The sequence below is a fragment of the Strix aluco genome, chromosome 3 (assembly GCF_031877795.1).
Source record: "Strix aluco isolate bStrAlu1 chromosome 3, bStrAlu1.hap1, whole genome shotgun sequence".
Classification (NCBI taxonomy): Eukaryota; Metazoa; Chordata; class Aves; order Strigiformes; family Strigidae; genus Strix; species Strix aluco.
The window spans coordinates 115,544,068-115,832,425 of NC_133933.1; the positions used below are offsets into that span (position 1 = coordinate 115,544,068).

The window sequence follows — 288,358 nt, forward strand, 5'->3', positions numbered from 1 at the left end:
TCATTCTTGCGTTATCTCCAGTATTTAGGTATGAAAGTTATGGGGTTTGTTTGAAAAAAAAAATGTTTTCCTCATATTCTTTTCACAAGGAGGATTCTGGCTTTTTTATGATTGTTAAAATATTGTTCCAGTTTTGTAAGAGATTTGTCATTCTTCTTTCTTTCCTTAGACTAGATTTGTGTTGCCAATATCACAATGATTCTGCAGGAAAATCCCCTCAGCTACTTCTGACTGTTTTTCATCTCTTAATGTCCATATGTGGTTTACCACTGAGAATAGTAGTTTTAGACAGATATTTTTCACAGAATTTCACAGAATCATCTAGGTTGGAAAGGACCTTGAAGATCATCTAGTCCAACCGTTAAACTATCAGGTGCAGGTTGCCCAAGTGGCAACCCTCAGTCACTGCCTGTATTCATTTGCTACTTCTAATATAGATAAAATAAATATTACAGCTAAATAAAACTGAATTATTTATACTGCAGAACTAAACTACTTGCCTTGGTTTCTACTGGTAAGATTTGCTTTCAAGGATCCCCAGCTGTGGAGATCAGTGGAAAAGCCAGGAGCTCTGAAGACTTAAACCCAATAGAGGAGGATTGACTTAGGAAACATTTAAACAAATAGAGCATACACAAGTCCATAGGATTTGGTGGGATTCATCCATGCCTGCAGGGCTGCTCTCAATTCTGTCTGGAAGGTCATGGAAATTGGATGAGGTTCCTGCGGACTGTAAGAAAGCAAATATCCTGCCTGTCTTCCAGAGGGGCAAGAAAAAGAATTCAGGGAACTACAAGCCTGTCAGCCTCACCTCAATCTCTGGGAGGGTAATATCACCAATCTTCATGGAAGCTATTTTTAAATACATCATGGACAAGATGATTAGAAGTTGTCAGCATGGAGGTAAGTGGGGTAAATCATACCTGACCAATCTGGTGGCTTTCTGTGATGAAGCAACTGAGGGAAAATGGATGAGGGGAGAGTGGTGCATGTTGTTTATTTTGACTTCAGCAAGGCTTTGACATTGTCTCCCATAACATCCACATAGACAAACTGATGAAGTACAGACTGAATAATGAAAGTGAGATGGACTGAAAACTGGCTGAACTGTTGGGCTCAAAGAGTGGGGCTGGGCACAAAGTCCAGCTGGAGGCTGGTCACCACAGGGGTTGATACTGGGGCCAGTACTGTTTAACCTCTTCATTAAGAACCTGGATGATGAGGAGAGAGTGAACCATCAGTGAGTTTACAGACAATACAAAGTTGGGAGGAGAGGTGGACAGACTGGATGGATGTGCTGCCGTTCAGAGGGACCCCAACAGGCTGGAGAAATGGGCCAACTCCTGTTCATGAACATCATAAAGTTCAACGAAGGGAAATGCCAAGTCCTGCAGTGGGTGAGGATTAACCCTGTACACTAGTACACGTTGAAGCCTGGAAAGCAGATTTGCAGAAAAGGACCCAGGGCTTCTGGCAGACAAAAAGTTGACCATGAGCCAGCAATGTGTGCTTTCAGAAAAGAAAGCCAGTAACATCCTGGGCATTGCCAACAGGTCAAGGGAAGTGATTCTTGCTCTCTAGTGAGGCACTGGTGAGACCACACCTCGAGTGCTGTGTACAGTTCTGGGCTCCCCAGTGCAAGAGATACGTGCGTGTAGTGGAGAAAGTTCAGTGAAGGGTCACAAAGATAATTAAGAGAATGGAGCATGTGTCATACAAGGAGAGGCTGAGAGAGCTGGAATTGTTTAGCCTGGAGGAAAGAAGGCTTGGGATATCTTATCAACGTGTGTAAATACTGAAAGGGAGGTAGTAAAAGATGACAGAACCATCGTCTTTTCAGTGCTGCCCAGAAAGGAGAAGTGGCAGTGGGCACAAATTGAAAGGAAATTCCACTTAAATACACGAAATAACTTCTTTCCAGTGAGGGTGGTCAAAAACAGAAACAGGTTTCCCAGAGGGGTTGTGGAGTCTTCAGCCTTGGAAATCCTTGAAACTCAACTGGATAAGGTCCTGATCAACCTGCTGGATTTGACCTATCTTTGAGCAGGGTGGGGCCTGAACTAGACGATCTGATGAGGTCCCTTCATGCCTCAACTATTACTATTCTGTGATTCTATCGAATTAGGGTAGCCAGAAAGCTTTGAGATAAATTCCATCATTTACAAATGGAGCATAAGACCATAAGGAGCCAGGCAAAGTTTTGAGGTACATTGTTGTCCAAGAGTTGAAAGCTCCAGGGAGACCTTATAGCAGCCTTCCAGTACCTAAAGGGGGCCTACAAGAAAACTGGAGAGGGACATTTTACAAGGGCATGTAGTGATAGGAAAAGGGGTAATGGGTTTAAAATGAAAGAGGGTAGATTTAGATTAGATGTAAGGAAGAAATTCTTCACTATGGAACAGGTTGCCCAGAGAAGTTATGAATGCCCCCCCCCTTGGAAGTGTTCAAGGCCAGATTGGACAGGGCTTTGAGCAACCTGATCTAGTGGAAGGTGTCCCTGCCTATGGGGCACCCATAAGGTGCCTTCCAACCCAAACCATTCTGTGATTCTAAGAATATAGGATTTGTGCATATCAGGAGTGAAATACATATAAATGGACAAATGCTTGTGGAAAAGATTTCAACAGTTCCTTTTGTCACTCTATGCTAAGTTGCTAATAGGCATCCTCCAGACTGGAATTTCCAATTGTAGAGAGACCTTTGAATGAAAAAGTAATTTTAAGTCCTTTTCAATTTCTGTTGAAATCTGTTAATTCAAGGAATTTGCTGGAAAACGCTATGATTCAACCATGCACAGACTTGTATTTTTAATGTGTGTTTGAAGAACTCTAACTGCCAAGTCCAAGAAATTGCAAGTTGTGGCTTTTATGTATATGTGCAGTAATGCACTAAATAAAGGGGAAATAGCGTAAACCTGCTTCTCTCCACCCTTTTACTGAATCTTTGTTTAGTAGCTCACGCACACTTTCTGGCTTTTGAAATTGTCTGGGCTGATGTCATGTTTTGGATAGTGCTAGGCATGGTACTTGGTATATATCACTTCTTCTCCCGCAGTTTATTACTAGATGTGGTTATACCTACTCTGGATTAAGTTCTCTCCCCATTTTTGCGGGGTTTTTTTTGGTGTCTTATTTCCCCTCCCATCTTCTTGTAGCATGGCATGGCACGTACCTGGAGACACACCACGCTTAAGCTTCAGGTTCTCCCTTGGATGAGAGATTCTACAGCTGTTCTTCAGCAATTCAGACATTTCTCTTGGATCTGCATTGTCAGGTGTGCGGGCCTTAGCAGAGATTCAACAACTTCCCTTTTCCTTCAGGTTAGGCTCCAATAGTTTTTGGCCAATGTGCAATTAGTCTGTCCAGAACAACTGCAAAGGCTTTCCCTTTTCTCTTCAGTAACAGACAGATGCTTGAGTGTTTGGGAAAGAAGATAAAGGCTGGACCGGTATTTCTTGGCCATCTGCTTCCCTGACGACCTCTTTCTTTAAACTGTGTTATGGAAGAGGACTATCAGGGTCTCCAGCATGATGGTTCTACATAAACATGAAGGCATGGTTTCATCTCAAAAATTTTACAGTAAAAAGAGAGAAATGCCATGAAAATCAGGTAAATCATTGAGGCTTGACACAGGTATGTAAGTTTCACAGGGATAAAGCTGCATTATGTAAGAGAGAAAATATTCATCAATTCAATCTTTGCAATACATAATTATTTCTCTCATGTATACGATTCCCCCCACAGATCCTAAAAAAACTGCCAAAATTTCAGATATTAAATTTTGCAGCACTATAGAATAGAAGCATATGTATGTGTTTTATGCCTGACATGAAAAAGCCTGTTGACAGATGTGCTTGTGTTGGAAGGGGTTGCAAGGTCTGTGCTGCATAATTGCTTCATTCTCCCACTTGCTCATGTGTATACTTAGGTTTGCCCTGCAAGTTGGGAAGTGCAAAAGTGCAAAGCTTTTTTTTTTTTTTAATCCCACACTGCTTTCTGAAATTTATGCAAGGTCATAATACCCATGTGCATGCTGTGCTGCTTGGAACTTTTGGCTGTATTACCCTGGGAGGAGCATTGCTTGTTTCCTACAAGACCCAATAAAACAGTCTTATTCCTTTGGGAAAGTGATTTGTGTTTCTTTATTAGCCCCAAGCTAGAGGCTATTTTAATCCTCCAAAGTCTTCACTTTACTGATCTAGACTCATACTTTCATGCTTACTGCTGTGGAGGGAAAAAAAAAAAAAAAAAAAAAAAGCATGGATCTTCTTTATGCCTGCAAGTCATGTTTTCTTTTGGGGGAAAAACACACAGACATATTGTACAAAAGCAGGAGGAGGAGGTAAAGCAGGAAGGAAGGAAGCAGTACAGATGTGCAAGATCTAATACATGACTACATAGTGGGCTTTTCAGAGCAGGATAACTATCGTTGCCTACATTGTTCATGCCTCTCCCAGACAGAACAATATTAATGATCCCAGAACCTGTGCCTGAGGAACCTGCCTCAAATCTCTAGTGTCTCAGTCAAGAAATGGTAGAGAATGGCTACCCTGGACTGGTGTTGGCAAGTCAACTATTAGATAGTCGATAGATAAACCATGTTATCAGGAACATGCCTGAAATATTAGCTAGTTTTTAGAATGTTCTAGTTAGAGGATACAAACGTCCATTTGATTGTGCCATTTGAAAGAGCCAAGTTACCCTCAAAATGTAGTATTCTTTTGTCCTGCAGGATTAGGAGTCTGTTGGGGAACAAGCATAAACACCCATTTGGATGAAGGCTCCACATCGACAAGTTCTGAAACAAGTGAGCACTCACATCCTTGGACAGCTGAAACCTACTGCCACAGGTAGAGCTCTCTGTCACAGTTTAGGGGGAAGTGAGCCTGTCATCTTCTGACATGGCCTGAAAGCAACCTCACACAATATGGGACATGCAAAACATTTTGTTCTTAGTTGCTCAAAGGTAGCAGAGTTCCACAGTCATAAAGCATTCACGTAAGCTATGTTGACCTAGTCCAAGAGAGGCTAGTGGAATTAATGTTGAACATATTTACTTCCCTGCTCTTTACAGGTACTTTAATAAGTAATTGCCTGCAACCATGCACAGCGTTAAGTTGCAAAATACCTTGCAACACGCTGTCCTCATTTCTTGCAGGCCATGTGGTCTGTATTTGCTTAAGTTTCTAGTGTCTGTGGCGGTTCTTCTGCCTGAGGTGTTTTGTCACAGATTAATTTTTGGATTTCATTAGGCAAGCATTTAATTACTGTGGGGAACAATATGACATATTTAAACAGAGAACCATACTAAATTACTAAATCCACAAAGCATACAAGAAAATATTTAAGGAGCCCCGTCAGATTGCTAAAGAAAAGAAAATGTACTTTTTAACTGTGGGAATTTATGGAAACAAGTCAAAATTCAGCTTCTCAAATGCTAGGACTGGGGCATGAGTTGTGATTTCTTCCGCATTTGAGGGTTTTCTTTTTTATTTGGCATGTACTAAAGAGACCACCTGACCACTATGTGAGGTCACACAAGCATCTCATAAAATGCTTATCTTTGCCTTTTTCATTCTCTGAGAAGCAACAGAACAAAGTTTCAGAGGAGTTTGGGATGCCTGTCTCTGAACCTGGAGGAGAACTTGTGAGACAAGGATCATGTCTCCTTGAGTCTTGTAGGAGCTGTTTCTCAGAGCCCTGGAAAAAGTGCCAGTGCTGGGACTTGCACATACTCTTGTTCCTGCAGGAGTGTTTATGGACCTTCATCATGGAACAAATGTTCAAAGTGTTTCTAGTCTACCTCCACCAAAGGATTTCTCTTTCAAGAATCCTGCCAGGGTTTGCAATTCCCACATGCCTACAATAACCTTTGAGATTTTTTGCCTCTTAATTTGAGTATAGAGGTTCATTTTCTCCTGACCTCACATTGTGGTGACCATGTGCTCATAATCCTCTGTTTTTACAGTGTCTACAGTGGGAAAAAACAGTCCCTTCAGTATTCTTTTTCAGATAGCAAGACATGGATTATCCATGTGAGAATTAATAACTTCTACATTACAGGATCATAATTTGCAGATTTAATTTTATTTTGTGTCATTTCACCTTCGAGCTCAGCTGTCCTCAGAGGTTTCTAGTAAAATGTATCAAGGTGATAACAGACCATATTGTGAGAAGGTGGGGGTTTTTTGTTGCTTTGTTTGAATCACTTGTACAAGCCTACTGACTTCCAATGGAAAGTGATATTTGCCTCTCAATTAATGTGGCTAAACAGATAATTAAAGCCTCAGTCGTGGGCCTGTTTGACTTTCTCAGAGCCTGGGCAACCCACTGGTGATATAAATATGTTAGAGATCCCTGAATGGGGAAGAGAGGAAGTCTCCAAGGCCAGCATGGCCTCAGCATTCTCTTTAGGCCATGCAAAGTTTTATAATAGCCTTGTGAACACATAATATGTAAGTAAAATGAGAAATACTCTGAACTACAGGAGCTTGAACACAAATTGCACTATTAATTGACCAAATCCATTGCCTAAAATGCTTTCTCCCGTAAGTATTGTCAATTATTACTTTATATCTGGATCTGGAAGAGTGCTGATCTGAAGTAACTACTTTTCAAATGACACCTGCCAACCAGCCTTCCCACAAGGACAACTATCTGCCACAGCAGAGGGAGAAGTCAGTGGTATGCAGTTTGGCACCAGGATCCCCCATGATACAGCTCTACAACTGTGAATCCTCAAAGGAACCTTGCCAAAAAGCGTTGGCTGCTGCACCGCCTGGGATGGCTTCCACCTAAAACAGTCCAGCAGTACAGACCTCTGGTGACTTTTAACATTAACAAATGTCACCCACTAAAGCAGCCTCACAATTGAAAAGCTAAATCACAATTTAACTTTGCTAAAACTTTTCCTTAGACTAATTCACAAACACTATGCTTATGCAGATGATGATGATGATTATCGTTAGCAAAGTAGGTTGCAGCATTTCCCACACACCACAAACTGTCTTCACTTAAGGGACAACCCTCTATGAAAACAGGTATCGTTAGTATAAATTAACCCAGGATAAAGAAGTTTAAGGAGATAGTTGACTTAACAGTTCTGCAATATTGGTGCTGTTACATGACTTTGGGTTGGGTCACTGAGACAGTGTTGGAGAAGCTGCCTGTCATTCTCAAACGGCAGATCCATCAAAGGTGTCTCACTGTGAAGAAATTGTTCAACAAGTATCCAAGGCAGTTTCTTTTAGGGGAAAAATACTGGGTTAGATTGTTTCCTTTTCAGATCACTATACCACACCTGACTGGAGGTAGCAGTCAAACCAAGTAATGCAGCACGAGCTGTCAGCTGCTTCTGAAAGCTGTTTTCCATGTGAGTTGACTGTACTTGTCTGCAAGCACTGCAATCATGACAAAAACAGCCTTTTTTGCTATTTGAATATTTATGCACATAATTGCTTATTTAAAAATATTTTAACCTTTGTGTGGCAATTGCTGAGATCTGTTTTATTACAGAATTAAAAAAACCCAACAAACTATGGCAATTCAAAGCGATACAATTGCTCAGTTTATATATATAAAAACACCTCGTGTTGGCAGTCATCCATGCAAGCAGCAGGCATAAATCCATTACTTGGTTTCTTCTGTAGATCAAACCCAGTCAGTCTGTGAGGAGAAGAGTATCCTTTCTAACATCAAGGCTCCCTGTAGCCATCTATCCAGAAATCGCCCCTTTGTTGTACAGAATTTTTCTTCAAACAGTAACAAAATCAGTGCTTGCTGTTTTGGAGGTCTCATTCAAAGCACAGAAGGATTTCTCCTGGTGCACCAGGTCCCCCAATAATTCTTCTAGCATCTGGGGGAATTGTTTGTTAAGGAGGTTGCTCCAGATCATGTGTTGGGACACCTGGCCATGTTTGTGCTGTGGTAACACTTCATGGCATGCCCTTCTACTCTCCTCCCTTTTTTTTCCTCCAAAAAAGTGACTTGTGAAAAAAAATAGGATTGCAGAAATTTCTGTGCTGCAGGCAATATAATCACTTTACTGGGCTCTACATAGCACAGACTTGAAGCCAGGGCATGTTCAGGCACTGTTCAGACCCGTTGCCTTTCAGGAAGTTAGGGTCATATGTCTGATGCTCTCCTCGGATTGCTATGTGCAACCTCCCTCAAAATGGCATTGCTGCAATGTGCTTAATATATCAGCTGAAGTCATGAGGCCTGTCGTGTCCCTGCTGGGCTCAGACCAGGATTTGACTGCACTCTTCCTACCGATCAGCTCTATGTCAGGAACGTGTATGACTTGGGCTGGCAGCCTGGGGCAGCCCACAGTAATGAGAGACTGAAGGCCAAACACAGAGTTGTACAGTACTGCCTCAGTAAAGCAGTAGAATGGGAAAGTTTGTCCAAAAGGCAGAGGAGCAGGAGATTTGGGGATGGCAAGTGAAGGATGGACTGGTTTAAATCCCAGCAGCTTGTGGGTCTGCTGCAGCCATGGTGCTAATGAGCAGGATAAAGTTGGGAGAGCAGCTGAAGCAGGTGTAGGAGTGAAATCTGAGCTCCCCAAGTCAGGCTGCCCTTATGCCACAGAGCAAATATAGGAGCATGGAGGGCTGCTTCTCAGGCGGGCTGGACAGAGGCGTGAGCAGGAGCTCACACCCAAGCCCAGCCAGACACACAGTTACCACTGTGTGCTGGAGGAGGCCCAGCCACGGCAGCGCTTGTGGAGCTGCTGGAGCGCTGCCAGGCAGATCTGTGACTATGCAACCTCACAATACAGCATCGCCATGGCCAGTAACAGGCCATCAGCTTTATCCCGACTCTGCAAGGCCTACCTGAACTTTTCTTGACCTGCCTGAAGCTTTGTTATACTTGGGTTAGCCGTGGGAGCAATTTCTATCACTGACCAGGTGTCAGTATCTAATGTGTTTTACTTTAGTTTATCTTTGTGTGATAAACCAATAGTTTTATATAAACAGTAACAAGCAGTTGTTCTGGGTAGAAAGAAGTGTTTACAACTCTGACACCATGATGTCTGTAGAGCAGTAAGAGGGCTGGTACGGTGGTGGGGGCGTTCAGAAGTGGGTGCACGGGATGCAGCGTAGAGGAGTGCAGGGTGGGATGGGCGGTAAGAGATGGGGCACAGTCTGGCACTGGAGACCCAACAGCCATAAATAGCTCTGTAAAGGCCAGTTAAAAGAACCTGCAGACCTGGAGCTGGGCAAAGCTGGTTTTAGGAGTAGCAAAGAAAACTAAGACATAGTATCTAATATACGTAAATACGTAAACTAAGAAACAGTATCTAATGTATGTAAATATATAGTAATTTGGATGTTAAGTGGACCTACAGACCAATTAAGAAAGACAAAGATGTAAATGTGTGTTAGCAAACATACATATATGACCCTAAGTAGAAGGAAGATTGCTATTACTTTAACTTTTTCCATACATAAATACCCTGCCTGCATTATTATTCTTTGTTTTTCTGTAATAATTAGATCTAGACTAATGATGATCCCTGAAATAAACTGTGAAGATTTGCGTTATACTAACAATAAGTTCTTGCCTCTACTTATACATATAAGGAATGCTTCTTTTTTGCCCATAAGCAAGATTTTAACCATAACAAAACTGAACACACATCTTCTTTATTTGTATAGCTCTTGCAGTGTCCCAGGAAGAGAGGGAGAGACACTATCCCGAGTGGGCTGTTTGTGGAGCAGCCTGGGTACCTTCCCAAGGTATGGCTGAGAGGGCAACTAGCAAATGCATGGCAGAGGGCAACCAAGTACCTACGTCATCTTGATTCATCCATGTTTTCACTCTGTGATTACACCCTTGTTTCCCTCAGATTTTAAGCTTGATATTTCTTAATTTAACATACGATTTAATTATGTAGTTTTGACACTGTCCTGCACGATATCCTTGTCTCTAAATTGGAGAGATGTGGATTTGAAGGATGGACCACTCAGTGGGTAAGCAATTGACCGGATGGTCACACTCAAAGAGTTACAGTCAACGGCTCAATGTCCAAGTGGAGAGCAGTGACGAGTGCCGTTCCTCAGGCATTGGTATTTGGACTGGCGCTGTTTAACATCTTTGTTGGTGACATGGACAGTGGGATTGAGTGCACCCTCAGCAAGTTTGTCAAGGACACCAAGCTGTGTGGTGCGGTCGACACACTGGAGGGAAGGGATGTGCCATCCAGAGGGACCTGGACAGGCTGGAGAGGTGAGTCTGTGCAAACTTCATGAAGTTCAACAAGGCCAAGTGCAAGGTCCTGCACATGGGTCAGGGCAATCCCAAGCACAAATACAGGCTGGGTGATGAGTGGATTGAGAGCAGCCCTGCAGAGAAGGACTTGGGGGTACTGGTTGACAAGAAGCTCAACATTGTGACCAGCAGGGTGAGGGAGGATATTCTCCCCTCTATTCCACTCTGGTGAGACCTCACCTGGAGTTATGTGTTCAGATCTGGGGTCTGCAGTACAAGACAGACATAGACCTGCTTGAGCGAGTCCAGAGAAGGCCACGGAGATGATCAGGGGGCTGGAGCACTTCCCTTATGTGAAGACAGGCTGAGAGAGTTGGAGTTGTTCAGTCTGGAGAAGAGAAGGCTCCAGGGACACCTTATGGTGGCCTTCCAGTACTTAAAGGGGGCTACAGGAAAGATAGGGAGGGACTCTTTATCAGGGAGTGTAGGGATAGGACAAGGGGAAACAGTTTTAAACTGAAAGAGGGGAGATTTAGATTAGATATAAGGAAGAAGTTCTTCATTGTGAGGGTGGTGAGGCACTGGAACAGGTTGCCCAGAGAAGCTGTGAATGCCCCATCCCTGGAAGCGTTCAAGGCCAGGTTGGACGGGGCTTTGAGCAACCTGATCTAGTGGAAGGTGTCCCTGCCCATGGCAGGGGGTTGGACTGGATGATTTTTAAAAGGTCCCTTCCAACCCAAACCATTCTACGATTCTATGATTTGACACTACCATGAAAGCATTATCCTTAGTATTATTTTTTTCTCTTCTTTTCAGTGTTCTGAAGTAAACCTCTAGATTGAACACAAGATTACTCAGGAGTTCAGATCTAAATGCTAATTTTTGTTTAAAGATAAACAATAGTAATTACTACTAATTGCATGTGTAATGTTCTTCTTGCCCAGCAAGTGCATAGGACTTTACAAATATTGATGGAGCCAGTCTTGTAGTGCCAAGAAAATGTAAGTAAGCATAAATTTGGGCACTCAGCATGAAACAAATCTGGTAATACATGTATGTAATGAAAGCATGTAATGGTTTATGGTGATTTACTAAGCCCATTGACTCACTGTGTAACCAAAACCTGGTTAAGGAACTGGGGAGTGGCTGTGTAGGACAAGGGGCAAGGACTGTACAGCCTGGGAGGGTTTGCTAGGGCGGGACACTGTGAACACAAGGCAGAAAGCTTGAATTGATATATATTTATTTACTCACTTTATTTCTTTTTTATGGTTGTCAAATTCCAGAAAGTGATGGGTTACACTGGATGTATCATTGAGCAGGTTGGGCTCAACATCTGTTCATATTAGAACTGCACCTGCCTTGAGATGGGAAATTTGAAGAAGAAAGCATAAGAGCAACGCTGGAGCAGCAAGTATCGCCTCAGCAAAGCCAGTCTCTGGCTTTATTTGACAACCACCTCACATATTTCCTTTTATAAATGAATCAAATTGATTTATAAGCACTGTTAACATTGTTTGCGCTTATAACTCCCATTGGAAAGCTTTTTTCAGAAATTCACTAATTTGTTCTAATGTCAGTAAAAATGAAACCTACGGTGTGCTTTAATTTGAAGTGCACATTTCCTTTCATGTGCTTCTTTAACTCAAAATTTACTTTAAAGTTCCATTCCCACTGATGGTCCTGCACTGGGAGCTGCCCTTACAGAGCACCTGGCATTGTTGCTGTTTCCAGTATTTTAAGTCACCCGTGTGTTGTTTTCTTCACTCATTGCCAGTGCACTAATCAGTGTAAGTAATTTGCTCTAAGTGCAACAATTTTACTACAGTGAATTACATTTGCTATCACTTTGCTATGTGTGTTTAAGATATTTTCCTTACTTATTCCATTCATACATTTCTGCATTATTTTGAATTAGCCACTCAGCATGCTGGATTGGATTGACAGCCCAGAATCCAGTGTCCACTTGTCCTGCCCTGCATTACAGGATTTTTTGTTTTTCTATTGGCACTGTTCATGGATTCTTAGCAGAAGGAATGGAGATCAGATTAAAAAACCTTTATGCTTCCTTTGCTGCCATTAAATAAATGCTGTACATTTTGGGTCATTTCAGCCATTCAATCCATTTAAGCCATTTTCACACCACCATCAGACAGCTAGGGGAATCTACTGCTGAGCTCTGCTATTCTTAAGAAGAAAATGTTGCATTTGCATTGGGAATATCTTATTAATTTTGCTTTCTAAGAACAGCTAAAAATCAAATATAGAATGTGATTGAAAAACAAGCCAAGAGTTTTCAGTGCTACCTGACAAATTATAACCTGTCACCAGCCAGTGACCGACTCCATCTCACTAAGCAGGTAAGTCCTAAGCTTAACAGACTCCAATGCGTGCCTCATGTATTTCAGATGTTTTTTAACATCTTCCATTATTAACATCTTCCAGTATAACTCCAGCACTAGAATGATTTTATTCTAGTACTTTTAAGCAAGAGTGCATGTTGTATGGTAGACAGTTTTTGCCATGCAGCTAGGTGGCCCCTTCGTAGGCTGTTGATAGAGTTACGAAAAATTGTTCTGAATAAAATGCACTGCAAATCAGTAATTAATCTAGTAAGAAATTTCTTTTAGCTGCAGTCATTAAACTTTGTTGTGGAAAAATAAGAAAAGTCACTAGAAAGAATTGGCCAAAATATTCAAGAATTGGTACTTGAAAAATACTGACAATAAAGAATTGTAAGTCAATGTGATTTTATCAAGATTTTTTTCCTGAGTGCAACTAAAGATTAACCATTTCAAGCGAAAGAGGTGTGTTAAGCAAATAATACAGTTTGTTTATAAGTTTGTTACAGCAGTGGAAAACACTCTGTCCTATGCAACATTTCTCCTCAGAATGGGAGTTTGGCCACTTTATTTTCAGCCCACCACTGCAGGGCACTTCAGTAATCTGTGGTGTGAAGTATTGGTCAAAATCTCCAAAGCTCTTTGCTATAGAGTAAAAGTTAATGTCTCCAAGTTCTTATATTTGTGTTCTTTCACTGACTGCTGTTTTCCAGCACATTCTCTCCTAACTGGCCAGCTGCTGAATCTCATCTTTGAACATATTAAGGATGAAGCTGTACAAATCTTTTTCTTGAGCTTATTAGAAAACAAGGTTATGTTTGCGGAGTAAGTCCAACATAATAGCTTTAATGAGCATATGAAGTTGGCAGCTTGTAGCATTCATGTTGAGTCAGAAGTCGTTCTGTAGATAAATTTGTTTTAAACTTACATACTGCTGGGGTATCATTGTTTCTTGTGGTCAAATATCTACTGAGAAGCCCTATTGAGATAGACATTGAATGATGTTGCAGCTTCAGTTGACAAATACTCACTGATCGCTTGGACAGGTTTTAGCACAGACAGCAGGCTTTCCAGAAGCTGACAGTGTGCTCCTTTCATGTCTGGTTTGGGGCCTTCTGCATTCCCAATGACATTTGTGTGAGCCATCCCACTTCCAATGTCCATTCAGTGTCTTACAAAACATTGCTCATCCTTGCTTTGCAGTGCTGCCTTGGACTGTGACATGTCAGCAGCCTTGTTACTGACACCTTTTCCTGGGGAGAGCTGAACTCTGGTTCAGGGAGCACCACTGAGCAGGTAAAAGCCTCAGCTGAAAAACCTCATATTGGCAACTGTTTTCTCCCATGTTCCGTAGAGCTTTGCACCATCATGACAATTGAACTCTGAGGCTTCATTTTGAGGTTCTGAAGAAATTCTGACTTTCCAAAGCAACATGTACTTTTGGCCAGTTTTGCCACTGTTCTGGCATTTGCTGGAAGTGCTCCAACGTGAGCAGTTGTGCTGATGTTTGACCCAGAAAGCTGAGCTATTTGTGGCTGGTAAATTAGTGCTGCATCACCTTTCCCCACCTTAATAAAATACCCACAGGCATCTAGCAGGTATTTTTCTTGATCAACATAATAAGTTCCCCTTTGTGTCAGGTAAAAAGACAAATAAACCATGGATTGAACAAGGAAGCCTCCACCTGTGACTTAAGACTAATGCTACTGAGTGATCCTATGTTTGAATGTTACTTCTCTGTATTTCTCATGAGCTTGGTTGTCATGAAAATTAGGTTGTTCAGTAGAACTAGTGTGAACCTCCATTATAATTTCAAAACATACTACCATTTTCTAAATTCATAAGATAACCAATTTCAGTAAAAAACAACAGCTATATAATTTTAAGTCCTAGCATGGCACACAGGTGCTAGGAAATGACTACTGGTTTTGTACAAAGTACATATTCTTTTTAAAACTTGTTTGACTTAGTAGCTTTTAAAGTCATTAACCCTTGTTAACATGATCAGTTATGGATTAAGAGCCCTCATTTTGTCCCCTGGACACAAACATATCTGCCGCTGCAGCTTCTACAAGGAATAGAAGAAAGTAATGAAGGAGTTGCTTCTGAAAAGAGTATACATAGAGCATCTTTATCTCATTGTTTATCTCATCAGTCCTTAATGCTAGCCAGCCTGTAGTGGTCCGTGGGTGAAGGCAATGAATGAGGCAAGCAGGAAGCTTGGATGATAAAAGCCATTTTCCCAGAAATAAGTGGAGAAATGCAGCGACAGACCAACCCTGTTGGAAAGGCATACTGACAGCATGACCCAAGCGCTCACACCCATCCATGGCTGTTGACCGCTTCTGTTAGCACTTAAGTTCAGTCATGGTAAATCAACTGCCAGGGCAGTACAGTAGGGGTTTGCAGCACTGTTTCCCTGTCACTGAACTGGGAAATCCAGGGCAGGGAGCTCATGATTGGCTGTGTTAGAAGACAAACCCAATACTCAGGTGGGAATGATATATAAAGATCCCTGGTAACAAGTTGCATGGAAACATGGGACCATTTGCTGAAATGAGCAAGGAAGGAAATATCTGCTCCTTAGGCTATTGGGAATGTTAGTGGAATATTCTCTTATTTTGGGAGTTTGTGACAGTGGTTAGCCCATGAGAAAAGAATTTAGCCATAACCTAAGGGACTGTTGAATGTCTGTGGGATGTTCTTTTGAAAAGCTGAAAAAGAAATTATGTTTTTGTTATGGCAAGACTAAATTGGCCTTTGCCTTTGCATCATTATGTGCTCCAGAGAGAAACACCTGCTATTGTGCAACACTGGGGAGAGCAAAGGATTACTTCTGGGAGGGGGATAAAAGCTGGGTACGATCTGAATGACTCAAAAGGGTGTAGGTGAAGTGTATGAAGCAGTCAAGGAAACAAATCCTCCCATTTGCTGCCATAAGAAAACCATGGTTAAGGACTATGCTGTAAGCAAGGAAACATGTTTGTATCTGATTTTATTAGGGATAATTGTATGGACTCCATATTCTGATACGCATAGGTTAAACTGTATTTGAGTAACATTTTCTAGAAAAATAGTAGCAACAAATTTAAATAATACAATGAATCTTTCATAGAAATAAAGTTATTGAAGATTACGATAAAAGACCAATAATCATGAGGAATGGGTCAAAATAAGGTTGTCCTGATCCATTGATCCTGTAATTAGGCAGAAAGAAATTGTAGTTCCATTAATGATGGGTTTTTTATGCTTTGTGAGAGTAGAAGATGGAAGGACAACACTTCAGTTTGTTTGGCAGCCTGCTTCCTCCTCTGTTAAGGCTGTTCAGAGACCTGAGCACCACCTCTCTGTTTCAGGTACCATGGCTAAGATGAATTCTGCCTTCACAAGCCACTCTAGCTTTTAGAAATTTGTCAGGTTCTTTGTGGAAGTAAAGTTGTTTCCCTCATGATTGTAAGTGCTATAGAAAATCAGAAACCGAGGTTTCAGAAGATAAATAGCCAGGAATATATGAATTCTTCCAAGACCTCAGTGGTCCAATTAAACCTTTTTCTTTATGAAGAGTCAGCTCATGAAAAAACGAGTATACTAATAAAACTGTGACTCATCATGCCTTTCTTATTGATTCTTGTTATCTTTCTGTATCTGAGACAACAATAAACATGATTTATATGCACTGTGTTTAATTTCCCATGGTGTTCTAATCTCGCATTGGTGTGGGGGAAAAGTCAATGAAGATGGATGGTGAGCAGAATGCAAACTGGGAGGCAGCAACAAATGTGGCCAGAAACTGGGGGAAGGAGGGTGTGTGTCGTATTGCAGAGATAAGTAACACTTTTACATCTCTAAAGATGAGGCCATTTAGAGTGTACTAAAAGAAAAGGAATGATGTGACTGGTAAGGCAGGAAGATGGTCCTGTCTGTACCCACAAAAAATCCCATTTAAATCCCCTTGTGCAGATGAATCATAATATGGTGCTTGCGAGCATTGCTTCCCTCCACAGCACTGCTGAGCAGGAAAAAGTTTCTGTGAGGATTTCCTCTGTGAAGTCCAGATAATCTAATCTATACTGGTCCTACCTGCTACCGCTGTTCTCCTCACTGAACCTCATGGACAATGTGACACACATGGCATCACAGGAACTTCCAGTGTCTTCATGTGCATTTCCTATGTCACACAGGTGTTTGATGGATAGCTGCCTGGAAATAGGCCATAGGCTCCCTGGTGACATCTTTCACAAAAAATTAATTCAATCTTCTAAAGTATAGGCAGACTAGAGGGAAATTGCTACAGGCTATTTTCTGGTTCCTTCTTTTTGCATACATTGTTGGAGCTTTTTTGTTTTGAAACAACATAGAAATAGGCTGTGACAGCCCCCCTTTCATTTATTGGCTGTGATAATATCTGTACGCCTGATAATAGTCTGTACAACTGTGTTCCAGTTAGTGTTGAAATGGTGCTATTTAACTAAATGCTGTTTATCTTTGCACAAGGGACAGTTAAGCCTACAGCTTCTGACAGAGTCGTGACCCTCGTGCCTCCACGTGGACTTCTGTGTGGAGGTACATGATACAAAACAGGCACCACTGGCTGCCTGTGAGAATTTGAATGAAGATGAGATGCTAGACCACTTGATGGATATGGGAATCAGTGCTGAGGACGGCTACCAGGAAAGTGCTTAAGAATGAAACTGCAAATACGTATTGACTTCTGTTCCTCATAAGATTACTTACCGTGGCTCAAGAAGCCAAGAGAATTGATTTGAAAACATGTCAGTCATGAACACAGAAAACTTAGAGGCAAAGTAACTAGGCTTCTAGAAATGTTGTATACCTCTGCAGAGGAAGAAAAATGCCTTTCCAAGGGCCAGCTACTTGTAGGGCCGTTGTAGCCACTGGAGAGGAACATCCCAGGAAGCTCAGCTTTGTCTCCGGTTGTTGCTTTTGGAATAAGAAAAAGGTCACATTCTGAGGCAACAATAGTTTAAGCCTTTGCGAGCAGCTCCTTCTTTGTGGCTCATTTTGTGGTCTCACCAGTAAATTATATTACTTTTTCTTCCAGGGAAAGGCAGCCCCACAGTTAGAGAAAAGCTTTTTGGGTTCTGTTCCTCAGCTCTGCTATCCCTCCCTTCTTCAGTGAACACAGAGATCCTTAACCTACTTTTAGGTTATTATGAGGCTCAGAGCTTGTGCCTGCTCCCTTTGAGGACAACTGGAATGCTGCCATTGACTTCAAAAAGAGCATGGGCAGGCTTCTCGTTAGTTAACATTCGTAAAGTGCTTGGAGGTACTTAGGCAACAGATGTTATATAAATGCGATTAATACTGTAACTTTGCTACCAACACTGCAATGCTATACTGCAACTTGGTCATCAGGCATCTTAATTCACACTTAAGTGTTGTGTTTTTGCAAGATGAGGGTTTAGTTCAATGCAGATAAATAATCTTTGCAAATTCAATGCAACTATTAATCTACATAAAGCAAGCTTCTACTTTAGTCTCCTAAATAAGGAAAACTCTTGTTTGTGTATTTCTGTTTGTGTGAAAACTCTTTTAGAAGTATATATTAACACAAGCTCTTTATTTCTGGTACAATTATAAAACATAACTGTTTAGATGTCATATGCTTGAATCATCACAGATGTCCAGGGGATAACAATATAATAATAGATACAGAAGGCAAATGCTATTTAATGCTGATCATTCAACCATTCATGTTGTTTTTTTCCTGTTAATTGTCAAAACTTAGCTTTATCTTCCAGTGATACAGAGAAGTCCACTAACACTGATGAATTATATAGGTTATGCTACTATTTTGGTGCAGTTTTTTACTTGAACATTCCATGAGAACAGTTATTTCTTTATCATTTTACAGAATTTACTTTGATGTTTCAAATTCTGTGGGCATTTCTTAGTGATTTCAAACAGGAATTCTCAAATTAACTTTGATCAGTATTGTTGGGCTCTATCAGCTTGGGGCCACTACAGCCAGAGATTTGAAAAAGAAGTTAGATTCTTGGAAAGAGAGTCAGATGAATGCAAGTCCTTGAAATCACCTATAGATATATAACAGCAGCCAGTGCAGATAGCGAAAGGTGGATGCAGTGTTGCTCACCTGAGAAGGATCGCTGGCAGAGAGCTGGTAGGAGGAGGCAGATTTCGAATGAGCCACAGCTCGTTGCACCAGCAACGGCAATGGGCTACACAGTGAAATCCAATGGCTGGAAGGGAGTAACAAGCACAAATCCCTGTTCCATGTAGACAAGTCACTTACATGACATAGACTTTATGTTGTATGAGCAGAGTCATCATCTGTCATGAAAGCTATAATATGCATTAACTGATTGATTTAATTATGTTCTGTGAACCATTGACTTGTTTCCAAAAATTCAATCCACAAGGTAAAACCTGGCATCAAAAATCTTTTTATATGTTTTCTAATAAGATGTAAAATTCCCCTTTTGTATCACACCCCTGCAATTCTCCATTGACATTCTTTATTTCTGTTGCTCAGAGCCTAAAATGAATATTTTATAGTAGCACCTTTGTGTATTGTAAGCCCTTTGTTGTCATGTGCTGCAAGGACTAATCAATTTGGTTATCATTAATAAAAACAATGTGATGTAAATGATTCACATGGCCATGTACCTAGCATTTCAGATACTAGTTTACCTGGTTGAGATCATAACCAATGGAATTTACAGATCATCCATGGATAATATACTTGAAGAGCAAAGCAGTCTTTTAAAAATGAACACGAGTTCAATGACAAAAAAAAAAAAAAGAGAATGCAGAGGAAACATACTGTGTATCTGAAGAGGAAAACATAATGCACCTTATCAAATAAAATATTCCACACTTCTATTCCCACATTTCTTCCATGTCAAGTACATGAAGAAATCAATTCTTGATATAGACGGGTGTTTTACTAGTCTTCAATGTATGGAGAACCTGAGTTACATGGATAGTTAGGGCAAATATTTGCAAGCAGTGCAACTGAACTGAGCTTTTAATTTCTTAGACACATAACATGAGATACTTGGAGTGTGATGTGAAGAAGTATTTAGCCTATTATTCCAGTTGTGGCCTAGCAAACGTAATGCCAGTTCATGCATCCATTGATAAATTTGGTGTCTGAACAATTTGAGTCACAGCATCTCTACAGAACAGGATGTTCAACTGTCATTCACTATAACTGCTGCTTTGCTGGCACTTTCAAGGTTGGCATTTTCAAGGCAGCTGTTCCCTTTTACACAAGTATGACCTTTCATTCTCTTAAATTATTTGTCAATATTAAAATGCGAGATGCTTCTTTGCACTCTGTCCACCAAGTGATACAGATCTTTTCCTATAAAAGTTAGGTTTGCATTCTTAATTTCCATTCCATCAGCCTTTGTGCTGCACAGGGATATTAAGGCTAGCTCTAAATGAGCTCACTACAGACTCGTGTTGCTGTCTCTGGGCTTCACCAGTTCCCTTCAGCCATGTACCAGCTCTGGAGTGCATACCATTTCTCAGCCCGTTCAATGACTGGCAAGGAGCAAATCTGGATAGAAAAGTGGAATGTGTCTTCAATTTGTCAGTCATAACAGCAGAAGTGGCAGGCTAATGCTGCTCTCCAGGTTAGCTGAACCAGCTGAGTCAGAGAGAGGTTGGGAAGCTTCTTACAAAACTTCACTGTGCTATGTGGACATAATCTTTCTCCTCTCTCTAAAGCTTATGAGCAACTATTTTATACAGTCTTCAAGGTGACTGATTAAAAATTTAGTTTAACGTATAGCTGCTTAAATAATTTAAATTCTGTAGTGTAATTAAACCACCAAACTGAGTAATGGGTATTTTCTCTATCCCACCTCTATTAAAATTCAGCCACCTCAGTATTGTATGCTTGTAAAAGCTTTACATTGAAGTTTGAGAGAAATGTTGTATATAGGTTCCTTGTTAAAAAATTGTTGATTAAGTGATAAGGTCATTGATAGACAGTGCCCTTTCTTTGTTCACAAGTCTGGAGAAAACCATTTTCTCGTTGTAATATGACCTACTGCATAAAGCACCACAGGGCTGCCCGGCATTAGGCATTTTCTGAGCTAGAGCACAAATACCCTGTCTTGATGTTAAAATTGACAGAAATGAGCAAGGAACTGCAACCTTTAAATAGTCTTGGTGTTAAAAAATTGTTCCTTGTTTATAGTCAGAATATATCTAGCATCAGTGTCATTTGCATGTAATGTAGAGGGGTATTTCTCCCCTGTGTTTAGCATAGCCATTTATTAAGGCAGACCCAGTCCTGTCTAGAAGCTACCAGTCAGTTATCCCTTGTGCAGCTCCACTGAAACAAATGGAGTTTGCTTCAGAGACTCTGCTAAATGTAATCTACCCCTTAAAATACTTCCACAATTGCATTTGGATCATCCACCTAACGCATTTTTCTTTATTTTTTTAAAATAAGACTTATTCCAAATTATGTAGCTTTTTTTCTACCGTGCTTCACGAGAGTGGACAACTGTCAACTAGGAAGTGTTGACTGGTGTGCACCATAGAACAAGGTCACTGATTTCATACTTGAAAAACTACATGGACTTGTCATTTACAACAACTTGATTTTTTTCTTCAAATGATCATACTCATGAAATGAAGCAAGAAAAGTAGAATATAGACCAGCACAGAGAAAAAACCAGCAGCTTATTACACAATATGGAAAGCTGTAGATGTTTTATGCTTTCTCAGAACATTCAGGAAATATTTTGTTATACTTGGTACTCCACCCTCTTAATTCAAAGAGACTCTAATCTAATCAAATAAATATTGTAGCAGTGAAAATCCTTATATCAAGCACAAGAAATTCTGTGGTAAAACAAGAAACACAAAAAGCTGTCAGAAAATTATGTCATTTAACTAACTTGTTAGAGCTGATTTATTAATGAGAATGTCTACCTACCCAGACTGTTATTTGCCTTAATTTTAATAAGGATCTTACATATATGTATGTTCACCCAAATGCTGAATGTTCTTTCTGATCCCAAACCCCCTCTCGCTACCAAACAACAGCTCCAGCTTGTTAAGAGAATCCCCTGTGCTACAACTATGGTGGGCAGAGAGTCTGGTGTGACCACCACAGAAGAAAGTAAATCTTGGGCTTTTTCTGGGCACCTCTCCCACAAGTGAACTGAATTATTAGCTTCAATGCTCAGGTTTTTTTTCCTTGAGCTCTTAAAAGCACTTGACCTGCACCATTCTTGTTCTAGTACTAATGATCTGATTAATGATGTGCCTACCAAGATTTTTTATGTGAACCTTTTTTGTTCTTTCTTTGCTCATTTCAAATGTAGCTACAATCCCAAAGAAAGCCATATGGCCATAAGCAAGCTTGGAACAATATTTAGCAAATGTTGTGATTTGTGTGGATATCCATGTTCATTTCAAATCATGCCTTGTTTGGCAATCATATGGGTTCACTATTTGTAGTTCACCAACTTTCTATTACTCACCACATTATGCAGTTTATTGCTGAACAGTTTACTATTTCTTAGTTTATTTTTAACCAGTTTACTGTTAAACAGTTAAGCAAGGACATACACACGTGGGCACTGAGAGGAGACTGACTCTGGGCTGTAAAAAGGAGCCAACATTTTCAATTACACGGTCAGTTTACTATTTCTGCCCTCTAGCAGAAAGGTAGCATCCAGACTCCAAAATAAGATACTAACATTTTATTGCTAATGTTGGGCTGGCTATGGATAATAGATTTAAACTGTTATAGTACTAATGAGTCCACCACAGTAACTTAATTAAGTAATTGAACATGACAGGCAGTGCATTGTAGAGGGATTATTGCATGCCTTGAATAAAACATAAAATAAAAAGCAAGGCATTTCATCTACCAAGAATCCTCTGAAAACAAATCTTGTGTCCACCTTATTGAAACAAAAGAAACTAACGGAATTGTAAGAAAGCAGAAAAGAAAACAGGTCAGTCTCACATTTAGCAGTCTGAGGATATTTATCATCACTCGGAAAAATCTGCCTAGAATACTGTATTTATTTCTCATAACACATTGCATTTATTTCTCATAACACATTGCATGGTGATTTTTACCCTGGGATGAAAAAAACGATTCAAGCAATGGTTTAATGCTAGGACCCTTCTTTTTGTATTCTGACAAAGAGCATGAATCATTAAGGAACTGACCTCAAGGTGCCCTTTCGAGGAGTGAGCAGAGATGAAGACAATCTCCCTTCATGGAGGTTTGTCTCCTTTTCTGTAGACAACTGCAGAGGTAGTGCAAAGAAATAGTATTAACAGATAGGAGGTGGTGGGATGTAGCCCAGTTGACTTGAGCCAAGCCCTGTATTATTGTCAGAACTTTGCCAGAACAACGTGACAATATGAATTACAGCAGATAGATAAACTTGTATTGACTAAAGACTTGGGTTTAGATCCAGTTATACGATACAGAAATGTCCAAATCACTTATTTCAGTAAAATTATAAGGAGAGCTGACATTCTGCTGTGCTAATAAAAAGAATTTTACCTGCATAAACCAGGTACTTATCACAAGCACTCTACTGACAGGGGCTACCAGCATAGTTGTACTGTAATGCCTTCCAAGATGTTACCATGAGTCTTTCACACCTCAATGTGATATGTCAGAAAAGGAATTAAAAGATTAGGCCAGTCCCAGCCAAACCAGGAGGATATGAAGCTACTCTCCTTTTTAGAGTTTTTGAGATTAGTATGCTGCAGACTGCATGGAGAAATAATAAAGACTTTGATTAAATCTGTTTCAGTCTGGAGTGATGAAACAAAGAGTAACATGGAGGGTATTGTGTTTAAGTCTGCGTTTGCAAAAGGGTTTGGCTTTCTTTTGATCCCCATTTTTCTATTTGAGCTGTACTATGAGGTGTCCCTGGGCTATATTCAGTCTTCAGTATCTGAAGGGCACTGATTGGCCCTGTTGGACACCTGATAGTGTCAAGTGTAGGCAGTAGTTAGGTACCAACATAATCATTTAACACAAACTCTTTACTATATATCGGTATTGTATTGTATTTTGAAGTCTACTCAAAAACCAAACCATTAACTTCATCTTCAGCTTTCTCCCCACATAGTTCTTGGACTTACCACTGGTATCAAATATATCAAATATCCCCCTCCCAACTTATATTTGATGTCAGTGATAAACTGTGTCTTCACAGCAGCATGTGCTGTCCATTGAAGAACAGAAGGTGAAAAGATGAAGTTGCTCGACCTATCCTGGAGTCAGCAAGTGGTCAAAATGAAGAAGATGCCATTTCTATTTAGTTGACTGACACCTGAACAACCACTGATACACGAGTCCATACCGACGAAGGAGAAAGAGAGCTGTGAAGGTTTCCCGACGCACTCCTCATCGCAGTCCTCATCTAAATGCCATGGGGGCATTTCTGCCTCTCCGACACCAGAGCAAGGGCTGACATTCCCTTTGTTTCCCTTTCCTGTTATCTTGCTGCTATGCTCTCTTCCTTGAGCTGAGAATAATCACATTAGGAACATATTGTTCTTTCTATGTTTAGATCTCTAATTAGTTTACTCAATAGGATAAGTATAATTACCCTCATTGTGAACCACGTAAGAACATGAAACAATTTGCTCAACATCTCATGCTAAATCATTTATATATATGTTTTTATATCTATGAAAATCCTACTATGTATTCCTTTTAGTAGTATCTTGTCGCAGTTAGTTCCACATGCTAACTGCATCCCACATCTCACTTTCAAGCATTTCTTTCCAAGTGAACTCCATACTGGATTTCTGACCACATCACACCAGACAACTCACTGCAGAGGGTGAGAAGCACAGCAATCTGCCCCGCAGGGCACTTCAGACTCTGCATGGAAATAATGAAAACTTTAAAATTTTCCCCATTTACTCTGATAAACCAGGATAAAAAAACCCAACAGATGTATGTTGACATTGAATTTCTCCCAGTCAGTTATTTGTAAGCACACTATTTGTCAAAGCAAATATAAAGTGATGCACGTAGAGGTTAAGTAATTTAGAAAAGACAGTCTGTAGCTGATGAATCCCAACCCACTTTTCTGTCCAGTTACCACTCTTTGTTATAATGAAGGACTGAAAATTTGCACTCATAAGCCACAGTCATTCAGAAAGTTTATTTTTCTTTTTTTTTTTTCCCCTGCTCTATTTTATGTGATGTTTTTAAAGAAGAGAAATTTTAAAGGAACCTTGAAACAAGTTTTTGGCAATTACTTTTGCAGTGACACATGTATTCTGTTCAGCACAGTCATTATATTGGAGCATACAAAACCCCAGCTTTCATTTGTCGAGACTGACTTTTAAGAAGCTTTTTCACCAGTGCATACAATTTGGTCTGTGTGTCCTCTTTTGTAGCCATTATTAACTCACAATGTAGGCTATAAACCGAAGCTTCCTCATCTGGTGCCAACTGGCATCTGTCACCACTCTCTCCTTATCTGCTACCTCTGCCAGTTCCCAGTGTTAAATGAGGCCACGCCACGCTATCATTGGGATTAGACCTAATGCACTGAGTTCTGTCTGCCCTGTTTATTTTTACTAATTTATTTAGATTTCCAGTCTGGGCATCTGAGCTCCAGAAATGCTGGTGTTTTAATGAGCAGTAAATCCACATACATGCAAAGCCTCACTATTTTCTCTTGCATTTGTCCGTGTGTTCTTAGAGAGCATGGAGGAGATGCAAAATCCTACAGCACAGGAAGCTCTGCAAAAGCTAATTCGATACCTCTGCCATGTGTATGTCCAGGGGCTAGAAGGACCTGTGGACACAAGGAAGGACAATTGCCTGCCTGTAACGAGAGGCAGCTGGAGCAGATTGAGCTAATACTCTGCAGCTATTGACCAGAGAATTATACTCCTACTATTTCCTAAACTAGCTGTATCTTTATTAGATACTGGGAGATAAAATGGATGAGCAAAGAAATGGACTTATAACTTCCTCCTCTAACATGTAATGATGATTAGATAAAAACATTGTATCATCTGTTTATAACCCTGATCTGAAACTGATGGAGCGAAATCCAAACTAGGTCAGATGCCAAAGCAGAAAGAGCAGTGACACAAACATGATATATATGGAAGAATGTAAAGAAACTCACTGCAGGGAGAGAAAGCATCTAGTAGCTATTTAATGCCACTCTTTCCTAGCAGTTCTGGTTCAGTCCATTTTTAGACACAACTGATCTCTTACTAGATATTTCACACAGGAATACATTGCACTGTTGGAAAATATTTTCCTTCACAGTCAAAACAGAGCTGTCCTCAGTTTTCTCCCTTCATGTCTTTTGTTATTACTGCACAACATTTTTCAGCATCATGGGTGTTTACACATTTTCAAATACTTGCTTATTAAATCCCTCAGTACCCTCTTTATATTCCTTAAATTCCACACCACAACTTTTTGATTTAGCAACTCACTAGTCAGAAAGTAATAAAAACATCAGACTTACAATTAAGAAAATAAGGCTAGTAAGGTTAAGAAAAAAATGGAAATTAAGCAAGCCTCCAACGCAAAAAGCTGTGGAACACTTCCAGAGGATGTTATAGATAGTAAAATTTTATACATGTCCAGGAAGCAATTAGATCCATGGAAGAAAAACACTTCAAGTGTTATGAAACAGAAATATGTCACCTCTCAGCAAGTCAATTATTGCAGATCACTGAAGGATGGACAGTGAACTGGGGAAGAGTGACCACATCCTGACCACATGCTTTCCTTGCTCGTCCGCTCTTCCCAAGCGTCTTGTGTCAGTCACTTTCAAGGAAAGACTAATGAACTAGATGGACCTCTGGCTTAATTCAATACATCAATTCTTATGGGGTTTTTTTATCCATTTGGGACAAATGGATTGCTTGTTTGACTTAATCTATCTACTGCATCACATAGAAACTGTGCCAAGAAAACAAATTGCTATACTCATCGTAATGTTGCTGGGACGGAGGTCAACAGTGCAGAGTAGCACCTCTGGACTGATAAAGGTATAGCTTGACAGCCTTGGAGAGGAGTTTCAGAAAGAGGTGCTCAAGGTGTGTGCTTGTATGGGTAAGAGATAAAGAGTTGTCAAGTGCACAAATGCAATAGCGTTACTTGGAGTTTGCTCTTCGTGCATCTTGCATAAGTGAAACTCTCGTGACAAACGATAGATATATCTCTGTGCAGCTTCAGTGAGAAGCTGCGTGAACTAGGAAATCAAGTAGCACCACATTTATGGGGGCCCAAGTGAGGCCCGATGATGATGAGGTGCTGCCCACAGAGATGTGAGGTGGTGCTGGCAAGGAGCTGGAAGCATCAAGTGTAATTCAGCTCCATCAGTGCCTGTGCTAGCAGGATGCCCTGCTTACCAAAGCCCAGGACAGTGCTCCTTACGAGCAAAACATCAGCACCCTGCAGTGCAACACTGCTTTAAGCTGCAGAGAAGTCATGTTTTCCCTGCGTGAAGTTCATCAGGATGAGCTCCAGGTCATTGGCTGAGGTTTCACTAACTGAAACTTGCACTTTCAGGCCATTACAATCTCAGGATCATATTTTCCTATGCACAGATTGCCCTTTCCTCACTTTCTTCTTTTTCTGTTTCACCCAATGGTGATGCTTGGCTTGTATCATTCTTGGCACGATGTAATTGAGGGTAAGTGCCCTGAGTTTAGTGACTGCACTTGGGTCAGAAGAAGGTGAAACAGTTGATGGGGACCCATGGACACAAACCAGAATGGATTTCAGATCTCTGTTTTCTTATCACTTCATAGAAAACTACATTTATTTAGTCCAAGGAAGTGAAATTCAATATTGTAATTAATATTTTTTTATTTTCCTCAGTAGTTAAAAAGATCAGACTACTGAGATTTCAAAAATAAGTAACATTTTATGGCACTTGATTGTTCCTGTAAGCTTAAATGCAGTGATTTATTTGAAAATATTAAGCCCAAACACTTGATATACACCACTTGCCACTGGAAGAAAAATTGTCCAATCCAGTCAACCTTCAGCTTGATTTATTACCATCTGGCAAAATGGGCCTCTGTCACAAGCAAGACATTGCAATTTACAGTCCTTACCAGTCAGATGTAGCCCCTGCCTGTATTTCTCCATAAACAAATCTAGAAATTGCAGCCCAAATAATTATTAAACTCTTGGAGTTTATTAGTTTTATTCTTTTAGATATTTTTTATCTATCTACCAGCATAACAAAAATAGGATTCATAGATCAATTACTTACTGTTTTCTTGATAATTGAATGTATTCTGTGATTGCCTAACTTAGGCTAAGATGGTGACAAGCACATGTGCTTTTCCGTTCAGTTCAGGCTATTTTTTGTATTCAGGGAAGGGAGAAAATTACCGCTTCTGTTCCTATCAGTTTCAGTGCTCTGATGCACTTCAATCCTGTTTTTCTGTACCTCACTTCCATTTCCAAGCTATAAAATACTTGGGCCAGGTATTCCACTCTACACTGATTCATACGTGCTGATGACAGTTTTCAAGAGCTCATGAATAAAAGAACCTTGCTTATCTATTTGTTTTCACCTTATTAAACTGAAGACAGATTGTTTTAAATTATGTATTCAATTGTATTATAATCACCTTAGTACATATGTCTACAACTTACAAACATATTCTTATATAAATAGCTTTATGCCTGAGATATTTACAGTGGTTTTGGGGGTTATTCAAGAATCAACATCCTCATGTTTGTATATGCAGGATCAGGGTCACAGCTTTCTGGGAAGTCATTTCTAGACATGAACATGATACGCTATGTTCCACACTGTGACAGATCTTGTAGTAATACTCAAATATTCAAGAAAGATTCTCACAAGAATATGACTCAAACCGGCCTCGACTGTTGGCATGAATAAGGGATCAAAAGCTCAGAAGAAAAAGAAGTATCAAAGCAAGAAGTCAAAGCAGTGTAACTATTCTCTGGTACAGGAAGCTGCTAATGAGCAAAACCCAGCTGCAACCTGCCTGACGTAAACATGGTGGCTGCCGATTAAAAGGAAAAATAAACGTAATGAACAATGTTAGATGGAGGACTAGTTAAGGAGTTTACACAATCTGACTTTGCCTTAAACCAAATAATCAGAGATAAACTAATAAACCAGAATAACTCATGAAGAACATATCTGATGTGCACAACCTTTGCAGAGAGCAGAAAAGCCTCGTTTTGAGGTTTGGGGTTTCTACTACTCCATGCAGTTGTGGGATAATACCCATATCAAATATTTTGCATGGCAAAAACTATTGAAAATAAATATTTTCACAAAGCAGGACTTTCTTAAAACATTTAAAAGTTTTTAATCAATACTTTTAATTTTCTATTTTCAGTCCCAACTTTAGAGTTATTTACCAAACTTTGCATTCTACTTTTTTTTTTTTGGTTTCTACATTATCTTGACTTGATAATTGAAAATTCTATTTCTCTCTGAAGTGTCATATGCTGCCTTATGTATTGTTGTATTAGATAAATTAAAAATATTTTTAATTGAATCAGTGTAGCCATATGAAGTCACAAGATCCTTATGGCTGAGCAATACATTATCAATGTACTTGCATATTAGAATATCTTTTTCCACAGAAAACTCAAACAGAAGTTGGTCTGAAATTGGAGAAAAGTTGGTCTGTGTGTATGCTGTAAACTCTGGGATGTGCTGGTCTTCCTGCCTAAGTGTGTTACAGCTGGCCATCACACAAACCGTGTGCCCGATGCGTTGCTGTGTTGATGTGTGCTTGCTGATGTTGTTGTATACCTACTGCGCCATCTCAGTGACTATGGTGGATTTATTTCACATGCACTTCTCAGCCGTGTACCTATGCTCTGTGGACATGCCTGGGATTTCATGTGATATGAATTCTGCCTCTTTTCTACTGAATTTACCCTTCTATCTATTGTTCACTAGGTCTCTTCTCAGCCTCCTCTCACCAGGTGAAACAAGTGCAGGTCACTTAACCCTTCCTGTAGGCCATATGCTGTAGGCCCCTAACAATCCTGGCACCCTCCCCTCCATCTTCTCAGCATCCATCCTAACTGGACCAAAAAAAAAAAACCCTGAAAGGTGTATTTCAGATGGAGCCTCATCAACACCGAGTAGAGACAGACAAGGCAAGAGCGACTGAAAGTGTGAAGCCATGCATGTAAGCTTGCTAAAGGCCTGGACATTTTCATTTAGGAGTAAAGTGTCTTTAGAAAGCTCTAACAAAAATGCAGCAGGTTAAGGTGACCCTCGCCCTGGACAGCAGCACAGAATCAGAGCATAGCCCTTTGGTGCGCACATAGCAGGGCTTCGCGTTTTGTCCTTCAGGTTCATTTTCTTCAGTGTTTTTAGCTGATAAACTTTCATGAGTGCTCCTTTAATGACTAAGTATGAACACTGCACCAGCTGGGGACTGCTGTCACACAGCAGGCCACACAGGCAGGTGATTCAGGCAATACTTGGTTCACTCACCAGCTGATCCTGGTGGCAAGGGTGGGAAAGGGGCCCTCAGTCAGGACCAGTAGCTATTCCAGCTCCAAAGGACAAGTACAGTGACACACACACCTTGCTGGTGACAATAGTGAACAACTACCAGATAGATTAAATTAAGTCTTTGTCTATTACAGCTACTGTTAAGTGCAATTCGATTAGCTCTTACCCATCTCTAAGGAAGTCTGAGGCTCTTTGCTTCTGGTCCTGCTCTTTGATATAGAACAGTTGTTGGTTATGTTTATTGTCATCCTTGAGGATCTTTGGTCAGGACCATCTTTTCTGATGTTTTCCACTCACCATAATTGCTGAGGTGTTATGCAGAACTATGGTTCTGCCCAGTCAGGGGCTTCATCACATCTGCCATGGGCAGGCAACCTTCCTCAACATCCCCTCCTACTTGTGGTCTTCAAACTACTGCAATTTATGTCACTGCTAAGCCAGTTCAGTACAAGTAACATTCTGTAAAAGATGTAGATGTTTACCAGAGCTCACCCCAGGGGAATGGCATCTCAAAAACACTGTTATATTTTCATTTAAAAAGGTATAACCACACTGGTGAATTTAACTCCCTGAATTCAGAACACATGTATTTCTGGTTTTGCCAGGGATTTGCTTCTGGTCTATACCATCTCTTAGTCACCACAGCTGTTCCTCCATGTCTCTGTATACTGCTTTGAGCTATGTAAAGAATTGCTAACACTCAGTAAGGTCTACATATCCAGCCTGATAATTCAGTATTGCTTTCTCATGTAATGAATGATTACTCGACCTAATGAAGGGTTCTCCACACGAGTGGGGTTATGAGGTCTGTGAACTCTGGTTACAGCTTTTCCCACGACTGGAGGGATTAGGGTGTTTTTTCCAGTTCAGATTCTTTCTCACCACCGATTACAGGTGAACTCATGCTGCAGCTGCTCCTTCAGCCACGGTATTTATAGCTCCCCCCTCCACGCCCTGGCCATCTAGTTTAATGAAACTTTCAGGAATTCAGGGTGGAATTAGGAGCTGCATTTAGGCACTCGGGTTTAGATAGCCAGGATCTCCCTCTGGAGGCCTTCAGCAGCAACTGCTTCTCTCCCTTGGTTTCACAGAGACCTGTGGGAGAGCAGCTTTAGAAAAGCCAAACTGCTGCTGCAAATCAGATCTCTCACCCAGGACTGGATGTCTTTCCTTTCCGATTTGCCTTAGAACCCCAGTCCTTCTGCCAAACGTGGCTGCAATTTGCCAGCTTCAAAAGCTCATGGACAGACACCTCTTACCCCTCCATCCCAAACTGAAAAGCAGGGAGAAGAGATGAGGCTGTTTCTCTGCGCTGGACATGGGGCCAGGGGCTGCCAAGCAGGCAGCGGGGGCTCTTCCCTCGTTTTTGCTCAGAAACGACCCCAGCTTCTCTGACAAGTAGACCAACGTTAGAATGGGAATAAAGAATCTGAGTCTGATAGAATATGAGAACCAGAGGAAACTCTAAACCAGCCCATAATGAAGCTTCTCATGCAAACGTTTGAAAAGCATAAAAGACAGACAGGATTAACTACTTGGATCTTCAGACATGTTCAAGGATTAGTGCACATGTATTACAGAATTATATACTTAGTTCATTATCATAGTCCCGCATCTGAGCTGTCGGATCCCTGTTTGGTTTTTTTTTCAAAGATACTTGGCATACAATAAAGTATTTCTGGGCATAGGAAGAAAGATACATAGGCTACGAGTTTTTTCCAACAAAATATTCTGGATGTTATGAAAGGTTTATAGTTGTGAGTTTAAAAATAATAAACATGCTTCTTTTCTGTTAACTGGAGTAATCTCTATTGAGAATTTAGAATCAACCTTTATTGTGGAGACCATGTTGGATTAAATGAGTTTCACTTAGTACTTTCCACTCTTCTTGTACTCCTTTATTTTTTTCACTTTCATGAGTCTTTTGAACTCATGTTGATCAGGTATCTCATTAATAAGCTGGCCTCTGTTACACTTTTGAAGGATGTCATCAGACTGAAACCCAGTGAGTTGCAAAGATTGTTTGAAAAGTTATACTGTAATATCAATACCTGTGTATAAATAAGGGCTTCCACTGAATTTCAGCAAGGGAAATTCAAGTTTAGCTGGTATAAAATTCCTGCCTAAAGAATTCAGAATGCAATCTCTTTTAAAATTCTAATGAAACATCTCATAATCAAAAAGCATCTTTAGTACACTTGAGAATTTTTTTTAATAACAGATAAGGGATTTTTATCAGATTTTAAAAGTATATCTAAGCTAAAAAAAAAAAAAAAAATGTCAACCTGTGATCTGAAGTGGAGATTGCAGAGCAAGTCCATGCATAGCCATAAATATAACAAGAACTATGGCATTAATAGTAAAAATACTTCTCAGATATAAATTATTGGAAGTTAAAATGTTTGTTTCCTGTGTCAGTGACTTTGGAATCAAATAAAAGGAAAGGCAAGCAAAAATATTTCTGCTCCTACACTAACTAAATGCAGAATTCACTTTTATCACTAAGAGGCGCTGCTGCATAAGATCCATGAGCTACTCTTGCTCACCACACTGTGAGGTGTAGTCAAGAGTAAATACCTGCAATACACGGGTGATATTTTTTTTATGCTGTACGGTGTATGTATTATCAATATATATATGTGTCTGCATTAATATTGTTCTTTCAACAAAAAAAAAAATCAGCTTAAACCCCACATTTTACTGAGTGGTTGCTGTGTCTTCCTTTCAGAAATGTTATTATCATTCAGTTATGGAAGTTTTTGTGCTGGACTTGCAATCTCAGAAATCATTCTGAAAGTTATGATGATACAGACAGCAAACTCTTTGTGTCTGAGGCTGTGTAAGTCCTCAAGCTGGTAAATTATGTTAAAAGGAATTTTAGACCTATAGAATCAACTCCATTTTCATGAAAGTATCTAAGGACAGGCTCATAGTGCTTTTACACTATGATACTCAGAGCGTGTTAAGGAATATTTTACTCCTTCATTTTTAAAGATGGAGTTTCAGGAGGGGAAATAGCTAAGCCAAAAAAACACATAAATATTAGTAAAATTGTTTATACATGTAAGGTGACTGTTACCAGCTGGTACAACTTGTTCTAATTTGGCAAGGAGGTTTCTCAGCAGAGTTCACAGCAAGATGGATGTGGACTGGGATGAAGCAGGGTAGGAATCTCGAGAAGGATTTGCAGGTGAGGAGGGTGAATGCACCTGTGAAACTCATGATCAGTACAAGACTAAAATGACCACAGCTCCAGGGTGCAGCCAGCTATGCATTGTGTAGAAAGTACTGGTTGGGTTTAGCACACTTGATTTGGTTTGCTCTTTCCATCCTTGTTGTGGACACTCTGAAAATCCCAGAGATAAAAATATCAGATTATAAAATGATAAGTGGTCCTTATGGCTCTTCCAAAATGGTTTTTAAAAAGAGGAAGGGAAACATAAATGGTACTTCACTCCTTGAAGAACCACAGAGAAGAATTTACAGCTGTAAGTACTGATTAAGCAATAAACCATCCATTTCTTAAAAAAAGTGTATGACATGTAAAAACATGACAATCTGAAGTAAATTGATTTACAGTTTGTCACAGTTGCTTTGTATACCATTCTCTTGTTAAAAGCTAACTCAACAGCTGTGTCTTTTGAAACTATTTTTCTTCCATTATTCAAAAAAAAAAAAAGCACAAACGGTGAGAAATAAAAGGGAGATAAAATGCATTTGTAAAGCCTCTTCCAGCTATAGGCTCTGCGTCATTTGCTTCAGGAAGAAATAAAGCAAACTAACACAGGAGAAAGAGTAGTTGCAATCACAACAATGTTTACTGCTTCCCACTCCTTGCAGATTATTTAACAAGTTTTTCCTTTGTGATTGGTGATGTTGGAACTATAAAACAAAACACTTTCCAAAGGAGTGAGTTTAAGGGTGTAGTTTTAAGCATAGCAAAGCCATTCCAATAGCAAGCTGCTGCTAAAATGCAGTCCCCCTTCCTCACCCTTTGCCTTAGCCCTTGTGCTTGCCTGATCCTACCACAGGCCAGTTATAAAAATCTAAGCTAACAGAAAATTAGTTGGTTTTTTTTAAAAAAAAAACCTAATGCTACCGGTTAAAAAAATGCAAGTCAATACGTTCTGGCTAGTTCAACCCCCTTAGCTCATGCACTAGGTGGTCAGACAAGAGCCAGTGCGAGGGAGGGCATGAGAACAGGTGGCTGCAGCACAGGGATGGGATCAAGTGGGGGTGTCCATTTTGGCAGCAGCTGTTGCCTCAGCTTACATGGATCATCAAATTGAAACTCATCCCTTTCTGCCTTCTATTTCCCATTTGTGACTGATTTTTGTATCGGCTTTCTCTCGTGGATGAAGAGTCTTTTAAGTTTTGTCCCCACGATTAAGGTCCTTTTCAGACATTAGCTATTACAACACCTGGCTATACTTAGCTGTCTTCAGCTGGAAGATTAGTGTTGTTTGCAACATAATTTTTGCTAGTTAACTTTAAGAAAAAAAACAGTTCCAATCAAAGGACTTTGAGAATTTTTATATATATCTTCTTTCTGCTTCTTTTGCTACATAGCATCCCACAAATGATCAAGGGATGGTTTGGCCTTCCAAGTTCATCTCTCCACTGCTCTTCAGACCTGTAAAGCAGATTACCAAGATGTGCTGCCAAGATGTCTCTCCCGCCTCCCAGTGTCACTGCTGGAGACAGTGCTGCACAGAAAGGGGCCTGATCCAACAGGTCCTCACAAAGGGCTCACCATCCTCTGGCAAACTCTCAGCTTTCCAAAAGGAGAAAAGGTATGAAAGAGGCAAAGGGCATCATGGCCAGAGGTCGAGAGGACACAAGGTATGACTTTAACATGGTAACAATACAGCAGTGTGTGATAACAAGGACTTGAAAAGCACTTCAGTACATTGCATGCTCTGTAGGTGTTCAGGACACAAAGATAAAATGCAGGGTCATTTATATCCTCTTAGCGTTCACATCCCGTGCCTGTGAAAACTCCAATTATCTCTGTGAGAACAGGTTTTTTTTTTTTTCCTTTTAAAATCCTGCTGTTCTTTTGGCCACGGGTGGCTGAAAATTCCTGATGTTATTTAATGTTGTGCAAAAAAATGTCTTTTGTCAGTTTAAGAGTGATAGCTCCGTTGTGACAGTTCGTAAGTAGGAGACAGTGTTAGAATCAAGATGCAAAATTCAGTACATATAGGAAACAGCTGAAGAGGAAAATGGCTCAGCCTTCTCAAGTTAGAGGAGGATTTATAATTGCCAACATATAGAGTAGGAACATAATAAAAATATTCAGTGGAACTTTAACTTTTTAAAATTTCAACAGCATTTTAGTTATAAAAATACCAAAGGTGTTTGTTGGAAATTCTGCCTACTTTCCAGTATATCCTTGTATAACTGTTTGCCACTGTAGCAAATTATCAAGACATCATCAAAGCAGACCAAATGTAAGACTTCTCTGTATCTCTGTCTTCAGCAGTTGTAATAAAGCTGCATATCCCTTCAGAAGGGTGAGGATATACCAGCGGGGATGGCTTCAGAATTTGTTTTCATTTATCAGCATTAAGAGTTTGGTGGAAAACATTCTGAATAATAATTAATTGATGCTATAATGATTGCCTTTGTGTGAGTACTTTGCTTTCCCATGAGCTCTGTCTTTAACCACATCCCAGCATAGCATTATCAGTGTCTGTCTTTTGCTTTATTGTTCAAGTTCAGTCATTCTTTCCATTTCTAGAGCCACTGCAGAATTCATAATTGAATAACTCCATGTAAAGGAAAAGTGCCTTCTGCCATAACTAAACACGCTCTCTGCACTGCAAACATCATAATCAACATGCCAAAATGTGTTCAAATTACTATAATTCTTGTATCTCAAACTCTGGTAATGGTCCTTTAAATCCAAAGCCCATAAACAATGGTTAAATAAAATCCAAAGCCCATAAACAATGGTTAAATAAGAAATAATCTAAAGGAATGGTAAAGGGAGGGAAAAGATAATTTCTCTGGAAACATAGTGACTGTATTGTATTCCATCCAAAATGTCTAGCAACAGCAAGGCAGTGTCTTTATGTTAACCACTGAGTAAACTGCATAGCAATTCTCTTTCACCTTCCCCTGGTATAAAATTTGGAATAATGATCTTGTTGCATTTTGCAACTCCTACTTAACTTCCACTGGTGTTTTTAGTTGTGTAAGGATCTAAAACACTTAAGCTCTTCTGCTAGTCCCCAGCTTTAAAAAAAAAAAAAAAAAAATCAAGCAATGAGCAGCAGAGAAATGTAGAAATTCTAGGTTGATCTTCATTATATTTATAATTTTTTCCTGTAGCCAGGGTGATCAGAAACTAACATTTAACTAAAATGATATCCAAGATTCCTCCTCTATCACTTCTAGAACTGTGTCTTAAGAAGATAAACAACTGTCCTAAGACTTGTGATAAAATCAGCAGAATTAGCACAGCATGGATATGTAGCATATTAGGAATATTATGCAGTGAAGATGGAAAACTACAGTGCAGGAGGTAAAAGTACTTCCACACACAGTATGGCAGTCACTTCAAGATTAAACATTTTTTGGGTCACAGGCATTCTTGTCTGTGCTGATTCATCCACACATCACATAATGTCTGATTCTTTTTTCCCAATTAAACAAAATGCAATCTTATTATCTGATTGTTTTTCTGGCAAGGACACTGTGTTTTCTTCTTGAGCTTCTTGAAAAAAGATGCAGATTCTTAAACAGCTGGGCATCCAACAGAAATGATCTCATTCTTTAAATCTGTAGCATCAAAACAAGACAGAAATAACCTTTGAGTGCAATGAATATTTTTGACAAGATTAAGGTCCCATGCAGGAAATGGGACACAGAATTGTTTTTAACTTCTTCAATATGTGCCTCTCAGAAGAAAGCTGAATTGACTTTTGGAAAGGAAGGATGAAGTAGACTTAGAATTTTCTCATGGCTGTACCATAATTAAAGTTATTGTTGCCAAGTTAATTTATACTCCCTAAAAGCCTTTGCTTTCCCCTTTGAATGAGGAATTTGACTGCAGGATAGACTAAGTTTTTCCAGTAGCCTGGGTAATCCCTGTTCTTCCTACCCATCACTAAAACTATTCTTTACATTAGTGTAGTTTTCAGCTGCATGTCAGATCTGAAAGCAGAACTCTTAACAGTTACTGAAATAAATTCCAAAATATTGTGACTAATGCTACAGACAGAGCTATAAATCATCATGCCAATAAAGGGTAAGGTCTAAAAAAGTTATCTTTGTATATGTAAGAAACTAGAATTTTAATTTAAACCCTGAAATATCAGGGTTTTCCAGAGCTCTTTCTGGCTCTATGAGTGCCAGAGCCCTCAGGAAGCAACAGAAGCAGAGATCAGGTATGTGTGCAGCTTCCTGAAAGGTCCTCAGCTCCTGCTTCCTGCACACCACCACTTACTACCAAAGCATTAGGTGATTTCAGAAGTGAGATGAATAACCTAGTTTGCTTCCCTCAGGAATTTTGGGGGGTTTTGGGTTGGGGTTTTTTCAGTTCGGTTTTGGGGTTTTGGTTTTTTTTTTTCTGTCTTAGGAGTTTAAGTAAATTTTCTGGGTAAACTGGAACAGACTAAAGCTCCAAGAAGGAGGGAAACAGCTGTGAATGGATGAAGTGTTCCTGCTCAGAAAGGGCTGTCTTTCTCACATTTACTTGAAAAGTAGTTATACTTCTATACCTGTGCCTGTGTACTCTAGAATATAATTTATTGTAATAACAAATAGGATACTATGGTCTCTGGGAAGAGCTGCAAGTGGCTTTAGAGCAGCAGTGTGGAAAGAGCTACATCCTTCCTGCAGCAGCCAGCAAGAACAGCAGCCAGCCTGGTGTAAAGTCAAACAACAGTCAGTGGTCTTGGTTAATCTCAACCTACATCCCCCTGGAATCCCTGCAGCAAATGGTATTGGACAAACTCCTGTGATGGATCTGCCACAAAGGCTACTCATTACCTGACTTCCTCCCTCAAGCTCCTTTTCCCACATCCTGGCAGTTACCCAGGCTATCAAATGGGGACTAAGTGCCTTTGGTCATTTTTGGGGGAGAGAGAGAATTTAGGAGGAGGCAGGAATTTCAAGGCCAGTAGCTGTGTGAAGAGGACCGCTGTCAAGTGGGTCATGGGGAACGATATCCAGCTAATTGTGGTTTCGCTATCCCATGATCTCAAGTGTCAGAATACAGTGCTCCAGATGGACAACAAACCAGCTGTCCTGCATAAGCATTTCAGGGCCAGGCTGTCCTGTGCACTTCTGTCACAGGCTCAAGACGACTTGGAACTGAGCTCTATAAATATATGTCTCTTACGCTCTCCTCACACATTCTGCAGTTTCTTTGAAGAGCTGACAAAATTGCTTGAAAATACAATAGAGCAGCTATGTAGATGTGGATAATGTAACAAATAATTAGAGCTGGTCAGAAACAAAAACAGATATTTTTTTATATTTTGCCCTAAATCAGGACAAAAAGTAGCATTTTTTTCTGAAATGAGAAATTCTAAAATATTTTGAATTATAATTATAAATATAGAAGTTATACAAAGGCATTGTAACATAGAAGCACAAAGTAACATAGAAGTAATGAAACACTTTTCTTAACATATTAACCTTTTAAGGAGGCAGAACAAAATAATATTCGGTTCATTTTTTTAAATTAATTTTCTATTGAAAATTATTTTTTTTTAACCTGACATTACTCCATTTTAAAGAGAGAGTATTGAAACAGAGCAATCTGCTTCAAACACCATCACCATGCAGCCACCATGTTGGGCTCTTATCAGGCACCTTGTATCACTATAGTCTACACCTGCACAAATAGATACATCCTGGCTTCAGCCACTGTGAGAGGAAGTCACACCCTTTTTGTCGATCAAGAATGGGTCATACAGATATGAAATGGGCAGAGCTATGACCAAAAGCTGAAAGAGCTTTGCCAGACAAGGTTAAGCAGACTCATGCTTTCCCTCAAAATGCTCTATGAATGGAGATACACCAAACCTTTTGTAATGAGAAAAGTTATGCATATGATTTGCATATTCCAATTTTTTATGGTTTTCTAGGAAGCGATGCCTTGGAAAACCTATGTTTTTTCTCGTAACCTCTTCTGTCAGGAATCCTCTGAAGAATGAAATGTAAATCTGAGAAAACTTCAAATCCTGTAGGATAATGCCTCCATTCCAGTGGATTTTTCCACCTTTTTCATGTATTTTCCAGAACTATTCTTTCTCAGCATGAGACCCTGAGAGAGTACTTTGTACCATAGCCCACCTGTCCTGGAAAATGGTGACTGATTTCATGAGCAGCTTCTCACTGACTCAAAGCTCCCATAGGGACATCTTTGGTGGAATACAAGTCCCACTTGAACACAAAACTACCACGAACTCTACAATCAGAAGCTTGCTGCAACACAGAAAAGTGGTTTTGCAAGTCAGCACTTGAACATATTCTTAGAGTTTAGAGACAGAACGTCCTTATGTCTGCTCTTCTGACTACCCATCTATCACAAGCCTTTAAATGGAAAAGCAAAGTTTACATAGTTTGTGAGAGTCCCTCTTGTTCAACTTTCAGGATTCAAGCTCCTCCTGCAGGAGCCTGAGTCTGGTCCCTGCTCCAACTTCCCTTTTCAGATTTCACGCTGCATCCGAATACATCTGAGCTGATCCCCCTGCCACTGTCCTGGGCTCAGGAGAAGAAAGGTGAAGTTTCTTGCCCAAGCAATTATGAAAAGAGATGTTTTGAATGTTGTTCTCTATTGTGTTTCCAAAGTAAGTCTTCTCATCTCTTGATTGTCTGTTCATATGCACTCTGGCAGGTCTACCTGACTGACACCATCTGTTATTCCTGTGCTTGGGGAAAGAAATTAGTCTCTGCAGTCTCTGTAGGGAACCATATAAAAACAAATGCTGAAAACCTAGTTGCTGTCTCTAATATACTGCAAAGGCTTAAATCAGTGATAGTTATATCTTGAGTTGCATTAAATTTAGGCTGTGGGCAAATGCCCAAATCTTTTTGCAAGTTGTTGCAAACATTTGTTGACAATAAATATGTGACATGAGTATCCAGGATGCGTATGAAGAAAAGGTGTTAAAATGACGTTTGTGCCAACAACTGTTTATAATATATCCTTGGAAACTTGTAGATGAAGTATATTTGCTACCTTGACAAAATTTGTGGATTTATTATCTTAAGGTCTGAGCTTTAGGGGAAAAAAAGTCTTTTTAAAAAAGAAAACCAAGAATGCTTTCAATGTTTAAACAACCAGAATAAGTACTGGTTGGGGGTGGGGGGGTGGGAACTATGACTGTTAAAATTAACCCCTGCTTAAAAGAGTCCTTCTCTACACTTTGCCTTTTCATCTGGGATGCATCATTGCTCTGTTGTGATGCTTTGGGCCGATTAGTTTTTTATCTGAACTGATAAAGAACGGTAATCTTTAAGGAAAGACAAGAATATTAATTAATTGTACCAGAATTAACTAGGTGGATTTCATGAGGAAACTTGCTGAAAAGCTTCAAAGGGTTTTTAATAAAATGAGTACTGTAGTTCCTGGGAGCTAAAAAAAAAAAATAATGAGTGCTTAAAGCTTGAAATGTTAGCTCTTATTCATATAAAGTCTGGAGGGTGGTAACCTACAATAGCAGTTACTAATATTCCTACTTCCTTTGCTTTAAGAAGAAATATCTCCATAGCTGTGAAATCGTCAGCTTAGAAAATTCTTAAATTACATACTGTGTAGCTTTATTGGCTGCTTTATTCAAGCAAGAGTTGGCTGACACTGCCATGGTAGTGTCAGAAGCTGTTTGTTTCATTAAACATCTCTCTGATTAGACTGTGGGCAGATATCTTGGCATTAAAGCTATTAGACTGTGGTGAATTTCACTGAGTTTAGGAATACATTTTTCTTAAGCATTTAATTTCTTCTTTCAGACAGTAAAATTAGAATTAAAAACATACTCATCTTTCTTTAATCAAGGTATATTGTGAAGAACCTCCCACACAGCTCTTATTATGTTACTGTGATATTTTTCCTGCTTGCAGGGGACAATAATCCGATGCTTCTCCAGCAGCCATCCTCATGAAAGAGACCTTGAACCTTTTTCTGAAAGATCTGTTCCTATTTGGTGCTGTCAGATTAAGTTTCTCTATTTCAAGATAGCAGTCTTCTGTGGGTGACTGGGGCTTTCCTGTATTTCCTGTTATTTTTTTCTCCTACTAGTTCCAAGTAGAGGGACAGGATCGACATCTTTCTGGAAGTTCTCCGGCGGTTTCCAAAACTGCTAAGTCACAATTAGACATGCAGTACCATGCACCACAGAATTTCTGCCAACCATAGGGGAAGATACAGACTTAACATCTTTCCACCTGAAGATGTTTTCATCGCTGTCCTGAATCAGATACTAATTTATATTCCACAAAGCGAATATAAAATAGTAAATATCAGAGCAGTATCATATTTCCCTTGGATTTATAGCAATATCTATTACCTAGCAAGGTGCAGGGCAAAGGGAATTCATATCCCCTGTATTATACAGACATAGTATCATTGTGGTAAGTGATTTGCACATGTAGCATCTAAACATAATGCAATTTTGAAGGTCATTATCATGGTCTGCTACAATGGTGGTAGATGCCATACAGTCTTAAAAAAAAAAATACAAGAAGCTACCAACAGACACTACGTTATCATTAGTAAGCAGTTTGGCTAAGAGATTTCTGTGAAGATTAAAAATGGTACGTACTCTCTAGTCATAATTATCTCCAGTAATGTGGACAGTAAAGGTCAAAACTGAAATATCTGGCAGACTCAGAGACTGACTGCATGTTGCCATGACCTAATTCTATCCAACTTAGTACAGAGACTTCTTTATCACAACCAGCAAAATGATTCAGTTAGAATGGAAAAAATCTGGTGATTTCTACAATTTCTCTCATATAAGAAGAGAGAAAATAACATCTCTGAGCTGACTATCATCACCACAGTGAACCTGTATCATCATACAAATGCTATCCAGTGGCAGAAAACATTTCCTCACTCACCCTAAAGTCATTGTGATTAGCTAATTAAGTATTTTATGCTGTTAGATGATTGCTTATGTGTAAAGGAGATTTTGTGTCTTCAAGGTTGGCAGCATACATGTGCACACTTCAAATCATACCTTCCCACTGAGCAAACCCAAAGCTGCCTCTAGACACAACCTGTTGCAGCCAGACTCCAAGCATTGGCCTCCGGGCGAAAACGGAGGCGGCAACAGGTTTATGTATGGAATTGAATTGCATTGGTCTTGAGCCCTCAATTAAGCTTGCCTCTGAAAATTATGGAAGAAAAGATTGAGTGGCCTTTTTTCTTTCTTTAGCTATTATTAACTGACATTATTTCTATAGCTCCATTTCCATGCACCTTTTTCCTTGGCTATCAGTTTACCACTGAAAGGAATGGCTAAACAGAGTACCCATGAGGCTGGGATTACCTGCCATCTCCTTCACTTCAGTGACAATTACATGCAGGAAGTAGGGAACTGTAGAACAATGAGATAAAAGAACAAATGTAGTCTTTCACAGAACAACACTGAAGATGATATATCATAGCATGTAGATATAAAGGCTTACTTTGGGAGCAGCTGGGTTTGCAGCCCCAACTGTTATCGATGTGTTCAAGGAGCTATTGTTTTAAACAATGTGTGAGCTTTACTGCCATGGGGACGCCACATACCTGTTCCAATTCCATGAAGAAAAGTACAAATGGCCTTGCTGGTTGCAAAACTATGGAGGACAGTCACCATGAATGAGACTTTGCTTTTTTTGCTTTTCTGTGAAAAAAAGTCAGTAGGCACGATAGAAAGGGTAGGGGAAGATGCTGACTTCCAGAATCTGCAAATGCTAACAGAAAATGTAGTCCAGTGACAGGTAATTTATTTATTGTCATTCTGTTGTGAAATCACCATATTAATTTCCCATTTTTGTAGAAGGATTAGATACTATGCATTCAAGTGGCCTTAAGCGTAGAAATAAACTGTCTTCAGAGGTCAATTAAACTGTCCCTGACAGTGCCCATCATCTTGGTATATGAGAACACATTAATACAGTGAAGGTGGGACACAGTTGGGAGGGATGAATTTTAGAATGCATTTAGTTGAAACTAATGGAAGGTAGGTACAAACCCTAATTGGATAACAATATGCTAAGAGTAATTATTAATGGACCACTGTTAAAATTGAGGGATCAATTAAGTGACATTTTTCTATCAAGCTTGGGGCTATAGGAATCTGGCCCAGGTCCAGTTTCATTCAAAGTTTCATTTCCAGCCTGGATGATGGACTAGAGAACATTCCTATTAAATCTGCAGACTACATGAAACTGCAAGGGACTGAAAGGATATTGTCTGACAGGATTAGAATTCAAAGTGATTTTGGCATATTGGAAAAAATATTCAGAAGATATGAGAGAGAATTCAGAGAAAGTGATGCAAAGCTGTATACTTGGGCAGTGTTTTTACAACCCTAAGTGTGAGATCTAGGCCATGTTTCCACAGTCCTAAGTGTGAGATCTGTGAATTGCTCAATCACCTACCACCACCACCACCTAGCTCAGTAACAGATACAGTGTTTAAGGTCAGCATTTGTAAGCTGTTACTGCATGAGCAACACACCACTTTCACCTCTACCTTGAGCATGAGCAGCAGCAGCAGCAGCAGGCTGGACTACCTGGAAGTGGTCAGAGAGCTGTGTGAAGAGACTGACCCATTCAAAGTACATCACACACATCAAGGTGAGTGCATACCGAAAGTGCCAGTGCAATTGTATGGCAGTCAATGGTACTAAATCTGGGCTGCTGTAGTCCTGCCATCCACAGGACTTCCTAACTACTTTCCCATCCTTTTCTTTTTGCTAGCGCTGCTTCTAATGCAAACACATGATGAGACAGTTCAGGGGGTTGGCTCCACCAAGAAAGTGATTATTCTCAGCCAGAGCAGCTCCTAGAGCCAGCTCACCAAAAAATTGTATGAACTTGTGCAACACAAGAGACAGGAACATGCCTCTGGGATTGAGAGGGACAGCAGGACCATAGCAGCCCAGACGCAATCAGCTCCAGGTACCATAGCACTGTAAAAAGAAAGAGGACTCAACTAAGACTTCTCTGTGAAGAATCCACTCTAGCCATGAAGATAAAGGGACTTTCCCTCCAAAACCATCTTGTCCCATGAGAAAAGAGATGTCTCATAGTTATGAGATGATCTCCAAATATGGGGGGATTAGCTGTAGAAAATGTGCTTGATCACCTGAAAGCCGGAGGAATAGTCCTAAAAAGGAAGAGAGTCAGATCTCAGACTAACCTTAACAGGAGTCCCCTTTGCTGCTGTCTCCTGCATGGTATTTGCAGGAGCACAGAGGAGCAGATGGCACAAGGCAGAGAGCGAGAAGCCCAAATGGAGCCATGGTCACCACCTGTGCCTGCCACAGCTTGTTCACTCACTCGGGATAAATGGGAGGGGCAAATTGTGCAGAATGCCCTGAACTACTACCTCATGCAAAATCCCTGACTGCTGCTTGCTGTGCTGTGAAATTATGCATATGCTGGAGTGAAAGCAATAAACAATTGTTTTCTGCAAATCTTGCTCCCGGTCTTTTTTAAATGGTGCTTGGCCTGCTTTGCATGATAGGCCCCCAGCCTATGCCAGACCAGGCATAGGGCTGGCACAGCCTATATCCCAGAGGCTGTTATTCCCAACACTGTCTTAATAGCCCCCAGAATTATTGTTGCAACTTTTCTGCTTGGCAAAAGAAAAGTGCAAACACAATCCTAATTTGTTAAAGTGTAACAAAGTTTGTTAAAATGTAACAAAGGGCTGAGCTACACAGACAGTTGCAGTTCTGAAAGACAGAGCGTATGGGCAACTGCAATGGTTTGTCCCAGACTTGGCGTGTTGCACCATGTGTCCCGCTGAATCCATCCCATCTAGTGACCCTTACAATCTGCTGTTCCTTAATAGGAGGTATTTTTCAGCACTAGAAGGAATCTTGGTCTTCTGGGGAAATATATCAACTGCCATACTCGGGACACAAATGCCAAGGGCGGTGTGGTGGAGGAAGCTGCAAATATGCAGAATGTGGCAGCCAATGCAGCGCTCTCTTGGCCACTGGCGTTAACTCTCCATCATCTGCTTTCTCACTTCAACAAAAGCATGGAAGACACGATCACCTGGACAGAATCCATAAGGGAGCAATAAGCAATTGGAGGTCTAGAAACATAGGGAAAGACTGGAAGAATAAGGCCTATTTATTCTGCAGAGAAAAGACAAAGGAAAGCCTCATAATAGTCTTCAAAATTTTCTAATGTGAGTAGAGCACTGGAATAAACTGTTTGCAGTGATTACACTCATTCTAAGTCTTTAGGAGCTGCTCAGACAAGGCCTCATGAGGAACATGGTGGTACAATCTTGGGGTGAATTGATGGGCTGTGCCACCTCTGCCTAAATCTTTATGAATTTATAATTAATACACATCATTGTATTTGCATCCTAGAGCAGACAAAGCAATAAAGAGATTCATTAGATAGAGGATTACAGGGCTTTAGTTAAGGATATTGCTGTAATCAGAGTCCCCTCTTATTACACTGAAAGGATTCTCACTCAGAAATCAGAGGCCCAGACAACTCTGCAGGCCATACTACTGATGCTGTTCCTCTTCAGTCTTCAAGTTATTACTCAATTGCTCTTTTAATTACCTTTATTATAATTTGTTTTAATGAATTTTACTCAAATAAAAATTAATTACTCATATTTACTAAAACCAGATATATTTTATAACTTGTGTTTGTATTAATAGAGTATGTTGCCACCATTTGGGCACTGATCTGTGGATTTAATACTGCTAAACCACATTCAGTTCTTCATCCAGCTCTTCTTAAGTCCTTCAGTGTATTGTACTAACAAGTATGCTCTGGAGAAATGCTTCTGGAATCACCTCCTGTTTTTTAAGATAGCATTAGAATGGTTCCAGTAATTATTCTGTCAATCAAAGCCATTTTACTGAACTACCTGCATGATCTGATTTGACTATGCAAAGTAATGATAACAATGAAATAGAAGATCAGCATAAGAACTGCTTCAACAATCCCTGACTCCTCACTTAAGTCCTTCTATGGAAATGTTCATTTTGCTAAGCTTCTCCTCTTTTTGCTGGTCCTTTAGCAGATATTTGGTCCTTTTACTGGCGCATTTGTGTACCTGAATCTCATCGCTTGCTTCCTTTCAACTGCCTGGGTGTGCTCACACGGTGCTACAAGGAGGAGGAAGCCTGGAAGCAGTCCCTGTTGCCTCCAAAAGGACAGGCTGAAATGTTGTTTAGTGCTTTGCTATTGCTCATACTTCAGTGCTGAATGACAACGTGGTGTACAAGCTATGATCATCTGATTCCAGATTTTGTGGTGGTAAAATGAATTCTGTGAGAACAGACATCCTGGCACACTGCAGGTTTCTTCTGGATCCTATTAATATTTCCTATCCCCTGCTTCCAAGCACACATTTTTACTGTCTTCTGATCGAAGAGGTTAGCCAGTTTTCTGGGTTCTAGGTGGGTCATTCCAGGGAGAAGGGGGAGCTGACATTGGGGCAATTACTGTGTTTCTTCCCTTTATTTACAAACAGGTTCTCTTTCTCTACAAGAAAACTCAAACTACAGCTCCCATCCCCAAGTCTCTCATATCCAAAACCTGAATAAAAATCTTTTTCTTTCTCAGCTTTTGCTCAGGCCACAGTACCAGACTTCTGTGGGTGTGTCCTACTCCATATTTATTTATCCAAGTGATGTTTCTGCTTCCTTTTGTAAAGACAAGCAAAAAAGAACAAAGCAATACCCAACAAATTCCTTTGCTGATATATGCTTTCTTTTGGGTGGGGTCTGCTGTTGTTTCAGCTGCTTTTTTTCCATTAAAGTGTTTAGTAACTTCTTAGAGTTAATCTTAAATGAGGAATCCTATAATGTTCTGTCATAACAACATACTCACCCTTGCTGAATGTGCTGATAAATTCTGATTTTTTAGTGTAGTATAGGACTTCAGGCCAAGTGGAGAAGAATATCGTAAGACAACCCTTTCATTTTTCATCTGAATGTTGCAGAGGTTTCAAATACGCTTAAATTAGCTTTGTAGACTGTATTTCCCTTGGTCTTTGTCTTCTCTTCTGTTTATTTATACTATTTTAGCCCCTCCAGCAACACTCAATAAATAATAATTTCCTTTCTGTTAAAATCTACCATTGTATAATGTTTATTCCAATGCATGTTTACTACTGTTTTAGCTGAAAATCACCATCACCACCAGCCTGAGGAAGCTAATTCAAGAAGTTGTTAGAGCAGGCTAGTGATTAAGAATTTAACTCACAGAAACTAGGAAAATGAAAGCAAACATGGCTACAGTTCAGCTGTGTAGTATATACATAATCCCACATGAAGTGAAAGTCAAAGAATTTATTATTTATACTACACATTGCATACAGAATCAAAATACTCTTAATGTAATAACAATTTTGATAAGCATATGACTGAAGAAGCCAACAGAAGGGTATTTCCCATTGATACCGAGTCAGTAAGTCTGATTCAGCTCAAGGCTGATTTCCAGTTTGCAGACTCAATAGACTTCCAGTCCTAGTGGAGGACAGGCTAACAGCACATTTTTCCAACAGAAAACTTCTCAGAAAGAACAGATAAGATCTTGGGATTTTTGAGATATTTTAAAAATTAATGTGCCCTGCCCATTCAAAGGACAGAAGATTTCTTAGTATTCATTGAGCAGAATTGTTCTTTCCTTTTCTCAGATTGAAAATAAAAGTTCATTGAGAGATTTTATACTAGAAATGCATTCTAGTGGCATGTAATGTCTTGGCTAGCAGGTGACAAGAGCAGCTTAAAAGATGAGCTTCCAGCCAGATATTCAGTCTTGCTATAGTCCACCTTTAATATGCTACTCATGCAGTTTTACTACTGCCTCCCCATAGTCATACCAGTAAGTACATTTTCTTCCTTTGAAATAATACACTTTTCTGTATGTACATATCTCATCTGAAAAGCTTTAAATCATCCTAGGGCCTCCTTAACAAGACAGACCCCAACACAAATTCTTTCTTTAAATCTTTGTTGGCAAGTTCCTCATGAGACATACAGTAAATTCACTCAAATAAAAAACAGGTCATCCCACTGTACCTTGCCACTGAATCATTGCATACCTCCCATTTCTGGGCTTCAGATGGAAGTACTGTGTTTTGCCACTCCATTACATTTTAGCTATTTTCCTTTTATAAAGTGAGTCCAAAGAATCACCAAATCAAAGTTCTCCACTTGTTCTGATGATAGTTTTTATAACTTATTGGCATAAATGAAAGTTTTGTTATAAAATGAGGTCAATAAAAGACTGCTATATTAGGTCACTGAAGAGCTCGTGTAGTGCCTGTTGTACATTGTCAACTAGAAAAAGTCAGCTACCAGTAAAAAACCATGACAACAGCAACATTAATAATAATGATGCTTAGCTACCTCACCATTGTGTGGAGTTTTCCACAAAACCAGCACTTTTCATGCAAATACGAAGTCAGAACCTGCTAATAATAATTTATGAAAGTGACATACTGTTTTGCCACAAACAAGCATTATGTTAATGCACAAAGTCTAAACACTCTTTTGGACTAGATAATTATCCCCACTGTACTTCTGGAAAGGCAGAATTGTACAAAGGAGAACTGCACTAGCTCAGACACATGGTGAAACAGTGGCACAACTGAGACCTCGGTGCTTGTGGGTACCTTTTATTATTACTGTAAAATAATAGTAATTTGTGGTAACATGAGACAGATCCCTTCTTCTGCAAACTCCTCTAACACTGCTTTCATTTTCGTTCCCAGAGTTTTCCAGATAGTGACTGTAGTCTATAGCAGAGCTGAGCTAACATCACACAGCACCATGGAAAAACAGAGGATTATAACAAATAATGCACATAGCCTGTCACAGGGAACTCAGAATGAGGATAGAGAGAGGTTAAGCACCAGCAAGAGGTCATTTTATGTAAATAGAAGTGGAGAGCACTGAATTTAGTCAGCTGATTATTTATCTCGTATTAAATTTTGCTTGAATATTTGGCTGTGGGATACAAAAATGCTAATGTGACTCTATGGATATTCTTGAAAGCAGAATAAATTTGAAGAGTAGATAGATAATCTCATAGAAATAAATACTTTGGACCATGGTAAAATGGCACTCATGACAATACCACTTAGACATTAGAGATATTACAATAATTGGTTTCATGTAAAACAGATAGCTAAAGACATTGGATTAGTTCCCAGGAGTGTGCTAGAATACATCATTGAAGATGGGTTCTTTAATTGAATGCATATAGGAATAGATATAACAGCTTGAGCCATACACAGTATGTCACAAACCTTAACAATTATGGCTACATTTCATTTTGCACACCATCCCATCCCCATAAAATAGCTTGCTCCAAATTTAAAGGTACAGAATCCAATCTATTTGCTTAAGTGGAGTTTTACATTCTTTGCGGAAGGAAACACATCATCCTGCTTTTTACTGAAAAGAACCCAGTACAGTCCTGGAGCAATATAAATAATAAATCTCTCTCTTACACATTTATAAAGAATCCATCAGTATGATACATATTTAACATACATGCACTTTAAATTTCATTATACATGTATGTGAAAATTAACTCCACTTTCTGGGTTTCCATAAATTGTCCTGTATAACTAGTCTATAAATATGGGCTAAGTGTTTTTATTTTCATTTTCCATTGAAAAACTGTTTGCAGCTACGTTTATCCTTTTCCTACTTGGGAAAAGTGGTATCTCTCCATGTTTTTAAAAGGGGATGCCAATATCTAGACTGGGTTTTTTGATTAAGTGCAGGAAATTAAGAATTTTCACTGGTAGAGTGTACCTACCCTGTTCTGATTTTGCAGTTCTACATGTGGAAAAGTAAACACAGAGCTACTCAAGCCATAAGGACCACAGACCACTCTGATCAAATAATCAGACATCCTGCATTAAAATATTTCCTCCAAATTTATTTTTCTTTTCCAGAAAGATAGGTATCACAAAGCAAATCATCTCTACCTTCAGCCAAGAACAACTATGCACTGTAATGGCTCTCTTAGGAGAGTTATCATAAGACAATAGCTTTGGAAATAAAGTGTTGTGTTGTCTGTTAGTGTAAAGATAATGAAAATATGTGAATGGAAATCATGTGACTTCCTTGGAATGTTATATTACATCTCTTGATTGACTCTCATAAATTGCTTTCAAATTACTGCACTAATTCTTCTCCCTTGGTTAGAGATGAAACAATGTAGTATTTACTCAACAAATTTTCCAACACTTAAAAAATGCTTCAGAAAAAGTCTGAGCTGCTTTCAAAATGGCATATGTGCTTTGAAGCATTCATTATAAGTTTCTGCAGAATCTATTATTGTCTTACAGGACAAAATTAGATTTTAAAGCCATAAATGTCAAATTAGGTTGCTTGCAGTTTGCACCAGAGTTAGCCTCATTTCAGAGGTGTTCAGAAACCACACACTCCATTCACAACTGTGGAAACTGTGGTGGCTCTGTTTTTCTGAAATGAATTTCAGACTGTGTTACATTATTTATAGATATTGTTAACCTAAACCTAAATGAATCACACAGAAATAATGATCAAATCTTGCTTCTTTAATTCACGAAGATAATCTAATTCAGATGAGTGAGACTGGTCATATGGAGGATAACAAAGCAAGAAAGATTTAGATTTGGATCTGTAAGTTTAATACGAATACTGTTCAGATATTTTTAGTTTAGGCTAGGAAAAGCTAACAGTCAATTAATAAGCTGAGCTCAGAGAGCCTGAATCTCCTGGGCAGCCCCCCTGTTGGTCCCAGGAGGAGGTGGATTGCATCAGCTCTCAATCTGGTGAATATACTTTCCATGACACGCCATTCATGCACACGACAATTATGGGGCAAATTCTCATGCTCAGCTTACTCTGACCCATATGGACAGTCTAGTTCTGCGGAGCCAGATTTTCTTCATGTACCGCTACTTGGGATGCTAATGCAGACGAATTAAGTGGCTGCCTTAGGCTCCTTAGATGCATCACAGCAAGCAACTGCACTGCCTACAAGCGCTACTGCATTTGAATTCTTAATGGCAAGTCATGTGTTAGTATTTATTTTTTTATTTCCTTCATATGATACTGTAAATGTTAATGTTAGCATAAATGAAGGATTTTTTAAATTATTATTTTTCATCAGATAAACTTACTAGCTACTACACCAAGCAACATGCTGGCATGTGATTTGTTTCTCTTCATTGATAATATGCTCATAGCTTTTTGTGCCAAGGCATGAAAATTTCATTACTTACAGCACAGAGTATTACACCTCCTTGTATTCTAAGTGTCAGTATTTTCTTGATGGACTAATTAAACCATTTTTTGAGGCAGCAACCTCTTTTTTTTATTTTAAGGCACATCACGATTGTTCCCTTTTTCTTCCTATCCAGACCTTAACAGTGGATTGTTTTCTCTTTCTCCTCTGGGTACTGATGATACATTCTTTTAGTCACTGAGAACTGTGTACTCATTACCACTTTTCACTACCTTTTAGTCATTAGATAGTGACACCAAAAGAAAGACTGGCAGGTATCTTAAAAGAGTTCATGCAACTCTGCTCAAACACAAATAAAGCTGATGTAAAAGGACTGAACTTTGTGGCATCCACAAGTCTGTACATTTCTATTGAAGTTCGTCACTGTCTGCCGCTAATCCTACAAGGCTTGGCAGGGATCAGCTGCTGATAACACCAATGAAAGAGAGTCTTTGTTATAACACTCTTGGTTTTTTGTACATATTGAAGACCTTGTAAGCCTCATTCAGATTGTCTGTTACTTAGCAAACATTAATAGTGTATATAATTTAGTGCTTCAGACAAATATGTATTTTTCTCTTTGTTTTTTCCCATTATTTCCATTAATCACAAATGTTTTTATTTACAGTAAATGCTTATGATTTAATTCTCTATCCACATTTGGCCTTCTCTTTAGTGGCAAAATACTGATTGCATTGATAAAGTTCAAAGCTAGAATGTTTTGCCTGTAGTGGATTTATTATTACCATTATAAATGTTATCTTCAAAGAGTTAAGGTTAGTTAGTTATCCCAGTCCTCCCTGTTTAATGAAATTATTTTGTTTCCTTAAACTGCGTTTAATAAGTAATAAGGGAAACTGGAAAATTAATATACATCTTGATGTATTGATTTAGTTTTAGTTCATTCTATTTTCTCTCTGAAGTCTATAAGCCTTCAGGTCCTATCTAATCTACTCATTTCTGGCATGCGCATCTTTCTACTGCCTAAGCGCCTCTGCTGTTCTTGAAAAAGCTTCAGAGATTATTTAAATCTTTATGCTTTGCTTTTTCAGCTGTTTACCTTTTCCCACATAATTTTATTATGTACTTCAAAACATTATAATTGTACTCTAAGAAACGCCATTATCATATAGAGTCTAACTTAACACTGAACAGCATTATCCAAGCATAGTCCCTGCATCCGTTGTCCTGCAACTGCAGGAACACTGCCAGACCCTCCCATGAATTCTAAAAGTGCCTGGCAGCAATTCCATACTTAGGACTGCATTTTAAAATGGAGAGCTACTAGTGTTGGACAGTAATGACTTAGTAATAGGTTGGGCATAAACAGTTAAGATGCAAGCAAAGTTAAGACTGTAGCGCCATGCTAAGTGTAATGAGAGCAGACTGCATAATTATTTAGATGACAGCACAGATCATACAATAGTGTGCTTAAAACCCACAAAATGCGAAATTCAAACCTACAGAGTGCAGGGCCACTGTGACTGAAGCAGCTAGATTTAGCAAATTGAGGTGCCAGTCATAGCATTAGTTAACATATTTAGGATGAGCCCAACAGTTCAGGAGAGATCCATATTCAAAAACAGGTTCCTAAACACAACGCCAAGAGATGAAGAGCCGATCTCTGTACATCAGTCTCACCCCTTGTCCTGGTTTAACCAGGATAGGGTTAAGTTTCCCCAGCAGTGGGGGGGAGCTCTAGCCGGGTTATTCAGATACCATGCGGATGTCACATCCTGGCGGGTCACATTTTTCCTGGCGCAGGAGTGCGGTGCACTCGTGGTTTTGTACATCGTGCTTCTCACTGCTGTATTTGGTAGCTATTTTGCTCTGTTCATTGCTATCACTATTACTGTTATTGTTATTGTTGTTGTTTGTTGTGTTGCTATTGCATTATTGTATTAAACCTTTCCTTATTTCAGTCTTGGGGCTTTGTATTTCACTCCCTTGGTGGGGGAGGGACAGTGGCTGCGTGGTCTCAGACCCCGGCAGGGGCTAAACCACCACACCCCTTTATGGGTATCAGACATGAAGAGATGGGTAAGCGCATCAGCAGTTAAACCGAACTACAGGAGAACAGCGATTGTATTAACTGAAGTACTTTTTGTTCCATTTTTCTCAAAGGAAATTAAAAATGTCTTCTTAGATTAATTTTGGTTTTAAATTGAAATTAGAATGTTTCCCTTTCAGAAGCTAAATACCAAGAAAGGGAGGTTAGACTTATAGAACTGGTGCAGAAGACACGGTTGTTTTTAAAGTGCAACGCTTACAACATTCTTCTAGTCATTCTCAAACTCATCTGTCCTAAGGGATTTTAAAACACAGGCTACATTTAGTAGAGCATACTGGTGTACGTTAGTACTGTCCTATCTCCCAAAGTGTGCTTACACATCTGATGGAAGACTTCGGGAATTCAAAACCTATGCCAAGGACTGTTCTAACAACTTGCCAGTATAGCTGATCGCACCCCAGGACATATGCTGTATTTTTGTACCTTTAACTTACCACTACAGATACGAAAAGCTGTCCTTCTCAATGGTGGTGCACCATGCTCTGTTTTTCAGTGAGGCTGTTCTCTGTCTTGCCGGCTCAGTTGCATCAATTACTTAAACATTTTCTGAAAAAAGAGGGACAATGTCTTAAGTCTAGAAGGCAGAGAACTCACCTAAGCCATAGATTTGAATTGCTGACTTCTGTATCTCAAGACAAACTCCCTGATGTAAAAGAAAAATTTCCAAACTCTCTAGAGTTTGGGAACTGGCTATTAAGGGAAAATTAAGACAGATATATTCACAATTCTAAATACACTGCCCATCAGTCTCGAAGCACTTCCTATTTGATAACTCCAGAAAATAAGACCCACAACTGAATCAAAGTTTTGTAACTAAAATCCTGATACACAAAGCACAGTCTGAAATGGAAGACAGAATGGCTGCACCAATACTACCCTGTAAAATCATCCTCAGAGACAGCATCAAGGTCAAATCAACCAACTCTGATTTTCTCAGTGAGAAAATACCCCTACATCAAATGTCAGACACTTATACCCATACTCATCTCAGCCCAAGGTTGCTAGCCACTCAAAACCTTCCTTCTATACTGCATGCTTTAGAAAAGCCTGCTGCTGCAATTCCCTTTCCGCAATCAGAGGAGCAACTGAGATAGGCAATGATCACACTCTTGAATAACCACTACTGCCTGTGGCCAGTACGCAAGAACACAGGAGCACACAAGTAAAAATACAACATTAATTCAAGATTTAATATTCTCTTCACTTCAAGGGGAACACACTGCATAGCCTAGAGCTGATCTGCATTCTGAATCTTCTCCAATCTGCCACCCTCCAGCAAAGAGATGGACTGGCAATATACTGTAGAGATGAGATGAATTTTTCCTTTGTCCTCTCAAGAGCTGCCAAACTCCATGGACAGCTCAGCTCTAAGTTTTAAGCAGATGTCACAAATACAGTTCATCAGGTGGTCCTGCATTAGCATGACTCATTCTGTAGGATGGACAAGAAAGGATACACTACTCCTTTATCTTCACTCTCTTTCTGTCCTCACCAATTCCTCTTCTTTTTCACCTCCTGACCTTTCTGAAAGACCACTTCCTTGCTATCACACCATTCAATGCTACTGGCTATTAACCCTCAAACTCTGGTACAAGTTTTGTGAGGTCCTTCAGATCACACAAGTCCATTTCCAAGAAGGAGCTGAGCTGGAACTCCATGTGGGAGCCTGAGGCTTGGGCTACCATGCGACCCTTGGAAATTGGCCAAGGCAGGGGAGGCAGGCTTGGTATTTGCCTCAAGCTGATGTCTCACACTCAACAATCTCATGGTATCATAGTGTAATAAACCAGGTGTCATTGCCATTCTGATACTGTGATGCCTGGTAAAGCACCTCCTTGCTGAGATGCCTTAGAAGCGTGGAGAGTAGGCCATCTTGGCAACAGTGCAGACAGCACTAATCCATAAGGACAGTCCTAATTTTTGTCCACTCCCAGCCTTCATTCTCAGTTCCTCTTTCTCTAGCAGTTAACTCCTGGGTTGAAGTTTGTAGGCCATTAAGACACTTCATACTAACTTATTCCACATTTCAGTATGCCAAATACCAGAAGATAACATTAAGAAAAAACAAATATGGATGGAAATTTATTAAAAGTATGTGTAACCTCAAAAGATAGCCAAAAAAGATTTGTGGCAGTTAGATTCAGAAGTGAGAATTGGGGCTTTCCATTGAAAAGGTCAACAGTCAATTTGACTGGGCGTAACCAGCAGACTTTTGTGTTATGCTGCTTTCCTGACAACTTACCTAGATAAGGCAGTACTTCCTCTCTGACTACAAAAAGAAGAGCTCTGCTCTAAGACAGGGTTCTTCTTGCACTGGACTCATACCATACAAAAGTTTTCAAATACAGCTATCCTAGTATTTTTTACAAATTTGTGAAAACTCTGTAAGATTTCCTCCCTAATATTCTGGGCACATCTTAGCGATCTCCAAGAAAAGAATAGTTTTTGACTATAAACTTTTTTCTCTGTCATTGTCCATTGTCCATACCATTGAGCCTGCTGTTGACAGCAGGCTCAATATGAGTCAGCAGTGTGCCCTGGCAACCAAGAGGGCAAACTGCATCCTGGGGTGCATCAAACACAGCACAACCAGCCGGTTACAAGAGGTGATTATCCCACTGCATTCAGTGTTGGTGCGGTCTCACCCTGAGTACTGTGTGCGGTTCTGGCCCCACAATTTAAGAAGGATGTGAAGGTCCCTGAGTGTGTCCAGAGGAGGGCAACAAAACTGGTGAAAGGGCTGGAAGGAATGTCCTATGAGGAGCGGCTAAGGACCTTGGGTTTGTCTAGTTTGGAGAAAAGGAGGCTGAGGGGCAACCTCATTGCTCTCCACAGTTTCCTGAGGAGGGGAAGTGGAGAGGGAGGTGCTGAGCTCTTCTCCCTGGTACCCAGTGACAGGACACGTGGGAATGGTTCAAAGCTGCATCAGGGGAGGTTTAGACTGGACATTAGGAAGCATTTCTTTACCAAGAGGGTGGTCAAACACTGGAACAGGCTTCCTAGAGAGGTGGTCAAGGCACCAAGCCTGTCTGTGTTTAAGAGACATTTGGACAATGCCCTTAAAAACATGCTTTAACTTTTGGTCAGCCCTGAATCCATCAGGCAGTTGGACTAGATGATAATTCTGAAATGAAATTTCCAACTGAAATTTCTTTTCTTTTCTATTCTATTCTATTCTATTCTATTCTATTCTATTCTATTCTATTCTATTCTATTCTATTCTATTCTATTCTATTCTATTCTATTCTATTCTATTCTATTCCGTTCCGTTCCGTTCCGTTCCGTTCCGTTCCGTTCCGTTCCGTTCCATTCCATTCATGTAGTCATGGGTTTGTGCTACACAAACTATGTCTTCTCAGTATAACTTGAGGGAATGACCTCCACAGAATCCTTCCTGTCTGAGAGCCTTTTGAGGCATGGGTTGGCCTAAGTTGTACAGATTCTGTAGGCTCTTTCCCTACTACTCAGAGCTGCTATAAGCACTTCCCCCAGGAGGATGCCACCCTTTGTAGGTCTGAAATGCCAAACTAGCCAAGTACAAGTGTCAGGAGCACCTGCAGAGCAGGACCTTGCTCAGGCAGAATTCAAGAGCAAAACCATGACCTCTGAAGGGAGTTCCTTTCTGCACTGCCTAGGGCCTGCCATGTCCCCCCCATCACCAAGCAATTGTCCTGCAGAGTAAACTAATATTTCCTACCATTTTCCATGGATTTCCATGGCATCCAAGGCAACTAGTTCATCACTGCCAGATATTCCCATTCAAGGCAGGTCATCTGGCCTAAATTTGAATAGGTGAGGACTTTACTATACACGGATAGGAGAATTCAGGCTAGAAGACTTATTTTTGTTTCTAAATGTATTCTCCACTTTAAAGGTCATCATATTTTATTTAACAGACATTAATGAAGTACATGATCACATATGTTTCATTCTTGATTGGAAGCCTGGCTTTGGGAGACAAATTAGAGTTATGCTCTTTTCATAGAATCACAGAATCATAGAATACCAGGTTGGAAGGGACCTCAAGGATCATCTGGTTCAACCTTTCCTGGCAAAAGCTCAGTCTACACAAGATGGCCCAGCACTCTGTCCAGCTGAATCTTAAAAGTGTCTAGTGTTGGGGAATCCACCATTTCCCTGGGGAGATTATTCCAATGGTTTATTGTTCTCATTGGGAAACATTTTCCTCTTGTGTCCAGTCAGAATCTCCCCAGGAGTAACTTGTACCCATCTTTTCCATGTGACTCTTTGTACAAAGGGAGTCTCCATCACCTTTCTAGCCACCCTTTAAATACTGCAACATGGTGATAAGGCCTCCCCTTTTTTTCTAAAGGCCACACAAACCCAATTTTCTCAGCCTTTCCTCATATGACAGGCTTCCCAGTGCTTTCATCACCTTTGTGGCCCTCTCTTGGACCCTCTCCAGCATTTTTTGTATAGCGGGGACCAAAACTGAACACGGTATTCCAGGTGTGCCCTGACAAGAGCTAAGTGGGGCAATGACTTCTTTATCTCTGCTGGTGATGCCCTTGTTGATGCAACCCAGCATCCTGTTGGCTTGCTTTGCCACTGCAGCACACTGTTCACTCATATTGAGCTTGTTGTTCACCAGGACGCCCAGGTCTCTTCCAGAGAGCTGCTCCCCTGCCAAGTAGATCTCAGCCTATGCTGCACTCTTGGATTATGTTTTCCCAGGTGCAAGACCTTACACTTGTCCTTGGTGAACTTCATAAGGTTCTTGTTAGCCCAGTCTCCCAGCCTATCCAGGTCTTCCTGAAGGATGGCTCTCCCTACCGAAGTGTCCACTTCCCCACTCAGTTTGGTTATCGTCAGCAAACTTCATCAGGGTACACTTGACCCCATCATCCAGATCGCTTGTGAAGATATTAAACAGCATTGGGCCCAACATCAATCCCTGCAGGACCCCATTTGTGACACGTTGCCAGTTTGAAAAGCAGCTATTTACCACCAGCCTCTGGGTTCAGCCTCTCAGCCAGTTCCCCACCCATAACACAACACTTGCCTAGACCGCAACGCTTCAGTTTCTCTAGGTGAAGGCTGTGGGGAATCATATAGAAAGCCTTGGAGAAATCCAGGTAGACAATGCCCACTGCTCACTCCACCCCAACCAAGCACGTTACTTTGTTGTAGAAGGTGATCAGGTTTGTCAAGCACTATTTGCCCTTGGTGAATCCGTGCTGGCTTTTCCCAATCACATCCTTCATTTGACTTGTGATAGCCCCCAGGAGGATTCATTCCATAACCTTCCCAGGGGCTGAAGTAAGACTGATAGGCCTATAATTTCCTGGATCCTCCTTTATGGCCTTCTCTCTTTTGTTGAATTCTACTTTGTTCTGAGCCATGCTTCATTGCAATGGGGAAACTCTGAATTTCTATGCTAGTTTTCCATGTCAAAGCCAGGTGAACTTCACTCCTAGTTCCCTTTTTTGACAGTCTTTCTTTCCCTACCCAGCCCAGGCCCTAGCCAGACAAAACTGCATTTAATTTCTTGGGGTTTCATAGTATTCTAAGTTGTCTTTTTGAAGAGAGATCACTTTCTAGTTTCCAAATTCCAGTGGGGCAACGGAACACTGTTGTTTTCTAAACTGACTTTCAGGAGTCTCTCCTTGACAGCAAATTTATGAGAGAAATAAAGGTGATTAGATTTGACAACAAAAGAGGCTTTTTTTTTTTTTTAATCTTTCTAAAAATTCTTGAATCTGAGAACATTACTCTTGTCTCTTCATTTTGTGTCCATGGGAACTAATGTCTCATTTCCTAAACACAATTCAGTTGTCATCTATGTAAGTCCTGTCACCTGAAACTTTGCTGATTCTGGGACCAAATTGTAATTCTGTAATTTCTCAGAAAAGAAATCCCCTTATCCCAAATTATACATCAGGGAGCTGATGCAACAGAGCACAGTGTACTGAATATGGTCTGATGAGTGCAAAAGTGGCCCACAGACTGCTGATCTTGATTATTTTTGTCTGGTGATCTGGAGCTGCAGGATCAGAGTAACATCAAAAGGGCATGTCTGCAGAAAGGCAGGTCTACCTCCATTGTATCATCTTCTTTGGGCACTGCTGAGCTGCCAGCAGTAAGGATGTGGTTCAGGGTGACATGAAGCTCAAGAAGTGGCCCTTCATGATGTACTTTTCTTGTGAATATTGTGATCGCTGGTGTTTATGATTGCCTAGGTACTAGAAAGACTGAGTTTCCCTCTCCTGATGTTACTCTCAGAATCACAGAATCATCTAGGTTGGAAAAGACCTTGAAGATCATCCAGTCCAACCATTAACCTAACGTTGACAGTTCCCAACTACACCATATCCCTAAGCACTATGTCAACTCCTCCCCTTGTTTACAAGACCAGTGGCGGTTAGGGATAATGACAAATGGTGAGGTAGCAGGCCATCGAGGGGAATGAATATTACAAGAATCTTTCTGGGACTGTAGCAAGGTAACTCTTCAGGAGCTGGTATCCCTGAGGGCTTCCCATCTGATGCACATTCTAGAGATGGCCCAGGGGCCTGCAGCTTGACCCATACAACTCAATCCTGAGAGCCATGAGAGGGGCAGCACTTGAGGGCATCCTAAAAGAGCAGTGCAGACATATCCAGTCTAACCCACTGAAGCGAACAGTGGATTCCAAAATCATGAAAGATTCTTATATAACATACGGGAGTACACACATTCATCTAGGGCATACTCTACAAATACTGTGACCATAAGATATTATTATCAAATCCAAATTAAGAAATATGGTGCAGTTCTGCCAAACCTCAGCAAACAAAATTCCCACTACACTGAAAGGTGTACAGACTCAGTCCCGTCCAGTTTCACCCTCTAAGTAGTGCGTTCCCCCACTACTGGTTAAAATAATATTTTTTGGGACCTTTGATGGAAACAGCACAAAATACCAACACTCTTCTCCGTGTTTTCTTTCTTGCCTTTGTCTACATGCTACCACTTCAGTTGCAGGTGGTGTTGTTACTATTAATACAAAATAGATCTTTGTAAATTCTGCACAGAAGTCTGAGAGCAATGCAAGGGAACGCGATTACATAGTAAGAGTGGGAAAAGCATACAGTCACGTGTGCTTGAAACAGAGGTTCCCAAATAGGCACTTCCAAATGCAAAAGGACCTGAAAAAATATACTTTCCTGAACTAACTTTTGAAATTTGCAGAATTTGCACTTATTTGTAGAAATAAATATCTAGAAATATACCTATTAGAGCAAGTATCTTTTCAAACAGGAATTATTTTCAACAGATTAATGCCATGAGTTCATTCTTAAGCAGACACACCTCCTCTTCTAAAGCTGCTATATGCTGTAATTGGTATCATTAAAACATGGGTTAGGCCTCCAAAATCATAGGAGAGACTTAAAAATAAGCAAATATCTGCTCTTTTGGGGGTTTCTACCTTTAGAAATCATGAGAAGCCTTTCTCCAAAACTCTGGGAACTCATTTTCAAAACCGGAATCTGTCTTGAAAGTGTTTATCTGAACACTAAACACCAGGGATTGACACTGTGTTGTCACTATCTGCTGTCACTATCTGCTGTGACTTTTATGTACAACATACATTTCCATGTTTAACATCTACCTGCCTGAAAATTGTCATCCAGTTATTAGCAGCTGACAGACTACATTTATTTGCATGCTTATTTTTTAAGTTCAAAGATAAGCAATGAGGCTAATGGGATTTTCTATGAACTACCTTCTTGTTGTGTTCCCTCAAATTACTTTTAATAGAATTAACAAATACACCTCAGAATCCTTGTAAATACTGAGCCCGTACAAAGAAGGCTGAGAAAAAAATATTTCCTCAAACTATCTGAAGCTATCACAGAAAGAAATTCTGTGGAAAAAAACACTGATACCAAAGAAGGATAGACAGAGCAAATATTATGAAACAGTCTGTGACTGAGATAGTCAGTGAAGGGCAATAATGACATGACTGCTGTGGAAAAAAAAAAATTCCTTACACATTTTGAGTCCTATCCCAGGCAGCTGCTTGAGTGATCATCAAATATGCTAACCACTCATCATGTTCTCTCCCTGCTATTCTCACAACTCCTTTGGCATGTCATTTCATTAAACAGACATTAACTTTTGCCTCTGATCCATGGGGTTAACTTCCAACTCCGAACTGTTAAATTTCAAGGACACAAGGTCTTGTGCACTTTCTCTCACACTGACCCTCATTCTTGTAATAATCCCCCCTTAAACATCCCAATCTATCTCATAATCCTTCTTGAAAACCTTACTTAAAAAATGTCTTAAGAAACATTTGGGCAACTGTGTGTGACGATCACAGACTGTCATACAGACCTATCATTGTCCAGTATTTCCCTATATTCACTCAATTGCCTTCCCATTAGCTAATTTTAGATGCTTAGATCTCCAGAGGCTTCTTTACTGTTCTGTGTTTGCACAGCACCTGGTCCTTGGTTGGGGTTCGTTCTTACTGGCAGTGATGCAAATAAACATTTTGACATACAGATAAGATTTCTAAAGGCTCAAAAACCAAAAGAAGAAAATTAGTTATTTTAAAATCTATCTTACCATTTTGAAGGTCTGACATGTTTTAACAATACTGACTGATGAAACCATTAATGCTGGTTTAAAGTCAGTGTAGGAAGAAATGTTTGTACAAATCAAATATTCTGATTTTCATATCTTCAGCAAGGGAAAGAGACCTAATTCCTGGTATTTCACACCACTTCATGGAGTTGTAGTCTATGCATATCCACAAAACTAGAAGCTTTTCAGCAATGTGCAGAACTTGGATCCTTGGAAAGTGTTTATATTATTTATTTCTCTTTAGTAGAAGACCGCTAACTGCATGACTGGGTCAAAGAAGACAGTGACATTTTATCTAGTATTAATTGCAGGAGGGGAAGGAAGGGAAGGAAGGGAAGGAAGGGAAGGAAGGGAAGGAAGGGAAGGAAGGGAAGGAAGGGAAGGAAGGGAAGGAAGGGAAGGAAGGGGTGTCCAAAGTCAGAGGAGAAGGAGCAGTGGTGAGCAAGCAAGCAGGAAAAACCTAGAGACAAAATAGTAGTACCAGATCCCACATGAGCAAGCCTCATTCACAGCTGTCTCATTAACCAAGCCATTCTACCGCACACTTTTTCACAGATTCAAAGAATGGGGCTGGATGCTGAAATTAAGTATCGCTCATAAATACCTAGATGCCAGAGTGGACAGGTAGATAAGCCAGTATGACACTGAGACCAGGAAGTCTAATGACAAGTAGAGAACCAGGATGATAATTTACTGAGGTGTTAGAAGTATAAAAATTATGGAAGGGCTGAGAAACTATCCTTTCAGTGAGAGACACAGAACTCGCACACACTAATGAAAGTGTTACTGCAGAGTAATGAGTTGCCACATGTCAGTTGACCCACAGTCACCATCTGTGTACTCAACTTTGGTTGGTGGCCAATGCAAAGCAATTCAAATTAGCTCTGTCCTCTTTAAAAGAGTGGAGTTGATCAGCTTGACTTAACAAGAAACAAAACTGAGAAATTATTTCATTACAGTGTGCAAGAATGTTTATAGAGAGAAGAATCTGAGTACTGACTAGCTCCTTAACCTACTGAAAAATAGCTGGAAAACACAGTAATCGTGATTAGCCATTGTCATAAAACACTAACAGAACCAGTGGATTCTCCAAACTGTTGAGTGTTGAGATCAAGATTAGATATCTTCTAGAAGATTCACCCAAGTACAAGTCTTCAGCTTCAGAAAAAGGACAGCTGAGTCAAATGCACAGTCTGTCAAGCAAAAAGGCCTAGCAGTTTCACTGGGAGGGCAAATTTCTGAATCTATTAAGTTAAAGATCAGAAGACATCTTTGCAATCATCTAACCTAACCTGCTGTGTAAATATCGTCTATGGAATTTAAAGATTCATCGCATGATGATACTGTCTTAATTATATATACTCTAATATCAAACTGAAGATGCAACCACTAGAGACTGCACTGATATGCTGCAGATTTGGACTACACCTGATAGAAGAGCTGTTGCAAAAAGTTAAAATCTAGTATTATTTGCCTTTCAGACACCAAGTTTTTCACCCCCTTCAAAGCTTCTAAAAAAAAATAAGCCACATTGGAAGACATTTAAGAATGCTAGTTACTACGTTTGGGTAATAGTGTGATAAGTATTGCTCTAAAGGTATCACCATCACCTGATACAAAAATGAAAGATCACACATATTTTTAGCAAGAATGAATATTTATACTCAATCTGGTTACAAATATACTAATTTATTATGTGACATACAAATACAAACAAGATGTTTAATGCATTAGCACCAGAACAATTTATACCCATACATGCCTGATTAACTGAAACAGGCATAAATCTTAACAAGGAGAGGGAATAAAGTTATATGGAGACAGAAGTTAAAAGCAATGCAATGGTGGTGATTTTTATGAGAGAAAATAAGGAAAAATTAAAATGGAAAAACTATCAAAAATGAAAAAAAGGGAAGACCACGCAGATAGTCACTGTTCATTTACCTGATTTGCTACAACCCGTAAAAGAAATAGGGTTGACGAGCTTCATCATTTATGTTAAAGAACTCAACACTAGCAAGGGTCACAAAGGGCAGTAATGTATGGGTAGGCTTGCAGTTATTTATTTGGACATTTTACAAACTGCAGCAAAAGAGTACCTGCTTACTCATCTGAATTCCCTGGAGAGTTTTAAATCACTGTAATAAAAATCACTTATGGAAAGCTAATAACTGTATCACCAGAGGGGAGTGAAAGAGCCACTGGAGAGTTTCTGGGCCAAAATACAGACTTCCAAAGCTTTCTGCACTAACAGGATGGAAGTCCTAAGGGCTTTGAGGCCAAGAGAAACCACCGCCATGGATCACATCTCTGTATTCCCAACACAAGTAAGCACTGTGCCTGCTCAGTGACAGCTTGTCAATCTCTCTTCTGTCACATCAATCATGGACGCCACTACTGGGGCTGAATTTTGCGCTTTCTGCCTCAATTAATCCTCGGGGCTTTATATTAAAGAACAAAGCGTCTCCTCCACTGATAACAATGCTTCTCTTCAAGTACAGAAAAAGCTTACTAAGAATTCAGATATAAACGTTACTTAGCCTAGAAGTATTTTTGCATGGACCTCTTGGGAACGACAGAATTTCTCAACTTTAGCTCCCTCAAAACTAGGCAGTGAACTCGTAAAACAGATTAAACTGTCAAAATACTGATTATGAACTGTGAGGGAAGAGACTGTCCCTGCCACCTCTGGGCAGCCTCAGAGGGGACACTGTGGAGATCAGTCCTGTGGGCTTCCACCCGTCCCTCCCTGCATCAGGTAGGCATCGCGCCTCACCTTCCCCTGCCCTTGGGTTTTTGTTGTTGTTGTTGAACACGATCTTAATTACACGGCTGGATTTGTCCTGCCCGTCCCTGGGATTACCCAGCCGGTGCCTGCCGTTAGAGCCGCGCTCTTCCCCCCACCTCTGCCCGCTCCTCTCTCCCCGGCGGGGCTCGGGAGAGAAGGAGGGAGGGAGGGGGCCGCCATCTTCTCAGGGCGGGCGCCGGGGGGCGAGTCCGTGGCGACAGGTCTCCTCCGGGCGTGTGGAGACTGGGGGGGGGGTGTCCTGCGGCCGCGCCTCGGCCCGCCTCCGCCCTCTGTGCGTGTGTGTCTGTGTGAGGGAGAAAGCGAGAGGGAGGGCGGGGTGCGGAGGCAGCTCCCGCCGCCGCCTTCTCCCCGCTCGCCGCTGGGCGTGTGCCTGGCCCCCGGTGCTGCGTGACCGCGCGGGGAGGAGGAGTGTGGGTGCGGGGAATTTCCTTGTGTGGCGACGGAGGAACAACACCGCTCCAGACGGCGGGGCTGCGAGGAGGGCGCTGCCGCCGCCGGTTGCCGAGCGATGTGAGGGGGGAGCCCCCCCCGGCCCTCCCCTCCCCCCGGAGCCGCCTGCTTTCCCCCCCTCCCCTCTCCCCTCCCCTCGCCCCACTCATCCCCGCCCCGCCATGCCGGACCAGATCTCCGTGTCGGAATTCGTGTCCGAGACCAATGAGGATTACAAGTCACCTACCGCCTCCAACTTCACCACCCGGATGGCCCAGTGCAGGAACACGGTGGCGGCCATCGAGGAGGTGAGCCCCGGGAGGGGAGGCGCGGCGGGGCGGGGAGCGGGCTGCGCAGCCCCCTCCGGCCTGGCTGCCCGCCGCCGCGGCAGCAGAGAACAAGGCGCTACCGGCGCTGGCTCCTGCCGCTCCCTCTCCTCTCCCCGCCCGGCCCCGAGGAGCGCCCTCGGCTGCCGCTGAGAGGAAATGGGGCTCGCCCGGCTGGAGAGGGGAAAGAAAAGGGAGAGGGGGGGAAGGGCTGAGGCGCTGCGGTCCCCCGGCCCGCGGGGCTCGCCCTCCGCCCGCCTCCCCCCTCGGAGCTCGCCCCTCAGCGCACGGCGGGGCAGGGGCGCCGGCCGCCCCCACGCCCGCTTCCCTCAGCCCGGGGGCAGGGGAGGCCGAGCCCGCCTTTCTCTCTCCGCCTGGCGCCCGAGGAGCGCGGAGCCGGCCGGTTCCGCCCGTCTGCCCTCCTACCTGGAGAGGGACTTGAACTCTCCGGCCTCCCCGTTCTGCCCCTTCCCTCACGGGGACACCTGAACCGCCTCGGCCCCGCAGCCCCTCCTGCCCGCCCCGCCAGCTGCCGCGGGGGGCTTGGGCCCCGTCAGTCCTGGCGGTACGGGAGGTTGGAGTGTCCTTTCCCCCCTGTGTGTGTGTCTGCCTGCCTCCTGGCACATGTGGGATTTAATCTCCGTTCCAGTCCCCGCACACAGAAATTTAAACACCCTCCCCCCCTTCGGGCATATGCTTTAAGGTAGCCTTCCCTCAGGAACCGCTTCTCCGGGGTCGTGAGGCGATGCCTGCCCTTCCCGGGGAGGCGAGAACACGCCGCCCCCGAAGCGGCGCCGGTTCAGCCTCCCCTCGGGGCGCGGGAGCCCGAGCTCCCTCTGTTTTGCCTTCGCTTGGACAGCCTGGGCTGCGGATACTTCGTGTGAGCGCTTTTGTCTCGCGAAGAGAGCCGTTTCGTTTGCTTTTTTAAAGATACTCGAAACGTGCCGTTGAAGCTGATGGTAAGAGCCCTCCCTACCACGGAGGGTGGCTGCCAGCACTGGGGGGAGAGAGAGAAACTCTTTTCCCTCCTGTTTCAAATCAGAGGGAAATCTGGGACAGGTCTGAACACAGTGAGAGCACATTCCACGTCCCAGTCATATACGCACAATGAAATGAGAGAAGCGACGGTGTATCTTGATCCCTCTAGCAGCTTCTCTGAACTAACTTGTGGGAGGGGGGGCGAATCTTGCTTGTGATGCAGATTAATTTGCTCCATCTACCTGTTACATCAGTTCTTACAGTGTGTGTTTGGTTGGTTTGTTTGACAGTAAGCATATATTTTAAAAAGAGCCTCTTCAGCAAAAAGAATCTTGTCAGTAGTTGATGTCCCTTCTTACAAAAGAACTGCCACTAGCAATGGATTATTAACGTGTCTTAAGTGAACAAAACCCAGGTTAGGTGTTTAAACACCCTTTTCAAGATTTTCCTGTTTTGCCAGTTCCCAAAACCACTAAAGCAAGGAGTTGAATTCAAAATAATCTGCACAGAAGGAATTACTGTTTTGTTCCTGAGGTAATTTTCTTCCCTGCAAGCTTGCACTTAAATGCCTGGATTTAATTATACCTTATAAATCTGATAGTATTGAGATCAACAATTCTGTATCAAACTTTTTCTTAAAGAACATAATAGTGAATCATTTTAGTCGTAAGGTAGAGCTGCTTAATAATGATTAACAAAATCGAAGTTAGTGTAAGCGTTTGAGTCAAAAGCAGTTTTGCTAGATTTAGAGATTTTTGTTAAAAGTCTCACAAAAATTTGCCTTTATCTAAGCCTCAATTTCTAAAGCTGTGTGGTTGCAAAAATGTCATGTTATTTCTTAGAAAAACATGCTAAAAAGTTTTTTGTTTTTCATTTTCATATCTGATGATAAAAATTTATATGATGGCATGAAATTTGTGACATATATATCTTAAGGTGTTTTGAAGATTCAACTCAGGAAGTTGCATCTTGAACGTCTTTTTTTTACATTCAGAGAATGATACGCATTTAAAAATTTGAATATGGTGGATTCCTTTCTTATTTAATCTGCTTGGCATTTTGTTTTGTGTCATATCTCTGATACACTGCTGTTTGATTTTTGAAGAAACTCGATCAGTATGTTAAATCTTTGTATCTCTGCATATTTTGGATATTAGACACTGTCTGCTAGCTTAGGTACAAAAATTATCTTGTATGATAATGATGATAAAGAATGTGCCTAGTGTCTTACAGATCTAATTAAAGTTCGCAAGGCAGGAGACGAGAGATTGCACTGGCTATAGTTGTTCTTAATAGTATTGATCTATTTAGCACTTTTGGCAAAATATCAGCAGTTGCTGCCTGTTTGTGCTGCTGTCCTAAAGCATGTGTTGAAATGAATTTTTTTCTTTGTGATTTATCAAGAGCAACAAACAAATTTTCATAGTTTCAAACCTGTGAAATCTTTTTTCAGACTTAGACTTCTTTGGTTTGGAAATACTCAGGTCCTTCAGCATGACATGCCTGGTTTTTCAGGTTAAATGTGATCCTTTGATAAAAAGCTGTCTATAAATTGTGTAATAGGGAAGTCAGTGCTCAGCACCTTTTTTCTAAAAGGCTAGGCAAGAATTAGTTCATCAGCATGTTATGAACTAAGTCTTAGTAAAAAACGCATCTAAAAATGTACAGGTAGTACGAAGAACCTGGGCATTTCCAGTGTCACAAGTACTGTGAAGTATCAGTTTCCAGCGTGTGCTGCTTGGTTGCACTAGACAGTACAGTTCTGAAAACTAGGAAGTCTGGCTGTATATGATTTAGGGAATGTGTTACTCAAAAGAGTTAATAGGTAAGTTGAAACCGTGCTGACTGCTGGCTTTGTGTATGCATTGATATTATATTAACAAGTGACTGTAAGAGTATATTAAATGAAGACAGTTAAGTTTTCATTTTCCAGGATACTGTATGCATGTATCAAATCAATGAATTAACTGGTTAATACTGATACTTAGGATGTCTCTTAACTGCTTTTCCCAGCAAATCTGGTTCTGGAATGGACTATAGAACTGCCTCCATGAAGCCAGCTTGAGTGTCCCAAGCCTTGTGCCGCTTGGAAGCGGAAGCACAGGGGGAGGCAGTGCAAAAGCACAGGAGGTGGGGGCTAGTGTGACTTGTTAGCCTGAGCTCAGCTCTGTGCAAACACAGATACCTGTCTCCACATCCCAAGGGGAAGTCTTTTGCACTTATCATTAACACTGCTGGCTACCAGTTTTGTAATTCTGTCTTAGTTAATTAAGTAGGTATCTAACAGTGTCTTCGAAGTTTTGTTAATGAGGCCTTGCTTTCAGTGATGGAGTGGAAAAGGCTTGTTAAATGAGGAAATCAATAAGATGTTGGACAATTATAAGTGTATAATTTACAGATATGTCTATGTGGGCAATGATACTGCCTTAAATCATTGTTTTCTGAACTTGGATTAACTGACCTCTGTCACTTGCAGAATATGATTGATTTTTAGTATCAGTTGAAAATACTTTGGTTTACTGTTTTATGTGATTGTATGCACAAATTACAGACCCTGGATCATGGCCTTTGAGATCACCAGAAGCGCCTGCATTGCAGTTTGGGAACTGGTGCCTATTCAAACACTTTGAGAAAGAGATTCTGATCCTTTGCTCTCAGTACTGGAAAAGGGATTAGGAAAGGCATGCTCAGGGAACACAACATGATTTCAAAGGAAAAGGAATCATATAATTTCTGCATTGTTCTGGGATTAGGACGTTGCTTAGCAAAATGTTGGGAATCTTTAGCTTCTGCTAAAACAAAATTACAAGTGAGCAGTATATGTCACAGGCCCTTACAGGTTACTGTTTAATCTTTGCATGTATGATAGTGACTAAGATTAAACAAGTTTTAATTGATAGAGTGCAGAGCATAGTCACATGATTGGGGGAGGGGTTGCTTGAAATCAGTAATATAGTCTGACAAATGCAGTCTTTTTAGCTGACTGTTTCTGTTAAAGATCCCAGGATCTAAAAATGTGTTGTGACCATTCTTAATATGTGAACACTTAAAAATCTGATTTTAGTACTGCTATTACTTAGAACATACACTTTTCTTTTATGTGCTGTAAGTTAAATAAAATACTCCCTAAACTGTAATGAGCCTGCAAAGTGGTCCTAATAGCTGTGATCATTAAAGATTTTTAGAAATTGTAGTGATTTAATTAATAGAATCCAAGTGTGTCACTCTTTTGTGAAGCATGGATTAAGTTTTACAATAAAGATTGGAACTGAAGCCCATAAAAATCCTACCTATTTATTTCTATTCTACCTGTTTATCATGGTCCAGCACTTCTGGACCAAGAATGAATGTCAGGGGGCTGTTGTGCAGGCTGCTGTGGAAACAGAGTAGCAGACAGTTCACTTGCTGAAGACATTTCCATCTAAATCAGGACTTGAGGTGCAAAGTTTACCCCACCTACTTAAAGTTCACTGCATGCACAGATTTCCCTATAAAGAGAGGAGAATGGAAACATTGAGAGGTTTAATAGGTTACTGGAACACCCTCCCCAGCATAGTAGCACTTGCTACTGGGATGGATGTATTGTAAGAAGTAGAGGATGAATGTGTGGTGGAAAGATGTAGAACATACAGTCAAAAGAAGCAGTATAGTAGTACCAAAGATGGTCTTAGTTCTCTGGATAGAAATAGATTTTAATTGTTTGGGGTTTGTTTAAACAATTGTTTGTTACAGGAATTTCTGTAAAATCTGTTAAATTAATGTTAAAGCCATAACTTCTAATTTCAGGTCTCTACTTGCCTTTGTTATATAAATCCTAAACCATGATTATTGTACCTCAGTTATTCTGTTATTTTACAGTTTAAAAGACTGGTTTTTTGTTTTTAGTAATTTCCAGTCCTAGGAATGCAGCATGTAATTTCTCATTCCAGTATCAAATTCTTTCCTTCCTCACTGTTACTTGTAACAGAAGTTTTTGTATCGGAAATAGTAACAACTTCCTGCCACCTAAGGTAATCCCCTAGTTTTCAGCTGGCTTGGAGAGGTGTAAGGGATCCATGCTTACTGAATTTCATTCCTTCTTGTATGTTGAAATTCTGTAATTCTCTCTGTTCCATTTTGGTTCTGCAAAGCTAATGAAAACAAGAGGTAGTAACAGCTTGATAGGGTGGGCAAATGTGAGACTGGATACATGCATACACGTGTGTGTTAAAATTTATACTTTCCCCATTATGTATTTCTTACTAGGTCTTTAGGACTGGAGTTCTGTCTTATACTACGTGAGTGTGATTTTCTTTTGAAAGCTATGTGAACATGTTTTTATATACTTTTGGAGTAGGAAATGTTACACACTCTAGTGCATTTTTTGAAATTTACTACTATTTGTGTATTTCCTTGTAATAAAATACATTTTTGCCCATTGTAACACACTCTTTGGTAGAATGTATTTGTGCGCTTTTCTTACCTCATTACTAAATACAGTTCCATAAATATGTGTTGTTGGTTAAAACTTTTTTTGTGCTCTGCTTCCCTTCTGGAATTGTGATTCTGTGTCATCAGCATCCAAAGAGGTTTCTGGCAAAGTCATTATGACACAAATGGCATGATGATTTCAAAGGGAGTGTGGGAATTTTTTTCTTTGAGGGGAATATACAGAATGGAAGTTGCAGAAATACAGGAGCTAAGCTGTAGGTTTTCAACTGAAGCTTTGTGCATATTTTAAAATACAGAATTTAAACCTTAAATCTTTAAAGTACAGGCAATGTGCAGTCAGTTAAAACAATTGCAAGCCATATAAATAGATTGCACTGCACCTTACCTTGGTGCATCCAATGATGCATCTGCTTCCTGTTACCAAATGTCCCCACTCCCTATAGGAGGATCAATGGAAAATATGTACATTTTGAAGTATTTTACTAACTGTGACTTTTCTCTTTTGATTTTTCCCTAGTGTCACTGCATTTCTCAGAACCATCTTATCTGGGTTTAGCGTACTTCATGCTGATGCTAAAAGAGAGTAGACGTGGGAAGTGGCTAATTCTGCTTAGGTTTAACCCACCTTTGCTTCCTCTTCTCATCTTCATGTTGTTCTCTGTGCACCACAATATACAGCAATGCCAGGTAAAGGTGAGGCCTTCGTTCTGAAAGGCATTGCACAGTCACAGGACAAAAGCGTAATCCCTGCTCCAAAGCACTAACAGTCCACATGTCAAGTGAACATGACTGATGAATACAGGTGGAAGAATCCAAGAAAACTTGGTGCACCTGACTACTGTGTTTGTAGCTGAACCACTGTGAAGTGTTTTGTTTTGTTTTTTTTTAATTCATATGCATTAGAGTAGTGGTTGTTAAATATTTTACTTCAACTCTTAAATCTTTTATTTTTTTATAATTTGCACCTTCCATATGTGTGTGTATGTATATATATTACATACAACTATTCCCTGTCTAAACTCCTGTACCCCAGCTTCTGAACCTCACTCTTAACAGTCCACACAATTTGTCTGCCCCATTTCCCTGGAAACAAGCAACCTTTGTACCTGAAGCTCCAGAAAAGTTGGGCCTAGCCTTATTTAGGGTAGCTCTTCCTTCTATTGTGTTGGGTATCAAGATTCTCTATACTTTCTTGATGTTGACAATCTCCTTATCTCTCTTAATTTCTTGGAGCTCCTTTGCTACAGTGGTTATCAGTGCTTTGCCGTACCCCGTGGAGGTCCCTAGCCTTGCCCCTGCCGCAGCAGTCTTGCCCCAGCCCTGTCCATGGTACTAAAGCCACGGCTGGGGCTCAAGGGGGTTTCACACTAAGCTGGGGTGTCTCTCACAGTTGGGCTAGCGGCAAGAGTCTTCACTTGCCCTCAGTCCTCACTGGCTCTAAATAAGTGTTATATTCTTCATGAAGTTGCTAGAGAGGAAAGATGTTCTTTGGGTGAAATATTTCTGTGGCTTCTCCAGCTGTGGGATATCTTCCATCCTCGCTCCCCTTCCCGTTCTATGTTTAGTGATCTGTATAGCTCAGAAGAGTTTGTGGATGCTATAAAACCTAAGTGTTGGTAGGTAAATATAAAGGTGTGATTCAAAAAAAACCAGATGGGTGTTTGTGACTGGAGTTAGTCTGATCAGAGGGAGAGGAGTCTATGAGTGAATAGGAGATGATTGGTGTTGCCTACTGATAAGTATTAGAATCAAAGACCACTGTCTTACATTTGATGCAAAGGATAGTGCTGTTACAAGTATGGAGAGGGATTCATTGCATAGAAGATGAACTGAAAGATCTGGTATCGTGAATGGATGTGTCTGAGGAAGATTGTATTTGTCAGGGCCAGAATGCTGAAATAATCCAAATTATGAGATCATGGATAAAAACCTTAGTTTAGAGTGAAAGGCTGTATTTTAGAGATACTATGCAGAAGGGATCTGCATGGTTGACGATAGACAGATTTCAGTTTAAGAGAATTCATTGGTTATGATCTGGGAAAGCAGGCTGTCTGCTAACACTGCAAACATGGAGGAAGAGTGCAAGAGTAATAAAGAAGAGCTGTATTTCAGCCACGTTGTGGTCAGGCATCTGCGACAACAAGCCAAGATGCTGACTTTTACAGAAGGAAACAGCTAGAAGCAGGAGAAGCTAATGTGAGAATCGCTTATTTAAAGTCAGGAATTAAATGGATGTTGTGGATTAGACTGGAAACAAGTGAAGCGTTTGTTGAATGGTTGGGGCTCCATTCATTATGTACTAGAAGCAAAACAAAGCAATTAATAGAAAAAGCAAGGCAAAACAAGCAAAAAAGTTATATTTAGAGAAGAAGTCATTAAACTGAGAGCTGGTGAGGTAGCAAAACTGAAGAGTTTAAAGCATGAAGAATGTTCATGATGAAATGTCATATATCCCCAAGAATGGGGAAAATGATGGGAAAAACTGCAGACTTGAAACACCCCAAGAAGTATGTCAAAAATGAGCAGAGCCTGTCAGAAATGGAAAGAAAAAACAAGGTAGTCAGAGGAAAGTTTTGCATTAAAGAGTATATGTAAAGGTAAAAAATTTGCAGAAGTCAAGTTTCTTTAGGAATGACAGCAAGCAATAAAGAAAACAAAACCACTTTTTAAGCACATAGAGTTGTGAGGAGAAAAAGAAAGGATAATGCGCAGTTAGAATGTAATAGTATTAGAGATAATGTAGGTATTGCCAAATCTAAATGAGTGCTCTGCTGCAATTATTGAGCTCAGAGTGTGGGAGAAGGTAGAATGGGTAGCAGAAATAGAGATGCAAGTAAGCAAAGCAATAAACAACTGTGAGCTTTAAAGCACTCAGTTTGTTGGGGCTGGTTAACTTATTTCCCAGGATTTGGAAGGAACTAGGATGGTAACTAACAAATACTTGTAACAAATCTCCTGTAGACTAGGATAATCTCTGATTTAAGCACAAAGGGTTAAAAAAAGCAGAGATGGGGAGAAGTATTTACATCTAGTAAAAATGAGTGCAATGGATGCAGAAATGCAGACCATGACTGTTAAATTGAGGAGAGGTGTTCTTACTCAAAGACTGCAAGAATCCCTGGATGAGTGGCAGGCTAGCAAAGCAGCCAGTTCCCTTTCCTGCTTCCAGAAGTGCTTGAAAAGATACTGTAAACAAGTATTCACTGCAACTGCCACTGCTATGCAAGAAGACAGTGCTTTCACATTTGCTTTAATTTTTTAAGTTGTAGCATAGTCAGATGTTCAAGAACTTCACATCAGGAGAAATTGTGTGGCTCCTTGTTTACTGTTGCAATTTCTGCTGGCAATTTGTTATGGAAAAACAGAATTACTGAGAGTCATACTTGTAAAGCTGTAGAGGGTGATCACACCCAGGTTTCATGTAAAGTTAAAATCTCTGCTTTGCTCCATTTTAACTGAGACAGATTTATCTTTTTTCCTTAAGCCCAGCTGGAAAATGTAGATCAAGTTACGGGACAAGGAGAAGTTTGGTGTTTGTAACTATTGATTTTATTGCAAGCTAATGGTAGGATTGTTTCTCTTTTTTCCCTAGCCTTTTCCCCACACAGTCTCATGTTTGTTAGCACCAAGCTCAAGCTCTTCTATATGCAAAATGCTTACTATATGTAGTTACTCTCAGTGGAGTAGAGAAAAAAGCTTGAAGAGTTTTGGTATTAGATACGAGATTTCCTTTATTAAAATGACCACTAGCTTCTTTATTTGGACTAAATCCAGACTTCTTTCACAAGGTTTATATCAATGTAGGGATTAAATGGAAGAGTAAATTTGGCTAGGAACCAACAAAAAATGGGAACACAAGAAAAAGTACGACACAAAGTAATAGCTGAAATGTCTAAAAGGCAATATGAGGATCAGTCAAAAGTGAAAAGCAAGAAAATGGCATCTGAGTTAAAGACAAACTGGGAGTTGAGAGAGCCATCCAGAGGCAGTACTGTGATGGCATATGAGGGGCGGAGGGTCAGGAACTGTCACATAGGCAGAAGCATTAAGGAGGGGATAAGGAAATGCATCAGAAGTTTAAGGAAGTTCAGAGGAATCAGGATTGACAGGAACTGCAAAGGAAGGGGTAGTGCAGCAGTGTTTATGCAGGAAGTAGGATCAAAACACCAGGCGGAGAATGTAGAGGGAGGGCTAATGTGAAAAGGATCGGTATAATAAAGAGGCAGGCGGGGATATAGGGGAGGGATAGTGATGGAGGGAAGTGGATAATGGAGATACCATAGCTACATCCTACCCTATAGTTTAGGAGAGTGGGAGAAGAGTTCTGCATGTTATATATCCATAAAATGGGACATAGTACTAAGTATTATGTAGACTTTGTTAGTTGTTGTATATATCTCAATTTTATTTGGAAAGAGAAAATAATTTGCCTTATGGGGGAGAATTTATTGATGGAGGAACTGAGATACAGCGTTGTAACTGAATAGACTTTTTCTTATAAGCAATGCTGCTTTGCAGGATATAATCTTGGATAGTGTGATTCAGTACTTCTCATCTGAGTAGTAGGCTTTGTTTTAAAGTGAGTAGGTGTTGGGCAGAATTTGAAAAATTTGCTTCTTTGTATACGTGAACTGTGTTTCACAAAAGTATTTACTATGGAAGTGGCATAGTGTGCAGTAAAGGGTATTTCTTTTGAGTGTATTCTTTAAGAGGTGGCTGTAAAAGTTGACATGAAAGTATAAATTCTAGCATCTGACTTGTTAAACCAGGAAGAAATAGAGAATTGAGAGGGAAAGCTGAAACTCTGCTCCTCATTGTCTTGGAGCTGTATGGTGTACAGAACCATCTGCTGTTTGTGGACCCCTCGGCTATCTCTGATTAAAGATCAGATTATCAATGTAGTTCTAGTCTGAAATCTATAATTCTGTCTAGGCATTATGCTAAGTATGTGTGTAGATACATCAAAACAGCTGAAGTGATTAGAGCTGAACTAATTACTTTTACATTCCTGAAAGCTTTGTTCTACATTTAGAAGGCATATAGGAAGGGGAAAAAAGTAGTGAAGTGAGGTGAACATTCATATGGATTATTTTCTCATGTTTTATGGTTTGTGTTCTTTGTTAGTGAAAGATATCTTTCCTAGGATATGCAATTTCAAGGAAACTTAGATTGTATTCTAGGGAAGTCAACTTAGAAACAAATGCATTTACTAATCATGTTAAGCCCCTTCAATCAAACGGGATTTACTGTTTGGCTATAGCAGTAGGAGTGGAAATTTCCTTAGCACATGGAAACAGAGCCCCATCTCTTGTCACATGCAAGACATGCAGTATAGAGTCTTGCAAAGCACATGGTTTTAATCATTTGTTTGTTTTCCAGAACTGTAGGTGTATGTTACACAACAACAGAAAAAATACCAGCAGAGTCCTCCTACACTTTGAGCTCCATGTAGATTAGATGCTAGCTGCACTGAAGAGAGTAGCATTGAAGAAGCAACAAAGTAGTAAATCTTTTGTTAGCTGTTTTTTGTTTGGTTTCATTCATTCTTTTGCTTAGTTCATTTTCTTCTGTTGCTTAACTGCTCTGGTTGTGGATGACAAGCTTTTCATGTAAGTATTTTCAGTCAGTGCTAGGGATGGAGTGGTAGTGTTTGCCAGTGCCTTCCCTGTCCCCCAAGCCGTATGGATGTGGTGATGGTGCAAGGACACATGATGCTTAGTTACATGTAGATTCAGGTGTTTGTCTCTTCAGTTTCAGTCAGTTGATTCATTAGCTGTTCCCTATTTCTTTTAAGAACACAACAAAAGTGCTGATAGGCCTTATTTAGGGTTCTGTTCTAAATTGCTTCAATTTTAAATGCAGAAGTTGTTCAGTGTTCTGTCTTAGGTAGCAGCTGTGTATGAATTTACCTTCCTAATGCTCAGTGGTATAAGGAATTACTGTTTACTACATTTTATAGGTATCTTCTATGTACGTGAACTCCCTAATTATTTTGGCAAAGGTCACCCTGGGGTGAAAGCTTTTATTTTTACATCAAATATGATCTAAAGGGGTGTTTTATATCTACTGTTTGGTACACTAGTAATTGTGTGATTTAAGATTCACTTAGACTTCTAGGAAGCTGTCCTTAGTGACAGGAGTGTCCGAACTGTTAATTTGAGTTATACTTAAAGCTGTTGAAGTTCCAGCAGAATTTAAGATCATTGTTTTCAAGACTGTAATAGTGTCTTGAGATTTCTCTAGTTGGGCACCTAAAGTGAATGACAATATATGACAGCTTGGATGCATTCTTTCACTTAAAAACAGATTCCCAAATGGAAATTCATAGAATACTATGTTTATGCATTTATGCAACAAGAACTCAAGCTATTTATCGATAGCTACAGCATGACAAAACATCAACAAAATGAAATCAGTGCAATTTCTTTTTTCCATTTAACCAAAAGAGGAAGATACTGATGTTATCAAATGTTTGATTGCCATAAGTTGGCAATCATATTTGCATTAGCTGCTGTTAATTATGCTATCATGCAGTTACTTTTTAATGGTGAAAAAAATTATTAATGCTGAGAGACCATGCAGAGATTTTCAAAAGTGGTATACTGAATTATAGAGAGGTTGGAGTAAAAATCACAGGCTGAAGCTACTAAGAACACAAATAATTTTACAGTGTTTCAAGAGAAAATGAGTTTTATCATTTGACACTGGGCTTTCATGTGAGAACTGGCGAATGAAACTGAAAGGTTAACTATACAAAATGTATTAAATTGTAAAAGGAAACAACTCTCCACTGAAGAAAACTAAGCTGTAGTAATTAATATGCCACCAGTATTACAGATAGATGCCTTTCATAAATTTCTACCCTAGTAATAGAGAGATAATGTCTGATTTTATGCTTATCCTAATTTTGACAGTTGGTTCAGTGTTTCCCTGGGAATACTTGGTACATTTGAAGTGATTTGTCTTTGTCTCTCCTGGAGTCCCCTCTAGTTACCTGCCATTCTTTCTTGTGGGAGTGTGGTGTCCTAAAAGTTCCAGGTGTGTCATGAACTAGGTAAAGTTTGTGTGACTTTTATTCCCTTTCAGAATGGCCACCTCATACATGTCTGCCAAAGATGTTCATAATACAGATTTTTTTATTTTTTTATGTTAAAAAGTTCTCAGGAGCCTGTTAAGACTGAGGTTTGATTGTGCTACATTGCTGTAGACTCTTTTCTTGCTTAATTTCAGGTCCCTATAATTACTGAATAAGTAAAGAAGATTAAAAAAACAAAAGTCAAAGGAGTGCTGGATCGGGAGGGTCACGGCATCCAGTTGATCTGTGCACACACCACAAAGGTTTTCATATGTAGGGTAGAGTAAATGCATCATATCTAGGGAAAACTTACTATTTAGTTCTTCATAATTTCATAGAGATTGCAACTGGGATGTCTGCCTGGTTCAAGTGGAGGGTTTGAAGACTACTAAAACCAAATTAGACCATTGATATGGGAACTTTTGAGTATCTGGAAAGCGTTTCATTTGTTGATTACTCCCATAAATAACTAAAAATTCTCTATTCAAAAAGCTTGTCTTATGCAGAATAAAAAGGCATTATGTTCTGCAAAGATTAATTCTTGTTGGCTCTGATGGTGTATAAAAGGATTTAATATTAGGGAAAAGAGTACTGAATTGAGAAATCTGCAAAAGGAAAATCCCATCAGCCCAGCTCATCATAAATGCTGTTGAGCGATACAGGATGAGGATCAGCTTCTTCCAACAGCTGGCTCCAAACCATGAAGGGCTTTGACAGCAGACAGAAATGCAAAAACATCCTAGAGAAAAGTCTCTTGCAGGCTGAGGACCGGAGAATTTTGACACTGGTGAAGGGATAGCAAAGTTTACTTGGCTGTTCGAGACAGTTGTCATTGGAGCTTTATCTTCTTATCTGTTACTTTGTTTTACATAATGATATATCTTAGGATGTTGAAGCATGTAATACTAAATACATGGATATGGATATCAGGAATTGGCTAGTGCAACTGAAAAATTAAACAACAATTAAATAATAAATAAGGGAGTTTTATTCACATGTTTAAAAATGAGCCACTATAAAGAGTAAGTGCATCAAGTGTATTACATTGCTTATGAAATCTGTATTTAAAGTCCAGTTATGTGGTCTTTGAAAGCAGATAGCTGCAATGTTCATGGTCAAGTTATGAAAGAAGAAGGAAAATACATTTCTCAGTATAAAAATTAGTTAATGCAGGAGGTGGATGCGTTCTGGAGAAATATTTGGAATAAGTGGCCTCCGTTCTTTTGTCTTAGGCAAGAGGTTTTATTATACAAAAATGCTTGGTGTCTGCCCCCTGCTTAAGTATCTGTTGCATTTCCAACTTTACGTAGGGAGGGAAACGTGGAAATTGAATGATTAATACACAGCTACAGCACCTTTTTTGTTCAACATGCAGCAGTATCATGTAGTGACTTGTATTAATGATGTAACATTTTGTAGGCTCAGAACCTCTGATTTGGGATTTCTCTTTACTGGTAGAGGTGGTTTGTTAGAGAATTCTGATTTTTAGGCATCACTTTGTTTTAATAAAAACTGAAGTCAGCATGCTGAAGTGTGGTTTTGTATACAACATAAAGCAGTTTCAAATTTTCCCATCTTTTGCGTTTGCAATAGACTTACCTTTTCCTTACAAGTATTAATTTTCCAAAGCAGTGGTATTACCTCTTTCCACCATGCACACCCTTAGCTGTATGCACAATAGTTTAGAGCTGAAATGTTTACTACATTTTTCTGCCAGATAGACCAGTGCTTGTTCAAACAGATTGACTTGGCATTGGGCCCACAAGAACCACAAACCCAGATACTGGAGAAATAATGCTTTTGTGGAAGGGGACTTTGCAGAGACAATTCTGCCATAAACCCCATCCTTTTTATTGCATGTCTGTCTCTGTACCTTCACAGTCTCTTAAGTAGACTGGGCTCACCCCTAAGAGCTTATTTATACAAATTAACTGCCATAGCTACTGTAGGATATAATGTTCTGGAACACTTTTTCACATGCACACTCCAAATAAAGTAATTACTCAAAAGTAAAGTTTTAAAAATTACTTTTCTTCTAGGATACCTTCAGAGCCTAGAATGCCTTGCCCCAGGCTATGCCTGTGAGGTTTTTTCCATCCTTTGTATCAGTCCCTCCCTGGATGTGCCAGGTGATCAGTGGAAAGAAACTGGAGAGGATTTAGAAAAGAAACTAATACACGGAGGGAGGAAATGACATAACAATAGGAGAATGGAAAGAAGATTTTGGAGGGGGATAACATAATTTAGGAAGTTTTTTACCACCCTCTAACATAAAAGTGGATTGAGGCTAGCAGTGTAAACAGGTCCTTTCGAATAGATAAATAACAAACTGAGATAGAATGTCCATGGATATCTCTGATCTTTTGAGTCGGAGAGGATTAATTACAGCAAGTATCAGATTGCCTGTAAAGATACACCAGAAAAGCCAAACAATTGTGCTTGCTGGGTACGAGTATTCAAAATTTGCTATTGTTACTTTTTAACCAAGACCAGTCTGGTAAGGCACAAGAGCTGATTCTTGCTCTAGTGTCTCTACAGTAATTATTTCATCACTTCTCTTTTCCTTACTGACCAAGTTTCTTCCTGTGTCCTTTTGTTTTGGGGAAGGATGTTCCTATTTGTGCTGAGCATCTGCAGCAGCCTCTGGCATTATTACTTACTCTGAAATACTGGAATGGGTGAAGTACAGAAGGATTTATGGCTATTGAGTAGCCCGATATTTTAGTGCAAATTGCTAAAATTTAGAGTGAGATTAGATTTTGGTTTAAACATATAATGATTAAGATAATTGTTTATATTGGATCTAAAGTCAGTATGTTAATGTTTTCTTTGTATCTTTGTCACTTAGATGTGCAGTATGAGGAAGAACACATAGGTTCCTGTCTCCAGGATTATTTTTCAAATGACTTGAGGATTTCTTTCCCCAAATTTTCTTACTGGTTTAGCAATACTTCCAAGCATTTTTGTTGCTGTTCCAATGGACTCTTTATTTCTTTTTTTTTTTTAAATAAATTGATTACCTTGAGACTTTTCACAAATTCACATCCAGTTCTGTGAATACTTTCAGCAAAAAATCCCATCCAGATAACCACAAATGTGAAATAGTTAATTTTAGCTTTTCTAAAATGGAGCTGCAGTGGGTAAGAAGAAAGGAATGTATTAGAGACTTTCACTGTTTTAAATAAAAAACAGAGCAAAGATGATGGCTGCCTCCTTCCCCTTCCTCTCTCACTACTTCCCACAGTAAGCTGTCGTGCAGTCATGGAGGCACACTGAGCTGCGAGAAGTCAAGTTTAGTTTTTTTCTTTCCCTTTTCTAGAGGTAGAAAACGTTGGCTTCTTGTTTCTCTTGAGAATAGCCTGTTGGGCTCTGTAGAGTTTCTGGTTGAGAGTGTCTTATTCTTTTTAAAGTGATTGCTGGAAACTGGGAGATTATCCTGGGGAAGGATGTGTCTTTACTTACTGCCCTAAACATCTGCTGTTGGCCACTACCAATGGAGGATATGAGGTTAAATGGAGGATTGATCTGACCCAGTGTGGCTGTTTTTCTGTTCCTCTACAGATAAATAATTATTTTCTGGGCCACGAAGAAATAAGACACTGGTGTAAGGACAGTTGCACCATTGATAAAGACCCAGACTTCTGCTGTAAGTTTGGCACAAAAGATGTTTAATGAACATCTAACTGCTAGAGCCTGGGGACTCTCCCATTTGTGCTGTTACTGTTCTGTTTTTCCCCATACCCTTTTGTTCTGTAAAAGGTTCCAAAATCATCTTTGGGACATTCAATTCAATGTTTCTGCCTTCCTGCTTTTTTTCCTCCCCAGTTAGATATGATAAAAATAGAACAGTTTGTTTACCCCCACTTCACTGAAAAGAGCAAATAATACATTAAAATTTTGTGCTTGAAATGTATTAAAATATATTTATTAAGATATATTTATTAATTTCAACGAATACCCCTTCCAGAAGAAAGAAGCCTGTTTATTGCACAGATCTGTTTAGACAATACAGGTTTTTGGACCAATGCTATTTCTGATGTTCTTTTAGTTCAGGGAAGCAGTGATGAAATGAACATTGTATTTCCCAGCGGGCTTAAATCTTTCGAGGCAATGTGAAATGGACTTGAACATCTTTATTATTATTATTATTATTATTATTATTATTATTATTATTATTATTATTATTATTATTATTATTATTTTAAAGTGTCAGGGCAGATTGTGGCATACAAAGTAGGATGTAAAATAACACTTCAGGAAGTTTTTGTAATCTCGGACTGATTTCTTCCTGGTAAGATGGGTTTGGTTCTAATTAGTTGGCACATTTTATTGTTCAGAGTAGAAAGCTTTGAAGCAGTTAAAATGGAAATTGGCCTTTGGCAAGTGAAACTGGACCTTGTTCCTACATGAGGAAAAAAGCTTTGTTACTGATCACTGGTTGTTGAGTCCTCTCTCTAGTGCTCGTTTTAAAAACTAAAAGTGTTTTCTTCTGTTTATTGGGTATGCTTGTCCCCCTCCCTAGTATACTTATTACAGACATTTTTGTTGCTAAATTCTCATCAGGCATATAGAACTTTAAGAAATTTTGGGTAATGATTTGAATTGCTGCTTCTACACTCTATGTGGGCCTCAGAAATGCATTTACTTCATTATTGTAATTTTGACATTTTCAGCCTGTGGCACCCCAAATACCTAATGCTTCTATTACTGAATACCTTGTGAAAAATACATTAGCAGTGGTCCAGAGCATATTTGTGATGGGGGCAAAATGTTAGGCGTAACTTGCTAGGAAAAAGCCAACATGACACTACAGTTTTTTAAAAACTCAGATATTGCAGGTAAGCTTAAGGTTGGGTTTTTTGTGCTGTATACGATCATGTGCGATAGCTGCACAGAAAGATAAACTAGTTGAAGATACAGCAAGAAAAATGAAAATTACAGATTTTTCAAATGTGACAAATAGACATCTTTTGTAATTGTTTTCACTGTGTATCCTTAGGTTGTAAGGTAAAACAGTTTTCAAACTAAATCATGTTTCTAGGCCATTTTAATTGAGGTTAGCTGTGCATCTTGAAGAATACTGATATGAGCACCAGGTTTGATAATAAATTTCCTAACATTCATGTATTTTAATCCAACATTGGCATTTATTTAGAAACCTTGAAATTCATGTCAGGAGAACAAGATCAATACCAGGCTGATCATAGCATATTTGTTTTAGACTTGTGAAACAAGTGATCTCTATGATCTCTAGATACGCTACATCAATACCGCATAGATTCTGATGTAAAAAGTAATTTACCTTAAAAATGGTTTCACAAGATGAACATTAGAAGTTCCATAAAAGCAAATGAACAGAAGACATAAATAATGTTCGTAAAAATATTGCACTGACAAAGGCATCCTCAAGAAGGTCACTTTTGAGTTTATGTTTCAGTTCACGCTGCATAGCACCACTTCTACAATAATGTAGCTTCTCTTCTGATATACTGTATAGAATTCGGGGGTTTTTTTGCTAAGTCAAGGCTATATTTACTGTTTTTAACAAGAGGGAAGTCATGAGCACTCATCAGTAGAAAGTGGGACTATGAAAATGGTTTATATGGCTTCTTTGGCTACTTTGTGCTGAAATAAACAGATGCCAAAATAAACAGTCTTGCAGTAGAGTATTTTGAGTCAAAATTAGAAGCATTACATGAGAGGACAAAATGATCCCACCATATGAATTACATGGTCACTTCTGGTACAGAAGTTTGCTGGGCATTTTAAGTGGGTAATAAGAAATGCTAGAATATGCAACATCAGAAGCCATTTTAAATTTTGCTGCTGCTGACATGGTACTGATACTGCACAAAGCAGGGGAGGTGAGCATTTTGGCATGTGTGTGTGCATTGGTGTAGCATGTGTATATTTATGAAACAAATACAGGATTAGAAAGTCAAAGTATAATAAAGCTACAGCTTTATTAAACTGATTTCTAAGTGCTAAGATTTGGACAAAGATGAGAAAATATGAAGAACAATGGTAAAGAGCTGACATTTTCAAGTTTTATGCTGAAATGACTCCTTTGAAACACTAGATGTGAATAAGCATCGATGTCTTTCAAATAAACAAAGGCAAAGTCCCCCTCCCCATTTTTTGGTCTATAAGCAAGATAAAATACAGTATTAAAGATGCAAAGTTTTTCAGTATTTTGTCCATTCCTCTGTAGGCATACATAGCCACTCTTAAAGGCAGCATTATTGAAAGATTTCACAAAGGAATGGAGGACTAGAAGAAACCTCCTACAGGAGCAAGTCTGGTTTCTTACCACAACACAATCTTTCTTAAGTTTATTCAGGTCTCTCCTAAAATGGCTAGATACCTGTTACCCTTTATCTCCTGTTTGGAAAGCTTTCCAGAATTGGGTTTGGTTTTCCCAATTCCTAGTTGAAGTTTGTTCAGGTACAGCTTTTACTCAGCTGTTCTTATGCTAGCATTATTTTGTAGCTTAGGCTTTATCCCTATCCCTGTAGTTTATCCCTTTTTCCTCTTTGTTACCACCACTAAGGAATTTAGATAGCACCCTTTCCACAGGAGGGAGAAGGCTACAGCCTGTCTGTCAGGGTAACTGAACAAGCACAAGGTATGGGCAACCAGCGCCGTATTATCCAAACAAAATCATATTGCTCATTAGTTAGGTAATAGCCCAAACACCCTTGGGTGATGGGATCATTTCAGGAAGACAGCCTGTTCTTTCTACATTTTGTGATTTTTAATTTTAAGAAATTATTTATTTAAGCGTTTTGTGCTTTTTATTTATTTATATGTATGTAATGGGCACATTTCAATTCCCTCTAGCTATCTGCTTGAGCTAGCCGATTTTAAGTTTGCTACAGTTTATTCGCAGTAATCTAATTACAAAACCAGTGTAGTTCAAGAAAGACTTTGTATTCTGTTCCATACTTCACATACTGGTGGATGAAAGCAATACCTACATTGCCTTGCATTCTGTGCATGTAATTTTTCCATAAGTGTTTATCAGTCAAAAATTCAGTGGTTCAGAGAGACATGTAAACTGTCAAGACCAACATTTTGGACCTACACTTTTTTTGCATTTCAAAGAGCATGTAGTATTCAGTGACTTTTATTTGTTTCTTTCCTTGTCTTTGGTGGAAGGAGATCTCCTGTATCTTCACATTTTTGTTTTTCATGGCTATATCACTTTGGCACCCTGTGGTGGTTCTACAATCATCTGGTAAAAAACAGATTTACTCTCTCTTACAAACCGCTTTACTCTGCTTAGTTTTTTCTGTCTGATCTCCCAGTTCATATATGTATTTTTCCCTTGGTTACACAGCTTTGCAGTCTGCACTGTTGAATTTCTTCCCATTCTCATTAATCACATCAATGAATTGAATCAACAATAAAACACTCATATATTTAAAGAATGGGGCATAGTTTATTTTTGTGACAGCGTGTTCATTTTGCTAATTACAATATTCTTTTAGGTTTTATATGCAAATACAGTTGCATGGAGTAGTGACTGCCACAAATTACTTCGATTCCTAACTTTTTTGTTTTTTCTTTTTTACTGGGAAAGGGAAGAAATATCAAGTTGAGTCCATGTTGCCTTGATACAAAGGGAGGATACTTGCTACTGGGATAATTTTTCTCTGTTTTTCATGGTTTTGGAGTGGATCATCTGCCCGAACAGAAGCTGAGCCAAGTCCTCAGCTAGCAAAGTCAGTGTTAGTCAAGGTGGTATCTAGCCTGCTTCAGTCATATGCGTTCCTTGGATGTTTCAGCATTGTTCTACACTATCACCATAAAAATGTGGTGGCAGTTTCCAGACAACCTGAACTTACAAAGCCTGTTCTGTTGTGGTGAATGAATATGTGAAGAAATGTTGAGACTAATGTAATGCTAAAGATTTAAAAATAAATGTAGGTGGTAGAGATAATAGCATTAGTAAAATCGCACACCACACTCACGCAGCTACTGGATTCTTGTTCAGAAATGTCTCTGGAGGATTCGTCAGCAGGAGCACCTGCGTATGTTGGTCGTCCTACTCATTCCTGCTTTTCCCATTGTCTTTTCCGTTGGGTTGTGTTGTATCAAGGGGCTGCCAGATAGAGTTGGAAAGTTGACCCAACTGAAAAATAACTGGGTTTTTTTCCCTTGCATCATTTGAAACACTGATCGCTTCTCTCCTGTGGTTTACAACACACCCCCACAAGCACTTGCAGTGGCACAGCTGAAGAGGCAGGCAGGAGAAGAAGGGAGGACCCAAGGAAGCCTAACCTGGTAGTCCTGTACATTTTCACCACGTTAGGGCTTTAGGTTTTGCTTGTTCTGGTGACCTCAGTACTGTCCGTGGGGTTTTTTTATTCCTGTCATCCTTGTTTGGAATTTTTATGTGGACTGGCTGGCTGAGATAACTAGATGCTTGAATTGTTGTCACTGGTGTGTTAGGGGCATTAGCTGTCATTTCTGTTGGACCCTGGCAATGCTGTGCCTTATGGGCTTGCTCTTCTACTGCTTAATCCCAGTGAAAGTGGGAGTTGGTTGAGAGAAGTTGCAAACCAAAATGATTACTTTGGTTGAGGAAGAGGACTTGGAAGTTTTTCCCTTACTGAGAGTCTGTGCTTTCTGACTGAGGCAGTCACAGACCAGAAGATTTTATGAGTCCACAGGTCAGTCTGGATCCCTGACCACAGTAGTGAGTGTAGGTGGTTCATAATTCATGCAATGCATTTATCTTTCCAACACTCCTTTTTTTTTTTTTTTTTAAGAAGTATTGTGTTCTTTTTTTTCTTCTCCCCTTCCCCCAAATTAAGGTGCAGAGATTAAATAATTTATCAACTGCACACAGAAATCTGAGATTTAGCTGGGAACTGAGTCTATAACTTTTAAGTCTCTGGCTGTCAGCCTTCCCTTTGGACTGTTATTTGTAATGCCTGTAGTTGGAGACACTCCTTTCACTTTGTCTCCAGGAGGGTAATTGCCCTTTGATGCAGTAATCAATGAAATTATCATTCCTCTGTAGTCAGCTGATCAGATGGTGCTTTTCTGACGTTATTTTTAGAAATAACCGAATACACAATCAAGGAGTTTACTTCATGTACTCCCATCCAGACAGGTGAGATCACACTGACCTTTGAGATCACACTGTGTACAGGTTTGTTATAGTGGATGCAATTCAAATTGCTGAAGAGGGTGAATAGAGCTGTGTGTGACTTCTATGGGCTTTCTTAGTTTTTTTTTTCACTTCCACTGTACTTCAGAATTCTAGGTGAAAAGGCCTCTGCACTTCTGTTTATATGTTTCAGATGTGAACTATAAAGATGCTGGTGATAAAACTTCCAAAGGTTGTAGTAGTACCATGACACTACAACGTTAATGTTAAGGCAACATCTAAATCTGTTGGTTTTCATGGAATGCTGCAAAGATTTTGCCCAGCTATTTGTGGTCTGAATGGATTCAGTTTAAGAATGCTCCCATAAATATGTAGGGTAATACTTCTTTTTGCATTTAGTATGTTAAAATAATTGGATAGAGGGTCCTAGGGACTGACTTTTCTGCATCATTTACTCTTACACAAATTATTAACAGTAAAACAACTGTAGCTCGGATGTGTAGCTGCTGCAATTCACTGAAATCTTTTGAATGAAAACTGGGATGGATTTGGTGCTTTTTGTTTGCTTTTTTTAGCATGTATCATGCTAAACAGCTCTTGGTGTAATATAATTTGTAGTGTTCAGTATTGTTCATCAGTGGGGTCTAAAGACATTACCATCTCTGGAACTCAAATTTTCTTGCAGTTTCACAAAGGTTTTTTCTTTTGTGTAACGATGATTCTGCTTCTCCATTTGGGAACAACTGTACCTTTTTGGGTCTGTCCATATTCAGTAAGCAAAATAGTTGCCTGCTTCTACATCTTTCTTTGAAACAAATGGGTTATAAGTGCTTGAGTATTCTGGACAGGATTTAAACTTGAATTTTATGTTGTGTTGTTGAAAGTTTTGCCTAGTGATAAAATGTGTGAAAGATATTTGAGAGATATGAAATTTATTTTGCTCAGCATAGCATTGAGAAAGTTCCTATGGTTGGTAGTGCAATTGATTAAATTATCCAGGAAAACTGAAATTAAATTCCATTTTTAATATTCTGCCTGGGGAAGTGATATTGCTTGTTTTTCAGCAGTGTCTGAACATACAATAGGCTGAAACTGTTTTAATCTTCTTTAATAATTTAACATAGGAAGAAGATACTGTGTAAATAGTTTCATTTTAGATGGTGCTGGGTATATGTGATGATGGTCACCAGCAAAAGAGGGAAGATGTATTTTGTGGACAAGGGGACAGAATAGGTTGTATGGATGGGGTTGGGAGCAACTGCCAAGTAATTTATTAATTACAGAAATAAAGTTAACTAACATAGTGGTGTTATAATTACAGAAAGTTTCCAGGGCAAAAGTTTACCAGAGAACAATCCAGTATTTCACATTTAATTTTTCTCTTCTGTTTTAGGCTCTGGATGTTGACCGAACTGTTCTCTATAAAATGAAGAAATCTGTCAAAGCCATAAACATATCTGGTCTGGGTAAGTACATAATAATTCCTTGTAGTTTATATTGATGAAACTGGAGGATTTAACAGTCTGTTTTACTGAACAAAAAGAGTTATATGGGTTACTCTGAGCAGAGAAAAATGTACATTTTAAATAGTAGTCTTGAACTAGGTGCTTAATCATGAGCTCAGTAAGGATGAAATTTTGTGAGGTAGCTGAACCTACCTAGCTTGAACGCACCTACCAAGCGAGGAAGCCACGCTCTCCTCTTTCTACCAGATCTTGGCTACCTGCTCCTTCTGCCACCCCTGGTGCTTGGCAGATCCCGATTTTTAGCACATATAAAGCTGCATATACAGTGAAATCAATTTAACTGGGATTAGATGAGCATCTGAAATGGTAAGGCATATGTATCATTGAGAGCTGAGGGCATGGGAGGGTGAAATTACTCTCTGGCAGCAATAAGCTACATTGGCTCTACTGCTTTGTGAAACTCACCCTTCCTGGTGGCTTCTAGTTATGTATGTTGAGAACTTCATGACAAGAGAGAGCTGATGAGCTGCAATTTTTATTGTCATGATGCACAAAGTCAGATATTTCACTTACAATGTAAAAATACAAAGAACTATTGCTGCACACGTTTTTATATGGTACCAATCTCATGGAGTTTTGTGTGTTTATCTTCTTTGAAAAAATAACTGAAGCTTTTGTTTTTGTGGATCGGCAGAATTTTGTGAATAAGAAACAGCATTCTGTTGGCTTTTGTTCTTGCTTTGCAGTTCATAGAAATTATAGCTAACAAAACCTGTATTATATGCAAAATAGGTAGACCTGGCGACCTTGGAGAGCCACCAGTATCTGACAGAACTTGTGGGCATGTTGGTGTTTAGATATAAGGTTATAACAAGAACTGCTGTTGTGGTATAATTCTTATCAGCTGATTGAAAGGAAGTTCCTTCTTGCCTAGTGTAATGAAGATGTTATCTTTAGATCGTGAAGTGTCCAGTTTAAGATTCATCTGGAGTTGTGTTACCTGTTACATATTTACTTGGCACCCTTTCTTCTGTTTTTTGGTGGTGTTTTGTCTTTTTTTTTTTAAATTTTTGAGTGCTTGACTATGCCTCATAATCAGTGTGCTTGTTAGAGCGTTGTAGCAAATCACTACATTTTTTGCATAAAATCAGTACCTTGCCTAATTTTTAAATTCATGCTGCCCAATCTTGACAATAAAGGTTTGGAGGCATTTCTTTTCTTCCAGCAGAAATATCACTAACTCAGCCACTTGCCAGCCCTTGGGGTTTCTTTTGACAAAGCAAAAACTATGGCCCTGCACTCATAAGAACACAGTTACTGGATTTTGAATATAGGTTCCCTGAGTATTGAGTATACGTGTTTTGGCTTTCTTTTTTCATGTGTGAATTTAGAAAGATTACATACTGACTCCGATTTGTACATAATTTAGTTTCTTACTTTAAAAAAGCCTCTAAACTCTCAAACAAACCTGGCTCAGATTTCTTTTTTTTGTTTGTTTGGTTTTTTTTAGATTCCAAACCCTTCGTTTGTAGAGAAACTTTTAAAATCCATCAGGAAGAAACCATAGGGCAGGGAGAATATTTTGGAGGGTTCCATGGAAAAAATACAGTTTTCTGTTCTTCAGAAGCACTTGTGGAATACCAGCTCAGCTAATAGTATTGCTGCGATAACTACTATCAGCATTCTGAGAAGTGTCTCAGAACTGCTGTTGAGCTGCTGGTTTGTTGGCTTTGTTTAATCTGATGCATAGATCCAGAAGAGTGGTCCCTAGGATGCTGGGGAATAGAAAACTCTTGGGGGTACTGTATGGAATAGAAAGCTCTTGTTTCCTAAGGTAAAAAGTCAGTATGGTTCAGCTGCTGATTGCACATCTAACTACAACAATTAATGGTAGCAGCCTTTTCACCTTCTTTTCATGCAGTGGCAGCTTTCTCTTTTTGCAATATGAATTGTGTCCTGACTTCCACCCTCACCTGGGTTCAAATGTGCTAAGTTGGATGCAGAAAGCAGTAAGAATACAGAAAGCAGTATGGAAATATTTCACGTTACTGGGTAGCTGTGTGAGCTAGAGGAGTTGCAACTGCCACATCCCGTGTTTTGCTGTTTGTGCCAGTTGGTTCAAAGTTTGTTCGGGTGTGTGTGTCACACGTAGTTGAACATCCTTACATCATCTTACAGCTCAAGTAGCAAAAAGTTTCGTAAGTGCTCAGCCCCTGCTGTTGATGCTGTGGAAAAGTAAGTAGAGTTCAGTGCTAGGATTTAGTTTGCATACAGTTTGCATATAGCCATTCAGTTTAAAAAATAATTTTTACAGGCTGCAAATTCAAGCACTCAGAGTAGAAACTTATTAATGCTGTTTGTGTGACTTCAGTTCTGCATGTACATTATGACAGTGTAATTACATGATATTATACCACTACTCCACAGAGTTTTAGTCATATATTGGCAGTTCGAGGAAATTTGTAGCTACTTGAGAAATAAAGTTCTTGAATAGCTGTCCAAATAGGTAGGTGAACAGACAGGCTTTTTGTTAAGTTGGAGTGTGCTAGGTTTATTGAACAGGTTGTATAACTAATTCATAGAAATTTGGAGAAAGGGCATTACATCAAGAATCCTTTGGATATTAAATGTGTTGACATGTACAAATGGACTTGAAATGAAACTGGGTTATTGCTTGTTTGAACAGATTAATCCTCTCTAAATAATCTTCAGGGTTTATGCTGATCTCATTATAATGACCAAGAAAGAGTCTTTGTTCTTACTAATGCATAATTTGTTTCCTAGGTTGTGGTTTTTTCCCTTACTTCCTTTGAAGTGTTAGAAATTGGCCACAGCTAGAATAAGAAATAGGTGGCATTAACTTCCTCAGGTGCCAACTTGGTGTGCTTTGTCCATGTGCTCAAACTTGACATGGTCACTAAGCTTGGGTTCAGAAAGACTTTTTGTTTTATTCCACAGATCAATTTGACAGGGACTTTTAATGCCTGCCTACACAAGCAAGTAATCTGCTGTCCTAGGAGTGAATCAGTAGGTCAAAGTAGTTAAGACTGAGGCCCCTCAGATTTCCTTTATATTTGAATCAGGGGAACTTGCTTTAGGCCTAGATTTCATCTCATTCCCTGGGCTGAATAACCCCCCAACACGTGCAGCTCAAAGCCTTCTGAAGGGCAGAAGTGTTAGGCTGGGTGACTTGCGCTGGTGCAGCCCACACTGTGATTCAGAACCTGCTGTCTCCGTTAAGCGCTGGACCACTTCTGGGGCAGAGCAGCTGGTTTCGTTGTGTCGGAAGGGAATCTACTTGTTGTGAACCAAAACTGCTTTGAGAACTGGCCTGTTGTAAATGCAGACTGCTGGGACTTGCTTCAAATCTCCACTGCTGCTCTGAATCAGGGAGCTAACATAGATACAGGTTTTGCCAGCATCTGTAGTGTAGTTTGTAGTCCCATTTCCTAAGATGACCTGAGAGTCTTATTTGATCTATTCTATTGCCTTCTATTGTAAGATCCAGGACTCTGCCAACACACTTTGTCTCTTCTGTTTCTTTGTTCAGCACACAGTTAAAATTAGAGAGTGTTAATAAAAGACTCTAAAAGTTCATTACAGGAGTTGGGAATAGTTATGCGTTCTCCAGTTTGGTGCAGAAATATTGTGGGTCTTTCTAGAGTGGATATCTGTCAGATGATTGTCTTGTCTTGACGACACATTGTCCTTTGTACAGCATGTGGGTAGATACATGTAAACTAGAATTAGTGAGATATGTCATATTTCTGGCATATCAATGTTAAAATATAAATAAGAAATGTTTATCAGGTAAACATTTGTATCAAGAGATCTTCTGAAAAGTATTTTTAATAAAAAAAATCAATTGTAATTTCAATAACCTTCTATCTACTGATTATATTTTCATGTTTTGCTCTTTTTGAAGCTCATGTGGAAAATGAAGAACAGTATACGCAAGCACTGGAGAAATTTGGAGGCAACTGTGTTTGCAGGGACGACCCAGATTTGGGAACAGCGTTTTTAAAATTTTCTGTGTTTACAAAGGAATTAACTGCACTCTTCAAAAATTTGGTAAGAATTACTTAAGAAAAACATGTTGAAATTTTAAGGCCATTACAAAGGCTGTGTTTCTGAATTAGTAGCTCTTCATGTTAAAGACAATTGGGTTTTTAGTAACCACAGTTCTTAAAAAATTAAAAAATTCCCAGCTTGGAAAAATGCCTCATGCCCTAGCTTTTCCCCTGGCAAAACTCAAAAAAACCAAAAACCAAACCAAAAGAAAAACAAAAAACAAACCACCACAAAACCCAAACAAACCCAACAAAAAACCCCTTTTCCAACAATTCTCATGTCTAAAAGCTTCCCACAATAAAGTAGTTATAACATATATTATAAAACACCCATATCAATTTGCCTTAAAATTGTGAAACCATCAAAACCCAACTTGGTTTACTCTGTGCTCATGTTGCTTTTACTTCACTTTTTCCCACTTTCCATTTGTATTTATAAAGGGAGATTTTAGTGTCCCCGGAAGAGAGAGTCTCTTGCTTCTCAGGGAAGAGAGTCAGGAAAACAAAATCAAACATAATGCTATAATGGCAGTAGTGCCCACTGGGGACCAATCCTGCAACTGAAGCCAGTAAGGCTTAAAAGCATTCTTCAGTGAGCCAAATGGGATGGAGCCAAATGGAAGAACGGGAGTTTTAATTATGAATGGAGAATTTTCAGCCTCAATTTCACATTAATCAGAGGGCACAAGGAGAGCAGATTCTGATGACATCCCACTAGCTAGAGCTTTCCCATGTCTGAGTCCCAAATTTACTTGAAACCATAGAACCCTTACACCAGGGTCTAGGAAGGGGAGATGACCCAAATTTCTACAAGCATTTAAAAGTCTGTGCCTGCTGAAATCAGTGGGATGGAGACACTTCAAATGCTCTTGTGAGTCTAGACCAAATGTTTGTAGTTTGCAGCCAGCTGGTCATAATCAGTTCTTTGGGGAATGTTTCCAGCTGGTGGGATTTAGGGCAGTCCTATTCACTCCCTGATAGTGTCCTCTCTTTTTACCTAATTGTGATATTGATGAGAGGAAATCTAGCCCTGAATATATCTATCCACAGTGAAATGTATTTCATACTGGTCATATTGATTTGAATATCTCTGGGTGTACAAATACTATATGAGTTTATGTATCAGAAGAGGCATTCTTATTGAGTGTGAGTCAGTCAGTTATCCTGAGTCTCCCATACAGAGGTAGACTGCTCATATGGAAGGGGAAATAGAATGGGTCTTCTAATTGATACCTTCTGTTGACTAAAAAACCCTCTACTATCATATATTAATTGCAATATGGTGACTTCATTAGGTAAATGGATCTGGGAAATGTGATGTTTAGGTGCTTTTAAAAAGCAATCTACTAAAAGCTGCACCCCCTCTCCAGAAAAACCTTTTAATGTATTATATTTCAAGAAGACTTTTAAAAGCTAAAAAATGTCGCTGTTTTACAAAAAAGCTTAGCTATTTGTTCTCTTAAAAACAGTAGTTACTACCTTTGCAAAATGTTTCTGACAAGAATAACTTTCTTACACAAACTGGAAAGGAAAATAAAATCAAAATAAATATGTATAGGAAGTGGGATGCATGTTTTTATTACCTTCTCTTATCCACGTAAACATTTTGTGTATCTTGTCCAAGGAATATTTCTAAATCTTTTTACTGTGTACTGCTTTTTCACTAGTATCTATGTAGTTTTAATTCAGTTTGTATGTATAAGAGGATATGTCATGAGATAGTACCTAAGTCTTTAGTTTTTTTCAGTTTGTGATTCTGATTTTCTCTATTTTTGAAGCAAATAATAATTTTTCATGAACATGAATGTAAATTTTTATTTTTTTTACACATTGCAATAGCACAGGCACCTTCTCTCTTCTTTAATACCGTCTGGTGAAGGACAGGTCTCTGTAAGGTTCTGCTCTTTCCTAATATGCTTCATATTGTTGAAGTTTGAAGTTTTTTGTTTTCTCCTGACTAGCAAAGGAAAACTGAAGAAATAGAGGAACCTAATGGTCCTTGAATTTGGTGTCTCTCAAGGAAACTAGTTTCCTCCGGAAAGAAATATATATGACAAAAAGACGGAAACTTCATTATTGCTTGAAAATACTATTTTGTAAACAAGAATTCTGATTGTAAAAGAATTCTAATTGTAAAAGAATTATAAAACAAAATAATAGTTTTATGTAATTTTGCCTATTAGAAGTTAATACTCCTGGAATAAATTGTTGGTAACTGGTCACTTTGAAAATCTGTTTGTAAGGTCACTGATGGAGGTCTAGTTTTCTAAGAGGTTACAAGGGTATTGACTAGTCTAAAAAGTCCTATACAGTAGCTGGAAATAATTTGAGGTGCTATTTTTTATAGTCATAGCCATATGTGAAACAAGCTCCGTGCGTTCGCACAGTGTGGTAAAGTATCCAACTCTGAAGGATTTAAGCATGTTGGCAGTAAAAACATTCCTCTCCTCTGGTGTTTCCTTGTACCATCCAACATACCTTGGCTGCAAATAGTTTCATCAAAAATGTAGCCAGGACTATACAACCTTCTGCTCTTAAAAAAACATTCTGAAAGGTATTCTTTTTAAATAGACTCATGCCTGGATTTTCATAGGGCACTGAATTTCCACAGAAGATTTTAGCTGAAATGAGTGGGGAATGTGCAAGGAAGTGAGAGGACATGTTCAGACTGGAACAGATGCCAAAGCTATTAACACTGGCAAAGCTTTAAGGCTACTGTCAAGTTTTGCTCTGTCATATATTTTGCTTTTGTTTCTAGAAGCTGATGTGTTCTGTCAGATCTTGGCCTGGGTGGCATTTAGAGCTGTAGCTCTCAAGTGCTTCTGCAAAAAGATTTTCCTTAAACTTGTATTTAGTAAGGTAAAGGAAAGGCATTCTAAAGTTGTTCTACTTTAACAGGGGTTTTAGGTTCTTGTTTTCTCTAATATTTGTAAAGGTTTCCCAAAAGACTTTGATGTTTTCATGGATATATCAAGGTGTCAATGCTTTAAAATATTTTATTAACAGCTGAAGTTTTTTTCTTGGAATCCAATTATTCAACTGTAAACTACTCAAATTAAAGTTCAGGTCTTGGGTTTTTTTATATGTGTTTTGCTATGCTTCTTTTATGTGTGCACTTTTTTGTGCATATTTTATGCACTATTTAAAAGTGAATAAATAAAAATAGTTAAACTTTGAAGAACCTTGGTTCTTCACATTTGAAATTATTTGTAAAACACATCTTTAAGAGAAGAAATAAATTGACATGTACTGTATATCAGGTCCTTGTAACTACTCACTGTAGCCTTTCTAACATGGTTGCATTGTTTGGATCAGTTTGATATACTGTGCATTTTTTTTTTCTCTTCCCATAGCTGCAATATCAAGCTACAAATTTTTCTTCGACTTCTTCGGAATTAGAAATGTTTTTAAGATTGAGCAATCAGTATGTCTTTTTTGGTACTCAACTATCAGAAAATACTATAAGCATTTTCAGAGGTAACACGGTACCTTTTGGGGCATGTACAGTATTGCCTCTTGATGGTAATCTTGGTGCTAATTCCTGACTGAATGGTAGCACCCACAGTTCCCAGGTGAGTTAGGTGTGTATGGCACTTGATTATAGTGTTAATTACTCTGTCTTCCTAATAAATTTAGCACCAAGTGATAAAGGTGAGAGTCTTAATATGAAAAATGTTAGGAAAAGGAAAGGCTCATTGCAACATGTTTGCACTTTAAATATTTTTTCCTTTAAATCCTATTCTTAGATTGCTACACCAAGAAATAAAATCCGTAGTTGCCTGTCATCTTTGTCAGCACTCCTTGAAAAGGGATTTGAATCTGTGAAGATGAAGTAGCTATTTAACAAATTCCATTTTCTGTATTTGCTATTCTTCTATATACTCTTGTAATTCCTTTATCATTTATTTAAATTTAAAGCTAATGAAACATGCTGGATTGAGAGAACTGGAATCTGATATTTCCACTCCATGGAAGGTAGCTGGGAGGAAGAGATTCTATGTGAGAAGTTTTTCTATTAATAATCCTTGAATTTTTAGCCAGGAGAAGTGGAAGAACAGTGATAATATTTTTCTGACCATATGCTCCTGTTTTACTTCAATTTTTAAATGTAAGAAGAAAGGAGATTTGCTTAAATATAAAAGATAACAAATAACAAAACTGAAGGAAATATCTTTTCTGTATTATACAATGAACTTAAGAAATTTATGCCCAGAATTTTCTTTCCAGGGTAATAGTTCAGACTAAGGTTTTAAAAAAATGTTTGGTGCCTGAACCTTCACAAGCATGTTTTGTTTAGAAGGACTCAACTTAGTTAAGTATGTAAAAAAAGCTACAGATACACATATTTGAGGTTGAAGTATTGTATGTGAAGCTTAATGATTTAAGTTGTGCTGTTTGTGATTTTCACTGATACACTTGAGGAAAGACTGGCTTAATGGTGAGAGGAAAAAAAAATAACAGTGCTGTTTGATTTACACTTGTAAAGATATAAACCCAGATGTAATAATTCCTCCTTAGTGGCATGGATTCAGCTCCACCTGGAATCTTATCTTTATTTCTTTGCCAAAAAGGTATTGATCCAGCTGGAGGAAATTCAGAGGACAGTAAAAAAATGATCAGGGTTTGAATAGGTTGATTTATGAAGAAAGCTTAGAAGAATTGGAAATGTATGGTTTGCCTCACAGATAACTGTGATTGTGGAAGAGGAAAATAATAAATTGCATATAAATGGGATCTCACTGTGAAAATATTAGATGAAGTGTCCCAGAGAAAGCGATAGAAGCTTACTACTTAGGTGTTTTAACCTAGATTAGAAAATGTGCGATTGGGAATTCTCTTCCACTGGCAAGGAAGATGGGCTGGAATAACCTCAAGACTCTTTCTTCCTTTGCTTTTAAAGTTCTTCACTTTATGCTTTTAAGAATACCTTTAAAAACATATTTCCTGTCATCTTGCGCTTCCTAATAGAGACACTCCCAGCCTGTAGTTTGTGTATCGGTGGTAGTAGAAGGGCTGTTTCCAAGTAGTACACGGTGGTAACACTTGGTATCTTGTGCGAAGGCATTTTTCTAGCCAGCTGAGCCAGCAGCTCCGTGTGGGCACTTAGGGGTGTTCAGCTCCTGCTTCGCTGCAGTCACTTTTCCTATGGCATACGTGGGCGGTGGGTGATGTGCCACCTCAGCCACCCGCCTGGTGGGACACAGCTTGGGCTATGGGACACACCACTGCTCTGCAGGTGGGGCAGGGGGTGAGGACAGCAGAAAGGCAGTGTTGTGTACTTGTGCGCGGGAGGGAGGCATGCTGCAAAGATGAAAGTTTGTGCTAGAAGTCTTTATGTTACATGATTTTCTGAAGTCTTGGGTTTAGATGCTGAAAGCTTAAAGTTCAGACAAACAGTGTCTCATCTATAGCAGATGTTCTGATTTCCACTTGCTCCCTGCTGTGTTGGTCTTGTCCTACTAAAGCTCGCATCATTGGGAAAAATCTTGGAAAGTATTAAATCCAATAGTACTTGCCATTAAAAAATGAAAATAACTTAGACAATGATTTGTCAGCAAGCAGTACTACTGTCACTTGTGCACACCCGAGTTCACTGGTGATTGAGAAGCCCACAGCCAAGTACACAGACTACATCTAGAATTTACTAATGGTAATAGGAGTCATATCATACAGTGTTCAACTGCTGGAATTTTAGTTTAAATTGAAAATGTTTTAAGGTCTGCTCTGTTTATCAGTGTGTTAAGAAAAGTATTTAACTTCTGAAGTAGTGAAGAGGCTTTTTTTTTTTTTTTTTTGCTTGGATTTAGAAAACAAAACCTATTGAAGTACTGCAGGCACCAGCATCCAAAGCTGTTCTGGAAGAGACTCATTAAAGTAATCAGGAGGGCTGGCAAATTAAGAACTTCAGTGTTTAGCCATAGGCTCTTAGACTACTTGAAAATATTTTTTCTTCTTCACAAATGTTGGCTTGCCTGTTGCCTCTGCCATCGCTTCTGGCAGCTACATGTTTGTTTATTTTTACGTTCTCCCTCCTGCCATTTCTTCTTCTCCTCTGAGCGTTCTCCAACTTAGGAAGTTTTAATTTATTACCGTGTCTCTGTCATCTTATCTTGTTGGAAGCTGTCAGGGAAAAACTGCAAGTCTGCCAAAGCAGCAGTGTTGGAAGTGGAAACCAGGTCAGCTATTATTTTTTTTCTTTCTCTTTTTTTAAAACACATGGAACTTGCTAGTGTTCCTCTGGCACAGGATTTTAATTTCTGTGAAGCTTTCCTGCATCTTTGTGCATGTTTCTTTTTAAAGAATATTTTAAAACATAAAATAGTCAAAATGTAGAGGCAGTTGTATACATTTTAGCTCCCTATATACACACAGAGTAGGAGCTGCAGCATATTAATGCTTCTCTGTGTGCTGCAAATGGGTCTATATTTTTAGATACTTCAGCTTAAGCTTCTCAAGAAAGAGGGGAAAAACATGTAAGATCTTTCTTCTGTGTATTGCTTGCTGATTTATAAATACGAGCAAGTATGAATCATCTAACTAGATTAATAATGACAAGTTTATGCATTATGGATGTTCACATTTGTTGGAAATAAAATAGGAGCATAGAGAATACAACAGACTGATAGTAATATACAGGCAATAGCACACAAAAGGCATTAATTTGAATTGGCAAATATTCTCCAAACTTTTAAGAAGAATGTTGGTGTTTTTCACCTATCCTTTTTTTGAAGTTGCTTTGGACTTCAGGCCCCATGACTTGAAATTCTAAGAAACATCCAGAACTGTTTTGGAGGCTGATTGATGTTTACATGAATATGTCTGGGATAATACTTCAGGGTCTGACATTTTTTCTTTTCCAACTTAAGGAAAAAACAATTGTCTTGAGTCTCCCGTTGAGAAATGCTTTATTCTTGCTTTGTGCTTAGTTATCTGGATTTGAAAAATAATTAAACGGAGGCTATGAAAGTATTGATCTTTAGGTTAGGCATTCGACTACATCATACTAATAAAATAGATTAACAAAGTAGAAAACTTTGCATAGGATGATATCGTAGATGAGACCTCTTCTGCTTCTCCACCTGGGTAGCTGTTCTGGATGTGTGTGTCCGTAGGTGTACATGTTCCTCTGTCGTCTTCTGCAATTTTTTATTTTTTTACCTAAGTTTTGTGTGATTTAAACCTTTTCACTTACCTCCTATATCTACAACATATAATTTTAGTAACTTGGAGCATGGTTATGTTGATATGCTGATGTTGTGGTACTATTGAGTACTTATGAGGTGGATAGTTTGCAGCACTGCCAACTAAGCATATGTGGATGGTGCTCATTCAATTTTTATAGGAATTATTTAAAAAAAACCCCACAGAGAGTTGAAATTTAACTTGTTGATTCTAAAGGCTGTGGTTGAGTCCTGCAGCTTTTTGGGGAGGAGGAAAAGTAGGGTGGAGGAGAGGAAATGTGATTTGTGGTAAGAGTTTAAAAGAACAGATTTTCTGTATTTCTTCAACCTTCCCATTCAGAGGCAACCTGATTAACCTTTAAAATTGATGTATGAAATTTCAGGTAGTATCTTTTGAAGAGGAAGGGTGAGGGTTTGGGGGCTTTTTTTGTTTGTTTGTCTTAATAGCAGCTGTTGAGTACCACTGGGGATGGGACCCCTGTGTCCTAGTGAGGCAACCAAAGAACTGTTGTGTGGTAATGTTTTGTATTTTTCCATTGTGAGGAGACTGAAGCATCACAATTAGAAATAATTTTTCTTGAAGTTCCTGTTAGTGTTCTTTCTTCTCTAGATGGGTTACGGGAACTTTGATATTCCTGACATTGTTCCTGAAAAAACAGAAGCAATTGTTGCTACATGATGCATAGTTCTTTCTGTACTTTGAACATTTGAAATCCATCTTCATATATGCATTTCAGTCCTTCTTGAAAAAAATCACATTTTGAAAGAACAGCTAACAATAACATCAGAAAAGAAACCCATCCAAAGGCAGTCTTCACCAAACTGCTGTAAAAGTTAATCCTGATTTTTTTTTTCCATCATCTAGTTCTAAAATACTCCAGTTTTTACCCTTTAGTGCAATCCGTTTTGAGTTATTACAGTTTAAATTCTGTGCCTAGACATCATGGCCCATACTTTGAACATTTTCCCTGAATCATAAAGGATTGGACATGAAGTCTTTCTTTTCCTGGTGTATGCTACTTACAGTCTTATTCCTACTGTCTTTCTTTTTCTGTATAAAATATTATCATACAGATACTTATCTAAAACCATGATTATTTTGCTGTTGTATTAATTTGAAATTATTTTTTTTTTCTTCTTGAATTTACTCGAGTTACTTGCATACTCAAGACCTCATAAAATCCTTGTTTTGGAGTTTGTATGAGATAAATAAGGCAGATGTATTACTTTATAAAAATACATGGAAAATATCTGAATAGTGGCTTTTTTACAGGCCAGCATTCTTTTCTCTTTATAACTTCTGTCAGAGTAAGATGCCATGTATTCTGAGAATAGAAGATGCATTTTATGGAATAAGTCTGAAGAGATGGGAAAATAAACAGGATTAATTTAAAATATACTGATGAACTTAAAGTATGTAAGTTCTGAAAAACTGTATGATTGTTTTCATATAATTTAAACAGTGAAATCAGGTAATGTAAAAATTAGTGGGTTTTCTTTGCAGTCACTGTTGGATGAGATATTTTATCAGCAGCAGTAATTCTGCAGGTTTCCTGCTGGCTTGGGTTATAGTGTTTCCAGTGTAGGTTTAATTAACTCATGTTGCCTCCATCTTTGATTACTGCCTGTACTGATTAAACATCTTCATAATGCAGGGTTAGGAGAATAATACGCAAAATTTCCTTGTGAAACTTCCTGAAATGTGTGAATTGAGAGAGTATATGTTCTGCGTTTAAAATACATTAAATGTTTTGATGTAATTTGTTACAGATTCAGAATATGAACAACATAATCACTTTTCCATTGGACAGTTTGCTGAAGGGAGACCTGAAAGGAGTAAAGGGGGTATGTTTATCTTCTTATTTATATATAAAATTATTGTTGGTACAATAAATACATTTAGATAGTGTATTAATCTTATTTGATGGAAGGCACGGGACAGTAAAGTAACATATTAGCTTAATAAACAATAGAGGTTTTTTGGGATATGTGTGAATTGAGTCATCCCTTCTGTCTGTGGTTTCGTATAAGCATGCTGTTGGCTCTGTATACAAAACACTTGAGAAGTTTTAAAGACAACCCTGAAATATAGAAGATAAGCAGAAAAAGAGGTGTAAGAATTTAGACATTTACTTAGTGGAGAAGGGGATAGTACTTTATTTAAAAGTATTATTATTAATATATTTATTTACCATTCTAAATTTACCTGGAACTATACAGATTATTAAGAAAGACACATTAGAGTGCATGAGCATAGGATTTTTCTGAACAAAGCTGAAATCTATTTGTGCCCTGAGGGTATTTCCTATTTGAAATAATATCAACTTAGGACTCAAATGATGGTATGTTTATAATAAATTCAAAGCCTATAGTCAACAAACTTATTTGGCTTACACTTCATTTACTACTGAGCAAACAGGAAGTGACTGGCAGCTATTGTTCTAGGCCATTGGAGGAGGAAGAAAAAAGTACACAGACTAAAAATGGTCTCTGTAAATTACTGGAGGAAAATAGATTATTTAGTAAGATAGGCTTATTAGCTTTGTGTTGCTTGCTTACCACATTCCACTCCTCTTGTTCTTCTCTTTTTCTATGTCAGAATAAATACATTTATTACAGTACAGTGTTGCTGCATGTTCCTGACTTGAGAAAATAATCAAATGCTGCTTTAATTAATTTCATAATTGTCGGAATAACTAGCTGATTTGTAAGAATTAGTTCCTAATCTGTAGATGCGAAGTGTTTCCAGTATCTGACAGTTAACAATACATTTTTGGAGTTGGCTGATCTCTTGAACTCCAGCAGAATTTTAACTGCTGGATTCTTAGACATCAGTGAAATAATTTTACAACTTGTTAAGATTATTTTATCTAAATTGGCTTCTTCAGAGGGGAAAAAATAAAGGAATTTGGCACGTAAGTAATTCAGAATTCTCACAGATTTAGTTATGTCGAGCCGTATGGCCTGTATTGTTCCCATTAAGTCAGTGGGAAATTGATTTCTTTAACTTTAGTGGGATGAATCAAGTCCTTAGGCAAGGCTGTATCTCCGCCTCAGGACAGGCACTTTTTTTCCAGTGAGGCCAGAGATGGAATGATGAGAAAATAGCTGATTTGATTAATTACATAGTGTGCTCTTCAGATGACATGTGGTTATGCCTTTTAAGGAGTAAAATGGAGCTGTAAAAAGCATCCTAGGGATACTTTTAAAAACATGAGTGTATTAATTCTGTGTACAAGATTGTTTTTCCTGTGTGCAAGATTATTTTTACGCAATCCTTAGGTGAGCTATTCAAGAGTGGAGTCCCTTATTCTGGTAGAAACTCTAAATAGCCAAGGTGTGTCTTCATTGTTAGATCCACAGTATTTTTCATGTACATAAAATTAACTGTATTTTTTTCTTTTTTCTTGACAGGACCTAAAAAAACCCTTTGATAAAGCTTGGAAGGACTATGAAACAAAAGTGTATGTATCTTTTAAACTTTTAAATAAAAGGGAAGTATAACTGAGATCTATAGAGATCATTATTTAATGTTAAGGTCCCAGCCAGAAGTCCTAGCTGGGAAGCTGAGCTTTTTGGTTTTTTTTTTATTAAAAACTGGAGCTGTGTGAAAATACAAGTGCATAGACACAGTCATTTCAAATTCTGTAATATACAACTTATTTAATGAGTAAATTGTCTTGCGTGTATGTGCCGTGACAGTGTTTGTGGTAGACCTCTTTGCTTAATGAAGTTCCAAGTAATGAGCATAATCTCCCAGTGTATGTTCTTCCACTGAATATTCTTCCACTTCAATTGAGAAAGTTTTGCTTTAATTGGGAAAGAATTGTTTTAAATTTTTGGTAGTATCCATATTAATATCCTATAATCTACTACATGTGAAAGTCCGCTTTGTTCCTGCTTTCCTCTGCTTTTGGAGGACACTACTGTATAAAATAAAAACTTAGCCACCCTGTGTTTTCATCCTTAATTACCAAAAGTACTCCAACATAATTGTACTTGATGTCCTTTTAAGCATTTGTTGGTGGTGGTTTTTTTCTTCTCCTTATCAATTACTAATTCACTATAATTAACAAGTTTCTTTAGTTGAAGAGCACACAGTAAATTATATACTTCATGCCTGAGTGCTTTGCAATGTCTTACATAGTGTCAAGCGTATGCAAGTCAAGATTTAGTTCTGGATTTGTTAGCCTAAAACGATTGTAATCACTCTGTAATGTCTCTGACTCTAGCACAACTTATGAGACTGTGCCCAGTGCTGAGGTCTCTAGGAAGACCTTATTTGATGCTGAGCCTTCGGTACTTACCAACGAGCTGGTAAGGCTGTTGGGGCTGTTTGCTGCTACCATTCCAAAACTGCACATGATTCCAGATCGATCCAGTGCCAGGGATCTTAGTAAATCACATTTAATTAGTGCAGTTTGTTTAGAGATACGGATGTTCTCTGCATTTAATGCCAAGGTTGGATGCTCTCAGCAGGTGTATTGTGTACTAGAAATGGATGAGTTGTCAAGTGTGTCTCATGTTGTGTGTCTAGCCCAATTTACCATAACCCACTTATTTGAAGGTACCTGATGCACAGTATAAACAGCTATAAAATCAGTTTTAATAACAGAGTTTTATATCCAGCTAAATGAATCAAATGAGTCAACAAAGCACCTAAGATCAAACATAATTAATTTTGGTACCTTGTAAATCTTCAAGTGGTTTAGTGCCCTACATCAGGAACAGTTGTTTCCTGAATTGGCAAAGTCAATTGTATCAGCACAACTGAATTTCGTAGAAGGTTTTATTCCTTGTTCCAGTATTAACTTGGATTGTGACTATCGGTTAAGTTTCATGTCACACATCCAGCATCTTTGATCTTCTGAGATAATGCTGCATGTATCAGACCATTTCTGATGATACAGGTCCAGAAGAATGACATATGATGACACTGTTTAACATAAATAACTTGCGGATCCCCAGCCACCTAGATTGGCTGAGAATCTAGCACCATTTTTTAATATTTTTTTAATTGCACAAAGTTATAATGATTCTCTGGTGCCCACTGAGTTGCTCCATCTGAAGTCGTGTGCAAACAGTCTTCAGAAATTGTTCCTGTAAATGGTTTACTCACAAAAGCAACAAGTTTAGCGAGTTAGCTAAATTTCATTATTCCTTTTGTGAATAACAATGAGAACGGTCTAATTACTGCTTTCTAGGCTCAGTTTGTGAGGAGGACCTGAGTGGGTTTTGGTTTTTGAAACTGCCTAGCTATAGCTAGATTTTTCACAACAAGACATTCTGAAATATTGAGATAAACCTCCAGTCTAATAGTTTGAATCCTTGGAAGATTGTGATGGCTCCAGTGTTTGTGTTCTTAATACCAGTGAACAATGTCATTTGATGCTGTGCCAGTTACCGGCTGTTGAAGTAATTAAGATTTCTCATCACTGCCCATGACAGTAGTTGATCTCTGAGGATGGGCCATAAAGAACAGTCCTGTAATTTAGTCTGCTATTGTCTACTAGTGCTTGATTGCTGGATCTGAAAGCTTGTTTACTTATGTGTAACTTATTCATAGTGGCATCCCACAAAGTTTATGTGCAGAATTTTAAGTACATTTGCATGGTGCTGGGACATATACAAAGAACACTGTTACTACTGGACCAAGATCTCTGATGCTTTTAGAATTTCTGATAGAATATTCTCCAGGATGAGTATGTTCCAGTGATGTAAATTTGTACTTTGATCCTCAGTTTGGTCAGAGCAGGTGATCTGTTTCAGAGTCAGGTACTCCAGATTTTATTTGTTTTTTAACTTAGTTAAGTACTTGAGAAGTAAAAATGCCCATAGAAAGTGTATTTGAATATGTATATTTGGGGATTTTCATCTGAGTTTAAGGACAGTAGATACCTGGAAACATTGTTGTGTATGTTATTTCATTCAGGACCTGAAAATGTGATGTTGACGTTCTGTTTACTTTCTATCTGTGGGATTGAATCCAATGCTGCTTGTAAGATACCATGAGATTTATTTTTTTTTCCTTTTAACCAACAGTCCTTTAGAAAGCCTGCTTTTTGACTTTAGTTTTAGGATGCTTGGTTTTTGATCCAAAACAGGTTCCTTTTTCCACTATAAGGAGATAAGCCTTTCCAAGTTACCTCTGTAACTTGTAAAAAATCTGCAAGATTTTTTAACAAATGAAGTACACCTCCTTGACAATGCTTATTTCTAAGTCATTTATGTGTCAGGTTATTCAACACGCAAAAACTGAAGGTAGCACATGTTCATCAGGAAATTCTTTCAGATCCATTACCATTTTCTGTGATATTTCTAGGTGGTGGGCTGGTACCATTGCTGTGTGCTGTAGTTTTTTTAAGTGGTTAGATGAAAGCTCCGCATCAGTATTCTAGAGTTCAAAGCTCTTAGTTTAAACTGTTGGGCTCCTTCACTTTGATCAAGACCAAAGGATCATCTGCTTGAGGCTTGGGATAGAGAGCCTGGGAATTCTATGTACGGGAAAATTCTTTAAAACAACGGGTGTTTTAATTACTTACTGTGGCTTAAGTTTGGCAGTCAGGGAATATTGTTTTTCACTGCAAGCCACCTCACTTCTGCTAAGTTGTAGACCAATTTTCCATAGTTCTGTTGAGTTAAATTCAAACTGGAACTTCCCTGAGACCCCGCCCCTGCAGTAGGACTGTGGGATTTCTCAGATGCTCTTGTGTGTAAGATCAGTTCACAGACGAGTTGAGATGTTGCCAGCTGTCATTATTGAATGTTGGTCTTTACAAATCAGAGATGGGAAGTTTAATAATGTGAATTTGAAGCTAGGGTGAGAATATTAATTTGAGCCTGAATCTGTTCAGGTCAGCTTTGTCATCTAGTACATTTCGGACATAGGAAAACAGTGAGGTTTTGCTGGGTTGCTATTATATATGCCACTGAGGTTTCCTGAGATAGTAACTGTTTTGATTCTGTGGCTGTCCCAAATGGATCTGAACTTCCTTATAGCTGTGCATTTTGGTCATCTGTAGCTGTGAGTGGATGCAGAGTTCTTAATCATGAATTGAATTTCTTTGTTGTAATACCTTCACAGTCTCTGCCTAACAAAAAGGGCAAAGGGACTGGGAGAGCTAACCTCAGTCTCGCCTACAGCTTGTGTTGTCAGAGTGGGATGGTGGGTGTAGGTGTTGATAGCCAGAGGTTTGCTCAGCCTTCCTCAATCTGTTACCTTAGATGACTCCTTGTTTGGACTGTGCCTACAACCAGTTGTAGGTTTATGCTTAGTCAGCTATCTTTTCCAGTGATACTTTTTCAAATATGTGAGTATCTTTTTATTCTTCTTTTTTTCTTTCTTCTTCTTTTCCCTTTGGGTTCACAAACCATTTAAGGCTGCTACACTGCTCTTTATCTGCATATCCCTCTGTATCATATGGTTAAAATCATACCGTTCATCTGCATTTCCTAGTCACAAGTACAGACCTGTGAAGCTAAGCGCCAGATATCAAAGTGTTATTTTTGTAGCCTGTGGAGAAGTGACAGTGTCTTCATCCTGATTTCTGTCTTGATAGTCTGTCTTTATAAGGAAGAATTGGAGCTTATTTTCCTCAATATCTCATCTCTCTTACTTGCACCTTTGTGATGACATACCAGGTGCTAATATACCCAAGTGTGACCTATTTGAAAAGAAATTCAGTTAATTAAAAAATGGCATTTGTTTTGCTTTTCCCCTTAACAATTTCTGAACTGTTACTTCAAGCTTTGTATGATATTAAGTGTGTTTAAAAATTACTATGTATCTCGTCTTATTTGGAAGGGTGATGTTAAGATCTGTTCTTATGATCTTGGATCACTGTCCATCAATGTTGATTACTATGCAACTTCTTTGTCCTGTAGCTACCTAAGTTCTTGGAGCATTTTCCTGAAGATCACCTTAGCTGAAGTAACTGAGGGAGGCTGGATCCATTTTTCTTTATACCTTGGGACTGTTCTTGAATAAGGGAGTAAGAGGAGCAAGTAACCCATAGCTTTTATGCCAGTTTACCTCAATCAAAAATTGGGAATGTCCTGAGGTGACATTCATGAATAATTTGTCTTTTCTCACCATCAGTCATTAACATGCTTCAGTTGAAACCATAAAGATTTTAAAATGTTTTTAAAGCTTTAAAGTGGTTAAAAGTAGTGCATTTCTCTTAGGAACTCAGTTACAGTCTTTGTTTCCCATAGAAGAGCTGTGTGATGCTGCCTGCCACTACAGCACCACAGCGGGACTAGGCTGGCTCTGTCCTTTTGGTAGAATTGGTGCAGACTGGCTCTTTTTGTTATGAGGCAGTTGCTTTCCCCCATGTACTTAAACACTAATGGCAGACGCGCCGGGGGAGCATATGGGGAAGGAGTACACATGTCATAAAAACTGCTCATTCTCCCAGCAGGCAGACCATATTCAACAAGGCAGTGAGCCAGTTTTCATCCACATTCTTCTGTCTAATTGGTCCTGTTGTGGTAGATGTTGAGGTAAAGACATTGTATCAGTTTTGCACAGGAAATAGAAGCATAAACTTACTGAAGCGTATTATTTACTCATTTTTGAGCTGAATAGTAGTGTCTGTATTCCAAACATAAACCTGTCTTTCCTGAAAAGAAAGAAATGTTAATTTTTTTAATAGAGGTGTCTTCTTTTTAGGCCTGTAAATATATATTATCTTCAGAAGTCCTTTGCTAATAAGTGTTGTGCTAATGCTAGGAAACATAAATGCTTAATGAAAACTAACAGGCTTTTCCTGGGAAGGCTAGGTCTCTCTCCTCGTTTGCCATTCTCCTTTTAAAAGCTGGGCATGAGGTCTGTTATGCACAACTGAGCGAAGAGACAAGTTGTTTGAATATGCTTATGGGATTACAAGATCAAGGCTGTAAGGTGGGGTGCATTATGTTACTGTGCAGAAACGCAAGTGCTCATGTCTGGATATAACTCTATCATTAATGATTTCTTTCTGAACCATTTGAAGTCAATGCAAGAACGCACAAATTCTTATTACAGTCTTCTATGAAGATGTTTGTGTAGCTGGTTGATTAACTGATGATGCTTCCAGTTCGGTAGACTTGTTTTTTAAACGATGTCTGAAAAAATTATCTGAAAATTCTGCAAGCTTTTCTCAAATTAGTTCTTCAGAACACTAACTTGACTCAGCAGATCACTGATATTCATAGATTGTAGGTATTTCTGTCACATTTCCTTTTGAAGCATGTACATAAGTCAAAGTGGAGATAAATCTTGAAAATAGTGGCATAGAATGAAAGTGATAAAGAAGGTAATCTTAATATAGACTCATGGAATAGAATCATAGAATCATTTAGGTTGGGAAAGATCTTTAAGATCATCAGGTCCAACCATTAACCTAACACTGCCAAGTTCACCACTAAACCATGTCCCTAAGCACCACATCTGCACGTCTTTTAAATACCTCCAGGGATGGTGACTCAACCACTGCCCTGGGCAGCCTGTTCCAATGCTTGACAACCCTTTCAGTGAAGAAATTTTTTCCCAATATCCAATCTAAACCTCCCCTGGCACAACTTGGGGCCATTTCCTCTTGTCCTATCACTTGCTGCTTGGGAAAAGAGACTGACACCCACCCGGTTACAACCTCCTTTCAGGTAGTTGTAGAGAGCAATAAGGTCTCCCCTGAGCCTCCTTTTCTCCAGACTAAACAACCCCAGTTCCCTCAGCTGCTCCTCATAAGACTTGTGCTCCAGACCCTTCACCAGCTTCCTTGCCCTTCTTTGGACACGCTCCAACACCTCAATGTCTTTCTTGTAGTGAGGGGCCCAAAACTGAGCACAGTATTTGAGGTGCGGCCTCACCAGTGCTGAGTACAGGGGTAAGATCACTTCCTTAGTCCTGCTGGCCACACTATTTCTGATACCACCCAGGACACCATTGGCCTTTTTGGCCACCTGGGCACACTGCCGGCTTATTATCAGCTGGCTGTCAACCACCACTTCCAGTTCCTTTTCTGCCAGGCAGCTTTCCAGCCACTCTTCCCCAAGCCTGTGGCATTGCATGGGGTTGTTGTGACCCCAGTGCAGGACCTGGAACTTGGCCTTGTTGAACCTCATACAGTTGGCCTTGGTCCATCAAGCCCATCGAGCCTGTCCAGATCCCTTCCTTCCCTCGAGCAGATCAGCACTCCCACCCAACTTGGTGTCATCTGCAAACTTACTGAGGGTGCACTCAATCCCCTCATTCAGATCATTGATAAACAGAACTGGCCCCAGTACTGAGCCCTGGGAAACACCACTTGTGACCAGCCACCAACTGGACTTAATTCCATTCACCACAACTCTTTGGGCCCGGCCATCCAGCCAGATTTTTACCCAGCGAAGAGTATGCCTGTCGAAGCCATGAGCAGCCAGATTCTCCAGGAGAATGCTGTGGGAAACTGTCAAAGGTTTTACTAAAGTCCAGGTAAACAACATCCACAACATACTGCTTTGATCCTGAGATTTCATGTTAAGTATTTTTATTTTGAAAGATTACCTGCAAAATGAATGTGAAAAAGCTTTCAATGAATCTGCAGAAATTATTTATGAAATACTGGAAAGATCTGGACATGTTTTGCTCATTCTGCTCTCTTTCTCCCCATCCTCCAGTGCAGGATGAGGGAAAGGGAGAAGCTTTCCCGCATTTCCAGAGAGAAGGGATGACTTCTTCATTCAGGACTTGGGTAATAAGAGAGTGAGTCATGCTTTACCATCAGCCTTGACACACAGTAGGAGAAAATAAGATGGAGGCTCTTTTGCTGAAAGGCTAGGATGCCAAAGCTGAAGTTAGAGAGTCAGGCTGAAAAGGAAGACTAGACAAAGAAAAGATTTTTGAAATTAAAATTTATAGTGTTATTTTGTCAAACAAAATAGCCTTTGGAAGCACTCCATTTTCCAGAGTGCTCCCCATTCAAGTCTGTGCCTCCCAGGCACTATTCTGAGTCTCTGCACCTTCTCATGTATGTATCCAGACTCAGCCAGGCTTACTGCTCTATGGGGAAGGAGAGGACAAAAAACAGAGTTGCTGCCCAGCCAGCCAATTCACTACTACTGCATGTACACAGGGTGTTCTTTTTGTTTACCCTTGTTCACTGGCTGAAAATAAGTACCAGTCTTTGGCATGTTAAACAGTAAAATAGGTCCTGTCCTTTTTAAAGTTCAAAAAAATAAAAATGCCTGCTTTGATGTTTATTTATACCATGATCTGTGTGACAAAATCGATTTCTTTGAAACACAAATTAAAATTTATATTGAAAACCAGTTGCTTTTCAAATTGGAGCTGTTCAAATAGTCATACAGTGGAAACTGAATAGGCAAGACCATTTATTTTGTATCTGATCTACTTTTCTGTGTAATTCTTCATCCTGTATTTCAGCTTTACTTGTCTGTTATGCAAATCTGAGCTCACTGTATATTAGTCATGTGCAGCTGTGTTGTAAATGGACTGGGGTGTGCTCAGATTTTAATCTTAGTCAGCAAAATCTATATATGTGATATGTGCTGCACGAACTTCAAGAAAAGCAGCTTTACAAAACATTTGCTTCCTTCTTATTGCTTCTAGAGGATTTTTGTAGAGTTTCCCATTTTCTTTTTAATTTTGTTTAATTGATCTGTCTGAAAATACCCTGCAATATTTGGAAATCCCACAGTGGTACACTGTAGAACTGTCTTTGCCAGAAAGATTTGGTTAATGTCACAGTGGAGTGACACTTGAAGCTGAGTTGACCCTTGCATTTGGATAGGAAACACAGCCAACCTTTAGGACTCAGATGATTTGCCTGCAACACTGCTATATGTGGTTTCTTTATTTCCCTAGAAACAAAGTGCCCTGTAGTATCAGTCAGATAGGAAGTAGCATATTACTGTAGCAAAACAACAGGTTAAATTCTGATTACAAAGCTGAAAATGTAGTTAGAGACTAAAAGTATAAATAATAAGGAAATGTAAATGTGAAATACACCATCATGTATCTCTGGAACTTGTTACTGAGAGATGGTTTGTTTTGTAAAGCATCTCCAAAGTTTTTGAAGCCATGGAGCCTGAAGCTCCATCAAATAGCATCAAGGATGTCTTATTTCTTTGAATTATTTGGTAGATGTCAGTGTCGGTTTAGTCTTGGTTTAATTACTTTTTGCCTGTGGAGTATGATTTATCCGTTATAGTGTAGAAAGGGCTCTTTCACCAAAATCTAGCTCTTTATTTAAAAGGAATTAGATTTCTTAAAACAATGTATGCTGTAATATTGTGCATAATGTTTGACTCTTTGGCAGTATTAGTTGTCTTTTGGTTTAACTAGCATTTAGACACCTTATGACATGTTAATAAGCTCTTAACATTTTAGAGGTGGTTATGTCATCCTTTGTGTATTGTTCTCTGTAAACAATGAAAATACAATATAATAGCAACTGATAGTTATTAGACTTGACTCACATTTCAGTGAATTCTCTGGCCTCATGAGTAGTTAGATTAATGTGGAAACTGAGAGAACTAAAACCATCCTGGATCTTTGCTCTGAGGTTTGACTTTTTTAGAACTATCGAGTATGATATAATGTAAATTCTCCTAGAGTGTGTGCTAGAAAGGAGCTGCATATTTGTCATTTTCTGTGAATCTTTTTGTAAGGATTTATGTTTCTTGTTCACGGTTGACTTCTGGTTAATTTTTGTGTTTGGACTCTGCATTTTGTGGCTACAAAATGGCATAATTGGCAGTAAGTGCAGATGGAACATTCTGCGTTTGAGTTTTTATTCAGGCGAGTGAAGGTTTTCAGAATATTTATTTCAAAGGAGAGGAGTTACCTCCTTCCCTCTGAATGTCTGCTTCTGGCAGGACGCGATGGGCTGGCTGCTGGAATACTACACAGGGCTGACTCTGCTGTGGCTGCCAGTACTGAGAGCTCAGTGGGGCTTTTTCAATTGCTGTTCAAAATGCTTCCCTTTGGGAATATTACAGAATGGGATTAATGGGATTAATTCTAGTTTTCCCTTGCTGCTTGAGGTGTAAGATGAGGCAATTCCTCATTCTTGAGAAGTTTAAGTAGAGAATGTATTGTTGATTGGAAGTCCTTAGACCATCTAGGACATTTTCCCATAAGTTGTTAGAGTAATGTTAACATCAGGTTAAGAGAGCACTTGAGACATGTCATCTTTTCAGAGAGAGCTGAGAGACACTTGACTGCCCAAGAGAGGAGGTACAACAGTACGTGTGTCACTTGTTCCTCTCATCTGCTTCCTGTATTCCTGTGTAATGCTTCCTCTTGTTCAAAAGCAGTATAGCATTTCCTCAGGAAGCTCCTTCCAGAATTTTCAGCTTCTAAATCATACAAGTAGCAAACTAAAAGTCTTTCTCCAAAAAGTAATCACCCTCATGTATTTCTTTTATTAATATCTTTTTTCATATCATGCTTGTCTAACCTGCGTAGTATAATTGTGCTACTGCCTTTAGGAATAATATGGAGAATAGCTGTAACAAATGCACAAGTGTGTTAAGGGGAGTTATACTGTATGGCAGGCATTGGTTATTCATTTATATTCTGCAGGAGAACCCATTTTATTCAGAGCTCTTGGAAAATGTTCATGGAAACTTTTAGGGAATTAGGACAGCTGGTCTAGCAGACTTTGGAGTCTGCAACACAGCCGGCTGGCTGGCCGGCATTCCCAGTGCCAACTGGCTCAGTAGCAAGTAGAGATGGCAACTGTGATTTTGGCTTAGGAAACCGTGTATATATAGAAGATGACTTGATGACAGGCAAGACTCAATAAATCTGGTGACATAACTGAACTCTGTTAACCACTGTTTGGTCAGCTGGGATTGAAGATCCCCCTACGTTTCAATTAAAATTCATTATTTTGTTTCTGGATTTTTTTCCTTCAATGTAAGAACTTAGTATCTTCTTCTCATTTAGTATCTTCTTTTGGAATATCTGTCAGGACATTATTTTAACAGATGATTGAATTAGATTTCAGCTACTGTATGTCATTGCTGATCTTTAGTCATTGTCAAATTTCAAATGAAATGTCATCTGGAAGTAAGTCATATGTAAAGCTACAAGAGCTTGGCTTTGCATCTGTCAGTAGACTTTGTGAATAATCAGATTCCCTGAGAGGCTGTGGATTTCTCACCTCATTGACTGATTCTTTGCCTTATAGTACAAAAATAGAGAAGGAGAAAAAAGAGCATGCTAAGCTGCATGGGATGATCCGTACAGAGATAAGTGGAGCTGAAATTGCAGAAGAAATGGAGAAAGAAAGAAGGATCTTCCAGTTACAGATGTGTGAGGTAAGATTCAATGTCAAATTCATATTGTTCTGTTAATGTTTTTAGGAAAATTTTGAAAAACACAATTGTTTAATGGCAGCTGTGATGTTAAAGGGAAATGCCAAGTTATTGGTGGACTCCCATTTGCTGAAACACTTTATTTTATCCTGATGTGCTAACTTTGCAGGGACTTTAGATCTTTTCTAAGTTCACTTAACAAGTAAATTGTAGAATAAATAAATAACGCAAAGCTCAATTAAATGCTAAGAGATTATGGTAAATAAGCCTTTACACTACTATTTCACTATAAAGTTATTTTAAGCCCTAGATCATTCTCTGAATTGTTCCCTGTGCTGACAGCTGTTGTGTTGAGGAGAGACTCCAGTCTATCACACTGGTGGGCTGGTGCTGAAAAAAAGTGCTAAGGATGGAATCCAGTTCTCTTTCAAGATGTTTCAGAATGTTTCTACTTTGAAATCTTTGTGATTTTGCAGTATGTTAAATCTGATGTGAATATTTTTAGTTTGATTCATTTAAGGTCATGTCAGGTTCCATGGTTGGGAACTCAAGTTGGTGTGTTCGTACTTTCTATGCATTAACTCAAAAATATACCATGGGTGGTTTCTTCTGTTTTTACTATGATGATTAGAGCTAATTTGACTCATGTGCCAACATAACCTAACAGCACTTGTCCTAAATACCACTTTCAGTAACCGTATGCACTGATGCTTAGTAGAAAAGCTTCACATTCCTATAAGGTGTCAGACTAAAGTATTCAAAACTGATTAAGGGATTTGAGTAACCAGTAAGCATATGGATGTTTCCAGCTAATTGCCCATCTGTATCCTTCCTAAGAAACAACCAGGAACAGATGCTTCTCTCCTCCTGTGTCACAGTAAAGCAGGAGTTCGCTTTAGTCAGTTGTAGTGATAATAAAATGCAGGGTGAAGTCTGTGAAATTGAATCAAGTTACCTTAAATGTGGAATAGCTGAAGTATATCCTGTATTTCTTCAGATTTTAGGGAAAAGAAGTTTATTCTCGGTTACCTCTGAATAGTCATAAAAGGTGATTTTTGTTTTGGTTTTGTTAGTAAATCAGAAGTGTGACATATTGAAGTTGTGTCATAAGTACAGGTTAGTTCTCTATAAATTGTGAAAGTGAACCCAATACCAGATGCCTAGAGCTCCATTTTAAATTAACTGGAGCTAGAGAGGTGATTCTTCTAACTAAATACTATTCAGTGAATGTGTGTCCATTTAGGCTAATCATCTGTTCACCTGAACCATCATAAAAAGCTGCGACATTGAAAGGTGGCACTTGGATACCACTTTATTTTAGTGGGTTTAATACACTTAAGGTGTACTGTGGGTAGGGGAAAACCAGATGCATTAGAACATTGCTTAAAAGACATTCTTTGCTTGGAGGTCACTGTCTAACCAGGCATTAAAAATTGTTGTCATTTAATAGACAGTTAAGGACTCCTGTAAATATTTGGTCAATCTTACTTCTGCTTGCATGGCTGACATCTTTTGGCTATGGCATTCAGGGGAGGAGCGGTCACTTAGTATGAACTTTGATTGTGCCTAATGCAAAAGGACACTAATTACAATTTTTTTTAGCTTGACGGTATACTTTAAAAATTTCTTGCTAAACTGTAATTTTCTGTAATTACCATGTATAAGGAATTGATAGAGAAAACAGTAAAATCAGAAGGCAGATTTAAAAATTGGTTAAAATAATCCCTCACTTTTTTGAGGAAACTGCTTTCTTCCCTAATGACATCTATTTAGCAATTAATTTAACAGCTAGTGATATAGATACCTAGACAGGCGGCTAGGTTTAAGAATGGATTCCTAAATTTACCACACAAACCCTTTTATGCTTCCTTTGACAGAGGCTTTCCACAGGAGCCATAAAGGATGTTTTAACAGTTTGAAATAATTGTAAAGTATCCCCACATAGTATCAAAATCAGCGGTGATAACAGTTGTTTTTGTGTGATTAACCCTTGAAGCCACTGTTTGATGCATTCTCTTTTAGGTCTTCTATAACTGAAAATAAAATGTTAAAAAAATACTGGAGCAGTAATAATTAATTTCTTTTGTGAATTACTTTTTTAACAGTACCTGCTGAAAGTCAATGAAATCAAGATTAAAAAAGGAGTGGACTTGCTTCAGAACTTGATCAAGTATTTTCATGCTCAATGCAAGTATGTTTTAGTTTTCTTTATATCTACACAATAACTGGACCAATGTTTTGTTTTAAACTTTTGACATCATAACACTTTTCTAGATTTTAAAAAATATATTTAAGATTCAACTGTTCTCGGTGATGTCTTTTGACAAATTGCTTTTGTCATAGATTAGTCATTGCTTTTCTTACTGTATTCTGAAACATGTCATGAGGTTGAGCTAGTCCCACAGAATGTAGTTGTCTGTTCCAAAGGAGTGCTGCACAATAATTTGGCATATTTCATAAACTACTCTTGAAACAGAGCTATTAGTTTGGTCTGTTAGTTAGTGGTCCATTAGTTTTGACAGGTGTTTTTGAGTGTATCTGGCAATGATGTAAATTAAATCTGTGCTCAAGAAAAATAAATTGCATAAGCAGTGAGATAAAACTGTATTGAAGGAATCATTCCTTTTCAAATTTATTGGAGGACTCAGTAATAAAACACAAAGCTCTCATTAGAATGATATGCTTTCTTATGGTAGTCTTACAGATCAATAATAGAGCAATAAAGTCATAGCTATAAACTTGAAAGAACTGCTGTTAACCTGTTCAGATCAGTAAATTTTCATCTTAAAAGACCAGTGTGCATCTATCTAGGTTTTCTCCCTTTATAGCAATGTTACTTTTAAAGTGACTTGTAGTATGTCATTTACCTGCTCTGTCCATTTAATAACATTTCAACAAATGCTGTGTTGTATTGTCACTTTCATGTCTGCTTCACAGAGTGAAAAATATTTTCTGTTGCAAATGGTGCAGCATTTAATCAAATGTGCGTATAATTGTGGTTTTTCAAAATTTATTTTTTAAATCTCACCTTTTTTTTAAAAAAAGAGCTGGAATACTTGGCATAGGTAACATTACTGTGCCAATGCAAAACCACATATGATACAGTGAGATGTAGCATATTCAGTTTGCACATAGGCCATATTTAATGCTTGGGAAACAGGGGTTTTCCTTCAGTAGGAAGATTGCATCAGACATGAAATTATTTGGCTGTAAGAAGTCACAATTATTTTATATCTACTAGAGCTTTTGCTGTTCTACAAATGAATCTTGCTTGTTCTGGGCCTTCAAAATGGGGGTGAGAACCTTTATTTAAGGTGAGAATGAGGAAAACGTGGCGGTGGATTGTGGCAGTTATGAATCTAACTGGGAATTTTGCATGTTAGAATAAGCTATGATGGAAATGAAGAAGTGGATCGGACAAAGATGCATAGAAAATAAATGTTTAATGTTTTGAGTTTATGGTATGGCATAAGAATATGCACATCTTGCTCAGGCAACTTTTTCAACAGAAAACACAAAGCAAAGTTTAATAACAGTTTGCTTTTTGTTTTTAAGTTTCTTTCAGGATGGGTTAAAAGCAGTTGAAAGTCTCAAGCCTTCAATTGAGACACTCTCGACAGATCTTTATACAGTGAGTAGCAACCTTTCACATTTGTGTTGTTAAATTAGTTTTTGACAGTAGAACTATGATCATTTTGGTTCAGGTTGGCTGACTATTTTAATAGTCAGCATTTTAAGGTTTTGAGTAGATTTTTTGAGTAAAAATTTGTTTTAATATCATATTCAGAAGCCTTAGCTTCAGTTCAGGACCCCACTGTGTAAAATGCTAGGAAAACAGCCTTTGCTCAGAAATGTTTACTGACTAAGTGGAAAATAACATATGGTTTCAAACTGAACACAAGGAAGCAGGAACAGTGTGAGGCAATATCAAAGTCTTAACCTAGCAACATCCTAGCCATTATGGAGTTTTCTGAAGATGTAAAGGAAAATAAATTGATCACGTTTCTTTTTTCTTTGTGTTTTCATTCTTGCTGAACATATTTCAGAAAAATGAACCAATTAAGTAGCAAGTTTGGAAGAACTGGGTTGAAAAGAAACAGTAATGTTATTTTTGACCTGTGTTTTTCTTCATTCAAGATTAAACAAGCACAAGATGAGGAAAGAAGACAATTAACACAGCTTAGAGATATTTTAAAATCAGCACTCCAGGTTGATCAGAAAGAGGTGAGCATATAAGGTGGCTTAACTTTGGAATACCCATTTTAATTACTTCTAATGTAATGTTAGTATTTGAAATAGAGTTATTTTAACTTTTATCAGCCATCTAATTTCTTTTGTGTGTTCATCTTTGTTTTGATGCTGATATTGAATGTCTCTGACAAAGGTGGGGGTTTTTTTAAATGAATTCCCACTAAAAATATGCGGCTTATTGCGAAATAATTTCTTTTTGTTGTCAATATTGCAAAATACTTAAGATGGTGCACTGACTGTGAACTAACAGACCATGGTGTCTATGTTGTTCAAACTGAGAAAGGAAGAATTTTGGCAGTATCAAGGAGACCCCATTAGTACAGTCTTACCTCACAGTAATATTCCAAACTGTATAAAGATTTTGTAAAACTGAACTTCAAATCCAAAAACACCTCTTGTCACCATCTGCAAAAATGACAATTAAGTTTTGCCAGTTTTCAAACATGCAAGAGCTGGGCCAGTTTGGCAACCTAACAAATAAGTATTTTTTTGAGTTTCGGTTGTGATGGCTGTTAGATTGAAAGAATTCTGGAGTAGTTTCATTTGGCAAACTCTGATCTGGAAGCAAGTATCTTTTGTATAATCTAATCCTAAATACTGAGTCTACTTTTGTTTCAGATTGCTAGTGCTTCCTCTTCATATAAATAAATGCCAGCCAGTTTCCTTTGTGTGGCTGCTGGGCCATGAGTAAGTGCTGAATGAACTCCCTCCCCCCTTTTCAGATTCTCTTTCTGAGAGGGATCACAATGAAATAGTTTAGTCTGTAGAGCTCAGACTTCCTTGACCTTTTCCGATCTTGCTTTCATCTTCCCATAAAGGTTACGGTGACTCCCAGCTCTTACCGGTGGCCGGATGATGGTTGTTGAGCAACCTAATCTAGTGAAAGATGTCCCTGCCCATGGCAGGGGGGTTGGACTAGACAATCTTTAAAGGTCCCTTCCAACCCAGACCATTCTGTTACTTTATGACTTGCTGATAGGCATTCAAACAGTCTTAAACGCTCTTCAGTTTGAGGTACTGTTTGTTACCATGTGAAGTTTGTGATAATGACCGTTGTCTACAAAGTCCCATACAGTTTGCAGGCACTTTCTTAGGTTCTGCCTGGCATTTAAGATTCACTGAGGGGTGCGTTTGCTAAAAACTTCAAAATTTGATCTCTGTGGAGTGAAATACCAGTGATCCTAGTGAAAATGGTGACTACTTTGGGTTCACCACTGATTGCCCACTCTCAGTAAGGAGTCTTTGTTGTTTAGGGTGTGTTAGCAGGTTTCCTATTTTATTCAGGTCTTTGTTCAAGAGATAATAGAAGCACCTGGGTTTCATGGTTGCTGGGAATGGCTTTTCTATGTTTACCTGTTTATCAGTGATGCTGATATTAAATATATATGGAAGATGTGGTAAGCACACATCTTTTCACAGAATGAAATATGTAATAATACATGTAAATTTATTACTTGTACTGTTTTTTGTCGCGTTTAAAAATACAAGTGTAAAAAATGCATTATGCTATATTCATTATTTATTAATTTTGAAAATTTAGATATAGGTTCTTACTTGCAAAGCATGAGAAGTACTATAATTATTTTTAAAGTTTTTTGAAAACATCAATTAATCAGTGGGATGCCAAATGATCCTGGTATAATTTGCTGTACAACCCACTAATATTATTCTTGTTGCACTGTAATTTCCTTTACTATAACTGATTTCTTTTTCCTTCCTGAAACGCATTTACATTTTGTGACCGAAGTCTAGGAGAGTAAGTGTTACTATGTTTTAATGAAAATAGTTGGCATGATTTCCATTCAGGTTTCAAGAAACTGGATTTTTCCTCTGAGCTTTTTTCTGTTGGTATGAAAAGACTGGGTTGGTTTTTTTTTCTCCTCTTCTGTTTTCTGTATTACCAAAAAGAAAAAAAAAGTTATCAGATTGTTCTTGGGGAAGAAAATTTCTGTAAGACAAATTGGTAGTTTCTTTTTCACTCTCTTTTGGGAATTAAATCCAGTTGCTTGATTTGATGTTCTTGCAAGATTTTGAACATATATGTATTTTTATTTAAAATGGACTTCAAGTATGAAATAATAGAATGTGGATAAATACTGTTTCTGTTGTGTTTAAAAAAAAAGAAGACACACTCATAGTGAACCTTTTTTGTTGTGCCTGTACACATGATTTTCTCCTGCACAGAACTTCCTCAAACCTGGTTTGCATTGAAACTTCTTTTTGAAACATCATTGTGTGTACACCTCTGTAACTTTTAATTTTTAAACTTTTATTTTTCAAACTGTAGGGCTCCTACAAGTTTCAGGGTCAACCTTAGAGTCGTATTGCCTTAGTTTCTCTTTCCCATGTCCTCTCTGAAAGTAGCTTTACTGTAGTGTTTAGATTTTGCTTCTGCTTATTCTACATGTTTGGTAGAACCTCTAATCTGTCTAGGTCACTGCAAAATAGGATAAATTTTATGTTTCTTGATGAAAATTACTGTAGCTGTGCTATAGGAGAGGCTGCCTGCAGGGGGTACTGGCAGATACATTGTTGGAGGCTCTGTGGGGCTGTAATAGATAAGGGATGGATCTCTCAAACATCCTCTTGGCAATGATCCTGCAAATGCAAGAGAAGCTCAGGCTCTTCGAGAGCTGTAAAGGCTTTTTGGCAGCTTTATGCACCGGAGCGATCTGGACAGTCTAAAGTCTTGCTCCATGGGAGCTGTGGAACAGCTAGCCAAAATTTGCCATGTGTAAATTAAAGCACCTTGTATGGAAAGTTCCATTGTGTTCAAATAGGTTTTTAGAATCTCTCTTACAAGTAGTCACAAACCATCTTTACAGAATACTGTTTTCACATTTCTTTCAGTTTCAGCTATGCTATTCAGCTTGATTTATAAGTCAGTTGGTCTTTATAAGATTTTGGAAGAAATAATTTCAAACCTCTTTATGGTCAGTGAAGTGATTCACTATAAACGTGCTGCAATGAAATAACTTTTTTTTTTATATGCCTATCTGCATTTCAAAGCTGATAAAGTGGACAGAGTTCAGTTTCTTAGGCTTGTGTACTTCAGTCTGCTCTGATCTTGTTATGTTCAAGAGATATTTAAGATGACAATATGCTGCACTAGGTATGTCCTATATCCTGTGGTGATCCGTTTCCTCCCATAGGTAATGTACATTGTTCCTGCTCCTCCAGTAAGGCCATTGGGTCTGACCCTGTTATTTGTGATTTGTACTCCTGTTATGTGCAATATGCAAACCAGAAATAAGGGAAGATCCTTTGGGGAGCCTGTATATGGAAAGGGCTTGCTGAAATTGCCTGGAGGATGTTAGTTCCAGTATGGCATCCCGTCTGTAGGAGCTAGATCAAAATCATGAACTTGTTTGTCAGAGAGCTGTGGAGAACCATCATCTGGCAATCACCTTGGACACTATTGATTTGGACGTGGCATGCACCAAGGATTTAAAACTGAAAATCTCCTTGTCTTCCTTAAATTCTTTTCATGAAATAGTATTAAATTTTTTAAAGATACTCTCCACAGTAATGAATGTGTGGAAATACACGTCAGCTACAACAGCTTCCTCTCTGGTTGAAGTAAGGCAGGAAGCTTGTATTATTGGCTTGCCAGTTTGGCCACACACAGCAGCTGAGTGTAAACAACAGCTGAAGAGAGGTAGCAGAACTGCAGCAGAAAATAATGTGCAAAAAGTAGCAGCACAATCTCAAGTAATGGGAATGGTGCTATGGGCAGGTGTTGGAGGTCATCTGAAATCTTTACATAATTGAGGATGTGGAGACTGAAATTAATTTCCTGTAAAGCCTCTAATCTTCTTGAGAATGGTGTTCCTTTACTAATGGGAGGCAGAGATCAAGGTGTTGGTAGGACACAATAGGCAGTATCAGATCAGATTTTCTTCAGAAGTCAGTACATGTATGCATGCAGTGGTTCTTAATGAGTGACGAGAACTCTTTTTAAATGTTGGTCTGTTTTTATGTTGGGCAGCCAGAGTGCAAAACCGAATCTATGTAAACAGGCTGGAGAGGAACGATAAACAAGACTGGTTTAAATCTGAAGGGATGCTCTGTCAGACATAGATATTTAAGTGGTTTTGTAGTGCCTTTAAAAGCCTTGGATGAATGTTGTAGCTACCTGATACAGCTTCCTAGAGCACTAGCTGAAAGACAGGGAAGCGGGCACAGGTTGCTTCTGCTGAAAAGGAGCACCAAGGAATGCTGCAGCCTGCCTTGAGCTCGGGTCATGGTTCTCAGGACCACTGAGCTCCAGCACTCTACTCAGGATGAGCCTGAAATCCTGCAGCCTGGAAGTGTGGAGTCCTAAGTGCACTGAACAGGGATGTAGGTGGTAGCTCTGTCCCTACCATCGTATCTCAGACCTGTCATGTGTTGCCACTACTGCTGAGGATCCTGAAAAGCTTTGGCTGCACTAGTAGCTTTGGTAGCAGAATGTGCTGCTGGAGCTTGTAAAGGAGCAGCATTCCACCTGAGCTGGCATTCACTGGGGAGAATCACAGTCCCAAGTGTGTTCTTGGTTTTAGTTGGTCTTTTTCCCCCACTTATATCCAGAGATGTCTTATACTTAGGCTAATAAAGTGTATGAAGCTAATTGCAATTAGAGAGAAACTATCTCCTTAATTCATACATTTAGATCACTGTATATTTTTTTTTATCATGTGTACACTCTGAAAACCCCAAATTATGTATTTTGTGATCGTACTCCTAGTATATCTGAGACACACCATCTCATCTTTTTAACAAAAGAGATTTTTTTTTATCAAATCAGTAAGTTTATTTCTTAGTAGCTCTTAAATGACTAGCTGAGCTATTGTAAGCAAAAACTTAAGTGAGCTGCTTTCTTTGTGGTTTTTTTTCCTCACTATACTTGTATTATCTGCCACATATAACGGAGGTGTATTATGTTCATAGAGCAAAAACAGTAGAAAAGAAAATAATAAATATTATCAGTAGTAGTCATTGTTACTGTATGCATCAAAAAGTCCATCCCATCATGTTACTGCCGCTAGTATAGCATGACATATCAGATTCCTTATTATCAGGTTCTTATTTTTTAAGAAGTTGGGCTCTTGCAGCAGTGGGTCCTGCCTCTGGGTAGTTCTGAGAGCAATGAGAAGAGTTTAGTTAATCCTGTCCCAGAGTTCTACTTTGCTCAAGATATTTTGGTTTAAATTATTCTTCTTATGGAAATAAGTTTTCAGTTTTCCTGTATGTCTTCTGAACCTTGTTTCCAGGATGTCTCTTCTGCTTTTCAAACAATAACTTGACTCAGTTTCCACAAGGAAAACCACTTCTTCAAATTTATGTATGTAACTTTTTTACAATGGAAGGGTGCACTAGGAATTGCAGGTAATAATAATCTTTAGTGTTTGTACACTGCAGTGTTTGCATGAATTGGAAAACACGCTGCTCAGTTAATTTTTGGGTTAATAAGCCATGTATTAAGGCTGATATTAAAGCTAAATAAAAGCAAGTAAGAGGATATTGGCAGGTGGTGATAATGACTACTTCTCAAAAGTTTTTTGTGCCCTTTTAAAAAAGAAATGAATCTTGTTCTGTCTCACTGAGGAAGGAAAATGTGCTTCGTTTGCCCTGTAGGATTAGAGCAGGAAGGAAAGGCTCTGAAATTCATTAATAGGGGGATATTTGGTCAAAAGTGTGGAATGCATTACAAATTGTGTTCTGAATACTTCAGGATTCTCAGATTCGCCAGAGTACAGCTTACAGTTTACATCAGCCTCAGGGAAACAAGGAACATGGCACTGAACGAAATGGTAGTCTGTACAAGAAAAGTGATGGGTAAGTACTGCTGGATTCTACTGAAACAAAATTAGGTCGTAAGAGCTGAAGCAATGTAATACTAAATATATTAAAAACTGAGTCACTACTTTTTTTTTTTTTTTCCCCCCCTTTAAACCAGAATCAGAAAAGTGTGGCAGAAAAGGAAGTGCTCAGTTAAAAATGGCTTTCTTACAATTTCCCATGGTACAGTAAGTATTTGTTTACAGTATTTTATGTACATGGTTGCTAATACAAAAAGGCAAGCTATGCTGGTCTATATTTATAATTTGGAATTAGCTAGATTCCTGATGCAGCATTTTGAATATGACAGATACATTTTTTTAAGGCAGTCTTTCAGAAATATATCAAGACATACACAGTATCTAAAAATACAACTGTTTTAATGCTCATGACTGTTAATGGGAAAAAATGGCTTTTTTAATGACACAGTTCATGTAAACTGTTCATATTTTGCAAGACTATCTAAAAACACAAATTCTAGCTTCATTTTTTTGGGGGATATGGTTGGGCGTTAAGCCATCTTTTAGACACGGGTTAAAGAACTTTTTATGTTTACAAGACAAACTGAGAGAATGCTGAATCTCTTCTCTCCCCCAGATTTGATGCTATATGATAATCTGTTATGAAGGTAGTTTTCCTGGGGAGTAGCTGGGAATTGGGGGATTGAGGAAAATCAACTCTGAAGGCAACTGCTACCAGAATGACAAGAGATAGAGGGACTTCTAACTCTCTTTCTTTGCTATCAATATTTGAAACACATTAACAAACTTTTAATATTTATACTTTAAGTTTTAAAACTTTATACGTTCGTATTTTGGACCTTTTACACTTGGTTTTGAACTCAGCTGGTTTTGCTTTCCCGTAACTTTTCTCTTTTTCATATTGCTTTCTCAAAACTTTTAAGAAAGTTTCTTAAGGCAGAAATCAAATCAGTGACAGTATTTCCCATTCTTGGTCTAATAAACAGTCCTGTTCTTGATCCTGTTATGAACTGTTCTGTTCTTCATCCTGTTATGCCTGTTGCTATGACTACAAGTTGACCCTGACAGCAAAAATGAATCAATCTCTCATTTGTGCATCTAACCACAAGCTGTTGCCTTCTGAAATGACAACCAGGAGTTAAGGAGGAGTGCAGAACCAGGCCTGCAAAGTAGAGTTGTTACTACGGCTTTGGAATTGTCCACCAGTTTATCCCTGTTTTCATCTAAGTGCAAAGCAGTGGATCTTTGTCAGAGAAAAGTCTATCAGTGTGTCTATACTGGTGTCTCCGTGTGCTGTAAATGCGCTTGGCATTGGACATGCTGTAGTGGTACTAGTGGGAGTGTAGCTAGGGCAGCTCAGAGCTGGCAGAGGCTACAAAATCCACTTGTGGAGCAGAATGTTAAAACTTTCACATGCAAGTACAGCTACTGAGTCTATCAAGATACTGTTGTTCTTCTCTTTTACTAAGCTGTCTACCAGATGGTCTAACATTTTTAGAAGCAGTAAGTTCCCACTGAAATCAGTGGAGCTGTAGCTGGAAATCAGTTGCTAAGGTAGATACTTAAATGTGAGTTTAGGTATGTGGGTTTCACAGGTTTGGTCTTAATCTTTTTATATTACAAAATTAAGACTACCTTCTTATTTTAAAATACACTCCTAAAATGTATTTTTACTTAATTTGCTCACTTTCTCCTTATGTATTGATGAAGTTTTGTGTAAATAATAATGCTCGTTTCATAGACATTGAAGTGGGTAGAAGTGATATCTGTTTGTTAAAAATTTCTGGGCTGCTGAGTGTCTTCTGAGACTTCTGAAGCAACGACATTGATTTCCAAGCTTTCTCAGGGTTGATATTTCATGGTGTCTAAAAAATGATGTGTCATTCTCTCTTCCCAGCTGTTCATCAAAATAAACCATCTCTCAGAAATTCAGTCGTCAGTTTTGCTTGCTTTATCAAATACAAATTTGTAAATGCTTTACAGCTTTCAGTGCTTTAAAAGCTAAGTATTCTTCATGGATTTCTGTTCTTTGGTCATGTAGCCTCTCTTTATGACAGACTATTTCTTCAGTTAGTTTCTAGAACAGCTATCTTCAGGCAGTTGCAGTTGCTGTATTCTGACTTAAACTTGCCTGCCAAGTGCTCTCCTGATATGCATGGGGACAATATGGTTGGTCCTCTGTCAGTCACCCAGCTATAACACTGAATACACGTCTGCATTGGCATATGTGCAGAAGTTATCCTTTTAGACAACTAAAAGTTTCAAAGAAATTAGCATTCATAGAGCAATGTGCAAAGTAATGGTTGATGGAAAAACAGACACTGCTCCTTTATGTAATTAATTATTAGCAGTTGGAAATTTTCTGACATCTACGTGACTGCAATTTAACTCATGTGGATGAAAAATCAATGATAGAAGCAGATTGAACCATGTAAATAGGAATTCCGAAGTGGGTTCTGGATCAAGAAGTCACAAGGGAAAAACTTACCTTTGAGGAACCTCAGATTCTTCAAAGTTGATTTGTGTTTAAAAAGCTTAAACAGAATTTGCTGGTTGTCTGCAAAAAAGGAATGTAAGAGAGACTCATTATCAAGGAATCTTGTTTGTTGTTCTTTCTTTACGGCTGGAAACTTTAATCTACTATTGTGATTAACAGGACAATCTGAAGGCAAAAGATTCAGATTTATTATTTTGATTATTAAGTAAATCACTGTGATATCCAGAAAAAATGCACAATGAAATCAGCCAACCAGTCTGTTAAGTAAGTCAACACATTTGCTCGTGCCTTTTGTAAAAATCAGCTCTGTATCACGGCACTCGGCATTGTCTTAGAGGCCTAGCCTTTTGATTCTTACACTTACAATCTGTTCTGGCAACAAACAGTAAGTTTTGCTGGATAGAGGGACAGTTGATGCTGTAGTCTGCATGTATGGCATGTAAGGTGGCAGCATATCTTTTCAGGGTGTTGGTGTATTAACATTGGTGTCCAAAAATTCAGCAGCAGTCTGAAATTTAATTGTCTAATCAGAGACTCCAGCAGGAAAGTGAAGCTCGGAGGTTTCAAACAAATAATGTAATAGCAGTTGCACATTTGTTACCGTTTTCTACTTCTAGTGTCTCCTAATCCTGCCAAATGTGCGGATACACCTACAGCCTAGTGTGGCTAAGAAATTTATACAGCCTTACCTCCCTTTGTCTTGTGGCTCTAACTTCTACCCAGGCAACATCTGCCATGTGATGGAAGCGTGTTGTCTGCCAAGTAACAGGCACATGTCAGGGAGGTGGGTGTTACTTGGCTACAGGATAGAAGCATGAATGAGGTAGTATCAGCCACATGTGAAGATGTCAGGGGTTTTTAATAGCCCTGTTAATGCTGACTTCAGGTTAAAAGGTCCTCAAACAAAAGCCTTGGAATATATTTGGATTCTGAGATCAGCACATTGGCCCAGTTTGTGTTTTAGATTGTTGCAGCCGTTTCTTTGGGTTCTCAGATACGGATATGGAGTTCTTATGCTGCATTCTCCTATCCAGAGAGACGAGTTCTGTGTATATTGGTCCTTCAGACCTCTCTGAGGCATTTTAGGGGATCCGTTTACATCTTCATATTTCAGAAGTTATAGAAAACTAGTTAGGTCCTGAATGCGCTTCAGATCCAAAGTCCCAGGGCAAGTAGATTTTTCCTTAACCTGAATTTACTTGTATTTTTACATTCTCATAGAGCCTGTGAGAAAGGATATATGTGAGTTGCCCAGTGGCTTGTTTACCAAATACTTATATTTTGATTTTTGTTTGATTTATTTTGTATTTTCATTATAGGCAGCTTCTGGACGCTCTTGGACAAACAGTTACATTAAAAATGTAAACACTGGAAACTTTAGTGCTATGGATATTAAGTATATTTAAATATAACTGAGAAAATGGGCCAAGCTGGCATTTTCAAGATTTTTCTTGCACACTTCTAGTTACAAAGAACTCTTGTTGATAGGCTAAAATAATGAAAGCTGTATGCACTTTACGGCTAAAAGGAATGTCTGGAATTTGAAAAGCTATTTACTAGGCAGAGAATACAATGTGGCTGTCAATTAATTGTCATCTTGCTCACTCCAAAACCTCTCTTGGGTACAATTTGTTTTACATTGCCCAGCAAGCGTTGTTTCAAAGCATGTATGACTTTGTCTGCTGCTTATGTTAGGCAAAGCATGACCGTGCTGTTTTTCAAGGTCACCATGCTTCTTTTTTTTTTTAAACAGGAAAAAAATACATTATTGTTTCCCTTATGTTTCTCTGTGGGTTTGATTTTTTTTTTTTTTTTTTGGTGGTAGTTTTCAGATATAATGATGTTGGTTTTCTTTTTTGGCCAGCTACATCGTTTTATCAGATTGTTTCAAGGAAATCTGTATTCTTCAGACTTGTTCTTCCTTCTTTTTTGAATTAAATGTTTTCATCAGTAAATTTAGAACAGATCAAGAAGATCTGTGCTTCTTATGATTCATTGCAAGTTAATTACATTATGTGGTAGTTCGGCTTCATTTGATAATAGTTCTTGTTTAGATGATTAAATTTGTTTTAGCAACTTGATAGATTAAAATTGTTAGAACGCAACAAGAAGTGTGGTAATGTGTTTATGTATATGGCTATCTTTATTATAGTATTTTCTAATGATTAAAATTATTATTTTTCAGATATTATTGTCTAGAGCGGAGTCTCTCTAGTTAAATCTCTAGTTAAATCTGCTTTCTGATTTAATTATGCTAAAAGAGTAAAACTAGTTATCCATTGTAGCAAGTGCAAGCCATTCCTCAAGTCAAGGTTGCAAACATAACATCTTTCTAGATGTTACCCCAGGTCTGTAGGACAAGCAGGTTAAGGGAAGGAAGAGATGAGTGCAGAGATGCTATTTGAGAAGTCTTTGTAGCCTTTTCAAAATGAAGCTTCCTCGTGCATTTTGCTTTTAGTAAAACATTGACCCTTTTTATTCAGTAAGGAACTGAAATAGACAAGAGGAACTTGACTAGGAAATTTATATGATTATAGAATATATTTAGTTTCACTACATTTTTTAGTAATGAACTATCTCAGTTTAGTTTTGCATATGTTTGTTGCAAGACTTTTCTGTGCAAACTTTACTGATTTAAAAATTGCGCATTTGTTCTAAACGGGTTATCTAGGCTCTCTTTAAAGACTTTAGCAGAAGTCAAAATTATTTGGTTATTGAAAACGTAGGCTAATTTTTTTAAACTTAATGTCTAAATGTTAGAGGATTAAACTTACGTAAAATTAATCTGTCTCTTTGTCATACCAGATTCCTTCAGATAAGTGTTACTGGTAGGGTGATCAGAGTAGTGGTAATTAAAGTGATTTTACCTCTCTCCCCTTTCAGAACTCTAGTGTCTGTCTAGTTATCAGTGAACAAAATAGCCAAATATAAGAAAATGTAGTTTACAAACCATGATGCAGAAGAAAACATAAATCAAAACCCAGGTACCTTAAAAATTAACATAAGCCATTTCTCAAGTCTTTTGGGCCAGTGGGATGTTACTCTATATTTTCAGACTGCAGGGCTCAATCAGTATCAATATACTAAAATGTGTATGTTTTGTCTTCAAATAGGCTAACCGACCTCCAGCAAAGCTCAATCTGTTAACCTGCCAAGTGAAAACAAACCCAGAGGAGAAAAAATGTTTTGACCTCATATCACGTAGGTTTGTTGTTTAGGTCTTTTTACTTGCAGCTAATATCAAAGAGTTTTGCATTATTTCTGTAGATGTGTGAAGAATACACTTAAACATTTTCACAATTGTAGAATGCTTCCCTTTATAAAATACCCTTCTTATGACAATTTACCATTTCTCTTATTTTAGTATAATGCCACTAACTGTACCCGTTTCTTTGGAAAACTACTTGGTTTTAAAGCTGTCCTTACTCCTTCTTTCTATATAGTTTTGTGCTACCTTACAATAGAGTAACAATATTTTGCTGTGACATCACTTTTTATATTGAAAATGTCACAGCTGATCATCTTGTTATGACTTTTGTATAAGATCAAAACTTTTAAACCATGACAAAACTTCTTAAAATTTAAGCAAAATACTGAAAACTTTTTTAGTTTTATTATCTCATAAGAGAGATAAAGAGTCTACATATTAAAACAGAATGATTTTCGAAACTGAATGGAATTATGAGAAATTGTATAGCAGAACGTTTCATTTGTTTTCTCAGTGGGACATTTTAGTATCATATTTATGGACTCAATAAAAATACATTACTAAAATACACGTCTCAGATTATTTGAGGAGAAGAATATAAATCTATTCCTCATTTGTTCCTTTATCGGAGCATGAAGTGCTTTTGTATTTGTAAGTGTAAGATATGCTGCTTATGTTAATAGACTAGTACTCATGTATGCAATATACAGCTTTTCCATTTCTGCACAAGCAAGTGGTCTTCCCTGTTTACTTTTGCACTTTCTTTGTTGATGGCAACGTCACATTTTTCCCAATATCAGCTTATCACAACGTTATCATTTGTCCCATCATACATATGACATGGCATAACCGGCCTCTTCTCCAGATCACTTTTTCACTCTATACTATATAGTGTCTATATACTCCATACTTTATACTATATATATATACACACTATTTATACTTTTACTATAGAGTTTAAAAACATTCCTTGTTTTTTAAAAACTGCAAATTGCTGTATCATGGCAAGATAAAATCTCTTATTCTTTACCTAGCACTTCCCTTTCTGTCCTGTCATGTATCCTCGCTCTCTTAATATTTTCCGTGTTTGAAACTATCTTTTAATACCTTTTTGCAAACTTTAGGAAATTTCATCCTAGAATATCTTTTTGCTAGTAGCTTTACCTCTGTTCTTCTCATCAACTATTCTAACTTTAACTCCAACTCCCATCATTAAAGTGTATCATATCTCATTTGTTTCATAGACTTAAAATGTATTATGCTTTTTTCTTTAACGGTACACTATGATAACAATGCTTAGAATTACAGAAGTAGTAGTAAATTGAAATTTTTTATCTTGATTTAATTGAAACATCTTGGAACTTATTCTGATTGGACTTTGTGTCTGGCAAATTTGTGTTGTCATTTCTGATTGCTGTGGTTTTAAGAGCTCATTTGGAAGCTTTAAACCTTTCTTATATATACAAATAAACTCAAATATGGTCTCTGTATTTTACTCACACACTACCACCACCTCCCAGCAAAACTTTAGACTTGTGATTACTGCGGTTATATCTAGAACATGGAAAAATGACTACACTCTCCTGCTGCTTATGATAGAAGCACAGCACTGAAGAAAACAGTTTCTGTTTAAAGAGCAACAAGCCACCTTGTGTAAACATACGTGTAAACTTAGATGAACTGTAGGTAGTAAAAGTGAAACTTGCTAAATAGACTTTTTGCCTGTCAGCACTCCAGTGATAAGATTGGAGACCCCAGGAGTCATATATCAATCAATTTTAGATTTTGGGGAGATTTTTCAATCATTTTTTTAATCAGTGTGTGAATTATTTATTGTGCAGACGACAGAACGTACCACTTTCAAGCAGAGGATGAACAGGAATGTCAAATGTGAGTTACTTTGCTAATTTTACTTTTGATACTGTTGTTCGACTGAGACGTTACCTTCAACTTTAGAAGTGCCAAAACATTTAATAGCAAAATATTACTGCCATTTTAGATGGACATCTGTGCTACAAAACAGCAAAGAGGAAGCTTTAAATAATGCATTCAAAGGAGATGATAACACAGGAGAAAATAATATTGTCCAGGAACTGACAAAAGAAATTATATCTGAAGTCCAGAGGATGACTGGAAATGATGTGTGTTGTGACTGTGGAGCACAAGGTGACTCAATTAAGCATATTTCTAATTGGTAAAAATTCTGTGTCTCATGAGAGTATTTAAGCTGATGTTTTATGCTTTCACTTCTACTCCTTATCTCACAAAGATTGTACACGTAGTAGAATATGCTAACAGTTTAATTGCACTACTTTAGTAAGATTGATTTGCTATATGCGTATTGTCAGTGGGGAGAAAAGTTACTAAGAAGTTTATTTTTCTCCCCTGTGTTTTTCTAATTGTAACACTTGCTTATATAAATCAGTTGCACTTATTAGCCCATATTTTACGTAAGATTTAGGCAAAACTGGACAGCAGTAAGATACTTGAAGCATTTTCTTAATACATCTTTTAGTTTCTTTTTTTTTTTTTTCACTTTTTATGTTTGACTTTGAAAGTGAGCCAGGGAATATGTCTAAGACTGTACTTATTTGGAAAAGAATGCACCTGCTGACTATGGTTTGTAGTGTTGGTTTTGTTGATTGATTAATTTCTACTTTAATCCTCCTCAAATTATTTTTTAAATCCTGCTGTTTCCTGTGTTCTTTTATGTTACAGAGGTACTGCAGGACTTAGGTTTTTTTGATCTGAAACTGTAGCTGAAAACATCAGATCTGAAGCTGTATGCACTTTATAAATCAATAGTAACTTCCAGCAGTAGATACTGTATAAAACTATGGGAAGAGTCAATCCTGCTCTCTTTAAAGGAGATTCTAAATAACTACTACCAAACCTTTATCAAATAAATGAATTTCTAAGCTGTCTAAATCTTCAGAAATTATTTGTTTGTCTGGAAGATGAGGGAATGGTATAGCAAGCATGCAAAATACCAGGAGAAGACAAGCAAGGGTAATGGAGAAGGATGAGCCTTAGTACCTTTGAAATAGTTGAGTGAGAATCCACTGTAGTGTGGTGCTGTATGTATACTTCAGAGTCACTGCTGCTTCACTTAGTCTGAAGTCTATATGCAAAATACAAAAAAAAACACTGTCGGCATTGTTATTTCATTGTTTCATTGTTATATGGTTTGAACTGCACCTATACCCCCAGCTGAGAATGTGACACCATTTTATATTGGTGGTGGAAAAATGAAGTTCCTGAAAGCTGTGTGGAGAATGACCAACTGGACTGTTTGAGCAGCTCTCTTGGAGAGCAATGTCCTCTATGGAAAAAAAAAAAAAAAAAAAATTAAATTTGCATCTTCACTTCTTTCACCATTAAAAAAATCCTGGTTTGTGTTTCCCAATAGAGTAAATGTAAAGATATAAATTAAAAAACCTGATAATTCATGTACAGGAATCTTATTTTACAGAATTTCATTTCTGTATACTACATTTTCTAGAATTAAATAATTACCTGAATAAATTTAAATTCTGTGAGTGCTTTCTGTTTCAGATCCTACCTGGCTTTCAACAAACTTGGGAATTCTAACTTGCATTGAATGCTCAGGAATTCACAGAGAACTTGGTGTTCACTATTCCAGAATGCAATCACTTACATTAGATGTGCTGGGAACATCTGAACTTTTGGTAATCAAATGGCTTTTATTAACTTAAAAATAGTACTTCCAACACAAGTATATTTCTGTCACTTTAACAATAAGTTGTTCCAATCCTGAAAGCTGCCTCTGGATAAACATAGTTTAAGGAAGCTTAATTCTTCAAGTTTAAGGGAACCTCCTGGAACATAGTGTCTTACTGTAAATTTTGCCTGATCTTAGAATTCAAATTAGTAGAGGCTTCATATTTTTTGTGTTTCCAAGTCTTTTTACCCATGGTTGCTTTTTAAAAGAATGCAGCTGTACCTCTCAGATTAAAAATTGAAGGACTTCACAAATAATTATTCCATTAATTATTTAGCATTATTTTAGAAGAGAACGTTAATCCTCAAAGGAAGAAGACGTATTCAGCTTTGCTACACAAGGAAGTTACCACATATCAGCTGCTCTGTGACAGTTCATATGTGTGTTCTCACCCAGCACAAAGTATTTTGCATTTATTGTATGAATTGGTGTCTTGATGGATTATTCTGCAGCTACTTGTTTGTGTATTAAATCCCAGCTGAAAACTGACATCCGAAAAGGTGCCCAATCTGTTCGTGATCACTGATGTAGTAGCAGAACTACGAATCAGAAACAAAATGTCCAAGCTCCCATTTTCCCTTCCTACTAGTATGTGTGTGGCCAATAACTGAACATGTTTATTAAGTGAGCTGTGGATTATTTTTTCTTTTAACAGCTTGCAAAGAATATTGGGAACGCTGGGTTTAATGAGATTATGGAATTCTCTCTGCCAGTTGATGAAATGGTCAAACCTAATCCAAGCAGCGATATGTAAGTAAAGAGCCACTACTTCTGAAAAAGGCAGACATTTAATTTAATATTGCTAATGGGTTGTGCCATTATGGCTTGCACCAGCAGGCCATGAAAGATGTATAATGCCCTATATATAGCCCTGTAGCCAAGGCATAAACCTGTTTTCTGATGCTTTGCATGTCTGTTTTATTGAGCTTTATCTGATTGTGCCTTCCCTAATAGTAAGGATTATTTTACCAACTCTCTGAATCATGATTTGTGGGACAGAAACAAATTAAACGTGACTTGTTGGGAATTTTAAAGACACACAAGGGTAAGGATTAAAAACAAAGCTATTAATTTTGTGCTATTTAAACACAAAATAGAAATTGGAATAAGGCGCACATTTTACCTAAAATATACTGAACACCTAGCATTTAGAAACTACACCTAGAACTTGAATCTGTGACTATGTGGAATAAAGACAGAACATTTAATTGAACTCTTTGAAAACACTGAACAGTGATGGCAGAGACACAGCAAGGACAGCTGCCTACTTGGCTGGATACTACTCCACCATAAAAGAGCTAGTAAACGATGTGGAAACAAACCCAGAAGAATTGGCTTTGGATGAAGCTGATTTTATGTTAACTGGACTTTTACCATTTGGACAGAACCAGTGGATTTTATGTTAACTGGACTTTTACCATTTGGACAGAACCAGTGTTAAACTATGCAGTGTAAATAATTGTTGACTACCACTATCAATAATAATACAGAATATTAATATTAAATAATTAAATTTACTGATAATTTTACTGAATGCTAAATCAGTAGCGTAAGAAGGCTTCTAAAAATTGATGGTTTTTAAAAAATAGTTTAGTTTGATACATGTCAAGTCAGGGGCTTTTTTTGTGGAATGAGAACCTGAAGACAAACACTTTTTAAAAACTATGAAGGAACAGTGTCATATGCTTCAGAAACAAGAGCTATCTATTGATTCAATTTCTTATTATTTGGATTTTTTTCTTTTTGCCTGTTATATAGTATCTAGATGATAAAGTATGGCTTTGTTAAACATCTTCTCTGCAATGTTGTGTACATCCCAAGAGCTGGTGAGGAGTTATGCCTCTGGGAGGCATGTAAGCTCCTGTCTTGCTGTGATGGGAAGAGGAGTAGTCATTTGTTAGTATCAACATCAAAAGTGATAACTCATGTGCCGGTTCAAGTGTACTAAGTTTTCACTTCAGTTTAGAGGCAAAACTACTACATCCTCCCTGTTACAGTTGTGATCAAGAGTTGCTTTACAGAACATACTCACTGCTGTGAATACAGGTCCAAGGCCTGGATAGTCTGTGCAGAGGTATAAGACAGATTTTTGTATCCCATGCTTTCCATCCCTTTCCAGCCTGTGTATGAATACAAGTCAGGTAAACATAAACCTGCAAGGCTGCTGTTAGCAAACCACCATTATGAAGCTTTGATGTATCTTCTGTATATAGAGCTGGGTAATCTTGATCTCAACTTCACACTGGAGTTCAGAGGGGAAAATTTCATGGTCTGTCTTCATACTGGATATTTGATTAATCTTCTGTAGTTACATTTCATACTGGAAATACGAGACTGCATGTCTTACATGCATATTTAAAAAGAAAAATTACCATAATGAATGAGAAATAGTCTTTCCCAGATTTTATTTCAAATGACTTGCATGTATTTATGGAAATTCTAATGTGTATCTTCTGCTAAAAGTTAGGGAAGTAAATTATATTCAATTTCAGGAATGCAAGAAAAGATTATATTACTGCCAAGTATATTGAAAGGAAATATGCAAGGAAAAAGCATGCTGACAATGCAGCTAAATTGCACGCACTTTGTGAAGCAGTCAAATCAAGAGACATTCTTGGATTAGTCCAAGTATATGCTGACGGTGTGGATCTCACAGAAAAAATTCCACTGGCCAATGGCCATGTAAGTATTGTAAATGTTATTAGACAAATTGTTGTAAGTGTAATATGCTTTCATTAATTAAAAAGGCCTATTTTTTCTTATTTGAAAATAAGATTTGAAACACTGTTCTGAACACTTGTCCTTTTAATGGTGTAATTTAACAATAACAAAAGAAGATATTAAATAGTTTGATCTAAAATTGTTTCCAAATACTATCATATTTTAAAGGTATTAAAACATCAAACATTAAATCATTCAATAATCTATTCATTTTCAACCCATTTGTTTATTTAATTTAACGGAATGAAAGGGAAGCAATAAAAGTCTTTAAGAGATGTTTTAATGGTAGCATGTCAAATATAAATGTTTTAATTAATCTAACTTACGTCTTAATAAAATTTCTGCTTGTCTGTAAATCAGAAGAAACAAGTTTGTTCTTCTGTTTTATTCTTAGGAGCAAGACGAAACAGCGCTTCACCTTGCTGTTAGGTCAGTTGATCGAACATCCCTTCATATAGTTGACTTTTTAGTGCAGAACAGGTAAGTGTATGGAAAACTATTAAAATGTTATTGATACTGCTTTTATGTCAAGTGATACAAATACGAAATGAATACAAACACTAAAACTAATTCTAGTATTTGCAAATGTAATAGTATTCTTTGAAAATCTTGTAATGGGAGAGGTTTATTAACATAGGGTAGGAAACTAAGTTTAATCAGCTTTCTTCTTTCTTTTACTCCAACAGTGGCAATCTAGATAAGCAAACATGTAAAGGTAGCACAGCACTGCATTACTGCTGTCTGACAGACAACGTTGAGTGCCTCAAACTGCTGCTGAGAGGGAAGGCTTCTATTGAAATAGGTAAAAGGGTAATGTGTACTTCAATTTAATGTTTGTCACTGCTTCAGATAAGAAACAGTGAAGGTGGAATAAGTGCATTTTCTCCTCAATTATTTATCATAATTCTGTGAATATAATCTTCATTATAAAAAAAAAATCAATATTCACTGTTTATTTCACATTTAAAATTGACTTATACATTTCACTTGTTTTTTAAATATATTTAGATAAGTAAGTACTGAGATTTTTAACTGATATGTTGTTGCTTAGTTATATACTGCCATTTCATGGCCATCATTCCATATATATGGCATGTTGAATTGCTACTGCTTGTCATGCTCAGAGGATTGATATGAGTTAGACCTATATATGAAGGAAAGAAATTAATTTTAAGAGCGTGTTGGTCTAGTACTTCACTATGTACCTGCAGGTTTGTCTTTAGTAATGGACATATTAATGTGACACCTATCATTATAACTTTCTTTTCTTGCTGTAATACAGCTAACGAATCAGGAGAGACGCCACTTGATATAGCTAAACGTTTGAAACATACTCACTGTGAAGAGCTGGTAAGTGTTGCATCTTTTTGTGTGTTTGTGCATTTATAAGCAGAATCATATTTGAATATTTAACAGTTTACAGTTGAATATTCAACAAATATATTCCAGATGGAATAGTTGTATGCTTAGAAATACTATATGCTTATATCAAGTTATATGCCTTTAAAAAGAAGATTATATTTCTTTCTACATGCTTTGGAAATGCTAAACTTCTTGGGGCCAGGGGATGATTCTGTTTGAGCTATTAGTCCCAGATCCACAAGTAAGATTCCCCTCAGTAACTCTGCAGACGACACCAAGTTGGGTGGGAGTGTTGATCTGCTCGAGGGTAGGGAGGCTCTGCAGAGGGATCTGGACAGGCTGGAGTGATGGGCTGAGGCCAACTGTATGAGGTTCAACGAGGCCAAGTTCTAGGTCCTGCACTGGGGTCACAACAATCCCATGCATTGCCACAGGCTTGGGGAAGAGTGGCTGGAAAGCTGCCTGGCAGAAAAGGAACTGGAAGTGGTGGTTGACAGCTAGCTGAATATGAGCCGGCAGTGTGCCCAGGTGGCCAAAAAGGCCAATGGTGTCCTGGGTGGTATCAGAAATAGTGTGGCCAGCAGGACTAAGGAAGTGATCTTACCCCTGTACTCAGCACTGGTGAGGCCGCACCTCAAATACTGTGCTCAGTTTTGGGCCCCTCACTACAAGAAAGACATTGAGGTGTTGGAGCGTGTCCAAAGAAGGGCAATGAGGCTGATGAAGGGTCTGGAGCACAAGTCTTATGAAGAGCAGCTGAGGGAACTGGGGTTGTTTAGTCTGGAGAAGAGGAGGCTCAGGGGAGACCTTATTGCTCTTTACAGCTACCTGAAAGCAGGTTGTAGTGAGGTGGGTGTTGGTCTCTTTTTCCAAGTAGCAAGTGATAGGACAAGAGGAAATGGCCCCAAGTTGTGCCAGGGGAGGTTTAGATTGGATATTGGGAAAAAATGTCTTCACTGAAAGGGTTGTCAAGCATTGGAACAGGCTGCCCAGGGAAGTGTTTGAGTCACCATCCCTGGAGGTATTTAAAAGACGTGTAGATGTGGTGCTTAGGGACATGGTTTAGTGATGGACTTGGCAGTGTTAGGTTAATGGTTGGACTCAATGGTCTTAAAGGTCTTTCCCAACCTAAATGATTCTATGATTCAAAGTGTCTGACATCTTATTGAAATCTAATCACTGAAGTACTTTTTATGGGTGAAGGCCATGGATGAAGGCCATTTTCTTGCTGCCCAGAGAAGCTGTGGATGCCCCATCATTGGAAGTGCTCAATGTGAGGTTGGATGGTACTTTGAGCAACGTGATCCAGTGGAAGATGTCCCTGCCTATAGCGGGGCGGGGGGGGAGGGGGGGCGTGTGGACTAGACCTTTAAAAGTCCATTCCAACCCAAACCATTCTATGATTCTATGAAGGGAAGTTGGCTACTATTGCTATTTTTAGTAAGCAAGGAAAATAGATTAGTGGGGTCAAGGCTTCTTGATAAGTGAGTCTGATTCAAAAAAAACTGCCATTGCAGTTAATTTCGTTGACTTGCAATTTCCAAATCAAAGCAAATAGGATGTGGTGCTTATTATCAGAAAATGGAGAATGGATCTGCAATGGTTAATGAAAAGCCTAGTTGCTTTTCATTTATTTTGTTGTATTTGTTCACAGAGCTTAAATCTTTAAACTTGTCCCAGTGTAATAACTTTCCAGATTACTGAAATCTGGTTTTAAAACAAAAGTAATATTAGAAACCAAGTTTCCTTCTATATGTGGTTTTTGTTTGTTTTTAAATACATTGCTTTAAAATAAGTACTGCCCATAACAGTCATCTTCTTTTCCTTAGCTTACTCAAGCACTGTCTGGAAGATTTAATTCTCATGTTCATGTAGAATACGAATGGAGGTTGCTCCATGAAGATCTGGATGAAAGTGATGATGATGTGGATGAAAAGCTGCAGGTTTGTATACGTTACTATTTTTCTGTACACATATATGTGTAAGCATGATGTTCATAATGATTTCAGTAATGCTACTTCTTGCTATAGGTGTGAAGACACTGAAATAAAGTTCTGTAGTAAAATGTAGTAGCTTAAATTTTAGTTCCTTAAATTATAGTTTGTCTTCTTTTTCCTCTTCAATATCAGGTGTGAAACATACAACTGTATGGTCATGATCAAATTACAATTAGCCAGATGTGATATCTTTTTTTAAATGGAGTCAATAGTATTTTCAGGAATATTTAGATCTGCTGATTGTGAAACAAAAGTAACTAGGGAAATTGCCTTTACAAAGAGAGGCACCTTATAGTATTTCCTCATGTTTGTGATACAGCTCCAGCGGATGGCTTTAATTTTGGAAGAGTTTAGGCATTGGCTTTTCTTCAGTGGAACTAAATTTGTGCATTAAATAAGCTACATCCCTTAATATCAGGGTAGGGTCTTAATTCTGAAACTTAATGGTTTTTGTTTTCTGTCTTTTCATACCTGAAATTTCTGGTGATGTTGTGGTGCTATTGGGTCCAGAATCACGGAATGGTTGGGGTGGGAAGGGACCTTTGGAGGTCATCTGGTCCAACGCCCCTGCTCAAGCAGGGTCATCTAGAGCCAGTTGCCCAGGACCGTGTCCAGATGGCTTTTGAATATCTCCAAGGATGGTCATATTACAAGTATTAAGAAGTATTCCAGTAGCATAGAAACTTCATTGCATTTTCAAAATTTAATTTCCCAATTTAGGGACCAACTTCAAAAAGTATTTAAGCACCTAAACATACAGACAGGGAACACACTACCATGTTTTGATACTTGAACAACACTTAAAAATGGCTTGGATTTCTAGGGGCCAGGTAATTTTAAATGACGTATAGGTTCCTAAATACTGATGACATTCTGAAACTTCCATAATTTGAAGTATTCCATATAAGTATTGAACACATGTTTTTGTTCTTTTTGTGTGTGTGGTGTTATAATTGCTTATGCCTTTTCTGCTTCCTTCATAAAGTGCAAGGAATACACAATAGACTTTGTATTAGTTAATCTTCAGATGTTAGCACAACCTTTTTTTCTCTTGAAAGTAGCTAACAACCCTTTTTCCTCTGGATAATGAAACTTGAATTTTTTCTTTCTACAAGTTTTAGCATTTCAATACTTCTATTGCAAAGTCCCCATCTCAGGGCATGAATTGCTAATACTTAATTAATAACATAAAACCAAATCTTGTGTGCTGGGTTTTGCTTTGTTTTCAGAAGTATTAAAACCTGACAGTCATAGGTTCATTTTTTTTGCCTTCACAGAATGTCTTAAAAAATGCCAGGTCATCAGACCATTGAATTGCGTTAATGTCTTGGAGACTAATTTTCACATCAGTGAGTTTCCTCTGTGGCAAAATACCATTTTTGCAAGATCTTGTCTGCATAAGATTCTTCTCCCCAGCTCCTGTCTCTTTAGTCCAAGATAGCTGTTACCTCTGGTGCTTGACTTGACCTAGTTAGCAACAAAGAGCAAAAAACATGTCAGAAGCCATCCCTTTCAAAGCACAATTGCTACCCTTCTGAGACTTCTCTTAGGATTTTTCTTGAGAATTTTGGTATCTGTGCAAGAATCTGGAATCTGTGAGCTGCTAAATCCAGTTCTTCTGGGTGAGCTTCCGTATTATATCCCAGTATTTATGTATTCCTATATATTGTATCACCATTCAGATAATAACAGCAGTAGTGATGACCTTTTTGATAAAGCAACTTGAAACTTTCTGTTACATTTTAGAGATTTCATTTTTTCCAGCTGTAAAACCTTTTGGGTAATTTACAACTAGATATCTAGCAAATCCCTTTCTGAAACACTCTAAATTTGTATTTTTGATCTCTTTTTTCCTTCATTTCCTTCACTGTTGCCAGTTGCCTTCTGCAGTTCAGCATTGGCTAGTCCCTGAGCTCCCATCTCGTATAGGAAGTTATCTGCTACTCAGCAATGAGGCTGAAGTAATGAAACTGCTACTTCACTGCCCACTATTAATAGGCTTATACTACAGGGACTTTTCAAAGGAGATTAAGGACTATTAATCACAGACTAGTGTCTGTGACTACATTGAATGCACCGGTGAATACTGCTATTGCTTGTAGATGTCAAGCTATTAGGCTTGTCTCTCTTTCTGGTAAAGCAATTGAATAGATTTTGTGCTCTTTGTCAGAAAAGGTCATGTTTGAAATTGAAGTTCTTTTAGCCCAAAACTTCACATACAGGAGACTAACCTAAAAGAAGGCTAAGACAATCTAGCTCGTTTCTGCTTCTGTTCCACACCTCAGCTGCCTGGTCCTACCTCATCTTTTGCCTCCATTCTGTCCCTGTATTGAGCTCTTTCGGTTTGGTAAACCAGTGAAAAGCTAAATCAACAAAACAAAGAAGAATTTTCTGCTGATTTAGAAAGCAGAAGCAAGTGTGGGCTGAAACAAATACCAGAACCAGGACAGTGGAGAGGTCAGGGAATGGAGATAATCAGCCAGTGAGGAGGGAGGTTGCTATGCCAAAGTAAAGGTAGGGATTAATGCATCTGGCTGTCATGTACATTATTCTGATAAATCTTTGAACTATAATGCTGTGCTATAACATGTCTAAAGGCCCTACGTGATCAATCCAGAGTAAGCACTGAATATATTCAGAGGAAAATGGATGGCTTGTATGTGATACTATTGGTGTAAATCTTTATTCTGCCTACGTGCTATTACTATAAATGGTTATTTTAATTTAATACAGACAGTACATCAGCAATGTGTTTATGTAACACTATTTCTGAAGGCATATTTATGCTCTCTGAGCTGTGGATTGTTACAACCCATTCCTGTAGTAGCCACATGAATTTATAACTCCAGCTATTTTAATTATCATTTGATAACAATAATTACTATGCTTGCTGTTGAAACAGGAAAAATAATGTGAACTGTGCATAGCAAGCAGATGACTTGCTGTAAATCTCAAAGATAACTAATTAGATCTCATTTGATAATGTGCATGGGATGAGCAATGTTCCATCCCAGCTGCCAATTGAACTAATCTCCCAAACTTGTCCAGTGATATTAGTGAGCTGAAAAGAGTTCATGAGAAGTTTTGTCTCCTAATTTATTATATACTGAGCTACAGGTAAAACACTTAGATTCAGTTGTGTCTGGATTTTGAGATCATCATCATCTATTTGAGATCTAATGCTGCCGAGGCTTAGGATCTTCAGTTGTTTATTTACTATTGAAAATACTGCCTGGTATTTTGGTACGGGGACACTTTGCTTGATTCAATCTGAATGTCTGTATTGACTATCTGTAGGAGTATAGTCCTGTGCATATAAGGATACAGTATTATCTTATAGGACTAAACTACAGGATAAAATGAGGAAATTATAATTGTTTCAAAATGCAATTCACATTTAATCTTTTTTTTTAATGTCCACAGTTACTTTGTCTTGAAGAGGGAGGAATGTAGGCTTTAGATTACATATTAAAGGCAACAAAAATGCATATTAGAAGACATTTTTTCTTTCTAGAAGCCAATAACTTTGTATCAACTAATAAAATGAGTACAACTAATGTGGTATCAGTGAGTACTTTTGTTATTGTGTTTAAGCAACCAAGTCCCAATCGGAGAGAGGACAGGCCGGTCAGCTTCTATCAACTTGGATCAAACCAACTTCAGCCTAATGTAGCATCCTTGGCAAGAGATGCAGCAAACATTGCTAAGGATAAGCAAAGAGGATTTATGCCAAGTATATTACAAAATGAAACATATGGAGCAATACTCAGTGGCAGTCCACCTCCCATTCAGCCTGCAGTACCTGTTACAAGTAGTGCACCTCCTCTACCTCCAAGGAATATTGGCAAAGGTACTAATACTGGAAAATATCATTGTATGTTAGAAAAACATGATCATAATAGGTTTTTTATTATTACATTTTTTAGGTTTCCTTTTACAGTTGTTTTGCACAGGTAGGTATTCGAACAGTTTATTCAAGACTTTATTTTACATACTTGATGTGAATCTGCACAACCTGTTCTGAGTTTGATTTTTCAGAATAGTGTTTGAGAAAACAATGCACAGATAACCTCAGGAGAGTAAACAATTTATTAAAAGGAGGGCTGCAGTCAATTTGGTTCAGTTTTGGGGTTTTTTTGGTTCTATTCCATCTTTTCATACTTCTGTTTCTTGAAGATGTCATTGTCAGAGTTCAGTTTAAATGTACAGTTTCAATAGCATTTGGCTGCTGTGGAGAATTGTTTAAGACCTGGGAGAATGGAGAGTGTATGCAGAACATGATTTTAACCTTGCAAAGTCTTCTCTTAATAAGTATATGCTTCAAGGTTGTTGAAATAAAACTTTAAGTGTCATGATGTGGAGAACTGGATGATTTTAGAGAACTCATAGCCAACTGAAAATGTAGCTACCAATTACTGGTTATACCCTGATCAGCAGAACAATGTAAAACGTACGTGTCTCATCCTGGTTCAGAAGGCTTTTGTGCCTGCAAAATCTACCATTAAAGCTGATGCTGTGAACTTTGTTCTTATCTTCATATATAATCTTTTTGGATCATATTAAAGAGGCATAGAGAAACCTGTATAGGTCCTCTTGTACAGTACATGTTCGGTGTGTTTCATTGTTTTAATATCTTTATTAATCAAGCAGCTTTCATGGATGCTAAATTTATATAAAGTTCAAATGAAGAAAAATTACTATATAAACACATGATTTTCTATGGTGCTGTAATTCAGAGTCCATAAGAGGAGACACGAGCGGGGAATGTTCTAGGCATATGTGAGCGGCTTCTGCCTTTGGGAGCATTGTGCAGAGGTCAGAACGCAAGACTCCATACACCAGTGATTGTGTCTGAGATGGCGAATTGAACATATGTGTAATATGAAAAGTCAGTTATTGGTCTCACAGGAACGGCTGTAGCATAAAAGTTGGGTTAAAATATGTTATTTTGGGAGCAGAAAAACTGAAAACAGCAGAACAGCATGGTATCGGGTTACTTAAAAGAGGTAACATGACACTGGGGGAAGTTTAGCAGCATATAAAACTTAACCAAGGTGGGATTCCTTTCATCTAGCATTTCTGCTTGAAGTCTAAGCTTAATATCTAGACACTTTTTTTACTTGATGGAAAGGAATGTTTCCCCCACCAAACAGGAAAATTCACCCAAGGAGCCTGCATAGTCTGTTTAACTGTTAGATTCTCTCTCTAGACTAGTAATACAATTGGATAGTTAAAAAGACTGTTTTACCCTTTGATATTATTTTAATCATGACAAACCATACTATTTTACCCACTGTTTGCCCTTGATTAAATGACACTTTTCAAAGAGTGTCATTTTAATTTCATTTCCAACCCCAGACTTCTTGGCACCGGTATAGTGCAGCTCACGCCAAGAAATCATGCTGCCTGGCTTAGATTATTAGCTCATATTCTTTACTCTAGCAATGTATTAACTAAGAATATAAAATAATAGGCTAAAAGCTGTAATAGTATCATCTATCTTAGCTTCTTGTTGATTGCTGATGTTGATGTTATGGTGTATTATTACTCCTTTGTCCTCTTAGCTTTAGGCTGTTCTCCAAGTCTTCTGAGGCTTTTATGCTTTTCCCTGCAACTTAATATTTATTCATACCTTACTCTGTTTCATCTTTTCTTAATATAATGCTCATGTGCTGAGTAGGGAGAAGTGGCATGATATATGCAAAATATTGGCTTTATGAAGAAAACCTGTAGGGTGTTTTTATGAAATGGGGAGGCTGCTTTTCAGCCTAAGAATGGAGTCATTTAGGAGGCCCCAAAGAAGTCGTACTTTGTAACTGCTTCATGACTAGTTATTATAGCTTCTTGTTTGGGTGAAATTCAGAATTACAGTTTTGTGTCAATTCCAAGTCAAAACTGATGTTTCACTTTGAGTCAGCAATGTCTGCTAATGCTCATGCAAGAGTGAGATCCTTTTCTTGCAGTACCTGAGAAGATTGCAGCTATCAGTCAGGGATTAAAGAAGGTAGCAAGACTTGCCTTCTGTCTTCTGGTTGAGAAATTTCTGCTTTTTCAAGTGTTGACATATTTTAAAGTAATGACTGGAGACAAATTTTACTTAGGTAAAGTGCTAGTAAGACTTCACCTAGAAACTTCTATGTAATTTTTTACATCAGACTCTGATTTCTGCTCTGGCATTCCAGCAGGATGGCAGTGGTTCCTGTTGCTGAATATAGTGATCTAGCTGCACCATTTTTAAAAGCACAGGTGTGAATATTAACACTTTGTGCTTAGGGTAAGCAATAATAATAATACAGTATTTTCCTCTCTTTTTAGTTCAGCCTTCAGTTCTTGGCAGTGGTATTCAGACAATTTCTTCATCTAATGCAATGTGGAAGACAAATTCTTTAGGAGTGGAAAGTATAAGCAGGCAGAGGTCTTCATCAGATCCACCAGCTATTCATCCCCCTGTGCCGCCATTGCGTGTAACATCTACAAGTATGTTTCCACTTTCCCCTGTTTTCCCTTCTGCTGTATCTAATCATAGTTGGCTTATTTTTCCATTTCCACAACTCATACTTCCTCTTTTGGTGACTGTAGCTTTGGCCTATCGTTCCCATCCAGTAACTTTGTATGAACTGTCTTCTCTGATGTTCCAGTGAGGACTGTATGCTGTAGTGCAGAGTCAACAGGAAATACTATCTATTACTTGAGCTCAAGAGCTCTTCACTTTTTAGTTTCAATGCTGCATTTCTCACTAATCGTAAAGATGAGTGTTGCATGTAGGCCTGGGGCTATGTCTCCACATTATGCTTGATTCTTGCAGACTGTAGGAATGCAACAAGATGTTTTAATGCATTGCTAGCTGCTGTTGTGGTGGTTTCAAGAATTCAACAGAAATTTTAATTAATTGCTAAACCTAATGTGGTTAGTTAGACATTAATTGTAACAGGATTTTAAGAAAAGACGTTCCTCTAAATAAAATTTCTCAGATAGCGTTCACTCAGTTACTTTTCCATAAAACACGAACTGAAGACCTTGATCGAGCAAACAATATTAGCACTTTATTAAATATATTCTGATCTACTATTTTCAAGAATATGACTGACTTTGGTAAGAATTTTCTTTGCTTGTTGATGCTTGAGTAAATTGAAGTACTTGTAAGCTCTCTGACCTTGACTAGGTGAAACAAAAGGTAAACCTCTTTCTAGAGAGGTCAACCTCTTTCTAGAGAGGTCCTCCTTCCAGTGGAAGGATTGCTTTCTGTTTAAGTTATTGATTACATGTAGTAAAGCATTTTTCTTGGATGGGGGTAAATCCTGTAACAGGAAAACCTGTGGATGAGAACCCAAGAAACAAAATGGTAAACAGAAATGTAATTCCGTTTCACTGTCTAACTTTCTTCTATAGATGTACTTTCTCCAGCACCACCGCCTCCAGTGGCAAAGACAGCCAGCATTATAGAAGCTCTGAACCAGCAATCTAAACAGCAACCAGCTCCTCCACAAACTAAGCCAGTCCCGCCACCACTGCCCCCACAACCTCCTAGTAGAATCTCTCAAAGAAAGCCTATTCCTGGGTAACTGATGTCATTTTAGTATCTAATATACTTCGTAGTTACTAGTAACTTTTCAATTTTATGGCATATAACATGCAAGTCATCTATAAAGCATGCATACTTTTGCCAATGATGTTGTTCTAGAGCATGGGAAGGAACAGAAGGCAGACACTTAAGGGAGCAGATTACAAGGATTCCCACATAAAAACAAGACAGCCTAGTGGTTTTAGATTGTATGACTTGCAGAATATCTACAGAATGCTTAGCCATGATGGAAATAAGAAGCCACAAAGAATATGCTGTTTCTAATTCTCATCTAATAACAAAGAAGAGATAATCAGATCTTATGTCTGATTGTGTTATTTGTTGTTCACATGCTTTTTGTGTAGGTTCAGCTCCATTCAGTATTTTCATTCATGGCAGGAGTAGAAAGATGTGGAACAGAAAATAGAATTTTTAAATTTACAGGAAACAAAGTTAGGAGCAACCAGTGTCTGGGAAAACAGGATTATATCCAAAGTAGCCTTGAGAAACTGGAGCAGTAGTCAAGGGAGAAGAGGGGTGTCATTCAGTAAGCAACATTTAGTACTTAAGAACAATCAGCTACAGAAACGAAGCAGAGTAAGGTTAAGCAAAAGTCCTTAAGAGAAGGATCTGCAAGGACGTAGTGAATCATAGATACAAGTAAGTCAGATGACTCATGCTGTTGTGGAAGAGTCAAAGAGAAATGGGATTGTTTGATTATAGCCTGCAAACTATATGAATTAATCCTGCCAGTTGACTCAACATCAGTAATGCCTCAGCTGGACTACTGTGTTCAGTTTTGGGTATTGCAGTAAAATAAAGATATGAAACAATGAGGCAGAAATCAGGGAAGATCAATAAGGTAATGGGAAGTTGTGGGAAGAATAATTTGGTTAGACACTAGGGATAGCTTTTCAAAAGTAAGCACAGGGAAATATCGTCGTAAATTGTTGATCCTTTGTGAATGAAAGAGGTAAACAACCTTTGAGTTCCCTTTCTAGTCCTTTGATTGCATATACCATACTAAGTAAAAGGAAGAAGCAACTTGCTGAAGCTTGCTACAATGTACAGATTAATATGGATACATAATTTTAACAAAGAATTTTAAAACAGCAGTGAAAGGAACTTCAAAACTTAGAAAATCTGCTCTACACAAATTGCAGTAATTGAACCTATATTATTCTTCTGCCTTACGTTTTTAAATTTAAGTGCAACTCATGATTGGTGTAATCAAAAATACGGAAGCAAAGTAGTATTTTTAAAAGCAAAATAGCTGTCACCAGAATATACTGAAGACGTGATGAGAATTTTATAATTTGGAAAATACTCTGTATTGTTGAGGTTCAAGGTCTTGTTGTTTCTTAAATGGATGAATTTCTAACTTTCTGCACAGGTCTGAGAAGTCATCTGGCTTAACTAACAAAGGACAGTCCAGAGGACTTGGGTCTCTACAACAAACTGGTAATTGTGGTTTAGAAATTTATTTTATTGTAATTAAGCTATCATTATAACAGCCTAAGGGAGAGCGTGGGGGGTTTTTATTTACCTTACACATTTAAATACAGTCAGTACCAGCATTCTTGTTGTTTCTCTTCTTGATTGCGGAGACCCTGATGCCTCAAGCTCTTCTGCATAAACAGAGTTACGGGCCAATTAATATAAACAATGTGGCCATGTAATAAGAAACAGAGTCACAGAATGGTTGAGGTTGAGAAGGACCTCTGGACGTCATCTGGCCCAACCCTCCTGCTCAAGCAGGGCTACCCAGAGCCAGTTGCCCAAGGCTGTCCGGATGGCTTCTGAATATCTCCAAGAATGGAGACTCCACAACCACTCGGGGCAACCTGTGCCAGTGCCCAGTCACCCTCACAGTGAAAAAGTGTTTCCTGATGTTCCGATAGTACCTCCTGTGTTTCAGTTTGTGCCCATTGCCTCTGGTCCTGCTTTCCAGCTGGTGCATGGGCTTGTTTGTCTCCAGGTGCAGGACTTTGCACTTCCTTGCTACAGATTTTTGCCTGGTCCCTGGGACCTGGGATTCCTGAAGACTGGTCTTGCTAATAAAGGCTGAGGCAAAGAAAGCATTTAGTACCTCAGCCTTTTCCATGTCCGGTGTAAACAGATCCCCATCTCCGAGCAATGGGCCCACGTTTTCCCTGATTTGCCTTTTGTTACCTATATATTTACAGAAGCCCTTCTTGTTGTCTTTGACATCCCTTGCCAGATTCAATTCCAGTTGGGCTTTAGCTTTCCTGACCTTACTAAACCCCACTCAAACAAAGGATGCATTATGAAAGCTTTAGTTAGTTTACTCTCTTGTTTGCATGTGTCATAAACAAGGTAACATACACATTTTAGAACAGAAAAAGGTTTCTAGTTTGGAAATCTAAAACACATATAGTGTCACTTTTAATTAAATTGCAAATCGATATTGGTCTTTTCATAATAATGAACAGAGTTCATTATTCATTCTGCACTTTTCATTGTTCAAAGTTACTACCACTTTGGACATTACAATAATGTCATTTCAATAAAATGTCCACAGTAAAGTTTATGTGGATTCTGTGGTGGTTGTAGCAGAATTTCTCCTACCCAGTTTCCTCTTCCACTGTATATATTATGTTCATTGGTTCTTGCTGTGATTCTTTTTTATTTCCCCTTGACATACTCAAGGGGAATTTGCTAATGACTGCCTGCCATCTGCGTGGGGAGTCTCCTGTGAAGGATACAGCATCTTGATAATGATGGTCTTTACTAGCAAAGAAGGGTTCTAAAAGCACACAGTCTGCTGTGAACAAATGGGAAATGGGATATTTGGTTCTGCTCTCGTCTATTTTATAGGCTTTTTTCTCTTTTAGCGTATCTGCAGTATTAAAGGTCTTAGGTAATTTTCTTTGGGAAAAGAGGCCTTTTTGGTAAGGAAAAGGATAGAAAAATTCTGTTCAGTTATTTAGAAAGAATAATTTTAAAAAAGAAATACTCATGGGTATAAAATTATTTGCATCCTTTAAAGAATAATTAATTTGGTTTCAATTTGTGTCATCACTCTTACTTTTTTTTAACACATGCCTAAAATTTACTTGTTTTACTTACTTTAGCAGCAGGAGAGTCTGTATGTGAAATTCCAGTAACACAAACTGGTTCTACAACAAATACTTTGGCACAAATCCAACCACCAGCACCAATGCCAAGGAAATCACAAATAGTAAGTAGATGATTTGCGTTCTGATTTTATAAAAACTTCCGCACTCTATCAAACATGCTGTTGACATAATAGTGTATCCTGTTACGGAGAAAGTGTGAGAATCATGAAAATACAAAGCCTGTATCCTGTGTTAAATATGTGTGTGACTTGTACTAAATATTTATGAAAACTTTTCTTGCATTTCCTATATGATAGTATGTGATTTTAAATTAAAAAAACCCAAAAAACTAACAAAAACCAAAGGGATACCAAAGAAAAGAAGCATGGATTCTTTGTGTCAAAATGTGACCAACACAATCCACAGAATGTATGATTTGAGTTACTGAAGGTAGGTAAGCTTGATAAGTGAGGCACTTGTAGATCACATGTAACTTCATTCTTAAACTTCAGTGAAGTAAGTACTAAGGGAGGTTTTGTGCTTACTTTTGGAATGGAAGCAGATAGAGTTGTTCACATAAGTAGATCAACTGGCTTCAGACAAGACCAGTAGGAGTCAAGCTCAAAACAAAAGAAATTGGTTCTTTGTGCAGTTGGTTCTCTTTGCATCTCTGTCAGGCATTCACTGGATGACAGGAGAGAAATCTGTTGGTAAGAACACAGAAACCGCATCAGACTTGAGACATCCCTAACCAGAAGGAGGGTGAAGGGGAAGACTGGAAGTATTGTATATTCTTCTTCTCTACCCTGCCACCAGCCTTATTAGAAAAGAGATACTGGATTTACATGGACTCTTGATCTGATTGTGTGGCCTTTTCATACTCTTAGTTATTTATCATCTAGGACCATGAACGGTAGCGCACATATTAGTGTCAATAGCTGTATTCTTATACTGGTGCAGGTAAAGGGATGCATTTCCAGTTGAGCTGTTGCATTATGTGTGGTTCAGCTGGGTCTTTGGTCCTTGCTCAGACTTTATATTGCTCTCTTATGTGATAAACATAAAACATCCATATGCTTGATCATGACAGTATTTCTCTGCAGTAAGCAAATCACAATCTGGAGAGTCCGTACTTCTTGAGATGCTGTATGTGACTAGGTCTGGGCTTTACATGCTTTACATTCTGTGTAGGAGTGTGGTTCAGTAGGTAAATAATGAACTGAGAGGTAGATGATGTGCTGTTCCTGCATCTGCAATTGTCTTATTAATGGGCTGTAATGAAAAGACCTGCCTTCTTCAGTCCTCTGTCTTGTCTCCCTTCATCCATTTTTCCTTAACCATGTCTACTGAAATAGTAACTCTCCAGAACAGACTTCATTGTGTGCACATTGCCTTGCACATTTGTCTTTAGCTCTTAGAACTCCGATTAGCTGTTTTTCATCTGATAATGCTGAAAAGCCACAGAGACATCTGGAGTTCATCTTGAATTAGTTGGGAGTATAAAATCTTAGTTTTCTTGCCTCCCCCACTCTTGTTTAACCAAGATACTCTGTCTTGCATCAAAATAACATTCATGTTTTAGGCCACAATAAAATTAAATGGTCTGATTAGTGTAAAATGGAATATCTATCCCTTTTGCTTACGTGCACCAAGGGAATTGCCATATTTACTCTGTGAAGCTGTTGGACCCTGATCACAGTTTCTGTTGTGTGTTCTGGGATTCAAGTGTGAGCACTGGATACATCCTTTCAACACATCTGTCAGTTCTGAAACACCTCCTTACCTGGCTTTCTGTATAAATTAAGGTTGCAGTAGTTTTCTGTGGTGTTGTCTCCCTCCTTGTTTTATAGGACAAATTGCTTTACTCATGAGTGAATGGGGTATCCTGGCTGGTTTTTTGGAACAGTCACAATGTCTCCACAATTTAATATTAATTGCACGTATGAAAACCAAATCTGACTCTCCAGATGTCTCTAGGGCTTCAGCAAGGTGAATTTTGGGAGACTGAGAGAATCAGCTGGATGATTTTCTTCTTGTCAAAGTACAGAAGAGTAAGGGAAGCCTGGCTCAGGGAGTATGTGCTAGTTAAGGTGCTTTAGCTAAATCAATCTAGCTAAAGCATCTTAGCTGAGATTTAGTCAAGGGCCCCTTAGCTAAAGAGCTTTAGCTAGATCAGTCTAGCTGAAGTACTTTGGCTAAATCACTCCATTTAGCCTTATACTCCAGCCTTTTTTGCTAAGTCTTTACCCTGCCAGAGAATCCAGAGGCCAGCCCAGATTTAGGAAATGATTGCAGAAGGGCTCCTTGACTAAAGAAAAAAGAGGTCTAGTTGTACATGCACATGTAGCCAGTGGCTTATCTGCCATACAGTGCATTTGCCCAATAGCCTATTTGTCAGATGGAAACTCCTGATGCATTTTTTTTTTTTTTTTTTTTTTCAATGTGTATTTTAGATTTTTGAAACCATATTGTAGATACATGGGAAACTCTTCCTGGAAGATTTTAGTCTTCTGGGATTGGGATCTATTTTAATTTCTTTGCCTTCTAAAGAACAAGAAATACCTGTAATTACTGTGCTTTGAAGTTGTTAATTATGTCACTGTTGTACTGATGTGAAGCTTTTCCCTCTTGACCTAAAAGGTGCCGTGGTTCAAACTGTAACTTGACTGAGATGGAGCACCTGGCAGAATTGCTATGATGCTGTGCAAGGCTGCCAGCCCTGGGGGGTGTGCCCCACAGATGGAGCCTAAGGGTATGCCTGGTCTGGGCAGGTCAGGTTTTTTTTATACTGAAGTGCAAATGGATGCTTACAGAGGAGCATAACGATGATGCTGCCTCCCTCCTTCCCCATCCGCTGCTTGACTGTAAATTGGGGATAATGTCACTTCTCTAAGGTGGAGAACTGGCGCTCAGCTCTAACAAAACGGCCCATTAAGAGGCTGTTGGGCAGTACTGTCCACAGAGGAGCATTTTGCTGGGGAGAGAAGTGGACTTGTGGATGGAGTCTCTTCTCCCCTCACAAGCTTCCTGCTCCATGGGTGACCTAACTAGGGACTGGGACCAGTCTCTGGGGAACTCCAGGATGATGAGACCTTCTTTCCCTTATCCCATCTGGAGCCTCTGTCCCAAACACTCACTGCATTAATAGACATCTCTTGACCTAAATGGCACTTATAGCTCTGCTCTGGCATCTTAGGGTAGAAAGGAGAGATTTTTGTTGGTTAGGGCTGGGCAAACTGGGGAGGAGGGTGGACTCATGGTAGAAGGCTTATGCTCTGCCTCCAGGTCCTGTGCCTCTCCACTCCTCACATGGAAACACTGTGTAGGTAGTGTTATTGTTGGTCTGCAACAGAGAATGAGGAGGCTGAAAACAAATGCAGGCCGGGTTGCACTGGGAGAGGTGTGAGGTTAGGATGGTGGATACAGTGATACCAGAGAAAAACAATTTTGACATCGCTTCAAATAGAATACAACTAGGATTGGAGTCCCACTGCAATATCGGAATATTGCAACTCCTTACTAAACTCCTATTGGAAGAGTTGCCAAACCACTCCTGTGGCTTGTAGTCCTCAAAACATTACAGAGGGGCAGAGGACATTTCAGAGGGTTTGTACACTGCTGAAATGGGTTTAGCAAATTAAGAAGAAGGGGTGTAATGGCTGGTGGCTCAGGCCTGTTTCTGATAATGCTGGTGCTTTTACACTTGCTGTGTAGCACTTGATCTTGATCACCCCATCTTCTGAATAAGATCATACTTGCTGCAGTGATGTAGAGCTCTGAAGACAGGTTTGGATGAGCCTGGACTAAGGGAAACCTGGCCCATGCTTGTGGCACAGTGGTTCTGAAAGACTTTGGATCCTGCCAAATTCAGCCTGGAGCACAAGCACCCAGCATAAAAGATGTAGCTGAACTCTAACCTATGAAAAATAAGGGTTGGAAGCGGTTCTGAAGCTTTCTTTAAATCAACTCCCAATTCTATTCTGTCTCTTCAATGCTGTATTATTTACATTTACTTACTTTTATATTTCAGTCAAAAACTAAACCCAAGAGAGTAAAAGCAATTTACAACTGTGTAGCAGATAACCCAGATGAGCTAACGTTTTCAGAGGGAGATATTATTGTAGTCGATGGTGAAGAAGATCAGGAGTGGTGGGTGAGTATTTTGCATTTTCCATCAACATATTTGGAAAAAATAAATGAAATCTAGAGATTGACTTCAGAAAATCCCCCACTGGGTTTCCAAATAACAAGAAAAGTTTCATCTCATGGAAACCTGATTCCAGAAATTTGTTTTGTTCAGAAATCAAACTTCAGAAAAGTTTTTCTCTTTTCTCATTCATAAAAAAAAAAAAATCTCGTTAGTAGGGTTCACAGTATACAGGGGACATGGTCTGTTTGATTCAGGAAATGATTGGGGGGTGTTAGCAGTTTAAGAACCTGCTACTATTTCATCTTCCTTGCAGATGCTGTATGTGGGGCCTCAGAAGACAGCTTTGTATTGTCCTAATTCTTAGCTGACTGAGACTGAGAAATGGTCTTTTTGAGCTGGGAAACCGTCTCAACTGTTTACACTCCAGAGTCTCATCAGCTAAAGCAAAGTCTGAGAAAATCGTTATGCATGAGAACACTTGCCTTACTCTTATTGTTAGCTAGCAAAGAATAGAACTTCAGATTGCATCTAAATTGACAATAATGCTGTATAAACACAAATAGATGCATATAAACCCCAAAACTGTTGAAGCCTGATCCATCCTTTTACCTTTCAGTGATTGTTAAGAGGGGGGGAAGCAGAAGCGACTTAACAGAGGCAGGATATGGGCTGCCAGGCATCACAAAATGCACTGAAATGATGTAGCAGTGGTACTGCATTACGACATGTTACTTTCAAAGAACTGGATAAAACAGAACTCAAAAAAAAAAAATGTCTATAGCTGAATAACAAATACACCTTGTTGGACTGAATTTTCTGATGTCTCCCATTTGCAAAAGCAAAAGACCACCACTGCAGAAAAGATGTAGGGAGAGGCTGGTCATACTACAGGCAGGAGGGTCGCTGGTATTAATTGTGGTGATACTGAAATGCCTTTTTTGAGATTAACTTGAAAAATATCTGGACTCTTTCAGATTGGTCATATTGATGGAGATCCCAGTCGGAAAGGAGCTTTCCCTGTATCATTTGTGCACTTTATTGTTGACTAAATTGCTACTGATAAGTGGAGACATTTCTCATTTCCAGCGGTCACAGAAATAAGTTCTGCTCTATTTCATTTCATCTACCTATCTGCAGACACCTTGCCAGAGCACTGCCCAAGTCCTAGGTACTGTAGCTTACTTTTTTATTGCCATTGTTCTGATTTTGGGACTTTTAAAACTTTTTTCTAGTGAAAACTTCTCATGAGCAGTTTACACTTTAAAAAAAACAACTCTTCCTGTATTTTTCAAGGTGAACTGAAAAGCTTTAACAATCAAAATCCATCTAAGTGTGTGAACATCACAACATCACGAATGTTCTTTTCAATCAATTCACTGTAATTTTATTCTCCCTTTCGTAACATGACAATCTCACAGTTCAGTGTTGCTTCCCCAGTCAAAAGAAATTGTGTGTATCTAACAGGGCAGTGAATTTATCCAATTCTTGATACCATTTGAAGCCTTGGAACCAAAACATGCAAGCTGCTGTGTAGTTCTAAATTGGACTCATTCAGCATCTTGCCATACTGGCTGTCATCCAGGATGTCAACAATTACAGAAGAAATTATCTTAATCCGGGTGTCTTTGGCCACGTAAAAGTGAAAAAGTATTTCAGTTTACCACAGGAGAAACTTCTTTCTTTCAGAATGGATGTAGATATTTGCTTAAAGTTATCTGAAATCTGTGTTAGTCGTTGAACTTTCTAGTTCTAATTTTGTGAGCTTGAGACTGTTTCATTTTTCTATGCTGCACGTGTGTAGAACCTGTTTTTTGAATGTTCTTTATGTATGTTACATCCATTTTGGTCATTTAATGTGACTACTGCTGGTTAATTAAACTATGGCAATATTAATGAGTTACTACATTAACTCAAGGATATGAAAACTGCACTTCCTGAGATGTACTTAACTATGATGATGGATTGCAGAGCATTTCTTACACTTGTTTCATTATAGTGTTTAGACTTTGTTTTTAAATTCTTGAATTTTCTTAAATCACCCAGCAATGTGTTCACAGAGAGAACATATTTGGTGGAACGCTTAGATAATTATCCTTGGTCAATAAGGTATCCGACACCTTACCAGTACACTACGTTATGTTCTGGTTTATAAAATTTTGTGTGCCACTACCTTGCAAACAATGATGGTTTGCAAACTCACTCTGTATTTATATAATATACCTGCATATATGGTAGCTACACTGTTGTTAAATTTGTTTTACTGATTTGTGAACAAAGGCTAGGCCATGGATAGTTCCCAGTTGGTTGATGAAATACAAAACACCAACACAAATCTGACGTCATTTTGATGTTTGTATATTGTGAAATTGTACCAGGTTTTGCTTATGCTACAGGAGACAACTGATGGCATAGGATAAGAAAAATCAATGTCTAGGTCACATTGGCTTTGATCACGTTTCGTGAATATTGTATCTCTAGATTTATCAAGAGAACTTTGAATTTCTGACAAATGGTGTTTAAATTGGCCATTTCATATTGAACGGAATGGAAAATAGGCCACCACCATCTATATGCTTATTGGGAGAAAAATCTCGTTGCGTTAGTGCTGGAAGAGCAACACTGATCTTACCTTGTATCGCCTTTCCTACATGGTACAGTTGGTTGGCAGCCTCTCAAACGTGTGGGTACAGCCAAGTATACGCAGAACTTTCACTTCCTAGATGCTGTTGCTGCAGTATAAATGGGGAACAAACTGGAACGTTTCAAGATATTTTTGTTGCAAGTTGAAGCAAATTAGTCTGTATTTTCAAAGTTCCCAGTAAAATGATAGAGAGTAATAGTTTAGCACTACAGTTTTATCCACTTACTGATATGTTCAGTTTGCAACACTATTTTGTATGTTTCTATCCCTGATAGAGTCTAGAGAGTAAATGGGCATATTATTTTGCACAGATCTCCTAATGTACAGTATTTTTAACACAGAATCTTATAGTATATGTAACAACTCGTAAAGTTAAACAATGATGCAAATTTTCCTTGAGTTCTGCTAGAAGAGGAATACACTTTAAAATGTCACAACCTTCTTCACTGGTCACTGAAAAACTAGGAAACTTGTAGAATACAACTTAATAGCACTAACGGTGCAGACAGCTAAAATCTTGAGGACCAATAAAGAGCAGCTAAGTGAAATTTATCCCTTGATTTTTCATGTTTCTCAAAGTTTGCTCCTCCGGCAGAGGAAAAAGAAATTCTAGAGCCTGTAGATATCTATTTATAATATAAAATTAAGAATTTTAAGTCCAAAATTTTGGCATATTTCATACAACTTTTCAAATCTGATTTAAAATAATGATTCAAAAAACCTGTTAATAGACAAACTATTAGGTTGCTGTGTTAACTGTTTAAAAAGGAGCAAGTGACACTTAAAATGCAGCTTAGAATGCTATGAGATGTATAATATTCAATTCAGTTGTTTTTATTTTGTTTAGTTGCAGAGCAACTGTATATATTGTATAACCTAAAATCAACTCTTATTTTCAATGTCCTGGATGCAGTGATTTATAATTAGAGCATGATTAATAAATTTTACTCTTGTTAACCAGTCAAATGTCTGGAAAAATAAAACTACTTTTAAAATCACATTGGTTACTTCTCTTCTGTTACTCTGCCTTGCTTAGGCACTATTCTTCTTTTCAATGTGTAAAATGAAAAATACAAACGAGTAGCATTTAAGCAAAAAAATGTATACATCTTGTGGATTTTTAGTTTATTTTCATGTAGAAACTGTGTAGATGGCACACCTAAGGTTAAATTAGAGGTGTAAAGCACCAAATGACTATCTGTTACAATCGCTTTGCTTTTGTTCTATTCTGATATATAGGTTAAGCAGAACTGAAATTTAACAAATTGTTTTTCAGACAAAGAGATAGAAGCAAGTGTCAGTTTTATTTTACATTTCTACAATATGGACATTAATATACAAAACATTATTTAGGAAAAACAATCATGTTAAATATAAAATTCTGTATTGTCCTGGAAACTGAAGATGGAATAATGTCTTCAAGTCACGTTTAGGGAATGACAGAGTACCATGTGCAAGGTTGCACGGCTCTTCTCCGCACAGCAGGTCCTTTCTAGGTTTGTGTGTAGCTACAGCCAGGCTGTGGCATCACCAAGGAGCCCCATTTCCTCCCCACACAAAGGCTTCTTGTACTACACAGTCATGTGCTGCTGAAGAAAATCAGGACTTTTCCAACATTAAAACTGAGTCAAAGGCTGTAGATAACACTTTGCAAATAGCTTGTGCTTGTTCCTAAAAAAGCCCCAAACATGCACATTAACACTTTCTGAAAAACTTCTAAATGTCTCAAAACCCATTTAAAGCAGAATGTGACCTTTATCATTCTTTTGGCAGACGTGCAAAACAGAGTGGCACAAGTGAGATTTAATTTGATTTCTGTGGTCTGCAATGACACGTGGGAAACTGTTTTAAATGAGCTCTTTCGAAATGAGTCAGAGTTGTTAGCTTACATCATAGCATGACACCAGCATTCAGAAAGTCAGTTCATGTGTCCCCCCAGTGCTGCTAAGGGTGTGTGTCATATCACAGTATCCTGACACTGAATTCTCCTACTCTTAAGAAGGGATCACTTCCCTGGCTTATAAACAGGAATGCCTGGTCTATTCCCAGAATCGTTACTCAATCCCTCCCTTCTCTGTCCAATCTTAAGAGGTTTTTGTCTACAAAAATACAAACAGTGAATTGTCCCTAGCAGCTACAGTAGCACTCTTTAGATTGTAAAAAGCTTTCTCAGACATGACATTCACTGGCAATTTTATGGAATGTAGGTATTTTTCCTCAAAGCTGATCAAATGCAGTCAGCAGGCCTTTTCTGCCCTCCTCAGCCAGGGCACATTTATACTTATTTTTTTTAACTGAGCAATCCCCCTCCTGCCAAGAAGCTTTCACAAGGGCCTGGCATTCAAGAATCTCCCTTTACAATCAAAATACTGACAGCTGAATTAAATACTGTAAACAAACTCTTACCAAACTATTGCACTGATATACCCAGAGGCTGCATTCTTCAGAGGCTGCATCTGTCGTCTTCAAAGCCAGTAAACTTTTTCCTGCTCCCAGACCATCATCATAGCAGACCATCCGTACAATTAAATAGAGGGCATGCCTGTGTAACACATCCTGAAACCATGTGGCAAATGAAAGTTACTCTGGAACACTGCAACAGCTATTTCAGTTTTCCACCTATTTTGATACTCTCTCTTAGGAAAGAAGACTTCAGATTTATTTACAGGAAAAAAGTATTCCTTGACAAAATTATATTGTTTTAATTGAGTGTTTAGTCAAGATTTAAAAAAAATAAGTGGTGGTTTAGCTTTAATTTTTGCTTCTATTTCAGAATTGCATTCATATGTGGACTGTATTCCTGGCCATACTGCAAAAGCACACATTTGTTTCCCACCTATCCCCACTCGCCCTCTGTGAGTAGGACAGGTGGCATGTGCCGTACCTCTGGCACAGAGGTAACTTAAAACCAGTTTTTACTTTTCCAGTATTTTTCCAGACCCCCTGTCTCAGTTCTGGGGACAGTACACATGAGAAGCTGTTCCTGGAAGAGGGTATGGACAAGGTTACTTGCTTTGGGGGGCAGGGGGGTAGCTACTTGGAGCCTGAGCCACACCATGGGACCCAACTCTTGCAGAGATCTAGTCTGGGAGCCTTCTGCTCTCCACCACAGTCGCAGGGTTTCACCGTAGTCCCAACAGTTCTGACCTTGACCATTCCAAAAAGGGACTGGTCGATGTTGTCCAGTAGAAGGCCCCTGCAGACCAACCCTACACAAAGCCTTTCTTCTCAATGCATCCTACCCAACTGCTAATACTCATCTGATTCATTCCAGTCATACCACCTCTAGGGTCTCACGACTTCAAGACAGCTCTTTTTCTATGTTCATGGCATCAAACACCTTCTCCCCATCAGTAGCTGAAGGGTCTAAAGAAACATCCACTTTGATACAAAAGCTGTAAAATGGACAGTGAGCTTAATGACAGCTATGAAACCCTCAAGGAACAGCCCTCTACCAGAACTCCTAAGATCCCCCTGCAGAACATCTCCATCCCTGACCTTCACTCACAATTATTCGTACCATCACCACCTGTCGTACCACACCGAAGGCAGCTGGAGCTGACGTGGAACTTACTGAATCAACTCTCCTGTCTCTGTATGAAAGTTGCCAAGGTTTCCCTCCACATCACTTGTAACTTTTTAGAGTTGCTTGCTTGGACCTTGCTACAGTGCTAATGTGCATGTGGATTATCACTAAAAGAGGGAGAATAGAAATCTTTAAAGTACACTGTCCCCCTGTAAATTAATTTCCTCCCCTCCTTCCAGTATTTGGCTACGAGGGGATTCTGCAGGTGAGAGAGAAATAAGATCACAGATGGACAAACTATCATATGTGTGTGTACGTATATATAATGTACAAATACAGGCAAACAGAGTGCAAACAGAATGACACCAAAGCCTGCGTGACTTCTAAAAATACTTTGCCTTTGGTTTCTAGTGGTTGCATCCACAAACAATGGAAATGTATCAGTGAATTACATAGCTGTATGTATTTCAGTTACTAATGGAATAATCTCTTAAATGTTGGCTGAAATCTGTGAGGAGAAATTTTGTATCCTGCAGTCTCTTTTTGGCATCTGAAATAAACAGCTGCCTATTCACCTGCAAAGGTATCTACAAATCACAGAACTCTCAACTCTCCCCCAAAGTCATAAAAGACTGAATTCTTAGTACAAATCCAGAGAAAACCTTTCCGTCTTGGAACTCTATGAAAACAGTTAGATGAACTAACATACTAAAGGACAGATTAAATGTCAACAGTGACAGAGATGCAAAAAGCCAGAATTTGGGAAACAATGCAATGCAATAAAAAGCCAGTGTAAGCTAGCTTAATCACAGGAGGCTTCATCAGCTTGTGCATGCTTTCAGCTTGAAGACAGTGACAGGTAATTTTAAGACTTTTATCCATTTGATCTTTATCAAAGTACAAAGGAATTTAAATAACAGCATAACTCATGTTCTTACTGAGAATTAAGAATTTAGGAGGACAGCAAAAACAGGACCCAAAAGAATTCAAAGTTTGAGTACCAACTACTACAAGCTCCCCCAGGCATTAGAAACAAGTGTTTTATTTTCTGAAGGGGCCAAAGGAAACTTTCTGGCTCTCTTCAGAGTATTCAGCTATTGAGCAATGCCATTCACCATCCTCATACTTGAGGCTTTTGTGAACAGGCATTGCTGGGTTGTTGGTGGGTCATGACTTCATAAGGCCAAGTATTTATGGTATCTGGGGGTCTGAGGGCAACCAGAAGGAAACCACAAGCCTGCAGTACAAAGGCAACTGGAGGGCCCTGGGGAACGGACCGGATTTTTATTTTTAGCAAAAAGCTACTTTAAGTGTGCTGAAGGAAAATAAACTACATGTAGGAAATGATGCAAACAAAAAATAGGCTTGATCAATAAAGTGGAATCGTAAGGCTTTAATGCTGGAATGAACTCACACTCTTGGATTAGAATTGCAAGGCTGAAACTTCTTTAAAGAGGAAGACAACTCAGTTATTCTTGAAAAAAGCATCCTTTGTTTTTTCCTCTCCACAATAACATCAACAGGAATTACATTACTAACTCAGGCTGAGGAACCTGTGGTCTTGGCCACCACAGTTGTGCTACTTCTCCACATGAGAGAATGGCAGGACAGCCACAGAGAAAGGAAGATGTGCCCAAAGAGCATAAAGGCTTGCCTGCCTTCTGTCTGGTGCTCTAGCTCAAAAGGAATGGATTTTTGTCATAAATCCAACCAATCCAACCAGGAAAATAAAGAGAGCCCCGAGGAGATACAACATGAAGCAGTGCTGCTGTGAGAGCTTGTTTGTTTGTTTTACTTTTGCTTAAAGCCAGAAGTGACATTTTGGTCACACAGATCATCTGTCAGAGAAATAAATGAAAGCACTTTTCAGCTCTCACCAAAAAGACAGTTTGTTGTGAATCACTTACATACTGATCAGATGTTGAAACTTTAATGCCGTATTTGGAAACTCCCATAATAAACTCCTCTTCACCTGGAACAAAAGGTAACTTTCCATCTTGCTTTGGAGGGAAACAAACAAAAGCCTTTAGTGCAGACAGAACATGAACAATGAATATACATAATAGAAAATGTGCTTGTGTGTACTTCAGTCCACTGGATCAGCAACATCACTGCCCATCTCTGGCTGTGTGGAGTCTGCCTGCCACTCTTGCACTCGTCCAATCTCTTAACATTATGTGAAATATATTCAGGGGAGGTTTAGTCTGGACAGCAGGAAACATTTCCTTACCAGGAGCGGTGGTCAGACACTGCATCAGACACTGCAACAGGCTTCCTAGGGAGGTGGTCAAGGCCCCAGGCCTGTCCGTGTTTATTTGAACAATGCCCTTAACAACATACTTTAATTTTTGGTCAGCCCTGAAGTGGTCAGTCAGTTGGACTAGATGATGGTTGTAGGTCCCTTCCAACTGAAACAGTCTATTCTGTTCTAAATATTACATGATTCCAGAAAGGGATTTATTATCTCAGGGGGGGTTGGCTCTGTGGTCAAATTGGATGGGCTTAAAAATAATGCATGCCCTGTCATGCTGCACTGACCCTGGGTGATCTATGTTCCACACTGGCAGCAATTTCGTTATTTGGCTGTAAAAACAGATTTAGCCAATATTCAGATACTTTAAATGTCAAGTTGCTGTAAGATAAACATTCTGTGCTTTTAAAGGTACAAACAATCAGCTACCTAATGAGAACAACAAGTTACAGAAAAATAAGTACAAGTAACCCGAGTTTGGCAAGGATGACCCAAATATTATTCAGATTCTTTGGTCACACATGTAAGCAGAAACTTGACATTTTCCTCTACGGGAAAACTTCTACAGAACTGAGAAAATCTGGAGGAGATATTCTTTCCTGGATACTAGTCCTAACGGTGCTGAAGACAATGTAACAACTTTCAGTTGGGATACTTGTTCAGTAATGACTCATAAAAAGGGACTGTGCTCTGAGCCTGCTTCTTCAAAGAGGCTTTTTGGGTGCATCATCTCAACAGGATGGAATTGAGTGTGACAGCTCTTGAGACTCATAGCTTAAGGTATGTTAAAGTAAGTTATTTTATTCTAGTAAGTCTAAAATTTACAAAGAAAGATGTCAGAGCACATGATAATGTGAAAGAAATACACCTAAGCTTAAGATGTTCTGATGTTGTTGGCATTGTCTTTTGTAACCCACTCACCTGTGCAACATCTATGTAATTTATCAAGTCCAAAGGCCCTTCGAGACTTTTGCTCTCATTATATTTCAATTTTTCAATGGCACCGACATATTTAACTCTGAATTCTGCACACGTATCAGAATTACTATTGCTTTGTCCTGCAACAAAATAAAACACAGCAATTCTGAAGAATTCCAGAACAGTAGTGCTATTCTAATTAGTGTTAATGGGACTAACTTACTAAATTCCCAAATTTTTTGCAGACTTTCATCAAAGACTTCACCTTACCACAGTATAATAACTTCTCTCTTTAATGAACTGTCCTGGGTTGATTCAGAACAGCCCTTGGTAAAAGGAACAGTTTCATACGAGTCCATGATACAGCACTGTTTATACTAATTCAAGTTTGGAGTTAACAACCTTGAATCAGAAAACATATAAAAGCTGGTTCTACTTTTCTACATATATATTTGTTTTAAATGGACTGTTTGGTCCAGCAGTGATGCCATGTAATCTGGTGAGCAAGAACAAGTAAAATCTAATCTCATTATTTCAGTGCAAATGTAAACTTATAAAAGCAGGAAACATAGCTTCCAAAAAGTTATACCAGATTTATGCTGTGTAACAGACTGGTAACACAACTAAACTTTTCTTACTCAGACACTTTCCTTTGAAGAGTGACTTAATCCTAGATCAATCATTAATGACACCTTAGAAGCCTAGAGCTATGCATGCATTAGTCAACAGGCTAAGAGATTCACTCACAATTATTAAAAATACATATTTTAACCTCTTCCATTTTCTGCTCTTTTATAGGAACACACGTAAAGTTAATCCCGCTCCATACATATCTGCTCAAACTCTGATTACATACCTGAGCTTTTCGTGGAGTCTGTATCTAGACTAGCCACAGTACTAGACCTGGAAAGTCCTCCAAGACTGGAATCTACAGACTAAGAAAAAAAATAGTATAATCAGAAAGTTACTGAGAACATATTAACAATTCACTTTTAGATGCCTTGCCTCAACTCTTTTTTTAAAACAGTGTTTACATGCTAATTACTTGAGCAGCACTGCAAAACAGGGAGAAAAAAACACCACCACCGATTCCTTTCCTGAAGCTATCTTTCTGCCTCAGTGTAGATATAAATTCAGCGGGAACCCTTGAGAAGTCCACAAATACTTTGAAATAAGGAGGAAATAAAAGAAAAAGAGAAAATGAACCTTAAGGTTATGTCCAGACTTTTCTGGTACTGCATCTTAACTTGAAGAAATTGACAACTACATGCTTGTCACCAATGCTTGAAATAACATAGCAGTGCAAGGGAAGTGAAACGGCACCTTGGAAAATCCAGAATATTCAACTGATCATTCCAAAACCTATCAGACAAAATGGACACATTATTCAAAGTGAAGAATAATTTTTAGAGATACTGAGTAACCAACTAGTACCGAAGAATAAACTCATTCTTGGTACCTAGCACCAGGCACCTTCTTAAAGACAATATTGATCACTATAGAACAAACATACTCCTTTTTCCTCCAAACCTTACTATGTGTTTGTGGGCCTCACTATGGAAGCAATTGAGCATTCATCTTGCAATACAAGGGCTTTATAACAGATGAGATTTTTTTAACTTTCGTAACACAACCTGAGGAATAGGAGGAGGAGAAATTTCTCCTTGCGGAACATGGCATTTTACAGAAATCACATCCTACCATCAGTGCAAGCAAACCACTGAACGAAAGTGCTTCCATAAACAGAGTACATACCAAATTCAGCTTACCTTGCTTTTAGTACTGATTTCACTGCTTTGTGAACTGCTGCTGCTGTGTCGTTTTTTCCCTTTTCTAAACATTTTTTCATAATTGGATCGAGGAAGATCTTCTAGGTAGGAAAACATAAAAATTAAAGCTGTCATATCAAGGGAAGGAGTTCCTGGCAAACACCAGTGACTTGTGTCCAAAATGGACAAAAACTGGAAACTTGTAAAAGACTCTGAGAATGTTCCTCTGGTGTTCTTCATGTGCGACTGGGGAAAGTCCCTCAAGCTGTCTGCTAAAACTTCCCTATCCTTCCGATTCATAAAAAAAAAATGCTGCTACCCAGTTTACAGACTGTTGCAAAGGTCAGTTTCTAATATATGCATATCCAGTTTCTATATCTATGCATATATAGAGATTTAGAAACAAAACAAAATTTAAAATTTATATTCCCACTTAAAAGCATTAGATGATTTTTATTTCTAAGTGCCCTACAAAGTGCATCCAATGCAATCCCTGCTCCAAAGATTATTCTCCCATTAAAAAATAAAAAAAACCCCAAACAAACAATTCTACTTCTGAAGAACTACTGATTGCAGTACTTCTAGAAGCAGCCATTACTACTTATTCCTGAAAATTAAAGCAAGAAACATGTTACTTTTACTGCCTTAGAACTGAGTTACTGGAAGTTCTGAGAGTATTCCAGAAGCATTTCTCCTGTACCTGCCCTACTACTTCAGATACTTCACTTAACATTTGGCTGGCCAGTGTCAAGAAGCAGGATGCTGGCTCCCTGTCATGGAGTGCTGAAACCCTATTTCCCAGCTTCAGAGAATATTTTAATTACAAAGCTTCAAAAATTTTGAGCAGGTGGAAGAAACAGGACAAAGGAGGAAGGCAGCCTGCAATAAAATAAAAATCACTCAGCATAAAATAATGGAAGATGCATAAGAAGGAACTTAGATCTGTGATGCAGACTGTGATTATTACAGTCCCCAGACTGCTGCTGTGTTTGTCATCATGCAAACACTTGGTCCCTAGCAGACCAAAAGCCACCCTCAGCGACAAGTGCTGCAGCAAGGCACTGTGGTCCCTCGGGGGTCCCGCCAGCCACCAGCACGGACCTAGCAGCCCCTCCTTCGGAGCAGCAGCTGCTAGAAACAGGCAGATTTGCTGATTCTGCCGGTAGTCTCTGAGGAAGGCACAACTTAACGCGCACTACTACTTCACGAGCTTTTTTAATACCTGAGATGATAAGGAGCTGTTAGCAGCTCCTGACTTAGCACACGCACTTTCTGCGGCGCATCTTCTCCACTACGGATGCAGGAAGCATCGAGTCCCGCCTCAGACCCCGGGTTCTGCGGCGGGGCGAGGCCCGGGGAAGCCAGGCAGGCTAGCACCGCACCCCGCCACCCCGCCTCGGGCTTTTCTCCTTCCTGTTTTTATCTCTAGCCCCAAACGATAACCTGACAAATGACAGAACGGTGAACCTGCTTCCTACAGAAAGGGGGGAGGGGGGTGTGTGTGGGAAGCGAGGCAGGCGCGCAACCCCTGTCAGAGCAGCCAGCGCCCAGCGGCGGTGTGGCTCCCCCCGCCGAGGGCCTCCCCGCCTCCCGGGGACGCTTCGCGCCAACCCCGTCCCCCAGGACCTCCGCGACCCCAACGCCCGAGCGAGGGCCTCACGCAGCAGCGCCTGGGCCGCGCTCGCCGCCGCCGGCCCCTCACCCCAGCCCGCCGCCGGCCCCTCACCTCTGCCCGCCGCCGGCCCGTGCGCCCGCGCGCGCCCCCTTCCCCTCCCCTTCCCCTTCCCCTTCCGGGAGGCCGCGTGCGCGTGCGCGCCGGAAGCGGAAGGTGCGCAGGGGACGGGTGCGGCGGGACACCGCGCCGGGCGCCTGGCGCCAGCATGTCGGCGAAGCGGAAAGCCGAGGCCCTGATCCCGGCGGAGGAGAGCGATCAGCTGCTCATCCGGCCCCTGTGAGCGCCCGGGGCGGGCGGGCGGGCGCCACGCGTTGGGCCGGGGGCCGCCGGGCCCCTGCGGTGCCGTCGCGACGGGTGGGCGGGGCCGGGGCGGGGCGGGGCGGCCCGACTGAAGCGTTGGACGGGGCGTCGGAAGCCTGCTTTTTTTTTTTTTTTTCTCCCGCTCCCGGTTTTTCGCTGGCCGGTTTTCCAGCGAGCGGCCTGCCTGCCGTCTCCGGGCTGGTGTCACCTGGGCTAGGAGGAGTGCGTCCTTGCCTCGTGCACTGCCTCAGCAAAAAGCCGCTTTTTTGCCTTTTGCACTTCGACAGCATTGCGGGTTTTGTAGTGTTTTAACCTAATTTGGTTTTTTCTCTGGTAAAGATGCCAATGCAATTTGAAGGTGTTTCTAGTAGCATCGCAAGAGTTGTCTTCCGGACAGCTTGAAGGTGCTACTTCAGGCTTATTCAGCCCAAGGTAACTTGTTATTTAAGTAAACTTTCCATTTATTATACACGTCAATACTTTGAGAGGTGAGTCTGCAGGCATGCAATAAAAAACAGAAGAGACCAAAATAATGTCCCCAGACAGTTTCTTTTTATTTCTGCTGCATTAAATAGGGTCTCATTTCCGTTGAGATAAATATAACTGTTCAGTTACTTAAATATCTGAGTTTAGAAGGACTTTGCAGTCGTTATTTTACACAGAAAAATAATCCCACTAAAGGCATCCAGGATACAGTTATCTCTATATGGTGTAGGTTGTTTCAATTTTGATGACTTTGATATTGTTTTGCAGAGGTGCTGGCCAAGAAGTAGGAAGGTCATGCATTATTCTGGAGTTTAAAGGAAGAAAAATAATGGTAATTATTGCATGAATGTATTTGTATGCCCTCTCATTACGGTACTTCAGATCACAGAAAGATGTCATGGGTTAAATCGATCTCTGCGCTGAAGTAGCCAGTGTGCTAGAAGAGGCATGTTTTGTACGTTTCTGAGCCAATATAGCATATATGATTGTAGGCATTACAGAGGCTGTCCTGTAAAAGAAATCTGTATCCCCAAACAGAATGTATGTGCGTGAAGCGTAGATTCTAAAATTTGCACGTATTAGGTTTCAGCGGATCCTAAGGTTAATGCTTACCAGCAGTTATGTGTAAACAGTCATGTATAAGCATATACATGTTCTCTTTCCCTTTTCCAGTTGTCTTCTCAGATGGTGGCTGAAATCACATGCATACACTGGTTCTGTATAGTCAGGTGTTGAAGTGTGAATGAAGACTTGCATAAGTACAAAATTAGAAACAAAGACTGGGATCTTTTGAAAGAAGATCAGTTTCCCCGTGGAGATAAGTCATTTAGACAGAAGTCCAAGATGTGAAATCCAATGCTAAAAGCAGTCTTTAAGGAAAAAATACTTCTTTCTCATGGTGGTAAAAGTTACCAGTCACTAGTAACTATATGTTAGACCAAAATAGAAGAGGGTTTTTTATATGTTCTGTTAAAAACTTTTAAGTTTCTTTCATTTTTCAGCTTGACTGTGGAATCCATCCTGGACTGGAAGGAATGGATGCTCTTCCTTACATTGATTTGATAGATCCTGCTGAGATTGATCTCCTCCTAATTAGTCAGTAAGTTGCACCTAAAAGAGCAAATATACTGAGGTCATGGTCTGAGCTGTGTTTGCTTGTAGGTTATTAAGAGAGGCTGAAAATAGGTGTTACATAGATGGTAATGGTATGACAAAATTTTAGTTTCCAACTTTTTTTAAATTAAGGATGTTCAGTCACTTGACATTACAACTCTCCTCAGAGCTCACTGTGATGTCTGACTTTTTTTATAACCTGGCCTGCTTTAACACCATTGTGGCAGCTTCTAGGATAAGTTTTCTACATAAAGACTGCTGAAAAGTATTGGTTGTGGTTTTTGCTCTATTGGCTTTGAATGAAAAAGGTTCTCAGAGACTTACACAAGCTTTGAATGTGGTTTAAATATTGCTTAGTGGCTGAGAGACAAGGAGAGCCATTTCTAAATGATTTAACTAGTCATAACTGGGTCTAAAAAATCCTGAGTTTTCATGGTATGTGCTTGTCTTACCTATATTGCAAAAGTACTTTCTTAAGATAGGTCAAACTAGAAGTGTGGCCAAATAATTTTATTTTACTAGTTCATGTTTTAATCCATAGTGTCCAACTTACAAACTTAGGATCACATTTGTTAGCTTGCTTTCTTTTAGTATCTTTGACATTTATTGTGTTCCTGGTTCCTGTTATTGTCTCCCTCTAAACTTTGTATGTAAATTACAAAAAAGTTAATTCTGAAACTATATGGAGAAAACCTTTGCAATTAATGGAGAATTTCCTGTATTACTCTTAACCTTTTCTTGGCTACGTTTCTAGTCACTAGTGTGCAGAATATAGACCAGCATAGTAAACAATGAGGTTGGAAATTCTGTTTCTGGATTTTCATGATGCTATGTTAATCCAGTGAAGTAGTGAATTATACGGTATGTATTAGTGTTGTGCAACGTTAATGTATTAATTGGAATTGTGTGTCTTTCAAGTTTCCATTTAGATCACTGTGGGGCTTTACCATGGTTTTTGCAGAAAACAAGTTTTAAAGGAAGGACATTTATGACTCATGCCACAAAAGCTATTTACAGATGGCTTCTTTCAGACTATGTCAAAGTCAGGTAAGCTGACCCGTGGGTTGTCTCTTCAAGTCCTCAATTATTTCACCTGTATATCCAATCGGAAACTTAAGATGAACCCACCAAAGGTGGCTGATGAACCTGGATCTTGACACAAGTATCAACATTATAACCAGGTTAGAAGTAATGAGTCATCTTACTGCCTCAGGGACAATGTGTCTCTCAGACGATTTCCTATCAGTAGGAAAAAAAAATCTTTCCTTCTTTCATCTTTTAATTTGCCTTATTTGGACCTTTAATAGTATCTCCTTTTTTTCCCATCTATCTCTCTTGTTCTCATGCTTTTTAATGTCTTATTTTTTCTTAAGCTTCACAGAAGTAGTGAATTTTAAGCCCCTAAAGATACAAATCACTCTTCAGAACAAGGTCAGATTAAATATTAAATATACAAGGAGTGCTCTGCTACTTACATGTTGTTGGTGTGTTTTCTGTCTTTTTTTTTTTTTTCTTCTGTTACATGCATTGACACATCTTTTCTATGTGAATGCAGTGGTCCTGAACATATCTCAAATCAGCAGATTCTAGCTTGGGTCAGAAACCTGATAATCAGTCTTCTTTTAACTTGTTTGTTCTGGGCTGATGAGAAAAATGTGGTTGAGTTAGGTTTCTGAGGACAAGATAAGTGGCAGATCTCTGTCCAGGGCTGGAAATCTGTTGGTACTTTTAGATAAATACAGAACAGATCCTGAACTGAAAAGACTATTTTACTTCTGCTTAGTTGAAGTACATTAGAGTACCTGGACTTAATTTGTAACGTGGGAGATGTAGCATTACTGAATGGAAGTGTTATTGTCAGTGGGGAAAAATCCAGGGTGTTTTTTCCAACTGTTAATCTAAGCTGGTAAAATGAGCTGATATTTAGCCATTTCACTTATATCCAGTAATATATCAGCGGATGACATGCTATATACAGAAACAGACCTCGAAGAAAGCATGGACAAGATTGAGACCATCAACTTCCATGAAGTGAAAGAGGTGGCAGGAATCAAATTCTGGTGTTACCACGCAGGCCACGTTCTGGGAGCAGCCATGTTTATGATTGAAATAGCTGGTGTGAAGGTATTTTTATTATAAAGTTGAAATCAACCTAAATTCTAATGTAGTCATTAATTATTTATTATTGTCGGTTAAGACCCACCACTGTGACTGGAGCTGTCAAATAGACTTGGACTCAAGTCAAAGTGGGAGGCCTTCACTTAGAGCATGTGTTTTCTCATTGATTAGAACTAGCAAGTGACATGTGTATTGGACCAGGTAGGATGTTTGGATTTTAGAAGAGTGAATTATGACTCAGACATGGAACCAGTAAACATGTAGTTTTCCTTGCTGGTGTGCTCAGAGGTAGTTGATAGCTGAGGCAGTCTTACAGAAGCTCCATTTTAGTAAAATCCATGACCAGATGTTTGTTTTTGTAATTCTGGTTTACCATGTCTGCCTGTCTTGAGTGATTAAATGGCATTTGTCAGAGTATGTGAGTTATATTTTTCTCATAATACTCTTATGCTAAAGTACCTAAAGAAATAGGATTATTATTAATCGTAGGCACGGAGGTTAGATAAGTCATCCTATAATCACAGGCAGCGCTGTGTCAAAACCAGGTACTTTAAACTTATCTCATGAATTGGGGTTCAATAGGATAATCGCCACCCAAGGAAAGTTTCATATAGCCTTGAAGAGAAAAGAGATGGTGGTCCTGAGGCTTGCTGTCTAGTAGGACTTTGTTCATAGTTTAATAATGATTGAGAATTTTAAAAGTTTAAAATTTAAAAAAAAGTATAGAAATAGAACTGAATTTACAATGTTTGCAGTTAAATTTAGATATCTTTCTGCCTTCTGTTTATTTGTTTTCTGATTAAGGCATGATGGAGAAAGAGATTTCCCTCTTACTATGCATGACTTGAACGAATTGGGTTTTAATATCCATTATTTTCTTTAATCTCCTGAGAAACAAATGAGGAATGTGATAGTAGGTTACCTGTAGACTAGTTATCTGCTGTTGCTGACTATATGTTTTGTTATTATTCATGTTTCCATCAATGGAATGATTATTAAGTAAAAAATGTTCAGTTTTGAAACCATCATTTTGGGCACAGAGAGCTGCATTCCACCCTGAATTAAAAATTACTAACAGTTACAAATTACTTCTTGGTATAATGGGGAACATGATCATTCTGTTTGGAAAATCTGCTAGATCACAGCCATTTTTTTTAGTATCAGAAAATCTTAGAATTTTTAATAAGTAATTTTATTGGACTATTCATTATACTTGCATTCTGATATGTAAATGCAGTTTTATCTACTTTCTACTTCCACTTAAGACCTGCTGTATTTTCTGTTATGTCAATTTTTACTTCTTAACAGTCAGTGCATGTATGTAAAAGGCTAAAAATGGCACCTTTATATCCAAACGAAAAATAAAATCTTAATAATGGTTTACCTAGTTCTGTTGGAATTATGGTACTAATTGAAATACCTTTACTTATTGTGGTTAGAATATTCGCATTGTAGTACTGTTGACCTAATGTTGTAAGCACTGTCCACATCAGAAGTCTTTAGTTAAAGTGACCTTTTCATCATAAATTCCTTAAAACCATTTTTGCTTAGAAAATATCATTCCTATACAACAGCTTTTTAAAGACTGCAGATCTGTTAGAGCCTGTAATCAGAATACTGTTTGTCTCCAATAGCTTTTATATACAGGTGATTTCTCAAGACAGGAAGACAGACATCTGATGGCAGCTGAGATTCCCAATATTAAACCCGATATTCTTATAATTGTAAGTTTTACAAAATTATTTCTTTATATTAGTAATTAAATATGTGTAGGAGTATTACTTACTTAAAGCTAAAATGGAATGAGAAAGCCAGTGCAGTAGTGTCTGACAATGGTAGTATGTGATTTGTGTTAAATATCCAAACACTTGGGTGTTCAGAACACTCCCAACATTTCTTTTCACTGTGTTAAAAAGTCTAATTTTTGTTTATAGTTCTTCTGATGAAGTTCCTTAAGCCCCTAGACAAACATTTTCAAGATGGGAGATTTATTAAGTTTCAACTTGTGTTTGCTAGATGTATTGCACAAACTCCACTTAGCCAGATATCTTTCTCTAGTAGATCCTAACCCACTTCCAGCTATGCTGAGAATTTGTCCTGGGTGGAGGTGCCCTGAGTGCTATTCCGTATTTTTGTTTTGTTTTGTTTTCTGAGCAAAACGGTTTTATTCTGAATCCACGTTTGGAAAATCAGCAGCTCAGCAGAAACTTTAAAAGTAACAGTTTTATCTGGAAATGAACAGTGGGATATGTTTCAGAGTAACACTTAAAATGATTATATTTATTGTGTCCCTTCTAACTGCTTTCTGTAACATAATTTCATTTTAAGTCACATCAAAATCTTGTATTTTGTGTAATTCCTATCTTTTAGGCTAGGTGTTTCTAAACTGTGGCATGTGTACCGCTAGTGAGCCATGTTAACATGATAACCCCTTCATCAAAGCAGTGTCAGCATTTCCAGTTACAAAAATAAGTATGTTAAATTTGAAACCTCTTAAAAGGTTTCAACATTAATAGTTCTAACTTTTTTCTTTTCTTTTTTTTTTTTTTTTTTCTAACAGGATCTGTCTTTCCAAATTGCTGGGAGGGGTTTGGGAGATGGGAGATTTTGGTTATTTATCTTGGTGGAGGTGGTTATGGGGATTTGGGGGTGGTTTTGATTTTTCCTTTCACCTCACCCCTCCCTCCCCTCCCCGACATGTTAACACCAGTATGTTTTTCTGCATTTTCTTGTTGGATTCAGAGGAGTAGATCAAGAATTAGTCTCTGTGTCAGTACTTTTAATATTTGGTTTCTCTATATGTAGGAATCCACATATGGTACTCATATTCACGAAAAAAGGGAAGAGCGAGAGGCAAGATTCTGTAATACTGTTCATGACATTGTAAACAGAGGAGGTAGAGGTCTTATTCCTGTGTTTGCCCTGGGTCGAGCTCAAGAACTACTTTTAATTTTAGGTATGTACCTCCCCAGCTCCTCTTAATAAAAGGCATATAAAGTTAAATGAGAACGTTTTCGTGTGCAGTCTTCCAGATATAATAATTTTTTAAACAACTCTTCAGCCATTTTCCAGTGTGTTAATTACCTGAGAATGTATAATGCATGTTTGTTCAAATGTAAAAAATCGAATAAACCAACCAAGGCAGTTCTTCTTTGTGAGGTAGGATGGAGACCTAGAAAGGAAAGGATAATGGCATGGTAATACGTGCTTGACTTCTGAATCTTGTTGAATCAGGATTTCAGTAAATATGGACTATTATTACATATTGAAAAGGAAACAATCACAATAACTTCTATTTAAATTGTACAGCAATAAAGGTGTATTTTGTTCCAAAATTTCACTATTTTTACCCTTTAATTCACAAACCTATGTGAAAAAGTCTTTATAGAAAAAGCTGAGAAGACCATAGCAGACACTTCCAGCATTTCTGAAGTCCTAATGATAATATGAAAACAAATTAGGCTTTGTTAAAAAGAGCAAAAATGTGGGGGAGGGGGGAATTATACATGATCATAACAAGCCACTTCACATAAAACATAGAGGTAGTTGTTAGAAGGTACTTCTGATAAAACAGTTTTTAAATAAGTTAATTCCAGGCTTCTTTGCTTCCTTTTAGCACGTTTAATTTGTACTATGTTGCATGATTTTTCACTAGTCTTTTTGCTCATGCAAATGCTGGCAAGATCAAAAGATAACTATGTCAAAATTAAAATACTTACTTTTACGGGTGTTGAATCTAAAGTGTTACCTAAAATACATGAAATTCTCACTCTCCATTTCATTTTAGCTCAACATTAGAAACTAGTTTGCTTTCAAATTGTGTTACTGGTTTATTCAAATGTTAATAAGAAATTTGGATCTAGGCATGGAGTAGTATTCGATGCTGTAGGTTTATTTAGTTCTGATCCTTGACTGAGGGGTTTTTTTATTTTATAGAGGAGATAAAACCTGAACATTTTAAATCTTGTACAGCTGTTAGTTTGTAATTTGTTTGCCTCTCTTTACTGTGTGTAGATATTATAGTGAGTTTCTAAAAATAAGCTTGAAAATACATCTAGTAAAGCTAGACATGCAATTGAATGCTTAATTAGGTAGAAAATGCAATTGCATCTTGCATGCCTACACAATTGAGCCTGCAGACTTCTGTATTTTTCTTCTTTCCATAAGTGTATGACAATATAAAATATGGCATTATGGTATAGAAAATTGTGACAGTGGGTGCAGTCTTGTAATGTCACTCTAAGTCCTGGTATTGGTTATCTTTTATTGGCTGTTTCCACCTTAGACTTGAGCTTATTAAGATAGTCATGGCAGTGAGCCTCTCTGACATGTTCTGAAAAGCTTTCCCTGCAAATTAAAAATGGTAGATTAAAGCTGTAACATTTTAAATGTACAAATACAGCTCTATTTTTGGATGATTGTTCCTCACTTGTGCAATATAAATATGTTTTAGACTAGCAGAACTGTATTCAAGTGGGAAAACAAGTTATGTTTGTATAGCTGCATTCAGATCTCTTCTTTGTGTTTTGTAAAGGCTATTGTCATCAGTGATAAAATAAGTTGTGGTTCGTGGAGGCTTTCTTCCTGTTTCTGTTTCAGTTAAGCTTGTAAAATCTAACTGTTGGTGATATATGGGAAGCCAGGCTTGATAACTGGGTGATCCCTTCATGCCTCCAGAGATCTGTGGATCTGTTTTATAGAACTTTGATACAGTGAATTCTCACCAACATATCTATGTGCAGATATCCCTAGCTGTTAGATGTATAATTAATATTTTAGCTTTATTGCAGTGGTATGGTAAAACTTGCATTGTTGTAAATGTAGATTTATTGCTGTGTAATATCATGTATACTCCATACCTTGTAGCTGAAGTTCGTGACTGATTGGAATTTGACCTGCCAAAAATACCAGAAATTGATCTTTTTCTTGTTTGTTTGACTGTTTGTTTTTACTAGTTGTATACATTTTTAGTTGGGGATTGCTTTTTCTTCCTTAGTAGAGCAGGTGGAGAAAAAAAGTCTATGATTGTGATTTTCTGTAATAAAAATAAAAAAAACCCCACTGCTAAATCTGTTTTACAAGAAGTATTAACATTTCTGAGAAGCATGCATTTTGGAGATAATGCTGTGGGCAGGATTGTGTGGTTTTTTGGTTGGTGCTTGGGTTTTTTGTTTGTTTTCATTGGTTTTGCTTTTTTAGATGAATACTGGCAGAATCATCCTGAACTTCATGACATCCCTATATACTATGCCTCCTCTTTGGCAAAGAAATGTATGGCAGTTTATCAGACGTATGTCAATGCCATGAATGACAAAATCCGCAAGCAAATTAACATCAACAATCCATTTGTTTTCAAGCACATTAGTAATCTGAAGGTAAGCTTGAGATAAAGCTGTCTTATAGAAGAGGAAGGGTGACAGAAGAGTTCATATTTGCTGAATAGTTTGCATGTTTGCTATCCTAATAGATTGATTAGGTACAGGTTTATATCTGAGTTATCTGCTATCCCGGTGTTTAGAGGGCTGGTTGAGGGGAGCTGATTCCCAACTCTTCTTCCACTGTAGATCCCCCTGTGCTCCTTATGGGCATCGGTAGGAGGAACTTTCCTGCAAAGGGCACTTTTTATGAGGATGGGGTATAATCTGTGAACATAGGACTCTACTTGTACGTTGTTCAAGGGTGCAGCTAGGCTGTCCTTCATTTAAGTGAGTTATGGTAACTGATGTTCTTGCTGTTTGTCCATTTAGAGTATGGATCATTTTGATGATATTGGCCCAAGTGTTGTGATGGCTTCCCCAGGCATGATGCAGAGTGGCTTATCCAGAGAGTTGTTTGAGAGCTGGTGCACAGATAAGAGAAATGGAGTAATTATAGCAGGGTACTGTGTTGAAGGAACGCTTGCTAAGGTGAGTTGCTAATGTGCCACAACTTCTTAATATGAAGTAGTATTCATGTTATATTTAAAAAGAATTGGCCAATAGCAAGTGTCTTTATTTGGATTTACTGAGAAGATTGTTGTTGGGTACACATACTTACTTACATAGTCAAAACTAACTGCTTTTGGCTAATGCTAATGAAAAGTACAGAAAATTTGCATATGGCCATTTCCAGTGATGTTATACAGAACAGTCTTTTCTAGGAGCAGTTATCTTGTCGTAAGAAAGAATGATTGATACTTTTCTTCATCTTTAGACCCCCCTCATTTAATTTTTTGAGAGGGGAGCCATAACCCTAATTCTAGAGGAGTCAATAATAAATCTAACACTACTTGTGTGTCCGAGATTGAACTGCCTTGTGCATGTTGTGCCACTGTCTGGTTGTAGAGAATTAAATCCATCCTTCCAGATTCCAGCAGCAAAGGGCAACCAGAGCATCTAGGTTTGCCTTTAGAGATAAAAGTCACACACTTGTTACAATGCAAATTTGAGAAAGATGTATCTGGAAGAAGAAGGTGAAATGGTGTGTGTTGTGAATGCTTTTTTCATTTTTGAGTGTGTGTTTTGTGAAATTTGAGATATTTTTTTCAGTTCTTCACATTTAACCTGGCTGCCAATATTATTTCATTGATTTTTGAAATGTAAAGCATCAGTTATATGGTGTCTGTAGGAGGCTTTCAATTTTTCATTTGTTTAAAGTGCTTTTTTTTTATTCTAGCACATTATGTCTGAGCCTGAAGAGATCACAACTATGTCAGGGCAAAAACTCCCACTGAAGATGTCTGTGGATTACATTTCTTTCTCTGCTCACACAGATTATCAACAAACTAGTGAATTTATCCGGGCCCTGAAACCTCCACATGTGGTTAGTATAGATGATGCCCATTTCTTCAGAGTGGGATTCATCAAACCAGTTCACAGCCTTGAGTCATCAAGGCAGGTACTGGTGTCTAGCAGTAGCCAGCAGCTCTATGCTTTGAATAATAAAAGGTGGAGATTTTGACCATTTTTTGTCATGTTACCTTAGCAAAGTAAAGATGAACTTGCTCTTGACTGTCTGTATGTGGGATATCTGGGGATGACTTTCAAGACAGTGGTACAGTCCATAACCTGTTTCAGCAGTGTTTTGCACAAGTAAGAAAGGGATAGGACAACATTAAGCTGGGGACACTGGTATTGGAATAATTCACTGGAATTTGCCCCAAGATAAACAAAACATTGATTGAAGGTATGTAGCAGGCAGCAAGACAAAGGCAACGCTTGCGGGGAAAAGCATGAGCAAATCACAGGGAGCAGCTGTGAAGTACCAGAATATGAAAATGGGGACTAGGATCTGAAACTGGAGGAGAATCAGTGTGCAAGCACAGATAAGAAGGAAAACAAATCATTGGCAAAGAAGACTGTGAACTATGAAGCATTCTCTTGGAATTGCATGTTTTTTATGGGTATATTTATCTACATGCAGACACAAAAATGTAAAGCTAACTAACTTTTATTGTTGAACTTAATGCTTCCCTTTCACAATATAACAATGTGTCTGTGTATGAAAAGTTAAATGGAATCTCTGTAATGCATTCTGCTTGTTTGCATGTATTTTTCTACTAATACTCAGGGTTGTGAAATCTAGGCTTTTGAATAATGCACAGAATTCAAAGACATACAGAACCAAGTAATATAATTGAGCTAATGTTTATTGTGACGTCATGAAATTACATTTTTATAAAGATGAGATACAAGATGGCAGTTTTCTTGGCTAATTGTTTACTAAACATGTCTCATTGGACAAGTAACTTCTGATAAAAGGAAAACTGTCTTTCCTATAGATTTTAGTTCATGGTGAGCAGAATGAAATGGCCAGATTGAAAGCAGCATTGATACGGGAATATGAGGATAATGATGAAGTTCATATAGAAGTTCACAATCCTAGGAATACTGAAGCTGTGACATTAAACTTCAGAGGAGAAAAGCTTGCCAAGGTATAAAATCAGTGTTTTATTATCTGTACAACAGTATTTTCCTTGGGGATAAAAACTACACATTTTCCTTCAAGCCTCTGTTTTTAATTGGTTTTGGATTGTGTATGTTTTCCAGGGACTTAAAAGTATGTGAATGTTTAGTGTTGTATTTGGGTTTTGGTTCTGGGGGCTTTTTGGTGGGGTTTGTTGGGGTTCTTTTGGCTTTTCACTATTCCAACCACTTCTTGTGTTACATCTCAGAATGTTTGTTGGTTACTCTGACCTTCTTTTATTTTCAGAGTTAATTTTACACTGTGTTTGATTTTTCTGAGAAAACTACATTTCATCTTCGTAGTTACCTTTAAGCTATGAATACTTGAGGTTGCCTTGTTGCACTATGTGTGTTTTTTCTTTCCAGGTGATGGGATCTTTAGCAGATAAGAAACCAGAGCAAGGACAGAGAATTTCTGGAATTCTAGTTAAAAGGAATTTTAACTATCACATCCTTTCACCATGTGACCTCTCCAGTAAGTAAAGACAGTGAGGTGCTCAGTAGGTAATTGAAACTTACTGTATCCTCCTTCTATCATTAAAACACATACTATACTGGGGTTTTATCTGTAATTTTACGTTTGATGAGCAACTAGTGAACATCTTGGGTTTATTTGGGTTTAGTTTGGCCTAAAGTCCTGAACTGCTGTAGTGAGGAAAAAAGGCATTCAATTTATTGTCCACTGAAGTTTAAAATCTTTATTCTTTCTGTAAAAGAAAAGAAGCAAAATTCGATTTCCCTTCTGGTTACTTAAAACTTCTTCCTCTGCGTGAATATGCATAAAACATACCAGTGAGAACAGAATTGCACCTTGATCAATTGCCCCGCCGGTTTCTAAAATGTCAGTTTTTGGTGTAAAAAGCTACAGTGCAGTGAAAATATTTGTGTATTGCTCCTGTGCTATTTATTACTAAAGAAATTGATCTATTCTCAAAAGAAGAATAAATAAATATAAGTTCAGAAGAACTTTGGGGAAAGCAATTCTGGTGTCTTAGTTCATTGTTTGCCTCTAAGGGGTATGAAAACAAGCTCTTGCTGGTTTCTTAACCACAAATGTATTATTCGTCTTACAATAGACGCTCCACCCTCCTCTTTACAAGTGGTCTTTTTCAGCCCTCTGTCTTAAATGTATCAATGGCATTATTTATCTGTAGTGGCAATTTTATTTTTTAGGAAGTGAACTCAAAGGGATAATTTTTAATGCATACTTTTCAAAATTCTTTCAGATTATACAGACTTGGCGATGAGCACTGTAACACAGACACAAGCCATTCCATATACAGGCCCTTTTAATCTGCTTTATTATCAGCTACAAAAGCTTACTGGTGCGTATTTGGAAAGACATGGTCATGATTTATAGTGGTCAACTTTTAAAACAACTTCCAGCCTTCAGAGGTCTTCTGAGTGGAAATTTCTTTGCAAGTAACTGAAGTGCCACAGTTTGTTTCGTATTTTACAATTTTCATTAGATTATGCAGCTTTTGCCAGATCCAATTCATGAGTATGGCACATCCTTTTGGGGGGATTCTACTGTAGCTGTATTACAAAATCATGAGCGTATAGCAATGTAGAGCCTTGGCCGATTTTTGTCTCCTGTCAGCCCCCAGGTGAGTGCTATAGCCAGTCTGATGTAAAATTTATTAATTTATCTTTTATCTCCAGACCCAAAATAGAATGGGTAATGCCATCCAATTAATAAAAACAAAAGCTCTGTCCTCCTTTATGACAGATAGCCTCTTCTGTCCCTCCCCAAGAGGCAAGAATCTGACCTTGCTGGCTTTTTCTGAGTCAGAAGCCATTTAAATCTGCCACTAGTGTGATCCCTGGTGCCTCTGTCTAGCTTTCTTAAAGGTTAGGGGCAACTCCTGTCCTAGTTCATTAAAGGCACACACACTTTGCAGCATCCCTTCGCAGATTTAAAGCTCAGGATTTATTTTTCTTCTCTAGGGTCAGAATCTAACTCATATCACTAGCAAAGAGAAAACCTCTACTCAGTTGATGTTCATGTCTCATAACCTGAGTGCCACCTGGCACACAAATGCTTTTGTTTTAAGCTCTATGCTTCTGTAAGCAATGGGTTATCCTTTAAGAGTACAGGAGGAGCTGGTTAATTCTGCAAATGGAGCACTACATTTCTCATTTGTTTTATTTTTCATTGGTGTACTCACATCAGTGTACTAAGCCAGTCAAATATGAAAATTCAAAACAAGTTAAATGGCCAATACTGCACACTAAAAAACCCCAAACAATCCAGAACAAAGAAAATAATATTGTCAGGCATTTTGCAAGCTGCTCTGAGCAGTTATGATAACAGACAACCCCTCTTATTCTTAAAATGACCTATTTTCTTATGCAGATAAAGTTAGTCTTGCTTTCAGTATAATTTTATTCTTGCTATCCATTTGTTGCCATTTCTTAGGTGACGTAGAAGAAATAGAAATCCAGCAAAAACCGGCCCTGAAGGTTTTCAAGAATATTACTGTGATCCAGGAACCAGGCATGGTAGTCCTTGAGGTGGGCATTGGTGAGGGAGAAAAAATATTTTGTTCTCCAGTTTCTGCAAAATAGTATCATATAGATGGCATGCAGAATTAAATGTTCTAAGTTGTTTTCTGTTTGATGACAAATAGAATGAAAGCTAGAACAAAGCTGTCCTTGAGCTGTGGTCCTGTGTTGATGCATGTTGTTTCATTTAGCCACTGCTAGTTTCTTTTTTGCCATCAAGAGTATAATGGCAGATTCGATGCCCTTTTTTATTTGGCAAATAGTAATTGGAAATAATGTCAAATGGTGTTTCCTCTTCCCCCCTTCCATCCCCCCAAAATAGTTGTGGTAATTAATAATTATTTCAGAAATGTGTTCAGAAACATTCAACAGCTTGAGTTTTTCATAGGAAGTTACTGGAATATACCAAGTTAAAAATAGTTAATAATTTGGTGTAAAATGTATGACAGTCATTTGAAGCTAGAACTCAAGAGAAAAGCAAATAGGAAAACGCAATGAGTGTTACATTGTTTTTATGTTGTGTTATTCACTCAGCCCAAATAATGGGCTCAAATTATGAATTTATTTTTTTATCTTTCAGTGGGTGGCAAATCCTGCTAATGATATGTATGCAGACACCGTGACAACAGTGATACTGGAAGTTCAGTCAAATCCCAAAATACAGAAAGGTAGTAAGTTTAGTGTATGCTTATTTAACTGAGGCATTTCTTCTTCTTTTGTTTATATCAAGCTTAGAGGGATATAAAGCCTTGCAATAGTTTGCAATCCCCCTATTGTACTTCCTCTCTTTATGAAACATTTTAGGGAGTAAGATTTGCTACTTAAAAACAGAATTACAACTTGGTCTTCATCATTTGTAACACCTTTCTCCTGAGTTTATAAATTCACATAGCAGTTCTTAATTTATTTGGGGATAAAGGTTCTGCAGTCACCTTGATCTAAGCAAATTCAGAGTGTAATTTTCTTATCTTGGTTGTGGTCATTTTCAGTATATATCAGCCCTTCTAGCCACGCCTTCATGTTCTGCTCTGCTGAAACTAACCAAAAATAGAAATTTTATTTCTGGATGGTACTTAGACCTCCTTTTTTTTTTTCCCTATCTTTTTTTACATGGCCGGAGAAAACTTTTGCTGTTTTGCTAATTTTTTAAATTTCTTATTGTAATATCTGATTTGGCCTGACTTTCGGTAGTCCGCACTTTCTCTGTGCGATTTGTTAGTGACAGTATCTAGCTTCCCTGCCCGCCCCCCTCAATTATTCCTCTTTGTATTTTTACATGCCTTTTAGTGTTATTTCTCATGTTTCATGGTGGTGATTCTGTCAGCTAATCTCAGGTGTGGTTTCTTACAGGGGTTTTTTGCCCTTATTTGGGGTAAAAACACATTCCAAGTAGTTCTCGCACTTGTGTATTTTAGAGTATGTACACAGGATCACAAGTGATTAAATTAAAATATCTTAAGTTATTGTTGCTCAGCTGACCATCTGCATACACTTACCTCATTTCCAGTATAAAGTTATTTTGCTTAGTACATTCAGTTACCACATCTTATCTAAGGGATGGTAAATTTTTAAGATAACACTTGCTCGGTCTCTTGCAATTATGAAGTTCTTCAAAGAATTTCTAAGAAATTATTCTCACTACCATTGTGTTCAGTTCTCTGAATTCTTCAGCTGATTTAGAAGTATTTAAAACTAGTTTTTAAAAAGCCTTATCTGTTTTGTTTATCCATTAGTGAAAAAGGTAGTGATTTTCACAATTAGTTCTTCCTATAGACTTCTGACTCCTTTAATGATCAAATACTTAAATAATTATGTTCAGATGAAAATTACTTGTTTTAAACTACCTCTTGATTTCAAAACCAAGTCTAAAAACAGTATCATTATTTTTATTTCAACCTCTATGCTGAAATGTATTCCAGGAATGTCTATGCCTATTACTCACGTTTGCTGTCCAGTTTTACTTTATGTAGTCTCTGTATGCTCCTAGCTTCCATGATGTGGTATTTTCCTATAATAACAGAAAATGGAAGCATTATAAACAAATGATAAAAGTAGATTATTTTCACTTTTAAGTAAAGGAAATGTGAGAAGTGATGAGTCTTAACAATAAAAAGGAGAATAAAAAGTGAGAATTAGACTTGCAAAGTTTTCTATTTTAAATGTGGTAAGTACAGGGAACATATATTTTAAATTTACGTACTTCCTTGATTCTTCCATCTTTTTTTAATACATTTTCTTTATAAATTGTTTAAACGTGTAGCATTTGAATTGTTTTTCATGAAAGTCAATTAGGAACCAGGATGTATCAATTAGCCAATTCTCTCTCCCAGCAAATGTCTGTGAAATTAAAATTACTTTTTTTTTTTTCAGCTGCAGTACATAAAATTTCCAAAAAAGTAGATATGGATGTGTATAGGAAGAGAATGGAGATCATGCTTCAGTAAGTTGGCATATATTTTTCTAAAGGAAAATGATCACTGTTAATGATGTAAATACAATAGTTTTAGTATAATACAGTTTAAAGATGTCTAAAGTATTTTATGCAAATTTACTTCAGTCTAATTTCTGTGAAGGCCAGGAATTAAGTAAAGAAAGAAGTACAGAGAAAAAGTTCTCAGCATCATTAAAATTTTGAGTACAAGGCCCAGTTATTTCTTCCAGAATCAGATTTTAAAGTTGCCTCCCAAAATTACGCTAAGAATGGTTATGAAAATACCGGTTTGGATCATGTATCTTTTAAAATTTACTCTGATGTATATTCTGTTATTTACATAGAAATCCTGCCTCTTTTGAAATCAAAGGAATCTTTCCCTTCATTTATAAGATTTATTTCAGTAAAATACTTACTGTTACGTGACTCCCACTCTCAAATAATTTAGATTGGTATTTGTTTATTATATGTGAGTGGGTTAAATAATAGTTGCTGAAAGGAGATACCCTGCTGACAAAATGCTTTTGGAACCCTACGGTTAATAGAAAGAAAAATGTAAGTTTGCTGTTTGGCCATATCTTACACACACAGATCTTTGTTTTAGGGATATGTTTGGAGAAGACTGTGTGAGTTCAAAAGATGGCTCTGTCCTATGCATCACAGTAGATGGAAAGACTGCAAACATTTCACTGGACACTCGGGTATGTACAGCAAAACACTTGCTTTTGTGTGCACTGTGTTAAGCAGAGGTGAGTCTCCAGTCTAGTACACAGTGCTGCCTAGAATATCGTGTACCCATTTGCTAAGGAAATGTTTTTGTATTTGGTATGAAAACAACTTAAGCTTATCCACTTTCCAATAATTTCATTGTCATTCTCATCAGTTGATCAGTGCCCAGCCTTTCTGAGAGAAATACTGACCCGGCCTGCAAGCTGAGTGTACTGAGTTTGTTACAGAACCATTTCCTAGAGAGTTTTCTTTATTAAAAAAATGCTAGCAATGTTTATGTAACAACTGCAGTAAATTTGGAAGAAAACCCAGTATTTTTCAGCGACTCTACTTCTATAAAAATGAATAAAGAAAGATTGTAGAGGAGAAACTGATTTAACCCAGAAATTTTTTTTTAAATGCTCTTAAAACATAGGCTCTGGTCTGAATAATTGAACAATTATAGAATGGGAATAATGCTAATAAAAATTTTGGTCATCTTGATCCTTTTGTAGCTAAATTGAAAGCCTGAAATACTCGCAAAAAGAAATACTTTATTAATTTACTAGCTAGGTTCAGAATTGGATGTCGTGTATGTCAGAAGGATGCTTTAAGAAGCTATCAGACCTAGTTATTCGAACAATGTGGAACTGTAAAGAATGGTTAAAACAACACCCTTCATGCCCTTATGCATTTTAATGTGTTGACTTTCTGTCATTATTAATAACATATTAAAAATATATAATGTATTACCACTATCCATAGTAGTAATATATTCCACTGGAGTGGCTCTCAGATGCTGCCATCAGGGACCACAGCAAATATTTTAGGTGTTCTACATACCCAGAAGAAAAGGTTGGTCCCTGCCCAAAATGTGTTACCTATCAAAACAAAACAAGTGAATGTTAATTATCTTAATAGGATTGTGAGTTACAGTCTTGTGGTTAACAGACAGTGCTTGCTGTGTCATATTTTTTCAGCTTTTTAATAAACATATGCAACATTTCAATGTATACATAGTACAGAAAAATACAAGACTGATGAAAAGAGCTCTTGCAGTAGAGAAAAATAACAAGACTGGAAAAAATGCATAGTGCTTAATCAAGAAGTTAGGTTTCATTTTCATATACTGTTATACTGATATACATAATTGTTAAAAGACTTGTGTACTGACAGAAACCCTAATGGCAACTCAACCACAACAGTGTGTATCTTTTGTAATACTTTTTTTACATACTGTGTCGTCAATGGCATGCTTGTGCCATTGTGAACCAAGTTTTACAGGATCTGTCCTTCTTTATGTCCATATGTATCTTCTTATAAGACATTAATAGCTTTAAAATAAAAAACTGTTTAGTATAAATCTGACTATGGTGAGACGTGGATTTATTTTTTCCACGTTAAGTCTTAACACAGTGCTCTTACAGTTAACATGCCTTTAACAGCATTGTTAGATAACATTAAATGCATGTTTGCCGTTTCAAATGCCTTCCCTCCCCCCCCCCCCCCCCCCCAAAAAAAAAAAAGCCCACTTTATGGTTGAAAGGAGTTACTTGTTCGGAAGATTATCAAGTTAATATTGAATTAGAGAAGGTACAGTCTTAAAGCCTTGAAAGTCCATAGGATCAAGAATAGTATTACTATGCAAATGCTGCCCTTTGTTTTTGAGATAGAGCAGTCAGTCAGGGAATTGGCTTGAATGTTAATCAACTTGTATGTTTGGAGTGGGCATCTTTCTCTAGGAAGACTTGTTTTAGTGATAAATGAATCTCTTTGGGGTTTTATTTTGATGTAAATGTTATCTTCTGGGTATGGGAACATCAGTGTGGAGACTCCCTGAGTAGAGGTGCCTGTACCTCTGTGATGAATGCATGTGTTTTACAGTATTAACCTAATACAGTGCGGGTGAATTCACAGATAAAATGAAATCTCCAAGGACTGAACCTTGTGTGGTTTTATTTGATTTTGAATTAAATGTAATGTATAGAACTTAATGCATTTTACATGGTAGTTTTGAAATGAGTTATTAATCAAACATAAAACTGAAGATTAAGTTTCTTGTTCCTCAGCAAGACTTGCATAAATCTTCTCTGAACATAAATCTTCTCTACATGTTGGCAGACCATTTAAAAATATACAGTGCTGCTCTTGATAACTTTCTTTTCAGTTTGCATGACTACTTTTTCCTTTCCCCTTATGAGCATTCTTCACATGCTGAAAAGGAATATGAAGTGCTAGTTGTTCTAACATACTTCTATTTTTTTGTTCCCAGACAGTTGACTGTGAGCCAGGAAGCGAAGATGATGAATCCCTTCGTGAAATGGTGGAGTTGGCTGCACAGAGGCTTTATGATGCCCTCAGCCCAGTGTACTGACCTCTGTAGATACTTAGGACACATCAAAAAAATCTTCTACATATTTGGACTATTTTTTAAGAGTAAATAAAACCTTTTTCTTCATCAAGTCAAACGTACCAATTCTGTGACTGTGAAACTGCTGAGTTCTTTGAAATAACGGATGAGCAACCTTACATAGCAAGGTTCTCATATAGCAATGATCTATATACACAATAGCTATTTGTGCATATAGATCATAGTAAAATCAGCAAAGTGTGCATATGTTCTTTTTTCTTATATGCACATATGCACATATAAGAAAAAAATCTTAACCTATCTAAATGTAGAATTACAAAAATTAAATTGAGAGAGTTCTACGTTTTTGAAGATTGACCAGTTGGAAGATAAATTGGATGGTTTGGGTTTGCATGTGCTCAGAATTAAGCTTGTATATAATTTTGTTCTTGTCAAGGTAGCCATGACCTGCATGCTTGTATCTGCTTGAAGTCAAAGGGGGCTTGAACACATTTAAAATGGAATCCATGTTTGCATACCAGGGTTAAGTGGAGCTTTAAACCACCTTCAGGCGAAGTCAGTACCTATGACCTGTAACAGTCTCAAGTGCAAATGGCTCCTGTCACTATTTCTGTGACAGCACACATCTGCTCCCGCTGAGAGCCCTGTCACTCAGTGCTGGTGACATGGTCTTCTGGGCAAAGTGAAATGGGGTACCAGAAACTGCAGAATGTAGGGAAGAATTTCAAATACAAATGTGATACTCTGCATGAGCTGGGGTAAATCATACCAGAAAATGTCCCCTGAAAGTGAGTTTTCTACAAAGTAACTTTCTCTTGCACATACACATTTTCTCCCTTTTTCTCAGCTGATTAAATAGGCACCCGGTAATCTTTATAGTGTATTATTAGTATTAGCAGAATGAGTGGCAGCTTTCCTCTCCAAATTGTATGTCATTAGCTAACTAAGAGTATCAAGTCTTTTAAAGGAGGAAATCTACTTCCTTTGAATGTCTGCTCTTTGGAACAGATAAAGATCTTATTTTTTTAAATGACGCATGTTTTTTTAAACGGGTGTCCAGCTCCCGCTTCCAGTAACAAGCCCTTAAAAGGGGGGGGGGGGGGGGGGGGGAAGCGGTAAAACAGGGGCGGTGCCAGAAGTAACGCGGGTCTTCCTAGGGGCCATCCCCGCCCCGCCCCGCGCCCGCTCGTTTCCCGCCCCAGAGGAAGCGGCGAGGCCGCTGCTCCTCCTCCTCCTCCTCCTCCTCCTCCTGCCGCCGCTGCTGCTGCCGGCGGACGTCCGGCGGCGGCGGCCATGGCGCTGGCGGAGGCGGGCGCTGGCGGGCGGCTCTTGCGCTGGCCCCGCGTCGTCCTCTTCGGAGACTCCATCACGGAGGTAGCGGCCCTGCGGCAGCCCCTCAGGGGCCGCGCCGCCGGCCCTGGCTGCCGGCCCGGCGGGGTCTCCGCGGGGGAGCGGCGGGCGCCGCGGTTCCCGCCTGTTGCTGCCGAGCCCCGTAAACACCCCAGTGCCCCCAGGCGGCGACTGTAGCGGGGCCGGAGGCCAGCGGCCTGCTGTGGGGCGGCCCGGGCCCGCCCGGCCGGCGCAGGAGCGGCCTCTGCCCGGCGGGTCGCGGTGGCGGGGCCCCGTGAGCCGCTCTCCTCCGGGGCGGCTTGCAGGCCGGCGGCCGCGGGCAGCGGGGTCCCCTGAGGGCTGCTCTAAACTCCCGCTTCGGCAGAGGCCACCGGCCTGGCGGCGCCGGGCGGGAGGAGACCGGTGAAATGGGAGTGCGGCCCGGCACAGTGCTGACCCTGCTGGATCTCCCACCAGAGTGCCAGCAGCTCTCATGCCTGGTGGTCTTCCCTTCCATGAGATGTAGAGCCTTCTTGCAGAAATTGATAAAGTTGCTATGTTAGAAGTGTGATCTGGGAAAAGTGTCGCTTCTGGTGCTTCGGTGGCAGTGGCATTTTCCAGACAGGGAGGACAGTCTGATGTCAGTACTGACCCCCACGCTCCTCCCTGTCCCGGCTCCTGGCGTGTCCCTTCTGCAGCTTCCCACCTCGAGCTCACCCGCCCTGGAGACTCGTTCTGCGTTGGCATGGCCGGACCATGGCTTGGTGAACGTCTCCTTTGAGGCAGTACCAGCTTTTTAGTGTTCATTTTGGTTCCTGCCTTCTGTTGCATGGTGGAGTGGGCTCACAGAGCTGCTCTGATGAAAAAAGATCTAGCCAAAGACAGATGTTATCCCTAATGAGAGATGGGTTGTCTAAACGGACTTGCTGTGGAGCACTGTAACAGGGAGGGTAGTGCAGCAGTGGGAACGAGGAGAAGGGATTATTTTTTCCAGTACTAGGAGAGGTGGGTATTGAACTGCACTCCAAAGCAGCATGTGGAGAGAGGATTGTTTAAGAGGTGCTCTTCAGAATGAAGGCACAGTGAAAGGATCTTAGAAATAAAGTGCAAAAATATTTTTTTTAAAAAAAGCTTCACCAGCCAAAATGAAACTACAGTGTGACAGCAGCCAGTTTTGATTACAAAGGGACCAGAGGGTCCGTCCCTCTGTAGGTACAATCCCGTGTTGCCCCTGGTGCCAGCCATGTGTCTATAGAGACCCGGGCTGTTCGACCTCTGCAGGGTCAGGGTGGGCTGGGAGCCAGAAGCCATGCACAAAAAGTTTTTGAGGAGGGAAGGTGCCGGTGGTGGGACTGACCTGCTGGGCAGCGAGTTTTTCCAGTGACCGTCTAACCCTTTTCCTTGCTTTCAGTTCTCCTTCCAGGAGAATGGCTGGGGGGCATCCCTTGCTGACAGACTAGTCAGGTAAGAGCTTAAATTTAAAATGTAATTTCTAGTATACAAGAAGTTGTGCAGCTTTTCTAAAAGAAAACCAACACAAGTTAATAATTAATGTATATTTATTTATTAACATTATTTGTTGAAGTGGAACTGCCTTAGTGGTAACCTGCCCCGTACTGGTGGAAATACTCACTGGATGTTTCCATTCAGACCTTGAGTGGAAAGAAAAAAGTCCTTAGTGATTGTCAAGATTGTTCTGGTTTCATAGTCTGTGACAGGTAAATACTACACATGCAATCTGTGCGTGCACTTTCAAAACATAAAGTTATAATCCCACTGAAAACTTGTTACATCTCATCGTTTCTGAGAGGGTTGGAGGCAGGTGTCCTGACAGAATGGTTCAAAACTTCCCTGGTTTTGCTCTGGTGGGCAGAGGGGAGATGTTCTTTTTGATACGTGTCTCTGTTTCAGAAAATGTGATGTTGTGAACCGTGGGCTCTCAGGGTACAACACCAGATGGGCTAAATTGATCCTTCCAAGACTGATCGCTAAAAGTACTAGTGCTGAGAGTACTGTTGCCATTACTATTTTCTTTGGAGCTAATGACAGTGCTTTGAAAGGTATGGAAGCTTTCTTTGTTTTGTTCTGTTTTTTTTCTGTGGCCTGTTCTCTTAAGACAATTTAGCAGAAAATGCAGAACATTACACAGACTTTTCTGGCCAGTTCTCTATGAACCAGTTGCCCTCTTTTCACTTTTACAGTGGATTGTTTTCAATCATTTTATTTGTATTTAAACAATGTAGTGCCTTCTATTTCTCTCCATTCCACCAAGTTTTAATATTAAAAGGAGATTTCAGGGTGTTCAAGAATTAGTCTTATATCCATGACCTAAAATTGGAGTTGGGCATCTAGCTGATTTTTCTGCCTTTAAAGCAGTCTGATGGGTTCTTGGCAGATGGGTTGAGGAAATGAGGGAAGGGAGCACTTGGATTCTCTTTAAGATAAGCATAGCAGCACACAGAGCTAGTCTAATCAAAGTGGTAACATCAGTGCATGACTGTACATCCATGTGATTTTCCAAAATTTTCTCTGCATCCAAGAGATTTAAAAATCTTAGTTTTTGTTTCAGGTGAGGTTTGAGGTGATTACATGATCTAATACTAAGATACGGAGTTGTAGAAAAAGCATCTTAAAAAAGAAAAAAGGTGGATTTTTTCCCCCCTGTGCCTTATTTGTGTTAGTTGGAAGTGCTGTGTTTAAACTCTTGACTTGTCTGCTTTGGATATTGAGGAATGGCATTTTCTACCATACCTCCTGAATCAATGGCTGAGGTGAACTGTGTACTGAAAATGAGTGCCCACATTCATTCACTGGGTAAAAAGCATGTTGTGTAATAAATCTGTAAGCAGTTTAACATCGCTAATGCATGTGCTCCATCCCCTAACAGATCTGAACCCTAAGCAACACGTTCCTTTGGAGGAATATGCTGCAAACTTAAAGAGCATGATACAGTACCTGAAGTCAGTAGACATCACTGAAGACAGGATTATTTTGATAACGCCACCACCTCTTCAGGAATCAGCTTGGGAAAAGGAGTGTCTTGCCAAAGGTAAAAGAATGATACAGAAGGGCAGAATTTCTGCATTTTACCAGCAGAGTGTAAGTTACTGATCCCAGGCTGACAGATGATTAGCTTCGTGCTTGTGCCAGATTGCAGTCATGTTGAGTTGATGGAAAAGGACTGCTAGCTGTGTTGCTAAACAGCTTTTAGATAAGCTTGTGGAGTAACTACCAACTAATTAGTAACATCCTTTCAAAAGTGCTGATTGATCTGTTCATGCATAAAACTGGCAGAAGTAGCTGCCCTTTGAGAACATAGGTTTTGCCAAGATGTCCTAGGCAGACTACGTCATGTCCTAGCAGCTTCCAAAATAATGTGAATAATGGAAAAAATCATGGCATTTTGTGCCTTAGAAAATTTTATAATAGTCACAGCATGTTTCACATCTATTTGGATAAGCAGTAATATCCTAGCCAGGTTTATTTTAAACTTAACCCCCCCACCCCACCTCCCCCTGAGAAAATCATATTCTAGGCGTGCTAATAAAAGTACCTGAAAAAGACGCAAAAGGTGATTAAATGATTTCTCATTATGTTGTTCAAGCTAACTCTAAAAATAGAGACATAACAGCACTGCTTAGTTTGTGTTACTCAGCTGGTGGAAATTGCCATAATCCCACTGACTCCAGCAGCGACAGTTTATAACCTCCTGAGAGCGTGTCCTCTTTTCCATTGGGACAGCTTGTCCAGTTCTTGCACATTTATAAAAGACTTTTGAGTTAGATTCTGGTAAATACAGAGCTGTCGCCTTTGTATTTGCAGGGTTTTCTCTAATTTAGGTGGTATTGTGCATCCTGAGTTGTATACTCAATCAAAGTGGTAACATTTTGAAGATGACCTCATGTTTAAACTGCATTAAATTAGACTATGTCATTGCATGACTTTGCATTAGAGGGCTTTGGTGTGTGTCAGGGATCACTGTGCAACACTGATTTTGGACTATATGGACTTTCAGTCTCATCCAGCAGGGTAGTTTTTATATTCAGTTTGGAAAAGGAGAGGAAGTCCTAGAGTAATACTCACAAATTGTGTGAGACAGTAGCAGCTGTAGCAGGTCAGATCAAACATCAGGCATGGCCAGTACTGTACACGTGACAGCAGTAGATCCTTGGATGGGGTGTAAGGACAGGTCAGGCGCAGAGCAGCCTGTCCCGGTGTGTGTGCCCAGCTCCCACTAAAGCTGCCACAGCTGTCGTTGGCAAAACATGCACCTGTATTGCCCTTCTGAAGCTCTGTTAAGTGAGCACACCGGGAATGCCGCTTACTGGTCTCCTAGCTATCAAGTTACACTTCTAAAATGTTGTTAATTCATTTTTGTCTTAAAGCTATCCTTTTTATGGGGTAGGGAAGGGAGGAAACTTGCATTTATGGTGTTGAATTTGCCAGCATCTGTCTGAAAGAGATTGCAGTCTAGGGATGGGACGAAAGACAGTGATCTCAGACCATGGACCACAGATAAAAGTATTGTGGGCACAGTAAGTAGCAATATCAGATCATCTGCCCTCAACCAGTATCCAGGGGAAATGTTTTGCTTATTTCTAGTTTTGTCAGATAGATAACAGAGCAAAGGAGAGATGTGAAACAAGAGGATGATGATGGTCACAGGAACATTCATCCAGGTGTGAAAAGAGGCGTGAAAAGAAACTCAGCTTCCAAATGAGAGTGCTGTGGGAGACAGAGTCAAAGCCTGTACTGAAGTCAGAGCTGTCTTCGTCACCTGCGTAGCCATCATTTCATCGCAGAAGGCAATTGGGTTGGTCAAGCACTGTCTGGCTTTGCTAAATTTGTGTTGATAGTTCCTTCTTGTCTTTCACGTGTTTGGAAATTAATCCCAAGAGGAGGTAATCCCACTGTCTTTCCCAGTGCTGAGGTGAGGCTGGGTAATTGACAGTTTCCCAGGTCCTTTTTCTTGCCTTTTCTTAAAGATGCTGTAATGTTAACCTTCTTCCAGTCACCATGGGTCTCCCATTAGCTGTGAATTTTTGTAGGTGGTAGGCATTGACCTCACCAATGCAACAGGCAGCCCCTTCAGGTCAGTGGCGCACACCCAGATGCATGTGGCGTCTCTGAGTATCCCCATAGCCATTGCTCCCCGCTGCTGGCTGTCCTCCTTCCCAAGCTGGGTGGGTACGTGCAGGTTGGGATTAATCACTAGACTGCCTCCTTGGTCCCTCAGAGACTCCCATGTTCCCTGAGCTTCCTTTGGCTGCTGCTCTTAGCTTATAAACAGAGACCTAGCACATGCTCCTGTAGAGTTGCACATTGAGAGCAGGCGTGTGTTTGTGTGCTCCGGAAGGGAAGAGGGAATGAAACAGTGGAGAAGTAATCCTAACGATGAAAGAAGAGGCAATTACCAACTCTGCTAGATTAGAAGTCACAGAAGGGGAAAGGGACAGGACTGCAGGACCTTGCCTGGGGAGTTGAGGTTGTGATTGATATGGGAGACTTGGCACCAAAGGGAGCTCTGCATGGTGGAGGCCGAATGAGCTGAAGGGCCACTCAGTCTGTGCAGGAGTTGAATCGGGAAGAAAGTTGAAGAAAGCAGGAGTTAGGAAATGTACCGTGGTGGGGAAGGACCAGTGAGGCTGCCAAGGGTATTTTTATGATGAAAAGAAGTGATGGGAGGAAAGAGGTGGCAGTGTGAAGAAGTGGAAATCATGAGATACATGGAGGGAGTAGAGTAGGAGTCAGTAAATTGCATTATAGGTCCCATTAAAAATAAAAAAAACAACCAAACAACAATAATACCCTGCTCTAGAGTTTCACTGTGGTCTGTGCAGAACTGCTGGCTTACAGTAGCTGGCACTGAGCACGAACTGAACATCCAGCTCCTGGTGTAACTGCCTGCACGCACAAATGGAGCAGTCGCGAGTGCTAATAAAGCTTTGCACCTAAATGTACCCTGGTTTCACCAGTGTGTTACAATGAGGAGAACACCACAAGGAGATGTTAAATATCCACTGTCATCCAGGAAGCGGAAAGCAAGCTTGTAAATAGATTTACGTTTACTTAACTGTGTTCTCCATGCTAGCAGCAAGTGTATGAAGGGTTTTAAATCTATGCACTGATTTCACCTGAAGCTTGCCAGAAGGTGAAAGCTGTGAGCAAAGGAGAAATAAGCATTATGCAGTGTGCTTGTTGCTCTTGCCTCTCTCACCTGTTACACATCTGTTAAACATTTTCAAATGCTTCAGAAACTAAAAGGTGCCCTGAAAGAGCCTAAATGAGCAATAGCTTCCAGCCACTTAAACTGAGGTGCTTCGGATTTAGTTTGTATGTAATTGGTCGTGTGTACCACAGTAGACTGAAATTGAGCTCTATCAGTTGCAATTGTTCAATGTTTTCTTTGTTTCTGATTGATAGGTGACAAGTTAAATCGCCGCAATGCCACCACCGGGGAATACGCCCACGCCTGTGTTCAGGTAGCTAGGGACTGTGGAACAGATGTACTCGACCTCTGGACTCTGATGCAAAAAAATCAGGTATGATATCATGAGAAGGAGTTTGAAACTGTCATTAGTTGTGAAATACATCATTTAGCGTAGAGGAACCAGTAGTGCTGCATTGTCACTGAAATGATACAAAATATATCCAAGTTACACTTTGGGGAAGGAAGAAAATAATCCAGAATGGTTCACAGTGGACTATGAGAAATAAAGCTTAATACAACCTGGCCATTATATTTGGCTAGCAAATGTCCCCTGGGTGCATTACATGTAAATAACCATTTCCTTGCACTTTGAACCGTGGAATAGTTTCAGGTTGGAAGGGGCCTCTGGAGGCACCTTGTCCATCCTGCTGCCCGGTGTTGGGCTAACTTCAAAGTGAGGTCAGGTCACACGGGTACCCTGCTGATGCTTCTGGCCAAATAACCAAACTCGTCCATGTGACAGATCACAGACTTTTCCTGTAAGCAGGTAACTCCAGTTTGGATGCTGAATCTTTTCTCTCTCCTGCACTCCCTGGTGCAGTAGACTACTGCACTGTTGAACAGACTCAACATTTTAGTTGCATCACTTAATCCCGTGATTTTTTCCTTCTGGGACTGTGGCCATCAGACATTCTCTTAATATTTTACTACAAACGGTGAAAAATAAAACCAGTATATATACCAGCTGGCTTTGAAGAACTAACTTAAAAATTACTTAAGACCTTCTATTTGCAACTAGCAAATACATTAATACATGGTTTTAACCTCCCCGTTAGGATTTCTCTTCCTATTTGTCTGATGGTCTTCATTTATCAACAAAAGGCAACAGCTTTCTAGCAGCGCAACTTTGGTCACGCCTGGAGAAAAAACTGTCTGCCCTTCCTTCACTGCTTCCTTATTGGCGGGACGTGGACCACACGAACCCCGAGGCCAGTCTTCTGTGAGAGCCCCGGTGGTAACAAGCCGAAGCAGCCGAGCCCGACAAAGCCAGCCTGTTTACGACCAGCCGGTAACCCGCACCACGCAGCAAACGCTGCATACTTGGGGAACGGGGCCGTGGGGAGTCCCCTGGCAATCCTCTTCTGTGTCCCTTTCGCTCGGTCTGGGGGAGAATAAAGAGGAGACCACGCGGGGTGTGTCACGGGCTGGTTTGTCTGCATGCTGTTTGTGCCAGTAGCTTTGAACATCTGTGGGGATGAGCAGCTCTTTGGAGGAAGATGAGAGTCTCAGCTGCCCTGTGACCAAGAGACACAGAGTTCCTGGCCTAGCTGAGCTTTGGGGACTACGCTTTGATTAAAACCATCTACTGGCTTTAAACACATAGGAGCTGGTAAGAGGCAGTAGCATGAAGTTTGTCAAGAGCCATTAATGTCAGTTCAGATTAATTTCTTTGGATGTAATACAGCAGTAAAAGCTGTGACCTGAGCTTTAGCGAGGCTTTTGAGAGGGATGTATTTCAGAGCGGGGGTTTTAAACTTTAAAACTTATTTTGGCACCAGCACCAGCTTCCTTACACCTGGCTTTTGCATATAGACACAGTGCATGTTCTTGGGTAGTATAAAACTGGGGACACACATGCTCGTTTTGAGAAGCTTGGAGCTTGAAGAAACTACTCGAAAGGGTCTGCATCTCTGCTGCCAAGGCTGCACCATATGTCATTTGCCACCACGTTAAGGAGACCTTTCAAGTGAGCGTTGGTATTCAGCCATAATTTAACAGCTGATGTAACAGATGAGTACTGCGTACTATATATAGTTTTTGGTCAAGAGAACACAACTACAAAACTACTTTTACGAGCTGCAAAAAATTACCTGAAACCTAGACAAAATTCAACAAGCATGGAGAAAAAAGCGGTTTGGGAAATAATTGGCTAGCCAGCCAGAGCAGCAGAAAGGATGATACTACTGGACCATGGATTCAAAACAAGTAAATAGTGTGTCACTGCAAATAAACCCCTGCATAATTTGGGGATGTATTAACAGTTGCATTGGCACAGAACATATGAGGCCAGTAGTGATGTATTTGTTATGCACTGGGTGAGACAGACTCGGCATCAAATTGTCCAGCGTTGTTGGTGCCGTGAGGCTGCCTGTGCTTCATTAAATAACTAAAGACAAGTTGGCCAAGACCTGTCATCGATGTAACAGTGTTATAAACTAGAACATAAATAATTATTTTTCATGTGCCTGGAGCTAGACCAGAAGCTAGTTTGATTTATAAATATTTATTAAACTGGACTGTCCTTTCTGTAATAAATGCTTACAGTAAAGACCAGCTGAACAGCGGAAGGGGCTCCCTGTGGAAGCTGTGGCTCTTCCTGCATTAGATGTTACGAACAAACTGTGCAAGTGCCGCTTTCACCGTGTGTGGAATAGGGCTCTGCTTGGGGCATGGATTCAATCTTTCCCAAGACCTGATCCAAACCTCTATTTTTGTGCTCCCAGGCACCTGCTACTGCCTGGTTTTCATCAGGGAAGTCAAGACCTTAGTGCTGAGAACACAGTTACAGACTTGCTATCTGAAGAGGCACTTGAGCACACCCCCCATACCTTAGATAGGAATTTCATCCTCAGAACCAACCCTAACCCACAGGTGAAGGGTCTGGAGCACAGGTCTTATGAGGAGCAGCTGAGGAAACTGGAGTTGTTTAGTCTGGAGAAGAGGAGGCTGAGGGGAGACCTCATCGCCCTCTACAACTACCTGAAAGGAGGTTGCAGAGAGCTGGGGATGAGTCTCTTTAACCAAGTAACAAGTGTAACAAGGGAATGGCCTCAAGTTGCGCCAGGGAAGGTTTAGACTGAATATTAGGAAGCATTTCTTTACAGAACGGGTTGTTAGGCGTTGGAATGGGCTGCCCAGGGAGGTGGTGGAGTCCCCATCCCTGGAGGTGTTTAAGAGTCAGGTTGACATAGCACTTAGGGATATGGTGTAGTTGGGAACTGTCAGTGTTAGGTTCATGGTTGGACTGGATGATCTTCAAGGTCTGTGATGCATGGCAAGGCCAACTCCACCCTGCAGAGAGCAAGGCAGCCCCACAGGTGCAGGTATGCACCACAGATGCTCAGGGTCTGGCCTCCACAGCAGCCAAGTTTCAGAGGGGAGCAGTGAGAAACAACAGGCTCAGAAGAAGTGTGCATGCCAGGCTTAACGCAGGGTTTGACAACTGAAGAATTCAGATTTTTTCTAAAAGGACTGCACAGAAACAGCACATTTCACTATTTTTTTTTTAATATAAAAAGCTTTTATTGTATTGGGAATTAAATTAACTCCTCACATGTGTACTTTGCACTGAATCAAAAAAAGAAAACCCAAACAAACAAAAAACCCCAAACAAAGTTCAAAACCAGTATATAAAACACAATAGCTAGTCAGATAGGAATACCGTAAGGCACATATTCAAGTATTTGTGTAACAAGTATCCTCAGTGGGGAGGAGGGGGGCACAGGTTTGGTTCCTTTCCCTCACATTTAATAACACAAAGGCTTTCCGCAGCTGCAGCTGGCCTGTAGCTGAGCGCAGGCTTGTAACAGTTAAAATGGTTCTACCATTGGTCATATTTTATGTCAGTTTTATCAACAGATTATTATGGGAGAAAACAGACGCAGAATTCAGATGCTGCTTTACTATCACAACAGTTGCTCTGTGACTCCACTGTGTCAGTCCATCTGCTACTAAGCTAAAACAACGCTCATGTGCCATTCCCAGCTCACCTTACAGATCTCCAGGTGAATCAAATTAGAGGACACCATTAAATTACTAACCTTTAACATCACATTTTGTTACCTGTGTGGGAATTTGAATTCATGAAGTCTCCTCCTTACACTAGCCCTGTGAGTTTAACAAAGGTTTATTTCTTTTTTGATTAAATTCACAATTGTTTTTAAACAAATGCCTCCCCTGCAATGGAGGGAATTTCCCCCCCCCCCCCCCCTCATTTATTTCTGCAGTAGGAAGTTCCAAAGGCCACACAGACCCTGAAAATTGAGGCTCAGCTCTTTGAACATCTCAACAATAGAGAGAATACCTATTTCAGAGTATCTTTTGGAGAAACACTTCTGCACCAAAACAACTTCTGTAAACAGCTGGTTAAAACAGTCCTCATGCACATAAATGATTTCTCCTCTTACACTTATTTCTCCTACCAGACACATGCAACACACAAGCCTCCTAGTGCAGAGGGGAACTCACAATGAAAGCCTTTCTCTGCCACAAAGACATGAAGACAACCTCACTCCTACAGGCAAAGCAGTTTCATGCTAGAGGAGCACTTCCGTGCCTCGTGTAAGGTGTAACAGCCTCTGCATGACTTACTTTTATTTCAAAGCTGTATATCTTGAGCTTCTTGATTCCAATTATGCATCTTCATTTAATGCCATGAGACTATTTTTCTGTTTCATTACTCTCATTCTGTTCTCAAGGCATGTGTTTAGGCTTTTGCTTACATGTACCTTAAACTGCTAAATGATCTACTCTATATGGAACATACTGCAGTGTTTTCATTTTGTTTTTAAAAGCCCCTTTAATTTTGTCTATCAGTGCTGTCAGACTACAAAATATTAAATTATAAAAAAGGCTGATATACACAATCCAATATCCAGCAGGATATTCGGTTTTGCACCACAGGTTGAAGGAAATGTTAAAGGTCAAGGAAACAGAAAAACAAATCCAAAAAGCTTCAAAAACAAGCCAGTTTTAGTTTGGATTTTCCTTTTTAAAAGATATAATGCTCTAATAAATGTAATTTAAGGAAGGTCATACACATGACCAGCATCTGCAGTAGGTCACTTCCTTATTTCTCCCACTCCCTCACAAAAAAATATATACATATATTTATATTTATATAAATGAAATGGTTTTAGATCCTTATTTTGCAGACACAAGTCATACACGTAGAAGGCAGCAAGACACTAGCATTCTGTTTCTTTGCTGTCCACCCGGTTCTGGCGCTGTAGTTTAAAGGATGAAGCTTTCTCACTCCTAATGACAGGATGGTCTGTCAAGTCCTCAAAAGATTTGGCGGCCGAGCTGCTGTTTGGGAAAGGGTCCTTCTCAAACCCGTCCTCGTCAATGTGAGAGTCAGTGCTTGGGTCCTCCTGAATAGTGTCCATTCTTTGGTGGTCCTGCTTCGGCGCCGCAGCGACAGCGGGCACAGCTGTGATGGGCTGAAGCGGCTGGTGCCGGCTTGTCGACTGCGCCGCGGGGAAGGGCTTGATGATTCGAACGGAGGCAGAGTCCAGGCTGCTGAGCATCTCCACGTTCTGCAAGACACAAGCAGCCACGTCACTGGGAAAAGCAACCAGGATCTAGCCCAGGGTTCAGTTTCTGCACCATTTTCAAAGGGAACCGCCACAGGCACCTTCTGAGGAGCACCTGTGCTCCTGTTAGAACGGTTTAAGGGCTGCTGCATCCTCCCCACTGCTCCCAGCAGAGATGTGCTGACGGCCCTTGGGCTACCACAGGTTACTCTGCGCTAGCCAGGCTGAACCCACTGCACTTGTGGAGGAAACAGTCAGATTTTTAATTTCACAGTAGATTTATACTTGCATAGGAGCAAGGGAACATCCAACAGTAGTAATCTGTTTCCTCCAGAAATGCAGCTACACTAAGCACTAGAGGCAGAGAGGCCCTTTATCTCTGCTTGTTCCTTCTCCATACAAAGCACCACAGGTGACAGCCACACTGGGACAGAGCCCCAGCCCCACCTCCCCTGGGGCCCAACACTGCTCTGGCAAAACCCAGGACTGGAAACACAGGGTCAAGCTAGATGAGACCAAGAGCTCAGTGCAGGGAGTCTACAGTACAGCTCATTCTGCTCTTCCAGCCTGAAGACTTCTCTGTTTCATGTGCAAGAAGCTGCACTGAACACAGGGTCAAAGACTGGAGGGACCACTGTGATCACACCCAGGTTCTGCAACCCAGATTAAGTTAGAGTCCACTGAGTTCTGCTTCTATTTGAGCATGGTTTGGAAAATACCCTGAGATTTCTGGGCATAAGAAAATCCCCAGAAACCTTAGGAAATGCTAATACTAGGCAGGCTGAGATGTCTACCTGGAACTAGTAGCACATTTCTGTGACGGATGCACTCAACCCCTCAACCAAACTCACAGTGGTTTGGTACAGGCTCCAAAGGAGGGAAAGGCAGGAGCCACAGCCGGGCCAAGAACCCCTCTAGAAAACCCACAGAGGAGCAGTGACACAGTGAGCACTGATGCACGTGAGCTCGGAACACTGATCATGCCATTAATGCACGAATAGTGGGCAGCTTTTCCTTTCTGATCAAGGAACAAGCAAGCTGTGGGTACAAGGAGTCTCATACACATCTTACCTTTCCCACTGGATGCAATCTGACTACGAGCCAACCACTTCACCGCGTAAATATGACGGCCCAAGTGAGCCGCCTTTGAGCTCTCTCTGTTAGGCAGCGTGGCTGCATGGTGGGGGTCTCCCCTCCAGCTGGGACACGCCTCACGCTTGCTCCTCGAGGCAGAGACACCTTTACCAACAACAGATCTTCAGATGAGCCCAATGTGAGCTCGCCTTGAACTGCAGCTGGATTGCACACCAGGCAACTTTCCCCTTGAGCAGAGACGCCTCTCAAGGTTTGAGATTCCTCTCCTGAGAATAAGGGATCCTCCCTTGCCCAAGGCAGAGACACCCCTTACTCACACCAGGTCCTCAGTAAGTGACTGATAGCATGCTGAGTTAATCCTCATGAAACATTACTAATCCATGTACTTACTCAATTATTACAAACTTTGCATGTATAATCCTTTAGACATAAACCACTGACCAAGTCTGGATCCAGCTGCACCTACACTCCTCTCTGAGAAGTATTTCAGAAAGCAAGGGGGTCCATTCTGAACCTTGTGACTCAGGGCAAGGGCTTTCCTTACCCTTTTGCATCTTTGGTCTCTGTAACAATCATTTGAGCTCGATTCTAACTTTATTTTCCTTTTTATGTTTCTTCCATGTAGTAAGCAATAGAGTGAACCTTGCCATCAAGCTTCGTTAAGTCGCACTTTTACAACATCATATTAAAACCACTTTTCCTAATACCTCTGATGGCAATTCTTTAAGCGATCTAAATCACCCATTCATGACAATTTCCCAACCACTCAATCTTCAGTAGATCCAAAAGACACAAGATGTTTGTTAAACTCTTGCTGGCGCAAGGAGCCCATTAACTATACCTGTGCTCTGTTGCTACGCCTGCTTCTGGGATTTTCTTGGTTGAATTCAGGTATAAAGCTCTAGGATGACTTTTCTTATGGCACTGAAGACCAGATATGGGGCACTCAAACTAAGATCGTCTTCAGTCACATCAGAGTAGATGACAGAGGCAAAGTGCCTCAGTGCTCTGGGACTTCAGTATGCTTCCCCCAGTGGCTTACAAGAAAGAGCTCTGCAAGGCTTTTTTCCCCCCCCTCCTGTTACAAAACAACATTTCCTTAACTCTAAGTTTCAGTTATTAATAAGAATTGGGTTGTCAAAGCCCTGGACAGGATACCCAAAAATCTATGTCAGAAGGTACCCTGTGCTGGACTGTAATTAAAATTTATCTAGGCAATTTTTTGCTCTTCCCCTCTTCCAACTCATTATCTACAAGGTGAGAAGGGTCACTGGCAGGTCCCTGCACCCTGAGGCCAGCTCTCCCGTAAGCAGCTGGAAGGCTTTAGCACATCTGGCCACTAGAAGCTGACTCCTGCAAACAACCATTCTGCAGCAAAGACACCCCGTTTTGCAGGGGTTTCCCTGCAGCGTTGCCCCACTGAGCCTCGTGCTTCGCTGACACCACTTGGCTGGAACAGGCGGTCTGTGGTTGAAGCTGCCGCACGCCCCGTGCTGAGGGGACCCTGTACACAGGCGCCCGCTGCGCGAAGCGGAGCCCCGCCGAGCAGCGCCGCTTCCTGCCCCGGGAGCTGCGGCTGCTGCAAGACAGCTGCTTTGTCAACAAGGTCAAGGCTCTCACAGGAAGGAAGAATCAGACCTCGCCAAGCTGCGGTGCTTGTTCAAGAAAACAGTTTCCCCTCAGACTGGTTCATCCATCTGCAGCGTGAGGCACGAGGCTCCAGGTGTCTCTATTATCACTCCTTTGATAAACACTCTGCACACACCTCAGGTTCAGGTTTTCTAACACACATTGGATAGCTTTCTGCCAATTCACATCCAGACAGCAACTTACACTAGGGCAAAACAGGGACTTTGTGTTCTCCTCATACTGCTTGTCCAATTTCTTGTCCTGTTGGAAAACACATAAAAGACAAAACAAAATACACACACGCACAAAAAAATAAGTTAGTTCCCAGGGAAGTTCGGACCCAAGGTCCTGTCCCCGTTTCCCTGCAGGGACACAGCAGTGCATGGGGCTCTTTTCCCTTTCCCCAACTTCCCACACCTTCCCACCCACCCCAGGAGCGCTTGTGGGCACAGCATCCCTCTGCTCTAATCCCACGCTGCTGTCAGCATCACGCCACATGCCCACGCTCCCAGCTGCCATGAGCTCTCTCTCTTTACCCATCCACCCAAGCTCAACCAAGACCACTTCCCACTCTGGGTCTCCCCACAAAACGTGGGTGTCTTATTTCTTAGCAGGGCTACAGAAAACTTTGACTCTAATGGAAGTTGCCAAAATTATACTTGGGTAGAATTTGGAAGGCAGAGGAAGAAAATCTGCCTAGGAAAGAACAGGAAGGGCTCCAGGGAATAGCCATGGGAGCACCGGCTCTTCCAGAGCTCAGCAGAGTTTAGCAGGAGTTTTGCCTACTGAAGGAGCAGTAAGTCTTACATATGCTGGATTCCCCCCCTGGGGTTTGCTAAAAGCTTCCTTTTACCTTCTCCCACAGACATCTGCCATTTCATATACAAAGCGTGTTCTCTCACAGCTCAATCCAACAGAGCAGTCATCTCCAAAAAAGCTTACTCACCACGCAATGCACAAGGATGCTGAGAGGAATCCAAAAAAGTAAGGAGAAGACAAGCACAGAGCCCACTATATTATCCGCTAGGAACTTTCCTGTGAAATCAGTTCAAATCTGTTAGTTACCCACCAAATACTGTTTCATGAGCATACATGTATATCCCCATTCTGCAGCCACTGCTCATGCAAGCCAAGCCACAGAATTGCTCAGAGATGCACAGGCTGCAGGACTAGGCAAAGATAAAAGAAGTTATACAGTTTTAGAAAACTGTATCCAATATGTTAACAATAAGGTTTTTGACTCTGATGAGAAATGCTGACAGGCTGTAACATTTAATGTGAGTTGACTTGGAACAGGCTACACTGAGTTAGCCAAGCTGCCCCTCTCAGTTATACAAGACACTGTGAGTCTGTTACCAAATTCTGATTTTACAGTCACATGATAAATACCTGCCTCCACAGACAAATATTCGAACGTTAAAGATATACAAACTGCCTCTACCTGAGCAGGCTAAATAGCTTTAACAATTACCTATGAAACAATTTTTTGACCCCAGAACTCAAGATTGAAAGCTCCAAAGCCAGATAATTACACTGTGTAGGCACAGCACTACTGTGAGCACACGCCGTTACCCAGCCATGACTCAGCACCCGCTTACTGACAGGTTTTGTATGGTTCCAGTACCAGAGAGTGAGACACTGGGGCGTTACACTGGGGGGTTATGCCAGGGGGGTACCTGCTTGGATTGCACGGTGGGGATAAAGACCTAGGAGGCCCACTCACAACCGCTGGGCAGTGACTCAGTACAGGCACACAGCTTGAGGTGCGTGACCTCAGTGGTTTTCTTAAATGAGAGAAATTAAGTTTTCCTCTCCCCTCCCAGTCTGTTGACATTTAAATCCCACTGAGAGGCTCACTTTATACTACACTCAATCTAGCTGACCTCTAAAAAGACTGTCTGTTATTTCCTTTTCTCTAATTGACCTACTTCTTGGTATTCAAACAAGAAGCTATCATCTCCTTTACAAACTTGGAAGACACCTAGAATATAATGGAGTGGAGAAATGCAAAATGATACCCCATCCTTTCAGCTTTAAGAGGCAAGATCAGTATTGTCAAACTTTAGGCAAAAAAAAAATTATCTGTATCTATGTCTATCTATCTCTATATCAGAAACACAGCTACTAGCTACCCTTGCACACAGGTGAATAAAACCAGCCAGCTAATTCCTTCCCAGACTTTAGAGGTTCATGTCATGAACTAAAAAAAACCGCAAAGGATACGGTTACATATCTTACCAAAAGTATTGATGCTGAGTTGGTCTATGAAATCCCAAAATCGTTCAATCACATCCTGTACTTGCTTCTCGCATTTGCCCTGCAAAAGTAAACACTTATTTACAAAATGATCTTAAACTAAGTGCTATCTACTGCCTTCTTAAAGAGGGAAGCAGATAAAAAGACAGTAATGAAATGAAAACTACAGATACAGCAGCACTTGACTCACATCTGAATACAGGTTTACACTCATGCCCAGTAGCAGCAGTCCATTTTCATTGCCTTCATTTTTGGCAAAGCAGTTTCAATTCTATTATTGTCTGAAACAGATGAACTTTTAACATCTGAAATGTGCAAAAGCTACCCCACCCTCACCCCATGCTAGGGGACATAAAACTGAAATTTCTGGAGAGGTTTAAGTACCACAAGCCTCAGTTCCAATTACCCACCAAGAAGGCTGCAGCTCTCAGGAGCCCAAAGTTACAGACTCCCAGATCTGCCTGTGTTGTTTTAACACAGCAGACCACTGGTCTTTCAGATCTGCCAGCAGAAGGGCTGGGTCATGTCCTGCCAAATTCACTTCTGCCAACACCCAGTTTAGCTTCGACCGTTGGGGTCTGCAGGTGACACGACTGTCCATGCAGCTGCACCACGGAAACGGTCACCAAGTGCCAGTCACCCACCAGTCTCCTTGCCATGGGCTCACCACCTCTGTCAGATACCACCAGCTAGATTTTCATGTGATTGCTCCCTGACCCGAATTATTTTAGTCAAAATTAATTGAGCTTATGTGAACAACTGCAATCGCAAGCGCTGCAAACCTAGCTGAGCTTAAGAGCAGCGCTCATTCACCTCCTCCACACGAACTGCCAGCTGGCTGAGCTGTGGGGAGCAGCAGAAGCAGGTAATAAACAACGGTAGAAGGTAACAGCTTCACCTTGCACACGTCTCTGCAGCACTAACTTCCATCCGCAGCCTCAGACACCCTTTAATATTCACCCCGTGGAGCCGTACTTACACAGCCCCACCCTGCTCAGCAGCACATCAAGCTTTGGCTTCTCTTTACCCGCAGAGTCCTCATCAGAGAGGACTCTCAGACACCTACCCACAGAAGCAGAGCACGCAGTGCACTGACATCTGGGAAAACTTACATTTGTATCGCAGAAGCCCACAGTGCAAGGCTTCCCCTTGCGCAGGAACAGGAACTGGTCATTAGCGTCGACGTACGGTATGCACCTATCCTGCTCGTCCCGGCAGCACACCTTGCAGGAATTATCCGTTTCTGTAATAAAGCAAACTCATTCCTCAGAAGCACCAAGAGTCACCCACAACCCATAACCAGCAGACGCACAATCCCACGTGTCCCCTGGCTGACCGTGTTCCTGCCCAGCCTCCCCACAGGGAAGGCAGGACTGTGCCAGTTGCCCAGTTTTGGTTACTTTGATGACCAAGCCTGAAAATCAGATGCCCTGTGCAACGTACAAGGGCACACAGTGGGACCAAGCTCTTCAAGCTGATGCCCCAGCACTGCAGGAATCAACAGGCAGGTGAAGAGGTTCCAAACATCTCCAAGACACAGATTTAAATATTTCTTGGACTTTGGATCCTCTAGGCTCCCTTCTCCTTGGCTACGCCCTCCATCTCAAATGGTGGGGCTCACAGCACTTCTCTGCACTGCCCCTGTGAAGCTTTCCTCCTGCTCCCAGCTGCTTTACCAGATTTAAGAGCCGAGATGGAGAGCAAGCAAACAGCAAAGCTTATTGACAGCAGTGTGACACACAGGTTTCCAGTCACAGGGGACTGGACTCAGGGAGCCTGTGTTCTCAAAACACTTTAACCTCTTTGAAATCTTTCTTTAACCACTAGCTGAAGGTTACCACTCCTCTGCCAGATGCCTGGTCCAGAGGCTTACTGGGATCCCCTCACAATCAAAGAACAGTCAGACATTCCCTCCTGTTCACCTGTGGCAGAGGAGATAGAGGGTGGGAGGGTGCCTCCTCTAACTGGGGTGCCAGCCCGTAAGTGCCTGGGCACCAGCAGTGTGCCCAGGTGGCTAAGAAGGCAAATGGTGTCTTGGCTTATATCAGAAATAGCGTGGCCAGCAGGGACAGGGAAGTGGTCTTGCCCCTGTACTCGCCACTGGTGAGGCCACACCTCAATTACTGTTCAGTTTTGGGTCCCTCACTACAAGACACTGAGGTGCTGGAGCATGTCCAGAGAAGGGCAACGAGGCTGATGAAGGGTCTGGAGCACAAGTCTTATGAGGAGCAGCTGAGGGAACTGGGGTTGTTTAGCCTGGAGAAAAGGAGGCTCAGGGGAGACCTTATCTCTCTCTACAACAACCTGAAAGGAGGTTGTAGCAAGGTGGGTGTCAGTCTCTTTTCCCAAGCAGCAAGTGATAGGACAAGAGGAAATAGCCTCAAGTTGTGCCAGCAGAGGTTTAGATTGGATATTAAGAAAAATGTCTTCACCGAAAGGGTTGTCAAGCATTGGAACAGGCTGCCCAGGGAAGTGTTTGAGTCACCATCCCTGGAGGTATTTAAAAGATGTGTAGATGTGGTACTTAGGGACATGGTTTAGTGGGATTTGGCAGTGTTAGGTTTGTGGTTGGACTCCATGATCTTAAAGGTCTTTCCCAACCTAAATAATTCCATGATTCTAAGTCTCATCTTAATGTCTTCAAACCCAGACCTTCAGAGGACAAGAAGCCATTCACATTCTTTTTCCAAACAGAAAACACTAGCCCTGAAAAACCAATGTTTAAACTTTTTCAGAAACCAGAAACTCTGCCCCCCAACAGGCAACCCCACAGTGAGGCCAGCACGCTCCAAGGAGCGGCGCTGAAGCATGTTTCAGCTCAGTCCTGTGTCACTCACCGTTGCACGCACACGACCGTAGGTTCTTCTCCCTCTCGCAGAAAGGGACGCACTCCCCATCTTTGCACTTCCCCATGTCCACACAGACGGTGTCATCCGGAGCATTCCCTGGAGGGGGGCACTCGCTGCTGTTCCCTGCAGATGGGGGTCAACAGAGTTGGGAAAACTGTGTTAGAGCAAAGGGCAGAGCATCTAAGCATGCAGGAGAAGAAAAAAAGGAAAATAGAGGAAATCCAGTCTCATTCCAGAGGTGAACCCCAATCACTCGTTCTTGGCTTTCATCTGCAGGCTGCTCGCCAGCTCCTCTGAGAGGCAGCAGTAGCTCTGGAGGCATTCAGTAACTCGGGCATTGTGGCACTCTGGCAACCAAGCAGTAGGTCGCAGACCCTGGAGGCACTGTCAGCAAAGCAGGCACTGGGACTTGACTCCTTGCCTCCAGGAAAGATTATGAGGAGGAAGTAAACAAGTGGGGAAGTGAAGCAGAGTTGCAGTAATTCCACCCTTTCTATGGCAAGATTCAGCTCATTCTTGTCTCCTCCCAGTGACACACACTGTTTTGCTTTTTCTTAAGGCAAAGAAACAAAGAAGAAAAAAAAAAAACTAAGGAAGAAAAAAAAAAAATCAACACTTTCATGTTGTTCTGGGCAGTAAATCACCAAGTGACTCCTGAACTACAATGAAACTCATTATAGGGCAATTTCATGATGCTTAACTGGTCTCTAAAATTACATGTACCGGATGCATAAAGGGCACTAGTCTGAAAGCGGATTGAACAGGACACTGAGCCTGAAGCGCTTGGCTAGCTGACGTAAAGGGGGCAGAACCACATCCTACCAGTGCAAAAAGACTCTCCTTTACAAGTGGCATTTATGGCTTCTTGGCATTTCTTTTGTGCACTTTCGAACTGGCAGCCTTTACAGCAGGGACTGTTCCGATCGCTGTGGAAAGATCAAAACCAAAGAAAAAATATTAAGCAATTTTTAAAAAACAAGCATGACAAAGCCAGGCAAAAAGGATATCTAGGAAAAAAAGAACCTACTTCTTGGAGATTGTCTCAGTGAATCAAAACCCTTGCCCGCTCTGCCCCCTCCTACAATCACCTTTCTACACATCCATTCACTCTTCATTCACCAAAGATAAAAGCACATAGGAAGTACAACATATTAAGAGACAACATAGGGACCCTTATATTTATTCAAGGCACTTGAATCCTCTTCCTGTCACTTGCTGTGCAACTCTGGACAAGATCTTCCACTCTGTTCTTCCCCACGCATTTCCCCCCTTCCGTTTGTCCTGAAGGTTTATTGCTCTTTGTTCCGTGCTGTCTTTATTCTCGTTGTTTTGCACCTAATGCAAGAAGGCCCTTAGTACAAAAACACGTATTGAGGGAATTTCTTGCTAAACAACAGAAGTTGTGTGAGCCCTCTACTGTTAAGTGCTGCAGAGCTGAACTCTGAAAAAACAGACTGGACACTGCATTGCAACAGGGCCACAAACACCTCAAAGGGCAAGAAAAACAGAGAGAGGACTCATTTAGTGCTGTCACTGTGTCGTCTGCTTTAACACATTTTGCAGCAGTCCTGAAAATACCAGTATGTGATCCCAGTTTAAAGACACCTTGCAATACAAGCAAAAATTGTATTTGCACAGGATGTTTGCACAAGAAATTTTTAATATTGATTTTTTGATTGCCTAAGTTTGCTTAACAATAATAGTAACAACAACAACAATAATAATAATCTTCAAGCCATAGCTCTTGACACTTCTCAGAAAAAGTAACAGAATGCTATAAAAATTAATGTATGCAAAGAGTGCATGCACACAGCAGCCTTTTCTGAAATCCTTTATTGTCTTCAGCTCACACATTTAGCCTTAAAGCCAGGAAACAGGTCTGTAACATTGCAGGTGGCTTTAGGAGCTTTCAGCCCAGCCCACCATTCTCTCCTGTGTTAAAAGAAGTTGCAGCTTATTTCCCCTTACCTGCATTTGGCACCATCTTTCAGTTTACAGTCTGCAGAGCAGCAGGGATCAGCCTGTTGGTACAAGAGGCCAGGATCGCATTCCTCCCCTTCATCCACCCTGGAGTTCCCACACACTTTGTTGTTGCGCTCCTTGAAGCACTCCTGGGCCTTGATCTCTATGGTCCTATGGATGGATTTTTTGCTGCAGCTTGAGAACATCTAGAGAGTCGTGAGGGGAAAAGAGCAGCACTGAGGAGCATACCTTTCTGTCAACAAGTGGCATCTAAGACAGCCTCAGCCTCCTTACACCTCCAAATTCTGGTGTCTCAGAAAGCAGTTATTCCTTCTATACTGCCAGTTTGATACCTTAGAAAAATTTTAAGATGGGAAAGTAATGGTTGGGCCCATAGAGGACATTGTTGCGTTACAATGCAGGGACACCTGCACACAGTCTGGCTCAGGGTCACAGAGCCAACTCCAGCTCTCCCACAGCTTCAGGAACACTAGCAACCATCCCCAGGAAGGGCTGCGAGGCTCTAGCAATGGGAAGAGACTGCGCTGCCTCTCAGCAGCAAGGCTAGGCACGAACCACAACAAGTCAGACCAGACTGCAGACTAATCATACCCCCAATAATCCTGGTTTCTCATCTGCAGCGCAGGCACAATGCCAAGTCTGTACTGGCACACAAGCTTCTGAGACTGGCGAGCACCATGGCTGTGGCATCTGGCAGTCTCTCTCCAACAAGAATAGCTATGGTCCACCCAAACCCTATTCGGTGCTGAAGGTCCTGTATCTGACTCTTGCTGATGACTTGCTTTCAGAAGCGTGTGGACACAGCTAATTACAAACAACTAATTAAAAAAGCACCTGGACATGCTATGAACTCCAGTGAAACTCAGAATTCAAAGATGAGCTTATCTGGCAGAGCACCCAACAGCATGCAAATATGTTTTCTTCTTATGGCTAATCCATTACATTCCTGACTGTTTCAAGCTACAAGAATCATTAACTAAATAGACTTTCCATGCAAAGGGTCACTGACCATAGCAGAAACTTGTACGTGGAAGCAAAACTATACCTTGTTGTTTTCATGATCTCCACTGACAGCAATTGGGTACATAACATATTTTCCTCCCTGGTCTTCAGTGGGGGCACATTCTGGCAGACTATCAGGATCATGCTCTGCTCCAAAGTTATGTCCAAGTTCATGCGTCGTAACCAGGTCAGCCTCCTTTTTTGAATATGAAAAAAGCAATGTTGAAGAAAATTAGTCTGAACAGGACAGGACAGAAGATCCCAGGTACTTCCAGGTCACCAGCAATTCTAAGATACACTGAGATTGAAAAGGATTTCCCTATGAACTTTTTTTTTTTTTAAGAAGTGGGGAACTGAAGTCAAGTAGAATTATGGTCCATTTCCAAAGGCAAGTTCTAGGACTAGGTTTGAATATTAAATCACTGTTAAAGGCAAAATGGTGTTCTAGAATACTTATAGGAAGCATTTCAATGCAATGCTTATTTCATACTTAAAGTATGAAAATTTGCTTTTAAATAGCTGGAAGGCATAAAAAGTTGAAACAAAAACCAATCTAAACAAACACCAGCTACTAAAATTAGTCAATCTCTTGTTTAACATATCTTGCCACTAGAATTGTTTCTTCAAAATGGATGATGACATTAGGAGTGCTGAATAAGCTCTTCTATTGCACGATTACTAGGACAGACATCTACAAATGTGGCCCAACAGGGATGGATTTCCAACATCATTTATGCAAGACAGGACTCCCTCTGCTGAGGCTCTGCCTTGCTGTGTGCCTCCCTGCAGTGCCTCGACCAGCAGATGGTGGCAGGCTCATGAGGTGACAGCCACAAATAAAACTAGCACAGAAATTAAAGTTAACCGCAAGGAGACGGAGCAGTTCATGAAGAGATGGAAGCAAGTCTGATGAGCCAATTGTAATTTCTGCTGCTGCGCAGGTACGGGAAGGATGCAGCACTGCAATGAGCAGCACCAGTGTCCATGTCTGGGCATAGCTAATGGGAGAGCCAGGGACAGGAGAGCTGCCCAGAGATCGCTCCTGTGCTTCACTGTGTTTAATTTGGGAAAGGGTTTTTTTGTTTGGTTTTTTGGGGGGTTTTTTTGTTGGGTTTTTGTTTTTTGTTTTTTTTTTTTGTTTGTTTGTTTGTTTTTTTTTTTTTTAAACCCAAGTGGACACCATGCAGCACTTTCCCTGTGAAACCAACCCATAATGCTCCCGACACCTCATTGCAAGCTTTGTGCCTGCCACTGGGAAGACAGAAAACTCAATTTCCTTTGTAATCCAAAGCAGAACTCCAGCTTGGAGATTGAACAAACGCAAACAGCATGGCAACGGCTAAAGCTCTTTGTCAACATCCCTCTAACACAAAGCTTCACTGTCTTTTTTTTTTTTTTCCTAGCTTCTTGACAGCTTCTGTGCCAAGTTTTAGCCCACACATCAATTACGAATTCCCTTTATAACCAGGCTACAGAAAAGCACATCTCTGAAGTCAGCAGAAGTCAGCAAAAGAGAAATGTGCCCAACTGCAAAGATCTGGTAGATGCAAACACAGGCACTGCTCTGGTATCTTTACAAGTGAGACAAAGCTCATATTCAGGCCTTTATGTATTTACTATCTCATCAAGTATGAAAAAAAAAAATCCAGACAGCATCAATTTACATTAGGCTTAGTATTAGCACTAATAAGCCCTGTCTATTATACTGTTCTCTATTCTACTTATTCAGGGCACACAAAAAGCAGATAGAGGAATTTCATTAAAAGGCCCAAATTAAACCTTCTACTTTGCCTGTACTGCTTTCACTGCTTTACCTTGCAAATGGAACAGACCAAGCATACACAATTGTCCATCTGCACATTGTAGGTGTAAGTAATAGCAAACAGTTTTTTTTAATTTGAGTCCGCAGACTGATTTTATTCTTACCGTAAGGCTACTTGTTGTACAATACTGCTTGTTCTGTTTGAGGGTTTGTTTTTCATTTGTTTGTTGATTCTTTGTTTTGTTTCTAAAGCAAAACACATTTAAATTCATCTTTAGATATCAAAATCCTGTTTATATCTGGACAACTACAGCTCCTATTAGACACTAGCTATGTTTGCTCATTCCTGTTGCACAGTGAATTCAATCTTCAATTCCATTCAGTCCTGACTTTCCTTGTCAACAAGAACAAAAATGGTGATTTTGGTTTTGTGACCTACATCCTTGTCCCCAGGGTTCTGACTCCATCAGAAAGTCAGCAGTTGGTTGCCAAGAGAGCACAGCAGCTTTGTCGCAATCCCGTGGCACACATCAACACACACGTACGTATGCCAAACGTTCGTGCTCTGCAGGGAGGATACTCTCCTTCCTACCTTTGTGAGGATGGTCTTGCCATAGTTCTTGGTGCTGGTTAAGCCGCTGTTCAGATAGATGTCCTTCTTTGCAGTTTGACTATAATAAGCTACAAAAGTGAGGAAACAAATACAAGTTGACAAACATTTTTCTTGGGTTTCAGGGGGTTTTGGGGAGAGGGGGATACTTGTTTGGGGAAATGAACAGCTTTATTGTTCTCACAGGCTCACCAGTGAGACCATGCCTCTTGCCAGTTTTTGGAGTGGGGAACCTTTCAAGCACAGCACAAACAGCTCATGTACTGCAGTAAAGGGGAAATATAAAAAATTTCTAAGACAACAGTATCTGCCATTCCAGAACTGCTGCAAGATGCACTGACACAAAGCAGCCCTTAGTCTAGGGTTTGTTCTAGCCAGTTTGTTCACACTAGATATCTTAGTGAGTTTCATCCTTCCCTCCTTTCTTCTTCCACCTCCAGTCAAGAAAACAGCCATCTATTCTACCCCAAAAACAACGGCTAGAGTCTAGGCAAATAACACATCACGCGCCATGAAAGTTGGAGAAGAGGATTAAACACAAATAACACAAACTAGCTTTCAACCCACAACTGGGATGGAAGAAAAAGAAGCCTTGCCTTTAGGACAAATGCCACCATGGCTGTTAGGTCTGGGAGAGCCAACATAAGCCAATCCAAGTGTTCCCATGTCAAAATCTTGATACGTGAAGAGATGAGCAAGGCACACGTGAGCTGCTTTCTCAGCAATATCAAAGCTAAATTGCTTTAAAGAGAAAAAAAAAAAAGTCTTTGTAAGACACTTTATGGTACATATTAAAAGTCTATAGATAAGATCATTTATCTGACAAGCCAGAGAAGCACCTTCTAGATCTGGTTAAGTCAGAAAAAATCAGCTGTTTAGCTCTCCTACAGAGCTGTAGAAAATTAAATTAATACCCAAGTACACTGCATGCATTCATTTACATAACTTGTCTATTCATTTCCCCTTTTCACAGAGAGGGGAAAACCAAGTACAATAATTTGATGAAGGTCACAAGGCAGCCAGTCTCAGGGCCAGACATATCAGGATTGCCTTTCTGACTCAGGCCACGCATTAATAACAGTAATTGGTGCATGCTCTATAATTATGCAACAGAGCCCTTTATCCTGGGCTACAGGGCACATCAGCTAGTTCGACTTTGTGCAACATCTACACATCATGTGAAGGAAGTAGACTAGTTTCATCTGTTACTACAGAGCAGCTGTATGAATGAGTAATTCTCTGTAAGGGGCACAATTTTTCAAGGGTTACAACCTACCTCTAGCAGCATTTTCACATCCCAGGCATCTTTCTTATCATCTGGGTAACTTCTTGCCATATTATAATGCTTTTCTCCAGTTTTTACAGGCTCATTGTGGATGATAATCTACATTTCAAAAAGGGCAACAACAATGTAGAAGAATTTTGGTCAATTTTATAGCTACAGAAAAGCTTTCAATGTAATCTTAAATGTCTCAATAGATCTGCAAAGAGAAAAATTCAGACTCAGATGCTTCTAATGTTAACTTTTCAGCCTCTGCTAGTTAAGATACACCAACTACATCATAAGGAACTACACCACCACTGTTACACAGCAACATCAACAGTTTTCACTGTAACATTCTGCTTTAGAATGCATGTTACTCTATCAGAAAAACCAAATACAACCAGGATTTACATCTAGTATAAACAACCCCAAAGCATTTCAGTTCTAGCTAACCAAAATGTATTTTAATGGATTGCTACTTTCTCAGTAACCTAGAATTAGTGCATCATGTTCTTTCCTGCTCCCCGCCCAATTAACTCTCCTTCCTTGTTCCTGCAGACCTTTTCCCAGTAAATGGGCATCTAGCTAGTACCATTAGTCCCTGTGTTCCACATCACAGCTCTTGCAGTACTCTAAGCTGATAGATTCCTCTTCTTTTTAATGCCCTTTTCCAGATTTCTGTGCACTAACTTTCAGAAGCCATCATATAAATTGAAGTCACTGTCTCCCTTGTCCATCCTACACCAGTCTCCTCACCATCATGATTTGATGTCTAAGGGAGTCATTAAAGCTCTTCAGGCAGGATTTGTGTTTTTTCATATGCGTTTGAGGCCCACTCAGGCTTTGTAAGCTAAGCACTAGCCATATACACAAACATTATATACGTATATAAGAGTATGTCTGACAAAAACAAGAATTGCTCATATTCAGGAAAAAAAAATCACCTTTGAATTGAGATTAATATGGGAAGATTCTACCTGAAAACTCTAACAATGCAAGGAACTGAAAATGGGCACGCTGTATCAGATCGCTAACACCACCACTGGAAAGATGCTATTTCAGAGTGCTCCTGGCTAGAGTTAATAATGTAGGGTTTGATTATTCTAGCTCTAATCCAGATAAAATAATCAGAAACCCTGACATCTAAACCATGCTCTTATCCTCTAAATTGGAAACCCTTTGCATAGTTCTGTGAATACCTGCTCTATCTGTATGCCGTACCCATTGAAGGCTCCATTGTCCCAGGAAGTATTTCGGTAGATGTCATCTACTCTGTCTATCAATTCAATCTATGTAGAAAAGAAAAACAAGCTATTTAGTTTGGGGCTTTCATGCAATAAAGTTCAAGAAACTCAGAGAAGTTGCAACATACTTATCTAGAAACACTCACTTCAAATTAAAATTGAACCTCATATAACAGACATACTCATTGATCCAAAAACAACAGTACTTGGATCCAGAGAGTATTATCAAATATCCTTGAAGATTTTCCATCATAAAAAAGCAGTACACTTTCTCATTTACCACTTTCGTTTGTGTAGTGGAAGAGCAATAACCTTAAGAACAAGACATCTTGGGAAACGCTTTGTGCATATACTAGTTTTCCAGGTTTGAGGGGAAGGGCAGAGGAGGGAGATATTTTTACCGCTTTGTTTTAGCATGATGCTGAACTAGTTTAACTGACCCCTGAGGCTTGCTTCCCTCTCCCAGCCAAAAACCTATTATTTTCCTCATGTTTCAAGCACAAGGTTCTAGAAAGTCTCTCATCAGTGCTATCAATACCTCCTTTTTCAAGCTCTTCTCATGTTCTTAAAAACCACCTTCTACTAAATATAAACTATCAAACTTCATCAGAATGAGAAGTGACATTCAGAGCCACTCAGTAATAATTTATGTTTTAGTTTTCCAATCACTGTATTGTTAACAGTATATATCTACCCAGGAAACACAACAGTAGAGTAGCCTCAGCATGTCAGATGCTGAGATAATAGCATCTCTGCAAACACAGGGAATTGAGGCTCCAAACGTAAACATTTTGGGGGACAGAAAGGTCAAAAAGCCAGCAAAGGTGGAAGAGAGTGATTAGCATTTCAAAGATTCAGGCTCAGTGATTTCATTCATTTTTGTCTCCAGTCCCCAAACCAATACTCTCCACTTGTGCTGAAAGGCTGTGGGCAGGCATTGTATTTCACAAAAACTTGTCAGGTAGATAACCGTATTGTACTGGTTTGGGCTGGGTTACTTGGTAACCAGTACATGTGATGGAACCCGGCTTTCCTGAAGATGGCTAAACAGCTGCCTGCTGATAGGAAGCAGTGAATTAATTCCTTATTTTGCTTTGTGTGCGTAGCTTTGCTTTACCTACTAAACTGTTTTTATCTCAACCCACAAGTTGTCTCACCTTTACCCTTCCGATCTCTCCCCATCGCATTAGGGAGGAGTGAGCAAGTGGCTGGGTGGGGCTGAGCTGCCTGCAGGGGTTAACCCACAACACCCACGTACAACCAAACGAATTGTTTGGTGCACCTGCTTCTAATTTTGTTGTTCTGATCAGAGGATCCTGGAAGAATTTGGGGGGGGGGGGGGGGGGAAATCTATACAAGTTGCTTTTGCCTCTCATATAAGCTCCAAACATGCTTGAGCTTTAAAGATACTTGGATTGCTTATAGTAGATTTCAAAAGCCAGGAGATTCTGAAGTTCTGACTGGAAAAAGAAAGTTTCTTAAGCAGAAAATAGTATAGCCACAAGAAGTATGTGAAGGGAAGGGATTTGTTTATAAGTGAAACTTGAAAACTATTTAACTACAGTATCACCATTATAAAATACTTTGAAAGCATGATTTAGCACTTTCCCAGGTAAAAAACACACACAGTCAGGAGATGTAAATACATTATGTTGTACAAAAGTGGTATAAGCTGTATGTTTTAACTACTGTATCACTATTTTTCCTGCACTTATTCCAGCAAATTGTAACAGAGTATATTCACTTACCAAATAGTTTATAGTGGTACTCTCTTCCCCACGGCCCATATATTTGAAAAAACGATGATCTGCCACTACCAACATCTTGCATGTGTTTTTGGAGCTCTCTGGAATGGTTCTTTTCTTCCGATGGATGTTTGCTAACATGAACATTTTAAGTACAATTAAATAAACACTCAGTAAAATTTTCACTGCTGTGTCTATTACCCTTATTTAAGACATGAATGTGAGTTTAGGTGGGTTTTTGAGGGGAGGATGGGGATGTTTAGTTTTGGGTGTTGGATTTTTTTTTTAATAACTATTCTTAAATTTTGTCTTCATAACAGTCCTCAAACTTGTTGTAAGGGAAGGAATGTATAGTAGTGAAATTGAGTTATTCAACAGATTTACCTGTAGATCTTTTATGGTCATCACCTCAGCCTTAACACCTCTCCTCCTCCTGTTCCTAGTCATTAACCCAACCTCTGATGACACAGCAGAAGACAGAGAAAAGAGGGACCGAAAACTCTCAAAAAACCATCATAGCTCAAGACGGATTCTTTGAGTGACCACGGAGGCCAAACAGGTCCTGCTGCCCAGCACACAGAAGTAGAATTGTTCTAATGTTCACCTTAGAAAGCACACCTACATTGCTGCCAGCTATCCCCACAAACACTGCTCAGACCTGATGAAATAGCTTCCTCTCCTTAGCCTACACTTTGGTAGGGCCAAACAGCCTTTCAACAAGACAGGAAGAAACATGCCCTGAGTGACAGTTTCTTCCTTTCATCAGTTGTTGGGGCTTTTTTGGATGGGGAGCAGGCATGAGGAAGAGTGTTGCTTTTCCCTCCTGCCAATGAATTTAAAGAGCTAATAGTTAAACTAGAAGCAGCGACACAAATTACTGCCCAGGTTCTGATTTTACTTGCTGACACAGCCGGAATTCAAGCATTTGTTTCAAAGACACTGCTCTCCCAAGGTACAGACACTCACCTTCATTTTGCTTCTTGACTTCCAGTCCTTTTGGCAACAGTTCTTCTTCGTTTAGCTTTAAATAACCACACACTTTGGGGGACTGCAATCTTGAGAAATCTTTAATATCTTCAGATCTGTAGACCAGCAGTCTTTCATCTTGCACATTATCTACAAATCTCCACAGTGGCTGACAGCACAAGAAAAACAGAAATGCAATTAGTTAGAAACACAGTGAATGCAAAGACTAAATCTATATAAGTAAAAAATTTTATGTACCTACCATCAAATCTCCACAGCCTTATGCATACACACACAAACGCACTGGACTACAATAATTTCACGCACAGCAACAAGTCTACTGATAAAATGATATCCCCAAGAAAGCCAACAGAATTCAACTCTTATGCTACACAGGCACCCAAAAGTCTAAGAACATCTCAACAGAGCAGTGGCAGCCACCTGATACAGCTGCAGAAGAGACAAAATTTTTCTTCCCCTCCAGAATATGAGCAAGCTGAGGAGGCATCTCAGGCTCCTTCACTTCCCCGATAACAGTATGGAGACTGGCACAGCCAGGGAGGAGATGCTTAAACTGTGCTAACAAATGAGCTGACCAGAAGTACAGGAGCTGGCACATAACACAGAATATCTAAGTGCACAGCAGAAGGTAGGCTCTCCAATATTCAACAGCTACCCAAGTCACTCATAAGCATGAAAATTTCTCCAAAACCAAAGAAAACAAGAAAACTATGAAATCCCCATAAAACACTTCCATAGCAGATGCATACTAACCATCTTTTTTCTTTACCAACACATTCCTATTATTATCTGTACATAACAGCTGCAGCAACACCACCAAATACAACACAGACAGGGCCTGTTCTCTGGGCAGAGCCAAGTAGCATAGACTGCCCACATCCACAATGCAGAGCACCTGGGTCTGGGTCTCCTCTGGCCCTTAGGCAGTGCTCTTTCAACTTCAGACAACCATCATTTAGCATACCATGCTTTGGGTTCACAGCAAAAGGGTCCTGAAATGTGAAGGCTGTGCCAGCTCAGCAGCCACGTGTCTGCAGCACAGAACTGAGGGCACATGTTTTGCACCCTAGGGCAAGGTGTGAAGGCACCAGGGTTTATACAAAGGTCTGCAGCCTTTCCAAACGGTACAGGAGGACCATGAAAGCAAAGGTAGGCAATGGCAGAGCAGCTTTGTCCATGCTGCCTTTTGGGAATGGTCTCTGGCACACACCATCTCGGACTGCACATGGGTATCATCTCATCCAGGGCTGGTTAGGGGCTGAAGCTGACCCAGGGATGCTAACAGCTAGGCAGCGTGGGCAAGCCGGAGCCTCCACACCACTGCCTGCCTTTATTTATCTGTACAGACACAGCCAGTGAGGAGCAAGGGAGTTCGCTGCATGGAGAACCAAGATGTGCTTACATTACTCTGAACCACAAACACAAAAATACTTTAAATCACAAACAGCTATATGCTCCTAATGTAAAACACAAGTACAGTGGTTTGGGTATTCTAATCACATTTTCATACTTTAACATGACTGGATTTCCCAGGTTTACCCATAATTCTGCATATCCTTGGGTTTGGAGACAATTACAATATCCATATAACACTCAGCCATAATTACTGTTATTCAGCCATTCTAATACAGCTTGTGTCTGGGAATATACTGCACTGAACAACTCATTAGGACAGTCTCTAATTATATATTTGTTGAATATGTTTTTTAAACCAATAGTTTAAAATAACACAAGCAATGAAAATGGTAAAAAAACAAAACAAGGGAGCAGGAAAAAAATACCAGATTTTCAAATAAAGCTCTAAGAATGGGAAAAATTCCAAGACATAACAAAGCCAAATTTTTAGAAAGCTTAACAGACCTCGACTCGGCTCAGAAGGCTGCACAGTTTGTTATTCTAAAGGACGTGATCACCACTAATTACTAACATTATCCATTTCTGTTTCTAAAACCCTTTCCTGTTAAAACATACCTTCTCCCTGATGTATCCAAAACATGCAAATGTCAGAGAATGTCACTCACTAATAACACTCAACACTTGCAAAAGTCAAATTGGTTTCACATTTCTCTCCCTCCTCACCCCAAAACAAACACCACCACTAAGTCTATTTTGAGCTTCAGAGGTGTCAATGTGACTAACTAAAAACACCCACAGTAAAAACAGATGATTGTTTGAATTTAGCTTTCAACAGTAAAGCATACCTCAATATTGTATTCTTCTCCATCAGTATTGATTCTCACTGTAAAATCTTCATCCCCAATATGTGCCACAACCTTGGAATTATGCTCTCCTTTAACATAAGCAAGGAAAAAATAAATTAATTCAGCTCTACTTGCGCGCACTCCTGCACAGACACACTGCTTGCTGGATTTTTTAATTGTTTCTAAACTTCATGCCAAATTACCGTTCTCAGTCTCTGAAGAACACTGTACTGTCCAGTTTAAATGAAAAAGAAGAAATGAACCAGCACTCCTCCCAGTCTTAACTTCCCAATGGTCATTGCTGCCAAGACTCAGATTTAACTGATAATTTTGCAGAAAGTGTTGAGGTGGCTCTGGCAATTAGTAATGGGACACAGAATATTTCTGCCAACAAAAGCAGCTTGCATCTTACTACTACCACACAGCAGTTTCACGGCGTCAGCCTGCATTCCAGTGGAAAAGACTTTTACTACATCACATAAGCAACAGAAAAATCAAAACAACTTAGCGGAAGCATTAGTGCTGGACTAAAGTGGAGCAAGATACTCTTTCTTTACAGAAAGGTAACCTGCAAAGAACCATCTTGAAGTCTTTTAATACAACAATCTGGGCAACACTGCATCACCACTACCTGGGCTTTGTGTTCTAGGACAAGAAACATTCAAGGCCTACATTCCAGTTGGAATTAAAGCTACCATCATCATTTAAAAAAAAAAAAATAATCACAAGCTGCTGATGGAGTAAATTATACCTTTGTGTTCTGCCAAACTAAACAGAAGAGTCATATCTTAGAACCTTGGTGCAACAGCTCAAAAAAACCCCACCACCCACCAAACCTAAAAAAAAAAAATAATCCCCAAACCCACCACAAAAACAAAACCAGAAAACCCAAGGGGCATAAGAATTAAGTTTACTTGTTCATCCTAAACATATCTGATGAAAATATGGCCAATACACCATTTACTTTGGCCAAGAGACTTGTGCAAAGCTGTGCTTTCTCAGCACTGACACACAGTCTAGCCCATACTAACCAACGACATGTCCAGTGAAAAAGTCTTGCCATTGAACACGATACTCCTTTTCCTTGCCTTCACCATCCACAATTAATGCTTGAAATTTTTCTGAAAAGTGTTCAGCAGTTGCAGTTAAGTATAATTTAAAGTGCCTGTAAAAGAATTTACTTCCATTTATTTTTAAGCAAAGTATACACATAACATACATGCAGTCTCGATTTTACTGAGGGTCCAAAAGAAATTAGAAAGCATTAATTCTGATAAGCAGGCTACAAAAACATATACTGTATAATTCATAACTGTAAATAACTCATAACTGTAAATATGTTTAAAGAGTCAAAGGTGCTTAAATAAAAAATAAAAAATAAACCCCAAAATCCAAAACAGTCATGGTTTGCTCATGATGCACTTTCTCCATTTGCAGTCAAGCAAAACCAGTTACTGGTAATTATTTAAAGAAAGTCAGACCTAGAAATTTGTTCATCTCTTTTAAATTAAATTATCTTAAAGTTTTTATTTTCTGAAATAGTACAGTCAGAAGACCATACACAGAAATCTGAACTCTGTAGATTTTTATGATATATTATCACAAAAACTAAAGGCTATCCCAAGAAGTAAGTAGAGAACCTTCTCTGGAAGACGCCTCATGAGCTCCTGGTTTATGTGGGCTTTGGGTCAAAGATTTTTGGTACGCCCCTCTGCAATTATTCTGTAATTATCACTGGCAGTATTACAACCTCTCCATAAAGTCAGGGTGCACAAGGCAGTGCAAAGCAAGGGCAGTCAGACATTTGATCCCATTAACCGTTTAAACTTGGTACTTAAAAATTACCCCCTCCAAACATTTAGAGATTCCAAAAAGTATGCATAACTTGCACGACAGTTGTAGCTGCAGATGACAGATGGGGGAAAGCACATGAGAACACAGTAGACAAAGATATCAGATGAACAAAGTCAACCTACACTTGTTATACAAAACATTATTCTCACCCTGCTGCCCCAATTTAGATTCACAATTTCGGTACTCAAATACCTGTAAGGCACTTTTCTGACACTCTACCTCTTCTTCCCCTTTCACCTGTGCTTCTATTTCCTATCTTATAAAAAAGATTAAAAGAAGTGTTTTATTGAATGGGAAATTTACACTCAGAATGAAGATGATTAAACCTTCATGAAAAAAAAAAATACAGTAAATCTTCTGGGCAACACACCACACGCACTCCCCAGATTGAAGGCAGCGCTTCTCAAGAACCAGAGGACAATCAAGAAGTATGACTATATTGCCAGAGGAGGTATAAGTGGGATCCAACCCAATCAGTGGAGGTAATCCACATGAAACTAAAGCTAAGAACAATGCAAAAGAAATCTTAAATCACAGCCACTTCAGCAGACAGAGTAATGCAACGCAACTTACTCTTCTCTTTCCTCTGAGCCTGTCTGAAGTCATGTAATCATGCAGATCATTAACTCAGAAGAACTGGCCAGTCATGACAGAAAGCACAATAACTATTTCTGGGTTTGGAACTGCTCATTATTCTTCACAAACTCAAGGAAAATGTGATGTTATTTCATCGCTGATGATTTAATTACCTTCGCAGGGCTGAAAAACTTAAGAGCCTCTCTACGTGTGTCTCAGGCTGGAGGTCCCTCTTCTTCAGTGAGTGTTGCTGGATGCTAGACTGAGAAAGGATGTCATAGTCTGAAAGCATGGACTCAACTGTGTCTGGAAGAGCAACAAGGAAAGTTTTAGTTTCAAGAGACTCTCTTTCACAAACACACACATAAACCAGAAAAACTTAAGAGCCTCCCATTTCAACAGCAAGATCACAGTTTGCTCTAATTTTAGGATAACTTTGTACATTTCTGTAAAGGTGCATTTTGCATAGGCAAGAAGAAATCAGTGTGAGACATGATGCGATCTGAGAGAGGCAAACAAGGAATTCAGTTCACTTACAGCAATTTTTGAGCAACAATCCCATTATTTGTACTGCCACAGCTGTGCAGAGCTAATGCCCTCTGTGGCTGTCCCTGGAAACTAAATGGTGGAGAACATCCCCGTTTCTCTGGAGTGAAGCACTCTCCTCACCTGCTGAATCCCATCCAAGTCTAAGGAAGAAAATAATTTAACCCAGGAAACTTCTGCCAAATACACTGCCGATCAAGACTGCATTTATTACCTTTCCATCCAACAGTAGCCAGAAAACAGATGTCTGCGTAGCATAATCAATCAGAAGTAACTAACGAGGCACCTCGGTTTTCTAATACCTTACCACCACGCAAAACTCTCTTGATTTCCCTACTCAGAACATGAAAACTTATTCAGAGGAGGAAGACCAAGGGCCTGAACCCCTATGGGAAGCAGAACACAAATTACAAATTCAGGTCAATATTCTGCAGATGCTTCCACCTTTAACAAGTGCACAATGCCAGCTGCCAACGGTGTTTGACTCTTGCTGATACAGCCTCCTGCTGCTTTGTAAGGCATCCCTTCGCCAGGAGCACCCACCCGCACTCCTCCTCTCTGGAGCACCTACCACCCAGCAAGACACCTGACAACCACCTTCACTTTCACCAGCACTGATTAATTTGCTGTTTACAGTCTTTAAAGGCCCTCATTCCCACATGACCGTCTTTTTTCTCTGCCAGAGGCATGCACTCTTTCCACTGTACCAAATGAGTCGTCAGCTGTTTTACAAGAGGTAGAAGGGCTCATCCAGTCACTATTAAAAAAATTCCAATTTTTTTCCCCTCCATTTCCAGTTGTGCTTCTAAACCACACATGATAGCTACCAAAGTGGGGTTTTATTAACAAAGATGGCCCTCCACTTCTTCAGAGCCCCTAATCACTAGCTTACACCACTCGGCCAAGCAACCGAGTTTTTTGTTTTATTGGACTTTTAAGTAAGCAGCACCACTAGTAAGCTGTGTTTTACTGGCTCTTGTGTAACAAGCCAAGATTGCCAACTTGAAATCTAGACTGGAGAGCTCCTGAAATAATTGATTTTTTTTTTTAGGCCTGACACTCAGTACCACCATTTATCCCCAAATACATGCCTCTAAAGCCTAAGAAAGCCTCTAAGAATGGGCACGCTATTTGGGCCAAGGCAAGCACCGCGCTTTTTCTTTTGCAAGGGGGCAGGTGGGGAGAGTTAACCACTAGTGCATGGGCACACACGTGCTTGTGTACGCTGGAAGTGAGGGAGCTGCAGAAACAAAGATGACCCTTACAGCCCTCTTGGCCCTGCACCGGACCTACTAGCAAAGTGATGGCTTAGCAGCAGAAGCCACCAAGCAGTGGCTCCCAGGTTTCGCCCTCCCCAGCTGCCCCTCCCCTGCTGTTGAGCAACACAGGAAAGGCAGTGCAGTTGCAATTTCCTGATTTCTGTTTACAACCTACAGGTCGAGAGCACCTGCAATCGATTACTGTGCGTTTCGGGTTATCTGCAAAGGCAAGTTTCCACCACCTTCCTTTGTGTTGTGTTTTTTTTCCCCTTGTGCACCCAGTTGCCAGACAGCACCTTCATCATCAGCTTGCCACATGCTGCAGAGCTGGTTCTCTAGAGCCGTGCAGTGAGCAAATACTTAAAAAAACCCAAACCATCTCTTTTCTTTAAAACACCCATTATAATTCATTGTTTATGGCCTGGCATCTGCCCTCATCCAGAACCACCTGGGAGGAGGGTAGGGACAGGCAGGGAAATCAATTCTGAAAAAAACTCAAACTGTCTAGTCCTAAATTCTTTTAATTAAACCTGAGATTCTTTCAACACACTCAGCTAGAGCAGACCCCTCAATGAAAATGAATGTTGATACACAGGATACCAAACGTTGGTTTGTGATACAGAGCAAGCGTGTGGTATGTGGGCCATGAAGCAAGAGAGGTGTGGTACCACCGCTGCGCTGCTCCGGGACTTGCCAAGCACAAGGTCTGCCTGAGAGCCGCAACCCCAGCTGCAAAACACTACTCCTGCCCGCTTCCACCTCTGCCTGCAAAGTACAGCCCAGAACCAGGGGAAGGTCAGGCCAAAGAGCAAGATGCAGCTGTCACTACGGCCAGACAAAATGTCTCTGTTTCATGGCAAGAGAACTGAGAAGTCTGCTAAAGAAATTAGCTTTTTTTATTTGGTAGGCAAGGAGAACTCCAGAAGTCTTGCTCCACCTCAACACACACAAACACCCTTCTGGAAATGCCTCACACAGACACAGGAAGGGTAGTAAGAACAAGACCTACAGAGCTGAAGATGAGTAAGATGATTGTGTTAAAGTAACAAATGAAACACAGGACACTCCTAGTTCCTGTAACCCTGAAACAAGAATATACTTGTTTGTATTTCCTCTTACTCTTCCTAAATTTGTTTGCTTTTAATTTTACTTGCAACATAACTACAGACTTATGCCATGCTGCTGCTAGATATAAATCTGTGAACTAATTCAGGTATTGGACATATGTGGAAAAAATATATTGGTAACACACTCAAACCAAAATTTTTCTGTAAAATTTTCATACTGTGAAAATTAATCCATGATCACGGCTTATTGAAAATAAAAGATGAAGTGTCATTATTTTAAACAAAATACAGAACTGTACAGAGTCCAACTGTACAGCAGCCTGTGGATGGGAGCCACAGCAAGCGCACATCTGACTGCTTCTTATTCAAGTTTAATAATCTTTCTGGATTCCTTCCTCATTATCTTCACTATGGTCCAAGAATCATTTCCCACGGGCTTCAACAGCACTGAGCTGACTCAGGTTTTCCCAAACCACTTTCCTGCGGTTACTTCCCTTCCAGCCCCTCCCAAATTTCTGCATTCCTCTCTTTTTGGAAAAGACACCTTAATTTCATCCTGATACCCTAAATAATAATATATTTATGATTGCCAGCCTTCACCTCATTGCACCTTCTCTCCTGGGGGCGGGGGGGGAACAACACATCCCAAGAACATACACATCTCGGGTTTGTAAGACAAACAGGGAAGGAACATTAGTGACAAAGACAATACCCCGAAGTTCTCAAGAAGAAATCCACACCAGTGACTTTTCCTCTGTCCCCAACTTTGAACTCACCACTTCCTTTTTTTCTTTCACCTCGTTTCAAGGCTAAAAGCCTACTGCCACTAGACTCTGCAACTTAACACAGGAAAGTATTTTTTAAATAAAGTATGGGCCAGTATGCATTGCAGCAGGCTACTCCGGCAGCAAAAAGCTCAAGAATGTGCTGGGCAACAGCCTAGGTCACTGAGTTGGAGGCCACTGCATATATTTCAAAAGAAGAGGTTTCTCTTCAAGTGCTGAGCTACCAATTCAAATACCAATGGCATCCTTCTCCAACCAGCTCAGCTTTCATAAGCAAAACAGTAAATTCCCATGATCTCATGCCCAATCTATTGCCCGGAAAGCAACAAGTAAATGTGGCAAGTCAGCCATTTCATAAGCATTCTTTTGCACTACATTATTTATAGAAAGGTTAGGCTTATCTAGAAGCATGAAGTTTTAACTCAGAAGATATAATTCATATTTTTTAAAACTCTCTTCACAATTATCCCATGACAGAAAAATGTCCCTACTTAAAACACAAGATCCAACAGTATTTTAAAAATAGTACTTTCAGAATTTAAAAATGACCACAAGAGCAGAGGGGTTTGCAGGGATGACCGCACTTATTTCTTCAACCACCCCAAAGGGAATAAAAGCAGAAATAAATCTCCTGTCAAAAGGCACTGGGATGGGATGACAAGCCTACAGACAGTAGTCCTAGAACAAGTACTGTAAACACACTCAGGGAGGATTTTGCAGTGTAACTGTTAAATCATTGGCTTCTCCAAGGCTGAAAAAAGGGCTCCAACCTATATTTTGTGTGGCACTCACTGACTACAACCCAGGTACTGATCTCAAACTGACTTCCAATGGGTATCAAACACCTATCCAAAGCTTGTGAGCAGCTAAGTAATAACATTTTCTCTGATTCAGCTGTGGAGTGAATGGTTGAAGGGCTCCATATTCTTTATTGTTACTATTTATTTTTTTATTCTCCAAATGATGCTCTTCTTCATACATTAAAGTATTTTAACTAAAGTAACCAAATACAGTCACTTCAAATGTAAGTCACAGCGTCAGTCAGAATTTGGACCAGGAAACAGAGACTGGAGTCTTTCCAACCTTAACCATATGAGCCAATGCAGGTCTCCATCACCCTACATAAAACAGCTGCCCTCGTGTTTGTGGTAACAGCCGGTTACTGGCTGCAACATTGTGGGATCGTTTGACTGGAGCACCATTCCAGGATCGTTTGACTGGAGCACCATTCCAGGGAGTGCTAGTGGAGACCAGTATATTCATATCTCAGCTGGGCACACAAATGGTCTTCACCAGGCAGGGGGTGATGCAGTCATGCCTAAATGTTTACGGGTACCTTCTCTTAACAGTTTACACTGCTGTTAGGAGACTGCTGATGAAGAGGACGCATTGAGAAGATCCATCTGTGGGAAAGCTGTTCCATAACAGCTCGTTACACATGCTGTTACATCTTTCTCCAGTACATCTGGAACAAAGCCATTGCTAAAGACAGAAAACAAAGCGAACTGAAACACTTATCCCCTGCAAAACAGCCCATGTTTTTAACAGTTTAGATAAATCACGTTTACTTGTTTCCACCAAAGAGTTGCTGCTGTTTTGCTTATCGAGTATACATGAACAGAAGAAATTGTGTGAGAAACGGGTTCAAAGCAAGAACCAAATGTGTATCAGCCTGTTTATAAACTGTAACAGGATAAAGGTTTACACTCTGTTTAAACACATTTCTACCTGTTAGTAAGAATGGCCAGCCACGTCAGCATTGCTGAATGTTTTAAAAGGCATGTTTTTGACTCGATCTCAACTGCACCAAACTTGCTAAACCACGTGAGAAAACAAGGTGCCCAAACTCAGTTAGTCACCAGCGCAGACAAAGCCTCGGGGTACGGTTGCACAGACCTCGCACTGGGAGGTAAGGCAGGCTGCGGATTTACCATCTACCAGCTACTCCACAGTATACTTTTCCTGCAGTTACACAAGGTAAACTACTCCCTACTTATCACACATTCAGAAGTTCCCACTGATGGATACCATGGAAAAGCTAACAACTTACTAAACACCCTTTTAGCTCATCTCAGGAAAAGCTTGTTCACATAGCTGCACCCTTATACTACTCCAAAGTTTCTTCCCCACAGTAAAATAGACATCTGTTTCTGGATAGTGCAAATATTTCCTTAAGGGTGTAAATTCTGTTTAGCAGAAGCCATACAGATAATTAAACTGCTATTTCTGGTGGTTTTGAATACCCCCAATGGCTCCAATGTGTTACCTCACACAGTTCCAACCCTGCAAATTTTCTCCTTCACTAAACAATCTTAAATAGGGACCAGTGAAGAACAAAATTTATTCTGTTGGATTTCCTTGATTTATTAACTCAGTCTGTCCTATTAGTAAAAGCAGAAAGCACTTTCAAAAAAAAAAAAAAAAAGCAATATCCTGCTCAAATAGACATTATAAAAAAATAAGGAAGCCCACTGAATTAACATCCTCAAAGTGAAACAAGGGCAATACAGCTGTCTCATCTTAAACCAGAACAGCATCATATGACTTGATGCTCAAAAACAACATATACCCCCAAAATCACATGCTTTCACATATCCTGCAGACAAGAACAGCCAAGTCACAGGATGTAGTGTTCTCTGGAAACAGATCATTTGTCTTGCTCTCCAAAAACTGTCAGCTACACTACTGTGCTTAGATACCACACCACAAAATCCTGCTGCATCACAAAATAAGTTTGAGTGGAGCTGATTCTAGGTTGAGACTAATTACTGTGTGGACTACACTTGTGAAATCAACCCTTTCTCCCTATCTGACTGCACCTCTTCTACTTGTGGATACAACTTTGGGCTCACTCAGACATGACCTTCCAAAATTCAAGGCACATCAACTGGTACTATGTGGCAGAACTTTATGATTTCAGTAACAACCTGAAAAGGTGAGAAAGGAAACCAAGGAATGCAAGAGATACCATGTTCTTGTTCAACACCTCAGTAATTACAGATCAACATCAGGTAGGTGGCAGCTATAGGTGCCTCCCTGCATAACAGGGCCCCCTTCCCTTCCCATGCCTCAGTCCATGTAGCTAGGTAGGTTAAAAATGCAAGTATCAAGGAGAAAAAAAAAAAAAAGTACAAATAACGCATATTAATGCATATTAAGAGCAGCACAGGAAGACAGGAATGGATATTGTGAACGAGATGCAGGGCATGAGTGATATAAATATGGGCAGTAATGTCACATACATCTGCAAGAACTAAAGCCATCAGGACGACCATCAGAACCATCGAGAGGGTTGCAGGATATTCCCAAAACAAGCAGGTTTGAGTGTGGCATATGAAATTTATAGAACATGACAGTAGGATGCACTGCTCTGTTACAGAAACCTGACTCTTGATCAACCTTTTATTACACACAGCAAAGGACTTCCCTTGATCAGTCTGGGAAACAGGCAAACTCTGACTCCTGCAGTTTATAAAAAAGCTGGGGGGGGGGGTGAAATCAACTTGTTTATAACAGAAGTTAAATATAAACTTCTACCTCAAAGATAAATCTCTACTGACTACTAAACACATAATTAAATCCTGGTGTAATGTTAGAGTGCAATCAGGAGAACTCTGCATCGAAGAGCTGGCTGGCTGCGCTTCCTCGCTCAGCCCTTCCAGCTATGGAGCAGAAAGCCATGTTGGGGCTTCTACACACACACAAAAAAATTCCAGAGTAGCAGAAGTGTGAAACTGAGATGAGTCACTGCTGCTATCAGGAATGAAGCTGTCCATTTTTACAGCAGGGGGAAAGGAAAACAAAACCACCCCAAATCTTAAATGCAAACAAGAATTTTACTTTTTGGCTGCTCAGAGGTCAGACCAAATTGGCACTACTGAAAAGCAAACTCACACTGAGCAGTTGATTATGTTCCCATTACAAAAATCTGGCAATAGTTAAGGGTAATTCTTAATAATTAGAATTTAATCTAGTGTTGACATTCTTCACTTTGTTGACTCTGAGTACTTCTCACAGAAATTACACTTTTATCACTTTTTTTTTGTCAGTTGGAAATGGAAACATTGACTGATTCACATGAACAAAACAAACCTGAGAAGTACATTAAAACTTTAATTTTAAGTACCTCCGCAGAATAGATTGCCAATCCATAACACAAAAACCACATTGTTAATTTGCATTCAATAAGGCCATATCTACGTGAAGCATTTGCTGTTTATATGGAGACAAAATGTACAGAAGACTGTATCTTTATCACTTAGCCTATAATACCACCTATGGAAACACTGCATCTACAAATTCCTGCAGTCATTTTCAAATAATCCCACAGCATCCTGGGCAGGTATCCCATCCAGCAACATACTGCTATTAGGCTGTGTGTTCTTGGATTCTCCTCCATGTGGTTCGTGGTGAGGTACACACCCAACCTTCAGTTTGTGCAGTCAAACTGCAAAACGAGCTCAATCCAAAACAGTCATCTTGCTTCAAAGGATATTAAATAGGCTAAGAAACAGTAACAAAAATGGCAGACTATGGTAGAGAAATTAGTCATTTGGCCCTTACCTTGCCTTAGTCTCCAACAGATGTTTCAGTCCAGAAGGACAAAGTTTAAACTTGCATAAGGATTTTCTCACTAATTATCTCACTGCACGCTCCTGACCCTGAGCTACACTTCCAACCCCTTAACTCTTTGACAGCCAGTTACATTCCTGGCCTTACAGACTTCCAGCATTTTGTCACACCAAGTGTGAAGTAGAACTCAAAACTGACTGCAAATTATTTTATGCTGCCCTCTGTACTGCTCAGCTCCTCCAGTTTATTCATCAACACCATTATTACTTCTTTTTTTTTCACTCAACTTGTAAATTCTAGTCTTTTGATGTGCATTACATAGGTTTGTACTGAACCACTTATAATGGGTCATTTCTTCAGCTCATGCAGTTCATTTTGAGTTCTGCATGGTATTTGAGCAGTGTGGAGAAAAAACAATTCAAACCCAGATTACCTGGCCCAGATTTTATTACTACAATATTGCAGGTAGGGAAAGACCACCAGTGAGTGATTCAAAGAGTATCATCAGCCCAGGATAGAAACAACTATCTTATTTCTTTCAGTTCCCTGCCTAGCTCGTGATAAAAAGATCTCATTCAGAACAGGTACCAGTAGAGTACAGTCTGTATTTTACATACAGACTCTATTCCGGGCAATCCTGGATACATGCTGCTTAGTGGCAGGGCACTACTAATAACACTGAGTTGGAAAACAGATTCAAGCAGATTCCTTAGATAGATTCAGTGATATATTCAACAGCTCTGAAGCTGGGTATTTGCACGGTTAATTCTTTTCAAGTACATTAAGCCCTGTTATCATTCAGGTATGTCTGAACTCAAAGACAAACAGCACTAATATTTAATAGTTATAAAAGGTTATATTCAGAGATAAATGACAACAGAAAGAAAAATTTTAAAAGAGTTGACATTAATTTTTCAGTGGCAAAACTATAACAGTCATTGTATTGACTAGTAGAGTCACACTTCTCCCAGAAATTAATTCCTGCTGTCAACATTATTAAAAAGAGCACCACTTCCAGATCATCTAAAGGCAACCAACTGAGGTGGATACCATCCTACCTTCATCCCTCACCTTAAGCACTACCACCCCCAAACACACAGGGCAGGTACTTGAACAGTCACACTCTGAACTAGTCCAGGGAGTGGACTCCACAAACAGAAAACACCCAAATGCAGACACTCTACCCCTTACTGGAAAAAAAAGTAATTAGCTTCCAGGCAGCTTAGCTCCATGAATGTGCTCACAGGAACGGGGAAGGGATCAGAAAGCTGAGGCCAGGATTGTGGCAGTCCCAATTTAGATCAGTTTAGACTGCTGGAGAACCACACCCTAAGATTACTTCAGCTGAAAAATGCTGGGAAATGACCCACGTCTTTTTATCTACTTATTCTGTTCTTTGTCAAATTCTATTTTTCACTGTATAGTCATTTTTTTCCTTCCTGAAAAAATGAACTTTTAGAGCAAGGAAGAAAGTTCTGAATAGAAATCACAAAATGGTAATCCCTGAAACTTCCTTAAAGATACTGCTCGCCAGAAATCTGATTTTGGTTCAAGCTGTGGCTAAATGGAGCTCTCAAAATAGCAAAGCTGAAGTTATTAGAAGGAAAAGATACTTCAGAAAAACAAGCTGTGTCTAAGATGAGGACAACAGAAATCCAGCAAAATATGAACATAAAACCACAGTAAAAAAGGCAAAGATACTTTAAAGAACAGCTTGTAAAAGGCATAAAGCTAATACCTGAAATAGCTTTTATATCATAAGAAATCACCCTGTTGAATAATCAAAGGGGCTTGTAAAAGAAGTAAGCTGCAAATACAACACCAAGAATGAATGCTAAAGGCCAATACCATAAAGTAAGAGAATAATTGACCATAGCATTCACTGAAGAGGAGACTAAAAAGATCCCCGAAAACTTGTCTTGATAGGATTAATCTAAGGATCTGCCTCCGAGACTCAAGAAAAGGGGCTTTAGAACAAGCCAAGAAAATGAGCAGTAAGTCAACAGGACATGAATGTATTAACCCAAGAGTTATAAAGCACTGAGAAAATTAACTGGCCAACTACTAATTGTGGTATGCAAGTTCCATGCCACTGGTCTTGCTGCAGGTGTCCTGAAAGGTGGTAAGTGCAGCACCAATTTCCACTCCAGGCATCATGAGGGGCCTAATCAACAAATACACTCAGTGTCCCTACCTGACAAACAGCTAATAACAACAAAGTGTGAATTACAAGACCTGTGGCTAAATAAAACACTAGCGAAACAGCACCTCATATACATTAGCATTATGAAAAAATGAAGTATGTGGATAAATGTAACAGTTAATGGAGCATACCTGGATTTTTCAAGCTCCCTCACACTATGCTTTTATATATTTAGTTTACTGAACGACAGAACAGACCATTTGATGAAATTGTCTGTGAATGTGTGAAATAACACAAGGAAAATAAATTCTCACTACATCTAAGCAGCAAAGTATTTCAGCATAGTTATTATCACTCAAAAATAAAAAATTAAAAAAGAAGAGATCTCGGAGTGACTATTAAAAAAAAAAAAAGGGCCAAAAAACTACTCAGAAAACAGAACCAAAAGTATTCATCACAATAAATCCATGGTACCTTTGTACCACAAATATTGCCTTGCAGTCCTGGTCATATATCTCAAATAAATAAAAATCCCCTACAAATAGAAAGTATATAGACAAAAGTAACAAAGACCGATAATGATTTTTTTCCCATACTAAGAATTATTATATAGACTAAGATTTTCCCACTCAAAAAAAAAGATTACAAACGAGACAAATTATATGGATCTGTAAGTCACTAAAGCTGTGAAGAAAATGAGTAATTCTTTCAATAATTCTTCCCATACTGACCATTTCTGACAACAGGAATGGTCATAATTTAGAAACAGAAGAAAGTTTTTCCTCCACGCAGTATTTCATAAAATTGAAGAACTCAGTCTGGGCATGGTGATAGAGGCCCAGAATACAAAAGCTATCAGATAAAGATTACACATATTCATAGCAGATGAATGGCAAGTCCTTTAGAAGGCATAAAAATCTGACAGCCCAAGATGCAACCTCAGTGTGAGGAGCTACCTGACCTGCCTGATGTTGAAAGGGCACACTGTGTTTGTTCTGTTTCTATTACACTTCCTGGAGCATCCACCACTGAACCCTGACCTTCCTGCAGTCACCAACTGCTGAGGTCTGTACAGAACCACAAGTCCACCTCAGGTGCAGGAGAGGTGGAGAGGCACAGCCTTGGATGCCTGTCAGGAAATCTGCCAAGAGATCTCAGCAAAGAAAGAGGACTTGAAGCAGTCACCACTGGCCACACCAGCTGGAGACAGGACATCTGACTGGGTAAGATATGACCACTGGCTCTTGCAAGAGCTCATCTGCTACTTCAGCTTTTGCTTATCGAACAGAAGTCTGCAACTTCTTCACTCTGAAGTTTAGATGCAAAACCAAGTTTATAGAAGTTAAAAAAAGCAACGGCTCTCCTCTGTATTAAGCCTTCTAGAAGTCACATTCAGCTCCAATAGCTTCAGGCTCTCTCTGCAACGGTGACTCTCCAGCCAGAATTATGAAGGGAAGCCATTTATATGATTATCCTGTCTTAACATAACGCAGACTCCTGTGAGCAAAAGTCTTTAGCAGACCTCGAGTGGGAAGACAAAGTGGTCTCATCACCCCCTGACTGAGAGCAGTGACCCCCAAACGCTGCCCATCACTGATACCTTCAGCTGAAGGGGGACGGCGACCACAGCGGGAGGGGCCGGGGCCCACGCTGTCCCCTGGGCCCCCTGCGCCGCGGGCGCTCCCCAGCGCACACCCACCCACCCACCCTGAGGCAGGCACGGGAGCAGGCCGCGGCCTTGCCCACCGCCACGGGCCGACCTTCAGGCGGGTGCTCAGCCAGGCCACCGCGTCCCCAGCTCCTTCCCGTGCCCCACAGCACCGGCCCTGCCCCACGCCCCTCTCTCCACTCCTACCCACTTGGCAGTGGCGGGTGTGCTCCCCCCATGGGGATGGTCTCTCCCCACACCCCCCGACCCGCGGCAGTGCTCTCTCCCCCACCCCACGCGTTACCCCATCACTGCTGCCTGGCAGAGGCGAGTGTGCCTCTTCTCCCCCCGCCCCGCAGCAGTGGTCTCCCCCCAGTTCCCCCCCACCCCCACTCAGTGGTCTCTCCCTCACCTCACTGCTACCTTTCGGGAGCTGGGAGCCCCTCTCCTACCCCCGCCCCCGGGCAGTGTTCTCTCGCTCTCTCTCCATCCCCCCCCCGCCCCCGGGCAGTGGTCTCTCCCCACCCCACCGCTGCCCTCCGGCAGAGGCGGACGTGCCCCTCTGCCCTCGCCCCGCAGCAGCGCTATCTCCCTCACAGCCCCCCCCCACCCCGCCGCCGCGGCTGCCGTGGTCCCGTCCTGCCCCTTACCGTAGCGCTGCCGGCGCGGCGGGCGCCCCAGCGCCTCCGGCCCGCCCGGCCCCCACAGCAACACCAGGGCAGGAACCAGCCACAGTCGGAGCCTCATGGTCCGGGCGCGGCTCCCTCCCGCTCCGTCCGCCCGCTCGTTCACATTCGGTCGGGGAAGCTTCACCCTCTGCCCGCCCCGCGGCCCCTCGCGCCGTGCCGGGCCCGCCGCCCTCCTGGGCCCGCACCCGGAAGCGCGGCGACTGCCCACGGAGCATTGTGGGTGAGGGCGGGGCCGCCATCTTAGGCGGCGGGGGCGGGCGCTGAGGGGAGGGGAGGGGAGGGGAGGCCCTGGCGGGAGCACGGCTCCTCCGGGGCGGCGGCGGGGGCAGCCCGCCCTCGGCGCGGTGTGGGTGGTGTACCGCAGCTGTTGTCTCCAGCCACGGTTGCGCTGTGAGGGCGTGAGGCGCTGTGTGCACCATTCCGCCCCGCAAGGGCGCTCGCGTTCTCGGGGCATCCTGGCCACGGCACTCTTACCTGTCTCCCGGAGGGGGAACAAGCTTCCCGCCTGCCATCTGGAAAGGGAAAGGGTTCTCTGTTTCTGCAGCCCCTCTTTGGGGTGAGTTCGGGATGCAGGCCCACCTTGAGCTGGACTCGAGCGCTCTCACATCTTCTCACATGCACAGTGATATCTTGTACAGCTGCGTTTGCAACTCGCAGAAGAGTTTTTCCTCGGGCCGTGCGAGTGGCTTTACTAGATGACTTTACGCAGTTTTGTGTAGTTTTCTTAGCGCGACTGAAGATTGTGGCACTTGGTACAAATAATGAGTCAACGGTTCCCAAACAGCACACCTTATTGCCATAAAAACATCGGAAAACATGCTTGAGTTACAGTGGCACTTTAGTGTGCCGGTTAATGTTCTCTGGAATTTGCTTAATCTCTTCCCTATTTGCAGATGCCTCTAGCAAAGATGATTGCAAATTATATACTCAGCAAAAATGGAGAAAAAACGTCACCATCACCCATCCTGCTTTCTGCCACACTGCTCATCGGTTAACCTGAAATACTTGAATAGCTATAGCATGAATAAAATTATTCCTTACTCAGTTTTTCATAAGAACATAAGGACAGACATAGTGCTTAAACCAAGAGTATATGTCTCCCAGTTTCTTGTCTCCAAAGACAGGTAGATAATAAGAGGCCAAGCTGCTGGTGAAGCTTCCAGTGGGTCCGCTTTGAATTTCCAACAATTTGCATCTACTGACTCCCTAAATCAGAGCTTATTTCTTCTTGCTTAGCAGCTCTCAGTGCATCTACTCCAGACATTTCTCCAGTTGACCCTCTACTGCTTGTAAGCTTCTAGCATCCATAACATCCTGCGGCAGGGAGTTCCGTGGTGTACTTGTATGTATGAAGAATTACTTTCTTTGCTTTCAGCCTGACATTTCATGACACCATTTGATGACCCCTGCTTCTTGCTTTAGAAAGGACAGTAAACAATTTTGCTTTCTTGAAGCCGGTCATCACTTTATAGCCTCCATGAGATCCCCTTTCGGTTTGTATGACTTCTCTTACAGACTGACAAGTTCAAGAGAAATTTAGTTCTTCTTTCAGTGGCAGATGTTTGTTGCTATTCTGTGAATTTGCCAATTCTACTATTCCTGTTCGTACTGGTGGGACTGGAACTGCACACACTGTTCAGGATAGGGGCATACAGTGAATTTATAAGTGGCATAACAGTATTCCCTGTCTTGTTCTCAATATTGTTCCTAAATATTTCTAACTTTCAATGTGATGTCGATTTCCACTGAGCTGACATTGTCCTACAAATAACATTAAATTTCCAAAATCTCACTCCTGAAGTGTAATGGTCAGTTCAGAAACTGTTATTCTCAATGTAATGTAAAACTGTGTTTTCCTCACGTGGATTACTTTGCATCTGTCTATATTCACAGTCATCTATCATTTTACTGCTAGTCACTGAAGGCTCAATTCAGTTACCCATATGTAGGTGTCTAGTGCTATTTCAAATGACACAGCTTATCTTACTGAGGCTTCAGAAGAGCATGGGTCTCCATTAGGTCCTGTGCCAGAACCATTAAGATGTCTCCCATAATGTAGAGCATGAGTGTGGGTAATGGAGGCCCAAGTATTGAAAGGTCTTTCCGCAATTCTTCTCAGCCACACCTTTTCTTTCTTTCCATGAATAACACGATATCATCAGCAAGCTTTGTCTCACCACTCCTCACCTCCTTATTCAAATTATTTATGAATAAGCACAGAGATGTGAAGGTGCATTAGTGACTTCCTTTCACTGTGAAAACTGACCATTTAGTCTTTTAACGACATTTTAATGCATGCAGGGATCTTCTCTTTTGTCCCATGGTTGCTTAGTTTCCTTAAGAACCTTTGGCAAAAAAGTGCTGAAAGTCTTTCAGAAATCTCAGTAAACTATATCTCCCCAGTCCCTCTTATCCAAGTGCTTGCTGACACATTCAGAAAATTTCATACGAAGTTTATAAGGCAAGACTTCTCTTTGCAGAAACAGTGTTGACAAAACCCATGTTAACCTTTCCCTAATGAATCATACCTGTCCATGTATGCACTAACTCTAGTTGTTACTAATCTGTGCAGAACAGGTGTCAGTTTTAATGGTTCACCAGCTTTCCCCTAGAAACATTTCTAAAAAATAATGTAACATTTGATACAATCCACTTCTCAGATGCCAGGAAAGTTTTAAACAGGAATTTACACCACATAAGAATTTCAGTTATTTCATCCTCGAGTTTCTTGAATGGAGAGAATCCGTTGAGAATCTGTTACCGTTCATTTTGTCTACTCTTAATTCATGAACCTTTTTTTAAGTCAACATCTCAGTTTGAAACAGATCAGTGAGAAGGCTGATGATGAGATGTTCCAGCAGAGAAACACACACAGGAAGTTCTCTTAGGTCTTCCACTATGGCCTTGTCATCTCTGAGCGGTGCTTTTCAGTTGGTGGGTTTCAGAACCTAGCAAGCTTCTGGCACTTGGTACACTAAGATTATTGAAATCCTCTTGAAAAAGATTTATTGTTGAATTTTATACCTTTTATAACTCTTCCCTTTGATGTCATTCATGAGATCTATTGCAACTCTCTGAGACTTTTTTTTTTCCCCCAAATGAAAAGTCTGATTTTGGTTAGTCTTCTCTTGTGCTCATTCTAGTTACCTCTTTCTGTATTTTTCTAGATATAACGTACCCATTCTGGAGTATATATTATATCCTTTTCCTCTGCTCATGTCTTAATTCTAGTGACTGTCCTATTTTCTGACATCTGCTGAGTACAGAGTTGAGATTTCAGGTAGCTGATGCTACACCAGCTTTCCAATATCTCTTTCCAAAATAGTAACAACTAAACAAGTGCTCATCATGGTATTGGGTGAAGGTTATACTTGGCATTTATAAACATCAATTTTCATTTGCCATTTTATCAGATGTCATTTAATATTGCAGGTTCTTTCTGCAACTCTTAGAATCAACTTTAAATGGAACTTTCTGTAATAATTTTGTTTTATCTGCAAACTATTTATCCCTATTTTCAGATCATATATTGAACTGAAGAGGTCCAGTACAGATCCATTTTCTTATGGATGGATGGACTTTCTTATCTCTCACTATTTTGTAACTTGTAAAGCAAGATACAGAAAGCCACGTAAAAGGTTTCTTTTTCTGAATTTTCCCACTGAATATATTTGTTTCTTCCATTTACTTCTGATCTCACAAGGACACCTTAACAATAAATGTTGATTGCTTGTAAATATTTTTAGGGTTATAGACTGACTGTGATTTGTGTTTTGATAGAGCCCATCACAATGGAGTTGTTAGATTAAGGTGTTTAAACAATGTAATAGCAAAACAGTAAATAGTAATTAGGGAAAGTGTAATTGTTTACATTAATAACTAATTTATTTTGTATCAGTAGGTTAGTCTGATGGCATGTCAGAGTGTGATTTTTTTTGTTAATTAGTTTATGCAAATATATGATCTTGTGTCCAGTACAAGGGCACTTTGGGAGTGTGTTGATAGGAATACATTCTTCCCTTCCCCTGTTAAGGAACTTGAGCCATTTTATTAATGTGATTAGGGCTTAAACAAGGATATGATAAACACATAGGGTATGATTAGAAATTAGTGGGAGACAGCACGTAGTGTGTTTTGGTGAGAAATAACACAAGAACAGTACCTTGAATAAAAAAAGAAACAAAGGAATTGAATATATATAGCCAGTAAAATATGATGTTCTGTGTTAATAATGAAAGCTAAAGTGCAGAGAGAGTTAACTGGACAGCTAACCGGACAGCTAACCCTGTTCAGAAGAAGAGTTCCTTTGAGAATAAGTATTTGACAGAAAGAGGTTAGCCCACTAACCAGATCGATTCCTAAAATATACAGTTTAATAATTTGATTAGAAAGGAAGGTGCATTTTGTGGCAGGCCCTGGAGGAGTATGGAGGATTACCTTTGTTTTGTGAATGTTTGAATAGTAAATGAAGCCCCGAGGAAAAAGGCCTGATCTTGGTTCTGAGCTAAAGAGATAAGCAGAGCCCCACCCCACTCCTGTGGGAGACCGTAGGCTGCATAAAGCCACATATTTTCCCATGGGAATTATTGGAACCCCTGTTACTTGTGGCTTTTGAAACTAAGTTGGGCAAAGTCCTGGGAAGTGCAATCTCCTATAAGGAGTGTTCTTCCTTTGGGAGGAGGATGGAATGAATGGGTTCATAAGTTTCTTCAACATTCATGATCATCTGCAAAAAATATCCTTAAAAGCACTTGGGAGTTTCTCAAAGTAAAATAACTTCCAAAACATGGAAAAAACCCAACAGCAAACCACCATCTGTGTTTGTGTAATACAAGGAGGGCTTTGTGTTTGTTTAATACCACGGAACATGCGACCTAATAGCAAGAACAGATCTGCAAGAGTTAATAGACAAGAAGACTGGTATGCTTAGGTCCTATTTGCTGAGGTTAAATCTTCGCCCTCTTGCTGATTGAGACTGTTCTGATAAATGAGATCTGGACTCCCGTGGCATACCAGTTCTGTACTGTTCAAGAAAAAGTGTAGAAGTTTCTAGCATTTCTCTCTTCCTCAAATTTTTGTCTTCTCCTCTATTCTCTTCCATGGCTGTCCTTTACCAAGTCATCTGACTTAGTCTCCTCTCTTTTATCTCCATAGATTTTTTTTTCCCTTACAGCCTTTCATTACTTCGAAGGCCTCACCCTTACTTAGTGCTGTTTGGACTGTTGTCACTTTCTAAATATGTGTAATAGCATTCCAGATTAATGATCCAGATGTTTACATTATTAATAGTCTTTTCCCGCTATTTCCCCTACCTAGTCAGCAAGACAGAAACTTGGCTACAACTCTTGAAATCTACACATTCCATTATTTTCTGACTACAAGCAACTTCTATGGTCTTCCAGGACTACACTAATACGCTGCAACTGGACTAACTTACCTGCTGTGCCAGTTTTGAAATCTTCTATTACTGCAATGTAAAGGAATGCAGAGGCGCCAACATGAGAGAGCTTTTTCAAGGCAGAAGCAACCTGAATTTGTTCTTCATAATCGTGAGTATGTGTTCTCCATAATTATAATAACACATAATGCTTTTCTTCCCTGAAGCATATCAAAGTCAATCTTCTTAGGGAGGGAATATACTCTTGTGAAGTTACTTCCTGTTACAGTCTTTTTAAAATCCACAAAGAAATTACTTGGCCCTACTTTCTGACACAAAGTGGTCCCTATTTCTTATATCTGCCAGGAGATGGTGCTGCCAGTCTTCTGTCTATTCCTTTCCAGTTCTTAGGAAAGGTGGCACATGTTTATGTAGAATTAAAAATATAGATAATGAAGATGCTTCTGCCATCTGACTGGTGCTCTTTTGTCCTAATAGAGATCTTAAGAGAAACAAAAAACACCTTTCCATTTTTAAAGCTTGCTACTGTCTTAGAACTAGACATACATATTTAAGATCCATCAGTGGATTAATTTGTCAATGGCAAACCCATTCAGTTTTCCAGAGTCTTCTAGTGTTCCGTGACAGAATGATGGATATAAACCATTCATCTTTATGATTTGCTGGGTAGTTTCACACCTGCCTTTCTCACCTTTACAGACATCTCTGGATGCGCTCTGCCAAGGTGGTTGGTTCATACTTTCACAGGCATCCCAGCCCTGTTCAGAGAACCCAAGCTTTGACACTGCTTTAAATGGAAGCAGGATGGGGTTTTAAATCTCATCCTAAATCACTTTAGGCAATTTAGGCAGTTCTCTTAGCATTAATGCTGTTGTGAACAGGTCCTGTGCCTCTGGTTCCACTGTGCACATGTCACAAAATATGGCCTGAAATGACCTTGAAATATGTAGTGGAGGGACACATTCTATTCTGTTTGATCATTGTGACAGTTTATTCGTAATTTTTAATCTACTGTCAGCACTGGCATTACATTTATAAATATGTATAAATGTCACAAAGCAACATGCTTCCTTTTAAGTTCAAAGGATCCATTTTTTAGCTTTGTTTGGTACCAGATTTTTTCTTCACCAATGCAATTTTTTGGTAACACTCATGGCTACAGTAAGAAAAAAAAGAACAAGGCCTAATTTCAAATTGCGAGGTTTCATTATGTTCTGGTTCTAAAATACATCCCAGTGATTTAACATATATCCTGGTGATTTCTCTTACCCACAGAACAGCTGTCACAGACACTGGTAAAAGTTAACATCTCTGGTACTAGTCTCCTGCTTTTCAGAGGACATCAGGTGTTTTTACTAGTTCTCTTTTCTCTCCTCAGGAAAAGCTTCTCTGATTTGAAATATAACAGAAGAAAAGAGAATCTTAAGTATTTGGTAAGATACAATGTATTTCTTCTGGGCAATATTTTTGATCAGGCTAATATATCTCCAGGAGGTGCTGTTAATGTAAAGGCAGCTAATGTGGAGCTTTTGGAAAGTAATAAAATGTGGGCTAGTCTCCAGCTGTACTATTTTGGTGTATCAGACAGAGGGAACTGATTGCCAGTACACTCCAGCAACCCAAGCAAAACCTGGCAGCTGGACAACTGAACATCTACTGAAGTGCAAAAAAAAAAATTAATAGAAATTTTAACTGATCTTTGGAAAGATCTGCTGGGAATCTACGTTATGCTGACTGCTTTGGTCATATACTTGTGTGTATGTATACGTATCTATGTCTGTGTATACATATGAACAGTCCCTGTATAGGCTTAGAATTGAACGGGAAGCTTTATAAGAGACAAATGAAACTCAGGCATATTCTGAATCAGTATTCAGTGGCTTCACAAGTGAATTTTATTCTCATGAGTGAGAGCAGCAAAGTGGGACTCCTGTTTTGTTGTTTTTTTTCTCACAAGCTACATTGGCAATATGGGATTTAAGTGTAAATGGAGACTTAAACATGCTATGAAAAATTAATGTATTGAATGGCCTACAATCTGCATTACAAAGAAACAGAAAAAGAGTGGGCTAGAAAGAGGCTGTGCTGGAATGGATTAATGCCTTCTAGTTTTTTTGGCAAGATCTCAAATAGAGAGCAATTCATGGAATACATGGAACGTAGCATTAGACTTTGCTTGGTATTCCTCCTTAGAGCTGTAGCAGACCACACTTGTGAATGTGGCATCGCCGAGAGTTGCTTGAGAAGAGACAAATGCCTCAGCCAAGCAAATATGACCATGTATCTTCCTTGGGTTCCACGGTGAGAACAGGAGCCCAGAGCCTCTTGCAGAATCAGGTGCTCTTGAAAAACCTGCTGGGATGGGATGTTGCAGTGATTCTCCTATACAATGGGAGTTGCGTGTCTGTCTTAATGCTCCTCTGGGTACCATCTTAGAGCCTCAATGGAGCGAAAAGACCAGGATGAGAGGAAGAAGAAATTCTGATCTTCCTGTAGTGATCTGGTGGCTTTGCAGCAGCAGGACAGAGGAGATTTACCCTGGGTTGCACCACTGGCTGATTGAACCCATTCTCCCCAGAATGGGAGGAATACAGGCAGCTTTTTGCTGAGCTGGTGCAGCCCTCAGTGCCAACAAGCTATCAACCTGTTCAGAGGTTTTATTCTCCTTATTTATTTTTGACCCTGTCAATTTATTGGTATCTGAGCAATATAAGTGTGAAGCATTACTGCTCCAGGCTAGCAAGTACTTCACACTCTGAATAGGTGTAAATGACTGCACTGAGCAGGAAATCTGGATCCAACTCCTCACAGTTCTTTCTCAGACAAAATAGTTCTGCTGACTGCATGAGCAAAACCAAAAGGATTTATTTTTAAGTCTCTTCTTTGCAAAGAAAAGAAGTTCACCAAATGCCTTGGGTCTGTGAACACTATACCAAAATCTTCACGTGACCAGAATCTGCACATGCCACCTATTTCCAAAGAGAAAGGGAAATCTCTGTGAGCAGCCTGCATCAGGGACACCAGTTCAGCACTGCAAAATGGGCCTGCATGTGTCTTTGACCTGCAGACAACCTGCTGATGTCAGGCTTGGGAGCACCAGCTGGCTCACTTCATCTAACAGCTGGAGTTCAGATTACCCAGACTGGCCACCCTCGTGACAGAGCTTTGATGCAGGAGCTGCACTCGAACTGCTTAAGACCTATATGTGATTCAAGAGTCACCTGCCCATCAGCTGAGCTTAATTTTATATGTCTTTGTATTTATATGCCTTTGATCTCTCATTTTCATGGTGCCTCATTTCTGTCTCTACTGCAGGCTTTTCAGTTCCATATGCTGAAAATGTGACTCATACAATTGCCACTCCCCAGCCCTACCTGATTACACTCCTCTGTGATTTGCTCATCAGCTAGATCTGGTATAGGACACACAACAGGAAGACAAAGAGAAGCGTACTTCCAAGGGACACTTCTGCCTCAGGAGAGTGTTACTAGAAGGCATGTTCCCTTACTACACCTGTGCAGGCTCTCATCCTTTTCCTGGCCTACCTGGAGAGGTTTGGTTGGAAGTGGTAGTAAAATGTAGTGATAGTAAAAAGCCTTGAGAGATCCGCCCTCTGGGTCAGCAAATATGCCACTGAGCTATCTTATTAATTGAGCTGTGACTTAGATTTCACTGGTAACACAGCTGTGCTGTCATAAGGCACCTGGGAGCACTTTGGTAATTCTGTAATCACGATTTTCAAACTAGATCAGTAGCCTCCAAACAGTTTGGACCACTGGAGTGTAGTCAACTCTCAAAACTTATTGTACCCTGTTACTAAAATTCTACTTGAAAACATGTTTTCATATGGTTCTGCAGAGCCCATACCAGTGGCTCATGGGACACAGTAAGGGAACAATTGGCCAAAATACTTCTTCAACTGTAAGTAACTCAAGGTTACAGAAGTGGGGAGACCTTAGTCTAAATCTCTTCACCTTTCTGTGTGTGAATTATTTTTCCAATGGTAGAGCGTGGATATTGATATACATTAAGTATGCAGTGTAAGTGCCAACTATTCATAGTTATTACACACCTGCTGACCTACGCACCTATTTCAAAGAACTGGGAAATAACCTGAAAATAAGCATAGTGCTAGACCCATTTTTAAGTGATTATCTTAGAGACAAGAGACAATTTTCTTTACAAAAAGTAAGATTGAAAAGTGAGCTCCTGTTTCTCACATGTGACTACATACTGTTAATGGTGAAGAACTGCTAGGCAGGAAGTTTCTAAGGTCCCTAAAGCAGAAAGCACAGGCACAGAGTTTACTGCAAATCTAGGACAGAAACTCATATTTGGTTATCACTCTTCTAATGTTTTTGATCTCAAAAGAATACTGCTTTATATTTAACCAGGGATGTTAATATGGCTGTTTGTAAGTGAAAGTATTTTTGCACTTGAGGGAAAAGATAATAAAGGGAGTGTTTGAGTGAATGTCTGTTCTGAGCAAATGCCTGTTAGTTAAGATAGTAGGTAAACAGCACTGTAATCAAAGGACTCAAACTCTTTGAAGTCACTGAGGAAATGTGTGACAAATATCATCAAGAATGCAGTTCAAAGGATAGAGTTCATATCTCTAAGACACACACAGAAGGCCTGATTCTGATCTTATGTTACTTGTAGACCTGGCTTCAGCTGAATCAAACTTACTCTGCTGTCAGAAACCAGCAGTGGGTAACTGTTCCTGCTTTCTCTAGGATGCTGAGAAAAGCTGACCCCATGGGGCCGGGGCAAAGGAGGACTCTGCAACCCACCATAAAGAGGGCCACGAACGATGGGGAGGTCAACAAGGTGACCAAGAAAAAGTTTAAGAGGAAAAAAATCAAACTCTGTAGTGCCATCAGAGCTTTTGCTCTTGCACTTGTCCCCTTGATACCTCCTTCTCCTCTACCTTCCCTTTCGTCTTTGAGCTTCACAAAAACTGTTCCAATTTGACCAGGTAAATGGTGATGAATATGGTTTGTCCTTGATGTATTTGTAATTGAACCGCACTGAACTCTCAGGTACATTCATAGTTTATTTCGTTGGCTGGTTGGTTTTTTCACTTATTTGTGTTCTTCACATATATGGGTAACAAAAAGGAGTGAAAGGGGTAAATAGTTATGCAGAATCAGGGTCTGCACTTGTTCCAATTCCTGGGTTGTCTGGAAGACAGCTGACATCTGTGTCTGAGGTGCTAACACTTGTGATGGAATACCATGGGCCTCCACCTTTTACATAGGAATTGTTCTCAATACAACTTCCTGGGCAGCAGTGGCTGCATCACAAAGCCCTTAGACTCTTACAACCATGGTTGTCCTGGCTGGGTATCTGTGGCAGAATTACGGGCTGATCAGATGTACTTACAGAGGCCTTTCTTCAGGAGTCATTTCCCAGTAGGAATTAGTAAAATCAGCAGACTGTCCTCTGCAAATCAAACTGTCCTTTTGGTCCAAAAGCTAGTTCTTCTATGTCTTTTGATGAGAAACATTGCTGGAATCAGTGTAAGCAAGGATGCATTGCTACTTTTTTTGATGCAATTATAGTGAGATTAAAGAAAACATCACTTTTCAGGACACTTTACAAACACTAGATTGATTAGAACAAAATTAAACCAGTTGGATTTTAGTGTGTTGCTGTTGGACATGTTTTCTCCTTTACTACAGCTGATACAAATCCAGGTCTTTTTCCCTTAAGAATACATATTATTGGCTTTTATTAATATCTGAGTAATAGCAGCCTAAAGTGTAATGCACCAAGGTCCACTCTTCAGAATGCAATGATAGCTCACCAAGAATAAAACCACCACCACCGACTACACAAACATATTTGTACTTATTGGCTTTTTGCAATAAGGGGTCTAAAATAAAAATAAAATAATATAAAAGCAGTTATCGTCTTGAGAGAAAAACAGCTAAACTGGTGTTTATGTAAGGTGAAATAAGTATAGTGGGGGAGTGTTAACACAGGTTAAGTCTAATGTATCCGTTTGTTAGTGGATTAGTGAGAACAACTGCCTATGTTAATGCTATGTAGAGTATTAGGAGTGTTTAGCATTAAGTGTGTTTGAAAGACAAGGCCCTAAGGAACCTGTAACTCTGAAGTTGGACTTGCTCTGAGAGGAGATCTGAACCAGGTGATTTCCAGAGGTCCCTTCCAGCCTTAATGATTTTATGACTCTAAAGCATTAGTGAAACTAGTCTGCTTTTATTGAAATATTTGCCCTGTTAGTGTCTGACAACATTCTCTAATGATAAGAGCAACGCTGATGTGATATTAAGCTATAAAAATTTATAATCAGTAAAGTATAAAACCATAAACCAATGGCTGTATTTTATAAATGCATGTGCAATTTGTGCAATGTAGAGAAACAGTCTGAGGAGATGTTTTTGTAAGATCTCCAAATGTATATTACTTGTCTTGATCTTATTAATGCAAAGATATTGCATATAGGATAGTGAGTAAACCTGAGCAGTTTTTTATATTGTATGAGTTTATTAGACTTTTACATGGTTGTTTTTACTGTGCAAGCCTCTAGTATTTCCTATAATAACTGAAACAATGCTCAAATGAGCTATTTGAAAAGTTAAATTTACTTAAAGTATTGATATTTAACTGGCTATTCTTATGTGAGTCTACAAGAACATACAGAAAATAGTTTGTCTTTAAGTACTTATACTTTTATTTCTGTTTTTCCAGACATGACCAGTAATTACTGTGTTGAATGCAGTTTCTAAATAGTCTTCACCTAAGATGCCATAATCAAAGCAATGTATTTGATGCAAAATTTTAACTTTAACTCCCCAATTGAGTCCAGAAATCTGAGTTATGCAAAGGCATGAGTGGCTCAGAGGACTGCAAACTTAGAGCTGATGATGTGTGGTTACTGGCGTGGGTTCAGCCTAGGTCCTTAGTAACCAAAAGTTGTTACCATCTGATTATAACTAATTTCCAAAATGAAATGAGTCAGTCTTCTGCAAGCAGACATGGTCACATAAATAAATAAATATACACAAATACATATTAAAATATGTACAATATTTATAAATATGTATTTCAGTATACACACAGCAGCACAACTGAAACCAGTTGGCACATTGCTTATTATTTTCCCACCCTTTTACTTCCCAGAAAAGAGGTGCAACTTTTAGGTTATAGTTTTAAAGTGGGGATTCCAAATATTCTTGGCTTCCCAATTGAAATTAATAGAAGTCTTGCCCTAGATTGTTTCATTTTAATCAGTTAAACTTTTTTAGTGAACGAGTTTTCTGTGGGTAATTATCAGATCATCTTGTTTGTTGTATTAATCTCATATTCTCCCATTTCCTTAATTACAGGCATCAGTACCAGGACATTTCATTCTAAATGCTACAGAAACAGCCTCCCACCCAATAAAGCACTGGAAGACTGAAAACAAAGTTTGTCTTTTGATGCTTAAAATTATTTTTTACCCCTAGACCCAACTGTGAAGGTAGGAAGAAATTTGGATCATACAGAATACATGAAAATTGTAGCAAGACCCATGTTTGCTTACCATGCCTGTGTTCTTCTAGGGTGTCATTTGGATTGACGGTTCTGCTAAGGATACCAAGGTTCTTTCCTTGGTGAAGATCATAATTTTTGTCTTTTTGATACAACTCTTCTTTTTGTGCAATTTATTTTTGAGTCTTGTGAGCTTTCACTGCTGGAAAGCATTACCCCTAAAGAGACTTTTGTCATGCAACCCTAATGAGTGCAAAGCTGGTATCACTTACTTTAAGCCATCAATAACCATTACAAGACCAGACCCAGAATCTTGTGCAAACCAGACAAATAAACCTGCTTTGAGTCTGACAAATAGGGGTGTCCAAAAAGTCTTTGAACTCAGGTTTTTGTTAAGTAGCAATTTGCGTTGCTGTGGGGAGGGGTAGTCCTCCTGGTCTCTCCTCCCATGCGTTTGTCTTGTTGCAGACCTAGACGATGTGTGGGTCAGCACATGGCTGGGGAGGTGGTAAGTGAACGGTGTTCAACTTCATATTGGGTTTTGCATTCAGGCTACCTGATGCAACCTAAGGGAGGCACTAGGGACAAGCACAGATTAGACAGCAGAAGGTTTTGGAGGCAGTATGGATTTATGCTGGACTAAATTGCCCACACAGCTGTGGCCTCGGAGGGATCCTCCAGAGCACGTATCCAGTGCAGGAACTGGTTGTCAGCATAGGAAGCATAGCCCAGGAGGGCAAGCTGCCACTGGAGCTTTGTACCGCAGCAATTCCCGTTTAAATAAACAGTCCTCAGACACCACTGGCAGCAAGGATAAATCAACATAGCCTTTGGGTTGCTGAAATCTATAAGGCTCAGACTGATACATTTCATCCTGCAACATTGTTAAAAAGCAAGGTGTGGTGTTTTGAGGCCAAGGATGTTTGAAGTAAGCACACAAGTAAACAAATTACTAATAGCAAGTTAAGAGTTTTGGGAGTGGGTGGATGCAAGTGAATATGAAAGCTGAGTGACAAGGAAGGAAAACAAAGAAAAATACATCAAACTAGATCTACGAGTTACTTTTGTCTCAATGAGGTAGGTCTCTGAGGCAGTTTCTCTGAACAGCAACAATCTATTCCATTTGGAAAAGGAAAACATGGAAAAACTTCACAAGACAAGGGAAAAAACAAGTAGCAACAGACAGGAAATATGCTGTTAAATGGAGAATTTTGAATTCTTGGTCATTTCTTCCATAAAGGGCCCTCAGTAGTCAATCATTCCTCATTTCTAAATGTTAAAGTTAAACTTTCTCCATTATCAGTTTTCTTATTAACCAATAAGATTTTTATAATCCACATTATTTATATTTCTTAAAAGCTTGGGGATTTTTTGTCATTGTCTGTTTCAGAAATTGGGATCGCTCTGCACAGGAAAATAGGAAGAGAAATGCGGGGCATAGAAAACAATTGACACCCCTGTACATTGTCCTTGCCTCTGGCTCCACAGGTGGCAGAGTGGAGAAGGCTCTTCCTGTGGCCCATACAAGGAGAAAAGAGCTGATTACCAGTGCCAAAGGAACACAGGACTGGTCCAACCTTTTACATCCAAGCAAGCATGTAACAGACATCTACTTCAGAGGCTCCACAAAACATAATCCATAAATCTGGGCTACAAAGCAGGGTTTCAACATCCTGTAACACAAAATACCTACAGAAAAATATTGAAAGTCACAACTATTAAAAAAGAAAGCCACAAGAAGCGGCCAGGAGAGACTGGGCACTGCAGAGACTCTAGGTTTCTGCAGCAGTAGCAGGAATATGACATAAAGTTCCAGCATGAAGCACTACTCCACTCTGTCCTACAGAGAAGGAAATAAAACTTACAACACTTCTTCCAAAATGTATCTGAGAAGCAAATTCCTTCAGGGTCTCAGCTGGTTAGATGAGCACCCACCTAGTATTTGCAGATCAGAGTTGTGAGGAATCTCAAGGGTAAACATCCACTTTCAGGCAATAGGCTGGCTTGGCATAGTTTCCAGCAAAACAACAGTGGTGTTTTATTGGTAAGTGTATTATGCTTTTTAAAGTTCTTTATCTTGTACACTCTCACCTCTCTTCACCTAGATACAAGTCTTCCTAAGTGCATTCTTGTAATCCATTCTCACCTTAATGCTGCAGTCAGGATTCTTTGGCCTTTAGTATTTCATTTTGTTTGTAGGTATGATGTGAATAATGTTAATGAAGAATAATACAGATGGGATGCATGAAGTGGGAATAAAATTTCATGTGCAAACTCTGCAGCATGAGGTTATGTTAATAACATGTATTTCAAAGACTTGTCCAATGATAATAATGTAAATACAGATTCCAAAATTCTTAATATCCCAGATAAGATCTGACACTGCAAGACCACAGGCTACCTGACTGAGGGAGAGCAGTCAGTCAGCAAGAAACACAAAGTGATGGGAAAGGAAAATTTGGCAAATGGTCAGGGAAGATTTCACTTGCCAAAAAAAATAAATAAATCCTTTGGATCATTACAGCCAGGTCATGGCTGATTTACAAGCAGCAGCAAAAAGCCATTTTAACAACAGTCTAACCAACTACACAGACTGATTTTGCACCTTGTTGTGAGTTGGCACAGCAAGCCCATGTAATTTGTGTACAAGGTATGATAATGTAGAAGTAGTCAGCACAGTGCTGCACTTCCAAAATTGTAGACGAGGTGTATGGGATGTTATTAAAACAGGGCATAGAGTATACTACCCCTGCAACTGCTTCTTTGAGCTGTTCTTCTCAAATCTTGCTTATAGTCACTCATCAGCTGCATCAAGCAGATGTCTCATGCAGCTGAGAAAGCAGTTCTGAATTCCAGGCAGAGCAGATGGCAAGTCAGTTTTAAAGGTTTCATCTAAAAGACCAACATAACGATATAGGATGGCATTCAATTAATCAGTGCTTGCAAGGTGATGGAATCAAGAATAGCAGGACTTATTTGTTATGCTGGGAGGTATGTTTTCCATATTTTTTTATCCTTATTGTCAGTCATGTGCTTGCATGACTACCTGGGGAATCAGAGACAGCTCTAATGGAAAAGAGAAATTAGGTCATCTAGTCCATCCTCACTGCCAGGGCATGACTGTTCCCCACAGTGTATCACTTCCCACACAGCTATCTTTCCAACTGTCTTCTGTAAGATGGAAATGCAATTCAGAGTCCCATTTGGCTATGACTACTAGAGCTTTTGAGGACTTCTTTTCTGAGCAAAAATGCTTAATGAGAGACTCAGAGCTAGCAATTTTAAATACATTTCAAAAAAAAAAAAAAGTCAGAATTTGATTCTCAGTAAAAACTTTTTAATAGAAAAATTGTGCAATATTTGGGATAATTGGGGACACTGTTTTCATTCAGACAGGAAATAGTTTCTATGACTCAATTCGACAAGTTAAACAATAGGTTTCCGGCTAAAAAAAATAAAATTAAAAAAAAATCAAACAACTAGTTCAGTAAGTAGTTTAGGAAGCAGCCAGTACTCGTGATGGTCTGAGTGGACTTATCAGGAGACTCAGCACTAGTGCTAGCTGACTGTAGGTATTCGAGGTTGCCTCGATAAACTACTCCCAGTGCTTGGATCCCCATCCTTCAGCAGAACATCTCAGTGTGCAAGCACTCAGACAGTATAGAGCAGGACTGCTTTAGTAAGGAAAGAAATGAATGAACACAAATGGAGAAATGGTGATAGAACTTACATGTAAGGAAATGGCAAACTACTTCCCTTTCGGCAGCTTTAGCATTACTAACTTCCATGCTGCCTGCAAATGAGAATAACCCCCATCTTGTACCCCTTGACTACACCACCATGCTCATCAAGTAAGTCCAATGATTTGAATTACAAGTGGCAGTCCAAGTATTTCCCTAAGGTTCGTCTCCTTTCCCAAAGGACATGTTTGCTTTGTTTTACTAGGAGGTGCCACCATGTACTTTGGTTTAAGGATTCACTTTCTTAAGTTAGGCAGGGATTCTCCAAACTCCACTCAACTTTGCTATAGCATTTCCTTTTGCCACCAAATTCTCATCCTTCTCTGCCTTCACACGCTTAGCTACATTAGTTCTTGTAGTGACATTTTTAGACCATCATCCTTCACTGGAGAACTCTGCACTGCACCCTGCAGCAACATTTTCAGTGGAGTGGATGTAGCAATTTTGTACTATTAGAGAGAAAAAAAAAAAAAAGCATTCCAGTATTACAAATCCACTGAACAGCCAACTTTCCTTTCCCATTATTTTTCCTACTGCACTGTTTAAGTCTAGTGATTTATTAATTGTAATGAGGTCTGCCTAGTTGTCTCAACAAGTGAAATTTAGAAAGTCAAGGAATAAAGTATGAAGTTCCAGGATGCTGATATTGATCTCATGTTCGTATCTGCCTGAAAAGAAACACTATGTTACATTTGGAAGGCTTGAGCATCTTTTGAAAATTGAAGTGCCTTCGACAAGAATGATCCACCCTTTCTCCTCTGGCTCTAATTGGACAAAAATGGTATTTGCAGTTGACCCATCAATCAAGACAGACAGATAAGCAACATTTCCTGCCAATGACTAACAACATTTAAGACAACAAATGAGCCGCCTTTATAAAGAGCAGCAATTTGGAAAAATATTTTTTTCAAATGTCAATGCCCATGCTGTTAAAGATCATTCTATTAGGTAACCAAAATGAGAATTTAGAGATTCCTCCTTCCTCGTTTTTTCCCTTTGCAATACAGTTTCTGTGCACACACACCCCTAAACAAAATGCCCCATACCGACCAAATAATTGACAAAATACAAATCTAACTATTGCAGACCATCCAGAAATTGAATCCCCACTAAAATCAGCAAAACCTTGAGCAAACGGATGTGCATCATTAGGATCCGCCTCTGAAAAACAGTTGTGTTATAGACATAGTGAAGCTCTGCAACTCCTACCATCCCCACATGCCGCCAAAGGTTCCTGGAGCACTGTGATCCATGATTTCTCTCTGCGCAGTCCTTCTGACAACAGAATGCTTACTGGATTTTAGCCAGCAGGCAGCACTGACACAAAAACAGGTGGCTATAACTGGCTAAGAGTAAGCTTTTTTATTTGGATTTCTAGCTATCAGCAGGGTGAGGACCTGGAACAGGCTTCCAGTAGCAAAGGAGGAAAAAATTCTAAATATAAGGCTTGATAAACATGCTGTGTAGTGCCTGTGATAGGACTGAGTGGGATGTGATGATCTAGGGGGTCTCCTCCAGTCCTATTTTAAGTACACAAACCATGGCATAGATTGTCCCACTTTGAAGCAAAAGTCTCTAATTGGTTAGGTTAGCACATTTAAGGCTTTCTTCTCCATAGGAACCATTTATATTATTATTTCTATAAATTGTTATTTATCAAAAGCTGCTGGTTTTGACCCACATTCCACAGCTCCCCCAGAGGTGACCATGCACTCTTGATACAGAACAGCACATAAATGTATTGTCTTGTTGCTTGTAGAAAAATGGACCACTACATCCACAGAGCTATAAACATCTTTTCAGCCTTGACCACAGAAGAGACCTTTATGCCTCTGCATGTCCATGCACCGCTGTTTTAAGTGACAGGATATTTTAAATTCTTTCCACTTTGGAGGTAAGAGACAGCAGTGTTTGCATTCAACACTACTCTGATCTATGGGCTCTCTTCCTTTCCTTATTCTCATGCCTCACAGTGCACTTTCAGTAGTGATCATCTTGGTGTATCTCCTCTCCTCCAGGATCCTGCACACCTTGCACCTCGGTGCAGAGACCATCCCCTCCTACACGTACTTCCAAGGTGGAAGAGATGAGAACCATTTGTGCCTTCAAGAACAGCATCTCTTCACCAACCATACAGCATGCCCAGCCCTCGCTCCAGATCCTTAGGAGGACCAGGTAGAAAGGAGAGGCAAGGCCACGGACAGCTGGAGTGGAGCAGAGTAGGAGAGTAACCAGAACATTAGAAACACATTTATAGCAACAGAAGTTCTACAGCAGAGTAGTTTTGAACTCAGTTGGTAATGAAAGAGTGGGCCTAGCAAAAGCATCATTTTGTCTCCCACTGAGCACTACTCGAACTGTCACAGATGGAAAAAAAATTGAGGGAAGGAACAAAATGGAACAGCAAAAACATGGAGTCAGTTAAACTGCCTCTAGTTGCAATACTACTGTACACAAACTTCAGGTACTCCTTGAGAAGTTCCTCCTGTTCCTCCCCACTGATAAAAACATCAACCACGAAGCTGAACAGCAACAAACTGCCAGGAGAATAACAGAACTTCCACTTGATGCAATATTTACTGGCCACCACCATTTATTTAGTGCATTTCGGCATGGCTACATACTAACAAGTATGTATATACTTTAAAGCCTCAGAACATAACTATGTTTTGCACGGGTACCTCTAAAACTAATCTAATAGTGTTTGCATAAAATCCTACTGAAGACCTGATCTATAAAAACTGAGTTATAATCTCAAGGTCCTGTATTTAAACTGATAAATTCTAACATTAAAGATGAATAAAGTGATGAATAAAGTTCAACTACTAGATCAGATAGCAAGATCTTGTTTGGACCATTTATTCTGATCAAATTAGCTGTATAAATGAAATTTAAACCACCTATGTATTGAAGCCAACAGGAATGATGCTAACAGAGTAAAAGCAGCTTTTTATGGTAGTCCAGATTTTTCAGAAGGGATGAGAACACCACAAGACCTTCATCTGCCATTTTATAAAACAGCCTCAAAGCATTCTGCTGCCTCCCAGTTCACATTGGCATAATTTGTCCTGTGAGTAGAAACGTATTTTCTAATCTAAACTTAACTGGGCTGATTCATGCCTCCTGTACTAGACGCCATAGTATCTCTAACACATGCGCAAAATCTCTTTGGAAGACTGAGTTATGTGAAGTATGTTATGATGTACAGCTTTGTTATTGCTGTCACTGCTGACACCAAACTTTATCACTCCCTGGCCGTAACACATCAGGAGTTTTCCTTGGAGAGTGCAATTTAAGTAATTTAGAGCATAGAACCAAACATCTCTTCTCCCTCTCCTTTTCCTCCCTCTTACAGGGCTGTAACGAGCCCCTTTTATTGTTTCCAACAGATTTACAACAAATCTGAAATACCCAGCATCTGCTCAGCAATAAGATCAGCAGCCATATGTAATTTGAAGCAAAGGCCTAAAAAACCCCACCCTTCTCCCCCCCCCAAGAGGTTTTACAAACTGTTCTTTTGTTTCCAAAGTAAAGGGATTTTACAATTATGATGACCACAACAGCAGGAATGAGGATTTAACTAAGTGAAGAGATTGGACAACTGAGAGTATCATTTGCAATAAAAGAGCTTATGAGCCACTTCTAATGGCATTTACAGAATCTCAGCTCAGGGCTTCTTACACTGATGTCAATGCACAGCTTCTACACTACAGACAAAGCTCCCTTAAACAAGCCCGCACATACATAAATTTAAGTATTAAAATACTTGATTGCATTGTTTGAGGCTACACATTATTATCAGAGAAATAACTTGTGTCCGTTCATCGATTTAAGGATTCTGGCAGAAGATGACAAAGGCATTCCTCTAGCAAGTTAGTCTTCGCAGCGTAGTGGAAAATATTGTGGCAGTAATCCAAAGCTGGTACTAACATTTCACCCTTCCCACACTGGCATTTTATTCATCTGAAAGCTGGCCAAGCTGTAATTGCTGGAGCTTTCAGCAGTTGTGTCATCTAGCTACACTCGCACAAAAGAGGGCAGTTAGTTCTTGTTACAGAGGTCTGGGATTTCAGTTCTAGGATTGGGATCTCAAGTCTGTAGTCTTCCAGTAACATTAAGAATAAATTTCAAAGTTCATGCTTTTCCTATATATGATTATTTACTGCCCAATTTACACTTTTCATTTGATATGGAAGATAATTTTAGGTGGCATTAGACAATTCTTAGACATGTTTAGGATGTTACTATTACTTTGAAAAACACATTAACATTTAAAACATTAGTGTATTTTGTATGCTCACATAAATCCTGGTTATCTGAATCAACATTTCTACTGGCTTGGGGGCGGAAGGGGGTGGATGGGTGTCCAAGTCAAAAACTTAAAAAAACTCTCCAAAACCCAAAAACCCCCCCACCAAACTTAACTCTGGTCTCCAACACTTCTTTGTGCTGCACAAAATAAAGTCAGGTGCAAAGTAGCAAGTGCTCAATTTGTTTTAGAGAACCATAAAACGATTTGTCTCCTGGTATAACAAGTATGCTGCTATCACACCAAGAATGCTGCAACTAGACTTAGAGATGAGGAAAACAGTGTTTGTTGATGTTACTCATTGCAACAAAGATCCTGAGAAATTAAGTACAGAACTCCTTGTTTTGCTGATGAACTGAGTTACAGCACAAATACCTCAAGAGAAGTGGCTTTGTGTGAAGTACCACCTCTACTGTCATCACCCATCTGGCAGAAAAACGAGAACTCTAGAGCTCATTTTTTTTATCAATATTCTGAAAAAATTAAGAAGGAAGTTGAGATATTAGCACACTAATGTGAAACTTGTTGTAGAGGTTAAGACAATAACTCTGCCCCACAGGATTTACTACATATGACTGCATTCAGCATACGAAAATCTCATCCTTAATCCAACAAGAAACTATTGTTTTACTAAAATGTCTCAGATTGCATTGTCAATTGTATGTCTGGCTTGCAAAGAATAAGCATGGTTCAGGATTTGAGATGTTAGTCTGTCCAGCGTTTCCTAAGCAGTGGGGCAGGTCCTCTTACGTGAGGTGGGGCAGCATACAAGTAACTGCACATTATCTCCTGAAGTTGGAAACCATAATACCACATGAACACACCTAATTACTCGGGGTGTTGCACCAATAATGGAATTTACCTGGGAGGGGGGATTAGGCAAAGCCATTACGATCTATTTCTTTTTTGTACCATCATCCTATTTCCATACACCTTTCATTCCTCTCCCCCTCCAAAACAATACACGTAAATGCCAAATTCTGGAAGTAACAATGTGAAGAAAGATGCTGCTGCATTCATTATTACTGAAGTTCAAGGGGTGGTGTTGCAGTTTCAAGACTCATTCTTTGTGCAAAATGTAGATGCAATGAACAAGAGACCGCTAGAATTTGCCCAGCTTGACAGACGTGAAAAAGAGCATTTAATAAATTAAGCTATGATCTAGATACAAGGCCCAGATACTGTTCCTGTAAGAAAAACTGGCAACACTCTTGACAAGTTGCAAAAGGAAGGAAACAAGAGAACAGCGTTAGCTGACAATGTAACACACACTAACCACTCCAGAAGACAGCAAAGAAAGCAAACTTACATGAGCAGATAAAGCTGACTGCTAACATTGTCAGTACCAAAACATTTTCCTGCAGAATGAGAGCACTTAGGAGTTAAAAACCTTTATGAAACAAATAAAGGGTCAATAAGAAATGCATGGGGGAGGGGAAGAAATTATGAAACAAAAACACCAATTAAGAAGCATATGAGTTTATGTAGAATCCTGCCACACAATACTTTGACAGCAATTCAAAGTGACTGCATGAAGAAAATGGAATTGATACAATTTTTTTTTTAAAAAAGCAATGCATGTCAATTGAAGCACATAATCTGAACAGTTTTATTGTAGGAACACTCACTGCGCACACTCAAAAGAATGAACAAAAACATGGAAGGTGGAAGATGTACCATGAAAAGCCTGCAAGGACTAGTAATACGTCCTTTTTCATAATGTCATATCCTGTCTAGCCAGGACACTAATAGGAGTTAAATATTTTCAAAAACCCACCAACATGGGAAACTAAGAGGTAGAGGTTTAGGAAAAAACTCTTAAGTGATCTAGGGGAGAAAAGGAAAAGAAAAAAAAAAAGGCAGAGCAATATATTATTACGAAAAGCTCCAAAAACTGGGTGAAACAGCAATACTAAAAGCAGTCTAAGAATAACAGAAAGCAGATTATGATGTGGCAGCACACAAACTGATGTTCTAGAGCAGGACAAATTTCTCTGCGTTACTAAAAGTGTAGCTGGAATACTGTAATAATAATGATGACCATCGGTGAACCACCACAGGAAGACAGATAGGAGAATTTGAAGGGATTACAAAAAAAAAAATGCGTAATTTAGATGAGAAGATTTGCTAGCCATGGAAGAATATCAAGAAATTGGCTATTTTTTCTTAGGTCATTATTAAAGTGAAGCCATTAGCTCAAGTGGATTTAGTTATTAAGAAGTCCACATGTCAGGTTAACTATGAAAAGTTATCCAGATATTTTCATAAAATGCGTTCATTTAAGAGCAGACTTTTTAAAAGTATGCACTAAATTTGAGAAAGACACTTCTAGCACAAGATACTTACATTTAAGTTTAGCCCTTCGGTGACTACATGGAATTGTTACAAGTCAACAGTGAGTGGTTTATAAAATGTAATTTTATTTAATGTTACTTTGCTGTTACAGAGGGCATAACATTTTCACAAGGCTTTTTTGGGACTACAATCAATGATTAGCAACACACAATAGTGGTCCAAACTCTCTAAATAACAATCACTGGACAAACTTGACACCTTCTCACATGTGCACAAACCTGCATGGAAAAGTACTAAATTTTATACTTGGACATGTGAACTTCAATTGGTTTTCCCATTCCAGTGTATTAAGAAATGACATGCACTTTAGTCTGCCAAAAAGCACTGCCTGTACTCCGGCAGTAACATGCTGCTTCTAATACATCGTAAAGTGAATACCAGAACTACGAAGGCAGGAGTGTAAGTGAACTTTTATTGGGAAGGGATATCAACTTAAACAGCAGCAACTGAGGATTAAGAGAAGCCCCTGTTTTCGAACACACAAGCTTCTGTATTACATGATACAGGAAGCAACTCAATTTGTCATTTTCCAAACTTGAAATGCTCAACTTGATCTGGCCCAATACTTCCATATTCCTGCTGAAAAGAATACACAGTAGCATGTGAAAATCAATTATGGAAAGGAAACCCTGCAGAATAAGGAGGGAATGTGGAGAATTAAAAGCTATGTGGAACACTCTTTAGTTGCAATTAACTACATTTTCATATCTTACTGTAATACAAAACACAGTCAACTGGCAGGAACTGGTTCAGATTTGTTTTTAAATACCAGGTACACTTTAGTCCGCTACATAAGTGTTTGGAAGTTACTTATGTTTATATGAAATGAAGCTATTAATACTTTTCTACAGCAGTAACCGCACACCAGGAAGGCCAGGACAAACACAAATCAAGGAATGGAGTTTTCCCAAAGCTGCAGTGTGAAAAGACTATAAATTGATTTCCATACACATGGATGGGTTTTCTTTGCTATAGGAAATCCAAGTGGAGCTATAAGGAATGGAGACGTGTAAAAAGGTTTCTTGAGAAGGAAAGGGAGAATGACGCCCCACGTGCAGTTTAGTTCTCTGCACCTTCTGCAGCATCACATTCTTCTCCTGCACTGTCTGATGTCCATAACTAGAAAGAAAAGAAAAACAGTGTCAGCTTTCAGAAGTGCAGCTTTACTTCCAAAAAGGGACAACTATTGACTGTATAGAAATGATAATGAATTAGACTTAAGGATGTCTACAAAGTACCAGTGCACTCGAGCCGTACAACCCTGGCTCCCTGCTCAGAGAGAGGTAATTGGAGATCGCTCCCCATGCACGGGGCACAACCAGCTATGCACCCCAGGTCTAAGGGGCAGAGCAGACAGTGTTCTGAGCAGGTGCAGACTTTGTGCTTCATAGCAAGCTCTGTCATCGATCCTAGATCATTCAACAAGTCTGAATGGCAGCTTCATGAGTAACATCAGTTTCAAAAGCAGCAGTCTGAGTCCTGAAAGTGCAGATTACCATCGTGGTTACTGAAGCTAAGCATTTTATAGTGCTAATAAAAGACATTTCTACTGAAGGAGTATTGCAAAATAATAAATGTAGCTATAACTTTAAATGTAGTGAATATCCAGAGAGGATATTCCTGAAAAAATTGCCCTAGTTACATATTTTAATGGAACCTAGGCACTTTTCTTAAACGGCTAATCATTATAATATATACTCAAACATCAACTGATTTTATTCTAAATACATTGACATTCTGGATCTTTTCTTTTAAATGAAAATCAGGAAAATAAATAAAGCAAACTGCACTGGATGTACAATAGGAAAGATGTTTTGTTTCTGAGTTAGTTGTCAAAAAGTTTGAGTAAGAATCCCTGACAGACCACAGACTATTTTTTGACTCCTTGTCCTATCCTGTACGTTGAGTTAGCTGAATGCACCTTCTTCCCCTCCACTGAAAAGGCCAGCAAACAATGAAGAACATGAGCTATCCAAGCTGTTATTCTAGATTAGACAGCGTGAATTTGCTGACATAGACTTACACTACATTCAAACTAAGTTACGAAAAGGTATTGTAGCGTAAATAGCCCAAATCGGTGCTGTTTTGTGCTAGAGTGAAATAAGGGTTTTGTTTCATCACAAATTCAGACTAACTAAGCAAATACGGGTTACAGACCAGATAGCACACAAAAAGGCAACTTACTGTTAGGTTGTCTCTAAGCAACTGCATGATGAGAGTACTGTCTTTGTATGAGTCTTCATTCAGTGTATCAAGTTCTGCAATAGCCTCATCAAATGCCTAGAATAATTAAACCATCTTTAGTCCTTCTATTTACTGATCAGTAAACAACCAGACACTAAACCTATCAGTAAAGGTAGCTTAAAAAAAAAAAAGGCAACATTAGAAGTTAATGACCTGAATTGCTCTATCTGAAACAGAAGCATAACAAAGGCATAATAAAAGCTTGCTGCATTGCTGAAAATTTAAGTCACCATTGTAAATACAGCCTGCTTGTACCTCTTTAATCCCACTAAGAATATGAGCTTGGAAACCAGATACATTAAATAGGATAATTTCCTGCATAAACTCTAGGAAACAATCATTCATATTATTTTAAGCATAAACTCTCTTCTACTGTCCCTGCAGGCATACAGAAGAAAAAAGTAACTTACTGTCTTTGCCAGTGTGCAGGCAAGCTCAGGATTGTTGAGAATCTCATAATAAAATACAGAGAAGTTAAGAGCTAGACCCAAGCGAATTGGATGTGTTGGCTGCATCTCCTTCTTGCTGATATCAAACGCCTCCTGATAAGCTCCCTGTGAGTTTTCTATTGTTTCTGTTAAAAGAATGTGAAACATTAAGTTGTGGGTTGTTTTTTTGTTTTTTTTTTTAAGATATGACTATTTAAGTACTTCATTATAGGACACTGAACAGTCCTCTATTTAAGCCCGCTCTTAGCAAAACACTGCACTTACTTTAATCAAGGTAATGATTTTAAACCCATTTTAAGTATAGCTGCCACACTGACAAAACACAGGGAGCAAATTAAGCTACTACAGAGCAAAGGTATTCAAGAGACAGATAAACACAGAGGTCAGTAAATACAAGCATCCAAGATAACTATATTAGCTCAATGTCCTTTGATACTTTAGGTACAAAAAAGATTTGTGCGTTAGTTCTTCTACAGAACTCCTGTTTCATTCCTTGCACAGGATGGACATGCTCATGTGAGTTGGGTGCGCAGGGTAAAGACGGCTACTGTCCGTATGGCCCTACTTCTTCCTGAGGAAGTTTGGAAGGCATGTACTGAATGTTTCTGAAAAACTGAAAGTCTGCCTCCAAAAACTGGGTGTAGCCAGGTCAAGATAAAAAAAACAAGGTCGTGCCCGAAATAACTGGGAGAAATACCACAGAGAAAAGAGGTTACCAGGACAGAGTGAGTAGTACTTTAAGAGTGCTACATATAGTCTATTCCAGATTCTCTTCCAATAGACATCCAAAGGGCCGACAGCCACCCTAAACATGCCTACAGAATGGAAGGAGACTGCAGGAAAAGAAAGGCAACATTGTCAGAGCTCAGAATACAGCTCTCAGAGCTAATATCATAATGGTTCTAGAAAGTGCTGCAAAAAGAGTTTGGAAAGTAAAATCTGTTAAGTATTCAAGAGTCAAAACACAGACTTGGGTTTTTCAGTATTCACACTGTAATGAGCGCTAATGGACTATTAATTTGTTGACCATAGATGAAATAAGGCAAAAAACCTAGCAAATGCAGGAAATAAATTAGCTTACAAAGGCATAAAATATATTTGAAGTTGAGAAAATAATCAGATGCTTAGAGGTGGAACCTCAGAAAAGTTTCAAGTAAAACTAGAAGTTTGTGAGAAGTCAAGCACAAAATGTATGCACTGTGATACACATAAGCTGTAACTTCCCAGCAAAACACCAAGATCTGCTAATAAGGTTATCAGTCAGTCCCTCTTCTACAGTAAGCACCATATCAGCATGCACATCACTTTAAATTCAGGGTTTTTAGCCAAGATAAGATGGTATTTCTCTGCTCAGACAAGCCCACAGATCTGTAACTGTTGCTCGAGACAAAATATAAAGTAGATTATCTTTGTGAAAACCAAAGACAAGTTGACTCTGCTATACTTGGACCTGCTGTTGTCATTTGAATCAGGCAGAGTTAAGACTTTCTGAATGCAACTCGTTAATGCAGACTTGTACTCTATTTTGTATATTTTCATCTTTCAATTTAAATGCTCTTACAATACAAGGAGACTAACAAAGCCTTTATCTAAGTGACAATCAGCTCTGTCCTCCCACTTTGCAATTCAATCGGTTTAAACCAGCCAACACTGTCAGATGCCTTCCATGCCCAACCCAAAGGGACAGCCACTTCAGCCCTCTGCCCGCCCCAACAGTACATCTCCTTTCTGTGTCACAGCATCACTCCAGGACTAATTTTAGTTTGTTATGTAGAAATGTATCACTAGCTTATGCCATACCAAGAGTTTTTAACATCACAATAGTATCTGGGCGCCTTGCAAGACAGTTCTAATACTTAATTCAATACATCCTCTGAAGAGAGTTAAAATCCTCCCCAGAAGAGCTTCCTGAGGTACTTACAACCACCTAGGCACATGTTCTACATTCTCAGGATGCCCAATATCAAGTGACAGTACCAGCTGTGAAGTTTTCCAGGCCTCTTCTGCTGGATCCAAAAGGGCAAACTAAAGCTACAGGGACAGTATTATCCCCGTGAACATCAACCGTGCAGCTCTCACTTCTTTGGATAGTGTACTGACTGAATAATTTCGTTGCTTCTTTATAAAGAGGTGACTACAACGAAGTCTGCTTCACAATGAAATGGTTAAAACTTATAGATCAACAGGACTCCATCATGGAGTAAAAAATGCTGCAGAGATCGGTTTACTCTTCCTCACCAACTTTATTTTAGTAAAGAAATACAAACAAACAACATTAAATATATCTGTTATGCAGACCTTCACCTAAACTGTTTTCCAGAAGCCCTGAGTAAGCATTATGGAACAACTCTCCAGAATTTAGGGTAGCTGTCAGGAACACCAGATACAATTCCCTGGCATACTATCCTTAAGGTCTATTCAGAATTTTACTCTCCATCTGTATGAACACTGGAGATTTCCAACTGAGACGTAGTTGGTTCAACGCCGCTAACTCACGTGAATTCAGAGTAGGATACTGGCACTTGTACTTCATTTACTGTTCCCTTGCCCATGGCCCAACACTGAAGTTCATTAGCTATTAAAAAACCTGAAGACCACAAGGTACTCACGTTTTCTGTCATCACCACAGGCAACTTCAGCAAGGTATCGGAAGTAGTCTCCCTTCATCTTCAGGTAGAATACCTTGCTCTCTGGATTAGTTGCATTAGCTATTAAATATTTGTCCAACAGCTCCTGAAACAACCAACCAAAGAAGACATTGCCATATTACATACACTGTTGCAATTAAATTCAATCCATTTGTATTCTCTCCAGAAAGTTTGGACTCAAACATTTGCTACAAGGAAAAAAGGAGCTTTAAGGGCATCTTAGATGCACACTTATTTAAACTAACTGTGTAAAGGCACAAAGCTAGAAACTACATTAAGATGATCAGTCAGGCATCCAATCAGACTGCAGAAAAAGTAACCAGAAAAGGTTTACTGGCATATAGTTTCAGGACTCAGTTTAGTTTCAGGATATGCACTTCTCATTTCAAAAACATTGCGCAAATTAGTAAGCTTTTACTGGAAAAATGAAACACTACGCAAAAAGTTTCAAAGCTATCTATAAAAAAGAACTTATTCCCACTTCACAGGGAAAAAGTAAGAAAAACAACTCTGTGGTTTTTTTGTATAAGTTATGTTCATTAGACTTGTGATAAGGAATCTCTGGCCCACCTACCAGAAAGAGCCAAGGATTCGAACCTATCTCGTCGGTAGCCAGCCTCACCAAACCAAAGCAGCTCTTTGCAAGGCTGTAAAGCAACACCAGCTCCAGTGTAGCAGGGAGGCATCCTTCATGTCCACCCTGCTGCTCCCGGGAACGGGAAGAGCTATACAGTGCTCTCCAGCACAGCCTGAGCTGCCTTGCTCACAGCTCTCCTACCTGATAACTTGAGGGACAGGGAGTTTACAAGCCTCCAGCAAGAGGAGATAAGTCTCTCTCCAAGGCTGCAAGGCCTCCTAGCTCTTCCAAGATAGGAGTGAAGGAGAGATGAGGTACAGGATTTTCCCCCAGTAAAGGGGACACTTCAGAGAACTGACGAGGGGAGCAGCTTCTGGCTGACCTTCTTGTCCCCGAGCCTCAGCAATTTTACCCAACTCATTACCACAACCGATCCATGTTCTCTGGAGTTGACAAAAGATGAGAATAAGCTCCAACAGACTCAAAGAAACCCTACAATACTCAGAGCAACTTTACACAAAGAATTTAGGAGATAACGATCTGCATTCAGTTACTTGGAAAATAAACAGGTCATAAAAGCAGCAGAAAGTTTCCATAAAGTCTGCAAACTGTGGCTAGTTAAGTAAGATTTTTGTTGCAGGAACATGTATCCGAATTCATGAAGCAGCTACAAAGAAAACTTAAGGAACTGTAAGCTTTCAGGGCAAAAACTCTTAGCATTTTAATTGGCAACTGTAGCACTATCATCAAAAGGAGCTAATTTTAGTCACAAACCTATTCCCTATGCATACCACCATACCATTATTACTTCCTTTAATAGTCTACAGTAGCAGAGCAATCCAGCTGAAAGCATTGAGTCATTCCAAGTCCATTTGAGGTGTTGGCAATTATTTCAAACCAACACATATACTAAGGTGCTTCCAATTGCTTTTTTCACCCACACAGTGTGCTTATCATGGATGTAATATTGCACATAGCTTCACAGACAAGCTCCCTTCAGAGATCCCCCTACCAAGGGGGATTATGAAACAGTAAAGAGTTACAAGCTCTCTTAATACCACCCTAGAGAAAACAGTGGGAAGGTAAAATGATAATGAGCCTGACATACCCTTCCACTTACCAAATCAGAAACAAACATTTTTAGAACTTTCTGTGAGGCTAGAAAACCACTGTCAAAGACTAGACACTGGCTAGTATGGCATAGGGATAAGTGGGAAATTTATATAACAGTTTAACACAGTGAAGTATGCAAGCGTACTGGATCATACACCTCACTGGTATTAAGGAAAAAGCAGCAAAACCTTATGTATGTTTCAAAACAAGAGTTAAGACATAGTAGGCAGATGGATAAAACAACCCCATATTAATACCGTACTTTGCATGAGTCATTCCCGTATTAGAATGAGTTATTCCCACCCTACAGGCTTCTGCAATGAGGAAAAACTTCACATGTTTTCCTGATGCTTTTTTCCTATGAGAGGTGTCAATGCTACACAAACCAGTTTCAAAGTCTCAGAGATGACAATGCAGTAATCTCAAGTTTAACACAGAATTTTGATTTTACAAGAAACTGCCCAGAATGCTGAAAGTTGACACATAATACGCCTATGCTGAGAAAGGTTCCTTAAATCAGTCATGATCAAAGAGTAACTACCAGCCTCTAAAGGCCATCCTAAGGTTGGGACTGCATTAAGCAGCAGAGATGTGCACGTGCTCAGATTAGATGTGAAAAACTATGCCACAGTCTAAGGAACACTGACCAGGCAATCAGGAAAGATATGTTGTATGGGATTTTAATCCAGGTATTTGACAAAACTGTACCTTTGATTTTTCTTTTAAATGCTGAAGTAAAACTTTAAGACGTTACAACTACATCAACAAGGAAACAAACAGGTATTTTCTTTTATGCCTTCCAAAACTTAAAAGATTTATTGTAAACTTGGCACACAAAAACTACCTAGAGCATTAATGCCCACTTTTTTTTTTTTTCAGATGGGGTAGGCCACACACTTCTTCCAGGAGTACAAAAGGATTTTGCCACGGCCTCAGTCCTACCGCAAGCAAGTAGCGCGACAGCCTGTGTGTCAGTGCATCCCAAAAGTGCTGCCTCCACTATGCAGGTTTAAAAACCAGTGGTTCTGTGCAGATTTCTCAGATACTTGAAGAAAAAAGCCAATGCTGGGAGCAAACTGTAGTTTCTCAGACAGCAAAGAGTGGGTTATGTACACTGCCTTATTTCCTAGGCACTCCTCAGTTGGAGGAGCTGAGCTGCCTGGACAGCAGCTTCCCCTCCCAGTTCATCTCAATGGCCTCCTAATCCTTACCACAGCACATGGTAAGGGAGAGATTTGTGCCTCTATCAGCTAGGGTGGAACATTCTTGTCCTGGACTTTATGTATCAGGTTTTGGTTTTTTTAATAGCCTTAAATGGAACAAGATCTCATCTATGAATCATGTAGGATAGAACAGAATACAAAAAGACTTGGGAGTGAAGCTGATTATTTATCTATCCAGACGTTATCTTTCAAATCAATAATGTATTTGGTACACTTAGTGAGCCATCCATCTCAGGTCATCATCATTTCTTGGAAGGCCTCTTACCCTCCAGACAGAGTGTTGGCAGGGCAATGAGAACAGACAGCACAATAAGCTAAATGATTTACTTTACACTGTTGTGAGTCAGTAATAGTCAGGAAAACTCAAGATTTCCTACATCTGTTCTCTATCTTTCCCACTTGGGCTTTTCTACCTTTCCATCATGCAGCAGTCAGTCAGGAATCCTCATTTTAAACCATCAGTTAATAGTAAGTAAAATGAACACAGGCAGCCTGAGCTGCAGACCTCAGCCAACATCAACATTTATGATAAGTTTTACCTGAAGAGAGACAGGCACTGCCACAGGTAGGATTCTAGCAGCATATAACGGGGTTCAAGCTGCTTCAGCTATCCCTGGTTTCTAGCAAGGAATTCACAGAGGTGAGGGGTGGAATGTGGTGGGTTTGCATGGCAAGGTTTTGGTAGCTGGGGAGTTACTGGGGTGGCTTCTGTGAGAAGCTGCTAGAAGCTTCCCCCATGACTGACAGAGCCAACGCCAGCCGGTGCCAAGACAGACCCACTGCTGGCCAAGGCCGAGCCCATCAGCAACGGTGGTAGCGCCTCTGGGATAATGTACTTAATAAAGGGAAAAAACTGTGGGGGAGCAATGGCAGCAGAGTGAGGAGTGAGAATGTGAGAGAAACAACTCTGCAGACACCAAGGTCAGTGAAGGAGGAGTGGGAGGAGGTGCTCCAGCTGCCAGAGCAGAGATTCCCCTGCAGCCCGTGGTGCAGCCCATGGTGAGGCAGCTGTGCCCTGCACCCATGGAGGTTAACGGTGGAGCAGATCTCCACCTGCAGCCCAGGGAGGACCCCACGCTGGAGCAGGTGGATGCCCAAAGGAGGCTGTGACCCTGTGGGAAACCCATGCTGGAGGAGGCTCCTGACAGGACCTGTGGAGAGAGGACCCCCACTGGAGCAGGCTCCTGGCAGGACTTGTGACCCTGTGGGGGACCCAGACTGGAGCAGTCTGTTCCTGAAAGACTGCAGCCCATGGGAGGGACCCACGCTGGAGCAGGAGAGGAGTGTGAGGAGTCCTCCCCCTGAGGAGGAAGGAGCGTCAGAAACAACGAACGGTTGATGAATTGACCAGAACCCCCATCCCCTGCCCCCCTGCACTGCTGGAAGGGAGAAGGTAGAGAAAAGGGGAATTGAGAGATGTTACCATCATTAAGAACTGAGGCTGTTCTTATCACATGCCCACAACTTCTGAAGCACATCACCTTCTAAACCAAGAGCTGAACAACCAGCAATTACTTGCTCTACAACTTCAAACATGCCTCAGATGCTGCCATGAAAAGCCACATGATGTTGGAGCTGCTGGCCGCTGGCCTGCCCTGTTGGTGGGTGACTCTCAGAACCATGAGCAGTACGAAGATGCAGGAATCAACACTCTGTCCTCAGGCCAGACCCTTCATGCCCTGGTGTGGTTGCATTAAAATAGGTTTGTACTGTGACAGTTTGTGGTTGGTATCTGCTACTTCCCCCACACTGTTACATTATTCTCAAGTGGTGTGCTGGTCCTCCTGGTAGTGTGACAGGATTTCCCACCACACTTCTCATTAGTGTTCCTCATCCATCTCATTTTATTTCTACCTTCACAGTGTGCTAACACTCCCGCCGTCCTAATAGCACCTTATTCTCATATATGATATTCTCTTCCCCTCCCTGCAGAAGGCAGGCTTATTTATTTATCTATTAAAGAGATGCCAGCAACAAAGGGCTACCTGTCCATGGAACAGATCCGCAGCTACCTGAAGAAGCTGTGGGGAGCAGGCTAGGAGCCTGGCAGCAATCCACTTCTTCCCCCTTTAAAGCTGAAATTTTTTTTTTTTGTTTTACTCTCCATTGGAAGACTTATTCTTTTACATGCCAAGAGAATGTTACATTTCAATTGCCTTTTTGGATCCTTCTCCAGTTCTACTTTTGTTCTTTCCCAACTGAGTAACTGTCCTTTCTTAGTCTCTTTTCCCCTCTGCTTAAGCCGGAACAGGGGCTGAACATGTGGTTGTAGTATCAGACCATTGCAATTAACCTGAGCCAGAAATACTGAGTTTAATTCATCTGCTCTCATCACTTCCCCATTATTTCAGCTTTATGAAAAGCAAGCCCTGAAGGAATACGCCAGCCATATCTTCACTTGAAGCTCCCTGAAGACACAGCTCCTTCATAATTATGGGTTGAGTATGCACCCAGCCAGCCTCTCCTTACATACATCATGCACACATCCCCTGCAATTCATGTACCAGTCCCACTCCACATATGCTTTCTGTTACCTATTTTCAGGACAACCCCTTCTTTTAAAAGCTGATATCAAAACAGAATGTCCCAACTTCCCCCCATCTAAGCCTGTTTTAAAAGGCAAGCCTGACTGAGACATCAAGTTCAACCACAGTGATACTAAATACTTTCTGTACAATTTAACTATGTGATAGGTTCAAGTGGCAGAAAAACACCACCACTATCTGATCCATGCTGTTCTCCCTTCCCACATATTCAGCTATAAAGAATCTTGGCAGCAAAGATGAATTAAAAAAAATAATAATCTTGAATACCAAACTGACCTCTGAGCTGCCTTCAGCGCTATGCCATTTAGAATTCAGCTTCAATAGGAAAAGCAAATACATAAGTCTCTGCATATATTCCAATACCATTAGCTAACATTCTTCACACTTACCTCTTCAATACCAGAGGATGAACATGAACCAGGTGAGCTCCAGAGATTATCTACTGATCACAAGTAGTTTAAGGTCAATTTTCAAAGCAAGCTAAAGATATCATGTGCCTAGGTACCTAGGGAAGTTCTCAGTGTGGTAAACTGAAGTAACTCAAAATATTTACAATGACACCATCACTCAGATGTCAACACCTATGACATGTTTGGGTCACATCACCAGCACCAAGTTATTTAATGTTATGCTATTAAAAGACTGATCTACATTGCCATTTGCATTCCCTACCAACAGTTTATTGTTAGTTTTGCTCCATCATAAGGAAAAAACGACCATGTAAAAGCAACCATCATAAGTAGCAAGGCTCTCCAAAAGTCTTCTCCCATAAATATGAACTGGTTAAGTTGCTGCATGATCTTGAGCAAGGAGTGTGCCGATGTTCAAAATTGCTGGCACAGAGTTCTGTAAATAAAGTCTATATAAAGTTTGGTTTTCAAGTCAGACTGTTTCAGCAATATTCTTGAGCCTGAGGCCCATATATCTTACTTCAAGTTGTTTAAAACACCTTATTCCAACACCATCTTCATCTTTTGGGCATACCATTTTAAATGCTATTCTTTAAAAGCAAACACCGTAAGAGTTTGTGCGAAGTAATTTGTGTTTGTTTTACTCTTTTTTGATGCAAGAACAAATTAATAGCAATGCATGTAATATAAAAAAGTTTTATATTCCTCCTCACCCCATGATGAAAAAAGTTTAACAATATGAAAAAATGCAGAAAGACCAGCTTGAACTTCAAATCAACTGCCCAGGAGCTCTCTGCTGTCCAAGTGCTTGTCAGACTTGCCAGCAGAGGAGGTGCTACCATTCCACAGGGCACTGAGTTTCACAGGTCCTGCAGAGACTAGACTGAGTTTTATTGCTGTTTCCTAGGTGTTCCTTCCCTTCCTGAGCCAACAGTGAAGTTTCCTATTTTCTACTTTTAAGTGCTTTTGCATTTTGTTTTTTCTTTAAAGGAGTATTGAAGCTAGGCACCAGAACAGATGTTACATGGGTGACAGCAAGTAACTCTACTTAACATTGTACTTGCCTGTAACAGCATAGTCTTACTGGCCAAACCTCACAGAGCCAAATGGTCACATGTAAGTGAAGAAACTGTTTCGAAATAAATCTATTTTGAGACAGGGTTCCTTAAAATTAATGCACATGCACAGAGTGCATGTCAACACCACTTTTTCTTCAGCAAGTTAACTCACCACCCTGAACATGGATTCAACATCACAGTCCCATCTAGAAGATGAGCAGTGTGTATCCTAGTGTGCATAGGCACACTATGTGAAGTGTGTGACACCACATAAATTCAGCCAGAGCTGCAGCATGCAAAATACTTGGAAAAATTCTTCAGTCTCAAATATTTCTGAAGGTCCATCCAGCTCCAATATGAGAAAAACCACCTACAAGCAGCATAGAGGGAAATGATTTCTACCCTAACTGCAGTGAAAAAGTAAAGCTAAGAAGTTGGTGCGGCAGCTCATACCAATATATTCGCTTAATATAACTGTTAAATGCAAATTTAAACACATTAAACATTCCAAAGTGTTTGACAGCACAGATGACTGGTGTAGGCTCAGACCTTTCAGTAAGGCTTCTACTCACAAAGGCTGCCTGTTTTAATCGTCTAGTAAATTGGTATTAAGACTTCTTGACTACTTCAAGTATAATCAGTCATTCCAAAGTCCACAGTATGACTCACCCCAACCTAGGTGTGTTTTAACATTCAGCAGTTGTTTTCTTGACAGGAAAGGGAGAGTCCCCTGCTGTAACAGTAAGATCACTTTACTTTCAAAAGTGTAATTCAGCAGAAGAAGCGGATTCAAGCTCTGTGCATCAACTCCTTTTGGGAGAACATTAAATAGTTTTCATACAGACCTTTTAAGACCATCAGTATTTCAGTTTATATATTGAGGAAAATACGTGTACGCCTTTCCAATAACAGCATGGCCTTAAGATGACCTGACAAAGCACTGTCAAAAGCAGAGACAAACGTACCTTGCATGGAAATGGAGAGGGTGACCTAATTCGTCTTTTCCATTTGGTTCTGAGTCTTTGTCTACATAGTTTTAAAAACTGGCAGTCAATATTTAGGATTGGCCCTGAACGAAGTATCTGCAATCCCACTTAACAGATGCATTGGAAGCCTGTGCTGCAGCATGTCTGCCCACACTATTCCCACCTGGGGTTGAGATTAATTTAATCTAGAATTCATATTCACTGCTTACATTTCTCCTAAAACAAGAAGTTAGAAAGTGCTGTGGTCCCCAAAGAACTGTATAAGCCAGGAACTAGAAGTGTGTGGAAATGCAAGTTCTCCTTTCTATAGATTTTCATCAGACAGAACAAACAATCCCCTGAAAGTCAAAGAATTATTCAAATTTTTATGGAAGAGTCTAAAGTTTTCCAGTTTCTCCCTGCCAAATGTAGAAATGAGTCCTGAAAAAAAAAAAAAAAGTCATTCCCTTTTTCAATAATTACAAATTTTTGCTGAAGTAATGGCCATACAACACAGCCAAAAGCTTTCAGGAAAATTTTCTTAGTATCAGACAGATTTATCTCAAATTGATTCTAACATTCTTCCTTGATTGTATTTTCATATTTCTAATTCCTCAAAGTACTTCAAGTGTTATTCTCCTCTTAGTAAACATGCATTACTGACATCAAATTCTTCCCTTCAGAATCCTGACTATCTAAAAGTTTCTTCCAGCATCCTCCATCTGTGATCTTCCACAATATGATAGAATAAAAAAAAAGTCTAAATTTGCATTTAAAAACATTTCTATGCTCTGCAGCTACAGAAGCCCTGAAGGTATGATTAAATGATTGACTGAGATATATCTAGAGTAACAACACTCAAAATGAACAACAGCACGCAGGAGTTTTGTGAGTTTAAGGCACACTGCCCTTGTGCAAATATTTGATTTTTAAAGCCAGCCTTTCATGATAATAAACAAACTCTGGAGGGCCTAAAAGTTTTACTTGCTTCAGTTCTGCTCTCTCTTTAGGAGCCCTAGATCAGAGGCTTGTGATCACTGAAATTCAGAAAGATAATGAAACAGATGCACTTTCTTCCTATCGCTGGAAGCGCCTTTTGTCTTGTCCAACTTCACCCTGAAGGAAACCCAGTGGTGTATTATTTCTTTCAGTGTATTAGAAGTGTGCCAGTAATTTGTTATTCCCCAAATGAGACAACCAACAACAACTAAGTCTAACCTTTAAGTCACAAAAACTAGAAGCCAGTATTTCAGATAACCTTGTTGTAACAATTTCTCATAGCAAGTGAACCTTGGCTTTCTTGCTAAGGGCCGGCTACCTACTTCCATTTAAAACAAATTCCGCTTACAATAATTTTGCAAAATGTATTCAACTTCAGAACAGAACTTCCTGAAGAAGTTTAATCCAGGAAATATGAGGCTGACAGTCTGATAAGAGTGTATGTAGTACATTTAGAAAATTTATTATCAGAGCAAATGGAAAGTTTTCTGTTTCCAGAGCTTAACATGACTCCTATATCCAACTACTTCAGTGGATGGATTGTATAAATTAAAGGACAGAATAAAGGTTCCTAGAGAAAGGAATAAAACCTTTATCAATGTTGGAAACTGGTAAATCAAACCCTTGATTCCTTTAACAGATTAATAGAAAGGCACAAGCAGAATCATAGATAATTTAGGACTTTCTAGTCCATAGGTCTTTACATCTGATATCTGGCGGGTGCCCAGAACTGCAGGATATGAAACTTGGCACTTAAATTATTTTTATGGTCTCCTACGTCTAAGTGCCCAGTTCAGATGAACTGTTATTCAGATGTACATAGTGAACTGGCAAATTACAAGCTTGCAAGTCAGCTGTATACTCAGCTGGAGCATTCTGATGATGGGTCCAGCATCCTGGGAAGCAGAAAGGATGAGGAGGAACCTGTAAACATCAGGTCAATGAACTCTGTAGAGCTATACGGAATAAATGCCACAAACGCAGTGTTCAAGAACAGTCTTACTTACCTTACCTAGCTCATCTGTGATAAAATTAACTTCAAGTTTATGATCAAGTACGAAAGCACTTAAACACAAACAGCAAGTAACATCTGCAGGCACTAGGCCCATCATTCTCAAAGACCAAGAGCATAAAACTAAAAAAAGGGTAAGATCTACACAAATAAGAAAACACTGATTCATCAAGCACATACCTTCACCTACCAAACTTACAAAGAAAGTATATCCATGCACTTTTACCAGCCTTCCTCCCTGCCATTTTCCTCAATACCTTCCTCTGAAAATCATGTATCCCACATCAGTGAAAACAGAATACCCAGCTTCTGTGCCCACACAGAAATTGATACAACCTACTCTTTAATAATGTGCTAAATAAACAACCCCAATTTGTGCCATCATAAAGAAAGCAATTGCTAATAACCTTCAAGCTCGAGTGTGTTCTTTCCTCATCAAGTTCTGAATCTCTGATACATAGCCTTCTACATTTTACTTCAAAAGGCATCTATCATATTAGTATCTAAGGTAGTAGAAATGCCTCTGAAACAGCTGTCTAGCAGGTAAGCACGACAGTGATTTACAAAACCCGTTAACAGCTTCACTGCATTAGCATCCTATTTTTTTTTAAGGCCACCAACGCAGTACATTTCCTCCAGGAAATTTAGTAATTCTAGATCTACAAGCGGACTGAGTTCAAATATCCTCGACTACAACCAGGCTGGTTAATCTATAGCTTAACCTCAGTAAAAAATGGATTTGACACTGGAGACAGATGAAGCTTTGGCTGCCCCATTCTCAACAGCCAGTCACCTGCATTGGTATTACAATCTCCTATTTTCAATTACTCCATATCCTGCTTCTCACAGGATGTTAACATTCAGGACAGGCCCTTCAGAGCTGTTAGGAGCTAGGACTTTGCAGACATGCAGTTCTCCGGTGGTCATTTCTTAAACTTTTAAGAACAGACAAGCCATTGATCTTCAGGTTTTTCTACTTTCAACAGACATAAGTTAACCCTATTTTCAGCTTTACCTCAAGATGGAGATATCCATGTAAATCAAATCAGTGATCGAAACTCATCCCAGTAGCTTCTGAAAAAGGAAATGACACTGCACACACAAATAACATAATGGCCCAAGTTTTCAGAACTTCAGACAGAATACCTTGCTGGTGTTTATCTTGTGTCCTTCACTAGCTTGCTTGTATGTTTTTGGAAATTCAGTATCTAGTTGCAGGGGGAGGGGGCAGCAAGCAAGAACTGCGTGGGATGGAGGCCTCAGCTACAATCAGAATTCCTTGAACTATTTTTAGGTAGACTTTAACAATTTTCAGCCACTTCAAGAACCTTGGTACATTCTAGGCTTTGTTTCTGCAAGTGTCAGTCCTTTCTTAGAAATGGACTCAGTTTTCCTTGCTCAAAAGTGTAGTACTCCGAGAGATTCTAACGAAAGGCAAAAACTGATGTAAGATAAGGTACGACTATGAGTAAGTCAAGTTCAGATCATGAATTTAAATTTACATTTCAAGCATATTAAACTAGAAAAGATTCACACATTAAGTTCCACAATTCTTATCACAAATGTGTGGACATCTGCTAGAAGTTGTGCTAAGAACACAAATGAGAATCAACTCTCTCCCCACGTATTACCTTTCATCAAAAAGATGACTTATTCCAAATTAAAGCATTCATCTAACATTCACTCCACAATTCTGGATTTGCCAAGAAGTAACGTTCCCAACCTAAGGTCTGGCTTTGAGTTATGAAGTAGCTAGTCCTTGTAGTCAGTTACTTAAAAAGGATGAGTGAATAGCATTTGCTTTAATTTATAAAAGGTTAAAAAAGTAGTATTTGAAACACTGTCCCAACCACTATCAGGACAACTAATGCAAGTCCAAAAGCAGTATTAACCGAAGTGATTAGTATACCTGACTGTCAGAATAAAACCATACGCTGCATAGTTCCCAGTGTCAAAAGACTGTAATATCCTTTTACTCAGATGCTAGTTTCACCTCTACAACACTATGTATTTCTGTATAAACTATGACCATTCGCTGAAAATAGGAAAGCAGAGAAAAAGGATTCACAAGATGTGAACCTCTAGTAAATTGTTCATATAGCAACATCAAGCTGATACTTACCGAATCTGCCAAATTTCTGTACGTATAATAAAAACCAAGATTTCATTTTTCTGTAGGTCAAAAGTAACAGTAGGGAAAAAACAGGGCTATGGTCAAAGCTTATTCATCATCTGACATCAGGTATTTTAGTTGATAAGGAATCTATGTGCTGCTACAAGAAAATATCAACTTCATTTTCAATGAAACTATGAACGTCTCCTGTTGAAAAAAGCTGCTTTGAACATTACCTTCACGTATGGGGATTTTTGTTTTGTTTATAAGCGATTAATTTTAGAACCAGATCTACAAAACGGATAAAAATCAGAAGAGGACACAGATTTTTACCCGTTTGTATTAGCATTTATTGTTTCTTAATACGCAAAGCAGAAGTAGTAACAACATTGCAAACCCTGGGGAGGGAGGAAGGAAGGAAAGGGGAGCTGGCAAGAGCACCACGCTCATACATGCTTTCAACAATGAACACTGCAATCTCACAGAAGATCAAACATTTACAAGCATCATCTCAACCTTAAGACAGTAAAAATTGAAATAAGGTACACCTTACAGCACAAGACTATTTCATTGCAGGCACTGCCACAGGGTACAGAAAAGAACCAACAGCACAAGTAATGTTACTGTTGGTCCATTTTTAAAAGGTCACGGTGGCCTTGCTCATTTCAAGAAAAACTGGCTGACTTGGGCATGACAGTGCTATGTAAAACTGTTTACAGAGGACATCATAAAAATAGATGTTTGGAAACAACTGAAAAGACTTATATATGTAACTTCCCTATGGAAAAACTTAAAAGCATATTAAAATAAAATTTTAAGTTTCAGCTAGAGACATGAGGAGTAAGTAACCATCAGGATACAGTTGTTTCCAAGCCTTAAGGATTTTAGCCATTGCATCTTCATTGAGTTTTAAACTGTGGGCAAGTAGTTATCAAATCTCATCTCTATTACTCTATGAAGAGCTCCAACATCAGGACCTAGAAACTGAACATATGCAAAACACTAACAAATACACATGGAAAAATGCTCAAGTTGCAGGTAGAGAGTGAACTGCTTCTAAGCAACGGCTGGTGTCCTTCCTTCCTTTACACTAGTTCCCTCTAAAGAACGAAGGCGCTCGAATGAAACACAAGCGATCGCTATGCAAAGGGACTGAGGCTGAAAACCCAGCAGTGTGATCTGCTCCCCCAGAGAATTTCCAATTCTAAAGTTAATTTTTTTGAAAATCTGATGTCACTAAACAACAGGGTGTATATACAATAAAGCATTAGTCTCATATTGTACATTCTATCTTCAAAGTTCCACTTATTTCACTAATTACGTGAAAGTTGCTGCTGCACCCATCCCTTCTATGTTATCTATATCCCTGTCTTGAAATCACTCAGAGAATATAAACATGAACTTTGTGCTCAGAGAGTATATGAACAACATAGTTCAACTTTACCTTGAAAAAAAGTTACTTTATTCAGGGACAAGAGAGTTTCAAGAAGAGTTTCGACTATGATTCATAAGCGATGATTCAACATTAGTTCTCTATATTACCAAAGAATTAGTCAATCAATACAGGCACTTCAGTAAAACCTCCTAGTGTACCTTTCAAATAAAACATTTGTGAAAGTTGTTTGACAAATGTCATACCATTTCTTCATTGAAGAGCCACTCTCACCTGAAAGACCAGTCAAAAAATTAACAGTTAAGAAGGGTTTGGATCACATCTACTCCTACTTGCAAGACAGGCAGTTAAATTTCCTCAATGCTTGGCATGAGATGGAGTATCTTACTGTGACCACGGATGGTGGTTGTACATTAGTTAAATAATTAGTAAAAGTTTTATTTTTATTTATGTATCTATCTACATGTATGTATCTCAACATAATTTTGGATGTTTGCATTCTAGTGGTGATTAAAGTCCTTATCAAACCATGCCCTAAAACAATGCCTTACCTAATGGGCTTGAAGCATTCTTTACAGGAAAAAAAGGCATTGGCAGATTCAGAGTTGCTGTCTTTTTAATCAAAACTTAGCAGTATTTTGTAATGCTAGCACAAGTATTTCTAAATGAAGGTTTCTACAACAGCAGATATACTTCATTTTGAAAAGCTGTGCCAAACCAGTAATATAAAAAAAAGCCTTTTGAAAAAAAACTGTTAGTAGTATGACTAACAGCAGTCACACTCCGCCCAACACATCCACCCTTGCTAAATCCAAATACTCCAGATGACAAGCAACCTTTCCATACTACTTGCCAGCAGTTGTTTCAGTTTAGCTGCCTTCCTAGCATTAAAAAAGCATCTTTGAGATTCAACTTAAGAGATTTCAAAAAGCTGCAAGCAGTTACTATAGTATTAGTAAAGAAGAAATGATCACTCAAAGGAGAAGTCAAAACCACTGTGGCTCAGCTTTAGAAAAGCCATCCTTTGTAGTGCCTGCACATTGCAAGTTGCAACCTCTTGAGTGCTGACTCATGGATCACAGTAGTAGATGGAGGAGGAAAGGGAGAGAAGCAGAACAGAACGTAACTGCACATGGCCCTCAAAGGAAGAGTAAAAATCGGAAGGCTTGCAGTGGAGAACTGAGATCTCCTCCTATCAAAGGAAGGCACATCTTTGCCAGCAGGGCAGAACAGGAAAGGCATGCACAGCTGTAGGTTTCGGTCTTCACTACTTCCTGCTGCCTTCCAGGTGAGAAGGGAAGGAGACTTGTCAACCAGGCTATGGCTGAGAACAGGGAAAGACTAGAATGCAGGGAAAAATTCAGCGAGCACAGGGAGAGCTTGCTTTCCCTACATCAGAGGTTTGTGTTAGCACAGCTACCAGACTACCTGCTGTCCACCATTTGATGCAGCTGGAATAATTTCAGTATAGACACTGTGTGAAATGGCTCGCTACCTTTATCGTTCAGAGACGTTCAATGTCCCTATAGAAGCTTGTCAAGATGGCACAACAACCACTGTGGGATTTTATGCATAACCTTCTCTTAGGAACTAGATTTGGTAGAAGAACAGAGGGAGATTAAGTAGTCTGAAGAGTAAGCTTTATGGTGAGGTTCCAAGAAATTAGTTCTGAAGTGGGGCATTGAGTGGAAGAGATTGAGAAGTGACAACAGCACGAATACTGGCACCCTGTCACACGGATTCTAGTGAAACTCTTGTCACAGGAAACAAGAATCAGCGCCCTACAACAAGCCACATGATTTTCACAAAGGCAAAAGTTTTACAACTTCACTATGCCTGTAACTGTAGAAACAGCTTCTTTGGAAGACATGGACTCTTAAAATGTGTTAAGGAATTAACCGATTCATTAAGCTAATAAATTTCCAAATGATTTAGAAAAAAATCAAACCTAGATGGCAGCATGCAAGGAAGCATACAGGTATTTTCAGCACAATCCAAAGAAGCACTCCCTTGTATGCAAGCCAGAACACTTAATCAAGAAGCAAATTCCGTTACTTTCAAAACAGTCAGCTTTAAATTCAGGTCTCCTAAACCAATCTAGGATACATTTACCTCAAAATTGTTTATTTCCTTATAGACTTGCTTCTTCCTGTTCTCATGTTAGCAATACTAGACACCAAAAAAAAAAAAAAACCAACTAAGAGGAGCAAACAAACCACTGAAGATTACCTGCCACACAATTACTACTGCATCACACACATGCAGCTTCCTGCAGTCACAACTCCCTGGTCAGGTAGAATCAGGTCCAGCAGCTCCACACTGCTGACACACGTCTCTTCAGCTCCCACTACAGTGCAGTACAGTTTCGCTATTGATAGCATCTGGAATTCTGTTGCTTGTACAGAAATGTATTCCCGGGCTTTGATGCATGCTTGGGGTGTCACGACAGTCCTCACACCTTAGTTTTATATTATTACATAATTACTGCAAATTCATTTTAAAGATTCCCCTAAGAGGTCAGCCTGAACCTGACAAAGCCAATTTCTACTACATGTCTTTATTTTCCACCTTCAAAACAGATGTCTTGCTTTATAAAGCTGTATTTTATATCTTAAAAATCCTCAAAATGTCTCTTAAAGACCCTTTGAGAGTATTTTTCTTCACAAGAAGTAAATGAAATGCACATCCAGTTACTTTAAGTGCTTTTAACAGGTTATTAGCACTGATCTGAAGAAATAAAGGGGTCTCCTCATGTTCTTTTCAGCTTATTTTATGGGTAAGCTTACTAACCACAACACAAACAGGCATGAGGCTAAATTCTCTGCATTACTGCAATTACCTAGCACAACACTGCATATGGATCACTCCACCCAAAAACCTAGTCCAAATACACTCAGAATTGAGTGCGCATCTCAAATACCTCTACACATATGGGGCCCAGAGCATAGCTCAAATGATCTTCCTCCTCACAGTAACCCACATAATGGTTGCAGAAGTTACCGCACTGACTTCCCCCACCCCAGCATAATACTTTGCCTGATATTCCGCAGTCAAGTTCCCAGTCTTATTCCCCAACACAGCAGTACACATGAATACTGTATTTCTTTTTTTTTTTTTTTTAAGAGAATGAAGAAAACAGAAAGTCCCCACTCACCAGGACAGTGGTGCAGATGGACCTGAGCTCAGACTCCACCTTCTCCCGATAGTCCTTGATAAGCTGCATCTTCTTGTCACTGGTGTCTGTCTTCTGCTCAATGCTAGAGATGACCCTCCAGGCAGAGCGTCGCCCCCCCACTACGTTCTTGTAGGCCACTGAGAGCAGGTTGCGCTCCTCGTTGGACAGCTCGGCACCTTGCTCAGTTACTGCCTTCATGCAGGTGGCCATATCATCGTAGCGCTCAGCTTGCTCAGCTAGCTTGGCTTTCTGGATCAACTCGGTCTTATCCATGGTGGCTGGCAGTGGGGCAAGGGCAGTATAGTAGCAAAAGCAGGAGAAGCTGGGGATGTCACACTATCAACACGAGAATGCACCTCAAAACCTGCCAGAAAGAAGACAGTAACCATGACGCTAGAATAAAACACTACAGAACACGATCTTACACCACCCCTTGCAACCCACCAAAAACCAAGGATCACAGCAAGCCTCGCCTCCCCTTCCCCATCTCCAGGTGCTTCTCGTGGAGAGGCGGCCTGCAGCATCCAGCCCTTCCCCACAGGGCTAAGGGGACAGGCACTCGTCCCAAGGGTCCACCCCTTGGGAAACCACGACCTAGAAACCCAACTGGGGAAGGCACACTCGGGTGCTAGCCAAAGGACAGCAGTCTGAAGACCCAGCGCTGGAAATAGCTATTTTTCCACCAGACATACTTTCTGTCCTCACCCTGCTTTTCTTCCTTGCCTTATGTGAGCATATTAATACGCAGTCTAACAGGGACCTGGAGAATACCCAGTTACCACCAAGCATGGCAGGCCTTGCCCAAAGCCCTCCCGCCGTATGCCACAAGCTCTGCGGGTGAGAGCCGAAGAAAGGCGGACGCCAAAGCCGGGACAAGCGGGGAAAAATAAAGAATAAAACGAGCGAGCCGAGCTCGTCTCTGGGGAGGCACGGAAGGGGTTAAAACCCAACGGGCTGGCAGAGCGGGCCCGGGACCCGCCTCCCGCGGGCACCCGCACTCGGCGGGGCGAGCGAGGCCCGGGTTGCTCGGAGCGGCCGGGGCGGGGCGGCCCAGGGGCCAGGCCGGCAGCCCAAGCCGCTTCGCCTCCTGGTGGCGGGGCGCGGCGGGGCCCGGGCCTCCCCACCTCCTCCCGGCGGCCGCGGCGGGAGTGGCCGCAGCTCCGGCCCCGGGACGGCGGCCCGCGGCGCGGCGGGGGGCGCGGCGGCCCCGCACTGCCGGTGGGGGAGCGCCATGGCACGGCGGTGGGTGGGGTCTCGGCCCCGGCGAGGGCGGGGGCGGCCGCGTCCCCAGGGACGGCGGGGGGCGCGGGGACGGCGGGGACAGGGAGCGGCCGGCGCTGCCCCCGCGGCGGCAGGGCGGAAAGAGGAAGCCGGCGGCCCCGCCGGGTGCGAAATGGCGGCGCTGGCTGGCGGCGCCTCCCGCTCCCCGGGGCCGTCGAGCGCTCCACGCCGCGATCACAAAATGGAGGACGCAGCGGCGGCGGCAGACAGGAGGCGGCGGCGGCGGAGAGGGGCCCGCGCCCGCCGCCGGGACACGGCACCACGCTCACCTGAGTCCGCTGCGCTAGGCCGGGCCGCGGGCGCCACCCGATCGGCTGCCTCGCTCGGGGCTGTGGCGGAGAGAAAGAGCCGCTCCCGTCTCCGGCGAGAGCCAGCGCTAAAGGGCGTTGGCACAGGCAAGCCTACCCGCTGCTCAGCCCGCGCCCACGCGGCCAATCGCAGCCCGGCCTGCGAGCCTGGCTCCGCCCCCCCGCGCCCCGGCAGCCAATCCGAGCAGAGCGCGCCGCCGCGGGGGCGAGCGCAGGCAGGGCACAAGCTCGGTTGGCCCGTGGGCTGCGGCTGGGGCCACGGGGTTTCCTCCAATTAGATCCAGGGTGAGATGACGTCACTGTCGCCATGGTGATGCTGCTACAACCCCCCCTTCCCCTTCCCCTCCCCCGCCAGCCCCCCTCCCCCCTCCCCCGGCAGCCGGGGCCCGGCCGCGACACCGGGGCAGCGCGGGGCCGGGGCGGCACCGGCGGCGCGAGGGGACGAGGCGCGCGGCCCCGGGGGGGGAAGCGGCCGGGAGGTCCCGGGTGGGCGGTGCCCGTGGCGGGGCGGGGGCTCCGTGGCGGGGGGAGGGGGGCGAGGAGCGGCGGCCCCGCCGCGCGCCCCGGCGGCCTTTCGCCACTCGAAGGGGCTTCGGCCGCTCTTCCGCCCGCCGGTGGCTGTGCCCTCGGCCCGCCTCTCCCCTCAGCCGCCGGCGGGCGGGAGCTCCCGCAGGCGCGGGGCGGCGAGCTCGGCCCGGCCCGGCTGCCCCTGAGGCGGCTCGGGCGGGGCGGGGCGGGGCGGGCCGGCGGGAGGAGCGGGAATGGCCGGCGGGCGCCGCTGGGCTGTTCCGGAGCGGCCGTGCTGGGGCAAAGTCCGCCTTGCGCGGCGCGGCCTGCCGGGCCTGGGCCCTGTGCCCCTGCGCCCCGTGCCCCGGCCCGCCGCGGGGGCGCCGGGAATGGCTGCGGTTCTGCTCCTGACACGGGCCTTTTCCCAAGGGCAGGTTCTCCAAAGACATCTTGAGGGGAGGGTGCCTGCGCTCAGCCCCGGGGAGCGGGGTGGCAGGAAGGTGTTCCCGGAGAGTGCGTCCTGCCGAGGCCCCGCGCGGGCGAGGCAGGCCTTTCACATAAGCAACTATCAATAGATTCACTTCCCCCCCCCCCCCCCCCCCCCCCCGTTGATTTCACCTTAATTTTCAAGAGGTCAGTGATGTGATGGACACAGACTGGAATTTTAGGTGCATGCTATGATATATGAATAATAAAATGTTACCCGTCCGTGAATGGATAAACGTGAGGCACCTATTGCCGTATATACGTCCAAAACACAGGCTGAGGGGATGCATGATTTTGTCTGTGCTCACACTGTCTGAGTCTCAGAGGATGTGGTGAGGGCACAGTGGGTTTGTGCTGTTTGTCCCAGCAGTCAGCATACAAAATCCAGGCGTGGATCAAATACATCTGGTCTGGCAGGGCCCAGGCTAGTTCAGGTTCACAAATGTCTTTGTGCAGCACTGAGTGTCTGTGTGAAGTGATGAGATTTCTCACCTTTGGTTTCAGCATCACCAAATATAGTCATGCTGAGGAACTTCAGCATCCAGATGGGATGATGAATTCTCTGAATCAACCCCAGGATGTTATTGTCTCAAACTCATAAAGCTCTTGATCTGTGTTTGGACTAGGACTGGGATTATGTACATGGAAGTTGGATCTATGCTGTGAACAAGCCACTCTCTTTGTCATTTGAATTTGGGAAACTTTTATTCCATTATAAAAAAGGACCTATTGATAACACCCTTTTCAAAGTTCATTAAACTCTTTCAGAAAGCATTATGGAAATGTATTACTTTACCCCAGAAACTACTGTCTTGGCAATTTTCTCCAGGTTTAGGTTGTCTTTTTATTCTTCCTTGTCTGTAGGATACTCTCTCATTTCCACCAAAGTCCCTAAAAATTATCTCCATTTACACATGAAATAAAGACCAAAATTGACCAGTTGTGCAACAGAACCTTTTTTGATTAACATTATGACTCCATCAGAGATAAAACTAACCATTCCGCCTATAAAGCATGGATGAGTGGGTTTTATTTGAGGAAGGACAGCTGACCTAATCAAGGCTACCTCCTTCACTGATTCCCCTCAAAAATGGGAACGATATTAGAATAGATCTCATACCATTTAGTTCACATCTCTTTCTCACCTTAATGAGAGCTTGCATTAAGAAATGCAAAACCATCTTGAAAGTTGGGAAGTGCTGGGCATAGCAAATCTGTGCATAGAGCTGTGTGATGGATCTAGACTTAACTGTACATGTGATGTGCAATCTGATACAGATATGAAGAGCAGCTTCGTGGCCTGTGTGTCTGGCTTCAGACCTGCTGTGTGCTGCTTGCTTTTCAGGTTTGGGTCCTGTGGGTTTATGTGCCTTAAGACTGCACTGTGATATGGTTTTTAATCACATAGCCATAAGCTCATTTCCCCAGAGGAACCCTGTCACTAAGTAGGAATGATGTTCTTTGGGGAGCTTTTATGAGAGGAGGCTTGAAGAATTTGTTGTGTTTAGTTTAACAAAATAAAGGTTAAGAGGAGATTTGATGTTGTCTCAAAAGAAGAGTAAACGACATGGGTGCAGAATTGTTATTTAAATGGAAGACAAATGTGTGTAAGATGGACATCAATGAATTTAGATTGTGAATTAGAAGAGTTGGAATTTTCAGAGCAATGAGGCTGTGGAACAACTTCCCTGTGCTGAGAGCAGGAAGCCCATCTGCTTTCAAAGTGGAGCCTGATCGATTTATAAAAGTGCTTATGTGATGTAGTTGCCTGAGATAGCACGAGACTAAACTCCAGAAGCTTTCCAATTCTGTCTTTCTATTTAATGTTTCTTTTATTGCTTATTCCATGTATACTTTTACATACAGTTTACTGCATAGCATTATCCTTCATTGAATAAAAAAAAAGTTAATTTCCTTTAGAGCATTTCAGGAGTGCTATCATCCTACTAACCATTAATGACTTCACTCTCATCACACCATTATGAAATAGTTGGCATTGTCTTATGTCCAGAAAATGAAAAATATTAACACTTCTGGATACCTATGTGGAAAAACATATGACCTTAATTTCCAGAGTGGTAAATACTAAATCAAAGACCTTCATTTCCAGGGTGGTAGATGCTTTATACTACTCGGCATGTACTGAAAGTCCACCTCCCACTGACTTCAGATTCACCTACTCACATTCAGCATTTTATCAGCTCACACCACAAATTACTCAATTGGAGTGTGGGAGGAAAATGAGGAATATATATAATGCAAATTCTTTAGACTTACATGTGAACTTTACAACAGAGTGAGAATCCAGTTTTCTAGAGGCTCAGTTATTCACCATGACTATAAGACTCTCCTTTCTTTTTCCCAGCAGAACCATCCCCCTCCATCACATGCTTTTCATCTCTGTAGCAAATGAGGTAGAGATGGTACAGACAGCACCTTCCTTCCCTACAGCCTGTACAATGGGTACATGGCAGGTGAAGGTAGCATCTCACAAAGCAAACATCTGGCACAGTGAATTAAGGTAAACACACACACACAGAACCCCAAAAAGCAGACTTCTGTCATAGGATTTACACAGGCTGCCACTGAACAACAGTATGACTGGGCTCTTTGGATCCACAGCATAGACCTGTGCTATCTGAAATAGCCCTGTTGTGGGTAGCGGTAGGAAAACTTACTCATTTTGTGTCCTGCCTTGAGTGGGATGGAGATTCTTTACAACTAGTCTCATGTCTGTTCGCTTAATGGCAAGAGAATGTATTTCATGTTTATAAAGGCCCCATGTTCTGGTGGTTGAGGATTTTTAGCTTTTGCTCCCATGCTACTCCCTGTCATCTTCTTTGCCTTATTTTCTGCCCCCTAATTTACATTGCTATCCCATCACCTCCCTTTCTGATTCCTGCTTTCTGCTCATACACTCCCCATCTTGTTCTCCTTGCTGTTATTCTTTCTGTAGTTATATGCTCTGCCCTTCTTTTCTTGTTTCAACTTCTAGTAAAACTTTTGGGAAGAGAAGAGGACTTGCTTAGGAGGGCTGGACGTTTAGCAGTCTCATGTGAGAGCTGGAGTCTTAAGGAAATTCTTCTAGCAAATGTTAAGATGTCGTCTGAGCATACTAAAATTGAGTTTTCTCATTAGGTTTTCCATATTTGGGTAGTTTTCCATGAAACCAGCAAAACATTTAACTTCCAACTTGCCAACTTCTCGATGAGCATAAAGGCACCACTCTGGTGGTTGTAGGTGTTGGAATTCTTCAATAAAATGGTAATGAAGTTTGTTAGCCTGAGCAAAACTGGAATTCCTTCTGATTTTCTCCATGAGAAACAGCTAAACCATTCTAGCTGAAACATGAAAAACATTCTCGATGTGTTCATATAGACTGATCTGTATTTAAGCCTTTGGAGAGGAACTAAAATGATGGTCACAACTTTTCTAGATAAAGTAAGATTTTATTTAGTTTTGTTTATGTCACTCTTGGTTTGGGCACTTGGGAGTGAAGGGATAAGAAGATCTTTTGTTACACTATTGTATTTGATGTTCATATTGTAAAGGTGCTAGAGGTTGGCATGAGTACTCTTCTTTTTATATTAAAAATAAAAAGTCACCCATGTGCTAAAGCATCATCAGAGTCCAGTAAGTAACAAATAAATGCAAGCTGGTGGGATCAAGCTCTTTAAACATTATTTAGCCTGATTCTGTACTGTATCTGTACTGTGCTGTGAGGAAGGCCACAAGACTTCTCACATTTTTGAAAATACTTGCATGGCTCATTCATTCCTGGGATAAACTAGTCGCTTCAGGGAGGACAAACCTCTGAAGAAGTTGTTGAGTGTGTAGCTAATGGTGGGTGCTGGTTTATGCAAGCTGTTTTCTTCTGCTGGGAGAAGAGGAATCAAGGAATATTTGGGTTAGGAAGGTGACTGTCAGTGCGGGAGAGTGGTACTGATCCTCAGTTTTGCTGCTGAGTGCCATTTGTCTTGTTTAACTTGCTACAGGATAAGTGTATCTCTATGCTGGAAGTTGTTTGGTCTTTGCTGGTAAAGGGTGATATTGATGAATATTGGTATCTGCTGCGGGGTAAATGCTGCTGTAGTCTGATACAGTGAAGCAGCTACTGATCATGGTTGATAGTAAAGTCTCAGCCTTTGTCTGACACTTTTTCTTCCCTCCTACCATTACAGTAGTTGATGCTAAATTCCACTCTTTTGGGAGTTGCAATAGATATCACCTTATTGAACG

The 288,358-nt window shown here is 39.9% G+C and overlaps 6 protein-coding genes and 2 long non-coding RNA genes across 23 annotated transcripts; 3 read left to right on the plus strand and 5 right to left on the minus strand.

The window, feature by feature from the left end:
• Positions 1 to 36,756: 36,756 nt before the first annotated feature.
• Positions 36,757 to 65,959, minus strand: LOC141921392 (uncharacterized). Its single transcript, XR_012622680.1, has 3 exons — positions 65,644 to 65,959; positions 54,001 to 54,112; positions 36,757 to 36,837 (listed from the first exon to the last, which is right to left on the minus strand). It is a non-coding gene; the product is annotated as an uncharacterized LOC141921392 (long non-coding RNA).
• Positions 65,291 to 158,354, plus strand: ASAP2 (ArfGAP with SH3 domain, ankyrin repeat and PH domain 2). Of its 3 annotated transcripts, none has more exons than XM_074820021.1 (28): positions 65,291 to 65,704; positions 88,718 to 88,790; positions 92,716 to 92,861; positions 101,812 to 101,886; positions 103,456 to 103,505; positions 114,219 to 114,348; positions 116,451 to 116,536; positions 117,901 to 117,976; positions 118,483 to 118,569; positions 124,310 to 124,413; positions 124,535 to 124,604; positions 130,008 to 130,095; positions 131,944 to 131,992; positions 132,102 to 132,268; positions 133,658 to 133,791; positions 134,500 to 134,594; positions 136,337 to 136,526; positions 136,960 to 137,045; positions 137,252 to 137,367; positions 137,848 to 137,915; positions 139,757 to 139,870; positions 143,519 to 143,774; positions 146,240 to 146,401; positions 147,314 to 147,482; positions 148,879 to 148,946; positions 150,584 to 150,687; positions 154,596 to 154,718; positions 155,690 to 158,354. In XM_074820021.1, exons 1-28 carry the CDS (start codon positions 65,579 to 65,581, stop codon positions 155,762 to 155,764), a joined length of 3,087 nt encoding a protein of 1,028 aa, XP_074676122.1. In that variant the 5' UTR covers positions 65,291 to 65,578; the 3' UTR covers positions 155,765 to 158,354. The 3 variants fall into 3 exon arrangements, with proteins under 3 accessions (XP_074676122.1, XP_074676123.1, XP_074676121.1); XM_074820020.1 differs by having other exon boundaries at positions 65,292 to 65,704; positions 150,581 to 150,687; XM_074820022.1 differs by lacking the exon at positions 146,240 to 146,401 and having other exon boundaries at positions 150,581 to 150,687.
• On the minus strand, positions 150,693 to 157,468 carry LOC141921391 (uncharacterized). Its single transcript, XR_012622679.1, has 3 exons — positions 157,345 to 157,468; positions 151,111 to 151,269; positions 150,693 to 150,765 (listed from the first exon to the last, which is right to left on the minus strand). It is a non-coding gene; the product is annotated as an uncharacterized LOC141921391 (long non-coding RNA).
• A 287-nt stretch (positions 158,355 to 158,641) lies between the features above and the next one.
• ITGB1BP1 (integrin subunit beta 1 binding protein 1) lies at positions 158,642 to 167,600 on the minus strand. 9 transcript variants are annotated; one of them, XM_074820027.1, is made up of 7 exons: positions 167,547 to 167,600; positions 165,821 to 165,921; positions 164,908 to 164,986; positions 164,055 to 164,191; positions 162,790 to 162,882; positions 159,763 to 159,912; positions 158,642 to 159,027 (listed from the first exon to the last, which is right to left on the minus strand). In XM_074820027.1, exons 2-7 carry the CDS (start codon positions 165,890 to 165,892, stop codon positions 158,956 to 158,958), a joined length of 603 nt encoding a protein of 200 aa, XP_074676128.1. In that variant the 5' UTR covers positions 165,893 to 165,921; positions 167,547 to 167,600; the 3' UTR covers positions 158,642 to 158,955. The 9 variants fall into 9 exon arrangements, with proteins under 9 accessions (XP_074676128.1, XP_074676130.1, XP_074676131.1 ...); XM_074820029.1 differs by having other exon boundaries at positions 165,821 to 165,918; positions 167,547 to 167,575; XM_074820030.1 differs by lacking the exon at positions 167,547 to 167,600 and adding an exon at positions 167,523 to 167,542.
• Positions 167,601 to 167,614: 14 nt separating this feature from the next.
• On the plus strand, positions 167,615 to 187,561 carry CPSF3 (cleavage and polyadenylation specific factor 3). Of its 4 annotated transcripts, XM_074820023.1 has the most exons (19): positions 167,712 to 167,771; positions 168,549 to 168,612; positions 168,954 to 169,182; positions 169,283 to 169,380; positions 170,313 to 170,441; positions 171,341 to 171,518; positions 173,147 to 173,236; positions 174,318 to 174,468; positions 176,712 to 176,887; positions 177,260 to 177,418; positions 178,167 to 178,313; positions 179,272 to 179,424; positions 179,822 to 179,930; positions 180,682 to 180,780; positions 181,875 to 181,969; positions 182,541 to 182,628; positions 184,331 to 184,400; positions 184,996 to 185,092; positions 187,372 to 187,561. In XM_074820023.1, exons 3-19 carry the CDS (start codon positions 169,177 to 169,179, stop codon positions 187,471 to 187,473), a joined length of 1,947 nt encoding a protein of 648 aa, XP_074676124.1. In that variant the 5' UTR covers positions 167,712 to 167,771; positions 168,549 to 168,612; positions 168,954 to 169,176; the 3' UTR covers positions 187,474 to 187,561. The 4 variants fall into 4 exon arrangements, with proteins under 4 accessions (XP_074676127.1, XP_074676124.1, XP_074676125.1 ...); XM_074820026.1 differs by lacking the exon at positions 168,954 to 169,182 and having other exon boundaries at positions 167,615 to 167,771; XM_074820024.1 differs by lacking the exons at positions 167,712 to 167,771; positions 168,954 to 169,182 and adding an exon at positions 167,841 to 168,227.
• Positions 187,562 to 188,710: 1,149 nt separating this feature from the next.
• On the plus strand, positions 188,711 to 196,419 carry IAH1 (isoamyl acetate hydrolyzing esterase 1 (putative)). Its single transcript, XM_074820038.1, has 6 exons — positions 188,711 to 188,844; positions 190,211 to 190,263; positions 190,711 to 190,859; positions 191,687 to 191,848; positions 195,223 to 195,341; positions 196,066 to 196,419. Exons 1-6 carry the CDS (start codon positions 188,764 to 188,766, stop codon positions 196,231 to 196,233), a joined length of 732 nt encoding a protein of 243 aa, XP_074676139.1. The 5' UTR covers positions 188,711 to 188,763; the 3' UTR covers positions 196,234 to 196,419.
• Positions 196,420 to 198,509: 2,090 nt separating this feature from the next.
• Positions 198,510 to 236,503, minus strand: ADAM17 (ADAM metallopeptidase domain 17). Of its 3 annotated transcripts, none has more exons than XM_074820039.1 (19): positions 236,272 to 236,503; positions 223,775 to 223,907; positions 222,203 to 222,336; positions 221,172 to 221,260; positions 218,950 to 219,118; positions 217,987 to 218,117; positions 216,194 to 216,283; positions 215,007 to 215,114; positions 214,327 to 214,471; positions 213,713 to 213,801; positions 211,402 to 211,554; positions 210,342 to 210,541; positions 209,196 to 209,299; positions 208,362 to 208,496; positions 206,637 to 206,767; positions 205,507 to 205,585; positions 204,215 to 204,303; positions 203,473 to 203,529; positions 198,510 to 200,547 (listed from the first exon to the last, which is right to left on the minus strand). In XM_074820039.1, exons 1-19 carry the CDS (start codon positions 236,366 to 236,368, stop codon positions 200,197 to 200,199), a joined length of 2,484 nt encoding a protein of 827 aa, XP_074676140.1. In that variant the 5' UTR covers positions 236,369 to 236,503; the 3' UTR covers positions 198,510 to 200,196. The 3 variants fall into 3 exon arrangements, 2 of the variants coding, with proteins under 2 accessions (XP_074676140.1, XP_074676141.1); XR_012622681.1 differs by having other exon boundaries at positions 200,414 to 200,547; positions 203,278 to 203,529; XM_074820040.1 differs by lacking the exons at positions 221,172 to 221,260; positions 222,203 to 222,336; positions 223,775 to 223,907 and having other exon boundaries at positions 236,272 to 236,389.
• Positions 236,504 to 258,720: 22,217 nt separating this feature from the next.
• YWHAQ (tyrosine 3-monooxygenase/tryptophan 5-monooxygenase activation protein theta) lies at positions 258,721 to 283,301 on the minus strand. The gene is made up of 6 exons (XM_074820041.1): positions 283,088 to 283,301; positions 281,517 to 281,901; positions 264,915 to 265,038; positions 262,267 to 262,430; positions 261,797 to 261,892; positions 258,721 to 260,731 (listed from the first exon to the last, which is right to left on the minus strand). Exons 2-6 carry the CDS (start codon positions 281,808 to 281,810, stop codon positions 260,672 to 260,674), a joined length of 738 nt encoding a protein of 245 aa, XP_074676142.1. The 5' UTR covers positions 281,811 to 281,901; positions 283,088 to 283,301; the 3' UTR covers positions 258,721 to 260,671.
• Positions 283,302 to 288,358: the final 5,057 nt, after the last annotated feature.

Coding starts and splice junctions, on each gene's coding strand:
- ITGB1BP1 (XM_074820036.1), bottom strand. CDS start 165,892: ATGTTTAGAAAAGGGAAAAAACGACACAGCAGCAGCAGTTCACAAAGC. Junction 164,987..165,820: donor AAATCAGTACTAAAAGCAAG/GTAAGCTGAATT, acceptor TTTTTTTCTTAG/TCTGTAGATTCCAGTCTTGG. Junction 164,192..164,907: donor AGACTCCACGAAAAGCTCAG/GTATGTAATCAG, acceptor ATTTTGTTGCAG/GACAAAGCAATAGTAATTCT.
- ADAM17 (XM_074820039.1), bottom strand. CDS start 236,368: ATGAGGCTCCGACTGTGGCTGGTTCCTGCCCTGGTGTTGCTGTGGGGG. Junction 219,119..221,171: donor GAGAAGAATACAATATTGAG/GTATGCTTTACT, acceptor TTGTGCTGTCAG/CCACTGTGGAGATTTGTAGA. Junction 211,555..213,712: donor GCAAGACCATCCTCACAAAG/GTAGGAAGGAGA, acceptor TATTCAAAAAAG/GAGGCTGACCTGGTTACGAC.
- YWHAQ (XM_074820041.1), bottom strand. CDS start 281,810: ATGGATAAGACCGAGTTGATCCAGAAAGCCAAGCTAGCTGAGCAAGCT. Junction 261,893..262,266: donor CCTGCACACTGGCAAAGACA/GTAAGTTACTTT, acceptor TAATTATTCTAG/GCATTTGATGAGGCTATTGC. Junction 260,732..261,796: donor TGCTTAGAGACAACCTAACA/GTAAGTTGCCTT, acceptor TTTTCTTTCTAG/TTATGGACATCAGACAGTGC.
- IAH1 (XM_074820038.1), top strand. CDS start 188,764: ATGGCGCTGGCGGAGGCGGGCGCTGGCGGGCGGCTCTTGCGCTGGCCC. Junction 190,264..190,710: donor CTTGCTGACAGACTAGTCAG/GTAAGAGCTTAA, acceptor TCTCTGTTTCAG/AAAATGTGATGTTGTGAACC. Junction 190,860..191,686: donor TAATGACAGTGCTTTGAAAG/GTATGGAAGCTT, acceptor ATCCCCTAACAG/ATCTGAACCCTAAGCAACAC.
- CPSF3 (XM_074820026.1), top strand. CDS start 167,701: ATGTCGGCGAAGCGGAAAGCCGAGGCCCTGATCCCGGCGGAGGAGAGC. Junction 168,613..169,282: donor TTAAAGGAAGAAAAATAATG/GTAATTATTGCA, acceptor TTCATTTTTCAG/CTTGACTGTGGAATCCATCC. Junction 177,419..178,166: donor TTGAAGGAACGCTTGCTAAG/GTGAGTTGCTAA, acceptor TTTTTATTCTAG/CACATTATGTCTGAGCCTGA.
- ASAP2 (XM_074820020.1), top strand. CDS start 65,579: ATGCCGGACCAGATCTCCGTGTCGGAATTCGTGTCCGAGACCAATGAG. Junction 131,993..132,101: donor GATGAACAGGAATGTCAAAT/GTGAGTTACTTT, acceptor CTGCCATTTTAG/ATGGACATCTGTGCTACAAA. Junction 134,595..136,336: donor CCTAATCCAAGCAGCGATAT/GTAAGTAAAGAG, acceptor ATTCAATTTCAG/GAATGCAAGAAAAGATTATA.